This window comes from Anabrus simplex, chromosome 1 (genome assembly GCF_040414725.1).
Source record: "Anabrus simplex isolate iqAnaSimp1 chromosome 1, ASM4041472v1, whole genome shotgun sequence".
NCBI lineage: Eukaryota > Metazoa > Arthropoda > Insecta > Orthoptera > Tettigoniidae > Anabrus > Anabrus simplex.
Genome location: NC_090265.1, coordinates 659,397,156 through 659,652,031, shown reverse-complemented (window position 1 = coordinate 659,652,031; position 254,876 = coordinate 659,397,156). Strand labels below are relative to the sequence as shown.

The 254,876-nt window shown below is 38.9% G+C and overlaps 1 protein-coding gene across 4 annotated transcripts; it reads left to right on the top strand.

Annotated features, from left to right (window-relative positions):
• The first annotated feature begins 59,026 nt into the window (after positions 1-59,026).
• Positions 59,027-238,929, top strand: Shc (SHC-adaptor protein). 4 transcript variants are annotated; one of them, XM_067135813.2, is made up of 12 exons: positions 59,027-59,130; positions 61,005-61,240; positions 88,733-88,803; positions 111,945-112,005; positions 117,486-117,659; positions 119,132-119,295; positions 139,597-139,805; positions 159,117-159,248; positions 197,401-197,525; positions 203,612-203,722; positions 223,854-223,989; positions 237,727-238,929. In XM_067135813.2, exons 2-11 carry the CDS (start codon positions 61,082-61,084, stop codon positions 223,986-223,988), a joined length of 1,341 nt encoding a protein of 446 aa, XP_066991914.2. In that variant the 5' UTR covers positions 59,027-59,130; positions 61,005-61,081; the 3' UTR covers position 223,989; positions 237,727-238,929. The 4 variants fall into 4 exon arrangements, with proteins under 4 accessions (XP_066991914.2, XP_066991913.2, XP_066991916.2 ...); XM_067135812.2 differs by lacking the exon at positions 237,727-238,929 and adding an exon at positions 224,166-225,310; XM_067135814.2 differs by lacking the exons at positions 59,027-59,130; positions 237,727-238,929 and adding exons at positions 59,355-59,468; positions 224,166-225,310.
• Positions 238,930-254,876: the final 15,947 nt, after the last annotated feature.

The window sequence follows — 254,876 nt, the reverse complement described above, 5'->3', positions numbered from 1 at the left end:
GTTGAGGCTCCAGTTCCTAAAGATTTTACACACCTTAAAGGATTTCTCGGTCTTGTGAACTACTATGCTAAATTTATCCCCAATGTAGCCACTGTTCTTACACCCTTGAACCAGCTTCTTAGAAAAGATGTAGATTTTCACTGGAATATAACTTGTCAAAAATCTTTTGAATTAGTCAAAGAAAAATTAGTTTCAGCTAAGGTACTAGCACATTACAACCCTGACTTACCAATCAAGTTGTCATGTGACGCGTCACCTAACAGCATTGCCAGCGTTTTACGTATAATAGAAAAAGATGGTACTGAGAGACCCATTTCTTTCGCAAGTAGAGTCTTAAACTCAGCTGAAAAAACTACTCTCAAATTGATAAAGAAGCCTTAAGCATTGTGTATGGTGTATAGAAGTTCAAGCACTATCTATAGGGAAGACATTTTACTCAGTGTACATATCACAAACCGCTTATAACCATTCTTGGTCCAAAAAAAGGGTTCACCAGTCTTTGCAGCAGGTAGATTGGAACGCTACGCGTTGTTTCTGTCACGTTATGACTATGACATTCAGTATGTTAAATCTCAGTGGGATGGCAATGCAGATGGCTTATCTAGGCTCCCTTTATCAGCCAATAATTTTGAGGACGTTGATGTTAGTTTAGAGTACGTAGGTAGTTACTTACAATGCATAATGGAATCCGATGTTCCAATAAACTTACACGATATACGTATTGAGACCCAAAAAGACCAGGAGTTAAACAATATCCTAGGTTATGTGTTGTACGTATGGCCTACTACACCAGGGGCCTGTTCCACGAACGAACTTTGCAACTTTTCAACTTTGCACTTTTCACTTTTCAAATGTTGCAAAGTGCAAAGTCTTTCTGTTCCGCCATGGTCTAGGTTGTACTTTTCAATATTTTCGCAAAGTGAAAAGTCTTTGCGAATGAGTGATACGATCGAGATTATTCCATGAGCAAACTGTATAGGCCTAATACTCTACGATTTTAATGCTTTACTTTTCGCGGCGAATTTGACGGCATAATTGTCGTACAGTTTACGTTTTTATCATGGGAAAAAAGGTTATTACAAGTAGCTGGCTGTGCTGGAAGTTGTCAAGGAGAAACGTGACATACTTTTTCGACAACTTTAAAGATAACCTCTCAAATTATGACACATCAATATTAACGAGAGTAGGCTGCCGTCAACACATTCACACACAGAAGGAAATTCACCCTTCATTAGAAATGCCGTCGCTATATTGAGTGGATTATCAGGCCAACGTACTGTTAGGAAATATTACATTTACTATAACATCTACGACTTTGGTAACAGTTCGCAAATAATTGTTGTGATGTCCCATGCACTGGTGTTACACCGTGCAGCTAGGCACCATTTACTAACCAATGTAAGCATATAAGAATTTGTTCTTTTCCGGAAAGGGATTGACTTCTTTTTGTTACATGTTTCAATAAATGCCCGATCATTTCAAGAATATAATGAGCCTGTGTTGGGGTAATACGAAATCACTCGCGAAAGTCCGTCGAAGTGAGGTTATGAAAATTAATCTCGTCTTTGTACGTTCTCTTATTGGATTCTTCATCACTGTCCTCACTTGATGCTAATAAAAGCTCACGTCGTAACGTGTTTATATCACTAAACCAAATTCTACGCCGAGAAACTAGTGTACATACTTGTTAATTAACATATGAAAAGGGAATCATCTCTTTGCAAGATTTATGAAAACTTTTCACTTCATTTCTTTGCACTTTGCATTTCTGTACCAATGGAGGAACATAACAGGCTTGAAAAGTGAAAAGATTCCTAACTTTTCACTTTTCACTTTTCACTTTGCAAGTTAAATCTGAAAAGTGATGGTGGAACAAAATCTGAACTGAAAAGTGCAAAGTGAAAAGTGAAAAGTTGCAAAGTTCGTTCGTGGAATAGGCCCCAGGTCCAACTTTAAGCAACTTTGCAAAAAGGCAAGCTGAGCTAACTGTAGAAGAAGGAATTTTGATGTGGGGCTACAGAGCCGTAATTCCAAGGTAATTGAGAAAGTCGTTGTTAAATTAATTACACAGTGGACACCTTGGGGTAGTTAAAATGAAATCATTAGCTAGATCGTACTTATGGTGGCCTTCAACTGATAAGGACATCGAGGCAGTAGCCAGCAGTTGCTCAGCGTGCCTTGCTCAGCGAGAAGGTCCTAATAGAAGTACACTTCGTGTATGGGAATTCCATCCAATGTATGGCAAGAATTCACGTAGATTTTTTTAGGACCTTTTAAAGAAAGACTGCATTTAATTGTAATGGACGCTCATAGCAAATGGTTGGATATTGAAACAGTTAACTCAAGTTCAGCTAAGCAAGTCATTGAGAAATTGCGTCCTAGGTTTTGTAGATTTGGTCTTCCCGAACCCATTGTTAGTGATAATTGCCCTCCCTTACCTCTGTAGAATTTTCTCGATTTTCGAAACAAAACGGGATAAGGCAAACGTTGATAGCACTATACCATCCTGCTTCTAACGGGCAGGCTGAGAATGCAGGTAAAACTGTTAAAAACGTTTAAAATGTGCAATTCTTTAAATGAAGATGTAAAATTAGCTTTGAGTAGATTTTTAATAGCTTATCTTAACGCTGTACATGGCACTACTAATGAAACTCCTGCTAAGCTAAATTCAAACGTCCTTTGAGAACTAAGTTCGATTTGATCAGACCTAATTTGCACAAAGCTGTAGCAAATAAACAGGACGAACAAATAACTAATGCAGGAGGTAGTTACACTAGACAATTAACTACAGAGGAAGAGGTAAGTAGGTTGAAGGTAGGGTCATACATAGATTAGGGCCAGTTACATATTTAATGCAACTCGAAAAGCCATATAGACCAGCTAATAGTGTTACAGTCAGGGCCCGTTGTTTTTAGCACTGACCGCTGTAGGGCTAATCCTTTACAACGAGGGACGTCACAGTTAGTTGACTCTCCCTCACTGACCACTCCTCTGCTGACACCAGCCTCTGAGTGCCAACAGAGTTCTCCTACTTCTCGCTCCCGGTCTCCTCCCTCACGTAATAGTCCAGTTGCAGCTAGCAGAAGATCTCTGCAACACTCACAGCTAACTGGCACGTCACCTGTCGCAACTAGACGCTATACAAGTCGAGACAGGAAGCCTATTGTAAGGTTCGGTTCAGAGTAGGTCAATCTTTTGTACTGTATACACTGACTTAGCAAATGGCATGGGATAGTCACCTAATAGCGTGTGGGGCCTCCTCTGGCCCTGCGAACTGCAGTGAGACGCCGTGGAAGTGCGTCGACAAGTCCCTGGTAGTCCTCTGGACGCAGCTGACACCACATCGTTTGCAAAGCGGCCGCCAATGCTGGTCTGTTCGTGGGTGAAGTATCCATGGCACGGAGCATACGTTCCAGGTCATCCCAGATATGCACGATAGGGTTCATATCGGAGCTCCAGGGTGGCCATGGCAGTCGTTGGACCTCCGCTGCATGTTCCTGGAACCATTCCCGGGCGACGTGGGAGTAATGTAGCGGCGCGTTAATATCTTGAATCACCGCAGAACCGTCTGGGCGCTGGAAGGCCAAAAATGGGTGGAGATGGTCTCCGAGCAGCTCAACATATCGTGTACCAATCAAAGTCTCTTCCACAACAACTAGGGGGCCCATTCCATACCAGGAAAATGCACCCCAGACCATAACAGTGACACCAGCGCCCTGGACCACACCTTCGAGGCAGACGGGATCCATCGCTTCATGTGGTCTGCGCAATACACGGTACCTCCCATCGGCATGATGCAGTTGAAATCGTGATTCGTCCGACCATATCACGTTACGCCATTGTTCCAGTTTCCATCCCTGGTGACTGGCGAAAACTGCGCGTCGTTGTGCCCGATGACGTTGGGTTAACAGTGGCATCCGTAGACGGCGCCAGCTCCCATACCCCATAGAACCCATGTTCCTACGGATTGCCTACTGGGAGACGCGTCTAACACGGCCTGTGTTGAATTGAGCCGTGATTTGTATCACGGTTGCCCGTCTGTCACTATTGACAATCCGTCTCAGATGTCGCCGGTCACGGTCATCGAGGGTGGCTGGAAGGCCGGTTGTTCGTCTGTTGTGGACGGTGATACCCGCATTCAACCATTCACGATACACCCTGGACACGGTTGATCGTGTGAAGCCGAATTCCCACACCACTGCCGAAATCGCACTTCCCATCCGTCGGGCACCGACCACCATACCCCGTTCGAACGGTGCCAGCTCACGACAACGTTCCATGTTACACCTGTCACATGCACCGCCTTTGCTCACAAGGTCTCCTACACAACTATCCCTGGCACAGGGGGCGTGTGGTGCGCAGACTACACACCTGCGCATCAGTGCTCCGCTATCCCATGACATTTGCTCAGTCAGTGTATACCTGCTAATAAAGTGTAACCCAGCAAGACATAGCAGATATTTTAGACTCGGGAGGTCAAATGGCATTATTGACCTATTCAAAAGCCTTTGATAGGGTAGATCAAGGGAGACTACTGACAAAAATGAGGGATAAATAATCCGAAGGTAGTTACAGAAACATCTGACACTCCAGTAGTAAGATTGATAACTGCTAATACCAACGAGGCTGTATCTACCTCATGGAGGCCCAGTCAACAGGGGTTAACTTCAGACCAGGGTGCACATATTTCACCTCCTCGGCGGTGGCCCAAATTGTAGTCCAAATGTTAACTCTAACGACAAATGTCGAATCGTTTCTAAGAAATTTGAAGAGTTAATGGACCACATGGAACAAAATGTTCAATGGAAACATTTTTTAAAATCTTTACATGACAAGTTTCTTCTGTTATTGGGAAATTCCGCTTATTGCAATGGACTTGTCGGAGTATCCTAAATAAGAAACACAAATTAGTGAATCTGTTAAATTCCTTTGCTCCCGAGTTATATTTATTGAGTGAAACTTGGCTGAAATATCATTTTCATTTTCGTATGAAAGGTTTTTCGTCGATAAGGCATGATGCAACCATCTCCGAAGGAACATGCATTTTAATCAAACAAGACATCTACTTTCAGAAAATTTAATTAAATTATATTATTCCGGGAACTCAAGCCATCACAGTTCAAATTAAAAATTGTATGTGGTTTCAATACCGTGGATAAAGGCAATTATACTCAATAGGACATCTTTTCTTCGCAGTTTTCAGAAAACACACTTATAGCTGGTTATTTTTATGCCCACAACCCTCTTTGGGGGAGCATATCTCGCTACCCAAAAGGGAGAAATGTCGAAAAAATCACCGTTAAACGGGAACTGGTTATCCTAAACGATGGCTCTCCTACTCGACCAACAGCCCCAACTTTAATAAAAGTGTTGTAGACCCAATGATTTGTAGGCCTAGTGTTGATATAGCACATCAAATAAATTGGAGAGTAATTCATGATACGCATCAAAGTGACCATTTCACAATAATAATAATAAATATATGCCCACAAGTTTAGAGGAATATCTCTAATTTTACTACATCCCGTAATCTCCGTTCTAATGATCATGACTTATTCACAACCTTTATGGCTGATAAAATACGCTCTACACTTCAAAATAAACATGTTCTCGACTATAATCTTCTATTACGTTGTATTCATTCCAATTTAGATACCTATCATCACATCGAAAACAAGCAGATTTTAAAAAGCAGAAAAATTCTATTCGATGGTGGGATTCTGAATGTGCTTCCTTAGTTCAAGGAAGACAAGCCGCCTTAAAATATATCGACAACATGGAACACACGATCACTGTATCTATATATATATATATATATAAAATTTGATGTTGGTATATTGGACGTTAATAGACTCAAAAATTACTGGACCGATTTCGCTGAAATTTTCACAATGTTTTCTTATTACATCTGAAAGGGATTATAAAGTGGTGTGAACGAAATCTGATTGGTAGTTCGGCACTTAGGGGTGAAAAATTAAATAGGGTGAAATAGGGAAAGATAAGCAAACCGCAAGACAAGTCTGATCAGCGGGTTGCCTGCCCAACAGTATGTCATTATGATATGTTGCCAAAACTACTGGACATAAAGAAATGAAATTATATTACGATGTAGGTGCATGCTAAGGGAGGATTTTTGGATATTCCGCCGCTAACGGGGTGAATAGGGGAGCGAATTTTTAGAATGAATATCTATATCATACAAACATAACAGTTTAAAGACGTGAACATTAGTATTTGGAATCTCATTTTAAAATAAGGAAACACGTATGATTTGTTTCCGGAAATTCCTCTTAACGGGGGTGCGGTGAAAAGAGGTTAAAAAGAGGTTGAATACTTTTTATGTGGATACTTATATCTTAAAAACTGAAGTATTTACAGACGTGAAAATTGGTATTTGGAATCTTTTTTAAAAATAAACCCATTTTGTAATTTTGGAAAATCCAGTTTTATAGGAGTGAACGGCATTGACAAAGGGGGTGGGTTTTAAAAAGATTATACATATCTACAGTATTTCTCATAAAGGTAACATTTTGCATACGTGAAAAATGGTATTTGGAATGTCCTGTAAATGTAAAGAAAAACAGGAAATTTGTTTTCGGAAAATCCGCTTAAGGGGAACTGAAAAAAGGGATGATTTTGATGAACGTATCGACAGCACATCTCAAAAACTTAACATGTTACAGACGTGAACACTGGTATTTTTAATCACTTTTAAAAATCAAGAACCACATACTTTTTGTCTCCGGAAGAAACACGTAAGAGAGGGCGCTAAAAAGGACAGAGATGGGAGTGGAATTATTTTTATTAGCATGCTGATATCTAAAAATTGATGATTTTACAGACGTAAAAATTGGTATTTGGAGTTTCCTAAAACCTAAAGAAATACGTATTTTTTGTTTTCGGAAAATCCACTAAAGGGTGTGAAAGAATTGAAAAAGGTGAATTCTTTGTATGAGGATGCTTATATTTCAAAAATTGAAGGTGTTGCAGACGTGAAAATTGGTATTTGGAATCTCCTGTAAAAATAAAGAAACACGATTCTTTTGTTTTCGGAAAATACACATTGGGGGGGGGGAATAATGGAGACATTAGTTGAATTATTTTTTACGAGGATACTTGCATCTCAAAAACTCAAGATGTTATGAACGTGAACATTGGTATTTGGAATCTCCTTTAAAAATAAAGAAAGATGTATTTTTTTGTTTTCGTAAAATATACTTAGGTGGAGAGGGGGTAGAGGTAGGACTGATAAAGGGGTTGAATTATTTTATGGGGATACTTATATTTCAAAAACGGAAGATGTTACTGACGTGGAAATAGATATTTGGAATCTCCTTTGGAAACAAACACTTTTTTCTATTTGAGAGAAGACTTTTTCTCACACCTACAGTTCTAAGCCACATCTTAGCCCCAAAAGGCAATAGAACAAACGTGGTTTACAAATTATTTCTGGGGTAAATGAACCTCAATTCTTCGGTGAGTTTTTATACTGTATGGATTTTCAGATAATGTCTTAGTACAGTACCGAGGAACGATTACTTTTATCAGGTGACGAAATTCACGCGAGCGAATCCACGGGTAACTGCTAGTTAGGTATAAAAATAGTCGCTTCTGTACAGTATATTTTAATGAAAAATGACGAACTGCGTGGAAGGTTTTTGTCACATCTCACAACAGACAGACTCCCATCCAAGATATATGGGCTGCCATCAAACATCTAATCCATGTGTTTAAAACATTTCTCTTCTACCAACTACTTCGGTCAGTACACCTGATCGCTGTGGGGAATTATAAAAGAAGCTGGTGAATTCACTTAAATTTAAAAAAATATGCGGACATCCGTATTCTGGCTTGTCGCCTGTGCCATGACTAAGTTCAGGGAATGGGCATAACAGTGAACATAATGTGCATGCTCAAAACCTTCTCTGATGAGAGCTTGCACCTCTGAATGACGAACACGTATTACATTTGCCCCATCGTAACTTTGTGAAATTAACTTATCTGGGCTATCCACAGCATCGCTAAAAGAAGATTTTAAACACTCTGCTATTGTCTTTGCATCTTAACTAGCGGGTGAGAGGAAACACCAAAATCTTTCAACTGGCTTACCGTTGGGAAGAACGTAGCGCAGTAGAATAACTAATTATGTTGTAGTTGATATATGAGTGGTCTCGTGTGCGGTTATCGAAATGAAGTGCGCAGTTGTGATTTCCTTCTTTATTTTCTAGCGGCAGATTTTAAACATGCACGAAAGCAATTTATTCCGACTGACTTTCGAGGTGCCTTTGATAGATGGACAGATGGTCCCTTAATGCAACGTCAATTTCGGAACTAAAATTAACGAGGCCTTATAATATGCCAGGATCCGACGATTCACTTTTTTCGTCATGCCCGTGCAACGCCAACTCAAACGCACCACAGAACTTTACAAAGTCGATAATATTTTACAGCATATAACGATTTTTCCGTGCTTGATCGTTGTGTCTTTCACAGACAGCCTGTTAGCACATTCAAGTTGCTGCCGGATATCGTGTCATCCCTGAAGATCGAATTCTAACTGGGCAAGCATATGAGATTTACAACTTTCGTGTTTCTTTAGTTTTTGGGACAAATCTTCTAAATCTACGACTCCTAATTTGGTCCAAATCCCTTCGCTTTCGTCACTCATGAAGGATAAACGAAGAAAACAAAACAACCTGTTAGTAAGTTCTCACCCACAGGTCCACTCGTTTCTTTTGCATATATGCATTCTGAATTTACGCACTATCTCTTTACTTTTACTCTTAGCCTGCCTCGTTATATCAAGATCATGCACTGGGCGCCCGGCATTCTTAATCTCAAGTTTTCGCTCAAGAGAGAGACAAGAAAAGTTTGTTTTCTTAAGTATCTGGGCACTGTTCAAACTCATTATGTAGCTACTTACCTTTTCGGGGCACAAAGATTTTGGACGCAGCTACAACGCACAAAAGTACACACACGGGAAAAGATTGTAACTTTTTTATATCCTAAAAATTAAGTTTCTGAACGGCACAACAGTGCAGGAAAACATTCACACGCATGCACAGCGTGCAATAATATTACGAATTATGACAATTACTACGTACAAACTTTTACGAACACTAGTATCACACTTGAAAAACTCGAGTAAACTACAGGAATGAATGCTCGCACTGTTCACAATGTTGGTAACTTAATTTTAAGAACTAGTGTGGGCTAGTCAATTAGCGTTTTCATTCGTACTACCTTCCCACTACTCTTTGCCACAATGATTTTAAGCTAACTTTCTCTCCAAAAAATTAATTAGTCCAAAGAAAGAAAATGAATATATGTCTAGTAAGTACCCATTGATATATCTGGGACAAGATATCAATTGGAATTTGCAGTATAATACGACTTTTTGTAGTAATGATGCTCTCCAACACTAGCGCTAATTATGTGCACTATTCTCTGCTGCCTAGTTAAATTTCTGTAAGGGTAACAGATGGCAGGAACATACGATTGCAGTTTTTCTAACCCCAACAACACGACTTGCGACAGACTTGAGAGAGTGGCATATTGCGCATGCGTTAACCACAGATATCCTTTGCCTTCTTGCTGGCAGACTTCCCCTCCCCGCATCGCACTGCTCCCGTCGCCTAGGTACGGACGGAAATATGGCCTTGTACGGGGGTTTATACCAGACGAGTATCCAACCCCAGACATTGCGCAGCTCACATGAATCGAATGCAGTACTATTCTCCCCTTACCGAGAGAACTGAACCTGATGTAAACAAAGAAAAATGTGTATCCGTATGTATCCATCCGCCGTCTAAACGCTGACTGGAGAATCACTGGGCTACTCCCGGACATATGGCAGGAACCACGTGGGCAGTCTTGAAACTGTGGTTACTTCGCTTGATTGCGGCGATTACATCAGGATTAGCTGTACATAGACTGTTGCCGGATACCACTGACGTCAGCATGTAGTTGACGGGCAATTGTGATGCGGATTACCGCACAAGTTATACTCACTGTCCGCGAAAAAACAAACAACAATGAATGAAAATCCCCATATTTAACATATCAGAAAAGAAAGGTGGATTTGAATTTATGGCTGAAACGTAAATACGTAATAAATCAATCATAACAGCGCATATAAAGTAAAACTGCATACATTTAATATTCCAATCAAATAAAATTCTAGCGAGGAACTTACAGCAGAGAAAAGGCAATATTAAAACAATAAAATACACGGTACTTTACCTAATCAGAATGTGATAAAGGACGAACGCCTTCCAAGTCGGTGTTTCTTCGATTTCCCAGGTGTTCTTACGAATCCTTGGTGCAGTCGTTCGCTGCGCGCGGTATTAAGGCTCCACTCCGAAACACAAGTGAACTCGGATGTCAGCTTCGCAAATCCTTTAAAGCTAAAGTCGGGTATTTCTTAAAAAAATTATGAAATATTCAATGTAAATGCCTTCTCGCTACTTTTCAAAGGTTTCCATTTGCGATGCTTAACGAACTCAACTCGGTGATCCACATTGCAAAAGAACAAGTAATGTCTCACTCACTCACTCTCACTTACTCACGCACTGTATCTACTTGCTTCCCAAGTTCACAGCTTAACAAAATGGCGGGTCAAGCATGAGCGAATGCGTCCCTGGTGCTTTTCAATTTGAAATGCTTCTTTATATTAAATAACATTGAATACAAATAGTTTTTTATATTTCTCTGACTTAAATTATTTGAGGAATTATATTTCGGACATTTTGCATCTAGGATCGCATTAGCCATGATGTAGCTAAAGAACTAGTTTCATGTCTCCGGCAGCACTAACCAATAAACTTTAACCTTACGTTTACATCACGACTGGTTCTCTGGGTGAAATCTGTACAGCATATTACGGGCAAATGGAGTTGTGAAAATTGAGTAGTTGGGTACAATTTGATATAAACTGGAGGTTCATTGCTCCATTGCGCTATACCAGAAACCGCTACTGAAATGTACCTCGTCAAATGATAAGGTGTCAGTTTAATTAATTATGAAGGAAGCTCTATTTTCCAGTATTGACTAGGTTCTCTGAACTCGCCACTCAAGACGATCCTTAAATTGATTATCATTTATCACTAAAAATAACATCTTACAAGGACTCTCTAATTACAATGTTCCGGTATAATAGACAGACCATTAAATGCTCATTAAGAACCCTTGAGTGGTTTTCAAAAAATCAATTGTAATATGATAAATAATAATGATAGCAACTACAATAAATAGTATTACTAAGAACACAATAGAGGTAAATCACCTGAAGGAGGAGTACAGCATGTCATTGACATGAACAGGTTGGGGGAGTGATGTAATAAAGGGCAGATGACTTGGAGCAGTTGGGATTCGAGTCAATCAAGGAGTAACAGTTTTGAAAACGGCTCACAATGTCTGGTGGAGTTGGAGAAGGCAGGACTTTATTAACGTAAGTTCCAAATTTAAAATTCATAGGTGTTTAGACAAAGTAAACAAATAATTAAAAATATTGAATGTGACTGATAGAATCTGATGTTCTTTTAAGAATGAAGCATGCCATGTTAAATAATTTGTTTTTACAGGTATCTTATAGTGTACTATTTAGCCAATTTAATTTGTGTGCTCGACGGATTGAAAAGCTTTTTTAAATGTGTCAATTTAGTTTGTCTCTAATCTTGTGTAGTGTCATTGAAAATAACCTGATGTTCTTATAAATACACCTTTAATTGTATAGGTACTTAAAATGCGATGTGGCTGGTGAATGTGTATTTTTAGAGCATGTTATTTCATTGTCCTGGGTAAATTGTATTTTTCATGTAATATGCCTTTGCTGGCAAGACTTAGGGTTCTCAGTGCACTATGTCTTCTGGTAAGGGCTAGAGCAATATTGTTACTTTCATTAAGCTGTCTCAGTATCATCCTTGGCTTTGACAACATGAAAGTGATATAGATGTTGATTCCCATAGGGAACCTGATGGCCTGCCAGGCATCAATTTTTGAAAATGAGACTCTCTCATAGTGCATTGCACTGCCGCTGGCTCCAGCAGCCTACGCAGTGACCTCAACAGAATGCACTTGCCATGCGTCTTGGTAGGTGTGCTGTTTACCAACAGATGAGTCCAACTAAGCACACTGGGGCGAAGCGCTAGCACCCAGCAATGACTTAGCTGGAAAATTTATAATATCCAATAAACGACCAACAATATTGGTATTAACATGAAAGTAACCGAGGTATGAGTGATGCTAGTAATGTCATTCCTTATGCAGCCAGTCTCTGTCATGGATGGTGTGAAATTATTGCACGTAGTGTCAGCCAGTACTTCTATATAGTGGGCCTGGCAGACTGACATGTAATAGCAACTTCTGGCTAAGCGAGGAATGCAACGGGGAACTACCTCACTTCTCATTTTCTTAGTACGCCTCTTCAGTGACACCCAGGCCACCTATGGCAGCTGATGGTGGAACTGTTGAGGATCAAACCAGCCTCCGGGCTGAGCACTTAACATGCATACGTGTTGTGTATTGATGTAATTAACCAAAAATGTGTTGCTTTAATTTTGTCATTTTCAAGTGTACTGGCTGTAGGATTATATTCGTGAATCATGTGCATATTTAAAGTAGACTAGGTTGCAGAATTTCCTATTTACTGAGTACGGTATGCTATTTCATTGCTATGAGTTTTTTCTTGTAATGTGTTGCGTGTGCACTGCTGTGTCTGACTAACAAAATATTGATTAAATTTTGTCAATTTCAAGTGTTGCAGTGTTATGTTACTGAGTCATGTGATATTTAAAGTAGGCCTGATTGCTGAATATCGTATTTACTAAGCGCAGTGTGTCATTTCACTCTTATGGATGTTGTGTGTGTGTTTTTGTAAAGTGTTGTGCGTGGTTGTTTTACCAACGAATATTAATTAACTTACAGTACTTACCTTTTTGTCATTGTAGGGTTATATAAGTTTTCGACTTTGGTATATTATTTTAATCAGCTTCATGTTTCTAATTGTGGAAATATGATTTATATATCATATTTCACATACAAAATCTTCTTTACGAATATTATGACGTTATCGGCGTTAATTATATTAGATAGGAATTAATGAACAGCTGCGTCCCTCTGCAGACAGTGAGCCCAATTTTTGCGCTATGTTGGATTCTGCATTGAGGTCTGATAGGTTGTAGTTTGTCTTGGATTGACTAACGCGAAAATATCACCTACATTGGCGGTAATATAACATGATAAATGTAACATCAAAGGGAAAATCACTTTCCGCGTAGGAAAACTTTTCGCCAACAAGTACGCACCACATATAATCAACTAGAACCACATATATTCTACTAGAAAAGAGAACAAGCCGATTATTCAGATTTTCATTTTGCCAAATAGCATTTTCTCTTATATTTCAGGGGCCGATGACCTAGATGTTAGGCCCCTTTAAACAAAAAGCATATTATAATTCACTTCGCTGGATAGATAAAATGCACGATAAAACTCTTAAAATGATATTTATAACATCATTTTGAATGTTTCAAATTAAATTAAGGTGCGAGATTCCTCAAGATATTCGCTCTCATGAGAACAATGATATATAATGTGTTGTCTTAGTTTCTAAGTCGTGGACAATTTCTTATATTCAACACCCAATGAAAGGGAAGTTCATCCGAAATAATAATGTTATTGGCTTAACGTCCCACTAACTACATTTTTCGGTTTTCTGAAACGCCGAAGTGGGGGAATTTATTCCTGCATTAGTGCTTTTACGTGCCAGTAAATCTACCGACACTAGGCTGATGCATTTGAGCTCCTTCCAAATACCATCGGTCTGAGCCAGGATCGAACCTGCCAACTTGGGGTCAGAAGTCCAGCGCCTTAACCGTCTGAGACACTCAGCCCAAGTACACCCGAAATGATTACGTTAACCCAATGAACGGCCCTGGTAATGCTAGCATAATGTTGACATATCCGTAGGAACGCTTCGCACAATGAGGGTAACCTTAGTAATGAAATGTTCAGATACCAAAAATAATATTCTTTTTCTATTCTTTATTATTATTTTTCTCTAGATCACAGTAAACAAATACCCAATCTATCCGTTGAATGAGAAAATAACAGCGTTCATCTTAAGCCACACAATACAAACAAACAGACATAGATAATATACATAAAAAGAAATAAGAGAACACCACAGTTTATAAATAAAAACAAAAAGAAAAGAACACCACATAATAACCTACCGTCCGGCCAAGTCATCACCCCTCCCAGTGATGACTCGACCGGCCCTTCCCGTGGAGACCCTCTGAAGGCCCCAAGATCTAACCACATGACAATGTTTTCCTTCTCACCATTCCACTCCTAATCGTACTCCTTGGACCTGCCATGAAGTCCGTCGGATACTCCGGATATGTGACCCCCTCAGAAAGGGCAACCCAGTAGCCATCCTCAGTGTCTTCATGTCATGTCCAGTATAAGTATATTAGTCTTGGGCTCTTCCCACCCCGATTTCTTACGGGTGAGTCCATCTCACCCTTTCCCCGCTTTCCTTTTTTTGCCATCTACACTATCATTTCTCCATACTTATCCCTCTCCACCTTTCAACATTCATAATAAACGACATATATACTTAAAAATAAACATAGATTACCACCTATGCAAGCCCGGAGCAAGACTACACCTTGCATCCAATTGTCCTTGTTGATACAGCACATTCCATCACCGCCATTGTTTTTCTGCATGACCTACTCCAGGATTGCTGAGTCCATACAACTTTACCTCACCAACCGTGACTGTGTTTACATTATTCCTCTCCTGTTGCAATTTCATCCTTGCTTCATCCTTGCTTAACCATACTTGATCTAATTCAATACCAATACATACTCTACATTAAATTTGCCAACTCGACCACAAAACCACAATTTGTCCACTCTCACAATTACATATAGACCCCTATGTACTACATTTCTAAAATAAAATATGGTTAAAAGATATACCTCTACCATTATTTCTCCAACTCCACATTATAGCAATGAATACACCACACACACCTCCCTCTCCACAATTCCGCCACAAATAGATTTACATATTATAATCATCACTTCACCCTACTTCTCTCACACCCCTTTTCATCATACCACACAAACTTCATATTGTTTTCCTCTATCATCATCTTTTAACCAATACTTTAACTTCACTCTTTAATCATTTATTACAACAATAAATACATCACCATTTTTCTATACTTCTCCAACACCACATTTCATCATGTCCCAAACCGAAATATACCAAATGACACCACTTCTCAACACTACATTCCGACATAAATAATCCATCTAGATACTAAGCCATCTTCACTTTAAGATACCAAACACTCATATACCATCACTTCACCAACACCATATTTCAACCTCCATCCTCATAACTCTGCTCCCTCTCAACACTCACTTATTTTAGCATTAAATAAACATCATACCAAACACAAAAGATATTACCAACTAGCATTCAATACAAATAACGCTCCCCAGTTTTTTCATTATACCTCTAATTACACCATCACTTATCCGTCACCACATTTCAACCTCCACACACCTAACTCTACTCCCTCACAACACTCACATATTTTTGCTTCATCCTTGCTTCTAACGTATTCCTTGGACGTGCCATGAAGTCCGTCCGATACTCCGGAACCGTTCCCTACTTAGGGCACCACGGAAGTCATCCCCCGTCTCTTCATACCACGTCCAACACCCTCCCTATATAACACCCAGTTTCCCTCATAAGCCACCACTCCATCACAATAATTTCAAACAACTCACAAATAAAAATAAAAATATAAATAAAAATAAGAATTAAAAAATCAAAATAAAAATAAAAGTAAAAATAAAAATAAATCAAATGGCCCACGGTTTATTCCCTAGAGGAACCGTTTGCCCTACCAAAAAGACCAGCACTTAATTCCATACACACAATACCACAATTACTAGCTCAGAATTCTCTCAACACTTACCTTAAATTCCATTTCTCCTTCGACACATCCATCGAACCCTCTCAACACAAATACCCATCTCTCACCAAACCGAAATATACCAAATGACACCACATCTCAACACTACATTCCGACATAAATAATCCATCTAGATACCAAGCCATCTTCACCTTAAAATACCAAACAATCATATACCATCTCTTCACCAACACCACATTTCAACCTCCACCATCCAAAACTCTGCTCCCTCTTAACACTCACTTATTTAGCATTAAATAAACATCATACCAAACACAAAAGCTATTACAACTACCATTCAATACCAACACATCGCTTCATATACCACCTCAACATCTCATACCACACACAAATACTATTGCATCCACATATTTACCAAATAACACCTCTACTCAACACTACATTCTTACATCTAACAATCTTTATCTTCACTACTCACTACACTATTGTTTTTTCACTTCTAGTGACTACACCCCTCTCATTTCTACCTGTACCCCACATGCCTGTCAGTTTTCTATACCTTCCTGCTTCTCTACCACCTCTCTTAGCCGCAAATTCATCACTATCTTCACTCTGTTGTGTACCTTTGCCTCCAACTTCAGCTCTCATCAGCTCCGTAAAGCTTCTGCCCTTGCCCCTTTCCCAACTCAGATTGAGACAACCCCCGGTTGCCTCTGACGTCACCTTTTTACCCTGCACTGCCCTTACTTCACTGCTTTCACTCCCCTGCCTTTCTTCTTCACTTCTTATGGTCACTTTTTCACTTGTCATCTCTTCCTGAACTTCTTCACTGTTTATGATTACATTTTCACTTGGCATCTCTCTCTGACCCTCTTCACACAGTATACTATTACTGTTATCTCGCCTCACTTCCCCACCTTTCGTTGCACTACTCACTTTTTCTTCGTCTTTTTTATCTTCATTTCTAAGTCGATCAATCTATTCACGGACCAGCTTCTCTTCCAATTTCTGCCTGATACCACTAGTTCTTGTCCTTTGATGGTTGCTTTCAGCCCTTGAGTTATCGCACGTATCTTGTGTTTTCTAAGTATTTTCTCATTCCTAATCGCCTCCCGTTCCACGTCTCTCCTGATCCATATTTCCTCTCTCTGCACATTATTCGCATTGCCTATCACAGCATCAGCCATCAAGGTAGAAAACAGTTCTACTTTGATAGGCCTGTTGCCCCTAGTTTTTCCCACTCTCTGCACATCGTCTATGTCCACTTCGCTAAAATTATGTTTCAATTTCCCCCGTTATTAAGTCCACTACTTTATAAGTAGTAAGTACTTTGTCTTCTCTCAACTCCTCAGGCACCCCATATATAAATAGGCACTTCTTCCTGTGATTTAACGTATTGGCATTCGCTTCTGCTTTCAATTTCAACGTCTCCTCTTCCAATCGTCCTATTCTTTCTCTTAATATTGCCACTTCTTCGTCGTTCTTTCTCACTTGTGATGTTATATCGTCAGTCCTTCCTCGTAGCCATACCTTCATTTTACCAAACTCCCTGGTTTGTTCTTGGATCATATTCTTAATTTGCTCAAAGGGGCACACTTCTTCCACCGCCTCTTTTACCAGTCTTTTGAATTCTTCCATGTCTTCCCTTCCCTCATTTCCACTAGTTGTCGGGCCTGGGTTCGGCTCGACCCCTCCAATCAATAGCAATATTATAACCACCGCCGCTGTTAGCACTAATTCTCCTTTAATCACCAAATCCACTTTACCCCCACCTGATTTTACTTCTCCTTTCTTCATTCTCCTCTGCCATCCTCCTATAGTCGTCCTGTTTTGATCCACTCCAATCATTGTCGTCAAACTCCTCACAACCTTCCTGCACTCAGCACTCACTCCTTACTCCCACTCCCGGGCCCCTCCACTCCACCAAAAATAATAGGTTTTTACCCATTAAAAACATTAGTGTAAAATTTGTGTTGACTCTAAACCATATTTAATCACATAGACGAACTTCCAGTTCGGTGTAGGCTCCTTGATAACAGATAACCACACCACGAATCGGAAGTTATTGGCAGTGTAAAACCCTGCGATACAAACACGTCTAAGCCTCTTAAGTCACTATTTCTTCTGTGTAACATTATACAGATTCTTCCAACTGTCACATTTACAAGTATTGTTATACTCCAAGATCCAGCCAATCATTTCCGCAGGCCAGCACATGTTATTGTAAAATACTCTTGCCTCTAAATCACTCGACACTTATAAATCACATAGACACTGACGGAATATCACAATTTCAATTATAATCTATCTAAATGAATATTTTATATTTTTGAGGAATACGAATAGGTTCACCGTTTGAAATTAGAGAAAAGTCTTCCCAAACCTCAGATTTTTCTCATATGCACACTACAGTTTTATCATCGACTTTAAAATAATCACGATCTATATTCCTAATCCATCTCTGTTAATATTTTATTCGGTAGAAATCATAAGTATAGTTGTATGAGAAGCATTGGCATAGTTAAACTTAAACCTGGTTCACAACACGATCGAAATAAAAACCATTCTCACATTACTGCGCATGATTACAGATCTCATGTGTCCATCGGCTAATATAAATACACTCGCACACTTATCTTCTACATAGAAACTAACATTTATCGTCAGCTTTCTTGAAATCACGCGCCTACATACGATAACAACATACCAAAACATATCCACATTTCCAACATATCCGGTTATTCGATTTGCCATTTTTGAACGAGCAAGTGCAGCATTAAGGTCTGTGCAAACAATCGTTCATTGTTTATTATTCGAACCTTCTCCCAATATAATTACACTTTTAAACAAGTTTCTTGAACATACTAAATTAACTTTGTAAACAACTGGTCTTCTTTTTTAGTTTCATCACAGGTCTTACACTCCTACATTCTTTTGTTATCAACATTACAACAACTGTTCTTCGACTTTGTACATAGTTTATAGATACCGACATGTGTATACATGAGTGCTAAAAGTACACACGTGAGACGGATAATATTAAGTGTGTTTTGTGTGGAAATATTTTAAACAATAAACGATCCGATAATCCCCATAATTCTGTGACAGGGTAACACTCAAAAAACCCAACCCCCCATCAGCAAGAAGAAGCAAGACCGACGCCAATCCTCAGACCGTAATATAAAAAACATGGCGGCCGAAGTAGCCGGATTGCTGGTATTGGCTAACATGAAAATATCACGTACATATTATATAAACGGCGGTAAATTAACATGATACATGTAACTTTATAGGAAAAATCACTTTTACGCGTATGAAAACGCTTCGCCAACATTCTACTAGAAAAGAGACCAACAAATTTCAATTCGTCAAATAACGCTTTTTCTTAGTCTTCACTTCGCTGGATAGATGAAAATACATGATAAAACTGTTAAAATGATACTTCAAACATCATTTTGAATGTTTCAAAATACATTTCATTCTTTCTTAATCTGCTTACCCTCCAGGGTTGGATTCCCTCGGACTCAGCGAGGGATCCCACCTCTACCGCCTCAAGGGCAGTGTCTTGGAGCGTGAGACATTGGGCCTTGGTGGGGGATGGGAATATTGGAACGGGGAAGGAAGTGGCCGTGGCTTTAAATTAGGTACCATACCGGCATTTGCCTGGAGTAGAAGTGGGAAACCACGGAAAACCACTTCCAGCATGGCTGAGGGGGGAATCGAACCCATCTCTACTCAGTTGACCTCCCGAGGCTGAGTGCACCTCGTTCCAGCCCTCGTACCACATTTCAAATTTCGTGGCAGAGCCGGGAATCGAACCCGGGCCTCCAGGGGTGGCAGCTAATCACACTAACCACTACACCGCGGAGGCGGATTCAAAATAAATTAAGGTACGAAATTCCTCGATTTCTCCGCTGTCATGAGAACTGTGAAACACAATTTGTTGCCTTAGTTTTGAAGTGTACCGGGCGAGTTAGCCGTGCGATCAACGGCACGCGGTTGTAAGCTTGCATCCGGGAGATAGTGGGTTCGAATCCCACTGTCAGCAGCCCTGAAGATGGTTTTCCATGGTTTCCATTTTCACACCAGGCGAATGCTGGGGCTGTGACTTAAGTAAGGCCACGGCCGCTTCCTTCCTACTCCTAAGCCTTTCCTATCCCATAGTTGCCATAAGACCTATCAGTGTCGGTGCGACGTAAAGCAACTAGCAAAAAACAAGTTTTGAAGTGGTGGACAATTTCTTAAATGCAGCACCCAACGAATAGGAAGTACACCCGAAATAATAGTGTTATTGGCTTTACATCCCACTAACTACATTTGTTACGGTTTTCGGAGACGACGAAGTGCCGAAACTTAGTCCTGCCGTAGTTCTTTTACATGCCAGTAAATATATCGACACGAGGCTGACGTATTTGAGCACCTTCAAATACCACCAGACTGCCAGGATCGAATCTGCTAACTTGGGGTCAGAAGGCCAGCGCTTTAACTTAGCCCAAGTACACCCGAAATGATTATGTTAACCCAACGAACGGCCCTGGTAATGTTAACATAATGTTGACATATGGCATAACAGCACTTCACACCATGATAGTAACCTTAGTAATGAAACGTTCAGACACTAAAGACATAATAGGTTTTTAGCCATTAAAGAACATGAGTGCAAGAACTCTATGACTAAACATTGATATTTAACCACATGCACGAGCTTCAATTCGGTGCAGTCTGCTTGATAACAGATAACCAAAGCATGAATCGGAAGGTTGTTGCCAGTGTAAAACTCTACGTTACAAACCCAGCTAATTCCTCTAAGTCACTATTTCTTCTGTGTAACAGTATACAGATTGCTACAACTGTCACACTTATAAGTTTTCTTATACTCCAAAATCCAGCCAAACATTCCCGCAGGCAAAGCACAGATTATTGTAAAATAAACTTGCATCTAAATCACTCGACACTTTGAAGCACACAGACACTGACGGAATAACACAATATCAATTATATTTTATCTAAATTAAATTATTCGAGGAACACGAATAGTTTGGAAGTAGAGGAATGGCTTTCCTAACCTCAGATTTATTCTCAAAATGATGTATGCACGCTACAGTTTTGTCATGGACTTCAAAATAACCACGATGTATATTCCTAATCCATTTCCATCTTAATGTCCTATTCCGTAGGAAACTTAAGAATAGTTGTATGAGAGGCATTGTCATAGTTAGACTAAAACCTCGTCCACCTAGTGCACTCATGTTCTGGGTAAAAACACGATCAAATCAAGCATATTCTCACATTACTGCGTATAATTACAGATCGTATGTGTCCACTGACTCATATATGTACACTCGCACACTTATATTCTACAAAGAAACGATCGTCAACTTTCATAAAATTACACAGAGTACATACCATAACTACAAACAAAAACAAATCCAGATTTCCAACAATTACGGCTACTCGATTCGCCATCTTTGAAGATCGAGAGTAGCATTAAGGTCTGAGGATTGGAGTCGGTCTTGGAAGAAGAAACAGCAAGGTCTGTGCAAGACCAACTACAATATCTCAGATCGTAATCGAGAAAAACATGGCGGACATATGTGGGCGATAAGAGATGTTGAGGGGAAGGTTATGCGTTTATTCCGAGTCACCTAAAGAAACGGTCACAAGTCGAACGTCATGAGATGCAAATTAATAAGTCAAAATATGAATAATTAAACAACAAAAGTAACGTTATCGCGCATTGTAAGCCGAAATGTAATATCAGAGTGAAAATAGCAATTTTAGAATTATTGTATCAACGTCAGGTTGAAACAGACACAGAGTATAAAAATATTTCACATATGAAACTCCGGTCAGCAAAAACGATATATGTAGATGTCAACAAATAACATCATCAAACTTCCATGAAATACTGTGCAACACCACCATCAACCACAGCCCATTATGTAAAACACGCAAACAAATTTCTCCAACAAAATTTCAACCCTCCAAAATCCAACTGGATTGTTGAGTAGGTACAAGTGATGTCTGTATGATACACCCGACCATCTACAGCACTCGTTACTTCAAAACTCACCAGAATTGATGGCGCAATTGTTTTTATATGAAAAAACAACATAACCTTCATCTTCACTCACAGGGAGTAGAGTTAGGTTTAGTTTACGCACGTTCATTATAAAACGTTGAAAATTAATTACATAATTCTTGCACCACCGTTCAAAATTAATTTAGTCTCTAAATCATAAATCTTGGTCAAGATTTTTCGGATCTTTCCGGGACTGATTTAATTTTCTTTGTAGTAAAGTACGTTGGCTGATAGGTCAAATGCTAGGATAGGCATCATTAGTTTTAACTTCGGAAGTTTGCGCGCCACTCGAATTAGATCACCACGTTCTAGCGGTATATAATATCTTCCCTAACAATAAATTTGATTTGATAAATGATTAATGCACACATCATCATTATGCCTATAATTCTGTTCGAAGTTTTCTTTACGAATGCTTTTAACCCAATTTTGCTTTAATACTAGTACTTTTGGAAACGGGAACACTGAAACTTGTGCCCTGCCTCTTACTTATATCCAGGCACCCAGCCCATTAAACTATAAACATATTGCTTAGATAACTAAAAATAAAGAAAATACTTTAAAGGAAGAACACGAAAATCAACATTAATGTAATCACCACTGGTATTGTCGGAATAAATAAACTCTCTGAGAACAAACAGCTTCTTACGGCACTGATAAAGGAAAGAAATTTTATTTATTTATCATGAGTCTGTACTTAGTTCTCCTACATTTTCACAGACACTATACATAGGTGTACATAAATGCATGAATGAGGTTTTTTTTAATGATTCCATGACCGAATAATATTGTCATGCATGCATGAATAAATGGATGAACACTTCCCTCCCAGTCACGGATACCCACCAAGTGAGGAGAGAGCATTCGGTTGGCAGGATAAATGCATGGATGGGATTATGTATGACTACTGCCCGGTCGTGTTATCCACCCCTGGTGACAAAAAGGAGCCACCTTCCCAAGAAAAACACGTCCGGCCCTTTCCCTTGAGGCCCAAACGGAAGACCCCACCTGATCTAATAGCTGTCAAACACTAATTTCTCACCATTCCCTAATTTCTGCGAGGCACACGTAAGCGGAAATCCCGCACCCCATGTGCCCCCCTCCCTATTCTTCTTTCTCTGTTGCATTTAGATCACTCTACATATTCGATTGGGATAGGCCCGTCCTATCCCGTCCTACTTCGGTTATAGCCTTACATAAGTGAATGAATTAATGAATGAATTAATTAATTGGCTATGATTCCCTATCCAAAATAGCGCCCTTTGCACAGGCGGATCGCCATTCCACATGCAGGGGCCACGCCTACTATTATCTACATGAGTGTATGAATAAATGAATTAATTAATTAATTACCAATTCCCTAACTGTATTGAGAAAACACGTATGGATGGATTTATGAATGGGCATATGGATATTCATGCATGCATGTTAGGAAAAAATACTCATCCCTCCTAGTACGGATAACCAGTAACTGGGGAGAGAGAGCCCTTGTTATGAATTAAATAAATGATTGGATGAATAATATACGTGGAATGAGTAGTGAATGAATGAGTGAATGTTATCAACCTACAGCCACGGATCGCCAGCAGCTGAGGATGAAACATTATATCCATTGGGCCCTGTCTCATTACAAACAGTTTGACAGTTAATTACGTTATGGCTTACCAACATATCGACTTTACAGTGCTACATATACTAATATTCCTTTTACTACATAGCCCTATTGGCAATTCCTTAACTAAACGGTTCGCAACACAATCATCCATCCGTAATATGACCTACCCTCATTGTAGGCTCTTTCAACACTCTTCTACATAAATTTCTAATTACAATTAACAGTTTACTGAGATTACCAGGTTTATACCATTCTTTGCTTATCATCTTAAGAATCCTATAGCCATTCTCATCCTCATTTAACATATACTGTTCCTTGTTATTCAAAAATTTCCTTCTCACCGCTATGGTTTCTTTACATGATTTCAACATGTGAAATTCTTCTCTGTGTTCACCGCAGAGAAGGCACCTTGTTGCATCTTTCACTTTAATCCATCCCCTATTCTTGTAAATTCCCATTAACCACCATATCAAACCCCTGATTTCTCTTCTATTTACACTCACAATATTTATGTTCATATCCTGCCTTATCCTAATAAACTCTAGAGGGTTGCCTTGCTTCTACACTCGGATACCAACCACTGTCTTTGAATATCTCTGAGTCGTCTAATGATTAGTTTATTCGTTGATCTTTCCAACCTCTCCCTCTCCCAATAACTTCCATATCCCAACCTAGAAGATTTTCGTTAACCAATACTCTTCCTGGATATTATCTCTCTGATGTTGATATGCGATCTGCAGAAGCTCGCCACCCTCTCTTCCTTTCAATCTCAACAGATATTTCAGAACTCTCTTAAGAACATCTACTTGGATATTTTCTTCAATATTAATCTTACTCCACAATTTGCTGTACAATTTGGTAACCCCATTACAATTTTACAGAACTGATTCAGCATCTCACACTCTTTCTCTACACCCCATAGCTCAGCTCCATAAAGCATTCGATTTTTAACTACGGCTTGCAGGACATTTCTCTGAATCTTATAGTCTATATTTGGGAATTTATTTTCAAGAATTCTAATTACTGATAATGCTGCAAGACCTTTCCATTTGGCTTGTTTTATTTGATGGATCCACTTCCCGTTGTTTGCTATATATATTCCCAGGTACTCTAATCTATTTGTGACCTCCACTTGACAACCATCAATCGTCCATTGTTCATTCTTCGCTCGTTTACAGCCTTTCTTACAGATCAGAACTTTCGTTTTGGAAATGTTGATTTTTAATGACCACGTTTTAGCAAACTCTGTCACAGCATTAATGCTTTTTTGCATGCCTCCGGCCGTTAACGTCATCAGCAGGACATCGTCCGCGAAAATTAGGCCTGGTATTTCTTGATTTACTAAGACTGGACTCATCCAGTTATCACCTCCATGTCCATTTAATATATCGTTTATAAATAACAGAAATAAAATAGGAGATAGCTTACATCCTTGTTTCAAACCCAATAAAGAATCTATTTGACCACATGCTACCCCGTAACCTACCCTTATACTGCATTGCACCCTTCGGTAAACTGCCTCCAATGCTTGTACCATCTTACTAGATACCCCTGATAGGCGTAATTTTGCGAACAATGCACCCCTGCTGACTGTGTCAAAGGCCTTTTCAAAATCTATAGACGATATATATAATTTTCCTGCTTTCGGTTTTATATACTTATCTATTATTGTTTTTACAATCATGATGTTATCTATTGTTCTTCTCCGTTTTCTGCAACCACTTTGATATTTCGAGGGGATGGAGAATTCTTCCGCCCATTTCATCAGTCTATTTGCCAGAATTCCTGTATATAATTTACTTAGGGAGTCCAATAGTGTTATACCTCTGTAGTTGTTTGGATTACTTCTCTCCCCACGCTTCTTGTAAATTGGACATATTATACCTGTCTGCCATGCCTTAGGAAACTCCAAAGAATCAAATATCCTATTGAACAATTTTACTAATATTTCCAGCATTTGTTGACTTTTTACTGCTTCTTTCCAAAATTCATTAGTTATACCACTGAAGCCCCCCGCTTTCCTACATTTGACCTTTCTAATCATTTCTAAAAGGTCACATTCTGTTATTTCTTCATCTAAGCCGGGTATACAAATCTCTAAGCCCCTCGAGATATCCATACATGTTCTATTATTCATCCAAGTATCCTGTCCTCCTAGCAATTTATTAAAATAATCAATCCAGACTCCATTCTCAATTTTAACATTGGCGTATCCTCTCTCACCTCTACTTATTCTGTTAATTCTATTCCATACGTTATCACTTTGATTATTCTTACAGTCTATGTTTATTAATTTTGCCTCCTCCTGTTGCCATATCCTCTTTTGCTCTACTAACAACACTTTATATTCTTTTCTTAGTTTACAATAGTGTGCCCGAACCTTAGGCTCCCCCTCTTTTCTATATGCCTTTAGGGCTCTAATCACCTCCATTTTCTTTGTTTTACACACATCATTGTACCATCCTTTCCTTTTATCTTTATTATTATTATTCTGTTTCCTTTTCACATGAGCTATAGTTTTAAAGGGTTTCTCTACCAGTTCTACCGCTAAGTCCACCTTACTACTCAGTAACGCAACCTCTATTCCACTCTTAATTATCTGGAATTCTTCTCCCTTTAAATATGACTCTACACTTTTTAGGGTATTCTCGCACCACTTGTATTTATTGATTATCCTAACATTATCTTTTTCTGTTACAGTGTTACGTTCCTCCTGTTCTTTCTCATACACTTCTAGGGTAACAGATACCGGGGAATGATGTGATTCGGCCCATTCTAATATCTCTATTTCCTTTACCATCTCTAAAATATCTCCCGTACACACAACCAAATCAAATACACTCCCTCCCTGCGCTGTAATATATGTTAGCTTTCCCGTTTCATCTCCCCGCCACCATCCATTTAGAATATATAAATTCTCTGCGGTACATAGTTCTAGTAGTTTATCCCCATATACATTACGTTCCTTATCCCGGCTGTTTCTGCTACCTCTCATTGGCTCTATTCCTTCTTTACTATATGCGGGAATTGACTCTGCAATTCGTGCGTTCCAATCCCCCAACATAATGATTCCTGCTTCTTCATATTTACCTCTCATTAGGTTAATTTCCTCTATTAAATCCTCAAAAAAGTTCACATTGGTATATGGTGACCCCATCGGATTGTTATATATAAAGGCTAAGCATATGTCTCTCTGTTTACACCCTTCCAGTTTAAGTTTGATCCAAATTACATCTTGCATATCGTTAGGCAATTCTTCTATCTGACTACTAAACTCTTCCTTTATCAGAAGTGTTATTCCTCCCAGAATTCTCCCTCGAGTCCCTCGTTTCCTTTTTATTACACTTCTCGTAACATAGCCCTTCCATGTTTAAATCTTTCCTTCCGGCATCCATGTTTCTAAGAAAGCAAATATCTCAAAATTTTCCACAAGCTCAGACACTCCATCATTCCCCAGTGTACTTAATATGCCTTCTATATTTACAAAACCAATTTTCAATGCTAGTTACTTCACTTTCCTATTATCTGAGACACTACTTGTTTTACTACGTGTGTTTATTGTTTTATCAATTTGTACTATACATCCATGAGGGGAACTATAAATTTCCCCTAACTTCTTTCCTTCCCGTTTATTACCTTTTCCATCTGAGAACACTCCCTTCTTAGCCCATAAGTCCTTCAAGCTCTGTCCCTGCTTCTTTTTCTTATCGTCCTCTGTCCTGCAGCTGCTTTTTTCAGCTACCGGAGTAGTACACGAGCTATTACCCGGTTTCTCATCAGGTGTTAAGCATTTACTTACAGGTCGTCTCTCCGTAGTAGTGGCAACGCCCTCACTGTCAGTAGGTGTCAGCAACCTTGGCGACACGAGCTCTGCTCCTGTTTCCTGCACGTCATCATTTTTTCTTCCGTGTTGCGCCGGTACCGCACTTCCTCCTCGCGCCAGGGCTTCCAGCTGGGATGGCGTGTAGTTCTTTCTCCAACCATCGCCTGTGATGAATAGTCTCTTGCCTCTAATAAACGCTGTAAGGCCCTCCCTTCTTGCTCTCCCCAAGTGGAATCGTAGGATTTTCATCTCTTTCCTTTCTTCAATTCCCATGTCTCTCTGGATCCAGACTTCCGTCCCTTTAAAATTCCTGGCATTCCGGAGAATTTGGTGGGTTTTCATTCCAGATACCAATTGTACTTTAATCGGTCTGTTCCCTTGGATCCTTCCTATTCTCTGCACGTCGTCCACATCGGCTTCCGTGCAATTTACTTTCACTCCTTGTGTGAACACTTCCAACACAGCATCTAGTAACGCCAGTTTGTCCTCGCTTCTATTGTCCTTAATCCCATGTTTGACCAGACATCTGCTACGTTGGGCAAGCACTGAACTCCGGACCTGCATCTCCAGCTCCCGTGTGCGCTGCTCCAATACCAGTCGGTGTTCCTTAGCAATTTTCATTTCTTCCTGGTATTTATCTAGAGATTCTTTTATACCTGCCATATCACCCCGAAGGCTGTCTTTCATATCCTGAATATCTTTATTCTGTGCCATAATGAGTTCCCTCGTTGTGTCTGTTTGGCTGCCCTCTTTTATCACCTCCTTGATCTTAGCCATATCTTCCCAATTCAGTGGCCCAGGGTTGCTTTCCACTCCTCCAATTACTAATAATGCAGCAATCACTAACGCTGCCAGCACGATTTCAGAGTATTTTATATCACATTTTAAACCACATACCTGATATTTTATTCGATTGTTCCATCGCCCAATGACCGCTCGGTAGAGTTCTATGCTTATTCCCATCATGCTTACGCCACAACACTCAGCACTCCGCACACACGTCTGCTTCATTTGCAGGGCTCCAATCGACTGGACTGATAAAGGATCTATAACCTTCTTAAGACTATAAATAAATATACTGTACGATGAAAGGTCGATTCACAAATCTCAGGGACGTGACGGCGCTCTCAGTGTCCGTATCCGTACTTTCCGATATGAATATTTCACGTCTGTTCTCACACTTCAGTTCCGTGCAGTTATAAGTCGGCAATCAAGTGTTAGATGATGAGTTTCTTTTATCGATGATTAACTGTTAATGATAGCTATAATTTTGAATGAAGAGGAGAAAGAGAGGAAGAAACATTGGGTTCATCTTATATGGAAACGCAGGGGTTAGGAAGGAGAGTTTTCTGCTCTATATAAGTGCTTGAAGGACGACGAAGTAAAATTTCACGGATATACTACATTTGCTTTTAATTACATGAAAAATTAAATAAATGAAATCGTTGATTAATTTTAATACCCCTGACTTTGTTGGTTGGGGCAGAAAGTGCCTTGCCGCACCAAAGTCGGTGCCTATGTACAGACAGACTGATTTCCTTAATCTTAAAAGCAAAAAATGTTAGTTAACTACCTTCAGCTTCCATTTTCTTGCCAATTCCGTCCCATACATGCTTCTTCAAACCACTATCTATATATTTCGAATCAGCTAAATTATATAGAAAAGAGTGTTCCTTCCCCTTTAAACAATCACCATCATCATCATCATCATCATCATCATCACTAATTCAATCAGAAGTTTGTCCTTCATTTTGGGAGGTAAATAACTGTTTAAACATACACAGATAACCTCAGTACTCGAAGAAAGCAGAGAAGCAGGAAGGCGGGAAGAGAGAAATCACGTCCGTGAAAACAAGAAAATATCGGTGGCCAGCAACGAGTTAGCTAGCTCGTTGGTGGCCAGCGAATACGTTTTGCCGGCACGGATCACGGAGAAGCACTGAAGCTTACGTCGAATGACGTCAACGGAAGTGTAGGAACTCATCCCTTCGTTTACATGGCGACGATATTTTATTTTCACGGAAGATGCCGTCACGTCACGGAAAGCGCCGTCACGTCCCGGAGATGTGTGAATCGACCTTAATAATATTCATTTTTCCGTAAATATTTGGTAACAACACGTCTTACACAAACCAAAACGAACGCATGATAGCATTACAGTAGTCGTCATTATGGACAGTTTCGATAGGTCGGTTACATTCTGAGGTATTGTAGTTGGTCTTGGTCTGAGGATTGGAGTCGGACTTGCCTCAGACCTTAATCAATCTATCGAAACTGTCCATAATGTCGGCAATTGGAGTGCTAGTTTGTATTGGTTTTGATTAGTGGAATTCGTGTTTTTACCGATTATCTACGGAAATTTGAATAATATTAAACCAAAATTATACTTATTTATAATCTTCTGCGCCGCAAGAATCTGTTTGTTCTTAAAAAGCGTATGTATACGTGCAATTCTGGTGGTGATAATGGTAAGGTTATTGTCCTTATGTTCTCCTCAGAACCTGTTGTCTTTATATTTTCAGTTGCCGGTACAGGAGCAGAGCAAAAGCTTCAGTGTTTAGATTTCCCAATGATCTAATATTAGGATAAATTGGTTAGGGGAATTCATAGGGAAAACATTAAAACAAGTGATACTAGAGTTGTGTGCATTCCTCATTTTGACATCAAATTTATTGTTAGGGAAGATATTAAACCCCTAAAAGCTTTTGAACAAGTTCTGGTGCCGCGTAAACTTACGAAGTTTCCTAATTATGCCTATCCTTGCATTTTCCCAAATAACCTAACATACCTGACTACAAAATGAAATCAGTCCCGGGAAAATCCGAAAAATCGTGACAGAGAGTTACGACTGAGATATGAATATCACTTCAAACGGGCACAAGAATGATGCAATTGAATAATTTTCAGTGTTTTTGAACGGATGTACGTAAACGAATCCTAATATCATTCCTCATGAGTTGAAATGAGTATTACATCCTTTTTATAAACTAGGAGAAAATGGTATGTTATATGTTATCGATTCCGGTGAGTTTTAAGGTGACTAGTACTTTAAATGTTCAAGGGTATCTTGCAAATTAATATCACTGTGCCTCCCACAAGGCCAACCCCTCGTTCACGTCGTGCGAGGTGGGCAACGGCATGAAGTAGAGGATTGCCTGTAGGGGGGTGATGTACAGTGGAGGCTGTGTGTGCCCCATGACCGCTACGGTAGCAGTGAAGGCCCTACAGGAACCCTGTAAAGTGACGGCTAACGGGGCTCTGGTGAAGACCTCAACGGCTGCAACGTCGGAGAAGAAGTCCTTTTGGAACGGCGAAGATGGTGGATGAGGCAACCCTTCTTCTTGGGGATAAATAAAGAAGAAACCACTGCCTTGTGGCAAAGAGGGATCTCTATAGCCTAAGGGACGTAACCCCTACAGAAAAATCCTGTGGTCTAGCGCAGACAGGAAGGCAACCTCTCCACTGGACTTAGGGTGCTGTGGGCTAATAACTCGCACACGTGAATTAAACTTATTACAGAAACCAGACGAAATTTGTACCGGCCGGATATTATTGAGAAGACTTTTGCAATGACCGGGAAAAGAACCATAGACATGGAGATTGCTGGAGTTAACAAGACATGAAGGGAGGTGAAAGGATTGGGGACAGATAGATAAAGCTGGAGAAATTTCGTCGAGGCCCTATGTTCCACCTGGAATTAAAGGAAATAAGTCAGTCAATATCACTGTACCTAATCAACAATTTAGGTGAATTTTGGAAAGTTGAAATTTTGTTCGAGAAATGTTTACATAATGGGATGTGGTTAACAATTATGTTTTATGGTATTTCATGTAAGGTTAATAAATATTCGTTGACATCTATTTATCTTAATTGCTGTCTGGAGTTTCCTATGTGAAATATTTTTTGTTTGTGTTTTTCAACCTGATGTTGATAATATAATTCTCCCTTCGTTATTATCTCACCGAAATTACAATTATATTTACAATGGAATTATGTGATAACGTTGCTTTTAGTCCATAATTATTTATATTTTGAGATAATGATTTGCATTTCATGACGTTCGATTTGTGATGTTTTCTTTACGTGACTCAGAATAAACACGTTCAATCTTCCCCTTAACCTCTCATATAAAGTGACCAGACGTCCCGTTTTGAACGGGACAGTACCGTTTTTCGACCTGTTGTCGCGGTGTCCCACAAATTTTGTCGGGACCCCTCTTTGTCCCCGTTTTCTTAGAAAATGAATTTTAATTTTAGTCTCTACTTTCGTCAACGTAATATTTTAAATTATTATAGATACTGAAATTCGTGTATGGCAAGGTAACTATAAGTATTTTTTGAGCATAAGTTACGTTTATTTTCCACGCGTAATGTTCCGAGCGCGGATGGTTTGTCTACCAACAGCGAGGACCAGCTAGCGAAGTGTATGACGACTGTGAGCTGTGACGTAGCCACAGGGGCTAGCTAGGCCACCCGCTCGTCTCAACACGTGTTACCAGCCTTGACTGGTATTTTCTGGATTCCACGTCACTTGTTCTAGTGAGTTCGATGGAGAAAATTTGGAAATTTCTATAATAATTGCGCTAGCGTGTCGAGCGATATGTCATCTTGTTTGGGATCACCTAAAAGTCCCAATGCTCAAGTTTCAAGCAAATCCATCGAGGGATTCGGGAGATATTCAATCAAACTGTATTATGACGTAGACATCCCGGATTGAATAAAAAGGGGACCTGCTGTAGCCTATTCACACAGTCTCAGCTGAGTAGTCAGCGAGGACACTGCTGCTACTATCATCGTGGAACTCTGTCATTATACAAGTGTGGGAAGACGATTCTTCAAAGTTTTATAAAGTGGACTCATAAGACTTCGAGTGTGGTAGAAATTTTTCTAAGTCTTCGTAATTGAACTTGGAATATTTACAAGTGTTCATTGAAGGGACTTGTATTATTTACGCGTCTTCGAAGCTGGAATTTTCTAAGTGTTCACTGAATGGACTTGCATTATTTTCATGTGTCTTCGAAGCTGGAATTTTCTAAGTGTTCACTGAATGGACTTGTGTTATTTACATATCTTCGAAGTTGGAATTTTTCTAAGTGTTCACTGAACGGACTTATATTATTTACACGTAAACGAGATTGGAACTTTTCTAAGTGTTCGTAAAATGGACTTATGTTTTTAACGTGGAATATTTGCAACTGTTGAGGAACTCATTCTTCTAATAGACAGTGATTGATTAACATTGCTAGTGATGAACTTTAACTTTCCAACGGCTTTGAACAGAGTTAGGATTTCACTTGCATTTACTCAAAGACTTGTACATTTGCCAGTGTTGGTTTAAAAGACTTATAAATTTCGTCAGTGAATTTATTTATGTGAATGGACTTGTGTTTTCGTCAGTGGTCACTCAAAGACTATATGAATTTCACCAGTGAATAACTTTAAATATATTCAGACTTCCAAGTGAATGGACTTGTGTTTTTTTTGTTCGAGTTTAGGCAAAGACTTGCACCTTCGCCAGTAATGAACTCTGAGATTAACTATAATTTCACAAGAAGGGACTTGTATTTTTTCGTTGCCAAACGTTATTCCGACACGAAGATTTTCCTAGTGATGAACTCTAAAATTATTAATACCACTCATATCATTTTAGGAGCGTTGGAAGACTTGATGTACAATTATCAAGATCTCTGCTTATAAGTTGATCATCCAAGGTGTTCATGGACTCAGTGCTACTAGTGACCTTGGGAACATCAATCCTCTCAGTCTCATTGGGCTGAGGTAGTACGTGACTATCTACAACATCGCCTGGATCATCGGGGTTCAACCCGGGCCTCAGAGTTCGAGACATCTCTACTTGCCATCAATCCAGACAGTCCATCTGCCTCTGTCTGGAGTATCTGGAGTCCCTGGAATCCCTGGAGTCCTCTGGAACGTGCTTCAACCAGCTTGGCTTGGTGAGCTGGAGAACCCAAGCCATACTATTGGAATACGAGGAAGACAGTCCATTTCTACTCAGAGGTGATGTGCAACTCATGACTTATTTGAATAAACTCTTATACAATCAGAGTCAAAGTTTTTCTGTAGATAGGACCCTACCTCCTGTACCGAGCCCTAGCTACAATTAACCCAGTTTTTCACCCTGAGTTTCTATTTCATGCCCCTATCAAATTTAATCTGAGAGTCCGGCTCTTTTACTGGTACAATATAAAGCTGTAGACTGAGGGTGGTTTTTTAAATATCCAGGACGCACTTTCATGTTTAGAACCAAATCTTAAAAATTGGAATCATAACCCTCCTATATTACATTTTGAAGCCTTCGAATTAATTGTTCTTTCTTGATTCTAGTCTATATTGGCCTACTTAAATATGGTAATTCTTTTCTCTCTCAGTTCATAGTGATACAGATACACACTCAGATTGATTCGGGAGAATCCTTTCCTAGTATTATAACAAGTACTGGATCTTAAGAGGCATGAATGTTCATGTTTCTTTATTTTGTTGTGTGAATACTGATAAGTCCTTTTTTTTAAATTTATGCATACGTTCAATAAATGATTCAACATAGTACCTGTAAGCTTAAATACCACTCTTAACCTGAGTATACCGCTTACTCTAAATGAGTACTAGTGCAATTTCATCATATTCTCTAGTGGATACTATCTTAGTTCCATCTGAAACGCATTGGCTAGTGTGGTCTACTTTGTGTGAAAATTCTGTCACATAGTGATAACTCATGCACCTACAGTCAACCATAAGTGATATGGGATTTAGCCTAAGAAGTATACTACATTCCTTTTACTTGAGAATAAATTCAGAATTGAAAAATATCTGTGGTGGTATTAACATTCTCGACTTCATCCTCCTAACCGTGAAATTATTGGTACTTTCAGGTATACTGGTTAACCAACAGGTGTCACTCCGATTATATATTACCATATTTATGCTTGCTCACTAACGATATAATCAAAGGAACCACAACGAACTCATTACCGTTCCATAAAACTCAACTTGGAAACAATTAAGTCCACCACTACATAACCATTATCGTATTCACGACGAAACAATAACTATCACCATTCTTAATCACCAATCTCATATCAACATCTCTTTAAATAACTACTATACTGCTCGTTAAACATGTAACACATTTCATTTACCTAATATATTTTATTCCTCACCCTCACGAAGTATCTATTATTTCTACCATGGCTTGTGGACTTATTCACAACATTATGACCTCGATTCTGTCATAACCCTAAATCATTGTATACATGTCGAGAAAAGTGCTTATAATGTAACGTTAACACAATTTAACACAAATGCTCCAATTTATTTACATAAAACAAGTTTACAATTCACTGCACTGACCAAGAGATACATTGTACGCCATGATCTACACCACAACCAAAGATTACACAAACAAGATAAACAGTATTGTGTCACTTGTAATGTTCATAGATATGCCAGTAAGATATGACACGGCAGTCCATGGAATAAATGTGGTTCCGTAACATCCTCCCACCTTGCAATTGTTATTTTCAATTGCAAAATACTCCGTACCACAACTGAAACAAAAACACATAACACAATAAATAAATGAACACAAAAAGCAAGGTCACATCAAGAGTATTCACAAATCAAGTCTTGATGGCACTTTAATTCTCCGCCCCCCTTTTGACAATTTGAATTCTTCATGTGGAGGCTTTGTCTCAGGCGAAGTGATAGTCACAGTTTCAGGCTGCTTCCACTCCTCTGGAGTTGTGTGCACCTCCAATGGATAGAGACGCTGGAGTGGTCTGATCAGCTCTCCCTCAGATGTCTTCAGTTTGGCTACTCTTGCTACCTCATCCTTCCCTGGATACACTTCCACGACGACCGCGAGGGGCCAGTTGATACGTTTTGTGGAATCTGCTCCTATCAATACCACATCTCCCACCTTGATGCTGTTGGTCTTCCTCTGGCCGTGGTGAACTAGGAGCGCCAAGTATTCATTCCTGAATCTTTGTCGTAGGTCCTCACGTAGTTTCTGGAGGTACCTACATCGTTTAACATAGTCAACCTTGTCAACTGCATCCAAATCTGGAGTCTCATTTGTAGCAATACCCTGCAGAAATGTTGCTGGTGTCAAAGGCTTTAGTTCAGACGAATGGTCCGCAATGTATGTAAGTGGTCTAGAGTTGATCGTCGCCTCGCAATCACACAACACAGTATATAACTCTTCATAGTACACAGAGGCTCGTCCCAAGATTCGACGCAGTAGTTCTTTCACTGTTCTGATTAGTCTCTCCCACCATCCTCCCCACCAGGCTGCTGTAGGTGGGATAAATTTCCAAGTAATCTTTCTCACAGCCGAGTGGGTGACAATCTCATCCCAATCCAACGCTTTCAGGGCATTATTAAGTCCTATGAAATTGGTCCCGTTGTCTGAGTACAGCACAGAAATTCTTCCACGCCGGGCAATGAATCTTCTTAACGCCAGAATGAAAGCATCAGTTGTCAAAGACTGCACCAGCTCCAGATGTATCGCACGATACACCGCACAAGTAAATAATACAACCCACGCCTTTTCTCCAGACTTTAGGTACAGCGGTCCAGCATAATCCACTCCCGAGACCTCGAAAGCTGCTGTTGAGCCCACTCTATCCTTGGGCAAAGGAGCAAAAGCTGGTGCTGTAGGACTAGCCTTGTACCTTTTACATTTGACACATCTTGCAATAATTCTTTTTGCCACTTTCCTAACTCCAAGAATCCAGAATCTTTCCCTGAGTCTAGCTAACAGCGTCAGTAGCCCTGCATGCTGTGACCGATGATGTTCTTTCCAAACCAATCTGGTCACGATGGCATGGTTTGACGGCAACAAGATGGGTTTCGTGAATGCTTCACTTTCTTCCCCAAAGGTAAGTTTTGTTTCAACCCTCAGAACTCCCATTTCGTCCTTGAATACCCTGACTTTCTTCTCAAGTTCCTGCTCGTGATCTCGAAAGCATTCCTGCTGCACAACTCTCAACAAGGTGTTCTCGGCTTGTTGCATTTCTTCACCAGTGAGTTCACCTCTTCTTGCTTGTTTTGCCTTAGTAAGGTTGCGGAAGAATCTGATGATCCAACCAATCATTCTGACTATCTTGACATAACTTGAGAAATACAAGAGACGCGAGCAAAAGTCAGGTGAACTACACGCCACACTCGATATAACTGTCTTCCGTTTCTCAATATTGACTTCGTCTTCAGGTGCGGCAATTTCATAAAAAGGCCACTGCTCTGGATTATCCTTTAGCCACCGTGGTCCTTCCCACCATTTGCTCTCAAAGAGTGCCTTTGGACTGCATCCCCTTGATGGAAGATCTGCTGCGTTCAGAGTCCCCGGTAGGTGGCGCCAATCCTCAGTATTGGTGTACTGTCGTATTTCATGACAACGGTTACCCACGAATGTACTCCAGTTGTCCGCCCGCTTTATCCAAGTCAAGGCTACTGACGAGTCGCTCCAAATAATGTTCTGCACCGTTGTAGTCCCAACGCCTCTTTCACTTGGGTAGAAATTCTGGTACCAATGACTGCTGCCAACAGTTCCAAACGTGGTATAGTGACATGTTTGACAGGAGCAATCCTCGCCTTAGCCTGGACCAACTGGACCGATACCTCTGCGCCTCTCCTTGCCCTTAAGAATACACAAGCTGCATAAGCAAGTTTGCTCGCATCACAAAATACATGAAGACTGATATCTTCCGCTCCCCAGTCCACTTGTACCATTCTCCTTGGAAGGCGACATCTAGCTAACCATTGCATCTGCTCCACCCAGTTCTTGAATTTACTTGTAATGCTATCCGGAAGCTCTTCATCCCATCGAAATTTGTGTTTCCATGTTTCTTGCAGCATCAGCTTTGGTAGTAAGGTAGACGGACATGTGAAGCCAATTGGGTCGAAAACACGCTGAGCCACAGACAACAGATTCCTCTTGGTAACTCGACAAGTGGTCATCGCAATGGTTTTGACATCACAGAGAAGCTCATCTGTAGTGACATCCCATAAGAGACCCAGGACTGGAACAACTCCATCTTGCATAGCAGCTCTGTCTTCTTGATGAACGGGGCTGCTGATCCATCCGCGAAGATCAAATTGTGCTGTAGACATCAGTGCAGTAGCTTCCCTCACAAATTTCTGCAACTGTTCTTCATTGGCTACACTGGTAACACAGTTGTCCACGTAGAAAGAGTCTCTGAGTCGCCCTGCAGTACTATTCAGTTCCTCAGGCGCATGTCTCAAGTGATGTGATATAGTCGCACCCAGTAGAAATGGACTAGACGACACTCCAAAGACAACCCTGCAGTGCCTGAGGATTGCCACCTCTTTGTTACGACAGTCCTTCCACCAAAGAAATCTTAAAAAATCCTTGTCACCTTGGGCTAGCTTGATTTGTAAAAATGCCTTTCTGATATCAGCTGTCACTCCAATAGCATGTTTTCTGAATTGTATCAACAGCTTGGGTATTAATTCCACCAAATTGGGCCCTTTTTCCAGACAGCTGTTAAGTGAGTTGCCTCTTTTATCTTGGGCTGAGGCATCGAACACAGGCCTAATTTTGGTGGTCAAACTAGATTCCTTTATTACTGGCTGGTGAGGGAGGTAGTGACCATCATTCTTGCTGGCAGAGGGTATCATTTCCACTATGCCCTCCCGCAGCCATTCACGAAAGATTTCATCATACTCTTCCAACTTGCCAATGGTTTCTAGTCTTTTGCTTACACTCAACAATCTCTTCTCCGCTAGATCGTAGTTGTCCCTCAGCTGCGGGTGCCCCTCTTTCCAGGGAAGGCAAACCTCGTATCTTCCTTCTTGGTCAACTTTCACTGTCTTCTCGAAGAATTCAAGTGTCTCTGCTTCTAGAACTTCTTTGGTTTTGACATCTGCCGGGTCACTAATGCCTATGGCTTCCAGACGCCACAAATCAGCTACATTAAAACCTGCCATACTAAAGAGGTCAGTTACTGTATTGCAGTTGCTGAATATTCTACGTTGCCCCATCACCGTCCAGCCCAGCTTAGTTTCGAGAGCAACCATCGTGTCATCTAAAACTAATCTGCAGCCTGTTAGCAGTTGCCCCATTACGTCTGCCCCAAGTAATATCTTTACCTCAGGAACATTATAGCCTACATCTGATAAGATTATGTTGTGGTTTCGAAGCACTGGGTAATACCGCTGTGTCTCAAGCCGGGGTACAAAATCACAAATTTTCTGTTGGTCCAACATAGGAATGGTGCACTCAAATTTGTCATCTAAACTTCTAAGAGTAACTTCATAAATACCATGCACTTCTCGCCCTGTCTCTACTCCACCAAACAGATTATGTATTAACGTCTCTTCCCCTATCTTCTTCAGCCCAAGCTTGTGAACACTGTCCTTCGTGATGTATGATCTTTGAGATCCCGAGTCTAGTAACACTCTTGCCAACTTAACAACCTTGTCCACCGACACTTTAACTACCAAAGTTTGCAACAATGTTTGACCCTTTTGATGAGACAGTAAGTTCTCTGTTCTACCTGGTTCGTTTCCTTTCTCAACTGAACTTTTCTTGCTGCTATCGACTGGAATTATATCCTTTAAACCCTTGCACATAATAGTGTGATGCCCCTTGCAACAAATCAAGCACTTGAGCACAACTTTGCACTTTTTTGCACTATGGCCCACCTTGAGGCAATGGAAACATGCTCCTTTCTTTTTCAAAACTTCTTGTTTTTTCTCTGTAGTGAGACCTCTAGCTTTAAAACAGTCCTGAGACATGTGGTTCCCTTTATCGCACCAAATACATGCCCTATCACCCCTTTTCTCTTCACTCGAGAAAATTACTGCTGCTGTCGGTAGCTTTTCTTTGTTGTTTTGCGATGCACTCCCACAGCCACCTAGGAAATTAGAACGAGCCAGAAGGAGACGTTCTTCACTTTCTACCTCTTGTCTCAAAAATCTCAAAAGTGTCTCGAGATAATTAGATTGGTCACCCTTCTTACATGCCTGCGACATACGAGACCGCTCCCATGCTTTCAAAATGTCATCTGGTAGTGCTGATTCTACAAGCGGGTAGAGCATTGCCGCATATTTATCGCTAGTAACCCCTAGTGACTCTAGTGCCCTTAACTGGGTCTCCAGTTTATCAAAAAGACTCCGTAGACTTATATCGTTTAGCATGCTACTCTTTTGAAGTACTAATTGCAAGAGTTCACGAACGTAAATCTCAATCAGAAGTTCATCTCTTGCAAACCTCGATTTTAATTGCTCTATAGCTTTCTGATAATTTGAAGCTGAGGGTGGGAAACTTTCCACGAGTTCTCTAGCTGACGTCCCGGGTACAGTAGCCTGGCAAAGGTATTGGAATTTATCCTCTTCCTCGATTTCATCATCCTCATGTATCTTTCTGAACTGCCCCCAGAAGGCTATCCAGTTGCGCACATCTCCATCGAACTGTTTAAGTTCTAATTTCGGCAATCTTAAATTTCTTTTACTCCTGGATTTACTAGAACTAGTACTAGCAATACTATTTGCCCCATTGTCACTGAGTGTGTCATCATGCAAAAAATTCTCATACCTGGTCTTTAAGGTTAACCACCTTTCGCGGTATCCCTCCATGATTTCGTATTCGGCAGCGATCTCTTCTTCTTCTTCGTGCTCTCCGGCGTACCAAACATCACGAATTTTTTCATCGAGCACGAATAATCGTTCAGCTTTGTCCTCGAAGATCTTGAATCCTGCGGAGACCTCTTCTCTTGTGGGTTGTTCTGCATTTAACTTCTGTTCAAAGTCATTGCCAGCACGTGTAAACAATCGGCGCAATTGTGTTCGTTCACTTTTCAATTTCATAATTTCTGCCATATTTACGCGGAAACTAGTCCTGTCACGGTCGCCAGATGTTGAGAAAAGTGCTTATAATGTAACGTTAACACAATTTAACACAAATGCTCCAATTTATTTACATAAAACAAGTTTACAATTCACTGCACTGACCAAGAGATACATTGTACGCCATGATCTATACCACAACCAAAGATTACACAAACAAGATAAACAGTATTGTGTCACTTGTAATGTTCATAGATATGCCAGTAAGATATGACACGGCAGTCCATGGAATAAATGTGGTTCCGTAACAATACACACATATTCATCTGGCAAGCATTTCCTACGGATTGTCTAATTTGACATTCTTTGATTACAACCATCGCACACACATACCTAAGTTTACTCTTGACATGGTACACCATTTACCAACACGTTAGCGAAATCAACTTTTCTCACATTAAATGGATCATATTTCGAGAGTAGGTTTTTGTCACTGACTGACCACCTATCTACGGATTTGACATTTAGAATGTGAAGATTACCTGACCACCTCTAACCTAGTTCATAATCCACTATTTATGTCGTCTCATTATTTATACACTGAATAACTCGGTAAACTTGTAATGAACAAAGAAAAGAACATCAATCATTAATACATTAATTTAAAAGAAAGACTTATCTGAATTTCCGTAATTCCTGTAGCCGGTTATGTCCAGGTGACAGGACATATGGACACGCCTCCTTTCATTTCCCTATGTAAACTGGGAAGGCTCGAATACGTCTCCTCTGGGCTTGGTCATCTTGCGGCAGGCAATATCATCTGACGGCGCTCACTTGGGCAGTCTAGCCCTTCATCTTCTTAGAACATCTTGCTCTTTTCTGGACTAGTTGAAACAGAATAACATATAATTTTAATTAACTTTATCATCATAGGAAAAGCGGTGTTATTATCTGCTTATAGCGAAAGATTGTCTCCTTGAAAGAGTTGATTTCATCGATAACTAGAACTCTGGGGTAATGATTGAATATGACGTTCGAAACAAACAGATTATGTTCAGATATTCTTTCTAGAGTTTACTATTGAAATCCCACTTCTTTAATTCTTTAGGTTTGACGATATCAAGTAATACGTCAGTAAATGTTGTGGTGACGTAAGCCTGTCGTAGCCTTGTACTTGGATTTCCACGCATTTAAATTTCGTGGAGCGAGTAAAAAATCTTCTATTAATGATCTGCAGCGCAGCTATCAGTAAAATCCACTCCTTATTTCCGCTGGATGAATCTCTTGTTGATACCCTCTTTATTTAGTAAACGATGTTGCTTTCCGTATATGATTCAGTTGAAAAGTAGCTCTCTTCCAATTTGTCTCTTTTTTCAATAATTGTCCGTAACAATCTTCTCCTTTCGTTCTTTTTGCACAGCCTCCTGTATCTTAATCCTTTCACAAGCGCCTGATGTAAATGTTGTCACCTTAGCTTGCGGTATCGCCAGACGTTTTGATATTTAGTATTTGGCAGTTTAGACTCCTTCTTTGTTCTTACTACGGCCGGAACTTTACGTGACAGTGAAATGGCACAGTATGTTGATATAAGGCGTTAAAAGTCAGGCTGTGAGTTGCACAAATAGGAAAAGTCCTCTCAGTTGTAATTACTGCTTTGATGGGGTGACAGTTCCTTTTGGGGATCATTGTAAGTATCTGGGTGTTAATATAAGGAAAGATCTTCATTGGGGTAATCAAAAATATGGGATTGTAAATAAACGGTACAGATCTCTGCACATGGTTATGAGAGTGTTTAGGGGTTGTAGTAAGGATGTAAAGGAGAGGGTATATAATTCTCTGGTAAGACCCCAACTAGAGTATGGTTCCAGTGTATGGGACCCTCACCACGATTACCTGATTCAAGAACTGCAAAATATCCAAAGAAAAGCAGCTCGATTTGTTCTGGGTGATTTCCGACAAAAGATAAGCGTTACAAAAATGTTGCAAAGTTTTGGTTGGGAAGAATCGAGAGAAAGAAGAAAAGCTGCTCGACTAAGAGGTATGTTTCGATTTGTCAGCGGAGAGATGGCGTGGAATGACATTAGTAGACGAGTAAGTTTGAGTGGCGTTTATAAAAGTAGGAAAGATCACAATATGAAGATAAAGTTGGAATTCAAGAGGACAAACTGGGGCAAATATTCATTTATAGGAAGGGGAGTTAGGGATTGGAATAACTTACCAAGGGAGACGTTCAATAATCGTAATCGTAATCTTTATTTTTCTACTAGATCTACAGCAATGAAGCCTTATTGATCCTTAACAGAAGAAAAATAATAATGCCTAGCCTAGTCTGCTTAAGTTGCTGTACACCTATCATAAAGCTCGTATAGTAAAAATAACTGACACAAAAAAAAAAAAGAAAGTTACTGGAAATGATAATAATCAATTGTCAATAAGTCACTGTTGTCTTTTCATATATAAACCAAACCTCAAAAAAATCTCAATATTGCTGTTAAGAACAGGGATAAAACGAAAACTGATAGTATTGAAAATAATAATAATCAAATGTCAATGCTTCACTGATGTCTTTTCAGATATCAACGATCTCCATATTGTTATTGATAAAGAGGGATAAAACGTAAACTAATATAACTATTGGTAATTCCATCTATTTGACAATATGGCAATACTAGTAATGGGAAACTAAAACTGGCAACATATAACTGGGCAGAGTACAATGCTGTGTCGGACTGAATCAGCACTTAGGCCACAGAGTATATCGCTTCCGGCCGGGATCTCATTCAGCGCATTCTCTCTTGAACACTGACCTTTCTTATATTCTACTTATGTTGCACACCTGACTACGTGTTACCTGCACTGTAATGCCTGAGTGCCATTTACTACACCTTAAGATTCTCTACTGGTAATCACACTTCAGCATCTAGTATTTCACTATATTAGTTACCTTTATAGCCCAAGCAATTCGTCAACTAAGATGAAACTATATTAACTCACATATCACTAGGCTACTAGAGCCCCAGCTCATATTCCAACCATCCCCATATATTCACTTTCTCCTCAGCACCTGTCCTAGTTACACACACTCTCTTCCTCATTCACTACACACTTCACCATCTGGTATCATGCCTCTTCAGACCCACTTGTCATTTAACCGCTCTTGTCATGGCTATGTATAACATGCACACACTCCACTATTCTCCAGAACGCAGCAATTTACTTCCAACTACAAATTACCTTTTTTACTTCTTGTCACTATGCCTTCGTCTTCTCTGTTCTTTTTGCCCCATATCTCTCTTAAGCTCAAACTTCTCCCTTTCATTAGGGCACCTCTTGCTTCTTCTTCCTGACTCCCAGTCGTATTTTCGCTTCGTTTGCGTGCTCTTGTTACATCCTGCGTTTCTACTCCCACAATCGCTCCCTGTTTTCTTCTTTCTTCTTTCCCACTGGCCTCCGTTCTGGACTCCTTCAATATTGCCCTGGTCTCCCTTATTTCCCTCCTCATCTCTGCTAATACCTCCCTGTTCGCTACTTCGAATACTTCAGCTATCGCATCCATCCCTTTCTTTCTTGCTGCGAGCTTGAATCCGGTGCTTTATTGTCCTTGGTTCTTTCTTTACCTCCATGTCCATCTTCACCCACTTTACTGTCTCTGGTCTGTCTTACTTCCACACTTTTCCCCACTACCATTTCGTCTTTGCTGTCATTTTCCATCTCTCGTAATTTCTTCGCAGGCCACACTCTGGTCCATATACCGTTAGTCACAACTAATTTTTGACCCTTAATATAGGCTCTCAACCCTTGCAATTTAGCCCTGGCCAAATGTTTCTTCAGTGTGTTAATGTTCTTTACCCCTTCTCTGCCAATGTCTTCTTTGATCCAAATTTTTGTGCTACGTATGTTGTCTGCACCTTTTAACACTGCTTCCGCCATCAAGGTGGAAAACAGCTTGAGTTTTATCGGTCTGTCACCCCTTTTTTTGCCTATCCTTTCCACATCATCAATGTCAACTTCGCTAAAGTTAATTCTCATCATTTTCTGGATAATCTCCACTACTTTGTATGTTGTCAGTACTTTATCTTCTCCTTTATCTTCCGGTACTCCATATATAAATAGGTGTTTCTTCCTCCGTTCTCGGTTACAGTCTTCAATTTCCGATCGCAGCTTCACCACCTCTCCTTCCATCTCCCTTATTCTTGTCTTGAGTGTTATAATCTCTCTCTCGTTGGATTCCACTTTGCTCATTATCTCGTCTGTTTGTCCCTGTATCCACCGTCGTATATGCTCAAATTCCTTCATTTGCTCCTTCATCATATTCTTAATCTGCTCAAAAGGGGAATACTTCTTCCACCACTTCTTTCACCACTTTTTTTATGACCTCCACGTCTTCCCAGTTCATGTTGCCACTAGAAGTCGGGCCAGGGTTTACCTCTACACCTCCTATAGTTAGTAGTACCAATATCACCGCTGCCGCTAATATCATCTCGTCCATCATTCTTGCTTCCATTATACCTCCTTTATTTCTAGCTATCTCCTTTCCCTCTTTCCTCTGCCATCTCCCAATAGCTGCACGATATTGCTCCACTCCAATCATCGTCCTCTTCCCACTCGAATTACTATACTACACACCGTTCACATTCCACGCTGACTCTCCTGAGACCTCCACACAATACGTCCGTCCCCGAACGCTGACTAGGTTAGACTGTGGCGTTCAATAAATTTCCAATTGCTTTGAAATCATTTACGAAAAGTCTAGGAAAGCAACAGATAGGGAATCCGCCACCTGGCCGACTGCCCTAAATGCAGGTCAATATTTATTGATTGATTGATTGATTGATTGATTGATTGATTGATTGATTGATTGATTGATTGATTGATTGATTGATTGATTGATTGATTGATTGATTGTAAGGGATTGAGAAGTTATGAGGGCGCTGAAAGGCTTTAGGAAGCATGGAGGCGGAGACGAAGTGGAAACATTTTGTAGACTGAGGAGGGAATACAAGGCCAAGATAATAGAAAGGAAAAAGTTATGGAAAAAGGGTCAAGTGGAGGCAATCAATAGGGAATGCAAAAGTAAGGAAGGGGAAAAGGTATGGGAGAGAATTAACAAAATTAATAGGGGACAGAGAAGGGATAGTAAGCCTAAAATTGATTACGAAATATGGATGGAATATTTCCGTAAACTGTTAGGAGGGAAGGATAGATCGAAGGGGGATAGAGGGATGGAGGCGATTGTGTGGGGGTTGGAAGTAGGGAATTATGAGTTGGACAAAGAAATATCAGTGGAAGAGGTATTGTAAGTGATAGGCATAGCTAAAAATAGAACAGCTGAGGGTAGGAACGGAATTACAAATGTATTTTGGAAAGAAGTGATAAAGAATGATAGGATGAGGGAGTGTATAGTGAAGTTATTTAATAAGGTGTTCGAAGGTAGCAATTTTCCGAAAGATTGGAAAAAGGTAATATATGCACTATATATAAAAAGAAAGGAGCGAGGAGCAACCCCAGTAACTATAGAGGTATAACTATATTAGATGCGTTGAGTAAGGTGTACACGGGTGTATTAACGAATAGACTGAACAAATGGGCGGAAGAGTTGTCTATTTTATCGATCTACCAAAGTTGGTTCAGTAAGATACGTAGAACAATGGATAACGTGATGATAGTGAAGAAAATAATTGATAAGTATGTGATGAAGGAAGGAAGGAAGCAAAGCGTATATAGCAGCGGTGGATTTTGAAAAGGCATTTGACACAGTTAGTAGGAAGGCGCTGCTTAAGAGATTGGGTAGGGTGGGAATTTCCAAAAAGATGAGACGAGCTATTGATGCCATATATGAGGAAGTGTACTGTAGTATACGATTAGAAGAAGGGGTTGTAAGTGGTCTAATCGAATCAAATGTAGGTTTAAAACAGGGCTGCAAATTATCTCCCATTCTTTTTTTATCTTTATCAATGACATATTAGAAGGGCATGGGAGGGAGTGGGCGAGTCCTGTATTGGGTGATATAGAGATCCCAGGTCTGATATTTGCAGACGATGTTTTATTGATGACGTTGACGGGGGGAGGTTTACAGAGAAGTTTAAATAAGGTTGCGGATTACGCCAGGAAGTGGTCGTTGAGAGTAAATAGTACTAAGACAAAGGTATGTTGGAAAAGCAGGAATGGGAAGACAAAGAAGCATTGGGTTATAAATGGGGAGGTAATACAGGAGACAAATAAGTTAGTGTATTTGGGGGTTTGTATAAGTAGGAATGGCAAATGGTCCGAACAAATTAATCAGGCTAAGTGGAGGGGGATAGCAGCATTTTCAGTTATAAGAATATTGGAAAATAAATTCCCAGCGGTCGATTACAATATTTAGAAAATGGTATTTAAGACAGTGGTTCTAAGTAGGGTGTTTTATGGGGCAGAAATATGGGGAGTTGAAGAGGATTGTATAATATTAAATTATTAAATTATAATATTATATTATGTTAAATCAGATTTTTCGTAGATTTGGAAAAATTGTACTGGATCTCCCAAATTGTACGGCTAACGCAGCGGTCTGACCCATGTGTAATGTGTGCTTAGAGGTTGGGGGTACTGGAGAAGATTGGTAACGGGAGAGGCAGTCTTCTCCTGCAAACGGTCTACCGGCACCAAATAAAGAGTTCTTTTGGAGACTATTGGAATGGCAATGTGAAGAATATCTTTGAGAGGTTGGGGTTAGGAATTTATTGGGCGATGGATTGGGAAAGAAGGAATGCAGTTTGTTGGAGGAACACGTTAAAAAGGATTAAAGATATTCACTTACAGGAGCTGGAGACTGATTGCGGGAGAAGAGAGTCCCTAAACATGTTTATTAAAATCGAACAAATAGTAAGTGTAAGAATAGATAATGTGAATAGATAAGAGAGAAGAGCAATAATTTGGTGGATGTTGGGTTCTCTCTGAAATAAAGGGTGGACAAGAATGAACGACAACTCAATTTGTTTATTGTATGGAGAGGCCAGGGTGGAGTTACATTTGTTAATAGCATGTAAGGGAACTCGTGCGGAGAGAGAGAAATTCATGAGCGAGGGACAATTGGAAGCCATGAAAGTGTTGGGCAATGGCCGGAAGATTATTAACTGGATAGGGAGAGAGTGGAATGAACCTGGTAACTTAAACAAGTTTTTAGAGGCTATCAAAAACGCTGCATCAAGAAGTTAAAGGAAACTGAAATTAGTAGAGTGTAGTGTGGCAGATATATATATATATTGTTCTTACTATCGTAGCGAGTGTGTTGCTGAGAATATAGGTCAGCACGGAGTAACGAGATAAGCAGCAGAGAATTAAGATCCTCACACTAGTGGATAGCAGAGTTGGGGGGAGATAATGGGTGTGCACGAGCGTCGGCCTTGGCAGGGCTTGGCTGCCTGAGTCTGTTGGAAGACTCGGTCAGCTGACCAAGGGCTCGCCGCACGAACATACGTCCATTGTAGGGACTGCTATAGTTAGCTTTTTGTTTGTATTTTGCTTTGTTTTCCGTGTTGCGGAGAACTTATTCTATAGGTTTTTTTTCATTATTTACATCTTGTTTTGATTGTATTGTGGGTTGCTTTCTATGTGTTTCCCTTCTGGGCTGTTCTCTCTTTTATTTCTCCGTAAAGATTAATTTGGTTGAAAACTGTACAATCTGGAGAAATAAATAAATCTATTACTACTACTTGTGCTCTCCAAGGGGAAATACTACTCTCACTTACACCTTCCTTCAGCATGTTTCAATTCCAGCCGCAATTAATTTCGAATCACTATTAGAATAGCGACGATATTTGACAACTATAGGTTTACAATCAGGCGATACGTTAGAAAATAGTACAGCAGGTTTAACTTTGGCAATGTGATGATACAATTTCTACGGAACTTAGTTATATGCAACCGATTCCATATTAGAATTTTTGGGTATATGTGTGATGCTCTTTGATTTATTATTTTTGCTAAAACCTACGTAAAGTTAAATAGTCATTGCTAATTTTTAACAATTTATTAAACAAATCTCAACATATAGGTATGAGATTCTCTATTATGTAATAAATGAATTAGGTTACCAGTAAGTCAAAAAATATTACACAAATACGCAAAAGTCCTAGTATGCCACGTTTCATATAACTACCATAGATGTTTATAATCACAGGTACGCTATCGTCTGTAATTTCTTCGAAGATCCTCCTTGCCAGACATTTGTTATCCAAAACCCACTTCATAAATTTATTTCGGTATTGGATACTGTACCAATAAAATATAGTCCGACTCTACTGTTGATTTTATGAGCGCACAAGACATTTCTCGGGGCAATCCTAGAGGAAAGTTAGCTAGGGCTTGGTACAGGAGAATAGGTCCTATCTACAAGAAAATCGAGATGTCCTTAAAGAAATTAGTTTATTCAAATTAAGTGCAGGTTGAATTGCATATCACCTTGGTGTAGATATTCTATGTCTTCAGAATTGCCTTACAGGTAACCTCGTACTCCCAGGTCTCCTTGTCACCATGGAATCAAATCCGTTCTGCAGGGTCCTTTCGTCACCATGGAATGGAGCTGGAACACCCAGGTATGTCCAACATGAGGATCGAACTCGTATCTCGTACCTGAAGCTCTAGATGATCTCGAAGCCCTCCGGCGATCTTGTCCCGGGGTAATCAATCGTGATTTACTCATACGAGCGTCCACATTTACACAGTCCTCCGACACATTTATTTGGCACCATCATTTGGCTTTAATATTGACGTAACACGAAGTTTGAAGTAGTCAGATCTTTACTTGTCACTTGTAGGTAGTAGAATTTAAGTTGAAGATGCGGGAAGCATCGAATTAAGAAAGAAAAAAATAAATCACAGTTCATGGTTATTGGCTTTTGGAAATAACCAAACTAAAGCTCGTTCATGAATTGTGCACTGTTCGTGGTTGCTTTCCACAGTAAATAATGTTGCACTTGACACAAAAAATATAGCTGCTCAAGAGTTCATCAATTGGGCACCGCTGTTAGCAACGAACTGGTAAATTGTTAACCACACTTATGAAATAATATAGTTTAGAAATTATTACGTACAGTTATAAATTCAATCCAGTTTGAATTGATTACCATTCACTTCAACACAGTATCAATCACCTGAATTGGAGCACTCGAGTTTAGAATTGCGCAATAGGCAAACACGTGTATTATTATAACGAAGCAGTTTAAGCATTTTCAAGATCACCTTTGCGTACCAAATGAAACAAATTGAACTGAGTTCCCAACGAGATACACTCTCAGAAAAACATCACAGTTAATGACATAATGTTGCAGTGTGTCACTTTGAAATAATTAGCACAATTATTTGGATGGTGAGAAATCTAAGTTCCACAATTCAATGAAAAATTTTAAAGTCTTGACAAATAATAAAGTCCATTAGCACATTTATTATAACACTTGATGGTGGGAAACCTAAGTTCGACAATTCATTGAAAAAATTTAAAGAACTGACAAATATCAAAGTTCATTAACACATATATAACACTTGATGGTGAGAAATCTAAGTTCCACAATACGTTGAAAAATGTGAAAGACTTGATAAATATCAAAGTCCCTACTTGCACACAAATTCTAAGTCCGATTTACTTGTAGAACCTAATTTCATTTCACCCGCAGAATTTAAGATAGACGATATTTTGACATGCGTATTGAAGCCGCTGTTTGGTGAGCGATGTTATGCCCGTTACGCAAATATTTAGCGTCGTTTCACTGCATTTCTCTTTTTTCTTCCCGTAAAATCAAATTTGTGTTCGCCTCTGTGGTGTAGTAGTTAGTGTGATTAGCTGTCATCCCCGGAGGTCCGAGTTCGATTCCCAGCCCTGCCATGAAATTTGAAAAGTAGTACGAGGGCTGAAACGGGGTCCACTCAGCCTCGGGAGGTCAACTGAGTAGAGGTGGGTTCGATTCCCACCTCAGCCATCCTCGAAGTGGTTTTCCGTGGTTTCCCACTTCTCCTCCAGGCAAATGCCAGGATAGTACCTAACTTAAGGGCACGGCCTCTTCCTTTCCTCTTCCCTGCCATCCCTCCACAAGGCCCCTGTTCAGCATACCAGATGAGGCTGCCTGGGCGAGGTACTGGTCATCCTCCCCAGCTGTATCCCCCGACCCAAAGTCTGGTGCTCCAGGTCACTACCCTTGAGCGGTAAAGGTGTGATCCCTCGTTGAGTCCGAGGGAAAAAAACCGACTCTGGCGGGTAAACGGATGAAGAAAGAAGAAGAAAATTCAATTCGTTCTAACAGGAATAAAGCTCCTAAACGACCAATTTTAACATGCTTTTCAATTCGGTTTGCTTTTAGGTCAAGTTCAGATACCATAAAACGTTTTTTTCCTGATTTCATTACCCGCGTCCTACTTCTCAATTTACAGACTGTTTTCTGTAATCTGGTATTTAATTTTCTAGATTTAACAGAGATACTCGTAGACTTTCCTAAATATAGAAACGAGACTTGTACTCCTTTTTCGTTTGTGGCTGACGTATGAAGATATGGTATGTTCGTCGTTATCTGAATCGGAACTGTTACTATATTTTGATGGCAATACATAATTTTTGGGAGCTAGACGCTTCCTGCGTTTGACATTTTCCTATTTGTAAACAGGATACACAATGAAAACAGAAGGAAATTTGATTGATGTGCTTACACTGAAATTTGTTTTATGAGAAGAATTGCTAGGCAAAGAAATCCTACTATATCACCTTGCCTAGAAATAGTTTGCTTCCATTTCTCCCTTAAACCGCACTCGGAAGGGATACACAATGAAAACAGAAGGAAATTTTATTGATGTGCTTACACTGAAATCTGTTTTATGAGAAGAATTGCTAGGTAAAGAAATCCTACTTTATCACCTTGCCTAGAAATAGTTTGCTTCCATTTCTCCCTTAAACCGCACTCGGAAGGAATACACAATGAAAACAGAAGGAAACTTTATTGATGTGCTTACACTGAAATCCGTTTTATGAGAAGAATTGCTAGGTAAAGAGATCCTACTATATCACCTTGCCTAGAAATAGTTTGCTTCTATTTCTTTCTTAAACCGCACTTGGAAGGGAAACTATGGACGTCAATTTTCATTTTTTTAGTGTCATCCGAAATACAGAGAGGTACACAACATTGCACCTTCTTCTCAACCTCACAGACAGAAACAATATTCACAATAAATTGCACAAAATCAACACAGCAACACAATTACTCCGCATATCACGATGTTAAAGTCTGCCAAGAACAGAACGGAGTTTTCAGCGACAAATTAGTAGTTTGTATATCTCGTAGGCAACGGTCCAACACCTAACCAAGTGGAAGAAGAAGAAGCCCAATAACAGACCGAACGAGCTAGAAGGCTAGAATAACATAGAGGGGCTGTATACCTGACATCAGCGCTCCCTGCTTGAAGCAAGTTGATAAGGGGCAGCCATGTTAACGGTTGTCAAAACAAAGCGAATTGGCGCGAGAGCATATGTTGAGGTGATGTTGCTAAGATGCGTCAAGTGCGGCGAAAACCACATGGCTGCAGCGTGTCCTCTTCAGGACAATGCTCCAGCCAAGTGTGTAAATTGTGGAGGAAGCCACCCAGCCTCCTTCAGAGGCTGTTCTGTATATGTCTCCATTATGGAGCAAAAAGCGGCCAGGGAGGTCTCAAAAACTAAGAAAATTAAGACTCTCCCTCCCTCAAGAGCAGTTGACCCCAGCTTCTCTTTCGCCCAAGCGTCAGGAGGAGCCGCCCCCCCCGCCCCCGCCGCACTTGGCGCGCCGAAAGCAGACCCTGCCCCTCAAGCGGCGGCATCCCTCACGTCCGACCTCTCGGGACTGAGGGATATCGTAGACCTCTGTAGGCAAGTGAATTTTCCCAAGCTGATACCTATAATTAAAGGCACAGCGACCAAAATAAGAACATGTCCGACAACAATGGACAAAATTATGGCTCTGATAAATGCTGCTATGCAGTATTTCTCAGAGCCCTAATTTTAAGGCTCATTCTGTTCTGACATGGACTTAACAATCTGTGCTTGGAACTGTCAGAGTGTTGTTGGTGAGAAATATGAGCTTGAAGCTTTTATTTCTGACCACAATATTGATATAATGCTGTTAGGGGAGACTTGGCTAAAACCACATATGCCCTTTAAAATTAAAAACTTTACTGTCTATCGTAAAGACAGGCTTCACGATGAGCACGGGGGCGTGGCTGTGCTGATTAAGTCTAAACTTACGCACAGCCTGTTAGACCCTCTTCCTCATGGTGCTATTGAGTCTCTCGGTATCGAGATTAGACATGGAAATTATCACTATCGTATTTTTGCGGCCTATTCTCCTCCCAAAACTCCGCTACATACAGCGGAACTAGATTTATTATTAAACAACCCGTCCAGAGTCTCCTCTTTCATCATTGGTGACTTAAACGCCAAGCATCCAGATTGGAATTCACGAGTGACTAATACTAAGGGCAGAACGCTACATAAATACATGAGGGAAAACGACATCGGAGTCTTTGCTCCCACCGAACCTACTATTTATCCCAGTAATGGTTCGCGTCCCGATGTCATAGACGTGGCAGTGACAAAATTTTATAATCAACCTATAAATTTTACACTACCTAGGGAATTAAATTCAGACCATGACCCCATTCTTTTTCATCTTTCTTGGGTTAGGTTATCTGAGCCATCTTTTCCATTGTTAAACTCATCCTTGGATTATAATAAGTTCACTTGGCATGTAAATAAGAATCTTCAACCTTTTGAAATTAACTGCCGGGATGATATTGACCGGGCCGTGGAGCATCTTACTAATAAGATGCAAAACACCCGTAAATACATCCTGAAAGCTGCTCGAAATTCAGTAAATAGCGATAGGGGCAACAATGACAATCGTACGCCCACACAACATGGCGGGCGTACGATACGTCATTCCTCCCATATTAATAATAATAATAACGTTAATATGGGAAGCCGCATAGCCTGCCAAGATGACTCCACTCCTGAAATTATTAAGGATTTAATTAAAATTAAAAATGCCTATCGTAAAAGATGGCAAAGATTTCGGGACCCAGCGGACAGAGCGGAATACCGCGAACTCGCTCAAGAAGTCCGAAAACGATTACTGGAAAGAAAGGTGGAAAGATGGGAGGAATTCTGCCGTACCCTCACCGAAAACGAATCAGATCACGAGTTCTGGCGGGTTACTCGTTCTCTGAATCGCCCCTCCCCTCCCAGGCGTGCAATTCATGGCCGCAACGGATTAGCGTTCTCCCCTTACGATAAAGCTGAGGCCTTCGCTGATACAATCGAAAGTCAAAGTGTACCTCACGATCTTTCTGACGATGACGACGACGATAACGAACTACGGACCCGAGAGGTACACAGAAAGGTCTCATCTTTTTTACAACAATGGACGCCTGACAATGACATATCTGACGTAACGCCTGCAGAGGTCCGCAGGGTTATTAAAGACCTAAATGAGAAAAAGTCTCCCGGGGATGATAGGATTAGCAACAAAGAAATTAAATCTCTGCCCTACAGAGCAGTAATCTTTTTGGCAACCATCTTTTCGGCATGTTTTAAGCAGGGATACTTCCCCAAGGTTTGGAAGACGGGCCGAGTGGTCGTCCTTCCTAAACCAGGGAAGGACAGATTGTTCCCTCAAAATTATAGACCTATAACCCTATTATCCCACATCTCTAAGATACTCGAGAGACTTATTCTAAACCGCCTCAATGCTTGCCTGAACGCCCACAATATACTGCGACCGGAGCAATTTGGGTTCCGGTCGAAGCGCAGCACCCCTCTAGCGGCGCTGCGCCTCGTGCAGTATATTTGTAGATCATTTAACATACGGCGTAGCGTGCCAGCGGTATTTTGCGACGTAGAGAAGGCTTTTGACACCGTCTGGCACGAAAATTTAATAGCCAAACTTTTGGACCTACAGGTTATTCCAAATTATATTATCAAAATTATAACGTCCTATTTAACACATAGGAAATTTTATGTTACTGTAGATGGAGAAAAATCCACCCCTCGGAGGCTACGAGCTGGAGTCCCTCAGGGTGGAAAAATCTCCCCCATACTCTACGCCCTATACGTAAATCATCTACCCCAGTGGCAGGGAGTAGAAATCCAGCAGTATGCGGATGATATAGCTGTTTACGCCTCTAAAAGGAGAAACAGAGATACCATCACTATATTGCAATCTTGGATCTCTCTGTTCGAGAAGTGGTGCCTTCGGAACAGAATTAAAATAAATGCTGGCAAGACGCAAGCAATTATTTTTTCTCGACGAAGGCCTAGCCTTGGTCATCTTATTTTACACGATACCCCCCTGTCCTGGTCTCAAAATATCAAGTATCTCGGCCTAACAATTGACAAAAGTCTTATCTGGAGAGGGAACATAGAACAGGCCCTGCAACGAGCATGGGCTCGTGTGGCAAACCTGGCACCTCTGCTTTATAATAGATACATCTCAATTTCCATCAAGAGAAAACTCTATTTAGCTTTCCGTGGTAGGTAGAGGTGAAAGAAGGTGCGGGTGTGAACGGGTCTCAAGCTACGAAAGTAAAATTAATTTAAAATTTAACAAGGTTATATTTTCTTTTCAAAATAAGGAAATAACAAGCATGGCAGGTACAAAGTAGCAAGTCAAAAGGGTAGTTACAATATTTACAGGATTTGGGCTTCGCGCCCTGACTTCACAATGCTTGGGCAATCAGCTCAGTTTTACCCCAAACACAAGTTTCAACAGAGGGGCAGAAAACCCCATTCATGCCTAGGAGCCCTTGCTCCAAATTACACTGAAAAGCCTCCACGAAGCATACAACACTCAATTTTCAAAAAGAGCCACTCGCTCTCAACTTTAAGCCTCTCAAAGGCCACACCAAACTCCACCTTCGAGTTGTCCTCACTGGACATAGACACAGGGGTAAAATACCCAACCTACAGAGGTCTATTAAATGAAAAGAAGGTTGATTACATGACCTCCAAAATAACAATTTGAGAGGAGGCGATCGGCACTCCTAATACACTTTGTTTTTAAAACCTAATTTGGCTCTTAGGCCACTGATGCAAGGGCTAATCCCATACTACGGAGGTGACTTTAGAAAAGAAACAAATTTACATAATGTTAAGGAAGAATAGGTTGAGAAAAAAGTTCACCTCAAAACAATATGAGTGGGAGATCGAGAGGGTTAAGCACTCTCTATCCCAATACGTAGTTTAAAAGGTAAAATAGATACCAGATTCTTTACATTTTTAAGGAAGGTTACATAACGGAAAAACTTCGGACCCGCCCCGAGAGTTAAACTGCTGAGCTAGTAAAGAAAGAAGTTATTAATTGGCCATTACCTTGTTTGAACGCTGCCGAAGAAAGAGGCGCTTCCCGCCCCCTGCTATGTACTTTACACACTGAAAGATGGAACAGAAGTGGCGCAGAGACCCTAAAATCAGCAGTTTATATCCTCTCGCGGAAGGTTCGAGGCGTTAGGGGAATGAAAACACCCGCCCACAATCACTTTATTGGAGAATAAAGAGAAACCCCTACACAAGATGAAGAAGAAACACATTATTGGTGGAAAATTAAGTTAAGAAATTCGGGATTGGTTGAATACAAAACAAGGAGAAAGAGAGGGGTATACAGCCAACTTAAACCATAACAGAAGGAAATTTAACAAGAAACAAACTTTTGAAATAAAAATTTCTCCAAAGAACAGTTCTTTTTCTTCGCACTAGGGTGCACTATTGTAGTTCTTCAGTAGTGTCCTCTAGAAGAGAAAGTTCACACTTCTTACTTCAAGCAAAACAAAAACACATCAAAAATGACACAGTTCTAAAACTCCGAAATTTACAGGTAGTGACATCTTCTGAGAAAGTAAAAAATTAATACCGTCAATAAAGTTCAGGTTTCCTCCAGCAGAGGAGTTTCAACTGGCGCACCTTTTGAATTAGCGGCGTGGAGGTGTACCGCCCGGTACAATATTATCAAAATTATAACGTCCTATTTAACACATAGGAAATTTTATGTTACTGTAGATGGAGAAAAATCCACCCCTCGGAGGCTACGAGCTGGAGTCCCTCAGGGTGGAAAAATCTCCCCCATACTCTACGCCCTATACGTAAATCATCTACCCCAGTGGCAGGGAGTAGAAATCCAGCAGTATGCGGATGATATAGCTGTTTACGCCTCTAAAAGGAGAAACAGAGATACCATCACCATATTGCAATCTTGGATCTCTCTGTTCGAGAAGTGGTGCCTTCGGAACAGAATTAAAATAAATGCTGGCAAGACGCAAGCAATTATTTTTTCTCGACGAAGGCCTAGCCTTGGCCATCTTATTTTACACGATACCCCCCTGTCCTGGTCTCAAAATATCAAGTATCTCGGCCTAACAATTGACAAAAGTCTTATCTGGAGAGGGAACATAGAACAGGCCCTGCAACGAGCATGGGCTCGTGTGGCAAACCTGGCACCTCTGCTTTATAATAGATACATCTCAATTTCCATCAAGAGAAAACTCTATTTAGCATGTGCCAGGCCCATACTGCTCTATGGGTGCGAGGCCTGGGGCTATGTTCCCAAGACTCCTCTTTCCAAATTACAAGTTTTCCAAAATAAAATATTAAGAAAGATGACAAGAGCGCCCCTTCTGAGATCTAATAGGAAGATACGCACAGAAGTCCGTATTCCGACTATTAGAACTCAGATTAACAAGCTAACAAGGATGACCAGGGCTAGAATTCTCCAAGCCCAGTCTACTGATCAGGGCATCGCACTATTAAAACAGGTCATAAGGACCAAGAAGCCGAATACTCGCTACAAGTATCGCGGCCCTTGGCTCCTGTATGACCGGTCTTAAGTAACCATTTCGGCCTTTTCCAAATTAAACTCTATCCACTCAATAAATACCTAGAAATTTCACCCTGAAAAGCCCCGTTTCTTAAGAATGCTCCTTCTTCTTCTCAGCTTACCCAATGGCTTTAATTAACTGATAACAATTACTTAACGAAAAGGGGGTTTTCACCTCTGACTTGCAGGCTTAAGCCTACAAGACAGATCGCTTTCTCCCCCGCCAGTGCATGATTGCGATTTTCCGACTCATCGGCTATTCCTAGGAAACAGATGAGTAAAAGGGCATAGTTTTCGCCCTGGGACTCTCCATTTCGGCGCCCGCAACACCAAAAAAAAAAAAAAAAAAAAAAAAGATAGGGAGATCGTGCATGCCAATTCAATTCCCTAAGTTTTAAGAAGTGAAAAGATAGATTCTCGCTTTCAAGAATGCCAGGCGTAAGCTCAGGGTATGGATGTACTAATCGGAGTAATAAAACCAAGGATATATCGTACTTTAAGTAAGTATTACTGAATTATAGCCGAGATTCCTTTTCGTAATTTCTGTTTGTAATTAAATCCATTTTATTGTTTACTTAGCGAAAGTACGGATAGCCACGGTAATTATTTGTCGAATTTTGTTTCAGATCTCGTTTAAAGAACAAGGAATTTACTGAACAATGCCTTGTGAGGGCGAAAAGAGATAAATGGTACCCCACTCAATTCAGCTGCTTATGCTCTGTACATTTCCAGCCCTATTTAATTTGCATTCACATTTACAAATAAAGGAAATGGAACGCCCACCACCAAGAAAACGTAACCACAAAAAATCACTTATTTCGTTCAAACGTACACCAAGTATGATAAATACAGCATTTTACTGCTATTTTTGAAATGTATACAGCCTTTATTGTAGATGTCTGTTGCCTTGCTTTTTAAAACTATGCCACACTTCATAATGGACTACTTTCAAGCTAGTAATCCCAGTATGATATGATAATGGGAGAAACATGATATCCCCCTATATTATAATAAATAATTACACTAAACGATTATTGTGGTAAAGTATTCATGGGCCGCCTCTGTGGTGCACTGGTTAGCGTGAGCAGCTGCCACCCCTGGAAGCCCGGGTTCGATTCCCAGCTCCGCCACGAAATTTGAAAAGGGGCACGAGGGCTGTAACGGGATTCTATCAGCCTGGGGAGGTCAACTGAGTAGAAGTAGGTTTGACTCCCACCTCAGCCATCCTCGAAGTGATTTTCCGTGGTTTCCCACTTCTCCTCCAGGCAAATGCGGGGTGGTATCTAACTTAAGGCCACGGCCGCTTCCTTCTCCCCCCCCACAAGGCCCCTGTTCAGCATAGCGGGTGCAGCCCTCCCTCACAGTTGTATCCCCCGACCCAATGTCTCACGCTCCGGAACACTGTCCTTAAGGTGGTAGAGGAGGGATCCGTCGCTGAGTCCGTGGCAAAAACCAACCCGGGATGGTAAACAGATTAAGAAAGGAACACAGTACTCACGAGGATGCAATAATTTTAAAAATATTAACAGCATGAGGTTGTAACCTATGATTTTAAGGTTTTCTGTCATAAGTATTTATGTCCATCGTTTTTATTCTAATTTACGCTTAACCACAACAGCCAAGCAGGGTAACGCTCTTGTTCCGATTTCGAGGCCTATTCGTATGTCACTGTGGGATGATTTCGAACTACCCTACAATCAACTGATCGTGATGTTGGCCTCGTGTCGCCTCTCTAAGTCATTCTAGCTCGTTGAACAGACCAGAAAGAGGAGAAGAAGAAGACTTTCGTACTACTTATTCTCTTTGCTTTCGTATGTAATGCCTTAGGAATCGGAATTTTTTAAAATAAAAAGATAAAAAGAAAGAAAGCAAAGGGAATACAATAAACGGAGTGTTGATCTATGTCAAAGAGATAACGTAAACATTGAATTTGCGAGAAAATTGTGAATGGTAATATGTGAATTATTTGTGGGTACGTATGACATGATTCCGTTGTTTATGATTGGTTTTGCAATATGTTTATTAATACGTTGTTCTTCCAGCTTTCCTCCAGGGTAATTTATATTGTCATAATACGATTGTATGTGCTTTTTTCATTGCCGTTGTACTAGTACGATATGCTTTAGTTCCCTTCGTGTTATTGCTAGTTGTTTTGTATTTCCCTCCAAATGTTCACAAAACTACGACTGTCAGATAAAATGAATGCATGTTCGTGCCATATAAAGTATTAATGCTCTTTTATCTCCGTCTCTCCCTATGAAGACGAATGTGACTCATCTGTCAACGTTTTACAACTTCCTGGATTTCTAGGTACATCGTTCTTCTTTTCTGCATATCTTTCTGAATCTATTCTGTTTTCATTCCTGCCGAAAAATAACGGGCATTTCTCCGCATGTGGAAACTTCATGGCATGTTCAGGGTCTTTTCTTACCTTTTTAACTGACAGTATTTTATATTATGAAATTTCTAGTTTTAAACTGTACGTTTATGATATGTTTTCTTTTTCTGGTTAAACTATAGGTTTTTGATATATTTTTGTGTTTTTTTGGTACTACTATAAATCTAATTTTGAATATAGAATTTTGTATATTTCTGGACGCTTGTTGTGTAAATAATGTCACTGTGATTTAGAGGAACAACATGTTAAAGACTTTTTTCCCCTGGTTTGAAGATGTGATGATCAATCAATCAATCAATCAATCAATCACTACTGATCTGCATTTAGGGCAGTCACCCAGTTGGCAGATTCCCTATCTGTTGTTTCCTACCCTTTTCTGAAATGATTTCAAAGAATTGGAAATTTATTGAACATCTCCCTTGGTAAGTTATTCTAATCCTTAACCCTCCTTCCTTTAAATGAATATTTGCCCCAATTCGTCCTCTTGAATTCCAACTTTATCTTCATATTGTGATGTTTCCTACTTTTAAAGACACCACTAAACTTACTTGTCTATTAATATAATTTCACACCATCTCTGCGCTGACAGCTCGGAACATACCACTTATTACAAGTGATAAATATAATTTTTGATCCGTATTGATGATATTTGATTGAAATAATAACCATAAGTTAATTTATTAACTTGACATGTATTGATATGTATTAAATTAACTTATTATTTCAATCACATACCACTTAGTCGAGCAGCTCGTCTTCTTTCTCCCAAGTTTTCCCAGCCCAAACTTTGCAACATTTTTGTAATGCTACTCTTTTGTTGTAAATCACCCAGAACAAATCAAGCTGCTTTTTGTTGGATTTTTTCCAGTTCTTGAATCATGTAATCCTGGTGAAGGTTTACCAGAAGTAGTTTGCAATACTTCTCGTGCTTTTTTGTTGTTGTACATAATGTATAGTACTAAGGGCCGTAATAAAGCCAGGATAACATTTTCAAGACAGGATTTTTCTGTGTGGATGCTACAAATATGGCATTTCTTGCATTGTTGCATGTGTATTCTGTAAATTTGTTATTTTTCAACATTTTTCTCTGGCGTGCCTCTGGAAAGATATTTGTGTTTGCTGGTGACTAATTACTGGGCCACTTTCTTATATGCTAATGGAGTTTCACATATTAGGCCTAATGGATTTAAGTGTCTGACACTTAGTATTTTCTCACTTTTACTTGTTAAAAGTCCTGGGGATAGTGGGACCACATTTTTGATTTGTTTAGTATTTAACTAAGGTTTAAAGAAGAATCCCACCTTCCAATACTTAATTCTCATTTCAACCTTAGTTGAGTTATTGCCCATATGGGCTCAAAATGATATTTATAAGTTGTTTTTGAGTGTTTGTCATTAATTGATATGTATTCAATTTTGTATTAATGGAGGACTCCTGTTTACTTTCAGGATATTTTATTGACAAGCTGTCGTTAACATTAATTGAAAAAGAGATGCCTTAATGAGAATCCACATTGTCAGATCTTATGAATGGTAACGAGATTGACAAGTCATTAAGTAAAATGCCTCGGCCCCTACCTGAGGGTCAGGGAGCAGCGGGGGCGAGTTTCATCAGTAAACCTGCTCGAGGATGGTTACACTCCGATCAGCAAATTGCCAAAGAAGGGATTACATATGCGGTTAGAGTAAGTAGTAGAACAAAGTTTTTTTTGGAAAATTTTCCTATTGGTGTCTTAGCATTAACATTGGAAGATCTGAGGATTTGGTAGAAATTCAGTATGTGCAGTATATGATGTATAGCTTCATAATGGACTTGAAATGTTACAAATCTTATGGGAATACCTTGCAGAGGAGAGATGTGTTCACTGCGACAGCTAGGGACCAGCCCGCAGAAGTACATTTACTTATATTTATATATTTATTTATTTATTTATTTATTTATTTGTGAACACAGGTTCTACACCCAATTAAGTACCTTCTTGACATTCAGTAACAATATGTATCTATGAAGTTAAAAATCAACCAAAAAAAAAAATAAATAAATAAATTATAGAACAAAATTAACATTATATATGACACCATTTACAATTGAAAAGAAATGAAAAAAATCACTTATCACACGGTAATACAAAGCAAAAGACAATACAAAAAAACAAAGAAACTTAAAACATGAATGAGTACACTGGGAAATATGATGAATACCAGAAAGAAGGAATTGTCAAAAATTTACAAATTGTAAAGGCAGGCTTCTAGTTTCTTATTGAATTCTTTATCCGATTTGGTGAATATATCGACTTCTTTTGTTACAGTGTTATAAAGAGTTGTCATTTTTATGAAAGGTGAATTTGACTGATGCAATGTTTTTGACCTTTGAACGTGAAATAATTGGTGCTGACGTGATCTTGTCTGCGGAACATGGAATAGAATGCGTTTTAACAGGTCCAGGGATTCAAATCGTCCTATTACAATTTTCTTAGTATTTGTATAGTAATTAGGGAATGTCTGGTTTTCAATGAAGGAAATTGAAATATATTCCTTAATAACTGGGTTGATGTGTCGAAAGGGCAAAAAGTATTAAAAGTTTTGAAATAAAGATAACGTAGGAACTTGTTTTGTACAATTTCAATAGCATTCACTTGTTGCTTTGTATACAGGTTCCAAATTATTACAGAATATTCCAGTGTGCTCCGTACTAAGGTAATATATAATTTATTCAGTACAGAGGGCTGGGTAAACGGTCTCGAAGTTCTTATAAAAAATCCTAGCATTCGGTTAGCATTCTTTGTTGTTGTATTGATATGATTGTTGAACGTTAGCTTACCGTCAAAACTTATACCACCGAGCTCGATAGCTGCAGTCGCTTAAGTGCGGCCAGTATCCAGTAATCGGGAGATAGTGGGTTCGAACCCCACTGTCGGCAGCCCTGAAAATGGTTTTCCGTGGTTTCCCATCTTCACACCAGGCAAATGCTGGGGCTGTACTTTAATTAAGGCCAGGCCGCTTCCTTCCAACTCCTAGGCCTTTCCTATCACATCGTTGCCATAAGACCTATCCGTGTTGGTGCCACGTAAAGCCACTAGCACAAAAAAAAAAAAAAAAAAACACCTTATCCAATTTTCCTCCTGTATATGATAGGCTGAGACTTCAAATTCCTTCCTCCTGGTTAACGTCATGTGTTTACATTTACTAAGATTCAAAGACAAATTATTAATATCGCACCAAGAAATGACATTATTGGTGGTCGCTAATGTATTTGTAAAGTTTCAAATCATCTGCAAAAAGTAAACAGAGTGGCAAATATTTTCTGGTAAATCATTAATTAGAATTAAAAACAAGAGAGGTCCAAGGAACATCAGAAGGACTGATAACATTATCTGAAATTCCATTGTTAAAATAAACTTAATATAAATTATCAGGCGTCATTATTCATTGCTGAAGCATGCAATAGCATTTTCATTGGCTGAGACACATTCGGATTTGATGTCATTCCCAGCAATCCTCTGAAATGCAGTCCGTTACCAACCTGCGCACCATAAAAACACAACTAAATCCAATCTGTAAAGAAACAGTGTACAGAACAGAATAACAGTAATTTTCTATTCAACTTACCTTAATGTAGGAAAGGATATAGAACGTCTGCAGTTTTAAAAAAATCGTGCACCTTCGTATCAGCAGGAACGTTAGTCTTGAATAAGAATTCTGCCAAGTAGGCGGCAAAGTGAGTTTCCCCTCTCCTGAAGCTGGGAATGGAGTAGGACCAGTGCTTGCTGCCCAGAACAAACTATTCCTTTGTCATTGGCTGCATGCAAGGATGGCCATGTCGTGTCAGCTTTTCACCACTATCCAACGTAGAATGCCCTGTTATCACCATACGGAATGCTAGAGGCCTAACAGCCGCTTTGCAGTCCTTAACTGGGCGCTTAGCCGGGCTGAGTGGCTCAGACGGTTAAGGCGCTGGCCTTCTAACCCCAACTTGGCAGGTTTGATCCTGGCTCAGTCCGGTGGTATTTGAAGGTGCTCAAATACGACAGCCCCGTGTCGGTAGATTTACTGGCACGTAAAAGAACTCCTGCGGGACTAAATTCCGGCACCTCGGCGTCTCCGAAGACCTTAAAAAGTAGTTAGTGGGACGCAAAACAAATAACATCATCATTATTACTGGGCGCTTACGTCCCCAGACCGCCTTTGCTCTGTCACAGTCCAAACCAGTCCACTAGTTCGTAAGTTCAAAAGTAGTGCCGGTGCACCTAAGAATGTACGACTTGTTCTTAAGTTCAAGTGTTGGCAGTCCTGTGCACCCCACGATCACGACCATTGCAATAAGTCAGTGGGAAGAAACAAATGACAGTGCATTCTCACCTAGTTATCTGTGCTGAAAAACTGCTGCATTAATTGAACTTTTGCCGTTTATACAGTTTTGAGATGTCTCTGTAGGTTAGCGTTGGCATGAATGGGGCATTTTAGGAAAATATTTTTCTGTGTCTTTGCTAGTAAGACCTAGGCCCGGTTTCTTCAACGAATGTTAAGTGTTAACTCTGCTGTTAAGGAGACTTAACACATAATTTTTAAAAATGGTTGTCTCATTAAGAATTGTTAACTCTAACAAATTGTTAATACTTGTGTTAAATTAACCTGGCAGCAGCCCTGTGTTAAACCTCTTAACAGCTGCTAAAATTTCAAAATGGAGGCTTGTAGAAGACGTAAGTTTGAAGCTTTACTGCTATATGAAGACTGTTTATAAACTGAAGCAGGCAAAGGACCACCCATACTAAGAAATAACTACTTTCTAGAGTTGTCAGAAGATATAGTTCTAATTACCAAAGCCATAATGAACAAGATACTAGACAATATTGAAAATAGGTTTGAGTTTCCAACAGTGAGGACAAATTTCATGAGGCAGGATCCGCTTCGGACCACATGGAGGTGATAGAACACTAAAATGCGAACACATTTTACTCAAACTCGTCAGAACTGCAACCTAATAATTTCCGAAAAATTTATGAATCCCCCGATTCTAATGCAACACGTATATACTTGAAGAGTTGCAACCCAGACAAGTGGAGCAGTGGCCGAGTGGTCATCGTACTTGTCTCCGAACTGCGACGACGTGAGTTCGAGTCCCGCCATAGACACACTTTTTAATACAAATTAAATCATTGTTTCAGGGAATGTGAAGGTAAAAATGCGAATAAAATGAATAATCAAATTGCAGTGGAACTTTATTTTCTACCTCACATTAATATATAAAGAGATCCAGGAGTAACTGTGAGAACATTTAGGCCTATATTAATTTCAGGTAGAAAATGAACTGTACTGCAATTTGCGTAATATTTTTGTTCCAATTTTTATCTTAACGTTCCCTCAAATATGAATTTATTAGTCTTCTTCTTCTTTATCTGTTTACCCTTCAGGGTCGGTTTCTCCCTTGGACTCAGCGAGGGATACCACCTCAAGGGCAGTGTCCTGGAGCTCCAGACTCTGGGTCGGAGATACAACTGGGGAGGATGACCAGTACCTCGTCCAGGCGGCCTCACCTGCTATGCTGAACAGGGGCCTTGTGGGGGGATGGGAATATTGGAAGGGATAGACAAGGAAGAGGGAAGGAAGCAGCTGTGGCCTTAAGTTAGGAGGAGAAGTGGAAAACCACGGAAAACCATTTCCAGGAATGCTGAGGTGGGAATCGAACCCACCTCTAATCAGTTGACCTCCCGAGGCTGAGTGGACCCCGTTCCTGCCCTCACACCTCTTTTCAAATTTCGTGGCAGAGCCGGGAATTGACCCCGGCCCTCCAGGGGTGGTAGCTAATCACACTAACCACTACACCAGAGAGGCGGACATATTCATTTATTTTGTGCAACAATTATAGCTGCGACAAGACTCCAGTTCACGTCTACGGGGTTCGCAGACAAGTATGGTGACCACTTGGCCACCACTCCATTTCACTGTGATGTAACTCCCAAGTATATATGCCTTGCATTGGAATCGGGGATTCATCAATTTTTCAGAAATTATTAGGTTGCGGACCTGACATGTTTAAGTAAAATTTGTTCGCCTTTTAGCGTTCTTCCACCTCCACTTTGTCCGAAGCGGATCCTATGTAATGACATCTGACCTCATTTTTTTCGAAAACGAAAGCGTATTGACTTAAACCCTCATACACGAGTTACCGTTGAGTGTTTCCCCACAGGTACATTGAAGCTTGGTGAAATCGGTTGACCCCAGGGACTGGCCTCTACTTGTTAGGTATTATGCTTGAGACACTTTTCATGTAATTGTAGGCGACTATGTTCACGAGTGCAAGAAAAAGTGTGTAGAATCTAGCAAGGAATTCCTCCTGCCACTGCAGCATTAACAAGGCGGATCCTGTGTAATGACATCTGACCTCATTTTTTTCGAAAATGAAAGCGTATTGACTTAAACCCTCATACACGAGTTACCGTTGAGTATCTCCCTACAAGTACATTGAAGCTCGGTGAAATCGGTTGACCGCAGGGACTGGCCTCTACTTGTTAGATATTATGCTTGAGACACTTTTCATGTAATTGTAGGCGACTATGTTTACGAGTGCAAGAAAAAGTGTGTAGAATCCTGCAATGAATTCCTCCTGCCACTGCAGCATTAACAAGGCGGATCCTGTGTAATGACATCTGACCTCATTTTTTTCGAAAATGAAAGCGTATTGACTTAAACCCTTATACACGAGTTACCGTTGAGTATCTTCCTACAAGTACATTGAAGCTCGGTGAAATCGGTTGACCGCAGGGACTGGCCTCTGCTTGTTAGATATTATGCTTGAGACACTTTTCATGTAATTGTAGGCGACTATGTTTACGAGTGCAAGAAAAAGTGTGTAGAATCCTGCAATGAATTCCTCCTGCCACTGCAGCATTAACAAGGCATTACATTATTTTCCCCACAATAAAAGAATGCCCGAAAACCATTCACAACACATCAATTATCACATTTTCCCGGTGATAAGAATATAAGAATAGGCTACGGTATATCGAATGTTGTGATATAACAGTCCGTTCTTTCATTTTTTTTAAAGCACATTTGCATAATTTTAAATTAAAATTAAATGAATTAACAACTCGCATTTACCCCACTGTCGGCAGCCCTGAAAATGGTTTTCCGTGGTTTCCCATTTTCACACCAGGCAAATGCTGGGGCTGTACCTTAATTAAGGCCACGGCCGCTTCCTTCCAACTCCTAGCCCTTCCTTGTCCCATTGTCGCCATAAGACCTATCTGTGTCGGTGCGACGTAAAGCAACTAGCAAAAAAACTCGCATTCATTGTAGCGCTTTTGTTGCTTCTTACTTGACATGTTTATGTCTTATCGGTCTCCGCTAACCATAACCTGTAATAATATTAACCATGTGTCTGTGTGACAAAATACTATTTCAGCACACTACTAGGAGCGCTTTATGTAAAGAAACAAAAGACGCCCACTGCCAAACGCGTTTAGAAATCTCACTAAAATGTGTTAATTTGTCTTTAACAATTGTTTTGTAACAAATGTTGGAAATGTGTTCGTGAAACAGGGCACTTTTAAACGAAGTGTTAAATTAATAACAATTGTTTGTTAACATTTGTTAAGTAAAATTTAACATACAGTCGAAGAAACCGGGCCCTAGTGTTTACAGTGCACTATGTCTTCTGGTGTAGGCTAAATCAGCTGCCAGCTTCTTGTAAGGGTGTGGCAATCCAGCTGATGAGTCCACTGCTGTAATGGGGCGAAGCGCTTGTGATTTCACTATTGAAAAGGCCTAACGAGCTTTAATGATTTTAGATCAAATTTGTTACCTTCATAGACCTGTCTGTCTCATCCTTGGCTTTGATGATATTATGAAAGTGACTGAGGCTGTTCTTTATGTGGGCCAGTGCCTGTTATGAATGAGGATGGTTGATGTGTGTATTTCAGACTGATATGTAATTGCTCTTTCTGGCTTGGGGTAGAAGGCAATGGGAATCTTACTCCTAATATCTCTAGTATATCTCTTAAGTGACACGTAGGTCATCTATGACATCTGATGGCGGAGTTATTGAGGACCAAATTGGCCTTTGGGCTGAATACTCAACTTACAATGCTTTTCCTTTACCGGTTTTGAATATTATTTTCAATTTAAAATCTCGTGCAAAGACTTACAGTTTGTGAACACTGTGGAATTACATCATCAATGTCCCAGCATGGTGTATGCAATTTGTCGATTTAATATTATTCAAACATAAATTATTTAAGGAAATTGATGCTTTCTTTCCGTCAGCTATAACTTAACCTACAACCATTTTAGATGATATTTTTTTGAACAAACCTAATGACTGCTATAATACTGCAAGTAAGCTATTCCAGGAGGGATGGATATTTACTGTTCGAACCATCTCTTTATATTCAACCTGCAAAGAGGTTATGTCTTTCTGCATCCGTTTTAAATAAATAAATAAATGTAATGGCTCCTATGATAATAACCACCTGGTGGCCTTGATCGTTAAGGCATCAGATCTATGTTGTCTGACACCGTGGTTAGCCAGTTTGAGTCCCGTTGGTTGGAAAAAATGTCACTGTCAGAATTTCTAATCACTAGATTTTGTGTCAAAAGCCTGGATTTAATTCCATATCTCTCCACAGTGTTCATATGGAGTGAGGGAATATGACACTGTTGATGGTGGTTTGTCCATCGGGTGGGGATGTTTGGTCTTGAGCAGACCCCTTGGTGTTATTCGACAGGTATAGACTATGTGCCGACACTGAGTTTCATGTGGTCTCTTCCCCTGCCTACTGTCATATATTACGTGATTAATTTTATTTCATTAACTCCTGTGATAAAGTAAACTCTTTTCGTCATCTCGAGGTGGTGCAGCTCTTTTCAGGCACACTCCATTGGAGGTGAGCTGCATGTACCATTTTAACCACATACCAGCCCTCCTACCATTCTTAAATTTCTGACAGTACCAGGAATCGAACCCGGATCCCCGAGGACAGCTACTAATAGCGCTAACTGTTATGCTAAGGAGGGGGGCAACTCCTGTGATGAAGTTGATGTCAGGAAGGGCATCTGGTCATAAAAACTCACTATTGAGAGTCATCTCATTTCATACCTGACTCTATAAAGTAACTGTACAAGGGTTGGACAAATAAACAAATACTTCATCAATGACCCTCCTCCATTGCAGGACAAATGCTAAGTAGAAGAAGATGATGATGAATGGCTTCTGTTATAATAATTGTAATACATTTAAGAAGGAATATTTATACTATAATCCATCTCTTTATTATCAGCCTGTGAAGAGTGTGTGTTTTTTCTCATCTAATGGAGTTTGTCTTACAATCAGTTTTCTTCGAGTTTCATTAGTGGTAAAGTCACTTTTGTTATGGTGTTACTATACTTAAATTATTGTTATTAATCATATGGCATACAGTATAACAACATTAACTCTACAAGGACAACATGGATACATACATATTTAGACAGTTCACAGATTAATGTCCAAGCTCCTTAGATACTGAATGTCAGCATTGACAGACAGACAATCCTCATGCTCACTGGCTAAAAAAAATGACATACTGTAATATAGTGTAATAATATCATGATGTGGGAACACATGTGCCTTGGAGCTGGCATCAGACGGTACTGTAGTCAAAGCTGTGGTAGGGGCCAAGTTCTGGTGGCGACCCAGTCCCATGGAGTATAACATGGGCCTCGTGCACAGGGATAAGTGTGAAGACCTTAACGACAGTAAAGGTGTAAAATAAAAGTTTTCAGTACGACTGAACCGGCGGAGGAGGCAACCCATCTATCTGGGTATAGCACGAAAGGGGATCCTTGAAGGCTAAGGGAGTAAACCCTGAAAAAAAGAAAAACCTCTGATGCGTTAGGCTCAGCAGGTTAGTAGAAGAGTGTTATTTTGTGTTGCTTTCAATGTAAGAATAAGCCTCAGATGGAAGAATAAACCAAATTTAGGCCAAACTCCATGAAATGAAATGTTGTATGGCTTTTAGTGCCGGGAGTGTCTACAGACATGTTCGGCTCGCCAGGTGCAGGTCATCTGATTTGACACCCGTAGGTGACCTGCGCGTCGTGATTAGGATGAAATGATCATGAGGACGACTCATACATCCAGCCCCCGTGCCAGAGAAATTAACCAGTGATGGTTAAAATTCCCGATCCTGCTGGGAATCGAACCTGGGGCCCCTGTGACCAAAGGCCAGCATGCTAATCATTTAGCCATGGAGCCAGACGCTTATCTCCACGCACCCTTGGAATGAATGATGACTCTCCAGAGTTTGAAGATAATCCTAGGAATACAGGAAGTAATATCAGTGAACGACAAAATACAAACACAAGCTGAGAGTAGGAACTCCAGACGTGATAACTCTGACAGGCAAAAGTGAAGAGATTGTAGATATCATGGACAGAATTAAGATTCACATACTAAGATTGAGCGAGACAAAATGGAAAGGGGCAAATTCAAAGTTGTTGACATGAGGTTACAAACTGTACTGTTAGAATTTTAAATTTATTATTTTATTTAATTATCAGTTTTAGACAGTGTTTAAGTGATAAATAACATCTCTCCAATGCGGCAGCCATACTTAGGCATTGTTTAACTGTAGACATCATCTAAACACCGTTTCTGCAATCGGCCCAGGGAATTTAATGTAGAAACACACATAGGGTGATATGAATAAACCGGAGACGTATCTCTTGTCTCGTAAATATTAAGAGATGTCTCGAATGTATATGAATAAAAAAGCGATGTCTCAGCAGGGACCTTTGCTCCTTGAGACACAGCTCGTTAGCGGATTCTCCCGGAGACACAGCTCCAAATGTATATGAATAAACTGGAGTTTAGTCTCTCTGAATGGAGACTGGTCTCGGAATTTCTTGAGACAGCCCAGAAGGTGACTCAAGCCGATAGAATCAGGCTGAAAACGTGATGGCGGAGTTTATGATGCTTTTACAACGGAGAAGAAGAATTTATAAAGCACGAAGAAATTCTCTCGAACATGATTATAAAGATCTCTACCATTACCGGAAAGAAAATGTGGAATGGTTAGCACATTTTCTGGAGCCAATACACGAGATATTCATATAACAATAATGATAAAGATGATGACGATGATAGCCATTTGCGATAGGATTTACATGCATCATAAAGTCTAAGATGTTCAAAATCAAGCCAGAAATATGCAAAATCGTGCAACATACAATTCTGATAATTTTCTTAGTAATTATTAAATTAATTTAATTATTCTTAATCTATTCTACATTTGTGATATTTTTCTGTACGTTAACATTTATTCTATTCACAAAATACGACTAACATTTTATAAATGAAATTAATTCACAATCACGGAAAAGGCCGAAACAAAACCTAGCTATGTTTAACCCTTTACTGCATACTGTTGCCCTCAGGCAACATACAACTTTTCACCTGTATAAATGGAAATAGATTGTGGACAGAGGTAGTTTTACGGCACACCTTCAACTGTACAGTCATTTAAAGACATATACCAGTGATGCCTTGTTTTTTTTTAGATAACATAAGACAAAACAGCCCTACAACCAAAGGTACTCCTTCCACCCCGTCAGCATCCACGCGTACCAACCACCGTTTATTTTCCGTGGGCCCTCCCCATCACATTACCACAGGCTTCAGGAGTACCTCTGGCTCAACCTCAAAGACATTACCGACCTACGGTTGTGCAAGTATACTTGCGCCCTGCAATACGTACCCATGGCCAGTAGGCAGTAATGTTCGGTCTTTGAATGTTAAAAGCTTAGCGTGAAATTGTGAAAAATCGTATATATACCCCGTTATGGCAATCCACATCACATACGAGTGTTAAGTTATTAGCCCTAGTTAATAATTGCTGGTAGATCTAAAACACTGAACGTAAGTTGAACATTGAAGCTGGAAATTTTCTTCACCAAACGAAAACGAAAAATAATTCATGCAATAAAGGGTTAAGATATGACCTACAATTATTCAAGGCTTTCATTATTCACTTTGTCCTGCTCCTTACCTGAATGGTCAGCGTGGTACTTTTCGGTTCAGGGGGCCCCCGGGTTCGATTCGCTGTCGGGTCAGAGATTTTAACCTTAAATCCTCAACGTTCATGCAACTCACACACAACACTATCCTCCACTACAATAACACGGCAGATGACACCCATCCTCGTCGGAGGGTCTGCCTTACAAGGGCAGTACCAGGCTAGAAATAGCCACATGAAATTATTATCTATTATTATTATTATTATTATTATTATTATTATTATTATTATTATTATTATTATTATTATTATTCACATTTTGATATCTGGAAGGATATTTTTTTCAAGTCTGAAAATTATCGCTCTCTATCACATGTTGGCCAAATGGTATTGAACAAATGTGCAAGTATCTTTGGTCCTGGTGTAAGCTACCCCATTTATGTTTAAGTGCCGTAAAATTCCCTGCCCATGCCTTTTTCGATTGCACTGTTTCTAAGTTTATTTAAAAGTTTCAACCGGCGGCTCGTGCCCTTGAAAAAAATATGCTGTAACTGGTTTCACAACATTTAACAGATTCGCATAATGACGTTATTCGGCCAATGATTTGCTGCCTCTATGAGTGCTGCTCTTTCTCAACCATAGCACCAAAATCTCACTTGCGCCGAATACTACGAGGGAAGCATTTGGTTTGGATCAGACAGATTTCGATGAAACTTCCATGAATTGTCAATCTACCTGTCTTAAATTTATTGCTGATATTCACTTTGTCATAAAATCAACGATATTGTTATAATTAATTGCTAAAGGAAAGCTGGGTGGTTTGCAGCTGTATTGACCTCGCGTATGCAGTGTAGAAATGCACTGATAGTTCTATTTTAAAGTTACATTAAACAGTGCGCTATAGAGTGAAAATTAGATTTTGACAACATGAACAGAATGTCTTGCTCGTCAAACCCATTTTACTAACATGCACAGGATATGAATATTTCAAAATATTAGGCTTTTAATACTTCTCTGTCGTTTACAATTGAAGCTAAAATATGTAATATGAAATCCTCGTCATTTGTATATAAACTTGCATGCTATAAATAGCCTTATACTTTCGGATTCTTGTTGAGATTGATTCATTTTGTCATACTGCGGGTAACCTATATAACAACGTCAATCATGCAGCAATGTTCTGACGTCTTAATTGATCATCCTACCATGTTTCATTGAAATCGCTGCCATCTACACACCACGTTCCATGTACAACTGGAGCAAAAATTTACTGTCAATAAATACCGGTACGAAAATGTTATTTCACGGCAGAACAGTTATCACTAGAGCCCGGATTTCCATGCAAATGCATGTTTTTCAATAAGCTGGCTACACTTCTCAAACTTTGCAAATATTCGTTTTACGACTTAACAATTCCAAATAACCGTCCTTTTCCCGTGCATGTTTGCATGTTTTGGCCATTTTAGGAGAAAATTCATGCATAATGCATATTTGGAAGATTTTGGATTTAATAACGAATATTTGGAAGTTTAATATTGCATAATATGACTTTATTCTGATTTTGACGCATATAAATTCTTAACATGCATGATAGTGCCATTTCTGAATGTTAGTGTGCAGAATTTGGGACAGTTTTTCCACGTTATAGGCTATAGTATGTCTATTACTGAGAGACGGAGAGAATGTATTCCTGGCATCCTATGTGACAATCAAAGTTAGTAGCCTACATACGGTACAAGTCCTATAATCCAATTAAACAAACACTTTCTGATCTGTTGCTTGAGTAAATGATGACGTATTTCGGAAGTCCCCACGTCGATATCTAATGCTTAGGAATGAGGTGTCCCAGTTTTACAGTTGTACATTGCTATAAATTGAACCGTAAATTGTGCATTAATCATTGACGGCTCATTTTTCGTCTGTTAGACGAACAAAAGAAAACTTGTATCGCACTTCTGTGGCGTCGCGTTACTGGGATAGCAGCTTACAAACTCAGGTTTTTCATTGAACCCTCTACCGTTGTTATCTTGGAATGTCCTACCCGGTACCCTCATTCGTCACACGTCTTTGTTAACGCAGTTATTGAGGACATTCAAATTATCTGCAAACATCGCATGGAGAAGTAGCTGCCGCAGCTAGAGATAAGTTGAACAAATTACTTAGTTCAAATCCTGATTTCTCGCCATAAGACCTATCTGTGTCGGCGCGACGTAAAGCCCCTAGCAAAAAAAAAAAAAAAAAAAAAAAAAAAAATCCTGATTTTGAATTCGTCAAGCTTACAGAAGACGTGTTATGGTGAAAATGCAAAAGATGTACAATTTGACCTCATTTTGTCAAATGTATTCATTGAAGTATGCATCTATCACTTCCTGTGATGTAAAAAGATCATTTTCTGTGCTTAAGAATGTGCTGACAGATAAACGGATGGGCTTAAATCAAGACAATTTGGAGAAATTAGGGTAGTTTCTGTACAATGTTTCAAAAGGAACTGAATTTTGATGGTGCATGTTTTCCAGTTTATTGTGCATGTTTTGCCATATGATAGTGCATTTTTTGAGATTTGATAGTGCATTGAAATCCGGGCTCTAGTTATCACCATTGAGTTCTGGATGTCTATAGCTCAGCATGTTCCAACAAAACCGCTCTTCGTAGCTCTCTGATTGTCAATTCACTCGTCAGCTGACAGATACCAGAGCCAGTGTGCGAGACTCATCTCAAGCGGAAGGAGACAAGTCTCGTTAGCGAGAAACAAACTTTATTCATATACATGACGAGTTCTGTCTCGCAAGTGACTTCCGTCTCAATCCTCCTTCGAGACTTGTCTCCGAGTTACATCTTATTTTTATTCATATCACCCATTGCCTTTGTGGACTTCAAAAAAAGCTTTTGACAAAGTAAACTGAATACCTTACCTAATATTTTAATATCTGATCACACACCACAACAGATGGTACAGAACATAAATAACCTATACAAACATAACCTGATTTTCTTAAAGGTCAAGGATAAGTTATCAAATTGGAAAACAATAAACACAGGAGTACGACAGGGTTGCGGGTCTTTATCCTCTCCTGTTCATAATCTATATGAATGCCCTCATATGAGAATTTAGAGAAACAAGACATAGTTCCATCCACATTAAAAGAAATCGACAGCTGGACACAATATTATTTGCAGATGACTTAGTGCTGGTCGCCACCTCAGAAGATGATTTACAGCGTTCAATATATAACCTAAATCTAGTCTCAGAAAAGTACTCAATGGAAATATCCTCTGAGAAAACTAAGATAATGGCTTTCTATGGCAAGGAAACAGTAAGAAGCGGGATCTGCTTAAATAATAACATTTTGGAAAGAGTAAATGATTTTTAATACCTCGGCTACAAACTGTCTTTCTTTGAAGATCTGGATGTACCCGACAAAATCTCCAAATTCACCAGATGTTTGGGAATCATCAATAGAGTTTTTAGACCAATCATTAGTTCAAAAATACTTTGCTATGGAAGTAAAGCATGGACCCTGAAGAAATGCGATGAGAGAAGAATAACTACAGCTGAAATGAAATACATGCGACGAACAGCAGGAGTCACTAAGTGGGAACACAAAAGAAGTACAGAAGTGCTGAATGATCTTCAAAGCAGACCTGTATTATAATACATCTATGAATACCAGAGAAATTGCCTAGAACACCTAAACAGGATGGACAGAAGTTGGATCCCCAAATTAGTCATAAACTACTGCCCTGGTGAGAAGAGTTCTCTGGGACGCCTCAGGAAGAGATGGCGTGAAAATGAAAATTTTTTTATAGACCGTAACAGTTCTTCTATAGGACTAATACATGAAAGGATGATGATGATCAATAAAAGTTCCAGGGCGTTAAATTGGGACTGGCCATAAACCTGTGCTAATCACTTGTTTGCCGAAAATATTATACACTTCAGTCATTGAGTGTCTTCATTCAGTTATGAGAAAAATATAGACCCTGTTATAGTCTCTATTATACTTTCTGCATTAATACTGCACCGAACACTAATTCTGGGAGCGTGAAGTGGAGTTTCATGAAAATCTTGTAAGCTATCGAGACTTAAACTTTGTGCTTCATTACTTTATAATTATGGTCTAAATTTTTTTTTTTTTCTCTCTGTGCAGCAAATTATAAAACTTCAGCTTGTGCATTTTTCCTTAAGGATTTCTTCAAAAATTTCTGTGGTACTTCTTGAATATTCATTAGCACTGTTGATTCCTTAGCAGCTTTCTGATTTTTAATTAATTTTCTAACTATTACGTTCTTCAGTCTTTTAAAACTAATTTATGACTTTAAAAACTTAGAAAATACCTGAAAAAGAGACAACTATGGTATAATGAATTATAATTTAATTAAATGTATTTTAATGTAATGAAGTTGTTTCTTTATCTGGTATAATCTGTTATTATATGTTTTCTTTCTCAGGTATTGGCATTTTCTAAATTTTTATTCATAAATTAGTTTTGACAGCCTGAAGAACATAACAGTTAAAAAAATAACCAAGTTAAAACTGAAAAAAAAAAAAAGGCATCCACTAACAAATTTCTGAATTAATGCTCAACCTCACATTTCAATTTTATTCACCATTTTTCTTACTCCAGTATGGGTTGGAACGTATGCACTGCGAAACTCATCACAAAATTCTCTTCTTACTACCGAGCAAGTGGGTGTGTGATTTGAGTCATAGCTAAAAGCTTGCATTTGGGAGATAGTGGGTTTGAACCCCACTGTCGGCAATCCTGAGGATGGTTTCCTCTGTCTTTTCATTTTCACACCAGGCAAATGCTGGGGCTGTATCTTAATAAAGGCCACGGTCGTTTCCTTCCCACTTCTAGTTTTTTCCTATCCCATCGTCGCCGTAAGACCTATCTGTGTCTGTGCGACGTGAAGCAGATTGTAAACTAAACAATATCTCCTTACTCTTCCAGCAGATTTGTGCTTTAAGAACCTGCAGCACACGGAAATATGCTGTTCAATAATCCGTTTATAAGCCTCCACAGAAAATCTCATTTATGAAGTGAAGAGCAGATATGTGTACATGATCAGTACATCAGCTCAGACTGCTGGTAGGCAAGCTGGATCAGTATGTTATCAGCTGTACTTGTTACTGCCGTGAGTCACTAGGAAGTTCTACACCAGCAGCCTTCTTAAATATAAGGATACACTTGAAAATATTGCCCTGTACATTATATACCTTCTACTTTTTCCATTCGTTTAAATGTTCTCCATTCTTTCCATATTTTCTTCTTTTCCTTATGCCGGGCTGAGTGGCTCAGACGGTTAAGGCGCTGGCCTTCTAACCCCAACTTGGCAGGTTCCATTCTGGCTCAGTCCGGTGGTATTTGAAGGTGCTCAAATACGACAGCCCCGTGTCGGTAGATTTACTGGCACGTTAAAGAACTCCTGCGGGACTAAATTCCGGCACCTTGGCGTCTCCGAAGACCTTAAAAAGTAGTTAGTGGGACGTAAAGCAAATAACAAATAACATTATTATTCTTTTCCTTACAATTTATTCACAGTTTCATCCAACAGTGGGTCTCATCTTTTCTTATCTTTCCAGATTTTCTACTAACATTTTGTGCACTGATGAGCAGTGCAACTCTTCTCTTAAACATTCCTCACTTCTGACTTGGGTATTAGGGCCTAGTGGTTTTAGTTGGTCTGGCCGGGTCATCCCTGCTATGGTAATGGAGTAGACTGTACAGTCAGCTATTCAATGCAGAGTGTCGAGCAGTGGTCAGTTAACTCTACTTCCTACGGGGACCAATGGCTTTGGGCAGATGAGTCCCTTTACATGGGCTAATGGTCTCTTGATTGAAGGAAATGACGACAGATCGCATCATGGAGCATCTGTTCTGTTTCTCCTTGTCAGGAGTGCCCTAGCTTAAACCTGTTCAAAGGTATAAAGTACCATTGGGAGTGGTCAACCCATTGTAATAACAGCCTACGGTGAATTCTAATATGTTTCTGCCTTGTAAAAGATTAGTGCATCCCCTCATGTAGTGTGCAGTCCTATAGCTGTTGGGAGGGCTGTGGCAGAATATTGTAGGAAATTTGATTTTTTTCTAACAGCAGTTTAGCAGACAGTGCAAATATTTGTGTGTGGTACTGCAAAACTTAACATATTTTATTTCATGAGCACATGGTGCTGTTCTTTATTACTGTTTCAAAACAGCATGTGACAGCCCTTTCTTCATGCTAGGAAATGTCGGATAATAGTGACAAGTTATTTGTGCTGGGGTATGCATTCTGCAAAGAAATCCAGACATGTAAATAAAAACATGTCTCTTAAGGGGAAACTAATAAATGTGGACATGATATATTTTGGGTTTATACCATGTTAAAGAGGCAGTGTCTCTTACACAAGGCACATAAACTGAAAGGATACATTGTCTGGTAAAAGTATGTAATTCCCCTTCAGTATGAAGTACTCCGTTCGGAAATGTGATTCTTAGAAATCTAATCTCATATAACTTGTAGAGGAGAGAGATATGGTCACTGCCAACCCACCCTAGAAATATATTTAGTTTTATAGCAAAATATTAGCGATCGTACAAAATTTTCAATATGCCCCGAGTAAAGATCCACTGCCATTGGTTGAAATTTATTAAATATCACATTACTTCCTGAATTCAACACAATTTCATTATCAACCACTGAACAATAAAAACTCCTTTGCTTTCAGTCAATGGTCTGACATGAAAAACACACTTCCTTCGAGAGGCTCCATGCTGTGCTGCCCTGTTGTGCTCGACCAATCAATTGTGTCACTACCCAGACATGCACAAACCAATAATTAATATATACACCTTGGTGTTTAGTTTGGTAATTATTTGAGGAAGTAAGATACATGGCTAGGAAGGAGAGACTAGTCATGTATGGCACATTCTAGTGGTCTTTGTTGAGGAAAAATTGTATACTTTTGCCTCATGTCTGTTATTTTAAAGTAATAAATGTGGATAAACAATACTGTCATGTACAAAACACTATTACAGAAATTCGGGGTCATACTGTATAGGCCTGATTCTTCGACTGTCACTTTGTAGTTTCAGGTTTTAACATTTTATGAGGGGTATGGGCTCAGGATTTTGAAATGCTTACTTCCAAGGTGTAGAGACTATAGATATTGTTCATATAATGTGTTACCGTGATTTGGTGGATCAGCAGAGGTGAAAGAAGGTGCCGGGATGAATGGGTCTAACTACAGAGTCAAAGTTAATTTAAAATTTTAACAAAGGTTATATTTTTTTTGTAAAAATTTCAACAAGTAACAAAATCACAGGTACTAGTAGCAAAAGTCAAATCTAGTTAAGACAAGAGAGTTGGTATAAACAGAACTTGTGTTTTAAGTCCTCACTTAACAATTCCTGAGCTTAGACCTTATTTCTACAAAGATCACCATATTATGCAAGGGCAGAACACCCCTCAATACATGGAGCACTAACTCCGTGAATTACAAAGTTAAGCCTCCTAGAGGCACTTTTACAATACTAGAAAAGAGCAGACCCGCTCTCAGTTTTCCAAGCCTAGTCAAGGCAACATCAAAAATGTCTTACACTTTCTGGCCTTCCTTGGCCCAGCTTACAGACTGAAACAGGGGTATCTCGTACCCAACCTACAGGACCTTCGAGTAAAAGAAATAACCGTTAAATAAATGGCCCAGACAAAAGGAAGGAGGCGGATACTTGCACTCCTCTATGTAGCTTCTTAAAACCTAACAGGCACAAGGCCGATGAAACGGGCTAATCCCAACCTATGGAGGTGACTCGTACAAGAATAATTTAAGACATAATGGAAAGGAAGAAAATCAGTAATCAAAACGTTGTCACCTCAAACCAATATAAAGGGGAGCTCGAGAGGGTAAATCACTCTCTATCCCCGAATTACAGTTACAGATTTTATGAAGTTTTTACATCAAACGGCAGAAAATTACATGTTGGGAAGATAGGTTTCATTGTAAAGGATTCGGACCTTTCCCGCGGGTTAAACTGCTGAGCTAGCAAGAAATAAAGATGTTAAGCGGCCATTACCTTACTGAAGACCTGCTGCCTCATGAAAGAGGCACCTCCCGCCTCCTGCTACACGTCCATACACTAGGTTAGATGTTAATCAAGTGGCCACGAGATGTGAAAATCAGCAGTTTATAAACCCTCGGGGAAAGTTCGAGACATTTCATGAATAATAATCAAGCCACACCCTCTTACTTTATTGGTCAATCTTGAAGGTACACTCAATGTCGAAGAAGAAATACATGATTGGTGGGAAATTAATTACAGAAATTCTGGATTGGCTAAATTCAAAACTGGAGGAAAGAAAAGATAAATATTACCAACCCACAAACGAATGAACGAAATTTAGTAAAAAAAAAAAAAAAAAAAAAAAAAAAAAAAAACTTAGGAGTACAAAATTTCTTCAAAAAAGTTCCTCACTTCGCACCAGGGTGCATCATCATAGTTTTTTAGCAGAGACATCTGTGAGAGAATGTTTACACTTCTTGCTAAACGGGAAACAAAACAAGTAGAAATGTACACAGTTCAGGAAACTTCACCAGAACAAACATTTTTAGTGGCGCCATCTTCAGAGAAAATTTATAAGTTAGTCTAGTTTTAAGTTCAGAGTTTCTCCTGTAGAGGAGGTTTTATTGGCGCAAGATTTAAACGTGCGGCGTAGAGGTGTTACTCCTGGTACATGATACATTAGTTTCACTGATTTTTTGTTGTTGTTGTTGTTAGAACTCTTCCCTTTTTCTTGGTTATTCTAGTTAATTTCTCTTCTTCTAAAATCAAACCGTTTCTTTCCTCAGAATGGGAGTTCCAGGGAATTTCTTTACAGTTCTTTACATATCTCCCAGGAAGATTCAGTTTTCAAATATACGTCACAAATTTTGGTAGTATCCATCGTGAATCATTACTGCATATCCTTACTGAATTTGGTTTACATCGGAAACTTGTTAACCTTATTGCGGTCACTCGTAAAAGGGGGCATTCCCTACTCGTCATCACCGATTTCGCTCAAATTTATAGAACATGCAGGGCTTGGCTAGAAATGAAAGTACCCGAAGTGGGAACTCCAGATGGCCAAGCGTATAGAAAGTAAAAATAATAATGTTGACGCGGCTCTCGCATGGTATAAGCCACTAACGTTAGTGCGCACGCCGAGCAGTTGTTGGCGTAGCGGTAAGAGCTCGGACTGGTAATTCGATGGTCGTGGGTTCAACTCCCTGTGTGGAGACTGGTTTTTTCTGTCGTCTTTTATATTATTCATTTTCCAATTAAGCAAAGAGGTGAATAATTCATTTTATTTTATTTATTTATATGCACAAGGCATAGAAAAGGTAAAAAATAGGGATTTGTCATACTTTTTCCTACCTGGGCCAAGAATCTATTGTTTGTGAACAGCCGCCTGGAGCAACCTTCACTTGTCACATGAAAACGAATCTTACAGCGAAACGACTATTCACGTTTATGGTACATTCCCCAAGGAGGGGAGATAGACAATAAAGGAGAAAAAAGAAGAATTTCTGTTTGAACACGTTGGGAAATTTTGCAACTCCAAATTTTCTACAATTGTGCGCTCATTAAAAAAATGATGTCCTATATGCCTTTTGCATAAAATAAATAAAATAAATGAAAATAAATGAATAATATAAAAATTGAAAAAATGCCCCCTTGTTAGAAATACAAAATCTAGAGTTAGGTTCAGAAATGAAATCTCTGAGTCATTTGAAATTCGTACTTGTCTTCGACAGGGAGATGATTAATCCCGTTGTTGTTTAACTGTCTGCTGAAAAAAATTATGTGTGAATAATGGAATAGGGTATGTCCACCAACTGTTAAGATTGGAAGAAATATTCGAATAAATTGTCTAGCAATTGCTGATGGTCTAGAATTATTGGCAAATAGTATTGAAGAAGGTAAATTTCAAGTAGAGGAATTGGAACGATTAGCAGCGAAGGTTGGGTTGAAAATTTCTTTTGAGAAACAGAAATGATGCCATCTTTTCAAGTTGACACGTCACATATTATGTTAAACAATACTCTGAAAATAAAGGTTATGGACAAATTTAAATATCTTGGTGAGATTATAAGTTGGAATGCTAATAAAAAAGCATCCATACATAGTAGAAGTCAAAAACTGAGAAGAGCACAACAAATTACCTGGCTGAGTTACAAGAAGCAGTCTCTTTCGATTAATGCTAAATTTTGACATTATGCAAGTGAAACATTATTTAAACTGAATACCCAATCAACAACAGACAAACTGCAGAAAGTTGGTAGAAGAATTCTTCGGACAATTATTAATAAAAAACACCAGATTGATGGCCAGTGGAGACTTTTGCTAAATTTAGTACTTAACAAGGAAGGTGAATCGATCATTGGCTCAATGGAAAAACAGAGGATTGCATTCTTTGGACACATGTATCACTTACCAAATACTAGACTCCTGAAACAGCTTTTTGATTCCTTTTGGAACAGTAAAACAAAAAACACATGGTTTAAAGAAATACAAATGAATTCAGATGAGTTGAAAATGACTAAAGTTCAGACTGAAAATAGAGAAGAAAAACTGATTCTATATAACAAGTACACAAGACTATCACTAAAAATATCTTGGCGTAAGCAGTATGCTATATCTGCAGAAGAACGGGTCGCATGATCATCCAGAATGAAGAAGTTCTGGGAAAGGAAAAATTTGTCAAGTGTTAAAAGCTGAACTTATTCCTTGAATACTCTGTTGTATAAGGTTTGATTTTGGTGCTTCAATGTGAGCGTAAACAGTGTAAATAAATATGTCACAGAAACTCCTTGTTCTGTTGTGAGTCATCAAGTTGGTGTTTTAACACGTTTAGTGCCAGACCGAAATTCAAAGGATTGCCGTCTAATACCGTGAGCTAATAAGATCAAGTTACTCCCTGGTGCCAAAATGTTCACCGGCTTAACCAAGCAAATGATTGCTGAAATGAGGATATATTTATGATATATTAGGTTAACTTATTATGTATATTAGGTAAAATATTGTGACCCCGTATGGGGTCGTATTGGTCATTACGAATTGTGCACGTACACGTGTCCCCATATGGATTTGCACTTATACAGTAGTTACTGTCCCGACGCTCGGTCATACTTACCTTTTCCTTTGCAGGGACGCGTTATATGCCGTTGATTATGAGAGACGTGTAAGCTTGTTCATACTGGAGCCGTAAAAAAGTATGATCCGCGATTTTAGGTCGGGAAATGTTTGTAAATGATGATCTTCCGATTTTAGGTTGGGATATTTTCGTATAAAATATTGTTATATAAAGTAGTTAAAATCATGTTAATGTGGTAAATTAGGATGTAATAGAATAATATTATAAGAAGAATTTGTAGTTAGGAAATATTGAATATGTATATTATAATTATGTTTGTATAATTTTCAATTTGGGTAAGAGAACCTAGCAGTTAGGATTGTGCAATGTGGGAAACCAGTGACTATATAGTTGAAGATGGTCGTAAGTGTTGCAGCAGCTGGCTTGGAAACCCGGAGTGCAGTGGGGAAGTGTATGCTGAAGATTGTAACTCATCAATGTGGATGAACGTGCAAGATCGCTATTTGCTCTGTACTGGGTTCAAAATCACTGTAACTGTATACTTTGTCTACATCATCATTGTCCGACTTGTTCAATATATCGTCCAGACTATCTGCACTAAGTCTTTTACTGCTCAATTTACTCGTAGTGACCTAAAGGAAAAGGAAACTCACAGCACTGCACACTTACCTAAACAATTCGTGCGTGAGATGGACAATGACTTTCTCACCCTACAAAGCATAATTATAAGCTATAAATTTCATTTTTGTTCTGTATTGAAGTGCAATTGTATTTTCAATACAATATATCAAGTAAATGATATTACATACGTCTTGGGAGTAGTTTCAGCCACTTAGTGGCCATCTTCAGCCAAATAAAAATTAAACAAATTATGTGATAACTAAAATGTTCCAAGGAGTCCCTCGCCTGTCAAATGGGAGTGGGACTCCATTACTCCCATAGTAATAACCTGGAAAGGCTAGGTCAAGCAGCAGGGAAACCTTTCTGGACTGTAATAAAGAATCTTAGGAAGGGAGGGAAAAAGGAAATGAACAGTGTTTTGAGTAATTCAGGTGAACTCATAATAGATCCCAGGGAATCACTGGAGAGGTGGAGGGAATATTGAACATCTTCTCAATGCGAGGAATGCGAAAACAGGTTTGTACCTTTAAGGGAGGTAAGGAATGGTAAAGACCCACCTTATTATAATAGAGAAATAAAGAGATTAAGAAGGAGGTGCAGACTGGAAAGAAATAGAGTTAGAAATTGCTGTGGAAGTAAGGAGAAATTAAAGGAACTTACTAGAAAATTGAATCTAGCAAAGAAGGCAGCTAAGGATAACATGATGGCAAGCATAATTGGCAGTCATACGAATTTTAGTGAAAAATGGAAGGGTATGTATAGGTATTTTAAGGCAGAAACAGGTTCCAAGAAGGACATTCCAGGAATCATTAATGGACATGGGGAGTGTGTATGTGAGGATCTTCAAAAGGCAGAAGTATTCAGTCAGCAGTATGTAAAGATTGTTGGTTACAAGGATAATGTCGAGATAGAGGAGGAGACTAAGGCCAAAGAAGTAATAAAATTGACATATTATAACAATGACATTTACAATAAGATACAAAAGTTGAAAACTAGAAAAGCAGCTGGAATTGATCAGATTTCTGGGGATATACTAAACACAATGGGTTGGGATGTAGTACCATATCTGAAGTACTTATTTGATTATTGTTTGGTCGGAGGAGCTATACCACATGAATGGAGAGTTGCTATAGTAGCCCCTGTGTATAAAGGAAAGGGTGATAGACATAAAGCTAAAAATTACAGGCCAGTAAGTTTGACATGCATTGTATGTAAGCTTTGGGAAGGCATTCTTTCTGATTATATTAGACATGTTTGTGAAATTAATAACTGATTCGATAGTAGGCAGTTCGGTTTTAGGAAAGGTTATTCCACTGAAGCTCAACTTGTAGGATTCCAGCAAGATATAGCAAATGGAGGTCAAATGGACTGTATGGCGATTGACCTGTCTAAAGCATTTGATAGGGTGGATCATGGGAGACTACTGGCAAAAATGAGTGCAATTGGACTAGACAAAAGAGTGACTGAATGGGTTGCTATATTTCTAGAAAATAGATCTCGGAGAATTAGAGTAGGTGAAGCTTTATCTGACCCTGTAAAAATTAAGAGGGGAATTCCTCAAGGCAGTATTATCGGACCTTTATGTTTTCTTATATATATAAATGATATGAATAAAGGAGTGGAATCAGAGGTAAGGCTTTTTGCGGATGATGTTATTCTCTATAGAGTGATAAATAAGTTACAAGATTGTGAGCAACTGCAACGTGACCTCGAAAATGTTGTGAGATGGACAGCAGGCAATGGTATGTTGATAAACGGAGTTAAAAGTCAGGTTGTGAGTTTCACAAATAGGAAAAGTCCTCTCAGTTTTAATTACTGCGTTGATGGGGTGAAAGTTCCTTTTGGGGATCATTGTAAGTATCTGGGTGTTAATATACGGAAAGATCTTCATTGGGGTAATCACATAAATGGGATTGTAAATAAATCGTACAGATCTCTGCACATGGTTATGAGGGTGTTTAGGGGTTGTAGTAAGGATGTAAAGGAGAGTGCATATAAGTCTCTGGTAAGACCCCAACTAGAGTATTGTTCCAGTGTATGGGACCCTCACCAGGATTACCTGATTGAAGAACTGGAAAAAATCCAAAGAAAAGCAGCTCGATTTGTTCTGGGTGATTTCCGACAAAAGAGTAGCGTTACAAGAATGTTGCAATGTTTGGGTTGGGAAGAATTGAGAGAAAGAAGAAGAGCTGCTCGACTAAGTGGTATGTGGAAATTCTAAATGGAAATTCTAAGTTCCCATGGAGAGAGAGACTGTGCCTAATAAAAGGCTTGTGATAAGTTCACCTGCATACACCCCAGCATCAGTGGGTAGGGTCTGACACATCCCACTCTGAAGAGTCTAGTGTCAGACCTAAGACGAAATGCTGGTTAATAGAGCATACGCCTGAAAAGCCATACATCTAATTTTTGATCTAAGTGGTATGTTCCGAGCTGTCAGCGGAGAGATGGCGTGGAATGACATTAGTAGACGAATAAGTTTGAGTGGCATTTATAAAAGTAGGAAAGATCACAATATGAAGATAAAGTTGGAATTCAAAAGGACAAAATGGGGCAAATATTCATTTATAGGAAGGGGAGTTAGGGATTGGAATAACTTACCAAGGAAGATGTTCAGTAAATTTCCAATTTCTTTGAAATCATTTAGGAAGAGGCTAGGAAAGCAACAGATAGGGAATCTGCCACCTGGGTGACTGCCCTAAATGCAGATCAGTATTGACTGATTGATTGATTGAATGTAAAAGGAAATCATCCTGGTGGTGTTGCGAACGGCCAAGCTCATGGGGAGGAGGAAAATGATGTTGGTGAAATTACGCTTGAGGAAGTGGAAAGGATGGTAAATAAACTCCGTTGTCATAAAGCAGCAGGAATAGATGAAATTAGACCTGAAATGGTGAAATATAGTGGGAAAGCAGGGATGAAATGGCTTCATAAAGTAGTAAGATTAGCATGGAGTGTTGGTAAGGTACCTTCAGATTGGACAAAAGCAGTAATTGCATCAATCTATAAACAGGGGAACAGGAAGGATTGCAACAACTATTGAGGTGTCTCATTGATTAGTATACCAGGCAAAGTATTCACTGACATCTTGGAAGGTAGCGTGCGATCAGTCGTTAAAAACCAATGTGGTTTCAGACCACAGAGAGGCTGTCAGGATCAGATTTTCAGTATGCGCCAGGTAATTGAAAAATGCTACGAGAGGAATAGGCAGTTGTGTTCATGTTTCGTAGATCTAGAGAAAGCATATGACAGGGTACCGAGGGAAAAGATGTTCGCTATATTGGGGAACTATGGAATTAAAGGTAGATTATTAAAATCAATCAAAGGCATTTATGTAGCCAATTGGGCTTCAGTAAGAATTGATGGTAGAATGAGTTCTTGGTTCAGGGTACTTACAGAGGTTAGACAAGGCTGTAATCTTTCACCTTTGTTGTTCGTAGTTTACATGGATCATCTGCTGAAAGGTATAAAATGGCAGGGAGGGATTCAGTTAGGTGGAAATGTAGTAAGCAGTCTGGCCTATGCTGACGACTTGGTCTTAATGGCAGATTGTGCCGAAAGCCTGCAGTCTAATATCTTGGAACTTGAAAATAGATGTAATGAGTATGGTATGAAAATTATCCTCTCGAAGACCAAATTGATGTCAGTAGGTAAGAAATTCAACAGAATTGAATGTCAGGTTGGTGATACAAAGCTAGAACAGGTTGATAATTTCAAGTATTTAGGTTGTGTGTTCTCCCAGGATGGTAATATAGGAAGTGAGATTGAATCAAGGTGTCGTAAAGCTAATGCAGTGAGCTTGCAGTTACGATCAACAGTATTCTGTAAGAAGGAAGTCAGCTCCCAGACGAAACTATCTTTACATCGGTCTGTTTTCAGACCAACTTTGCTGTACGGGAGCGAAAGCTGGGTGGACTCAGGATATCTTATTCATAAGTTAGAAGTAACAGACATGAAAGTAGCAAGAATGATTGCTGGTACCAACAGGTGGGAACAATGGCAGGAGGGTACTTGGAATGAGGAGATAAAGGCTAATTTAGGAATGGACTCGATGGATGAAGCTGTACGCATAAACCGGCTTCGGTGGTGGGATCATGTGAGGCGAATGGAGGAGGATTGGTTACCTAGGAGAATAATGGTCTCTTGTTATGGAGGGTAAGAGAAGTAGAGATAGACCAAGACGACGATGGTTAGACTCAGTTTCTAACGATTTAAAGATAAGACCTATAGAACTAAATGAGGCTACAACACTAGTTGCAAATCGAGAATTGTGGCGACGTTTAGTAAATTCACAGAGGCTTGCAGACTGAATGCTGAAAGGCATAACAGTCTATAATGATAATGAATGTATGTATGTATGTATGTATGTATGTATGTATGTATGTATGTATGTATGTGATAACTAAAACATATGTATACCAGACAAAGATAGTGACAGCACTGACAGCAAGTCAGTTCCCTATCCACTCCTGTGTTTACATGGCCTGCCTGTTTTCTCCAGCAAGTCAGTGCTTGTTCTACATCTGACATTAGAGATTTACTTCTTTACCTGAGGTCCTAAGTCAATTTAACGACATCATATTGTGACAAGAAGATCATAACCTTAATTTTTTTATTATATATATTTTAATGTTATAATTATTCCTACAACATTGTCTTTTTCTGGTATACATATGTTTTAGTTATCACATAATTTAATTTTTATTTGGCTGAAGATGGCCACTGAGTGGCTGAAACTAGTCCGACTTACATAATATCATTTATTTGATATATTGTATTGAATTTATTCTTAACCTACAAAGCAATCATGACGTACCCATATGGGGTTGTGCCAAAACAGGAATTGAGGAATGGAAGGTGGACTATGCACGTACTTAAATAGACTGCCAACAGATGGCAGGAAGAGACTTTATACAGCTTAGAAACGCACACTTTCTGTGCACCCAAATGGGTTTGCACAGTTCTGGGTTTCAAACGAACGTAGGATCCTATATGGGGATGTGAAGTTGAAAAACTTGACTACTCTCACATACCCACATGCCACTGAACGTGTTAATTGTTTAAAATATCAAATTAAGTATTGGAAAGGAACCAAAAAGTGTCAAATCAAGTCTTACAAAGATAGGAACATGAAAAGAAATGCATAAAAGGATGAAGTAAATCCCATGTTAGTATAGGAAGAGGGAGTAATAGAAAGAGAGGACAAGGAAAAACATGAAAGTACAAGAGGACAGGGACAGTCTCCACATCTTTATGCACTACCATCTTTAAAGAAATAGGCTCTTTCCACTATATCTGTCTCTTCTCAGCCTCCAATGAGATCATTTCTGCTTCCAAATTTATGTAACAGTTTAAGGAAGTGAAGCATTTGTTGTATAGATTTCAAAACTGTAATGTCACTAATCTTTTCCAGGAACTTTTTTAAAATCCATATCCTTTTTTCTTTTTCAGTATGTTGGATGTTTGGAAATTCTTACTTCTATGAAAAGTCTGGATTTTGAAACACGATCTCAGGTGGCAAAGTAAGTACAAATTTGATTGTAGCATAGAAAAATAGTAGAATATGTGTTAGCATATATGGATGAAAATGACCTGTTCTTGCGATCTTCTGTTGAAATACACGGGCTCCAAAAATTATTGGCGCACCCCATTTTGTTGTAGAATAGAATAATTTTTTATTGTCGTTAGGCAACTGGCAGTTGCAATGGACAGTCATAGGTGCATAGTTACAAATATTACAAGTATCTCATTAAGCACAGAAAATAAATACAGTAGAGTCTCGTTAATCCGAACTAATTGGGACTGGAGTCTGTTCGGATTACGAAATTTTTTGATTAACTGGAAAATATTTTCTAATAATAATATTGTTTTTACGTCCCGCTAACTACTTTTACAATTCCGGAGATGCCTATGTGCCGGAATTTTCTCCTGCGGGAGTTCTTTTACGTGCCAGTATATCTACTCACACGAGGCTATCGTATTTGGGCACCTTCAAATACCACCGGACTGAGCCAGGATTGAACCTGCCAAGTTGGGGTCAGAAGGCCAGCGCCTCAACCGTTTGAGGAAAATAGTTTCTACAATACAGTACAGTACATACTGTAATTTGAAATGTCCATTCTTTAGCAGTTACATTAATAAAATACTGTATAAAATTACAGTAGGGTAGTTAAGAACCCGTAGAGGAGAAAACGACAATGAAAATCACATTAGCGAGTGGATGGGAGCTGACTGTCATCAATTACAAACAGACCAAGAAATTGTAGCTATGGTGGAGAAAGAATCTGGAGTTGATGAGGAACAGAGTGACGACGAAGAAAACCACAATGAACAACCAGTGTCACATTCAGATGCCGCGGCCGCCTTAGAACGTGCCGTACGCTACGTCAAGCAACACTCCGCTGCTACGCCCACTGATGTGATGTTTATGAGATGCTGGTTTAACACTGCATCTTCGAGTAGGTTCCAATCGCTATGGCAAAAGAAACTGACAGACTTTGTAAAGATAAACGACCACTGATAGATGGTTTATGATGTGTAATTATGTTTACATTAAGTCATTCTAGTAAAATATGACTAATAAAATGCAAGTAAATCTTCATTCTATAATAATATGTTCTTTCATTTCAATAAGGAGATTTAAAAAAAATGAATATTTCATTTCGGATTAACCGGAGTTTCGGTCTAACGGGGTTTGGATTAACGGGACTCTACTGTACAACTATATACACAAAAGTTAAAATAAATATAACACTATTCATCCAAGAGAGTGATAAAGAAGTACTAATTTACCAACGTGTTAGGATGGCGTTGGCCTTTATTACCTCCCTTGAAACAGTGTTACTCTTTCTTCAAATTCAGATACTGAGTAGAAGCTATTGGATGTCAACCAGTTTTTAAGGGTTCTTTTGAAGTTACATAGGGGCATATCCTTTACTTGGGCAGGTAGTTTGTTGAATAATTTAATGCCATTATACCTGTAGTTTTCTTGTGTTTTTCTCAGCCTAACATGTGGTAAATCTAAATAGTTCCTATATCTTGTGCCACATGAGTGTACATTGCTGCAAGTTGTTAGGTCGATGAGATTTTCTTTAGTATTAAGTATACTATGATAAATGTATGAGGGAAGAGTCATAATTGCAAGGTCTTGGAACATAGGTCTACAAGACTCCCTTGTGGCCTTACCTTTAATACATCTTATTGCCTTCTTTTGCCACTTGAACACATCTTGAGCCCCTGTTGAGTTACCCCATAACATGGTACCATATGATAAGTGTGAATGAAAGAAGGCATAGTATGCACTCATCATCTGACTACTACTAACTGATCCTTTAAGTCTGCGAAGCAAAAATATCACTTTAGCCAGTTTTGTACATAACTTTTGCATGTGTGTGTTTCAGGTTAATTTACAATCCAGATACAATCCCAATAATTTGACAGAATTTTGATCATTGTTATCCAGACCTGAATTAACTAAATGGGAGTAGATCACTTCTGTCTTATTATTTAGGATAAGTTTATATGCCTGCAACCAAGATGATGATTTGTGTAGCATTTCTATCCTTTCCTCCTGAACATATTTTAAGTCTCTATTGCTTGTTATGATAGTAATATCATCTGCAGAGAGCACTGACCTACAGGGTAAATTATTGACAATATTTATATACACAAGGAAGAGGAAAGTTCCTATAACTGAACCCTGAACCACCCCTGTTTTTACTTTGAAAGCCCCAGATCGTTGATTTTCTACCAGTACAATTTGATACCTGTCATTGAGGCAGGATGTAATTAATAATAACTCTAAATATTTCATGCCATAGTAGCTAAGTTTACTTATTAGTAAATTGTGCATTACTGAATCAGAAGCTTTGCTGAGGTCTAACAGTATAGCACTAGTAATGTGGTGAGACTCAAAGCCTTGAATTACTTCAGTCACAACAGCTTCTAAGGCTTTAATGGTTGATTTATTTGTTCTGAACCCAAACTGTGCAGCATTTAGTAAATTATACTTTTCAAAATATACAGATAGCTGTTCCTTTATAGAATGTTCTATTATCTTAGATATGATTGGAACAAATGGGTCGATAACTGCGTGGATCCATAACGTCCCCATTCTTAAACACAGAAATTGTAACTGTAATGTTTAGACAGTCTGGGAAGTCCCCTCAGCCAGTATCCAATTGATGAGGGGAGTTAGAGAAATTATTATTATTATGTCAATAATTTGTTTTAGAATAAAATTACTTATGCCATAGTAGTCTTCACAGTTTGAAGAATTTAGTTCTGAAACTATTTTGCAGACTTTCTTAGGGTTTATAACTTATCATTTAAAGGGGAGTCTGTTATTTTCAGGTGTTACACTATTCTTTAGTAGATTGTTGTATGCAGTTTCATTGTCTCCAGAGGTGTTACTGATATTTGTATGTTTGGCACTGTTTATAAAGTATTCATTAAGTACATTCAGTTCTATTGGCACAGAATTCTCCCTCTTTGCCTTCCCAATTTCATCGTTTATGATGGACCAGGCTGCCTTACATTTATTTTTAGAGTTATTAATAAAATAATCAGTAGCTTGTTGTTTTGCCAGTTGAATTTCCTTATGGTAGATTTTTTTAATGAGGGTATAATTTTCTTTATCTCTCAGTTTTCCTTGCTTTGCTTTATTGTAATAGATCATTAGGGGCCGTATTTTTTGGTAATAACGATATGCACGAGTTTTTTTGATATCTTCTTCCTTGTCTCTATATGACTTCCCAGGTACTAAAAATACAGTATTTTAGCAAAATGAACTCGCGAAATATCGCGAAATTTTATTTATTGCGCGAATCGCGCAAATAATCACGAAATATACACCACTCTGTGCGAAAAATGTGAAATGGCACCGGAAGAGCTCTCCAAAAAACGTTTAAATGTTTCTGAGAATTTGACTATCGTAGTTTCCTTCATATCTGTCTATTCTCCACACAAATGCACACAAAGCAGTAAGTACTGTGTATCGAAAGTATGTATATTCAGTTCCGCGATCTCTAAGGCAGTCGATAAAAATCAATATCTGTTATCGATTACAGCAAATAGCGTTGTGGTCGTAACAAGATACAAGACCGGTCGTAGATACAGCAGTGCGCAATGAGAGTTCATTACTTACGAACATTTACCAGCAAATGTCCAACATTTAAGTATAAAAATGCCGAAAACTGAAGTCACAACAGGTTTTTCGAGGGCCGAAGAATACAACAGTGAGGGGTTCTATGTATTTGATGCTGCAAGAAAGATTCTAATGTATCAATAGTGTACCGGTAATATTCGTAAAGTTGAAACGTGCAATATACACTGCAGAGAATCAGAATGAAGCAAATGAATATAATTCTAAGCGGCAAATAACAATAGGCGATACTTTACAGATCGTAAAAGTGTTGAAAAATTATGGAGAGCAATTTGTAATAGACACAAAAAAGCATTCGTGCATGCCAACATTCTTCTAGAAAAATAGGATAATCCTGGCATGAGGAAGAGAATGAATATAAAAGGAAAGATAAATAATACTGTCTTTACTGTAAAATATGGCGGTATTGGTAGGTCTATTGTAAATAAATCGCCTGTTTGAGTAGTAATAATGTTATTGTTTTTATGTCCACTAACCACTTTTACATTTTCCTGAGACGCTGAGATACCGGAATTTTGTCCCGCAGGAATTCTTTTACGTGCCAGTAAACTACTGACACGAGGCTGACGTATTTTAACTCCTTCAAATACCACCGGACTGAGCCAGGATCGAACCTGCTAAATTGGGGTCAGAAAGCCAGCGCTTTAACCATCTGAGCTACTCATCTCCGACCAGGAAAAAAAGAGCATATTCATGAACATCTTCCAGAGCTATATGACTTTGCAAAATGCAATGGAAGCACATCTGGTTGAGGAAATGAAAGAAGACAGTGTTAGCACAGTTTTAGGAGGTTTTCTAAAAGACCACAGTGAATTTACATCCAAGTGTTCGCAAGCATTATGGTTTCCGATGTCTAATGTCAGCGAGAGGAGCTTCTCTGCTTACAAAAAGACGCTTTCTGACTGTCGCACAAATCTGCATCGTGATAATGTTGAAACCATGCTTAGTTTGTACTTTGGAGACAAGTAAATCAACATCTAAAAATGTAGGCTATGTATAAATGTATATCACAGGGCAGATCACCTAACTTCATTTCGGAGTATCAGTGATTTATATATTTATTTCTATAACAATTTGCATATTTGGTTTTTCTAAGATTTAATAACAATGATACATTTCAAGAGTTTACTTTAAAACCCCTTATCACAAAGTTACATTTACCCCATACGCTACTACAAGGAAGATTTCGCAGGAAACATCGATCAGTATAAAATTTATTTCACAAAATACCTACCGAAATAGTGTCAGTTTTAACACCAAAATCAACAATTTTATTTCACCAAAAAATAAGGCCCCTATAGATCATCATTAAGTTCCTGATAGTTGCGAGGCGAGGAGTGTACCATTTCCCTTTATGCTTCCCTTTGAGTTTAACTGATCTGTTAATTACCTTTGTAGTTCTAGGACAGCACTCTTCCACACAGTAACCTAGTAACTGTATAAAATTGTCAGTTGCTTCCGAGGCATTATTTGAGTTTAGTATAATGTTTTCAAAATTGATGTGAATTAATTCATTTCTTAGCTTTAAAATGTTATTTTCTCCCAACCTCCTGAAATGTTTAAATTGCCTATTGTCATGTTGCTTTGCCAAATCAGTTTTTAATTTTCTGTGATCAGACAATATATGCTCTGAAACACCACATGTGAAGTCACTGTTTTGAACATTAGTGATTATGTTGTCCAGACAAGAATTTTTCCTGGTGGGTTGATCATTGGCAAGATAGAAATCATGAGACCTGAGAATATCACAAAATTGTTTCTTGATGGAGGATTCAACTAAAATATTAATATTAATACCACGTATGCAATAGATTTTGTAATTCCGATACCTTGCTAAGTACTCCGCAGAATGATCCCACATGTTCAGAAAGCCATGAATATCAGAATCTGGTGTTTGGTACAGGGAAATAATTATCAATTTAGTATTTGTAAATATCACCCCTGCCACTTCAAATAACTTTTCTATACAGTACTCTTCTAAATCCAAAACAGTGTATTTCATATTAGAGTTTATTTCCCCATATATTGCAACTCCCCCATTTGAAATCCTACTTATACAAAAATATGTAACTATATCAAATCCTGCTGGGATATAAAAACCAATCTCATCCTTTACAAGCCAATGTTCGTTAATACATAAAATATCAACTGGAGATGAATTCAAGAATATTTCAAGTTCACCTAGCTTATTTCTAATGGATTGAAGATTGATATGAAAAACAATAAGGTCTGAATTTACATAATGTTTCTTGAAACCTTGACTGCTGGTATAGGTTGGTCCACTAAAAGATGTCTGGTATTAATATTCATACTATTTCCTAGTGTTACATTTGACTCATGAATTGAGAGCTTCCCTGGAACCCAGATCCTTGTACACAGATCTTGATTTAAGGATCTGGGTTTTCTGGCAGGTTTCCCTGTATGTGCCAGTTTAGTGGTATAGGTTTTCTTAAGTGCAAATTAGTTTGCAAATCTCTGTTTATAATTGTAGCAGTTTGTCTACGGAGAGTTGCTTTTCTATTACCATTCAGATGTAACCCATGCCTAGTGAACATTTGCCTGCCAAGACCTAAAGTATCTACTACATAGACATTTCTAAAACTTTTACTTTTGTAGTTTTAGGCTCGGTGTAAGTCAGCTTAATATGCAAGATATGTATATGGACAGAGATACAGTAGGTACAAACTGTTATGTACAGCAATATTCATGAACACTATGAACTAACTGTTTAGAAATGAAAACTTGGTGTTAGAATGGCCAAAAATTTATTGGCATGGCAGAACCCTTGTACTGTTGGATCATGTAAATAACATACGAGAGAAGGTCATGTTTGAAGACTGATGTCTTAGTACTCAGGACTCTCAACATAGAACTGAAGAGATGAGAACATAAACAATCATTCTCTGTGTGAGACAAAGTTGTGTTCTACTGCAATCGTGAGGCAGAGGTTGCAGAGAGATTGGTAGAATGCTTTCTGTTGGCTTTTCCATTCTACGTTCTATAATACATAAATATAGAGAACAACAATCTGCAGGAAACAAACCCATGCCAGGTCACCCACGTGTATTTGCACATATATTTAGCCTAGAAGGAATCTACAAGAAGTGCTGTCTCATTAGCTGAGGACATTGCTGCAACATAATTTATAACAAAACTATAAGTTCAGACGGTATGGAATATCTTGAATAGTGCAGATATCCATGGCAGATTACCCAGAAGGGAACCATGTATTTCGGAGGTAAATGGGTAGAAATACCGTGAGTTTGCCAAGAACTTTAGTGACAAACCCCTGGAATTCTGAGATCTTTCATATTCTCAGACAAGTCAAAGTTCAGCTTGTTTAGTTCTGATGGGCAAAAGAAGGCGTGGCAAAAACCTAACACTGAATTACACCAATATTACACAGTGCCAACAGAAAAGCATGGTGGTGGATATTTTATAGTTTGGGGTACATGGCATTGTCAGGATTTGGAAATCTGGCCTTTCTTCATCTTTCATTTTTGGCTGCTGTGGACCACGTTAATTCGATTTTAGTTGCTTTTAGGCTTTGATCTTCACCCAGTACTCATTCATTCTTTCATTCAACATTTTACAGTTTAATTAATAGAGCTACGAACATACCTATGTCTAAGAAGAATCATAATAGAGAGATAAATATAATCCATCAAATCGCTCGTAGCAACGGATATTCAAACAGATTTATTAATAAAATGATAAATAAAGTGAAAAATGAACCTAAAACAACTTTAATTAAAGAGCGAAAAGAGAAAAAGAAATTCGTAGTTCTAACTTTTAGAAATAAGCACTCTTATCAACTGGCTAAAATTTTCAGGAAAAAGAACATCAGTGTCACATACAAAATGGATAATAATACTAATAAGATAATTTTCAATTCAGATAAAATAGAGAATAAATGTATATTTAATAAATCAGGAATTTACAAATTAACATGCCAAACATGTAAACAACGATACATAGGACAGTCCGGAAGAAGTTTGGCTATAAGGTACAAAGAACACGTTAATGCGGTCAAACATAAAAGATATTCGGCAATGGGAGAACATATGGTTGAAATGAATCATAAATTTACAGACATTTCCAATGACATGAAATTATTACATTCGACCAAAAAGGGAAAACTGATGAATGTTTTGGAAAATTTAGAAATTTACCTTACACAAAAATGTAATTCTGAATCAAGTTTAAATGAGAAATGTACAGAAGATAACCCACTGTTTAGGCTAGCATATAATCATTTAAGGAACAAAAAGAAGAAGAAAAGAAGAAAAACTTGAAGATCCTAAATTTGAATAGTGTTTCTCATTCAGTTCAACCAAAATTGTATGTATTGATTATTTTTATAATATTTCATAAGTTCTCTTTACTCTTTGATATCATGTATTGGGACACAATACTCCTTCAAATTGTAAAACAAAAGATTGTGTCATATTATGTTATTCTTTGATCTAACCACTGATGAAGGGAATGGTTGAGATTTTCTGAAACATGTATGGTTTAATAAATGTTTCTTTCATTTAATGAATGTATTGATCAATGCGGATTTAAATAAACTATTATAAATAGTTATATTATACATTCAGACCAGTCAATACGGACCAAACACAATATTAACCTATCATGGTTAAGTTTATTAACAGTGAATTTTGGGATTACGAATGTAATTGCAGGCTCAAATGCCATGAATTGGTTACAGTGGAGGAGAGACGAGTGATATTTACTAATTTTCATAAAGCTGGCTCTTATGAAGCTAGATGCCAAATAAGAGCAGGAATGGTTAAAGAGGTCAGTATTAAGCGGAACAGAGCAGTAGGATCTGAGAAGCGGAATGCATCCAGAGAGTATTTTCTGTGCAATAGGAAAGTGTGTAAAGCAATATTTTTACAAACATCGCGAGTTAGAATAATAACAGTAAGTTATTTATTAAATTGACCACCTAATCAATACAGTAAGTATAATTATTATTCTAATCAGATATCATCAATACGGACCATAAATTATATTTATTACATGTAACATTACGAGTGTCGAGTTGTGTTGTTGGCAAAACTTTAAAAAAATAAATAAAAGCAGCGATGTGAAATCGTGGATGGGAGAGGGAGTACTGGAGGACATAATAAACTACCAGAAGCTAAAGTCTGTGAAGTATGTAAGCACATTTCAAAATTTCCGAAGTATAAATCACATTATTGTTGTTCACAAACAAGGGAAAGTATTTAAGCCCAGGTACTATTCTCAATGTGATGTACGGTCTCAACTGTGAAAACTATGTGAATCCTGTTTCTTTAGCATTGTATAAAAAAATATTTCTAACCTAGTTCAACCTAAATTGTAAAACAGTAAAGAAAGACACATGCAATACATGTGATGCTTTTACCATGAGGATAGAGAATTCATCAGAATTGGATTCTTCACTAGCGAAATAAGAACATGAAAGTCATTTAGAGGAAGTAAACCCTGCAAGGAATCTCATGAAGCAGAATTTCATGCAGGCTAAAAAACGACACGTCGAGAGAAACTGAATGCATTTCGTTCGATTTGGAAAAGGCATTGCCACTTCCATGAATACCAACAAATATAGTGTTCTATGAACGCCAACTTTGGTTGTATCACTGCGGTATTCATGACTCTTAAGGACAAAGGATTTTGTTACCTGTGGGTGGAAGGAGATGCTGGAAGAGGAGGCCAAGAAATTGGATCGTGTTTAAGAACAAACATATTGGCTCATGTATCACCAGGCACAACACATTAGATTTTCTGGTCAGATTCATGTGGGGACCAGAATCGAAATATAAAAATAGCTTTGTTGCTGAAAACTATTCTAGAAGAACATCTTAGCTTACTATCACACAACGCTTTCTAGTTCCTGGGCACAGTTTTCTGAAAACTGACTCGGACTTTGGTGATATTGTGTCGGCATTAAAGTTCCAGCAACGTCTCTGTGTGCCAGAAGATTAAATTAAAATAATTAAGTCCTGCAGAAAGAGAAATCCGTTACAAGTCTTCCAATTGGTAAAGGATGACTTTGTAGGTACATCGGCAATAGAGGGCATGATCACCAACAGGAAGAAAAGTGTTGAGGGTGAAAAGGTAAACTGGTTACTGTTCAAGGAAATCCAGCACAGGAAATCAGAGCCTCTGTCAGTTTTTGTGAAAAGTGATCTAAGGCAGGAAACCTACACGGAAATAAACATTGGAAAAAGAACTGGTCGAAAATCTGTCGGTGACAGCGTACATTTCTCAAGAAAACGGGTTAATCTGTGGCCGGAAGGAAAACCAATAAGCTCAGAAAAATTACGTGATCTGAAGTCCATGTTTCACTTGATCCCTAAAGACTGTTTGGAGTTTTATCAAATAGTAGTTAGTTCTTCTACCATAGTTGATGATATCAAAAGTTTTTCAGGAAAACCTGATTTCGAAATAACTCGTGAAGTCGTTTGAGAAGGCGAACTTTACTCTTTTTCTTACGTTGATTTTACTATTATTATTTGCATCATTTAGTTGTGAACATGGGAATGGGTAATAAGAGAAGAGTTATTATTGACTATATTGTGATATTGTGCTTGATAGTTCTTTCCTGTAGAAATGTTGTGCTAGTTTTGTATTAATCTGTTTTGCGTTTGTAGTCTAAATGCCACCTGGCACTTGGATTCTGATTGCATTAGAGAATTTCTGAAATAACTTGTAGTCTAAGACACTTTTTTTATCAAAATAAAATACTCAGATAAGGTTTTTGCTTACATTATTTTAGAAAAACAAAATATGGTGCTATGTGAATATAATATTTGATTTATAGAAAAATGCACGTGGTAGATAGTTTTTCTTTAAGCATTCGCAAAGACGCCTTTTTCTCAGAACATGAATTTTGTTGCTTGGTCTGTCATTGCATAACACTTGACAGTGAGTGCTTTCAAATACAAATTTCAAGAGCAATGAAAACAAAGTTATAGGATGAGAGACTGGTTTTAAGAAAAATTTCCAGTTGGCTAGCAAACATTTTTCATGTTTCTGAAGAAGTGGATAAAGCCGCTCTGTCTAATCTTCGAACAAATAATACAGTTCCTTCCACCTCGAGAGTTGGGAGCCCTAGAAAACTCTTTGAAGATGGCGGATTGAGAACTAAATTGAGAAGGTTAGATACTTGAATAAAAGAATGATCACAACAAGAATTAACAGTGGCAGCTCAAGTTTCACTTTGGGCATCCAGTAAAAGGGACACTGCTAAAGTAATAGAGAATATTAGTGAGATGACACCTTGCAAATTGTGTAGATATAGAAAAGCATTTGAGTCACAGCAGCCATTACCTGTCCCATATTTTCCCATGTTTTCTTGTTCCACATTTTCTTGAAGAAAATAATTTATCTAAATTTCAGTATAACAATACACGTATAGGAGCTAAACAGAGGCATGGTGACACCACTGTACAGCACAGTTACGGAAGCAAAGTTAAGATGTTGTCCATTGACGGAAATATCAGAATCATGGATTTTTCAGTCAAACAACTTGTACCTGTACAAGAAAAAGTGTGCACAGGTATTAATGATACACCTCAGTCAGTTTGTGTGATTTACAAATGGGACTGCGATGGTAGCAGTAGACTCTGTAAATAGAAGCAGAAGTTGTCAGATGCATTCAGTGATACAGATAATTTGTGCACAGTGCCATTACGATTATACTTTATTTTCCAAAGCGACAATGTGAAGAATATATCTTATGGCAAAATTTAATACCTCCTTCCCCCTAGGTTCTGTAGGCTAATGAAGTTAGTGTTCCATAAGGAGACGGAGTTGTTGACTAGAGCAGAAGTCAGTTTAATACAAACACAGATTGGAAACCTGATCCATACAACAGTTTTCATAACATACATACATACATACATACATACATACATACATACATACATACATACATACATACATACATACATACATACATACATACATACATTATCATTATAATTATAGACTGTTATGCCTTTCAGCATTCAGTCTGCAAGCCTCTGAGAATTTACTAAACGTCGCCACAATTCTCGTTTTCATAAATGATAAATTTTTTTAAATAGATCATAATATATGACCATGGTAGACAGAAAAATATGTAATTCTTTGGCAGCTACTTCTTTGTAGGTTTGCTACATATATGGTAGTACTCCAGAAACAGTGAATGACATTAATGTAGTGGACTGCAATAGCATTGACACTATGAAGTATTATTTTGGACTTTCTCCTTTACATGCCTGGAACTGATTGAGTGCATTTTACACATTGCATGCAGGACTGATATTTGAAAGTGGCAAGCAAGGAAAGGCGAAGAAAAAGCAGTGGTTGCAAAGAAAAAGCGCATAATTTAACAGAGATTTTGATCTGAAATGAGACTGATCATTGATGAACCAAGAGTAGGAGGCAGTGGCACTTCAAACAATGGCAACACAGCTCGCTGTTGTTTTGAGAACTATGAGTTATCGGCCGAAATTACAGGTATCAGTGAAGAACTCATTGAACATTTTTTCACAATATTATGGATCATATCAAATGACTACGAAGTAAATGTAGAAGTTTTCAACAAATATGCTCCGGAAAATCCAGAATGATATTTAGATATGTATTCATGGTTTTACTTGCTGCATTTTGTCCACAAAATTCTAATTCATGGTGCAAAAGTATTACAAGCTGCTATCTTGCCGATTGGAATGCTATCAGGGGAGAAGCTCCAGAAACAAGAAATAAGCACTTAACAAAAATACAGGGAGAGGCATGTGAGGAAGTTTCCGTGAAGGTCTACTATACAAGATGTTTTTAATCTCTTACTAGTAAGTTCTCACCTCATAATTTCTCCACTTACTGTAGTATCAAGGAGCAAGAAGAAGGGATCATTACCATTGGACATCCGTTGTTTGCTTCATTTGAGCAGGAAGATGACATAGTCAGTGACTATGAATGTGATGACATTGATGATTGTGATGATGTTTATGAAAATGACCAGGCAGTGATGGCTGACAACTGTGTTTAGGGGAATTTGTTGCTTTTTTTTTTGGTATTACTTCTAAGTTAACATGTTTTATTTAATCACACCATACAATATTAAATCATTATAGTACCTATTCAAACTGTATTTTCATAATCATAACCAATTTCCCTTTTCCAGCTAACACCGGGTGGGGGCAAATATGGTTACTCTCCACTTTGTCCTGTCTCTCCACCATTCTTCATCTTTCAGTGTGTTCCATCCAAGTTCTGTTGTTCTATGCTGTTCTTTACTGAACCCATCCATTTTAATCTCAGCCTTCCTCATCCTCTCTTCACATCTGTTTTTCGAGAGCTTGTATTGGCAGTCTTTCTTCTTTCATCCACTTGACAGTTCCAGACCACCTCAATCTGTTCTGTTCTAGTTTGTCATTTAGTTTGTGCACATCTAGCTCTTTTCATATGTCTTCCTTTCTTACTTTATCCCTCCTGGTTTTCTGTACTCCTCAGGAATTTAATTTCAGCTGCCTGTACTCTACTCTTGTCTCTCTGAGTCATTGCCCAGGTTTCTGCTGCATGTGTCATTAAAGGTAAGTAATATCCCTTGTACGTTACTACTTTAGCTTTCTTCGGTACATCTTTATTCCATATTCCATCTCCATACCTGGTGGTAAAAGGTACTCCCCAGTTGTATCCTTCTACTGATTTCTTTATCCATTCTTCCATTTTATTTCAGTTACGCTTCTTGAGTATTTGAAGTGTTCTACTATTTCCAGTTCTTTGTCTCCAATTTTTATGGCTCCTTTTCCTTCTTTACTTCCTCTGCTCATCACCATTGTCTTGTTCTCCATGTTTATGCTCAATCCCCATTGTTCAGTCTATTCAGTACATTCAGCTGTTGTTGTACCTCCTCATCATCTTCTCCCCTGATCACATCATCATCTGCAAACATTCTTACATTCATTCTTTATAATGTTTCCCTTGCTGCCTTTATGATGCCATCCATCACCATTATGAACAGTAAAGGTGACAACACCCTCCCTTGTTTTAGCCCATTGTCAATTCCAAACCATTCTGTTCTACCCACTGTTGTCTTCACACAGCTGTAACTGTTATCATATATTGCTTGTATCATTGTTATTAGTTCCTTGCCAATGCCCCAGTGTGTCAGGCTTTCTCAAACTTTTGTTTTGGGGATGCTATTGTATGCCTTTCCTGTCGTTACTATATCTTTCCCATATTCCCAGCTCTTTTCCATAATTTGTCTCAGAATTAAAGTGGGTTCTCCTGTTGACCTTCCACTTCTGAATCCAAATTGTTCCTCTTGTAACTGGCTTTCCACCTATTCTCTAATTTTTCTTTCCAATATCCTTTACATTATCTTGGCAACATGGGAGATGATGGTGATTCCTAGTAGTTACCACTCATCTTCTTATCTCCTTTCTTGAATATTGGTATTATAACCCCTTTTCCCAATCCTCGTGTTGTAAACAAGGTTGGGTTTACAAAAAGCACAACTTCTTTATTTGCTTCACATGTAAAATTACAATATTTACACTAACAAAACTGAAAGTTATCTCGAAGCAAATTGAACTATGAATTTGGAGAAAGAGTCTGTCTTTGTACACTATATACACGTTGGAGTATTCACGTTCACTACTATTTCGGAAAGATAGTCCTTGTGACATGAAAAGTTCTTGATAGTCGAAAACTATCAGAAGCACTGACGTAAATATCTCAGAGTGTCCTTCCTTGTTGAAGTGTCTGAGTTCATTAACGTAAGTTCAATGACTGAAGAGTTCCTACTTAGCGAAACTAAGTCGATAATGGGAGCTGCATTAGTTAGGGAATGATAGAGGCATATAATGGTAAGACTGGGCATGGACAGCGGAATAGGCAAGAGGAGCGGTGACCCGAGGTGAGACCTCTTACTGCCAGAAATTCAGTCCACCTGGCCGAAGCACATTTTCAAGAGGAGTAGCCTCCGTGCTCGACGTAGGGTGTATTCTGGAGCTGGACACCGGGGTCAGTGGGCGTCTGGACAGGCTAGGAGCTCCTTTATATAGCACACACGACATTCCAGGCACGCGCACTGAGGGCTGCGCGTCGAGGCTCGAAGAATAACACACTGGCACGCGTGTAGCTGGGTGGCGGATCGAGAAGGGAGCGACGGACATACAACACCCTCCCCTCCTAAATATGCCGGTATGGCGTGAAACGGCGGCGGCGCTGGCGGCGGCTGCGATGCTGGGCCGGAGCTGCTGATGTCTCTGTTGTATTGTCCGGAGCTGGGACTGGGCGTAGTGGCGCTGCCTCGTCCTGAAAGGAACCCATGGTTATTAAATGGTCTAAAGCTCGTTCAGCAATAGATTTATCTGGCTTAGCAATAGCATCAATAGCTGGACATGGGCGGTAGCGCAGACGTATCTGGTCTTGATGGCGGCAGATACGTTTCTCCGTAGTCTGTATCTCGTAGAGACGATGACCCAACGATCTGCAGATGACTCCAGGTATCCAGAGTGGGTTGGACTTGAATGTCCTGGTGTAGACCTTGTCGTTGACTGAGAACTTCGGTGGTGAGGTCTGAGGCTGGGCCGGAAGAGGCTGCAACAGAGAAAGTAAAGTTCTGTGAGGTCGTCCATGGAGCTTCTGTGCAGGAGTGATATTATCATCGCCGGGCAGAGTTCTGTAGTTGCTTAAGAGTTGGAGCAATGCTTGGTCTTTAGTTAAGCCTGAAGAGACAGCTTTTTTCATACTTCTCTTAAATGTTTGTACAAAGCGTTCAGCTTCACCATTAGATTGAGGGTGAAAAGGCGGTGCTAGGATATGACGAATGCCATTATCAGTACAAAAGTTCTTAAAAGCAGTAGCTGTAAATTGAGGTCCGTTGTCCGAAATGAGTACTTGAGGTAAACCTTCTGTAGTAAATATTTTCTGAAGAGCACGAATGGTAGCTTCTGTTGTAGTAGTTGAATGCATATCCACGACATATGGAAAGTGCGATAGTGAATCGATGACTATTAACCACATGGAACTGAGGAAAGGACCTGCGAAATCGATGTGAACTCGTTCCCATGGAGTAGTAGCCGGAGGCCATGAAGCTAGATCAGAAGACGGGGCGTTCTGATTCAGTTGACATCGTTCACAATGACGGATGAGTTTTTCGATGGCGGCATCAATACCGGGCCAGTAGCAGTGTTGACGTGCGAGTTGCTTTGTTCTGGATATACCCCAATAGCTTTGGTGTAATAATTCGAGAACTTGTTTCTGTAGGCTAAGTGGGATAACCACTCGGAAGATGGTGCCTGTTTCTAGGAGTACGACTCCAGCACGAGTCGTGAGACGATGCTGCAGACGATGATAAGGTGCAAGGTGGGCAGGAAGCTTGCTCTGAAGAGGCCAACCGTTGCGGATGTAAGTACGCACAGTAGCAAGTGTACTGTCCCTATCCGTAGCTTTAGCTATGCAGGTAGCATCAATAGGAAAACTGGATACAGTATCTTCAAGTTCTATGTCCAACTGAAGACATTCAGATTCCTGAGAATCGAAGGCAGTATCAGGACCAACTGGTAAGCGTGAGAGGGCATCAGCATTACAATGCTGGGATGTGGCTCGATAGACAATCTGATAGGAATAATCAGAAAGGAACATGGACCATCTTTGAAGCTTGCGGAGGGAATTCTCAGGGATCTTATTACCAGGGTGGAATAAGTGTACGAGAGGCTTATGATCAGTAATGATCAGGAAATGGTTGTCATAGAGATATTCATTGAAACGGCGAATACCAAAGATGATGGCTAAAGCTTCTTTCTCTATCTGTGAGTATCGACGTTGATGGTCATTAAGTGTTTTTGAAGCGAATGCGATGGGGCGTTCCTGTCCATGACGATCCTTCTGGGAGAGAACGGCACCGACACCGTAGTCTGAAGCGTCAGTAGCTAGCGTGATGAGCTTGTCGGGCTGAAAATGAGTGAGTTGTATAGCTTGAATTAAGGCGTTGTTGATGGTTTTCCATGCCAGTTGGCATTGCGGAGTCCACTGAAATTTAACACCTTTTTTACGTAGAGCGTTTAATGGAGCTGCCACTGTAGCGAAGCGGGGAATGAACTTATTATAGTAGTTCGCTTTGCCTATGAAGGACTGGAGCTGCTTGAGGTTCTGAGGTGCCGGCATGTTTACGATAGCTGAGACATTCTGTGCACTAGGGCGAATTCCAGTCTTATCAAGTATATGTCCTAGGTAGTGAACTTGAGGCTGAAAGAATGTACATTTAGCGAGATTCGCTCGTAGGCCATTGTCTTTCAATTTCTGGAGAAGGAGGCGTAGATTGGTTAGATGTTCCTGATGATCTTTTCCAGTAACAATAATATCATCCAGGTAGTTAGCACAACCGGGAAGGGAGGCAGTGAGTTGAGCTAAATAGCGCTGAAAAATAGCCGCTGAGGATGAAACACCGAATGGGAGCCGCTGGAGCTGGAGCAGTCCGAGAGGAGTGTTGAGTGTTAGAAATTTCTTAGATTCTTCGTCTACAAGTAGCTGGAGATATGCTTCTTTAAGATCAACTCGAGAGAAGAATTGTCCACCAGAGAGACGGCGGAATAAGTCTTCTGGACGTGGAATAGGAAAGATATCTGTGTCGATGTGTGCGTTGACGGTAGATCGAAAATCTCCACAAAGTCGAACATTACCATCAGGTTTCTTGATGACCACTAGTGGAGTAGCCCATTGACTAGAAGTAACTGGGACCACAATTCCAGTTTGTATCCATCTGTCTAATTCTTTCGTGACCTGGTCTTGAAGTGCTAGGGGTACTGGACGTGCTTTGAGGAAGCGAGGCTTAGCTCCGGATTTCAGCTGTATGTGAGCTGTATAGTCTTTTGCTGTTCCGAGCTGAGAGTCGAAGACTTCAGGAAACTGCTCTAGGAGAGCGGTAACGTCAGAAGTAGGATGCAATGTAGATACGATGTTAATGTTGTCATGTATCTGGAAACCAAATAAGTTAAATAGATCCATGCCCATAATGTTGGAGGCAGTGTTGTTAACTACGAGAAGAGGAATGGCCTTCTGAATTCCTTTATAACTAGCCTGAAGCTTGATTTGACCTTTAATGTCAATTTTCCTTTTGTTAAATGTCACGAGCTGGATGTCAGCTGGAGAGCATGCAGGTGAACCTAAGTCATGGTATGTAGCCAGGTTAATAATAGAGACAGGTGATCCAGTGTCTAATTGAAAATCGACAGATCGATCAGAGAATGAGAGAGGAACGATGATCTTGTGAGAATTCTTGGTAGGAAGAATAAGATTGATCTGATCAACTTCCATGTCTTGGCGGGGCTGTATATGCTTCCGGCGTGCTGCAGGAGTCTTAGCAGGGCGGAGCGAACTCTGACATACAGTCTGAATGTGTCCAAGTTTATTACATCGTTCACAAGTGGCTTTGAAAAAACGACAGTCACGACGTTCATGATGATTGAAACAGCCTCGGCAGGAAGGCAGGAGTTTCGAGTTGCTTTTAGAATTGGGCTTCCTTGTAAAATTACGAGAGGGACCCGTGCGAGAATGCTTGGTAGAGAGCGCCTTGTCTGCGCGGGTCACTGTAGCAGAGGCTTTGTGGGCCTGAGGCGAGACTTGAGCAACTTCGTGTGGAGAAGCTATGGCTGCAGCAGTCTTGGTAGTAAGCTCATAAACCATAGCAATACGCTGGACGTCTTCTAAAGAAGGGTTACTCTTCTTGACAGCGTCAAAACGTATTTTGTCCTAAGGAGTATGTAAAATTACCATGTCCCGAATGAGAGAATTGGTGTAGGGTGAACCACAACCGTCCTTGGAACATATGAACTGGCAGGGTTTAGCTAGACCTCGCAATTCAGTTATCCATTCAGTATGTGTCTGATGGGGTTGCTTTCTGCTGTGAAAAAATTTATAGCGAGCAGCCACTATGTGAGGAGCTTTGGCATAGTGTTCAGTGAGACGGGCCAAAAGCTGTGCGAATGGTACCTCAGAGAGGTGTTCTTCTGGACTTAATTTACGTAGTAATTCACACGTAGCATTGCCAACCGAACTAAGAAATAGTGCTCGGCGGCGTTGATCATCGGTGACAGAGTGGCAGATGAAATGCTGTTGTAAGCGGGCTAAATAAACTGACCAGTCTTCCTTAGCCGGATCAAAAGCAGAGAACGGAGGAATAGCTGATGGCTGTGTAGAGACAGAAATAGCTTGAATAGCCTGAATTAAGGCTGTCTGTTGTTGTTGCATAAACTGTGTTGTTGCTGCTGTAAGGCCTGGAATACTGTAGCGAGTTGCTCAGCTGTAGCCATTGCGAGATGCGTGCAATAAAGAGCAAGTATAGCTGTGTGTCAGAACTGGTTGGATGCGAGACCCTGACCGGTATAGCGGGGAGTGAGAGAGAGAGCAAGCAAACACGCTGGAGCGTGCCACACAGGTGGAGCGCACGACAGAGAGCTGTGGAATGTCGGCTGATGTTCCGGAGTGTGAAGAAGTGTAATAGCTTCACTTGAGAAAAGCGAACTGCTGTGATAGGTCGTACGGGCGCCAATGTCGAATGATGATAGTTACGTAGTATAATGTCACTGTGCCCATGAGTGGACAATATCCCGCAAGAGTTTGTTGGTCTGTTGCAAATGAGTTGATAACCGAATGGACACAGGCTTGCACTTTGTTTCGACCGAGTGGGCGACACACTGAGCACTGATTGACTTCGTCGCCAAGGTATAAGTGTCGGAGGGCACAGAGTTGGCTGTATCTCGGTGTGAAGGAGTGGATGACGGGGCCTATAAAGTTCGTGCTGTGTCTCGTCACCACTGAGTGTCGATTGGCGCAGATGAATTGCAAGTTTGGTATCCCGTCGCCCCAGAGTTGGCGACTGGGGCCGATGAAGTGTAGTTTTTTTTTTTTTTTTTTTTTTTTTTTTTACCTCGTTGCCACAGAGTTGTGTTGTAAACAAGGTTGGGTTTACAAAAAGCACAACTTCTTTATTTGCTTCACATGTAAAATTACAATATTTACACTAACAAAACTGAAAGTTATCTCGAAGCAAATTGAACTATGAATTTGGAGAAAGAGTCTGTCTTTGTACACTATATACACGTTGGAGTATTCACGTTCACTACTATTTCGGAAAGATAGTCCTTGTGACATGAAAAGTTCTTGATAGTCGAAAACTATCAGAAGCACTGACGTAAATATCTCAGAGTGTCCTTCCTTGTTGAAGTGTCTGAGTTCATTAACGTAAGTTCAATGACTGAAGAGTTCCTACTTAGCGAAACTAAGTCGATAATGGGAGCTGCATTAGTTAGGGAATGATAGAGGCATATAATGGTAAGACTGGGCATGGACAGCGGAATAGGCAAGAGGAGCGGTGACCCGAGGTGAGACCTCTTACTGCCAGAAATTCAGTCCACCTGGCCGAAGCACATTTTCAAGAGGAGTAGCCTCCGTGCTCGACGTAGGGTGTATTCTGGAGCTGGACACCGGGGTCAGTGGGCGTCTGGACAGGCTAGGAGCTCCTTTATATAGCACACACGACATTCCAGGCACGCGCACTGAGGGCTGCGCGTCGAGGCTCGAAGAATAACACACTGGCACGCGTGTAGCTGGGTGGCGGATCGAGAAGGGAGCGACGGACATACAACACCTCGGGCACTTGTTTTTCCTCTCTCTACGTACACACTTGAGTATTCTGTAAGTCCACTGGAGTCCTGCTGGTCCTGCAGCCTTGATAATTTCTTAGGGTACTTCATCTATTCCCACAGTTTTTCACATCTTCATCTTTTTAGCTGCCCTTTCCACCTTTCTCATTGTAATGTGTGATTCTTTGTCTCTTACTACTTCTATTCCTGTTGCCTGGATACCTTCACCACATGTCTGGTTTCTCATGTTCAGCATTTTACTGAAATATTCTTTCTATCTGTTCATTATCTCTTCTGGTTTTATCAGTATTACTCCTTTATTCTTTACAAATCCTGTGTTCACCATTTCATTCCTGCAGTTTCTTATAATTCCAAATAATAACTGTTTCTCACAGTTCAAATCTTCCTTTACTTCCTGGGTGAATGTTTCCCAACTTTTCTTCGGCTATTACTTTTTGCAAATTCTTTTTGCTTCCATATATTTGGCTCTACTCTCTTCAGTCTTTTGTGTCTTTCCTTCCTTCCAAATTTTCTTCTTTTCCTTTACTTTATCTTTCACTCTTATCATTTCATATCTTTTCTACCTTTCTTGATGTTCTGCCACATGTTTTCTCTGCACACCTTACAAATGCGCTCTCAAAATTATTCCATTCCTGTTCAACATGACTAATATCTGTCCTTGGTATCAGTTTTTGTAATTTTTTCCTGAACTTTTCATGAACATCCTTTTCCTTCATTCTCCAGACCCTAATCTTTCTTTCTCTTTTTTATTGTAGTTTTGTGATCTTGCCTACTTTTAACTTTGCTATCACTGCTCTATGGTCACCCCCAAAGGCTTCCTCAGGCATACCTGTAACATCCTAAGAACTTTCTGATGTCTTTTTTCCAGTAATATGTATTCAGTCAACATTTTTGTTCTTCTGTCTCCCCATTCATACCAGGTAAATCTTCTGGCTATTTTTCTTCCTGAACCAAGTGTTTCCTATTATTACTTAGTTCCTCTGGCAGAAGTCCATTAACATATTCCCTTCTTGATTCTTGTTGCCATATCAATATGGCCCCAGAATCTCTTCTCTTCCCAGTCTCTCCCTTCCCACTTGCACATTCAGATCTCTTTCATGTCTTCTATGTATTTCTCCACTTCTTCAAGGAATTTTTCTGTATTCTCTTCTTGATTTCCGGTTTGTGGAGCATATAATTAGAACAGATCTTGTATTCCTAACTCAAACTGTATCTTTGTTATGATCATTCTGTCATGGATCTTCTTCACTTTATTTAACACTAAGTAATTTTGCCCTGCTAGGATCATCTTCTGGCCCACGTGTAATCACTATACATAGATGAGAGATACAACTGAGGCTGTTAGCCTCAGAGGAATTACTTTTGCAGCCGCTCCGAACACGGAGATCGGATGCTCTCCTGAGCTGCCCACTGTGGGTTGACACACTCAGAGTATGTTTGATACTTGCCCCAACAGGGTTCAGGTATACTTTAATTTACTTCACAAATTCCAAGTACTGGGCTGCCTCCTCCGCCATTTACGATTTTCCATACTCCGTAGATGCCATTGAGGTCTTCACTTATATAGTTGGGGACAAAACATGATGACCTCAGTTCCTGGAAGCAAGCTGAAAGCCAGTAGTCAATCACATCCTGCACCCTGCTGGGTTAACGAGCTCTAAGTGATCATTGTTTGCTTTGGAGAGGCTGCCAAACCACTTTCTTCCTCATTCTCTGTAGTATTTACCCTTTCTTCATGTAGAGTGCAGTAGCCGATTTGGCAACTCTGGCTGCAGTAGAGGTAGTAAATCCTATAAGTTGCTAATAGACACAGAGCTGCCGCTGGAAAGTAGTGTGAGGCAAGGTCGTCATGATTTGTCCCCAACTATATCTCTGAGCTGGAACTCGTACCAGATGTTACACACTGGGTCAGTGTGCTCTAGAACTCACTAGGGCTGGGTTGCCGTGTTCTGAAGTAGAGCTGCCTCAAAGAGGGTCTGTACCCACTACCCATCTGACCTTTATTGAAAGAAACTGGGATCAGTACAAATACATTGGTGTGTTGCGCGGGATAATTTGACCTGTAATGTATCCAAATGCTATGGATGGGGTAGTGACCCCATATACAGTGCTTTAACTCATTAGTAGCTACTGTATACTGCTTCCAGAAGACTTCTTACTCTCACCACAGCTCAAATTTGAACCTTACTGAGCATTTGTGAAATCATCTTGGATGAGAAAAGGCCAAGTAGCAGCCATTTATAGTAAAGAAGAACTTAAGAATATTCTCTTGAATGGATGGTCAGAAATTTTGCCTGAAATGACGAGAAATTGAAAGTTGGAACAGTACATTCAATGCCGAATCATCTGGAAGGTGTCATCCATGCTTGTATGCATGATATTGAAACATAAGTACAGAGAGCTTTTATATCATACAGTGGCATACTGTGCCAATACTTTGTTTTGCAGTGAGAAAATTGATTTTCATGTGTAAATACTTATTTTGTGTTATTGTTGTGATTTCAGTCAGAGTTATTTAGTTCTACATTATGTTAAAGAATAAACATATTATTTTCTTAAAATTTTTCTTAATACGGATCGTATGTAAAAACATTGAGTGTGCCAGTTGCCTTGGAGCCAGTGTATTTCTTCTATAAGAAAGAATAATTAATTTGCTAAATAGACATTTGAACAACTTTTTTGTGTGTGCGTGCGTGCACACGTGCGCGTGCATATGTGTGTGTGTGTGTGTGTGTGTGTGTGTGTGTGTGTGTGTGTGTGTGTAGGTAGATTTAAGTATGTCACTGGAGTGGTTTGTGTGAAGGTTTGAAAATAATTCATTTATTTAAATCAAGATATTTTATTGTAGGGAATGCATCAATAGGGTGTGTGAAGCTGCAGGACTGAAGACTGCTGATAAGAAAAGGAAGGTAATAATTCATTACTGAATGTTGTTAAAGTACATAAAATATAAAAAAGTTGTGCTCTACTGTGTGTCGTTCAAACCTAGCGTTCTTTGATTTATTTATTGATGAAATAAGGCGAGAGACTGCTTGAAAGCACCATGGCGAACAAAGTGCTATTCGATGGGGAGCTGTCAGTATTAATGGGGCTTGAAAAATACAGTCGAACTGGCTGTGTCAGCAAAGAGGATGCTTGGATGTATTAGGAGTTATTAATAAATAAATATAATAATACTAATAATAATAATAATAATAATAATAATAATAATAATAATAATGTGTGGCCTCCGGAGATGCGTGGTGCAGGTCTTTCGAACTGATGCCATATAGGTGACCTGCACATCTGTGAAGATGGGGGTCCTACCTAAGATGAATTCTAATGCTGGAAATGACACATACATCCATCCCCGAACCAGACGAATGAAGTAATGAAGTTAAAACCCTTGACCCATCTGGGATCGAATCCGGGAACCCTTATGATAAATGTAAGGAATTTATTACTTTTCCACCTATTCAATACAACTCAAAATGTTGAAGTTAGAGATAAATCCTCATTGAAATAGAGTTGGGACATGTTTCGCCCTTTCCTATGGGGCATAATCAGCTGTATCATTACCTCAAACCATATCAGGTACCTGGTTAAAATTGATCTAAATTCTACTACAAAATTGAATTAATTAAAAAACTTCCAAACCATATCAGGTACCTTGTATAAAATTGATCTAAAATACAATAAAAAAATTCCAAACCATATCAGGTAAAAAGCAAAGTCATCTCCGTACAGTCCATGAAGGCCCTTGGAGGGGTGGGAGGTAAAGGCTTCCACTATCCTTAACTTCGACACTTGATGGGGTAGAGTGGTTAGCTCTACGCTCGGCTGCCTTTGCCGCCAGGAATTTTTTTTTTGCTAGTTGCTTTACGTTGCACCGAGACAGATAGGTCTTATGGCGACGATGGGATAGGAAAGGGCTAGGAGTGGGAAGGAAGCAGCCGTGGCCTTAATTAAGGTATAGCCCCAGCATTTGCCTGGTGTGAAAATGGGAAACCACGGAAAACCATTTTCAGGGCTGCCGACAGTGGGGTTCGAACCTACTATCTCCTGAATACTGGATACTGGCCGCACTTAAGCGACTGCAGCTATCGAGCTCGGTCTGCCAGGAATTAACCTGGTACTCACTTTTGGTGTAGGCTGAGTGAACCTCAGGGCCATGTGCACCTCCGGAAGTGGAAATCTCATTTCTTAAATTTTACGACCTCCTGATGGGGATACAAGCCCACGTCCTTCCGGGCGAACCGAAGACGTCTTTACCGCCTCGGCCAGGCAGCCCCTAAACCATATCAGGTACCTTGTATAAAATTGATCTAAAATTGAATACATTAAAAACTTCACTTAAAAAAGCTGTCATTATATGAATAGCTTGATTTAGGTACAAGAGAGAATTAACAATATTGATGACCTAGAGCCATTGTTGAATATGAAATGAAAGTTTAAAGACACTGTTACAAAGTGATGAAAATTGGTATAGCCCCTTTCAGAGCTGGAAAAAAAAACTGGCGGTGTGAATTTTTGTTTGTACATCAAAAACTGACTAAAATGCTCTTAAATACATATTTTTTAAGTTTATTCTACAAAATAAAAATTAACATCTGAAAGAAAGCACCCGCACAATTGTGCGTGTCAGGATTTGATTCACTACTTACAAAAAAAGAAAAATTACCTCAATGCATGTGAATATACATATGTACATGATCAAATTTTCTATTTTACAGTGGGGAATAATTTAAAACAATTAAATCGTTCAAACACAAGAAAACATTACATTTTTTACACTGAGGACGAGTTTTGCTTTTACTGCCCTTTTGGTGGCAGTACCTTTTGTCAGACCTGAAAGAAAACTGGAGGTGTGAATTTTTGTTTGTATGTCAAAAACTTACTAAAATGCTCTCAAATACATGTTTTTATAGTTTATTTTACAAAATAAGAACTATCGGCTGAAAAACAGAACCCACACAATTGTGCGTGTCAAAACTTAATTCACTACTTACAAAAAATAAAAATTAAAAAATTCAACTCGGTACATGTGAATATACACATGTACATGATCAAATGTTCTATTTTACAGTGTGGAACGATTTTAAACAATTAAAACCTTATATATTACATTTTTCACGTAGAGTAAGAGTTCTTAACATTTAACAACTTATACCACATTTTGAATGCCCCTTTCAACTAGTAAACCAACATCTGAGCACTCTAACAACAGAAGCACACCATCAACATAGAATGTTGTTCAATAGAAGAAGATAATCAATGACATTTCAGCAGTCCTCATAAAAAATTTTTATCAACTATTTAAAATAAGTTCTCGAGTAGAATTACGTCATGAAATGAACGTCTTTCTGTGCTAAGCACACTATCGCTCAACAGATGAAGATGGTCTAATGACATTTCAACAGCCTCATTTAGTTGGTCTCTAATAACCTGTTCATCATAGGTGCTCAAGTAGAACTATGACATAAATACGTCTTCCTGGGCTAGTTAAAAAACCTTATTCACTACTTTTGAATAAAACTATATCAAGTACACATGCCAAGGTCCAACATTATGAAAATTGGCACAGTGTTGGAATGCATTTCCTTATTATTTTGTACAGAATCATTTGCATGTTCTATACCCATTTTCATCATTTTGTAACAGTATCTTCAAACTTTCATTTCATATTCAACATTGGCTCTAGGTCATCAATATTGTTAATTCTGTCTTGTACCTAAATCAAGCTACTCATATAATGACGGCTTTTGTTTGAAGTTTTTAATGTATTCAGTTATGTAGTAGATTTTAGATCAATTTTATACAAGGTACCTGATATGATTTGGAAGTTTTTAAAATGTATTTTAGATCAATTTTATACAAGGTACCGTATATGGTTTGGAAGTTTTTTAATGTATTCAATTTTGTAGTAGATTTTGGATCAGTTTTAATCAGGTACCTGATATGGTTTGAGGTAATGATATGGCTGATGATGCCCCATATAAAGGACGAAACATGTCCCAACTCTCATTTTAATGAGGATTTATCTCTAATATTTTGAGTTGTGTTGAATAAGTGGAAGAGTAATAAATTTCTTACATTTATCATAAGATACTTTCAATACAGATTCGCAATGATTTTCATTACTTGTAAACTGGGAACCCTTGTACCAAAGGCCAGCATTTAGCCATGGAACTGGACTTAGGGTTAATGATGTTCGGGTAAGTGGAGATAACAGGGAAGAGAGAGCAGATTATAAAGTGTTCTTAACGTATGTTAAGAAGGGAAGGGCAGGTAATGGGGTAGGACTGTTCATCAGGAATTCTGTTGCATGCAGCATACTGTAGTTTTTGTCAGGCATGTAAATGAGCAAATGATGTGGGTAGATTTAGCAGTTGGAGGAATTAGGATGAGAATTGTGAGGGTAGAATGTGGTAGAAGGAATAAATAGAGAATAATAAAATAAAATAAAGTACAATAAAAGACATCCAGGATAAAATAGATCAGTGCTGAAGAATGGGAAGAAAAAACCACAGAATGATAATAGTGTTCATAACCGGTGTACACACTTTATGAAAGTATGACACTAAATACACTGCCTGGAATGAACCATCGGGTGATGAGGAACGTACGAATTTGGAAAACACCAAAACAAAATAACAATAGTGATGATGATGCTTGTTGTTTTAAGGGGCCTAACATCGAAGGTCATCGGCCCCAATAACAATAGTGAGAGGATAGGGAAGAAAACTACCTACCTAAATTCATAATGGTTGGCAACCTTGCATTAGTTAATAGCTAGTGTGTCTGTTGAAATTGTTAGGAATTAGTGCACTATTGGTCAGTATTTGCGTGTGTATATGATGTGTTACAACTGCATTCCCCTTCAACTTTTACAACTACCATATCACTTGTCTCGTGATGCACTGCAAAGTGCGTTTTTTAAATTTGCAATTTTAAGTGGCCTTCTGACCTCAACTTGGCAGGGTCGATCCTGGCTCATTCTGCTCATTCTGGTGGTATTTGAAGGAGCTCGAATACTTCAGCCTTGTGTCGGTAGATTTACTGGCATGTAAAGCAAATAACATTATTATTAATTTTCAGTGGAAGATTTTAGATATATCATCATCATCATCTTTTTCATTACCCTTGTCCAGCTCCTGCTAGGTTGGGGTGTTGATGGTATACCATAACTGACTTATGGATGTTAAATAGTTAGAATTCCAAAGTTATAGTTTTTAGATAATTTTAAGTAGATAGAAATGCTATTATTTGAATAGGTTCAGAAATGCTAAGTGATATTAAATTATGAGCTGAAGGAGAGAATTTATGTTCTCGAAACATGTATTCATGTGTTAATATAGACAATAATAAACATTGTACTTGCTAAGTATTTACAAGGCAGATCCAAAGGAAAAGCACATTTGTTGATATCGGTCAATGCAGACCAACAGCGACCAATATGGTTAAAATCATAGATTCTGTGTGGACTTTGCTTTACTATGAATTTAATGGCGACTTGAAAGCATGCAGAAGGTTCCATTAATCCTGAGAAGGGTCTTGAGTTGGATCTGGCATTACTATCATGTACTGTACTGGCCTGCTCTATTTTATCTTTCCTATCAAGTTAGAAGTGTGGTTATGAAATTGAAAGTACAACATGATTTTTGTTTCTAGGTATTCAGAAAAGTTTTCTGTAACTCAGATACTCACTCTGAATTCTCACTGTTTTTGTCGCCCACATTCTTGTGTTCAGTTCAAGAAGTAGTTTTCCTGCAAGTTGCACCTTCAGAGACACATGCTTACTCATACACGAGAGCGATCATTTTTCTTGTGATCAATGCTGTAAGAAGTTTTCTTGGAAGTATATTCTTCGACAAAACCTGCTCGCCCTTCATCGAGAGCGTTCCCTTTGATAATATGACTTTCTATTTCATTATATAATGGGCCTGTGTGGTCATGGAGGGTAAATTTTTGTTTCTTTTTCAAGTCTTTAGTTGTTTTTGTACAATTTCTCGTGCTGTGTTCCCTCTCTGTCCAATTAATTCATATTTTCCTTTTTTTATTGATATCGGTAATTTATTATAAATTTGTTTACTTCTTGATTGTAAAGTTTGTACTGCCGTCTCTAAGGTCAGAGCTACATTAACAGGGATTCTCACTGTTTTTGTTTTTGATATTTTGAACAATTGGGCCAACTTATTCTTACGTTTGTCTGTATTTGCATTTAAGCATGAGGAGATTCAAGCTTAACTAAATTAACTGTTGTAACATTTAGAAAAGTTCTTGACTACCTTTTCTTGGCCCTTCACTCTCTTATTTTTCTGTAGACATTTGCATTGATATGTCCCATTGCAGCTTCTTAAATGTTGATTCTTGTTAGCTAATTGAAGAACCATTTTCTTTCCCAAATAAGGTCGAGAAGAGGGTGCAGCGTGCTATAGCAGAGCAGCCTCTTATGGAGCATGCTGGAGCTAATGTGAATTTGACTATCTCAAGTTGTAGTCTAGTTCTAACAGCATTAGAATCAGGTCGTGTCATAGCTGGACATGACATGCCTCGCATTTCATTTGCTTCAGGGGGAGACACGGTAAGGATAATATTTAGGTACTGGTACATGCTATAGAAATACAGTAATAGTGATAGCATTTGAAATTTATTTTGACCTGTACTAAAGTCCGTGAAATGTCGCATCAGTACTGGTGTATCTTGTATATACTGAATGAAGAAATTTAATGGATTTTATTACCAAGGTAAAGGCTATTTTGAACTGTACAATCCGCTTCGACTATGTTAAGTTGTAGCCTAGCTCTGACAGCAATCTTCTGTTTGTAGAATTATGGTTAGCCTATTTTGGTTTGTCCTAATGTATCTTAAGAGGAATGAGGGAGTGGAATAATTTAACCAGTAGAGATGTTTGATAAATTTCCGACACTGAAATCTCTTAAGAAAAACCTATCAAAACAGTTAGTAGGGATAAATATTTAATTTTCATGGCTGCATTGTACATGAAATAAACTATCAACTTACTAGATCATATTTAGTACATATAGTACAATATCGAAGAGATGTTCAATACGGAACAAAAATGGCCAGCCGAATAACATTGGGATTTGAACTCGTAACGTTCTTACCACAGTTGAGCAGTGCTGGCCTAGGTCATATTTTTTCTGTTGGAAAAGAACTTAGCTACAGCTATTACTGTCAGCATAACTGCAGAACGAGCAAGTCTCCTGTTGTGGGTTAAATCAGTGAATTAGCTACTTGCGTAGCTTAGTTCCTTTCTAAAAGAAAGTTATGGGTTTGGATCCCACTGGTGTCCGGTTGGCCATTTTTGTTCTAACATCTGTTTGATATGTAAAGATATGTTTGAACCCTTGAACCATTGGTTGTTATATCTTGGGAAACTATGTGCACTCCATGCAGTGCTTTTGTTATGTGCATATTCTTGCTGGGGAAATGGGAACTATAATTTACAGTATATACAATTTTTAAAATCACTGTTAACAATCTGTGTAAATTATATTACATATATTATTAGTGTAGGCCGAGAATGTTTTGGTTTCTTTTATTACTGTGTTTCTCATTGTCTTCAGTGTGTTGTGGATACATTCGACTATGTCATCTGTTAATATTACATACTTTCAGTATATGTTGAAAATGAGGACATGAATAGCAACACACCAATAGGACAAACACAATGAAAAGCAAGTGTAGGAAGAGGGAACAAAAGAAGACAAGGACACTTGAAAACACAAAAGAACAAGGACAGTTTGCACATCTTCATACACTGCCTTCTTTAAATAGTTATGCTCTCTCCTCATCAATCCTTGTTCTTCTACATCCATATTTTCCCAGACCCATGACAACTCATTTCTGCTTCCCGCTAGATCAGGAGGATGGGCATTGGGCCATCTTGTAAGATAAGAAGAAAGCTGGATAGACAAGTAAGATAAAGATAAATTCACATGGTAAAAGATTTGGAACACAGTACTGACTAATCATTGTGTTCGTCCTTTTATATGTATTTCTCTGTATTTGTAAAAAAATGTTTCTTTATAGGATACCTTGGACTTCGTTGCGTATGTTGCTAAAGACTTGAAAGATTGGCGAGCATGCTATGTGTTGGAGTGTGGAGGCGGGTTGGCTCAAGATGTCATCACCACAATAGGACAGGCCTTTGAATTGAGATTCAAGGAGTTCCTCACACGTCCTGCTAGCATTACGTAGGTATTATTAGCCTGTATGATTATTTTGTTTTTTTTCCCTGTGTTTGTTGGAATGATGGAATTTCCACTGGAAGAAATTTTTTTCTTCTTCAATATTGACCTACCTCTCCTCACAGTGAACTGCCATTCTGTTCCTTTGTGAATTTCCTGGAGTACTAATTGAGCAGTCATTGGTGAGTTTGGGCCTTACAGATATATAGATTCCTAGAATGTATGTATGTTCAGTCCGTCAGCGATTCCGCTGGTGGGATCCTCAACAGCTCTGCCATCAGCTGTCATAGATGGCCTAGGCATCACTGAAGAGGCGTACTAGGGAAATGAGAAGTGAGGTAGTTTCCCGTTGCTTTCCTCACATTTCTAGAATAGGATATTACAACAAAACGATTAAGTCTTAACCATTTCCCACCCTTAACGTTGTAGCAGCTCCTATGTTGACACTACCTACATGTTTTGTATTTGCATATTCATCCCATTTAACATGTCTTTTCAGAGCTCTCAGCATACAAATAGGTTCACAGATGTATGGTAGTTTATTTTCCAGAATTAATTATTTTAACCATAATGTCCGTATGGACTCAAAATTAATCACACATTAATTTATTTAAACACCTTCAAATATGTGGTTCCACCTTGTCAAAACTGTTAGCAGTTTTTGTTATGTAACTAATGGCCATAGATGTTTCGAGAACTTAGAATGTTTTCTTCTTCAGCAGCATATTAATCACCAATATTCTCTTGGACTTGTTACATCACAAAATCATAATTCTTAATTTATGTTTAATACAATAAAATAATTATAAACATTTATAATGATTGCTGAACTGTTCTTGGTTAAATGATTTAAGAAAAAACATCAAATATATCATCATCATCATCATCATCATCATCATCATCATCATCTTCCTTCCAAGTATTTGGCCATGTGTCCCGTTACGGTCTTGCATTTTTCCTTTTTGCAAGACTTGAAAGCAATCAAATGTCCTTCTGATTGCTAGCCAAAAAAAAAAACATCATCATTAAATATATCACCCTATAAAATATAATCATCTATTTCTAATATCAGAATAAAGTTACAAAACAAAAACACATAATTTTTTTTGTTAAGAGTCTACATCTGTATTAAAATTCTGAATAAATGCGTTGAAAGATAAGTATTGGCAGTTCCTACTGTTGACCCTCTCAATCAGTAATTTCTTCATGATCTTTTGCATTCTTTCCCTAGTTCTAAAACACGCAAAGAATGGGTTAAAGTTAATTTCTGAATCTATAATAAATATTCAAATTCAAATGCTGTTAGAAACTTACAGAGAAAGCTGCTTGTCAAATACTTGAAAAAACCAACAAGACCTTATTCTTTATTGATTTGGAGATCATGCGAGTCGGATAAACATATCCTTCTCCTTTAAAACAAGAAAACAAATTCAAATCATCTTATGACAAAATGAAGAGAAGAATTGATTTTATTAGTGAATAGTACTCGTTTAATGATTCAGGCAAAACTTGTTGCATACCGAATCACCTTTAGCCTGCCTTACAAACCACATCAAGTATGGCCTTGCTGCCAGTTGACTGTTGAGAGAGGAGAAACAAGCGGGCGACGGGGAAGTTATTGCTACTAGTTATGTAACTCGTACTAAGAGGAGGAATGGTTCAAAGACCGGGGTTTTGTTAATTGTTGTTTCTTTCTTTTCTTCTTCCTTATGTATTAATCTGCTAATTTAAACAAGAAGTTCTTCTCATTAATGAGCTCATTCAAATTTAGTTTGTTGTTGTTATTTTTTTTTTGGCTAAATAGATCCATATGCTTTTCAAAATATCCATAAGTTTTCCTTTATGAACTGTGTGTGATATTTTCAGATCTTTCTCTGTGTCTGTAAATTTATAACAATGTTCGTGCATATGCTCACCCATTGCTGAGAATCTTCTATGTTTAATTGCATTTACATGCTTTTTATATCTAATTTCTAGGCTCCTGCCTGACTGTTCTACTTGTTGTTTTTTGCTATCTTTGCATTTAATACAGTATACACTACTCCTGATTTATGACATTTATTGGTTTTGTTGATTTTAATTAAAGGAACAATTATTATTATTATTATTATTATGATTATTATTATTATTATTATTATTATTATTATTATTATTATTATTATTATTATTATTATTGTCTCTTTTATATGTAATTACTAGAGCTGCCGATCAACTACTAATTTTGATCGGTTAACTGAACAACTTTAATTAATTAATAGAATTTTAATCTGTTTTACACACTATAACTTTGTGAAAAACACCTGGCATAAAACATTTTTTAAATTCGATAGGGCTTATGCTATAAAGACAACATACTTTTTATTTAAAATTTTAAAGGTATTGGTGGCATGCAAGTAATAAAAAATAAAAAAGCAGTTATGTTTATATTTTAAATGTATTTCAATATTGGTAATTTATTGGTACAAACGTTTGAAACTGTGAAGTTGACAGTTACCTACAGTCACACACCTCTATGCTCCAGGACTTGAGACATGTCAGTACGTTGACATGTTCAGAACTAATAGGCGCCCTTCTCTTAGTAACAATATCTCCAGCATCACTGAACACTCTCTCGCCAGGATCTGAACTAGCTGGAATGCAAAGCAATTTTTTCGCTATGCGTGCGAGATGTGGAAGTTGGACTGAGTGTGTTTTTCACCATTGCAGAGGGTTTATGAAGTCATCTACCTGTTCCCCCAACGACTTGTAGACTGCAATCTCCATCTCAAGTGATGTCGAACTCAAAACCAAAATGGCATGATCAGAATCCTATTTGTTTTTGTTGGTTTCAAAATTCTGTTTCCTCTTCTTGCTGCGTGGTTTTACTGGCACTTGTACTCTGTCCATGTCCCTCTTCAAAATTCTTTCGCACATGGATTCCCGGTCCATTTTTTCAATACATTTAAGATATTTACAGTTAGGATCAAGAGCAGTAGCTTCCTGGTATGTCTTCAAATTACACCAATCATTTATCCTAGCTATTAAATCTTCTACAAGAGTCCTTTTAAATCTGGCTATGTACCCAGGATCAACATCGGAGCAATGTAAAGATAATTCCAAGTGTGTTACCTCAAGCAATACAACACTACCTGTCACATACTTGCTACCACCAAGGAGGTCTGATAATTGTAAGTATGACTTAAGACAAATCATCTGTCATCTCCCATTCAATTGTTTTAAAAGGTTTGATATTAGAAAAGTGGGTCGATGGGTCGTGTTAAGGCTCGGGAACATGAAATATTTGCTATTCCATCGAGTAACTATTTCCTCTTTTAATTTACAAGCATCAAGGCCTTGTACTTTTAAGTTTTTTATCAAGCTGATTTTATAGATAACGGCTGTGTTTAAAATGTCCCACTATTTTCCTGCACTTTGAAAGTAATATTCCGATAGCAGCATCATTGATAGGTTTATTTAAACTTAAATGTAGAGTGTGGGCTGCACACTGAAAATTGAACTTTGCTCCTTCAACTCCTAGAATGATATCACTTGCATTGTCAGTGCAAACAGCCACTACTTTATCTTCCAAACCCCATTTACAAACTACATCTTCAAACTCTTCAGTGCAGTTAGTGGCATTGTGGCTTTCTGTGACAACTTGTAATGTTGAATTACGATATTCCCAATTTGAATCAATCCAGTGACCTGTAACCCCCAAATAGCTGTGGTTAGATATGGAAGACCAAAAATTCCCCATGAGACTAACAAATTCTGCATGTTTCAGTTCACCTAATAATTTTGACCTTTCTACTTCATACAACTTGTCTTTTTTCTTTTGTTACCGTGTCTCTAGGGGGAAGATGGAAAGTGTAAGAATTGAGAGCTTCCTGTAATACCTCTTGTAGACCATGATCAGAGACAGTGTTGACCAGCTTACTATCCTGCACAATCCACTTCACTAGTTTATTCGTAATTTCAGTTTCTCTATTAAAGGACACAGACTTCACTATAAGGTGCTCCAATGTTGACTGAGAAGATGAACTAGTAATGACATTGATAGACATAAATACACTTTGGACCAAGCTCGATAGCTGCAGTCACTTAAGTGCGGCCAGTATCCAGTAATCGCGAGATAGTGGGTTCGAACCCCACTGTCGGCAGCCCTGAAGATGGTTTTCCGTGGTTTCCCATTTTTACACCAGACAAATGCTGGGGCTGTACCTTAATTAAGGCCATGGCCGCTTCTTTCCCATTCCTAGGCGTTTCCCATCCCATCGTCACCATAAGACATATCTGTGTCGGTATGACGTAAAGCGGGAGAGAAATACACTTTGGAAAGGATGAATATGTTTCAGATGATATTGAAGACTACTTGTACTACCAGTATAACTGAACGATTTTCTGCATTTCTTACAAAACACTGCCTTTCTGTCTGTCACCTTACCACATTCGTTTAGTTTAAATCCGAAACTTTCACAAAGTTTTTCTCTCATCGGTTTTTAAGCCATATTTGTAACTGAAGTTCACAAACACTGAATGTGAATATGTACTGTCTTCTGAATAACAGCCACACACGAACTGAGCTTTAAGTTGTCACTTTTTCTACTGTTTCCTTGTAGCAATTGGTATCTGTCCATTTGCACATTACATGGAAATTTCCCAAAATTCTTCAACTTACCATCAGTCGCGCAGTATCTGTGATATACCCGGGTCTTTCATCACATCATACAGTAGGACCTTTATTTAGCGTTTTTCTAGGGACTGGAATTTTTTAACCTTAAGTGGGGGTTAACCTTAAATCGAGGTTTCAGTAGAAAGCAGACTTTTTCCAGAAATCTTTTCCTGTATTGACAAATTGCATCAACACTCATTATTTACACAATGATAACAATAAAACAAGGACATACGTATCCTACACACTATACTGTAATTACAACTATTTCTGTAGCACTAATTTGTCAGAGATCACAGATTCCCAGCACACTACAAAATTATAACACCCACACCATATTTACACAATGACAACAATATATTGAGCTACTTTGCCTGTATACAGTACATATTTACACAACTGTCAGTATCTCATTTTTTTATTAATCAGAGATGGTAGTCTGCTTTTTAGCACTGTTGGATTTTATGTTCATAATGTCCATTTCCAATTGGTTTAGTCTGTCTATAACAGAGATGTCAACTAACGGGCACATTTGCGTTTCTTTCCACTTCCCAAATCAAGTCCACTTTATCTGCGACACATAGTTTTTCTTTTCGCTGCCATAGTCAACTTCACTAAAACAATGAACTAGAGCAAACTGACATAGAGCTGGATAATCAACGCAAAACACCACAGACGAACTGACGCCAAATTACGTAAACTGACACTATACTCTAATGTTGTGACAGATATACACACTCGAACAGAGCTCAGCCGCGTACTGCGTTCATGCAAGCAAAGCATCGCGAGTGTTTGAACATTGTGTCATCGTTAGTCTTCGGCCGCGGTCGGCCAAGTTCGAGCTCACTCGTGCGTGTAGTGAGGAATCAGTATGGAAGATGATCAATCATGTTGTATAAACACTGGGGTCGAGAGTATGAATATTGATAACGTAGAAACTAACGTGGCCTAAATTTGCCCGTAACGATGGATGAATCAGTGAAGGGATTTTTATTGTAACCGAAGGATATTGTACACGTTAATATAGGAATTTTCGAAGGGTATAATATATTGTCATTACTTCTACTGTACTGCAGTGGCTGCGGCCGGATTGTATCAGAGTCTGACATTTCACTTTAGCGCTACGCGTCCGCGCTCTAAATTCCTCTTATGCCTTGAATCACGCTTAGCAAGCTTATGCCGTCTTTTTCATTCGTTCTTAATGTTTCATAACCATAACAAATAGAAATAAATACTTGCAAATTTTAAAATTTCTTATCGCCAAATGCGGGTTTTGCCGTAATGTTAATTATGTTAAATCAAACATAAAATTGCATTTTTGTATGGCGTAATTTTTGGGACTTGAAATTTCTTCCGTTAAATGCGGGTTTACGTTAAATCGAGGTCATGTAAAATTGGGTTATACTGTATTTCTTAAATGATAAAGCTCCAATGGCCCACGCTTTTCAGTAGCTGCTTATTGCCGCTCTGGGCATTCCCTGTCAGGATTTCCTGTCTTTCTGTCCACATGTTTCCTATTATTTGCATTATATTGTTACGTGCTAGCCCCGTAGTAGCCCCTTTCGGTACATCCAGGAAGGGGCTGATGGCTCACACGACCTGGGATCTCCCAGCCAGCTTGTGGGGTGGGGCTGGCCTTTCCATTTAATGTTTTCGTCAGTCGGCTTACCTGTGAGTTTCTTGGAGATTCAATGGGAATGTTCTGCTTCTAGCAACCTTGTGAAAATTCTGGCTCAAATCACCCGAGCTATTAAAAGGGAGGTTAGCCGCGGACAGTCAGAGTAGGGCTCCACGGTGGAGTCAGTGTGAGACTCAGTGTGTTGGAATTCGGTGGCTGGACTGAGGGCGACAGAGGTGTTGGCTGCCGCTGGTGACCCACCGAGGTCTGAATGATGTGCTGTTGTTGTGGTGTCAGAGAGACCAGTGAGTGGATGGGCTGGAGACGATGGAACGGAAGATTGTACTGTGTGTTTGTGTATTTCTGTAGACTGAGGTTTGGTGTGAGTCGGTGAGGGAAGCCGCTATCGTGAGTGTGAGTGTAAATGGACCTATGTTGATATTTGCTGAGCTGTTTAGTTGTTCACTGCATGCCACTGTGTGTGGAGTCGAACTAACGAACAGTCATCATGTGTCGAGTGGCCCGTAGCCCTGTGTTCAGATCCAGCGGTCTACACGCAGCTGCTGCACGAGGTGTCTGGACTTGGAGAAGTGAGAATAAGGATTAACCGTCTGCAGGAGTAGCAAGGAGTGCACGGCCTGCTGTGCCCTAAGGAAGAGGGGCGTGTAAATAGACAGCAATTAATACGTGTGGCCATTCATAGCTGATTAGAATTGTGTGTGTGTGTGTGCATTTATTGGTTCATCGTGAAATAAATTAGAGTAGTGAAACAGATATAGTTTCGTTACCATTGATGCCTGTACATATAGACATGTAATAGGCTCTTCGAAACTTAAAGAATTTCACGTTATTTTCTTGACATGGCATAAGCTCAAAAGCCTATATCATGACTATAGATGGAGTTTTATTCGTAACAATATCTTGTGGAATACAGCGGGACAGATCATAGTGCGGCATGGCATTCTTGTAAAATTCACAAACAATGAAAGTGAATATATATTGTCTTCCAAATAACAACCCCACCCAAACTAAGCTTCAAGTCGTCACTTTTTCTACTGTTTGTTTCTTTCTGGCAATTAGTATTTGTCCATTAGTACATTTCCTGGAAATACCTTAATGACAGTCCCTTCAAGTACCTTCCCCCCCACCCCTGCCCTTCACCCATTATGCCGCCTGATTGTGTTTTGGTAAAGGTCCGCAAATATACTGCAGTAGCCTGTCCGGTATTTCCTTTCCAATAGTTCGTAAAAGCAATGGTCATAACCCTCATTCTAGAAGAAAGCAATTGATGAGGTTTTATTGCTTTTACCTTTCTGAAATAAAGACTTGAGCATCAGCTTACTTTAATGACCTGTCAATCATATAATAGCTGAGGCTTGCACACCAAATCACAAATAAGATACTCTACCTAGGTTTTGTGCCATGCAAAATTTATTTTTCCTTCACCATACTGTATTTTTAATTGGTTTGATTAATTGGTTGAAGCACATTGATGGGTTAAATCAGATTAATCGGTTAATTGGTTCGATTAATCAGTTAAATCAACAGCTCTAGTAATTATGATGCCATGTCTATTAAAATCTTTCCTAATCAATATAAATGCCTATTGTGAAGTGTAATCATTGCCACACTCTTCTTTTCTTTGCGTTCCTTACTTAAAGAAAGTTGATTTGGGTTTATTACTTCATTGTTTTTTTTATTTTATCAACATAATTCTTGGAATATTCATTATTTGCTGCAGTTTCATAAATTGTCCTCATTTATTTTACAGACTCCTGTCTTCTTAAGGAGATCTTATGTGCTGATTAGACTGTAAAAGGTCACCTTTTCATGTTGCCCCGAATGTTTTGAGTCATTTGTAATAATGCTAGTGAATGATTTCTTTCTCAAAATGTGGTAATCGAAGGCTCTATTGCTTCTCGTTCTTCTGACATCTAAATAGCTTTGTGACCTTTTATCTTCCGATTCCCTTGTAAATTTAATATATCTTTATCTACATTCACAAAATTTAATAGATTATCTGGAACTGTATTCTATATCCTATATCCTATCTCACATGACCTGGGAGATAAAATAAATGCTAAAAACACTGGTAAATGCGGTAGTACTGTCTATCTTTTGGTAAGGCGTTAAAAATGCTTTAAATGTGTTAAGTATTGTTATTTCCACGTAAAAGTTATGTACATCATCTATGTATGTCACTTTACATTTGTTAAGTAATGTTATTTCCGCGTAAAAATTATGTACGTCATCTAAATCCATTATTCTTCACTTTTCACTTTTAGAAAGCTGTTTAGTTTCAATTTATAATTGATACTCCTGCATTGAAGTGCCTTGTGAGAGTAGTGATGTGTCAACAGCAGAACAGCCATTGCAGTACTCAGTAGTGGCTCATTTAGCTAACATACAACCCATGTACTTTCTGTTTACTGGTGTGTTCTGGGTGTTATTGGCACGCTGGTGACTGGATATCATTACGAGTTTCTTTCATGCTAATATTTAGTAATATATCGTTACTGATTAAGTTGGTAGTCAGTCTTTGTCAGTTAATCTCTTCAATTTACGTTTACTTAACCTTTGTTAAAATTCCATTGGGAGTGAAGATGGATGAACCCGGCATTTCTCACAAAAAGCATAAGAAGGGAAAAGCATTGAGAACTGGAGAAAAATATTGTGTTCTCAGCGGTTTTAAGAAGTTTAGTGACGCAATTCCTGGTAGTACTCTTGAAAATGTGACGAGGTTAGTAGGTGCTACTACTGGCTTTTCTAGGACTAGTATTTATCATGCTGGAAAGGAACTTAAAACTGTAGGAACAGTTGTTTCACTGAAAAAATGTCTGAATGAAATGTGTTTAGTGGACAAGTATGATTGTTTCACTAAGGACGCAATTTAGTCAGAAGTTCACAAGTTTTTCTTTAGAAGTGAAATACCAACTGTTGACAAGATCTTAGAGTCTGTGAAGTGTGATGAAACCCTGCGTTCATTTTCGTGTGCAATGCTTCATAGGCTTTTAAAAACTTAATATCAAGTTTATGTCTCGTAGTCACTAACCACTGCTTATTGAGAGGTTGTTGTGAAGACGTTATTTGCGTAAGATAAGAAAGATTCGGGAGGAGGGAAGACCACTTCATTACTTGGATGAGACATACTTGTGCGAAAGTATGGAGTGATAAAACTATCAAATCCAGTAAGGACACATTCTTGAAGGGATTATCAAGCGGCTTAAAGAATCCTTCAGGGAAGGGGAAACGCTTGATAAGTATGCATATCGGCAACGAGAAAGGTTTCGTGGAAGAAGGGTCACCGTGTTTTGAATCTAACTCCACAAAAGACTATCACAAGGAAATGGAGATGTATTCGAAGAATGTTTTTGTGAATGTTCTTACTCGTCTTGAAGCCAAAGGTTAGAATTGAGAAACTGCCCAATCCAGCATGGAAAAAGGGAGATATAATTAAGTTTCTGGACGGGAAGGGAATCCCTTACAAACCGAACAGTGTCAAGTTGGAACTTCTTAATGTCATCCCACAGCATATTAAGGACTCGTGTGGCACGTATTGAGTAGATGATATCGCATTGCAATCGGGAAGGCAAGTTGTAAGGTTACCTCTGTACCATTGTTCTTTAAATCCAATTGAAAGCGTGTGGAGCCAGGTTAAGGGCCAGGTGGCTCAGAACAACAAAACTTTCACCCTAGTGGAAGTAAGAAAACTGCTGCTGGAGGAGATTGAACTAGTGACCCCTCAGTGTTGGGAAATGTGTGTAAAACACATCATCGAGATGGAAGAAAAATTAATGCCATTGAACGGATAGTGATCGATCTCGCAGTTTCAGGGGGAAAACAATATGAGTGGGAACTCGAAAGGGTTAGGCACTCTCTATCCCAATTTGTAGTTAAAGAGACAGAATTTATATCAAGAGTCTTTTACATTTTAAAGGAAAGTTACATGATAAAAGTTTCGAACCCGCCCCGAGGGTTAAACTGCTGAGCTAGCAAGAAAATAAGTTATTAAAAGGCCATTACCTTATGGATGAACTGCTGCCCGACGAAAGAGGCGCTTCCCGCCCCCTGCTACATAATTACACTTTGAGAGATGTTACAGAAGTGGCGCGGAGACCCGAAAATCAGCAGTTTATATACCCTCGCGGAACATTCGAGACCTTTCATGAATGATAACACCCGCCCACAAGCTTTTTATTGGATGGCCAAAAGATTACAAGTCAAAACTGAAGAAGACATCTAGGATTGGTGGAAAATTAATTACAAAAATTACTCATTGGTCGAATTCAAAACTGGTGGAAAGAGAAGGGTTATACAGCCAACCTAAACAATGACTGAAAGAAATTTAACAAAGAACAAACTTATGCATACTAAAATTCTTCAAAAAAAAAACCCAGTTCCTTCACTTCGCACTAGGGTGCACCGTTGTATTTCTTCAGTAGTGCCATCTAGAAGTGAATGTTCACATTTCTCACTACAGAGAAAACAAAAATAAATCGAAAAAGACACAGTTCAGAACTCTTCAAAATTTACAGATAGCGACATCTTCTGATAACCTTTAGAATTAACATGGTTGTTAAAGTTCAGGTTTCCTCCAGTAGGGGAGTTCCAACTGGCGCAATGTTTAAATTAGCGGCGCGGAGGTGTACCGCCCGGTGCACTTATTAACGTCCATCATCATCACTTATGTAATTGTACGTAAGAACGAGAAATAATGTTTAATTGTAATTTATTAGAATATTCCTTGGTAATGTCAAGACAGGTCTTGCACTAACAGGCTACTTGGTGTCTCGCAATAGTCCAGGAAGGTTAATTTTGGAAGGTTCTTGGAAACGTACGCAACAGCAAGAGGAAGATACATAATTTCGTTGTTGGGACGTAAAATTACCCCATATCATGTGCTTTTTCTGTCAAGGACAGACACTTCATCTATATAACGACAGGGTGATGACGTATATCGGCTCTCATTGGAACGAGATGTCATGTGACAAGGGAGGAAGTGGGAATATGAAGAGGATTTATATAGATCTACACGGCGGGGTGAAGATCATTCTGATTCACCATTCTGATTCTGATTCTTCTTCATTCTGATTCTGTATTCTGCATTCTGCATCCAGCTTTCTTGAGTCTCCATTCTCAGGTAGTCCCTGGGCTTTTAGAGTCACTCTGCTTTCTGAGTGCATCACTTACGATGTGCTTATACTTAACATTTCTTATCAGCTCTGTGAGACTTACTCAGATTATTTAGAAAGACAAGTTCAAATAATATAGAAGGACTGGATGTTTTCCGTTCTCTCTATTCAATTAATTCCGATGTGGAATTTCACATTGTAAGGCTGGTACTATGTTTTTGGTACTCGGCACAATAGGGAGTGATAGATTCAGGGTTGAATCCATTCCATGAAGCAGATGCCAAGGATGATGCTGGTGGAAGAGGGACGACAACGATCAACCACGGAAGCAGACGATGAAAAGATCAACCTACGGTGAGCATTAGTAATCCCTGTTAACGCAAGTCCGCGCGTGTAGTAATGAATTGTAATCTCAGTCAGTAATTTTTAATTTTGGTAAAGACTCGTTTTTACGTAATTTCATCTTTTTTAAATAAAACTTTTTTTCTTTTTACGTCATTAAATAATTGACTTTTTAGTAGGTTCCTTATGTTTTTCCACATGGTATTTAATGGTTAGTATCCCTATACCTTACGACCGAGATAGTCTCATTAAATTATGTTTAGTACTTTTTATATCTAAATTCAATTACAAATTACATTTAATTTCGAAGCCTGGCGTCCAGCGTGCAATTGTTGTTAATTATCTATATAGGGTGTTTGATCCGTTACAAGTTATCCATATATCTCAGCCATATAATCAAACATTTTATTTTATCTTTTTTTTACTGTCCCAAGTCATCCACATAAATGTTCACCAAAATACCTGACACCAGGGAACCCATTGCCAACCCTTTACTTAGTTTATATACAGTAGAACCTCAATTATACATTCCCAGAAACTATGTTTTCGTGTATTATCCATTCAAATTATACGGTTCCACGAGCATCCTAATTAAATCACGCTGTAAAAATCCTGCATTATCCGCTCCTTGAAGAAACAATTTCCCGTACCAACCATCCAGAAACTTCAGTCCCATCAACACTAAATCCTTGATCACACGTTTTTCAAGGAACTGTATCTCACGAAAGGATGGTTATGGTATACTTACAGATCTTGGTGTTAACATCCCGTCATTGCGGTAATTTGAGGAAGTACTATACCGGAAAAGCGATCGGCAGTGAACTTGCATAAGGCACCATTTTAGCATCGCATTCGGGTGGTATTGTTTAGAGAATCAAAATCATAAAGCAGAGTATGTCTCCAACAATTGGAAGGAGACAGAGCACTTTTCCACAGCTCTACTTGAAGACGGAACGAGTTTCGTCAAATGTTCGTACTTGCAAAACGTCTACATTAAGTCCAAGGTTAGATGTTTATTTTTAAAAAACTTTTTTCGAGTGTATCGCTGAACAGGTTTTTGGCACTTGCCTCAGGGCACTGTGTAGTTACTGAGCTTTCAGGCAGGAATCAGAGCTGCTCCTTCTTAAGTAACACAAATTTAGTATTTTAATATCGTATATGATTGTTATCGAGACAAGAACAGATGTTGCACCTTACATACTTACAGCCATGGAAGGTTTTGGGATTGCCTATTACTGTTTTGGTCCTAATGTAAGACTTGGAATTTCTTTTTGTGTTAAAATGTTATAAAATCTGCAGTAGTTTTAATTGCGCACATTACGTTTAAAAACTTTGTATAATTTCGCACTCAGAGTGACTTGTACAGCGAGCGCGCTTTCCAGCTGAGCTGAAGGTCACGAATAGCTGTAAAGTTGGAAGTTTTTATGATATTCTCTTTCCAATTTGAGTGTGATGAGTGATGGGCAGAATTGAATATAATGCATTCGAGAACTTGAGAATCGATACATTCGAAATCATATTCTTGAGTTCAACATAACCTTTAAAAGTCGATGTAGGCCTAATTTATGCTGTACCGGATGAGTTGGCCGTGCTGTTATGGCCACGTGGCTGTGAGCTTGCATCCGGGGATAGTGGGTTCGAACCCTGGTCGGCAGCCCTGAAAATGGTTTTCTGTGGTTTTCTGTGGTTTTCCATTTTCACACCAGGCAAACGCTGGGTCTGTACCTTAATTAAGGCCATGGCCGTTTCCTTCCCATTCCTAGACCTTTTCTATCCCATCGTCACCGTAAGACCTATCTGTTGTGTGTGTCCTCCGCGCCTACAATCTCTGCAGCCCGCCCGACACATCGACATTTCCAGAGACCACAAGGCGGACTGCACTGCGCTGCCGTGATCGTCGGTGACGTCAGCCAGCGCTATAAAAGAAGGAACGTTTCTCGCCTCTCCAGGACTCCTACAGTGTCCAACGACGAGACTACACTGCAAGTCAGACACGGAGGCACCCTCTTAAAAATGTGTTCTGAGTGGTGGACTGATTCCGGGCCATGAGGTTTCACCTCTGGACATTGCCTCATTCATCCTGCATCCCATAGCCACGTCGAGCACCCATCCAAGCATTCTGCTACTCACTCAAGTCCCCTACAGTGCTCCGACTCCAGTCATAGCATTCTGCTATATATGAAAACTAGACGCAAGTTCCTTGCAAGTTATACGCCTCCTGTTAGCATTCTGCTAATACGAACTCTCTCTACAAGTTCCACTTGTTATTATACATGACCGATAGTTTTTGACTATCAAGAACATTCTCTCATTTGAACAGACTGTCTCATCAAGATAAGATTGAATGTATATAGGAATCTCAATTTGTAAATATCATTCAGGCCCTCAGCCTACTACCTTATGTTAACATTAAACGTGTGCAACTCAACAAGCTCCAAGAAAAGTTTCGTTCTATTTCATGTACATATTGTATAAATGTGTCGAAGCAATAAACTTTTATGTTGTGCCTTGTATACAACAACAAAACTGGCGACGAGGAAAACTCACACGTAGGCACGCCAATATCAACAAAATTGGCAACGAGGAAAACTTCGTAATAGGTCTCGCCAACAATATTGGCGACGAGGAAAAGTACACGTGTGTTACTCCATATCAACAAAATAGCTACGTGACACAAGTTAGCCACGCCAACACTCTGCTCACATTTCGTATTTGCAGTGCCATTCCTCCCAGTGTACGCCCCGTTCGAACTGAGGACATCCGGCCAACATTTCACGGCTCGCACACCATACCTGTTCTCCACTGCATTCTTGCTGCGCGCTCTCTTTCTCTCTCACTCACAGGTGATCGTTGAAGGTCAAGCTTCCAGCTGGTCTCCCTACATGCTGTCTCGCCAGTTGTGCTCACTGTCTCATCTGTCAACATGACTAGTACCGAGCAATTGGCGGCTATATTACAGGCTTTACAGCAGCAGCAACAGCAGCAGTCCGCATTGCTTACAGCCATACAGGCTCTCTCTTCCTCCGCACAAAACACCACCGTTCCTCCATTTTCTGCTTTCGACCCAGAGAAAGAAGAATGGTCAGTGTATTTCGCTGGACTTCAACAGCATTTTATCTGCCACTCCATTACGGACGAGAAGCGCCAACAAGCTCTTTTTCTCAGTTCTGTAGGAAACACTACCTGCGAATTACTGCAGAAATTAAGCCCCGAAGAACAGATCTCGGAAGTTCCTTTCGCGCAGCTCCTAGCTCATATAAATACACATTATGCTAAGGATCCTCACATCGTAGCAGCTTGCTACAAGTTCTTTCAATGTAGAATGAAGTTGCACCAGACTCACACAGAATGGATTGCAGAACTACGTGGTTTCGCCAAGCATTGCAAATTTATCTGTTCTAAGGATGGTTGTAGCACACCCTACAGTGATTCGCTCATTCGGGACATGGTTATTCTCCATACTCCCCAAGACAAAGTTTCTTTTGACGCTGTCAAGAGTAGTAACCCTTCTTTGGAAGAAGTCCAGCGTCTTGCCACAGTCTATGAGATGACTACCAAGACTGCGGCTGAAATAGCTACCAAACATGAAGTCGCTCATGTATCTCATACGGCCTGCCAGCATTCTGCTCCTTCTAACCGCCAGGTCGGCTCGCTCCCTGCCAAGCGTTCCCGACAAGTTCCTCCGCGCTCTTCTACGAAGACACGCAATTCTAAGAAAACTCCTCAGCTCCTGCCTTCCTGCAGAGGATGTTTTAAGCATCACGACCGCCGTGACTGCCGCTTCTTCAAGTCCACCTGTGATTGCTGTCATAAAGTAGGACACATCAAGACTGTCTGTCAAAGTACATCCCGCCCTGCCAGTACTCATCCTGCGAAGAAAACTCTTCAGAAGGCACGACAGGATATGGGAGTTGATCAAATCAACCTCATTCTTCCTACAAGAAATTCTCGTAAGATCATCATTCCGATCGTTTTCCCAGATCACTCTACTGATTTTCAGTTAGATACTGGTTCGCCTGTCTCCATCATCAATCTGGCTACATATCACAAGTTAGGATCACTGTCTTTCTCTCCTGCTGATGTACAACTTGTTACTTTTAACAAGAAGAAAATTGATATTAAGGGACAAATCACTATTCCAGCAAGGTATAAAGATATTCATAAGGTCATTACCTTACTAGTGGTCAATAACTACACTGCATCTAATATCCTAGGCATGGATCTCTTCAGTTTATTCGGTTTTCAAATACATGACAATGTCAGTGTAGACTCCGCCTTACAACCTACCTCTGATGTCACCGATCTCCTAGAGCAATTTCCAGAAGTCTTCGACTCTACCTTAGGCACAGCCAAAGACTACATAGCTCATATACAGCTGAAATCAGGAGCCAAGCCTCGCTTTTTCAAAGCACGTCCAGTCCCACTTGCACTTCAAGATCAAGTTACTCAAGAATTACGGAGATGGATAGCAGCCGGTATATTGGTTCCCGTCACTTCCAGTGAATGGGCTACTCCACTCGTCGTCGTTAAAAATAGCTAATGGCAATATCCGCATTTGTGGTGATTTTTGCTCTACAATCAACTCACAGATTGAAACCGATGTTTTTCCGATTCCCAGTCCTGAAGACTTATTTTTCTGTTTAGCCGGTGGACAGTTCTTCTCTAAAGTGGATCTCAAAGAAGCTTATCCCCAGCTACTTTTAGACGAAGAATCCAAGCAGTGCCTCACACTGAATACCCCTCTTGGACTTCTGCAGCTCCAGCGCCTACCTTTCGGTGTGTCTTCCTCCGCTGCGATTTTCCAGCGCTATTTAGCACAGCTTACCACCTCCATTCCTGGTTGTGCTAATTACCTTGATGACATTCTTGTGACCGGCAAAGGTCATCAAGAACACCTGCATAATCTGCGCCTACTCCTCACCAAATTGAAAGAAAATGGCCTATGTGCTAATCTCGCTAAGTGCACATTCTTTCAACCTCAAGTTCAATACCTAGGTCATATCCTTGATAAGACTGGCATTCGACCTAGCGAACGGAACGTCTCTGCCATTGTCAACATGCCCGCACCGCAGAACATCAAACAGCTCCAATCCTTCATAGGAAAAGCGAACTATTACAACTAGTTCATTCCACGCTTCGCTTCAGTAGCAGCTCCTCTGAACGCCTTATGCAAGAAAGGTGCTAAATTTCATTGGTCTCAGCAATGTCAACATGCCTGGCAGACTATCAACAAGGCTCTTGTCCACGCTGTCAAGCTGACTCATTTTCAGCCTGGTAAGCTCCTCACTCTCGCCACGGACACATCTGATTATGGACTCGGCGCCATTTTCTCCCAGAAGGATCGTCATGGACAAGAACGTCCTATAGCCTTCGCTTCCAAGACACTCAACGAGCATCAGCGTCACTACTCTCAGATTGAGAAAGAAGCTTTAGCTATTATATTTGGTATTCGCCGTTTCAACGAGTATCTCTATGGCAACCATTTCCTCATAATCATGGATCACAAGCCTCTTGTTCACTTATTCCATCCTGGTAATAAGATCCCTGAACATTCTCTAAGGAAACTTCAAAGATCGTCCATATTCCTTTCTGACTATTTCTATCAGATTGCCTATCGTAGCACATCCCAGCATTGCAATGCTGATGCTCTCTCTCGCTTACCTGTAGGTCCTGATACTACTTTCGATTCTCAAGAATCTGACTGTCTTCAGATAGACATAGAACTTGAAGACGCAGTCTCCAGTTTTCCCATTGACGCTACTTGCATCGCCAAAGCGACTGATAAGGATACTACACTAGCTACAGTTCGTACTTATATCCGCAACGGTTGGCCTCTTCAAACCAACCTTCCTACCAGCCTTGCACCTTATCACCTTATCAGCGCCTACAATCTTCGCAGCCCGCCCGACACATCGACGTTTCCAGAGACCACGAGGCGGACTGCACTGCGCTGCCGTGATCGTCGGCGACGTCAGCCAGTGCTATAAAAGGAGCAACGTTTCTCGCCCCTCCAGGACTCCTACAGTGTCCAACGACCAGACTACACCGCAAGTCAGACACGGAGGCACCCTCTTAAAAATGTGTTCTGAATAGGTGGACTGATTCCTGGCCGTGAGGTTTCACCTCTGGACATTGCCTCATTCATCCTGCATCCCGTAGCCATGTCGAGCACCCATCCAAGCATTCTGCTACTCACTCAAGTCTCCTACAGTGCTCCGACTCCAATCATAGCATTCTGCTATATATGAACACTAGACGCAAGTTCCTTGCAAGTTATACGCCTCTTGTTAGCATTCTGTTAATACGAACTCTCTCTACAAGTTCCACTTGTTATTATACATGACCGATAGTTTTTGACTATCAAGAACATTCTCTCATTTGAACAGACTGTCTCATCAAGATAAGATTGAATGTATATAGGAATTTCAATTTGTAAATATCATTCAGGCCCTCAGCCTACTACCTTATGTTAACATTAAACGTGTGCAATTCAACAAGCTTCAAAAAAAGTTTCGTTCTATTTCATGTACATATTGTATAAATGTGTTGAAGCAATAAACTTTTATGTTGTGCCTTGTATACCAAGTTCCTTGTATACAACACTATCCGTGTCAGTACGATGTAAAACAAATAACAAAATGTTTATGCGGTACAAGATTTCCATAAATTGTTAACGGACATTATACTGGTGACCAAATTTCAATGGAAGATTTAAAGAAAAAGGGATTTGTATCCAATGTGCATTATTTTATTAGATTAGAGAATTAAAAACTACTTGTGGTCGATTGTTGTTTGGCTTAGTGTTATTAGGTTTTTCGAACAGTTTGACTGATCAAAGTTGCTGAACTGAAAGTAGTTTTCAGAGGAAACGGACAAAGTTTCCCCAGTAAAACTGAATGTAAAGTTTCAAGATTTTTAAGTTGGGTACCAGTAATTAATGTTTGAAGCCGGCCCCGCAATCGAACTTGCCTGCCTCTCACCTGGGAGGCCCGGGTTCTATTCCCGGCCTGGTCAGACATTTTTACCTGGATATGAGGGCTGGTTCCAGGTTCACTCATTCTACTATTACCTTTAATTGAGGTGCTATTTAATGGTGAGATGGCGACTCCGGTGTAGAGAGCCAGGAATAATGGCCGAGAGTATTCATCACTCTGACCATGCGTCACTTCGTAATCTGCAGGCCTTCGGACCGAGCAGCGGTTGCTTGGTGGGCGGAAGGCCCATTGGTGCTGTAGTTTGCTTTTGGGTTAAGGGTGTTTGTAAGATTATAAGTATACGTATTTCTTTTTTGTGATGTTTAGCCAAATTGTTGATGGTTCATTCGTTCCCGGATTTTCCGTTTCCCCATGTTGTATGTTTTTTTTCCGTGGTCCCTCCAAAAATGGAGAATCGAGGTTTCTCTGTATTTTGTCATTAAAGGTGAAATAATTCTTTTTTTAATGTGAATGTTAACATTGTAATGAACTCTTCAATTTCTATCATGCTTAGACTGCTGTGTTCTGAGAAATTCTTCCTAATAATCTTTATACTCTTGGAGTACGTATATTTGATGTCAATACTATGAAGTGTGTAGTCATGTTCTAACATAATAGCTATAGTTTTATTACAAAAGTCACTTGTGTTGCTAATTATTACCTTTGATGTAAACTTAAAATGTTTCTTTAAAAATATTTCTATAAACTTGGCAATCCCATATGTCGGGCTATTTCTAAAGTTTACAATAGGTCTAATAAAACTTGCTTGCTTGTGAATTTTGGGCAACACCCTCATTGTGGACAATCCTGGGTTCATGTTTATCAAATTAATAGTGTCCTTGAAATCTAATTTAATCCTATTTTTTTTAACATTCTTTTTAATTATTTTTATTACATTCGTAGGATTTTTCGTAACTAGTATAAACCCTCCATTTTTTAGGAATTCCTCTGTGTTTTCAATATACTCTTGTTTATTCATTAGAACTATCATATTCTTTTCATCTGCCTTTAGTTCATTTTTTCTTTTGGTTTTATAAATTATTCTTTTTAAGGAATTTTTAAAATCTTTGTGCTCTGTTATCTTGGAAAGTTTTTTTCTGCTTTGTCTGCTTCTATTTTGGATGTTACCTGTTCTATTTCTGCTACTTTTTTTACTGTACCATTCTTCTTCTTATCATTACTATTAGCCTTAAGCCAGTAGGTCCTGTTTCTAATGTTGCTAATTCTTCTAGTTGGTTAGTTTTAATTAAATTCTTATAACAGGAGGATAGAAAACATTCTCAGTTTTGTTTGGTTCTCTTTGTCTGATCTTAATAATAACTTTCAAATAATTATGTTTCTTAATCTTGAGAAATTCAAGTTTCCTATCTAATGTGTCTTGCTTCTTTTTAAGAATATATTTGTCTTGAATAAGCAATGTACCTCGATTTTTTAACATGATTGATTAAATAGACATGTGTAGATTATTAAAATATTTGCATTATTTCTACTCAGAATTTTGTGTAATTATGATTATAATGCAAAACAACATTGCATCATTCACTGTTTTAATGATTCTCATGTTGTACATTCAAATTAATGTGGCTCTAGGATGTGTCTCAATGGAGCTGACAGGGACTACTACAACGATCTTCCTGGGAAGATTCCACCAGAACTGGGGCCACCACCTGTTCCTCCTCTCCCAAATTTCCATGGGACCCAGCCATCAATGAAATCTTCTGCTATTGGAAGTGATACAATACCTAGAGATCATTCAGTGGTCCAGCAAAGAGAACCAAGTGAAAGAACAGTTCCTCGAGGTAAAATGTGTTTGAAATTTTATGGAACTAGTTGTAGAATAATTGTGGCCTATGTGGATAACAGTTGTATAGGTTGTAAACTTGGCAACCTCCTAGTCATTGAGGGAAATGGCAGTCACATATTTTGTACAGGAGGGATTCTCATCCTGTAGTACGTGTACCACTGTTGGTACATGAGCTGCTACTGGGTGGTACATAGAAATTTTGGAAAATAAAAGTGTAAATTAATATTTTCTTTTAACAAACAATACATATTCAACAGTTCTACTGAAAAATATTTCGTATAACTAAGTGAAAATGATTAGATGTTGTTATTATCATTAAAAACTTTTGTGTTATAATACTGTAAATATGTGAATACTCCGTGCTTATTTTTTCAGTAATTCAACGAAGAAAACTAGGGTGCATGCATTATTTGAAATAAGGTTGGTATTTTTTTGCCTCAAATGTGCCTCCCGTTACACTATAGCATTGTCAAGCCTCGATCTCTGTGGGATTGGTAGCATGTTGTAATCACCAGACATTTTGCGGTAAAAACATTCGGACCTCGTAAAAAAGCTGTGTGATTATGTAGATAAGAAACAATACTGATATGCAGTTACAAGTGAAATGTGCCAACTGAAAGCTTTAGCTATAGCCAAGGAACTAGGCATTACAGATTTCAAAGCTGGCAGGGGCTGGCTAGCAAGATTTCTTAAATCGCAATGGGTTTGTCTTTTGGAGAAGAACTAGCATTGCTCAAACGGCTTCCAGGTGATTATGAAGGAAAGGTGGTGAATTTTCATCGCTACATAATAAATTTGTGCCGCATATTCATATATACTGTCACAAATTGGTAATGCAGATAAGAACACTGGTCAAATTTGAAATGCTGCTTGACAGTGCTGTCAACAAGAAGGGGGAATCCAGCGTAATAAGAACTGGCAGCAATTAAAAACAAAGGTATATATTCATGTTATGTATAACTAGTGATGGACGAAAAGTATTTAGAAGAAAAACCATTTTGAAAGTATTGGTGAAAGGCATACTGGTGTGAATGAATCCAAGAGTAAATGGAAATAGACTTTGAAACTAATGTGTTTCTTTTGCTAGTGAAGTCAGTGTAAGTGATGTTTTTTATTAATTAATTAATTAATTAGTTTAGTATAGTTTTACAATGAAGCAAATTGAAAATAGAGAAGAAAAAAGGATTCTCAAGAACAAACAAATAAGATTGTCATTAAAAACTGTACAACACAAACAATATGTCATATCTGATGAAGAAAGGGCAGCCAGGTCAGCCAGAATGAAAAGTTTTTGGGAAAGAAAGAAGATGATGCAAGCTAAATCTTCAGTTAATTCTTTGTTAACATAAATGTATTTGGGTTTAATTTAAGTACTCCAATGTGAGCGTAAACTATGTAAATAAATAAATAAATATGGCTTTAGTGCTCGGAGTGTCCAAGGACATGTTTGGCTCGTCTGGTGCAGGTCTTTTGAGCGGTGAAACCTGGTGTCGGCACATAGCCAATTCGTATAAAATATCTCCAAAGGGTCTGCCCAAGAATCGCCATAATTATAAGCTCTTACAACATATGAGCACTGCAGAGAAGTTTGGAATTGAATCCAGGATTTTGGCACACAATCTAGTGATTAGAAATTGTGTATCACCACATTTCCTACTGCGCTGGCCAACATGGTGAAAATTTTGACCAAAGGGATTGGAACTACCTGACAATGGTGTCAGACCATATGCTTTAATACCACAGCCACCAGGTGGGTGGAAGTGATAGAGGGAAGGGACTTGAATATTTTATTGCACATATTAAAATTAAATTGATAAAAATTGTAATTAACTTATTTTTTGCTATTGTAGGTGGAGTCCCGGATGCTTGCGCTACAGCATGTGAAGATTATGACTTCTTAAAACAAATTTAAATTTTATTCAGTTTTGGAGTATTTCATTATGTAAACAAAATAAAATAATAAGTGAGTTATTCCACCTTTTCAATACAAATTAAAAAATAAACATTTAATGGGACTGGTTTCGACCTATCTAAAGGTCATCTTCAGCCATATCGCATGTAGAACAAAGTATTTGAAACACAGTTATTTGAAAGATGGTCTTAAAACCTATAAGTTTGACACTATGAAAAATTGTTTATAGAATTTCCTGAAAACACATTCGTTGTAAGAACGTTCACTTAGCTGTAGGAATATACGAGAAGAAGAAGAAGTCTTAAAATATTCTTCGTAGTATTCAAGAATGTAGATACAATTCAAAATTGACAGTCTTGATGAGATGTGGAAATGGGCATATATGCATAGTGTTGTTGTGGTAGAGGAGAAGAAGTTTTATGATATTCTTCTTATCAGAGAAAAATGACTGCTAATGACTGCAATGTTTTTCTGAATACTGGAATTATTAAATGCTTCTTTGCACTGACAAACTGCCACAGCCTCTACACTATCTGAGTCGTTTACTACATCTTTGATTGCCTCAAAATGTTCATTGTAAAACAACACAGCTTCGACCCAGGTACCCCAATGAGTTACCACTGGTTCGGGAGGTAAAGGCACGTTTTGTTGATTTTCTTTGTAGGCTGTGATGCGAGCAGGTACCTTAAGAAACACTTTCTTTGTTGATAAATTCAGTTTGTTTACATTACCAAACGTGGATCATACGTCTTCAGCGAGGCGATGTACTCCGTGAGCGAAGCACATCACGAGTCATATTCGTGTAAAATACTTGGAGGGGTTTTCCTGCTTTGATCATGTAGGGAGCAGCATCTGAGAGAAACACAAACATCCTTTCATCTGCAAAAGATTCTGGAAATATCTTTTTAATAACTTCATTCACATTCTTTGCACGCCACCAAATAGGAAGAAGAAAGAGCTCTTTTTTTTAATGCACCAAGAATAAAATTAGCAATGTAACGGCCACAATTGTCGGTAGTTCCATCAGCTGAAATCCAAATGATGTTATCCTTGAATTCATTGTGTATTTCTTCCAGAACATGTAGATAAATTGTCGGGATGTAATTTTTACACAATGTTGATTCATTTGGTTTATTTTGATTTAAGCAATATTTGCGTAGAAAACCTTTGAAGATACGGTTTGTAAGTTTGAGAAGAGGAATATTACTTGCAATGAATGCTTCATAGATCCATGTTAAAGCGATTTTTATCGTTTCTTCTGGAGGTTAAATCACTGCTACTGTTCCTTGCCTCTGTTAAAAGTTGTTGTCGTGGGCCTTCTTTTGCATTACTGGTCTATTTGAAACTTTTTTGTGCACTAAATGTTTTTCTCTCAATTTCGACAGTATAACTTATTTCCGTCATAAGTAAATGTTCCAGGATGGTCAGCTATCCACTAAATGGCATTTCATTTTTTGGGTGGCATTGTGCACTACACGTCACACACTACCCTTTGAACTTCGTACAAATAAATAGAGAACTAAACTGAAACAATAGACGTGCAACAAACAACATGCGTAATTTATTTGCATCGGTGATGAATCACCGCTATGCCAGGCGAGAGGATCAAGCGGGTGCGCGGGCGGCAGGTGCATTGACTCTGCGCAGTTATATGTTGCGGCCACTATAAAACATTAAAATGAGATAGAGCTTGAGCCCGCCCTTCTAGATGTCTAAAATATTGTAAATACACTCCGGTTTTGCTCAATGCTTGTTTTAGATATTGCATAAGTGCCATATTTTTTCTGGTTCGCCAAGGTAAATTTAAAAGTTGACAGAATAAAATTATTGCTCATTACAAATGTGAATGACTAAAATACTAATAATTTCAATTGAAAGTATTGTAGTAATTGAACAATTTCTTTAGCATTCTCTCAGTTTATTGTTATATTTTGTTACCCATTCTATACTACACTAAACTATATAGCACTAACCTATGGAAATATCCAGTTGGTTCCAAGAGCACATATGCGCATGGCGAGCAATATCTAAGAATTCCTGGGCCCCGCAAACAAGCAAAATCTGAGGCTCGAGTATATAGCTCTAAAGTATGCATCATCACCAGTGTTTAGTTAAAATATGCAATAACTGGTGAAAAGGGGCTAAATATGCAAATGCATATAATCCGGTCTTTAGCAATTACATCTCTCCATATAGGGTATGCGTCAGGAAGGGCATCTGACCATAAAATAGGGCCAAATCCACATGCGCAACACACTTCGCACTCGCGACCCCACAGGTGTGGGGAAAAGCGGTAGAAAAAGAAAGAAGAGTCAGACATAGGCGGAGAAGTGGATGACGCACCGGTAATCCAGACTGTAATAAACGGCGATGGACTGTTGCTCCTGATAGTGTACGATGTGTTACACCGTTCCACTGTTCCATCAGAGCCAAGGAGGGCGCAGATCTATCCTGCATTGTCATTTGGATGAGGTGTTGATCTTCTCGGATGGTGGTCTGGGTGGCGCGACCAGACCCATCTTGTCATGTTCTACGGGCTTCTTTGAACCATTCTGTACACATCAGTTGCACTGCCGACTCACTTCATGACACATGAGCAGCAGTTTCCTGGATGGATGCATCACGTTCTCGCATGCCAATAATGCGTCTTCATTCAAATTGACTCATTTGACGGTACAGTTCTCGCATACATCTGCGAGGCATGCTCCATGTCTGCTCAAGTCGCACCGATTCATTACCTTCGGTTTATAGCAATAACGAGAGCCGCAGGCACATTTTACCAGTCGGTGGTGGTGCGCTGAGATATCAATGTGGACCTTGAACCTGAAGGCTGACATGGTTCAAATGCTAATCATTTATTCAGAACATACTAATGCACATGTCCTGTGAATATGAACTTCCTATTTCTTGTCTTTCAAGTTGTTTTGGTTTTTATGAACATAAGTGTATTAGCTACACTGCTGATGGTAGTTATCAGTTGGTAGATGTAATATATATACTTGCTTGTAGTGAGACCATCAATACATCGTTTGCAGTCATTACTGGTTTGCTGTATCGCTATTCATGTTTAAACTGTCCAGTATTTCCTCTGGAGGCCACCTGGAGGCCAATAAGATAATAGATAAAATACAAGGGTTGGAGCTGTGGCTGAGATATGTAGACGATGTTTTTGTGATTATTAATTAACAAATACTAAAACCAGAGGAACTATTGGACAGTTTAAATAACATGGACAAACATATTAAATTCACGATAGAATCAGAAAAGAACAAATCCTTGAATTATTTGGATATAACAGTCTCTAGGCAAAATAACCATTTTGAATACCAAATGTATAGAAAGCCAACACATACCAATACTATAATTAGAAACGATTCCAACCATCCAGGACAGCATAAAAAGGCCACATTTAATAGCTTAATCAACAGGGCGATAAACACACCACTTTCAGAAATAGAACATAAAAAAGAAATGGCATTAATTTATGATATAGCAAAAAGCAACGGTTACACAAGAAACTATGTCAATAAAATAAAGAATGGTATCATTAACAAACCAAAAACACATCTTGAAAAACAGAAAGAAAAGAAAAGACATGTAGTATTCACGTACCGGAACAGGCATTCATACAATTTGGCTAACACATTTAAGAAATTCAATATTCAAGTAGCATACCGTACTAATAATAATAATAATAATAATAATAATAATAATAATAATAATAATAATAATAAAAATGAGATATTCGAAAATTCAAGCAAGATTAACACAGACAACCAATTCAATAAATCAGGAATATACAGACTAACGTGTCAAAAAAAAATAATACATCGGACAGTCAGGAAGAAATATAGCCATTAGATATAAAGAACATATAAATGCCAAAAAGTACCGAAAATATTCAGCTACTAGCTAATGCACCTGTGTTTCGCTACGGGATTCTTGGAAAGACTGACTTGGTGGTTTTCCTAACTGAATTCAACATAGGTCACTACAAAAATTTCAGTAGGAATGTAGCGATTGAAAACATTGTTATCATATAAAATACTCGATCAAATGAAAAACCGCACACTTTCTCACTTTCAACAAACAGTACTACGGTGCCGATCTAAGAGTCCAAAGTTCCAGAGCGGAAACAACCAGGTCGCAGACTGCCATGAACACTCCTCTGCTATTATTCCATTAAATATGCACACTACTCATTTCAATCAGTGCCTCAAAGTAGGGATTGAATAGCTCGAATGCTATGATGAACCAGTGTGTTACGTACCTGCAGTATCAGAAAATGTATGAACCAGAGGAGTGGCATGCTAAAGAAGAAAGTTTTCCAACTCCCTAGCTATTTCCCGCCAATGTTCAGTCAGGCTGTTATACTCGGTACGCAGTAGTAATCCCATCCATCAGAGTTGAGCAGCACGAAGAACATCACAACAAACAATGGTCAATGTAAAGTTATTGTTGATCAGTGTTACGCGCTTTGGATATTGTAGACCTTCTGAAATACCACTCTTATCATAGTCGGTACAGTAAAACTGAATGAAACATAAATGATCGGAAATTGTATTGTCCATAACTTTTGTTATGTAGTACCGTACTTTTCGATAGCACCAATAACGTAGGTACCGGTATTTAAAAATTAAATTTCAGGTGCCTTCCCCTAAACTACCATTTCATCTCGGGAAAATAAAATTATTTACAGCTTAGACTGTAGTTTCTTATTCCCCGACTCTATATAGCGGTTTTCATTAAATTCTGTTAACCCATTTTCTCGCGGCTCGGCGTTGATATGGACTTAGCAACAAAATACAAATTCATTAATATCTGTGTTATCAGAGCTGGTACGGTAAAAATGTATAAGACATAAATGATTGGAAATTGAATTCTATATAACTTTAGTTATATAGTATTTATCAATAGGACTGCTCATAATATAAATATTCGATTATTAAATTTAAGGCCTTCCCTTAAACTACCATTTCACTCAGCGTGAATAAAATGATTTATAGCCTAGATTGTAGTGGCTCATCCCCCGACTTTACATACCGATTTTCATTAAATTCTCTTCAGCTGTTTTCTCGTGATGCTTGTACATACATACATACAGACAGACAGACAGAAATTACGGAAAAGTAAAAAGTACATTTCCCTGTTACTGTGGGCATGACTGATACAGAAATACCATTCTTTTCAAATTCTGAGCAATGTACAGACAAAACTCTTATTTTATATATATAGATATGCGAACACGCATGAAAATAATCATTCTTTCACCAACATCGAACAAGACATGAAATTAATACATTCAGCAAACAAAGGGAAATATATGGTCGTCCTGGAGAAATTAGAAATTTACATAGATCAGAAACAAAATATTGACAACAATTTAAATGAACACATTAAGGAAGAAAATCCATTATTTAAGTTAGCCAACCAATATGTGAAGGGAAAGAAAAAGGATAATAGAAAGCATCAATTATAACTGTCAGGCCCACCCCCACTTCTCTCCCTTCCCTCTGCTTAAATGATCAGGTTTTATGGGTAATATACTTTGTTAGTGGCTGGCCGGCAAGCGGATAGGTTTCTTCCGCTTTATCATTTTATGTAAGTCCTAATATTTTATATCATAAAGTATTTGAACATATATTTTAACTAAGTAAAATAGCTTTTCTTTCTTTATTCTTCTTTATAGTACTAGAGGAGCATTTGCAGAAACATAACGGGAGGTTTGTTCCGCTCTGATACAAAAAATCCGGTCCTGCAACAATCGAGCAAACGTCATCTGCCCTGACGGCATATGCATGGCTAAAATTTTTAATATGTATACAACGATGAACATATCAATGCAACCTATAAGGGTATTAACATCAAAGGATGTCAAATTGGATGATAAGATGGTAGCTTTATAGTGGCAGCAACAATACAAGCAGTGAGAAGTAACATTTTATCAGTGGCTGACTCAGCTAATGGATCCATCCAGGGTGATGATACACGTTGTATGAGTGTAAAGGATAGGAGGAATGAGTGGACGATTCAAGAGTGTTTTTAAATATGTTCCATGTCATACGTGTTGGGTTACAACATGCATTATTATACAAAAGCGCAAAGTGTACATATAGTGTTCTAGAGTTGAGGTAATAAAAGGACCATGCTTTATGTTAATATGATAAGATATTTTATCTTGAGACTTGGAAAAGGTTGATTTTGATGTAAATACGCTGACGAAGGGAGTTAAGGCTCCCGAAACATGTACGTATAAATTATTAAAATAATATAGTGACAGGGCGGACCAAACAATCACCCGTATTATTACGAGTCAATACAGACCAATTAAGGACCAATATGGTCAAGTTTGTCGACTTTCTGGAAGTGATGTGGATGTTCTTACAGGATGACATGACTGTACCTGTTGTTAGTATATTCATGGATGGAAGTTGGGTCAGCTAATTGTGGTGACGTATAATACCTGTCAATATATACCTGATAGCCAGAAGGAGGGTTCTTGGGACCTTTGGTGAGAGAAGCAGCGAGAGCAGTAACAATTTGAGTGGTTTTTAGAAGTTCTGAACTAGTTTCCTCTTTACCAATGTAAGGTTTGAAATAGTACACATACCCGTTACTACTGTCAGACAGAACAGCCATTTTTGTCCAAATTTTGTGGGCTTCATTGGGTTGTAAACTTTAAATTAAATTCTCCCCTTGAAGGATATCGTACTCTCGTCAATAGAAATCTTTTTGCCGGGAGTATAATGAAGCATATACTTTTCTCTGATTTTTGACAGGCTCTACATACTGAATTTTTCTGAGATGATCACGATTTTGGGGAGGGTGTGCGAAATGTAGATTCCAAAACAGGAGTAAAAATTAATCACGGGGAAATACGTCTGTCAAGAATGGTACCTTACTAACCCATGTATGTATGTATATATGTATGTTCAGTCCGTCAGCGATGCTACTGGTGGGATCTTCAACAGCTCTGCCATCAGCTGTCATAGATGGCCTAGGCATCACTGAAGAGGCGTACTAGGGAAATGAGGAATGAGGTAGTTTCCGTTGCTTTCCTCATCGAGCCAGAGTTGCTATTACATATCTGTCTGCCAAGCCCATGAAATGCATACACCAACCGGCCCAATGAGCAACATTTTCACACCATTCATAGCAGGGACTGGCTGCATAAAGATTGGCATTACTAGCATCGTTCATACCTCAGTCACTTTCATATTGTCAAAGCCAAGGATAAGACAGAGACAGATCTATGTAAGTAACAAAATGCCTTATAGAAATACTCAGTAATATCTGTGAGGAGGTGAAGCCCCATGTTTATCACAACTCCTAAGAGTGCTTTTATGTCTGAGTTTAGAGGATGTTTCCATTCATTTAGCTTTGACTTCTGTGTGAGGGGGGTTGTTTTTATGTCACCGTAGAGACAGGTTTTGTCATGAATTATATTTATCAAGTCACCGACGAAAAATAGCTCAAATTCTCTACAGGCTCTGTATTACTATCAAATATAGACGGAAGAACTGGACCAGGGTTTATACCTAACAAAGGAACCCTATGACTAGGCCCCGGATCACTATTGGACACATTTCTCCACTCAGAGTCACTGCCGCTGTCAGACGCCACACTGTCATTTGTGCTGTTCTTCCTCTCACACTCATCAGTTCAATTTATTTCACTATCACTGTCAGAAAAACTAATATCTGAAATATGATACTCACTCACATTTCAGCTCCAGATATATCCGTGCTCCTCTCAGGAAAGGTTAATAAAATTACGGTTCACACGGGTAAGTTTTTGTTCGGTAATTTTCCCAAGTTTTTGTTCGGTAATTTTCCCAATTTCAGTTTTTGTTCGGTAATTTTCACAATTTCTGTTCGTCTATGTTGTGCGGCTTATTCCTATAAACATTATTTTTTAGTGTTCCCCACAAATAGAAGTGAGGTCGGGGGAATGTGGCGGCCATAAACTCTGCCAACAGCTACATGACCCAATTTCGGGTTAACATAGACATCATGAAGAGACTTAAAAACTGTTATTGCAGTTTGTCTCCTTCTTGTGTTAAGAATAGACCTGGTGTATTGTACCCGGATGAGATGGCCCAGAGGTATCATGATTTGATATTATAAAATAAATGCAGGCATATGAGTGTATTGGAATATACACATTATCATTCTGGTGTAGACCAAGAGATTTCGCCAAGAGTTAAACCTGTCATAATGGGTAGTATTATTTCCTTGTCAAAAGCTAAGAGGATTAAATCTAGAACTCAGAACAACAGTCCTAATTGCAACAAGGAAGTGAGAGAGCATTTATTCTTGAACAAGAACCTTTCCTTGTGTCACAAATACAGAGAATATTTCGCAATAGAGTTTCCCACGCCTCGAGGTATTTTAGGTTGTCAGAGGAAGATATTTAAACGAACCGCTGCAGTGTTAGCCAATGACAAAATTAGTATAGGACTCGCAGATGCACCAACATAACCGAAGTCAAAATGAACTCCAGTTATCTCCAGTAATAATAATAATTAAAATATTCCAACCACTGAATTGAACAGATGGGACTTTTATGATATCATCCCCATGTTGATTAATTGTAATCTTGATGAATTACAATATAGAATTCTAGGAAAAGGCCCTTGCTGTTTTCCTACTGGTCAGCGATATCTCACCAGCATAGACGCCGACTTAGCGCGCGAAAAATGGAGGACAGAAATCAAGTAATATCTCCGTGATCGCTGAACGATGTGAGATCAGAATACGACACGTGAATGTGTATCGCCAGTTTATTAAGTGGGATAAATTAAGAGATCCAAATCCACCTGAAAGTGCCGATTTAGGATAACAAACCCCCCTCCCTCTGGTATGACCGCGGATGACCCTGGCGGGAAACCATATCGTCCATAAATAACCAGCAGTTCGACCTCACATTACCAGTTGTTACCAGTCACCAGTCGTATCAGTTGTATGAAGTAGTTGAGACTCTGACACGTTGACTCTGTAAGTCAGTACCTCGGGACGCATTTGAAGTCATTTAGAGTTGAAAGTACGTGAGTTGTTATGAGAATGAACACGAACTGTGAGATTATTCATAATACCAAGTGTAAATAATCATACATTTCTAAAAGGTTTCATTTGATTGAATATAAATAATCAACGGAACGCCAATAGTTCTTTTGGAAGGCAGTGTGCGGAGCCTAAAGTCAATAGTTCAAGATAGACGGTGAATAACTATCCGAGCAGGGAACTGTAGGAGCGAAGCGATCACGAGACGGCATAGAAATACGCCAGGAAGTGCCGTTTGACTACCGCGATACGCGCCGGGTTGAATAAAACGACACATCGTCGTAAAGTGTCACGACTTGTGATTCGGGCTCAAGGAAGAATATAATAGTGAAAGTGTAATGGGTCTTTAGGCACCTATAAGTGTTGTTTTTGTATAAGTCATTGTAAATTCTTTAGTAAGGTGTTAATAATGGGTAATTGCCCAGAAGTGTTTTGTTTTGTTAATATTATAAAGTGCGACATGATGCACGAATAAACCAATATGGGGCAATGAGGCTTCTCCATCGCCATGAGACAATGGAATTCTACACAGGAATGAGTACACTAATTTGATATATTTGGGGATGTTTTCGCGACAAAACGGGACTCAGGGTAAATTAATCATGGTTACTTAACGTAACACGTGGATCGCTTCCCAAATCCATACTTTATTTAAGATAGATGGACGAACTAATTTACATTAACGTAAATATGGGTTAGACTAATTAATTAAATATTTGTTTGTTGTATATAATGTAAATATGGGGTATTTCTTTAAATTAATGCATGCTGTTTGTGAATACTTTGATTTAAGTTCATTTCAAGTGTTATATTTTTCTTTTATGCTAACCCAGTTTATTTTGATTTTTAAGTCACCACGGTGATTATTTGTACCTTAGTTATATTTGTTACCAGACGACCCGATTATGAAAGTGCCGCCAGTGTATGTAAAATTTATAGTTGCGTACGGAAGGTCATGTGAAATAATAATAATAATAATAATAATAATAATAATAATAATAATAATAATAATAATAATAATAAGAAGAATAAGAATACTGCTTTGTGAGTGTGCAAGTTAAAATGAAGGAAATAATGATAATGCTTTATAAGTTTGCTACTTGAAATATAATAATAATAATAATAATAATAATAATAATAATAATAATAATAATAATAATAATAATAATAATAATAATAATAATAATAATGATGATGATGATGATGATGATAATAATATTAATAATAATAATAATAATAATAATAATAATAATAATAATAATAATACTGGATGAAAAATTAAACAAAATCCCCAAACACCATGTCAAGCTTCTTTAGGGTGACTTCAATGCCCAACTAGGTCGTGAACAGAAGTACAAGAAAGTTATAGGAAATTACCCTGCTCACAAAAGAACCAATCCCAACGGCAAAAGACTGGTGTCCATTTGCGAAAATCACAACCTGCAGGTCATGTCGACCCACTTTCGCCATCTACCCAGAAAGCAAATGACTTGGCGTTCTCCTGTCCAAGCTCTCGGAGAGTTCCAAATTGATCATGTTGCAATCTCCAGGAGAAACAGCTCTGAGATTATGTATGTCAAGGTAAAGAAAGGCATCAATGTGGCCACAGATCATTATATGTCTCTTATCAAATTCAAACCAATTCCCGCAAACACAAGGAAGACAACCAAACAGATCACACGCTTCGACAATGATAAACTTCGGCAAAGGGTCGAGGAGTTCCAGGAGAAGGCTAGACCAAATGACTGTGACTTTAACAACGCCAAAAATCTCCTTGTTGAGGCCGCCAAAGACGTTGCAGAAATCAAGAGAAGCAAAAAACATGCATGGTGGAATGGTACCTGCGAATCAGTCCTCCAAGAAAGACTCAATGCGTGGAAACAGTACTATTCTACGAAATCAGAAAATGATTGGGAAACCTACAAATCCCAACGTGCCCAAGCAGCTAGGATGTTCAGAACTGAGAAACGTAAATACGAAAAATCTCTCATTGAAAAGATAGAACAAAACTTTAGGAAGAATGAAAGCAGAGAGTACTACAGAGCCTTCAAACGCAAACTCACTGGCTATAAACCACCATCTCTATGCTTTGAGCGAAAGGACGGCACACTGGCAACGTCAAATGAAGAAAATTGCAGCATTCTGGCAGATTACTTCAAGAATTTACTTAATTGCTCTAAACCGCAAAGCGCCATTGAGACCAAGGAACCCTTACTCAGGTACCCAGATTCCAGACCACCCGACAGAGATGAAATCAAGCGCCACATTGCCCGTCTCAAAAATAATAAAGCGCCGGGGGAAGACTCAGTAGTAGCAGAACTATGGAAATATGCCCCAGAGGAGTCACTTGATATCTTGCAAAAGCAAATAGAAGAAATTTGGAACAAGGAGACCCTACCCGAAGATTGGAAAATAGCTTTGATCCATACATTACACAAAAAAGGCAGCATGAAGAACATCAACAACTACAGAGGAATATCTTTGCTACCCGTGACTTACAAAATTCTATCATTTGCCATCCTGGAGCGTTTGGAAGCACAAGTCGAACATCAAATAGGTGAATACCAAGGAGGGTTCAGAAAAGGTCGCTCAACAGCTGAACAGATCCAAAATCTCAAAACGATCATCAGATATTGTACACTAAGGTCCAAGCAGTATGTGTCTGTCTTTGTGGACTTTAAGAAAGCGTACGACTCCATTGACCGGGAAGTCCTGCTAAACATCTTAAATGAACTTGGAGTTGATTTGAAACTGCTGGCATTAATTAGAGCCACCCTGACCGATACAAAATCCAAGGTGAAGTTCCACGGATGTCTCTCGCATTCCTTTGACATCAAAACAGGAGTCCGACAAGGTGATGGGCTATCCCCGATACTCTTCAACTGTGTTCTTGAAAAGATCATCAGAACCTAGCGGGTGAGATTACAGGAAACCAACTACAGTCCATTGAGAATAGGAACCAAATCCAAGGGGATCGCAATAGACTGCTTAGCATTTGCTGATGATATTGCTGTTCTCTTAAACGACATAGAAACCGCTAGAGCTCAAGTTGAAATTTTAAAGGAAATTGCCGAACAAACTGGTTTGCAGATATCGTTTGAGAAAACAGAAGTCATGACTAACATCAAAGAGGCTCCACCAAAACTCCATACAAAATACGGGGACATCACCCGAGTAGACAAATTCAAATACCTGGGTGAGATCATCATGAAAAATGGACTGGACAAAGAAGCACTTCAGGAGCGAGTACGCAAACTGGAAATAGCCTACCAAACATCCCGCACAATCTACAACAAAAAATGCCTTTCTCAAAACACCAAGATACGTCACTATGAAACAGTTCTAAAGCCAGTAGTTCTATATGCAGCCGAAACCCTGTCTCTAAATGCCAACAAAGGACTCCTTGAAGAACTGGAGAAAAGAGAACGCAAAATTGTGAGAGGAATCTTGGGATCAGAGTACAGAAATGGAATCCATCAAAAGAGATCCAACAAGGAAGTCTACAGCAAAATAGAGAAAATTACCGTCACAATCAGAAAAAGACGGGCACGATTTTACGGTCATCTGAAAAGAATGGACGGAAGAAAGTTAACTAAAGAAATCTTTCACTTTTTTTATTCAAACCCCAAAACCACAATTCCCTGGTTTAGAAATACCAAAGAAGACCTGCAAATGCTACATATCTCAGCTGAAGACGCCCTTAACAGAGATCTATTCCGCAAGAAAATATTGACAAATGGGCTAAACCGAGACGAGCAACCGAAGAGAAGACACGGTGCCCCTTGGACAGAGGAGCGTAAGTGGGCCCACTCACAAAGAATGAGGGAAATTTGGGCTCTAAAGAAGGCCAAGTTGAGTGTCAAATGTAACAAGACTTAACGTGGTCCTTGATGGCCCCATTGAATTATATATATAATGCTGTGAAAGTTCGTTGGTGAAAGTAAGAATAAATGTAAAGATAACATATGGCGTAAAAGATTTTAATTCGGGCAGTAAATTTGATTTTTATGTAAATTGTTGATTTCACTTTTTTGGACTTTATAATTACCATAAAAATTTGTTTAGAAGTGATAGAGGCACATGTATAGGATGGTCACGTTATGTTGAAAGCCCAGAGTGATTTGAGCCCATTTCTAAGATTGGAAGCCGTGCGGGACGAAAATCCGGCATGAGGTGAGAATTGAGCCGTACTGTTTCTGATGATGAAATAGATAAATCTCGATGCCTAAGACGATGTAAGGTCGATTCCGGTGTTATGAGTGGCAGAATCCATGCACCGAGGATTAATTATTAAATTACATGTTTGAAGAGTTCCAGTGGATTAAAAAGGGACTTCAAATGAAAAGGAAGGAATAAGTTAGCAATCACAGTCATTGGATGTAGTTGCTCAGTCGCGATGTGCCATGGGATTTGAGATGTGTCTTGGGAGGACATGGTGTCCCCATAAAATTAACGGCAGTACGAAAATGAAGGTTGCGGTTCCGAATACCGTGGTGTCCCGATCGATGTAAATCGGATCTTTGTGGTTCATATTAACATATGTGACTAAATTCTAGAGTGTGGAAATAAAAATATAAAACTTTCAGTTTAATAATAATAATAATAATAATAATAATAATAATAATAATAATAATAATAATAATAATAATAATCATCCAAGTGAATCTTGTCTTAAATCAACTGCTTAGTGCCAAACTGGACCGAAATTGTAAAAGCTTATGCATTGACCATAAATATCGCTAACGGTTGTGTAACACGTGAAGTAGAGTTATAATAATAATAATAATAATAATTGTACCGGGCGGTACACCTCCACGCCGCTAATTCAAACCTTGCGCCAGTTGAAACCCCCCTACTGGAAGAAGTCTGAACTTTGTCTTATGTGTTAATTTTCAAGTTATCCTGAAGATGTCACTACTTGGAAATTTTGAAGTTTCTGAACTGTGTTGTTTTCGACGTATTTTTGTTTTGCTTGTAGTAAGAAGTGTGAACATTCTCTTCTAGAGGACACTACTGAAGAACTACAACGGTGCACCCTAGTGCGAAGTGAAAGAACTGGTTTTTTTGGAGAAAATTTAATTTCAAAAGTTTGTTCTTTGCTAAATTTCTTTCAGTCATTGTTTAAGTTGGCAATATTAACCCTTTCTTTCCCCTTGTTTTGAATTTAGCCAATCCCGAATTTCTTTAATTAATTTTCCACCAATAATGTGTTTCTTCTTCATCTTGTGTAGGGGTTTTCTTTATCCACCAATAAAATGTTTGTGGGCGGGTGTTTTCCTTCCTGAAATGCCTCGAACTTTCTGCGAGAGTATATAAACTGCTGATTTTAGGGTCTCTGCGCCACTTCAGTAACATCTTTCAGTGTGTAAAGTACATAGCAGGGGGCGGGAAGCGCCTCTTCCTTCGGGCAGCAGTTCAACAACAAGGTAATGGCCGATTAATAACTTCTTTTCTTGCTAGCTCAGCAGTTAAACTCTCGGGGCGGGTCCGAAGGTTTTCCCCCATGTAACTTTCCCTAAAATGTAAAGAATCTTTGTATTTATTCTATCTTTTAAGCTTCATATTGGGATAGAGAGTGCTTAACCCTCTCGAGCTCCCTCTCATATTGCATTGAGGTGAACTTATTTTCACAACCGTTTCTTCCTTAACGTAATGTAAATTGTTTCCTTCTAAAGTCACCTCTTTTGTATGGGATTAGCCCTTGCATTAACCGCCTAGTGCCAAGTAGGTTTTAAACAAAGTGTATTAGGAGCGCAAGTTCGCCTCCTCTCAAATTGGTATTTTAAAGGCCAGGTAATTAAATTTTCTCACTTAATAGGCCTCAGTAGGTTGGGTATCTTTACCCCTGTGTTTATGTCCTTAGAGGACAACTTGAAGGTGGAGTTTGGTGTGGCCTTTGATAGGCTTAACCTTTGAGAGTAGATCGCTCTTTTGAAGTTTGTTTCTGCGCGCCTCGAGGAGGCTTTATGATGTAATTGGGAGCAAGTGCTCCTGGGCTTGATTGGGGTCTTCTGCCCCTTTGTTGAATTCTGTATATCGTAAAGTTGGGCTAATTGCTCAAGAATTGTGTGTCTGGCTCTCGGAGCCCCAAATCCTGTAATTGTACATTCTCGATTAGTGGTTTTGCTACTCTGTACCTGCCATTATTGTTATTTCTTGTTTTTTGCTAAGAAAATATAACCTTGTTAAATTTTAAATCCACTTTAATTTCGTAGCCTGAGACCTGTTCACCCCCCGCACCTTCTTTCACCTCTAACTACCACGGAAAACTCGTAACAATAATAATAATAATAATAATAATGATAATGATATGAAGAGGAATAATATGAAGAATTTATTAGATTAATTTGAGAATAATTATGGTGAGATCAATGTAAAATATTAAAACCATGATGAATAAGTGATGCGATAATGATAATCTCCACTGATGATGATGATGATGATAATAATAATAATAATAATAATAATAATAATAATAATAATAATAATAATAATAATAATAATAATAATTTATTATGAAACTGATCATTAATTTGTGCGGATTAATTACGAGGAAAAGCGACCCTTCGTTTGAAACGTCGGCAAAGGATAGCATAAAATCATCCCAGATGATGAATGATAATAATAAAATATAGGATGATAATTGAAATTAATGATAATAATAAAATAATTGATGGTAATCACAAATATGATAATGATAATTATTTAATAATCATAGGAAGATATGATAGGGATGTCGTCATGTGTCGAATTGGTCGGAACCAGATGTTGGTTTTCCACGTGGGAGATTGTTGGCAGTAGGTGCGGAATAAGGCCTGGCTGGCACATGTCTTCATTGTGCGAGCATAGTAATGAACCTTTCCGTACGCCTTGTCGCATTGACAAAAGTAAATGTTGAGATAAGCTTTGAGTTAATGAGCTACACCTGGCATGTTCGTGAATCTGGAAATATAGGCTAGAGTTTGTCCGTACAATAAATTCCCGTTTTAGATATGATAACATTTCCACGGTGGGGTCCGGCCTACTAGAATGTACATACCGGAAGTGACTCATGTCCAACAGAACGTGGAGATGACAGTAAATAGTTACTCTCATGCCCTCGTCTCCGAAAGAAGATCTCCAGCGGTGAAACGTCCACTCATATGGATGTGGATTCGATCCCCAGTAACCCATGGGGCGAATTCACCAAATATTTCACACTACGAGAGTAGTGAGGTGAATTCAAATGTACCTGTGTATTCTTTTAGAGGATGGAAATTTCTAAGTGTAATAATTGTAATCAATTGCTGTGTGCGATTTAAGTAAATAAATTGCTCCTTATTGCAATTTCAATAGGAAACAGTTTTCATATCTTTTTATTGTAGTTAGTCCAGGATGCCCATGGAATTTAAGTTGTCACTTCCCAGTCCTATTGTGGAGTCTATAATTTGTATCTATGAATGAGCCGTCCCCCTTTACCTTAATTTGCATGCCCCGTTCATCCCTGTGTTTATTGGTGCGCCTCCCCTTTACCTTAATTGGCATGCCCCGTTCATCCCTGTGTTCATTTGGTGCGCCCATATATATATATTTATTGTTTTTGATTATAAATTTTTAACATCTTTTACAATCTGATCACCCCTGAGATTAAGGCTAGTCTGGGACTCAGGAGGTGAGCGGGTGCAGTATGGAACTTCTTCAGTATATTACATACTGTATTCATATTTGGAAGGTGATTGCCAAGAAATGTGCATATTATTTGAATCCAGCACTCCTTGGCGGATGAATACTTTGCATAACACTGCACAATAAGAACACTTTCTAAAATTCTATTTGAAGCAACGCTGTACCATGAAACATTCGTACAGAAATTACACCACCAAAATAAACATATTAACACTACAGCAATTTCATTGATACCTAACTCTTTCTGAAGTAAATAACACGTCATTCACTCGCATACTAACATTACATCACAGTGTTCGGCTGCCGGCCTGAGGCTGCAGATAACTCCACTATTGTGGCTGCATGTGAGAATTTCATTTTTTGGTCCGTATTGAATCAAAATTTACAATTACAGATAAGAATAAAGATTTCCACCTTTTCAGTACTAGCATCATGCGTACCTTGCACACTGTTAAAATAAACACCATATATAAACAGAAGGCAGCAGTGACTTTTTAAAAATCTATTGTTTCCATCATCAGCTGCTTCACTCATTTTAGTTACAGTTATTTATTTTATCTACTTTCGGGCTTAAGAATTATGATTATCTCTCAAGAAGAAAAAATAAAACAAACATGTTTTAAGTAAGTTCTTATTAGTCATTACAAGTCTTTGCGTTCTTTTTCAGAGGGAGTCACAAGTAACCTGATTGATCTCAATTGTGAAGTTGCCCCCCCTCCTCCAATGCCAGCTCCTCGACGCGAGCATGATTACGTGAATGATATAGTGATTGGCGGTAACAGGGATGTTTTTGACATGCGTGAGTATACCATTGCTGGTTTCTATATTTTGTGATAGCAGCAGCGTGTGAGTACACAGCTTTTGGTTTCTGTTTCACCAAGGCCTGTCAAATTTTCATAGTTTATCCAGTGTTGTGAAAATGGTCAAGCTTTTTCTTTTTTAAAGAAATCTGGAGATGGTGAATGTCAGACGTAAATAAAATATGTCTGATAAATGGATCATGTAGTGAACTATATGTGAATCGCTAATTTCAGGTAGGTGACGTATCCACTTTAATGAATTTTACAAGAAAGACATAAAACTGTTCTATGTTGTTATACTGTATAACAGTAATTCCACTATGTTTAGAAGCTAAGTACCAGTATAGAACAAGCAAGAGTGGATAGTTTTTGACATTGTATTTTTCTCCTGGTTTACAGAATATGAGACTAGATTTATTGGGCATGGCATATTTCTGCAATTAACTACATTTATTTTGAAAACTGTTGTATAGAATCATGTATGTGCATGCAATATCATCAGCACAAATTCAGTATACACAATAATATTATTTGAACATTGAAACAGTATTCTTTTGTTAATAAATTATAAAACACAATTGTTTCTGTTCTCTATTGTTATAGCTGCAGCATGGGAAAGAAGTTCACTCAACTAACACATACAAATCAAACAATCTAAATTCTGATCCTACTGCTCTGTTGCAGCAGAGTCAGTCGGCCACTCAAACAAAGTATCAGAAAAAGGAGCAAATCCATCTGGAAAAAAAATTTCTGTACTTATTTAATTTTTCAGTTTTTGCTTTTGAAATAGGAACCTTTTCTGTATATGCATGTTTGCTGGTAGATTAATGTCTTTATGAGCACAGCCTCTCAGTCAGAACTTAAGTTCAACAAGACCAACAATAAAATGACTAGCAGAGTCGTAACCTGGGTAAGTATTGTTGTATTCAAGAAAATAGTAACAGAAAAAGATTCTTTACTGTTTCCAGAATCACTGTGTTCCTTTGATGGAACTACAAAACAAGTTTTCATGTATAAGGAAGTCCATCAGGCTTTCCTGTCAGTAATGTCAATTCGTTAATGCTGAATTTATCCTTCTTGACAGATGCCTTCAAAATAAGTTCACAGTATTGGTTGGTTTTATAGATTGTCTGATTTATGAAGAATTTTCTTAATCCAAAATCTTTATTATATGGCAGAATATGAGTGTCCTCTTTGAGGAAAGTATTGTTTTATAATTTCAAACTGTCCATTATCAATTAAGGCCATGAGAAACCTCACAGTAGTGTTACTCTTATTTTGTCCAGGACAGTTGTCAGTGAACAAGTGAAGTTCTTCCGCATCTGTGTCCACATGATTGTCGGTGCAATCTTTCAAGAAAGATCATGCCTCGTTCGGCGTTTTCTTTTTTTTTTTTTGCAAGTCATTGATGAAAAAATTACCATTGTTCACGCAAGCTTTATAACATTGTGTGTGTCTTATTCTAACCCTCCATAAGGGTAAGGTGGCATTATGTAGCTAGTCTCTTGACAGCCTGTCTCCACGAATCTGTCTTGTGCATGGTGAATTGCTTGTTGCAAGTTCTCTCCAATTAGGCTTTTGAGTTGATCTACCCATCTCATTGGAACGTGTCCTCTGGGCCTTCGTTCAGCAACTTTCCCTTCAACAATAGTCTTCTCCAGTCCACTGGGTCTTCTAACTATTTGACTGAAGAACCTGAGCTGCTGCTGTTTGATATATTGTCGTAGTCTTGTTTTGATGCCAAGCTGTTTCAGGATTGTCGTTTGTTGTGCCGTCCAGGTTTCTACTGCATAGGTGGAAATGGGAAAAATTGAATGTCCGCACAAGCTTAAGTTTTGTCATTGCTGTTATGGAGGTGTCTTTCCACCACTTCGTAGTTAGCAACCTTCACGATATCAGGCAGGTTGTTGTTAGGGCACCCTGGCTCACGCTGATCTTCTGAAATGTTCAAGGTGTCATCTATATCGAAGATGATTCCTTGTCTGCCTTCAACTACAGTGCCAGCATTGTGGTCTTCAGATACCTCTCCATGAGGGGGAAAGAATACAAATCTCTCTCACACAAGTAAGAGGTGAGAAGACATCTGAGAGGGTTTCACTGACTTGGTGCACTTGCTGTGTTTGAAGAGTACAGTTTCTGAAGCAAGTGCACCAGATGTCTTGGTGTCCCCATTTAGATGAGAATAGTCCACTTTTTCGACCATTTTACCTTGTTGAAAGCTTTTTTGTAGTCCAAGAAACACATGAATATTGTAACATTGAATTCTCTGGTCTTCTCCACGAGTTGCCGGAGATTACGAATTTGCTCACGAGTTCCTCTGTGTGGAACGAACCCAGTCTGCTCATCTGATATTTGAGGGAGGAGGAAGGCCTTCAGCCCCTCATTCAGTATTGTGACCATTAAATTGCTGGCATGGGAAATGAGAGCTGTTGTATTGTAATTTTCACAGTCAATAGGGGAGCACTTTTTGAATAGTGGTATACCGGGCGAGTTGGCCGTGCGGTTAGGGGCGCGCAGCTGTGAGCTTGCATCCGGGAGATAGTGAGTTCGAATCCCACTGTCGGCAGCCCTGAAGATGGTTTTCCGTGGTTTCCCATTTTCACAAAAGGCAAATGGTGGGGCTGTACCTTAATTAAGGCCACGGCCGCTTCCTTCCGACTCCTAGGCCTTTCCTATCCCATCGTCGCCATAAGACCTATTTGTGTCGGTGCGACATGAAGCCACTAGCAAAAAATAATGAATAGTGGTATAATGACGGAGTGGCACCGGCCATGTCCCTGATGTCAAGATCTTCTGCCACAGCCTGTGAAGAACGTCAATGCCGAGTACACCCATGATCTTCAGCACTTTGGCGGTGATTCTATCAGAGCCAGGGGCTCTCTCATTGTGAATATTTTTCACTGCACTTACTCCCTCTTCTCTAAGAATTAATGGTTCTAGGTTTTCTTCATTTCCTTCTGGCATGTGTTCTGGTTCATCATGAAACAATTGGATGCAATACTTCCATCACACTTTGGCTATGCCTTTCGCATCAGTAATGATGTTTCCTTTGCTGTCCTTGATGATGATGATGATGATGATGATGATGATGATGATGATGATGATGATGATCTGTGTCCTAAGCTTGAAATCCCGAGCCAAGCACTTCTTTATAATATAGTTCTGCGAAGTGATTCTCCATTGCATGGTTCTCTAGCCCAGAAAACAGCTTCTTAATGTGCTCACTTTTGTCTTTCCTTCAAGCATATTTGATGTCATTGTTCACCTTTTTCAGTAACTGTTCCTGTTGTTCTGGATTTGCGGTTGTACGTCAGACATTACGACGTTTCTCAACCAGTGCCAGAATTTTGTTGGACATTCAATGGTGTCGTTTGGTTTTGGGATCTTGTTTCTTGCTTCTGCGATCCATTTCTGCATTCTCTTCCACACTGTGGTGCAGCTTCCTTCAGGGTCAGGTGGCCCAATGTTTCGAAGCTCTTGTTGGAAGTCAGGTGGCTCAGGAGCTATCATTCGAGTCGGTTTCGTTTAATCACCGGTTTGCTCAGTTTGACTTTAAAGCAGGGCCAGATTGGACTGATCAGACCCACATTCGGCACTTGGTTGTGTTCTGATGTTTTGTAAGGACGTTCTCCACCTTTTGTCTGCAAGAAGGTAATTAATCTGATTCTTGTACTGTCCATTTGGGGAGGTTCATGTGTACTGACATCTTTTGTGATGTTTGTACATGGTGTTCATAATAGAAAAGCTGTTAGAGACAGCAAACTGTATTAGACGGTTGCCTCGTTCATTGCGTTCCCCTAAACTGCAATGTCCCACTGTGGCTCGCAAATGGTTATCCATCGCAGTATTCCTGACGTTGGGAACAACTGTGATTCCCTTAGGTTTTAGGGTTGCTCTAACATTTTCTAAGCTCTCATAAAATTCTTCAATCTTTTGTTCATCAGCAGTGGTGGTTGGCAGGTAATACCAGGTATACTTGGATCAGGTGTAGCTTGTATGATTTGGTGTTAAGAGTGAGGGTTAATATTCTTTCATTGACTGGTCTGTATGCTTCTGTATAACTAGACAGTCGCTTGCTGACAAAAAATGCTACTCCATTCTGACTCGTATCAGCTGTACTGGCAATGTATACAACAGAGTCCTTAGTAATGAAGGGCTTGCAGCCTTTCCAGTGAGTTTCTGATAAGCCACAGATGTCTACTTTGTGCCTTATCAGTTCTTGTTCTGTAATGTGAAGCTTTCTTGTCTGGAGCAATCCTCCCACGTTCCATGTTGCAATAGTTTTTCGAACGTGGAGATGGTTTGTAATTGGTGGCCCAGTGATAGATTTGCTTTGCATGGCCTGGTCACTCACCTCTGTAAGTTCAGTCACATTTTGCATTGGTTGGCCTGGATCCATACTGGCACTGCTTGCTATTCGGATTGCACGGCATAAAATTATTGTTTCTGTGACTCTTCTTGATGCACTCATAGGGATATCATTAAGATCTTTAATGTGGTAGTTTTCTCTTTCCTTCCACATCCCATGCTGTTGACCAACTCATTTGGGTCATCCACTTTTAGGGGTGATTTCTTACCACAAGGGCATGAGGATGCCCTTAAGCTCCACCCGTTCAACAAACCTCAGAAGAGATTGTTGGATGGAGGGAGTCCACTTCCTCTGGTGGTCACTCGGTGGACACAGTTTAATGTCATTCCTGGGACCATTATAACATTATAAGGAAGTAGAAATCATTCATATCTTACCTGGAATTCCTTTTAATGGAGAGATGTGTTCCTTGAGATGTCCAGGGACCCACTAGCCTGCCCCCAGAAGTACATTTATTTTATAGTAGTAGAGTAGAATAGCTACTAGCATTGCTATTAGCCAACATTTAACCCGCACAGAGTAAAAGCACAAGTAAATATAACCAGTAAAGGAAACAATGCACGTTCGCACCAATGGCTTTGTAACTGTCTGGCATGTTAAATTTTTCGGCTTTTCACTACTTAATGAGAAAATTACAGTCAGTATTCAAAATGCAGCAAAGGAGATCCCATTGAAGAAAACTAATAAAAGGAGCCAACTTTCACTTAATACCATGCAGCTCATCAAGGACAGGAAGACAATGGACAGGGATACAGCAGAATACAAAAATCTTAACAAGACCATTTGCAAGAAATAAGAAAAGATCTAAGGAAATTTAATAACAACATGATCATGCAGACAATTGAAGAAAATAAAAACATGAAGATTTTAAAGAACAACATGTCTACAGGAAGACCAAAAATTAAAAACTTAAGAACCAAAATGGAGAAATAGTCACAGATAGGCAAAACATTACTGAAGTTGTTAGAGATTTCTACTACAAGCTGTATACATCAACCATTAATAAACCACCCAGAGATGAACAACTAGCCCAGAATTATACACATGAAGTAACACCAGAAGTAACCACTGCTGAGATTAAAAATGCACTTAAACAACTAAGGAATAAAAAATCCCCTGGGAAGGATAAAATAACAAATGATATGCTGAAATTAGGTGGAAGAGATTTGCTAGAAGCCGTGAGAATACTCATCAACAAGTGTATTAACTCTGGAAGAATACCAGAAAATTGGAAAAATGCTGAAGTGATACTTCTCTTCAAGAAAGGTGATAAGGAAAATTTAGAGAACTATTGTCCTATGAGTTGATCACACCTCCTGACTAAAATTGTAACCAACCGCCTCACAAGAACACATCCAGACTATTCGTCTTCTTCTTGAGAAAACCATTGAGTACATCAAGATTCATCTAGCCTTCATTGATTATAAAAAAGCTTTTGACTCAGCAATAAAAATCCTATCATCTGTCGCTCCATGGCTCGTTGTGTTCGCTGAAGCTTGCAAGCACTTTCCTTCGTCAGAGTCATCATTTCCAGACTGTAAGTAATAACTGGCAGCACGCACATATTATAAACCTTGGTCCTCAGGTTAATTGGAACATCCTTGTTGGTGAGGATGAATCTTAGTTTTCAGAATGCTGTCCAACTCATACCTATTCTGCGAGAAATTTCTGCACGTTGGTTGTCTTTTCCAAGTTTTATCTTGTGTCCAAGATAGATGTACTCATCGACAGCTTCTATATATTGGTTTCCCATTTTAAGTGGTCGACTGTTTACCCTTGCCTTGGAAGATGTATTCAAAACCCTTCATTGGGATAATAAAGGAATAAAAATCAACGGGTTATATTTGAACCACCTGCGTTTTGCCCATGACATTGTGCTCATAAGTGAAAATCTAGATGAGTTAGAAAGCATGATCCAAAAACTGCCTCTGCTAAGATTGGTTTGGAAATGAACTCCTTTGCCAACTGGGATTTTATTGCTGATGAAGTCTTTATCCACTTGGATCATAAATGTTTTCCAGGAGCTTTATATACCTTGATTTTATCATGGCATTTTGTCTAAATCTCTACTGAGTCAAAAGCTTTTTCATAATCAATCAAGGCCAGATGAATCTTGATGTTGTACTCCGTGGTTTTTGAAGTGGAAGGTGAATAGTCTGGATGTTTTCAACAGTTGAGAAACCTTTACGAAATCCCACTTGCTTGGCAGGTTGATAAAAATCCAGTTCCCATATGAGGCGGTTGGTTACAATTTTAGTCAGAAGCTTGTAAAGGTGTGATAACAAACAGTCCTCTAAATTTTCCTTATCACCTTTCTTGAAGAGTAGTATCACTTCAGCATTTTTCCAATTTTCTGGTGTTCTTCCCGAGTTAATGCACTTGTTGAAGATTATTCTCATGGCTTCTAGCAGATCTCTTCCACCTAATTTCTGCATATCATTCGTTATTTTATCCTCCTCAGGGGATTTTTAAAATTCCTTAGTTGTTTAAGAGACCGGGCAAGTTGGCCGGGCGGTTAGGAGTGCACAGCTGTGAACTTGCATCCGGAAGATAGTGGGTTCGAATCCCACTGTTGGCAGCCCTGAAGATGGTTTTCCATAGTTTCCCATTTTCACCCCAGGCAAATGCTGGGGCTGTACCTTAATTCAGACCACGGCCGCTTCCTTCCCATTCCTAGGCCTTTCCTATCCCATCGTCGCCATAAGACTTATCTGTGTCGGTGCGACGTAAAGCAAATAGAAAAAAAAGCTGTTTAGGTGCATTCTCAGTCTCAGCAGTGATTACTTCATTATTACATGTTATTACATATTACATATTATTACATAAACCTATTACTGTAGCATTGTGCATTGTTAGGGTACGTAAAGAGACCTTGACTACGTATGAAAGGGGTCACTTTTTACCCTGAGTGTTTTGCCCTCTTAAAACTCTCCTCTCCTTGTACAATGGGAACTTGAATATCACTTTAGTTTAGATGTTTTTAAATTTAACATGTAGAACTGTTGTATACTGAGCATGTTAGCTATATTTTGAGGCTTTATAACTTCAACACTTTTTGAGTTAAATGAATCTTTTTTTAATTTTTTTTTTTTAATTTTTTTTTTAAAATGCTAAACTGTAATTATGTTTCTCAGCTCTGAACTAGTTTAAAAGAACTGTATGTGTGCGGGAGCCAGTATATTTATAATGTTTTTGAGCTTTTTATTTTTTCATTTATTTCAAATCATGCATGTAATTAATTTTTTTTCATATTCTCACCTAAAATTGTTACATTAGTATTGATATGCTATCTAAAAGGAGAAGATGTGATTGTTAAAGGTAATCTTTTTCTACAGTCCCAATTAAGGAAATTTTGACTTCATGTGAAAAAGTTCAAAACATTTAGGTAATACGAGGCATATTGTTCTTATTATTGGGTATGTATCTTTGCCTGAATTAATTTTTAAAAAAATTCTACTTGGATAGATTTTGGAATTATTTTAACTTCCAATATTATGAGTTGGATCCACTGATTATTTTAAATTCATATTCATTTATTCTTCATAGCGTTTTGAATTCTGGTCAGTACTCTACTCGTGGTTTATCACATGCCCTATTGCATTTGAATTTTGTTCTGTTTTGACTACCATTCCACATGGTGGAGCTATTTAGAACCATAAATATGTTATGAATTTACTTCTCTATTAATGTTGTTTTGTTAAGAAACTGTACAGGCCTTATCTGCCAGATGTTTCAAATGTACCGGTAGTTAGAAATTTCCCCCTTTTTTAATGTGTCAGAGTAATTCTTTCTTTTTTCTATGCTAGATGAAAGAATAAATTGTTATGAAGAAGAAATGGCTTTCCTGAAAAAGATTCGGGAAGAATATGCAGAATCACCACCATCGTCTGACATTGTTGAGAGAGAAATTATTCTGAAAGACATGGGTTGGAATTGTAATTGTGAATACATTTAGTCTCATCTCCCACCATTAGGGGCTGATGACCTAGATGTTAGGCCCTTTAAACAACAAGCATCGTAGTCGTCATCATCAGTGCATCTCACACTGGTGTTTGTATCTTTATACATATCCTGGATCAATTTCACATAAGATTTTGGAATGCCATGAGTTTGTAATGCTGCCCAAATCAAATCTCTCGGTACTCTGTTGAATGCCTTCTCAAATTGATAAAAACAATGAGCAGGTCTTTTTTGGCATCTCTGTGTTCTTCCATCAGAATCCTCATGGCCTGGTGGACTTTCCCAATACAAATCCGCTCTGGTTAGCATGTGTTTTTACCGGAACAAACTTTCTCACACGATTTGTGATCACGCGTTCCCAAATCTTTAGATTATGTGGTGTGGGTTTAATGCCTCTATAGTTTCCACAGTTTCTTGAATCACCTTGGCGTAAAATGGCAATAAGAAACTTTCCTAAAACATGTTTGTCATTGAGTCACCATTCTTGTTGAACAAAATTGGCAAAAACTTCATTCCACTGCCACCACATCTCTTTCACAGCTCTGCTGGAATCCTGTCAGGGCCTGCTGTTTTTCCATCCTTTGGTGCATTGCTTCCTCAACTTCTTCAAAAGTGACATCACGAAAGTTGTCTGAGTTAACTGGGGCAAGAGTAGGTGTTGGATATGCTTAGGAAAATGCTATACTCTTTTTTGAAAATATTTTCATTTCCAATATTGACTCTGAGCTATGTGGTCAAATAAGAGAACCACCAGCCTTCTTGTAAAAAACCTGAAGGCTATATTCTCTCCCGATTTTAAATGTGAAAACCCTGAGTAAAACTTGCTGTGTGAACAGCATCTCTTTTATTTTAGTTGATTTGAAATGTGTTCCCAGCAAATCAGATTTCATAGTTGCTATTTTTTTTTCATAGAATATAATTTGATTTTTTCCAAAAGCATACTTTTAAGTATACTTCTGTCAGTATTTTCTCATGGTATTTTCCCATATGATCATAATTTTATTCTCCAAATAATTGTACTCTACCTGTGAGTTATCACATAGAAGTTTATATGCCCTATTTCAGTTGATTTTTGTTTTGACTACCATTCCACATGGAGGAGCTGTTTAGAACCATAAATGTGTTATGAATTTACTTCTCTATTAATGTTGTTTTATTAAGAAACTGTACAGGCCTTTTCTACCAGATGTTTCAAATGTACTGGTAGTTAGAAATTTCCCCCTTTCTTAATGTGTCAGAATAATTCTTTCTTTTTTCTATGCTAGATGAGAGAATAAAGTGTTATGAAGAAGAAATGGCTTTCCTGAAAAAGATGCAAGAAGAATATACAGAATCACCACCATCGTCTGACATTGATGAGAGAGAAAATGTTATGAAAGACATGGGTTGGGTGAGAAATCTGTTGGAAGAAATGGAAGATTTGCGACCAGAATTGTCAGTGCCATTTCATTCATCGATAATATCTAAAGGTGTTAATGAAATTGATAAACTAAAGGGTGTCAGGGAAACAGATTATGAAGCTGATGGGGAGGTAAGTGATTAAATTAAAGTGAAGTGAGATAACACATCTGAAGAATCTGGACTTTAAGTGATCTCGTGAACCTGTATGAAGGGACATCAAACTAGACTTGTGATGTTATTTTCTGTTTACTTCACCCTATTGGAGCGGGAAGAAAATACTGAACTGTTCACGCTATAGATATATGTTACAAACGTAAATTAATATTACGTTACAAGGCAGTAGCAGTGGATAAACATTGATCCTCTTGGTTACAGGAAGACAGAATGGTGATCGAAAGATCAGAATAATTCCTTTAGAAGGTCTATTCACCCATTTATCATCAGGAAAATGCTTTTAGGTGTTTGAAGTTCTTTGTTTCAAACTTCAATGCAGTTAGTTTTAAGGATTGAATGATAATGGAAATTTTTGTTTTGGTTTGTTGAAAGTTCCCAAACTTTTGAGAAGCATACTGCTGTACCAACTAAACTTTTACATCTGGTTAAGGTTACATACATTGTGTTTCCATAAAGAACTGGGAGAAGTAACACATTTTCATGTTAAGTATGAAAAGCATACAATTACACTGAATTTACAGTGTGTATATGAAAAGTGCTTCAGTGCTCATTTTCATTTAGTTGTGAGTGAGAATTTTTTTTCCAGATATAACTTTTGTATGAATTGTCTTTATTTTGCTTTGAAAGTACTGTATGAAACAATTGTATTACTTTCTTTATTTTAAGGAGATAATGCAATTTTGATGAAAATAAAGGTTTAAATTTCAGAGCAAATAAACCAGATTGAATTCACATGTATTTTTGACTTAGATTGGCCCAATTACATATTTCAAGTGGAATGCAAATGTTTTTGGATTTACAGTTAACTTGCTGTTGTGAAGTGGAATAGAGATCATTTAAGTCAATAAATTGCTTCAGCTGTAGTTGATCATTGATACTGTTTCTTTGAAACTGAAATTTATTAGAGTCTTTAATTCATTAATTCAATTGTGAATCCAGAAACAATCCTGGTGAACAAAATAACAATAAAAATGGGTTAAATCTATTACACTGAGCACATGGAATAGTATTGTTGGATATTTGTAAGAAAGAACACAATAGATATGACCAATGTGTAGAATTGCTGTGCTGCATTGAATCCAAATGTATTTTCAACTTAGATCATGCAGATACATAATTTAAGTGGAATGTGATTGTTGTTGGATTTACAGTTAACTTGCTGTTATGAAGAGGAATAGCGATCATTAAAGTCAATAAATTGCTTCAGCTGTAGGTGATTACTGATACCGTTTCTCAGGAACTGAAATTTATTAGCTTCTTTTAAATTAAATTCAATTCAGTAATTCAATTGTGAATCAGAAGTAATCCTGTTGAACAAAATAATAATAAAATAATGGGTTAAATCTGTCAAAACTGAACTGGCAAACATTATCAGAGAAACCTTACAGGCACAACTTCTAAGGTGAAGTCTCAGTCATTTGAAATTAAGACAGGTGTGCGACAGGGTGGTGGATTATCATCACTGCTATTCAACTGTGTCCTGGAGAAGATAGTGAGAATTTGGAATTCCAAACTTGAAAATCAAGGGATAACCCTAATCTGCTTAGGAAGAAAATCGGGAGGAATCAGAGTCAACTGCTTGACTTTCGCTGATGATTTTGCGATACTTTCAGAAAACCTAGAGGAAGCGGCCATACAGGTCAACCTCCTAGAAAAGATTGCTAGCAAGACAGGACTTAGAAACTCGAAAGAGAAGACCAAGTTCACAATGAATGACAAACATTGACCACAATTCCTTGAAACTGAGATGGGATGGATTCAGAGGGTTAAAAAGTTCAAATCATACAAGAGAATGGACTAGAAAGCTGCTGTAGATGATCGTATATAAAAAATGGATATAGCTTATAGACTAACCAAAAATATCCACAACAAGAAATGGAATACCAACATAAGGCATTATAACACTAGTAAAAACAGAATGCCTGTTTGCCAATGAATGCCTCTCGATGAATTACAAGTTGGAGAAGCTGGAGATCCTAGAAAGAAGAATACTATGGGAAATATTGGGCCCAATCCAGACCAAAACTGGTTGGAAACTTTGGAACAACAATGAAGTCTACAAAAATGTGGCAAAAATTTCAGAGACCATGAAAAAGAGGAGGTTATCATTTCTCGGACATTTGTACAGGATGTACAAAACCAGACTAACAAAAAAGTTATTCGACTACCTGTGGAACGAGAAGGTGACTGCGTGGATTAAGGAAGTTTGTAAGGATCTAGAGAAGTCCAACATCCAGGAAGTTCAGATGTTCAGACAGGAAAACATTTCGGACCATGGTTCAAAATCTGGAAGGGTTTCAAGTTGAAAGAACTGCAAAGATGGGAAGAGCCTGGACGGATGAACAGAAGAAACATCATAGCACCCATATGAAGAAGTAGTGGAGGAAGAGGAAACTCCTGAAAAAAGAAAAAAAAAAAAAAAGTATCGTGATCTTAAGTGGTCAATTTGCAAATAAGGAAATAAAATTAATGGGTTAAATCTATTACATTGACCTCACGGAATACATAAGGTATGAATTCTTTTAACTAAATCAGGTAATTTGAAAGCTATTATTTCCATATGCTTGTCTCCAGTGTAGACATCCTTTAATACGGATATTGTATCAGTTGAAAATAATCACCACTTGAAGTTAACGTACAATAATACAAAATTGATTCTCTCGAGTGTATTCAATAAATACTCCAATTGTTAAATATACAAACACAATTTGGGTATAAGCATTTGCTACATCGGCAGGCAAGCAAGCTAAATATTTGATCACTTTTCCGGAATGGCAATTATTGCTCACTGATTAAAACATGCATGGCTCAAAGCAGTCTATCACAGTTTACTTGCCGTCATCACATGGTATCTCACAACTTAATTCTTTTGGCGTGCATAGTTCTCCTTAATACATAATGCGATCTGAAGGATAATACAGTAGAGTGTTGATAATCCTAGGTACTTGAGGGGGAAGGTACCTCAGATAAGGAATAACTTGGACTACATGGAGCAACACAGGAAAAATTGTGAAATATGTAGAAAATTGGCAACGATTGAAGCTAAGGTTCTGTATTTTCATTTTTTACAGTGTTATGGCATGGATTAAGGTTATTTTTTTAATAAAGTGCTTAATTAACCTGTGTTTCTGAATGTTTTTGTGCAGCAATGTCACGCCATTGCTTGAAGAGCAGGGTTTTGGTGGGAGTTGCCTCTGGTTGTTGTACGTAGTGTAGTGCCACCTCCAATGCGGTGAGACCCTCCCTATGAGACATATATGGTGCCGTCTCTACTAAAACTTCTTATTCGCTATCTTTTGGTTCATTCAACATTTCAATGGTTGATGCACCTGTAAGTTCATAGTGTTCATCCATTCTGAAACTTAGACTTCACTAGCATGTGTATATCTGGGTATCTATGAGATTTGATCTGACAAGTTTGGTATGTCATCATCATTGCTGTCATCAGAGTTACTGTCAGCAGACACAGCACTTCATAATATCTTCCATGATTTCGTGAATGAGTCTGGCTTCACTTCGTCCCATGATTCTGCTAACCAATACACTACTTTCCCTATCTGTTTGAGAAAGTTTGTGATATTTTCCTTGCGCCCTGCTGCTTCCAAGAGTGAATGTAGCTGGTGGTGCTGATACTTTCATTTTAGACATTCTAGAATGCCCTGATCCATAGATTGTATCAAACTTATGTTAGCGGGCAAAAGTAAATCACAAATTCCATCGCATACTAGTTCGTGTTCATCTGGATGTTACCCTGCATTGTCCAGCAATACAACTGGTTTAATAGGCAGTCCATTCTTTCTCAAAAACGTTTTAGTTTCATGCATGACAACAAACACGCGAGTGATCTCAGTAGAGGGGAGGCACAGTACGATGATATGGCAGGAATAAGCAGGTGATTAAATGCTGTAGAAAACTCATTTTAAATTTTGCGAAAAGAAAAATTCAAATAATGCACGGATTTAATGGAGACTCAGATTTACGAGACTCTACTGTACTCTCTTTGGTTTTAGACACTGAACTAACCATTTAATACATAATACTTCATAAATATAGACTGTTATGGCTTTCAGAAGTCATAGTTCTCATTGTTGAGGTAGATATTGAAATATTTGTCAAGTCCCATTACTCAAGAAGTTCAGATGGTTTTCCGGAAAGGGGTGAGAATCGCAGCTAGTGACAGAATACAGTGTGGGGGGGTGGGGGTGGGTAGACCTAGACATAGTGAACTCGTTCTCATGTCTGGGTGTCACTTTACAACCTATGGTCACCTCATTTAGAATTCAAGTAAGAGAAAGATCTTTAGCAGCCATCAAAAGCATATATGACATTATAAACCCGACTAGACTATCGCTACGCACGTCCATGGCTTTATTTTATGCCAAGGTCTTCCCAGTTCTCACATATGGTATGGAACTTATTTGGGAAAGACTAACGGTGTCCGACCTTCGGATTATTGAAAATGTAAAGGCCAGATTTCTGAAACGAACACTGGGCATCTCCAAGATGTCACCATCATGACTTGCGTATGAATTATCCAAAGAAACTTTTTTACTGAAAGATTTGAAAATGAGAATGCAGCTTCCACATATGCAGCAAGAAGAAGAAGTTCTCCAAGAGAGAGAGAGAAAACAAGCAGAAACCAGTGTGGACTTATATTCAGCTGATGCTATGATTAACCGCAGCTGGACCGGTCCAAATAATGACATGAGAAGTGCTTTGAATAGACTGGCGGAACATGGGTTTCACCGTCTTCTATGCCGGCGATCAGGCTTTCATGAACCGTCCCTACATTGTGTGTGTATGTTGTGTGATAAACATTGCAATCGCTATCATTTCAGCAAGTGCAACAAGAGAACAAAATCTTTGCAATGTACTACAGTTTTGTAAAGAGGAAAAGAGGGGAGGTCTCGTAATCCTTCCCCAGAAAACTGTGGAAAGGACTGCTAAAGCTATCTGTAGAAGTGAAAGGACAGTGCGTAATATTGCTACTTTTATGTAAGCTTTGTCTTTTGGCAGCCTCCAAGTAGAGGAAGCAGAAATAAATGCATTTTTCTCTCTCTCTGGAACTTGTAACCTAGGTAAAAGTCATCCACGTTGGAAGCAGACAGAGCTTGATGAATTTGATAAGAGTGTGTGCTGAATATTTGTGGAATTTTACGAAGTTTGCAAAGAAATCCCCACTTTACGTAAAGTTCCTAATGGTGACAAAGTAAAATATTGTTTACAGGAGGGAAACACATATTTTGGAAACTCGTTAAAAGGATGGGAGTTTAAATTTAAAAGGTGTAAAAATGTGAGACTTATATTAATGGAACATAATATTTTTGCATGATGTACAGTAGTTCTCTGTGCATTGAGACAGAAGGAAAATGGATCTAGAAAGTCTGTCGTTTATACAGACGAAACATGGATTCGTACCCACTACACGCTTAAAAAATGCTGGCAGCACGAAGACGTTCGAGGGATTATTGTGAACCAAACTGCAGGGAAAAGAGCTCCAATTCAAAGTTGCGATCACAGGATTACCATGATGAATTGAACAGCACAAATTATACTAAGTGGCTGCAGGAGCAACTCATCCCAAACATTCCACCTGGCTGCATTTTAGTCCTTGACAATTCACCGTATTATACCCTTCAGGAAAACAAACCGCCCAAACGTGCTGTTTGTAAAGACATTTTAATGTCGTGGTTGAAGGACAACGAAATTGCTGTGATTGATGACAAGATCAAGAGTGAGTTGGTGGAACTTCTATAAGCAAATACACTGAACCTGTATATATGGTAGACAGGATTTTGAAGGACAGTGGGTTTACTGTTCTGAGATTACCTCCCTATCACTGTGACCTAAATCCAATTGAACTCATTTGGAACTTTGTGAAATGAAAATTAGCCACAAACAATGTCTTCAATTTCTCACTATCAGCTTTAAAAGGACTAAAACTATGCTGTATGCAAGAAGTGACCCAAAATGATTAGATAAAAGAAAATGCAAAAATTAAAGATTTTGCAAAAAATTACTGGCACTTTGATGCACTAATGGAAGAGGAGATTGAGAGAATTGTGATAAATATTGGTTTGGAAAGTAGTGATGATGACAATGACCAGGAACCCAGTAACACCACAGCAGGGGAATCAGGTGGTAGCTCAACCAATATGGCAGGAGAGAGAACTGATACAGCTGATAAAACTACAGGTTCATCTTCCGATGTTATTCAGTAATGAAATATTGTAAAGATGTACAGGCCATTTCATTTTATTTAAAACAATTTCATTTACTTCAGAATAAAAGGCTTCTTATTATACCGATTTGTGCATTGATGAATGTCTACCTGGTGTCAGTAACTCTGCGATACAGTGTACCTCTCTCCCCGCTGCTTCTCTGGCATGTTCCTCTCTCCTCGCTCATTCCCTGGCATGCCGCTACATTTCAGTTAAGACACCAGCCCTCTCACATGTAACGACAAAGACTTGTGCAACAGGTAATGCAGTCTTTTGATGGGACTAGTAATAACAGACATTTGAAAATTCTAAACTACCTCCCACCCTACACTAATCAATGCATTTATTGCATGTTCCAGTTTTTTCTATCAAATTAGTATCTAGTTTCAAAAAGTTATGTTATTCTGTATAGTACCATTTAACAGATAAGAAACAAAAATGTTTCTGAACCTATCTTAGATTTACATTTACAGTGAAACCTCGTTAGTGCGTTCCTCATTAACACGTTTTCCTCCTTAGCTCGTCAAAAATTCGAAGTCTCAATTCTCATCGTATTAAATCTATATAAAAATACCTCACTTATCGTGTCACGAATTTGTGCTATTACTGGTTAGTACGATCACATTTTTCCTAGCCTTGAAACATGTTACTGTATTTGTCATTCCTTGTGAAAGAAACGTGATTTCCAGCTCGGGTAAGAGCCGTTGCCACACTTGTATGATTATAGGAAACGGCCTTCCTGAACTTCACAGGATAAGTTGCACTTTCGGGGAGCAAGCCGTTAGCCTCAGGAATGTTCAGTTTTGCTTGACAGTTAGCAGTGAGATTACTGAACAGCAGAGTGAGCCTGTTTGTGCTTGTATTTCGCATTCTATTCAGAACGTAGAAATTTATTTTGTGTTGAGTAATACAGTGAGAAGTGTAGCGAATATTTGTCGTATGATACGGTAGCCTATATCTGGATTAGAAACATAATGGTGTGAAATTGACTAGTGCACATATTTCCATGTTTGTTGTCTGGTGTTTTTTTATACCTTTCAGTATACCTGTTATTTTATAGTCTCTACCGGAAAAGATTTTCATATTTGTTTTCTCATGTTTTTCACATCTTTTAATCATTTCCTCTCATCTTTAGAAATGGTAAATAGGCCTACAGTTTTCACTGTACTTGCGGATACACGACGGAAAATGCCCCCATGATTATTTTATAATTCAATGAGTAATATATTGTATTGAGTAGGTGGTTGTTAATAAAAGGATTTTATAATTTTAATATATTGTCCTCAATACGGTTCTATTATGAGATTAATTACATGTAAAATGCCCCCATGTCAGAAAAAATCGTATCTAGTGTTTCCATGTCCCTGTTGGATAGTTTTTATTTGTATACTAGCTGATGTACCCGTGCTTCGCTACGGGATTCTACATTGTATACAGAATTCCGCATTAGGTAGTGTACACGTTGTGAGCAAGACTGTATTAAATTGTATAGCTCTTAACGTTACCCTAGAAACACGACGGGGAAATCACCAAACATCTTTTCTCATGTGAAGACTGAGTTAGGGAAATTTCATTGTAATGGTAGGCCCGCTTGCCTACTATCAGTCACAATCAGGTTGGGGAATTCCATTATAATGGCAGACACTCATTCCCTACCTGCATGTTTACATCCTCAGAAAGAATGTCTTAGTGGTTCTCCCAACTGAAATGAACAGGTCATTACGTCATTACAATGACGTCAATAGGAATGGCGCGACTAAAAGCAATGCCTTCATATGAAATGATCAAATTAAAAACTACACATTTTCTCACTTTTAACGAACAGTGCTACGCTGCTGATCTAAGTCCAAAGTTCCAGAGCTGGAATGACCAGGCCGCAGACAGCCGTGATCCGTGAACACTCTTCGTCTTTTTTCAGGGTGGGGGGCTCGAATAGTGGAGAGTCCCAGGGTAACTATGCCCTTTTACTAATCGGTTTCCTGTGAGTACCCTACGAGTCAGAAAATCTCAATTCACTACACTGGCGGCGGAAAAATCTAACTTGGGGGCAAATTTTTCCTCCAAGCCAGAGGAGAAACGCCCTCTTCACTGCTAATTTGGAATAAAATGAATGTAGAATTTAATAAAAGTTAAGAGGAAGAAGCTCTTCTTAAGAAACGTCTCTTTCAGGGTTGAATTTTGAGTTATTTAGTGAATTGTGGTGCTATCATTTGGAATAGGCCTATGACCAGGTCATACTACTACTACTACTACTACTACTACTACTACTACTACTACTACTACTACTACTACTACTACTACTACTACTACTACTACTACTACTACTACTACTACTACTACTACTACTACTACTACTACTACTACTACTACTACTACTACTACTACTACTACTACTACTACTACTACTACTACTACTACTACTACTACTACTACTACTACTACTACTACTACTACTACTACTACTACTACTACTACTACTACTACTACTACTACTACTACTACTACTACTACTACTACTACTACTACTACTACTACTACTACTACTACTACTACTACTACTACTACTACTACTACTACTACTACTACTACTAGAGCCCCTGCCTTAAGTGTGCTCATTCAAAACAGTGTGTCAAGGTAGGGATCGAATAGCTGGAATACTATGATGAACCAGAGGAATGTCATGCTAAAGAAGGAAGTTTTCTAACTCCCCAGCTATTTCACGCCAATATTCAGTCAGGCTGTTATATTCGGTATGCAGCAGTAATCCCATGTATCGCAGTTGAGCGGCAGGATAAGAGACAAAGAACATCACAACAAACTATGGTCAGAGTAATGTTATTGTTGATCAATGTTATGCGCTTTCGATATTGTAGGCCGTCACGTTTAGTTTCCTTCCGACTCTGAAATATCACTCTTATCATAATCGGTACAGTAAAAGTTAATTAAACATAAATGATCGGAAATTGTATTCTCTATAACTTCTGTTATGTAGTACTTTTCGATGGGACCAATAAAATCGGTATTTAAAAATTACATTTTAGACGCTTTCCCTAAACTACAATTTCATTCAGGTGAATAAAATTGTTTATAACTTAGACTGTAGTTTCTTATTCCCCGACTCTATATACCGATTTTCATTAAATTCCGTTAACCCATTTTCTCGTGGCTCGGCGTTGATATGGACTTAGCAACAAAAATACAAATTCATAAATATCTGTGCTATCGTAGCCAGTACGGTAACAATGTATGACATAAATGATCGGAAATTTAATTCTGTATAAGTTATGCTATATTTATCGATAGGACCACTAATAATATAAATATTTGAGAGTAAAATTTTAGGCCTTCCCCTAAACTACCATTTCACTCAGCATGAATAAAATGATTTATAGCCTAGATTGTAGCGGCTCATCCCCCGACTTCACATACCCATTTTCATTAAATTCTCTTCAGCCGTTTTCTCGTGATGCATGTACGGATGGACAGGCAGGCAGGCAGACAGACAGACAGACAGACAGACAGACAGACAGACAGACAGACAGACAGACAGACAGACAGAAATTACGGAAAACTAAAAAGTGCATTTCCTTGTTACTGTGGACATGACCGATACAGAAATACCATTCTTTTCCATTTCTGAGCAATGTACAGACAAAACTCTTATTTTATATATATAGATTCATTAGTACATTTTCTCGCAAACACGTTCTTTTTCCTTGACCCCTGCAGAAACATTCAAGATAGAAATGAAGTCTAAGACAAAAGGTCAAAGTTTATAGACCAAAAATTCAATTTTATGTATCTAGTATGTATATATATATATATATATGAACTAGTATGCAAATAACCTCAGCTTTTGTGGGTGGGACTAACTTTTAACAAGTAACCAGCGGAACCTGACCCTGTTAGAGCGCACTCTCATGTGGAGGATAGGGGTTTCCCTGTAGGGATGATCTTTGGATCTGCAGACCAACAAGTAATCCAATTCCTACCAGAGGAATGGATGAAAGGGAAACAGGAAGAAATGTGGAAATTATAGGGGCATCACTGTACTTCCTCACTCAATCTTCTAGAGGAGATAATTGAAAGAAGATTCAGGAATATAGTAGAACCATTATTGGAGGAGGGGCAACATGACTTCAGGAAGAGCCGAAGTATAAATGCTGTCGGAATGCTAACAGAGAAGCACTGGGAATTAGTGATGGGACATTCGATTCATTTTACTGAATCGATTCATTTGATTCCGTTCACGTTACTGAATCGATACAGTGATCCGATTCACGGCTCATTGGTCACCGCTCCTACTGCATCTGCGTAGTATGTGCTGGTAAGACAGCAGCAACAGCATTCAGTGCTCGCAGCTGCCATCTGGTCTTCATACTATGAACTCCTTTCTTAGAAAAAATGCTAGTTACTCTAATACATCGAAGGTTTCCGGCGACGCAGGGTGGGAAAGGTTAGGATTAGGAAGGTAGCAGCCATGGCCTGAATTAAGGTACAGTCCCAGCATTTCCTGGTGTGAAAATGGAGAAACTACGGAAAACCATCTTAACGGCTGCCGACGGTGGGATTCGAACCCACCATCCCCCGAATGCAAGCGCATAGCCACGCGATATTAACTGCACGACAACTCGCTCAGTCATTTTTGAAAATATGTATCAACTGAGGATTTTTTAAAAATCGTCATATTTTGTATAGGCTACCCGAGATGTACAGTAGCCCGCTGGTTTTCTGATTCAACATACTGTTATTGCGTTTGTCCACATATGATTGAAGTCTTGTGCAACGATGTGACATATGAACTGAGAGAATACTGAGCCGTTCTTCCCAATATAAAACAGGTACTTTTGAGTGGTCATGAGCATGACTCATAGTCTTAGGGCAGGCTAGAGTAGAGTTTAATTGTCAAATGTCAACTAAGTTATAATACTAAGATTCATTAAACTAATAAATAGTATAACCTAATAGCCTACCTACTTACTAGCTACTTCAGAATTATGTTGTGACTACCTTTTTAACACTGCAAATAAATCCATCTATTATTTAAACCTCCCTGTAAGAAGAGGACAGTGAATGCAAATGGGTATTATTTTCAAATGAGCTGAGCTCGAGAGTCCATTATAGCATACGATTCTTTCAGTGTAGCATGGCTCACTGTATGTCTCGCTGCAGTGAGCCGATAAGGAGCCGTGCGTATCTTGTGTTTCACTGAGCCGGCTCGTTCACGATTCTTTCCATGTGCCATGATTCACTGTCTCGCTGCAGCGGAAGCTCGGCTCTCCGCGTGTCCAGTGAGCCGATAAGGAGCCGTGTGTATCATGTGTCTCACTGAGCCGCGCTCGTTCACGATTCTTTCGATGTGCCATGATTCACTGTCTCGCTGCAGCGGAAGCTCGGCTCTCCGCATGTCCAGTGAGCCGATAAGGAGCCGTGTGTATCATGTGTCTCACTGAGCCGCGCTCGTTCACGATTCTTTCGGTGTGCCATGATTCACTGTCTCGCTGCAGCGGAAGCTCGGCTCCCCGTCAAAGTCCAGTGAGTGCGCCACTCAGCACTGTCCGCTGGGAGTAAGCTGAATCGTGTGCCGTGAGCTCGCCGTTCCTGTGAATTTGGTTCACTTGGACACTTGAATGAATCGATTCACTGCTTCGAATCATGCATTCAGTAACCAACACTACTGGGAATATGGGAAGAACTTACTGATGGTTTTTGGGGACATCAAAAAGCCTTTGACATTGTACTTAGGGAGATAATCTGGGAATGCCTACAAGGTATAGGTGTTATGAACATTAAAATAAGAATAATAGTTAACACCACCTTTCCAGTACTTATCTTTCCTTATATTTAGGATATAAACATTACAACAGGCGTTGTAAGAAGGGACATGTTTCGCTTAACTGTCGTAAGCATCATCAGACGAAATAAATCTTAGCCTAAAATTAGATCAGGGCCCCGAACCTAGTGTCCTTAAAATATATGGCACCCTAAGAATCAACATTTACATTTAGAAAATCAAATAGGCGTAAAACTAGTGTGAAAAAAAACATAGAATGTTACAACATGGCTAAGAGAAAAACAACACAATCGTGTTGAAACAGAGGTTAAAAACAGAAAGTACAATACAAAGCTGGCAGTGAAATAATTAAAATCATTAGGATATCATTGCTACCAGTCAGTCAATCAGAATGTTCAAACATAAAAGAGTGAAAAATAAATAAGTGTGTTCATCATGGCTAAGTGAAAAAAAACCCGTAATCGTGTTGCCAGAGGTTAAAAACATAAGGTACAACACAGAGCTGACAGTGTAATAATCAAACCAGTCAGTTAATAAGAATGTTCATATATAACAAAAAGTGATGATTATATTCTTTTGAATGAAGAAATAATTAAATCCCAATCTTGAATGGATACGTGAGTCGGACAAGAGAAATCACATATTGTAGCAGACATGGAGTAGTAACACTTCAAACAGGATTGATCACGCCTGAAGCCACTTATAAGGTAGAGGCCAATATCCACTTCATCCGAAACAATGGTTAAAGCCGAATAACAGGTGTCTTCATTTTTACTGGGAGTTCAAGACTAAAATGGAATAAGATGCAAATTGCATGAACTGATTGCAGTTCTTTACTCATATCAAAGGTCCAATAATATTGCCTTGAGGACTTCCCCTCTTAATGGTTACATGATCAGATAATGCTTTACCTACTTTAATTCTCCAAGTTCTATTACCTAGAAATACTATCTCACATTCAGTCACTCTTTTGTCTAGTCCAATTGCACTCATTTTTACTAGTAGTCTCCCATGATCTATCCTGTCAAATGCCAATCGAGAAATAATCCATTTGATCTCCCAAATCTTGGATATCTGCTATATCTTGCTGGAATCCTTCAAGTGGAGCATCAGTGGAATAACCTTTCCTAAACCCAGACTGTCTTCTATTGAACCAGTTATTAATTTTGCAAACATGTCTAATATAATCAGAAATAATGCTTTCCCAAAGCTTATATGTAATACATGTCAAACTGACTGGCTTGTAATTTTATGCTTTCTGTTTATCACCCTTTCCTTTAAACACAAGGGCTATTACAGCAACTCTCCATTCATTTGGTATAGTTCCTTCATGCAAACAGTAATCAGATAAGTACTTCAGATATGGTACTATATTTCAACCCGTTGTCTTTAGTATATTCCTAGAAATTTTATCAATTCTAGCTGCTTTTCTAGTTCTCAGCGGCCATGGCCTTAATTAAGGTACATTTGCCCGGAGAACAAGAAGTCCCTTGCCCCTAAGCAAAGTCACAACAAAAATATACTTATGTTCTCACAAGGGAAGTATAATTTCACAGATTTCAAGCTCCTTAGGTCTTACCAGTCGTGAAATTACCACTGTTTTGCCCCAGTGTGGCTGCGGGCTTATCATTTGGATTTCCATGCCTTTCCAACGTGCTGGCAGCTAGTGTTCTGTTGAGACACCACTGCTAGTCTCCTTTTTCAGGAAAATGGTGGTGGTTATTGTTGGGCCTCCATCTTCTCTGTAACACTAAGCAGAAGGGAATGAAGAATTTAGGTATTGGCAGAAGATGGGAAAGGGCCAAGAAGGGCATGAAATCGAAAGGCTTCTTAGGCCTTGATAACATACCATCAGAGAGCAAGAGTTGACAAACGGAGGTCAGACAGGGAAGAGGATAGTGAGGAACCTGGCACAAGTAAGTAGAATCAATATTAGACTCAGCTCGCGTACCCACCATAGTCGCCAGTCAACGCTCCTAAGCGTTCACCTTTCAGTCACTTCTTATGACGCTGGGCTGAGTGGCTCAGACGGTTAAGGCGCTGGCCTTCTAAACCCAACTTGGCAGGTTCGATACTGGCTCAGTCCGGTGGTATTTGAAGGTGCTTAAATACGACAGCCTCGTGTCGGTAGATTTACTGGCACGTAAAATAACTCCTGCGGGACTAAATTCCGGCAGTCGGCGTCTCCGAAGACTGTAAAAGTAGTTAGTGGGACGTAAAGCAAATAACATTATTATTTATTATTACTTCTTACGACAGGAAGGAGATACCGTGGATGTATTTTACCACCACACCTTAGGTGATTTTCATAGGACAAGGGGGGTATATGTACCTTCACTTGTATTAATGCCTGCCTTCGACTTTCATAAAAAGGTTTCTCAGAGGGGAGTCATGATTTACTGGTAATTAAGTAACGTGGTGAACATGGGTATACAATCTGCTCATGCACTTTCTGTAACAATCAAATATTGCTATTCCCTGCCAGCTGATTGTAATGACTGCAAAACCCAAGTCGAATTATATGCATTGTTCAGAACTTTGACCCCATTATCATGCTGAGGAGAAGTGTATATTGTGCACATTATTTGGGAGAATGAAGCCTTTGTCCATCATTATGAGCTAGAATAAAAAAAAGACAATCCTCGATATGGCAACTCGCATTTCTTGTCTAGTAAGAGCTGAAGTCAGCATCCATGAAAAATATGTTGACAGTGTTGTGGGATGTGAATGGACCAACTTTGGAACACTATCAAGAGGAGAGTGAGTCTACAATGTAAAGTACACCACCAATGTTGGAAGAGAAGGTCCAAATTGCAGTTGTCGCAAAGATACCCTTGTTCTGTGCAACAATACATGATCATGTACTGCTACTGCAACAGTTACCACCATATAAAAACTGGCATTTGAAACCCTAAACAATGTCCCTTGGCTGAACTGAATAGCTCAGTGGGTGGAGCGCTGGCCGTCCGAGCCCAACTCGGCAGGTTCGATCCTAGCTCAGTCCAGTGGTTTTTGAAGGTGCTCAGATATGTCAGCCACGTGTTGTTGGATTTACTGGCACATAAGAGAACTCCTGCAGAACAAGATTTCGGCACCTTGGCAACTCCGTAAACCGTAAAAGTAGTTAGTGGGACTTAAAAAAAAGAAAAAAACCAGTAACATTATTATCTCCATTGCAGTCTTGTTCTTCCTGTATCAGGCTGACATATTATGTCTTTGAGGCATAAGGAAACAAAGGAAAGACTGGGTGAGTTGGCCGTGTGGTTAGGGCCGTGCAGCTGTAAGTTTGCATCTGGAAGGTAGTGGGTTCGAACCCCACTGTAGGCAGCTCTGAAGATGTTTTTCCGTGGTTTCCCATTTTCACACCAGGCAAATGCTGGGGCTGTACCTTAATTAAGGCCATGGCTGCTTCTTTCTACTCCTAGGCCTTTCCTATCCCACTGTCGCCATAAGACCTATCTGTGTTGGTGCCACGTAAAGCAAACTGTAGAAAGAAACAAAGGCAAGGGTGACAAACATAAAATGGATAACTATAGGCCAGGCAGTGCAACATGTGTTGCTTGTCAGCTCTGGAAAATTTCTTACTAAATTGTACAAAACTATTTTAATCCTCCTAGTCAATACTATATATTTTACATCCAATTAAGATGAAACTTCGCTCATAAATAGACATGTTTCGACCCGGCATTGGGTCATCCTCAGTAAGACATGCAAAATGAATTAAAAAGCACAGGAACACACAAAATGAAATGTTAGTTAAAAAGTTTTTTAAAATGCACGATGAAAGTTAAAAAACTGTGAAATATAGTCTTGAGCTGGAGGTCTTTCTGTTCCAATGTTCTTGTTGTCCAGTTGAACCACACCAATGGACAACAAGAACACTGAAACAGAAAGACGAACAACATTTTACAGTTTTTTTTTTACTTTCATCATGTTCTTTAAAACACTTTTTAACTAACATTTCATTTTATGTGTTTCCTATGTTTTTAATTCAGTGTACATGTCTTACTGAGGATGACTCAGTGCTGGGTCGAAACATGTCTATTTATGTGTGAAGTTCAGTCTTAATTGGACGTAAAATATATATATTATTGACTAGGAGAATTTAAATAGTTTTGTACAATTTTGCAAGAAGTTCAAGCGTCAACACGGATTTAACATGAGATTCATAGCTCCGGGAAAGCACTTTTTCTAATTATATTAGATACATTTGTGAAATTACTAACTGGTTTGATAGAAGGCAGTCTGGGTCTATGAAAGGTTATTCCAGTGAGGCTTAACTTGCAGGTTTTCAGCAACATATAACAGTTACTTTAGATTTAGGTGGTCAAATGGACTGTATTGATATTGACATATCAAATGCTCTTGATAGGGCAGATACTGGGGGACTACTGACACAAATGAGGGCTATTGGACTAAACAAAAGTGAGGAATGGGAGGCTAAATATCTAGAAAATAGAATGCAAGGGAAAGATCTTCATTGAGGTAATCACATTATCAAGGTTGTAAATAAACGTTACAGATCTCTTCATATTGTTATGAGGGTATTTTGGGGTTAATAGTTGGGTTGTAAAGGAGAGGGCGCATAAGTCACTGGTAAAACCCCAATTAGAGTATGGTTCCAGTGTATGGGACCTTCATTGCGTTTACTTCATTTGAGAACTGGAAAAGATATATATGAAAGTAGCACAATTTGTTGTTGGTGATTTCCGATTAAAGAGTAGTGTTACAAAAATGTTGCAAACGTTGGGCTGGGAAGACTTGGGAGTAAGGAAGCGAGCTGCACAAAACTAAGCAGTATGTTTTGAGCTGTCACTGGAGAGGTGGTGAAGAATGATGTTAGTGGACGAATAAGCTTTAATGGAGTTTTTAAAAGTAGGAGGGATCATGAAGATAAAGTAATTCAAGAGGACAAATTGGGGCAAATACTCATTTATATGGCGAAGAATTGGAGATTGGAGTAATTTATCAAGGGAGATATTCGAGAAATTTCCAAGTACTTTGAAATCATTTAAGGAAAAGTTAGGTTAACATCTGATAGGGAATTTGCTTCCTGGGCAACAGCTTTTGCTTGACAGCACTGATCCCAGATACTTGAAGCTGTCTACATACTCAGTTGTAGTCTGCTATATCAATGGTAAGAGATCTGTTCTGTTGGCTTGATAAAACCTTATAATAATAATGGCATACGGTCTCCGAAGAGGCCTGGTATGGGTCTTTTTCTCGTAGACGGCCTATTAGGCGATCTGCATGTCTGTGAAGATGAGGGCCCTACCTAGGATGATTTCTAATGCTGAATACGTCTCACACACACACACCCAACCCCCGAGTCATTGGAATTAACCAATTAAGGTTAAAATCCCCGACCCGGCCGGGAATCGAACCCGGGACCCTCTGAACCGAAGACCAGTACGCTGACCATTCAGCCAACGAGTTGGACATAAAACTATAATACAGTATGCGCCAAAATATACAGCACTGGAAATTATGTTAGTCTTATTGTCATTACCTTACTTATCGAGATGATAGTGTAAATGTTCAAAATGTGCTCCATTGCGCTGTAGGCAGTTTTCAGAACGATCACGCAGATTTTCCAAAATATTCTGGAACATAGGTTGCTAGAGAGTCCCGAAGAACGAGACAATCTTCTGATGTAATGCATTCACAGTTTTGGGTGGATCTGGACAACTGAAAATTTGCTCCTTTAACATTCCCCACACGTAAGCATCAGGTGGTGTGAGATCGGGGGAATGTGATGAGTAGGGGAACTCAGCCTCGCGGTAAATTACTCGTCCTGGAAAGGTTTCTTGCAGCATAGCCATAGCCTGTCGAGCGGTATGGCAAGTCCCCCCGTCTTGGAACCACTGTCTATTCATCTGCATGTTCCTGGCACGACAAAATCTTCTTAGATCCTGAATAAATGGCCTGATCACCATGTTCCTATAGCGTTCCTGGTTAACAGTAAGAGGTGCAGCATCATCATTCTCTATGAAATACGGACCTAACACACAGTTTCCTGACACTGCACACCAAATCGTCACACGCACACTATGTAGCGGTTTCTGGACTATAGTGTCTGGCCTCTCGAAACCAAGAATGCGATTTGTATTGCGATTGATAAAACCGTCCAAGTGAATGTGACTCTTCGGAGAACCACACGTTGAACAAGAAATCTGGATCCTTGTACACCATGGCCAAAAATCGTGCACAATATTCCACCCTGACATACCTATCGTCCTCCGTCAATCGTTGCCCAACCTGTGTTCAGTACGGAAATCCACCTATGTCTTTAAACAATTGTCGAAGTGACGTAGGGCTGATGTTTAATTTCAGAGCTGTTCGCCGAAGACTTCGCTTTGGAGACTGCAACACCTGACTGAGGACATGTCCATGATTTTCATTTGTGGACACAGTTACTGGCCTACCTGACCTTCCCTTGCGTTGACACAATACACTACCCGTATGGCGAAATTTTTTAACAATAGATACCATAACTGTGTTGCTAGCTGCTGGCTTATTAAAGTGTTCACGATATTGTTCCGACACTAACTTTAAACTTGGCCCACCTTGATAACCGTTTCCGTACGAGCGAAAATAATACTCCACTATAAACACTTTTTCCTCCGTTGCGAGACCCATTGTCACTTCCAATCACAGCGCACAACGTTCTTTATACAACTAACAATTCATAATGGCGATGTAACAACACGGAGACGCTCAGGTGTGCACATTCGCACTGCGCGAAAATGAGTAGTGTATATTTTGGCGCATACCGTATGTAGTCATTGACTACCAACCTCACTTCCCTTGCTTGTAAAAATCACCATGTATTTAGCCGTCACTTAAGCCAGGGTTTCACCAACAATCGCCACATCATTTCATGCCATCTCATCTCATAACCATATCCATCTTCCTAGCTCGACCATTTTCATGCCTCACATTTTTTAGGTAGATAATGAAAAAGACTGATGTCAAGGGATCCCCTTGAAATAATGCATTCCATGCAGGGAAGGAGGATGATAGCTCTTTGCAAAACATATTTTAGGACTAGTGTTACTCCTGTACACCTTTGAAGAAAAGCAAGTATGTTGCATATGCTGAGGAAGACAGGGGATAATAATGCCTCATAGTGGTCTAGAAGACTTACTTAGTGCTTAAAATCACGCAAAGCACAGGCTGAACTGAAAATAAATTGTGTGAATCTGCTGCTTATGTGCACGAGTGATTGAATAATAATACTAATAATAATAACAGTAATCTTCTTCATCTTCTTGTTCTTGTTAAATCAAGCAACAAAGCCTGTGCCTTGATAAATGCCCATGCTCCCACTGACAGTGATAAGAAAAATCCACAGAAAGTAGAGGATTTTAGAGAACCACTTGAAGAAACTACAAGCAAGATCCTCAAACATTGTGTGAAAATCTTATTAGCGATTTCAGTGCACAGTCTTGGAGAACGTGTTGACACAAGTCTCAGCGTAAATGATTTACAAAAGCTTATTAGATATTCTCCATTCTTATTAGTCTACCGATGTGCCAGATGAAGTACTATGATTGATCTGTATTTCTTTTCACTGTGCACTGTGTTTTCATTCATGACATACAAGAACAAGATCCCAAGAAGTGGCCAGACCTCTGCATCACATTACAAACATTAGCCATGAAATTAGTACAGTCACCCAGGAAAAATAAACACAGATGGTGAAACATAACCTGATATAAAGCCATCAATGAGTGAATCAAAGCATGGAATCAGTGGAATGGACATCAGAAATTGAAAGATGGGATAACTTCCTAAAGACACAAAAATTAACCTCTAGAATAATCTGCTGCGAAAAACATGCCTACGACAAAAGCAGCCTCTTAGGGATAGAACAAGATTTCTAGAAAAAACCACCAGAAATTTCTACAAGATATTTCGTGAGGATTTATCCAGGTAAAAAACCAGCAACGTATATCACAGTTCTTCTAGTTATTTATAAATTACTTAACAATCTTATGATTTCTCCGAGATATTTGAAGGAAGACACAGGAAATTGTCCCCTATTTCACCTGTAAAGGGAAACTGATATTTTTATGTGAATTTTCCATACACTTGAGTTTTCTTATAAAATATTTGGAGACCTGTCTTTGATGCTATCTCGTGTAACTGCTCTTTAACATACCTGATTTCTTCAGTAGTCATATACGGCCAAGAATCAAATTTAGGTTAATTATTAGTTATTTTGTTCATAAGGTATCTAAGAAATTTGTTTGCAACGTTTCAACTTTGATTTTTTGTTCACTTTATAGCTGGTAATCCAAATGAGCGATGCATATTCTAACTGACTTCTTACAAAGGAGTTATACAACAACTTTAATAACTTTGGTCTCTGCTTCATTGACAGAGCTTCTTGTTATTCTTCTGCCTCACTATTATTGTATTATTAGTTTATACCGTATATGACTTTATTTATTTTGTACGAAGTCATGTAATTTTAAGTTCTTTATTTTCATTTAATGTAATAGTATATGTATTTCACATTGTTAGGTTTGTACCCATCTGAAGCAAAATAAATAAATAAATGAATGAATGAATGAATGAATGAATAAATGAATAAATAAATAAATAAATAAATAAATAAATAAATAAATAAATAAATTCTTAAACGATGAATTTGTCTTTTGTGTTGGATCGCAAGTATGGGGATAATACAGTGGAATCGTTCAGTTTTTCCTGTATAAATCTAGCAAATTTTTTCTTCTTCCTTTTTTGAGAATATTGCGGAAAGGAAAAAAATGCTAAATTTACACAAACAAAGCTGAATGAATACTTCCCAAAGCTGCAATATTTGTAAAGTCTGAAAAATCGCTTCCCAGTCGGATGACATAAAAAAAATTTGATTAACCTTTCCTCTCTTTTTCTTATCTAGTTCTGGAAATCATTTAACCTCAATCAGGCATTAATAAGAGAAGTTGCAGAGATGGCCTTGAAATTTTCAATCCAAATCCTGAAGAACCATATCTCCCAAACTTTTGAATGAAATCACCTATGTAAAATATACTAAACAACCATTATGTAGTCAACTCCTCACAATTACTTTTAAAATTTATTTTGTTTTACTTCATACTTCTTTGTCCATAGGGGCAATCTCCGTATTCTTGAAAAGGCACCCACTGAGCATTTAGTGTTTTTCCAAGAGTCTCATAATGTAGATGTCACCCTATTTCATCCAGAAGGTAAATCTGGCAACTACTACCAAGTAAAGTAATTTCTTCAGCTTATGCCAAGTATTTCTGAGGTTGCTGAAACTATCCTGGCTCATTTTGTTTTTGTGGGTACTGGTATGGGTTTAAGGCCAGGTACCCTTTCCAATGCCACATGATATTCAGGCAATGATTGATCTTCTTCATTAAATTGAAAGCTGAATCTATTTCATCGATGTGTCCCACTAATGACCGTAAAACCTTCTTGCGATAGCATATTTGAATGCCTGAACAATTCTTTGATCCAGTGCCTGAACATGAGAAGTGGTATTGGGTGGGAGGAACAGGAGTTTTACATTTGAAAGCCAAATTTCTGGTTGACATGCAGCATTGTCTAGTATCAAGATCATGTTATCGTTCCTGGCTTTCATCTTGTAATTGAAAGCTAGAAGCCATTTCTCGAATGCCTTTTATTTGCATACCATTCAGCAACGTGAACATTTAAGTCCATATTTTTAAAGCACCTGGGTCTCGAAGATTATAGTTCAGTTCTTATGAGTTTTGACTTGACATTTGAGCTCCACCTTTTGGCAGAGGCTAAGTGAATTAATAAACAGCCAATCATAGACAGCCGATCACTCCGATAGAGCGCGTTAGACTCAAGTTTTGGTTACCATTGTTGTCAGTCTGCTGTTTACTGTAACGATGTGCTATCAGCTGTGGGTTATATTGTGCTCAGTCCTTTTCGCGGTCTTTGTCATTTCACTCGGTCATTATTGACAAAGCGCCAACAATGACGGCCAGAAATAATGAGTTGATTGAATGGTTGAAGGAGCATAATATTTCAGTTCGCGATCACATGGGGTAGGGGAGGATCTCGTGCATCTTGTGAAACAAAACAAGCCCTAGTACCCAGTTTACACGGTGGATGAAATAGTCAGGAGGTGTGGGCATAAAGTTCTTCGCCACCCTATGTAGGATTGTTTTCGTGCTTAAAAGAAATTGAATCTATTAGTGAAAGTGAGCTCTTCTCGATGGTGAGTAGAAATTTCATTTCATTTTCTCGCATTTTATCTGTTTGAGCATTGATCTGTTTTCATCTTATAGCCTTACCCTATATGTGTTATTATTCATCTTATGTGAGTTATGCATGTTGCTACGAAGAATAATTGATTCTGGACTTATATTTGAGCATATTCGAGTATATACATTTTCTTATAGCCTGTCGTGAATCAGTTGTTTGTACTCTTAACAGTTTGGCATCAATGTCTGACTTCCGGTTAACTGTCAAGTTGAAACTCATTGAAACGGAAACATAGTAGCGGAATTTCCTTTTGCTGAGATCGTTATGACAAAACATGATAGTGATTCTTTATGTTGATATATTCCCACTCTTGCAACTTTCATTTGCCAAAGCGTGACTTCTTGGGTTCCTTGTTAAGTTTAACTGAACTACCTGACCTTGATCTTATCAGCGGCTTTGGAGGTTTGACTAGAATGACGCAAGTTGGGTCGGAAAATCCCTTGGCAACTTGCGAGTAAATAGTCACAGGCAGTATTCCTGGGAAACGAGAATTCTTGGATTGTACACTAATTAGGATGCAAGATGTTAGTCTGGCCAGGGTACCCTGCTACGGTAATGGAGTAGACCATACTGCCAGTAGCTCAACGCCAAGTGTTTGGGCGGTGGAAAATAAGCTGACACCCTAAGGGAGATAACGGCTTCTGGCGGATGAGCTCCCTTAGGAGGGTGATGGCCCTTAATGAGGAAAATGTCACTAAAATCCATCAAATGAAGGAGTCAACAGCTCCAATGGTGAAGGAGGACAACAAATCCCAATGGCAAAGGAGGTGGAAGAACTGCCTTTAAAACTTAAATCCACACGTTTGTTCTTGCAATGAGTGGTGTTGTGGTCAGCGTCTGTACAACATGTGAGGTGCTGCTGAGAAATAAACTCAACGGCTCATAACCATAGTTTTAATCATGGAACGGTTAACAAACTGTTCCCCAAGAAAGTCAAGTAACCTATGCATGATGCAAAGCCAAATCCCATGGCACTACAGCCTTTGAAGGGCCTTGGCCTACCAAGCGACCGCTGCTCAGCCCGAAGGCCTGCAGATTACGAGGTGTTGTGTGGTCAGCTCCACAAATCCTATCAGCTGTTATTCTTGGCTTTCTAGACCAGGGTCACTATCGCACCGTCAGATAGCTCCTCAATTCTAATCACTTAGACTGAGTGGACCTCGAACCAGCCCTCAGGTCCAGGTAAAAATCCCTGACCTGGCTGGGAATCGAACCCGGGGCCTCCAGGTAAGAGGCAGGCACGCTACCCCTACACTACGGGGCCGGCATGCATGATACAAACTTAGGGAATAACTTCTCCAGGTGGTAATCAATCCACCATGGCAGTATGCCGTGCAACTGGGCCTAAGGAAGGATTCTGGAGAGCCCAGAAAAGGCATGCAAGAAGGAGTCGGAGCCTTCTACTGGTGACCCATCAACTAACAGCAAACTGAGACCAAAACAGAAATACTTCTTTGATATGCTAAATATTAATACACTTCTGAGAGTTGAAAAACTAAAGGAACTAATCAAAATTCTAGATGACCAGAAAATCTTAATACTTGCTCTTCAGACAGTAATATGTTAGACTCAGAAAATTACAGAATATACAAAGGAAAACCAGGGAAGAGGAATAATGAAGAACGTCCCCCACCCAGGAACTGCTTTCTATTCACCCTCTGAAAGACTGTCTCTCTTGACCATAAGATGTGGAAATAAAAATTATACATTAATTAATGCTCATGATCCAATAAATGATAACAGGAAAAATCCTGACAAAGTGGAAGAGTACTGGGAACTCTTGGAAAACGAAATCCACAAAATTCCTGCAGATCACATCAAAGTGTTACTTGGGGACTTCAGTGCACAAGTTGGGAGAGAAAGGATTTATAAGAAGATTGTAGGACAGTTCCCGGCACACAAAAGAACAAATAGAAATGGAATAAGGTCTGTAGAGCTATGCAAGGCTTTTAATCTCAAACTAATGTCCTATCTACTTTAAAAAGCTGAGTAGAAAACAAAAAACCTGGCGGTCTCCAAACCCACACCTCGGGGAATTCCAAATTGACCACGTAGCTATCTCTGCCAAGAGCAAAAAGGAGATTCAAAATGTCAAGGTAAAAAAAAAAAAGGAGCCAACATTGGGTGTGATCATTACCTCACGACTGTAAAAATGAGATTCATCCCGCAAAATAGACAAAACAAGAGAACAAACAGGAGAACTAGATTTGATGTTGAAATGTTAAAAAACAACTCGGAAGTAAACCGAAAACTAAAAGAGAAGTTAGAAAAGGATAGTGCAAAGAATTGGGAGGATCTGAGAACAAAAATAACTAAAGCTACACAGGAACTATGCCCTCTGAAGAGGGAAAAGAAGCATAGATGGTGGAATGAAGAATGTGAAGAGGCTATAAATGAGAGACGGACAGCCTGGAGAAGGTGGCACTCCTCTAAAACTGATGGGAATTTTCAGACTTTCAAGACAGTGTGAAAACAAACTTTTAAAACTATAAGAAATGGAAAGAGAAAATATGAAAGAAGTCGGCTGATGCAAATTGAAGATTTCACTAAACATAATACAAGAAATTTTTACAAAACATTCAAAGCGGAATTTGGCACGTTATTTTGAAAAACTACTGAACTGTGAAGAACCTGAAGGAAGATTTTTTTTTTTTTGCTAGGGGCTTTACGTCGCGCCGACACAGATAGGTCTTATGGCGACGATGGGATAGGAAAGGCCTAGGAGTTGGAAGGAAGTGTCCGTGGCCTTAATTAAGGTACAGCCCCAGCATTTGCCTGGTGTGAAAATGGGAAACCACGGAAAACCATTTTCAGGGCTGCCGATAGTGGGATTCGAACCTACTATCTCCCAGATGCAAGCTCACAGCCGCGCGCCTCAACGCGCACGGCCAACGCGCCCGGTGAAGGAAGATTAAACCAAGCTCGATAGCTGCAGTCGCTTAAGTGCGGCCAATATCCAGTATTCGGGAGATAGTAGGTTCTAACCCCACTGTCGGCAGCCCTGAAAATGTTTTTCCATGGTTTCCCATTTTCACACCAGGTAAATGCTGGGGCTGTACCTTAATTAAGGCCACGGCTGCTTCCTTCCCACTCCTAGCCCTTTCCTGTCCCATCGTCGCCGTAAGACCTATCTGTGTCGGTGTGATGTAAAACAAGTAGCAAAAAAAAAAAAAAAAAAGAAAGATTAAAATTCAGTCAACCACAAACAAAAGCTAAACCCTCGGACCCACCAGGTGAGAAAGAAATATATGACATAATCCGAAGTCTGGAAAACAATAAGGTTGCAGGGGAAGATTTGATTGTTGCAGAACTGTGGAAAGAAGCAGGCATTCAGGCAAGACAGGAACTGACAAACATAATACAAGAAATCTGGTGAATGGAGAAAATCCCTGATGATTGGAAGAACGCATTGATACACCCATTACATAAGAACAGTGACAAAACAGATGTGAACAATTACAGAGGAATCTCCCTAGTAGCAGTTACATATAAAATACTGTCAAAAGCTCTTCATAATAGAATTGAACCAATAATAAACAAACAAATTGGAAAATACCAAAGTGAGTTCAGAGAAGGCAGATCATGTGCAGAATAGATTCTAAACCTGAAAACTATAATATGAGACAGGGTTACAAAGAACAAAAACTATGTCATAGTTTTTGTGGACTTAAAAATGCGTACGAATCCGTGGACATAATTTTGCTACTGAACGTTTTAGAGGAATTTGGAGTTGATACAAAATTAATCAATATAATTAGCCAAACTCTGCCTGAAACAAAGTCCACAGTGAAATTTATGAGAGAGATCTCAGATGAATTTGAAATTAAAACCAGTGTCAGGCAGGGAGATGGACTTTCCCTGATTCTTTTCAATATTGTCCTGGAAAAGATAATAAGAGTATGGGAAAAAAAGACTTAAAGAAAGAGGACTCCATCATGAGATAAGATTAGGTTCAAGAGCACAAAGGGGTTGGTATAAACTGTTTGGCCTTTGCTGATGATATAGCAATCCTCTCTTGATGTATTGAGACTGCTGTAGAGCAAATCAACCTTCTGAAAGAAATAGCGGGAAAAGGTGGACTTCAGATATCTTTTGAGAAGACTAAATTCATGTCAAATATTAGGGATTCACCCACAGTGCTAAAAACAGAGTACAGGAAAGTCAACAAGGTTAATAAATTTAAATGCCTAGGTGGAGTAATTCAGGTTAATGGACTTGATAAGGAAGCAAATAGATTAAGAGCAAGAAAACTAGAACTAGCATACCAACTCACTAAAGATACCTACAATAAGAAGAATCTCTCAAGGAAAAGTAAAATCAAACACTACAACACAGTAATCAAACCAGAGAGTTTGTATGCCACAGAATGCATGTTCTCTATGAAATCTGATGAAATAGAAGAGATAAAGAAAAAAGAAAGGAAAATATTGAGGAAAATTTGTGGACCATTGAAAATGAAGGAAGGAGAGTTTAGACATAGGAGGAATAAAGATCTATACAAGGATAGGTAGGCAAGGGTTATTCTGCCCGAAGGCAGGTCCGAACCTCCGCAGAGGTGTTCCTGAGCCGGAGTTTACGTGCGGTAGGGTGGCCAGTTCCTTTCCGCTCCTCCATTCCCTTACCCCCCATCAACAGCACGTGGCAACCCATCCAACTCCTCACCACACCCAATGTTGCTTAACTTCGGAGATCTCACGGGATCCAGTGTTTCAACACGTCTACGGCCGTTGGCTATACAAGGATGAAGAATATGAAAGGCTGTTAGACACGATCAGAAAGAGGAGAATTAAAATTTTTGGTCACATAATGTGGATGGATAACAGTAGATTGACAAAACGAGTGTGTAATCATGTTTACAAGAGCAAGAATGGCAACCAGTGGATCCAAGGAGTAAAAAAGATATGACAGAGATTGGAATAACAGACAATGTAATACAAGACAGAACAACTTTCAGAAGATTGATACAAAACTTCAAGGGTTTCCAGGAGAAGGAAAAGAGGAAAGGTAATAATAACATCTGGACAGAAGAGAGGAGGAAATAGTAAAGTGAAAGGATGAAGAACTATTAGAAGTCAAGAAAAGAAGGATTAAGATGAATGCACAGGGTTACTTTCTGTGGTCCTTAGATGGCCAAAATCGTAGAAAGAAGAAGAATGCAAGATGGCCATTATGAAAGGTTTGAAAAGAGACGTATACAGAAGAATTAACTTCATGGTTACTCCAACATTTCTATTTCTTTCTCTCTTTTCCCTGGATTCAAAACAGTACAAACATTCAAACATCATGCCCATATGTCTGCAGAATGGTTTTAAAAGAAATGATGACACTACCCAGTGGAGCAAGTAAAGTGTCCGCTTAAGACAAGTGGACGAGACTAATGGTGATATCTGGTGTCCAGGGTTCAAGATGTCCATATAGGTAGGTGTTCACTGAATAAAGGTGTTCATTACGGCAGGTTTGACTGTAATACACTGTAATACATACTGACTTGGAATGTGTTTTGTAAATGAGTTACGTAGATTGATGAGAGTTAATTTAATATTACTATAGGTGCATAATTCCTGCAGTTACTTAGCTGTTGGCTGTGTTCTTGGATGGTTAAGGTTCAGATACTGTTGGTTGTTGGGTTGACATTTTCACCTTGAAAATCACATAATGTTGCAAGGACATCGGACTTAATTAAACCCCTGGCCCAAATCCAGGTGTTTTTAGTAACCCCAGGAATACCTAGGAAAACTCTGGATGTTAGTATGGATTTAGCAAATATTTCTGTACTCTTTTCATACTTCCCTATTTCATTTCTTAGTATTTGTCAGGATATTTCTGATATATACAGTAGTTAAGTTTTATAACATCTTATAACTGTATCTCCTGTCTTAAAGCACATACAGAGAGGTAGATAAAAGTTCCTTTTTATTTTGAAATGTATAATTATTGTTGTGCACAACAATTATCTGTTTTAGAGCCCTTTAGTGCTGCTGTTCCAACAGAAGTTCTTACCCCAGCATCACAGCGAGCTCAACTGCAGAAAGAAGTCTGGTTCCATGGTCCTGTTAGCCGCCATGAGGCTGAGATGCTATTGACACGGGTAAGGATTGCAGTAATTGAGGTTTGTAACTGTTTAGCCCAGAAACGAAAAGTAGTGGGTTTGTTACTATACGGATGTGTGAATTTAAAAGCTTGTGTGTTCAAGGAAACTTACCTGAATCATCCCTTTGGCTTCATGCTGTGATAGTTGATATTAATCTAACAAGGCAGATCTGGATGAGGGTTAGAATGCTTATAAATTAACTTCTGATCATAGGCTAAAACTATTTTGATATAGCAAAATATTATTCCTGTTTAATTGTATTAAAAGGTAGTGTGCTTTTGTGTTGTTGCTTCATGTAGGGGCTAAGGATGTATTGTTCATCAGTTTTATGGATCGTTTTATATTTCTTGTTATTATTGCATCTGTTATGTCACTTTCAATTATCTGCATGATGATCACGATCTCCCACTTCCCGCTTTTTTTTTTTTTTTTTTTGTATTGATCTGCTGTACGTCACACTGCCACAGATAGGTCTTATGACAGCGATGGGATAGGAAAGGGCTGGGAGTGGGAAGGAAGCGACCATGGCCTTAATTAAGGTACAGCCCCAGAATTTGCCTGATGTTACTTATTTATCCGGTGCTACAATCGTGTGTGAGCGTTGGCCTCTTCTGCAATATTCCTCCATCTACTTTGATCCTGAGCAGCTGGTCTCCATGGACGGTTGTTCATTGCCCTCAGGTCAGCTTCCACTTCATCACTCAATCTATTGTGGGGTCTTCCTTGTCGCCTTCTTGTATCTTTTCGGGATTTAACTACGTTTCGTGGCATTCGGTCTTCCTCCATCCTTTTAACATGTCCAAGCCATCGCAGTCTGTGTGCCTTAATAAATCTAACTGCGGTATATTCTCCTGATCTAATGTATTGTGTATTTCAGCATTCGTCCTTATCCTCCAACCATTCTGGTCTTTAGTTGGACCATATATTCATCTAATAATCTTTCTTTCAATTATTCTTAATTTGTTTGCATCATCAGCTAAAATATTCCAGGATTCTGAGCCGTATGTCACTACATGTCTAATCAGGGTCTCATATAAATTTTAAGTTTTGTAGGTCTGGATAATAAACAAGACTTGAATAATGTCAGATTAGCATAATAGGCCCTGTTTCCAGCCGTTATTCTATGATATATCTCTTCAATTATTTTATTTTTATTCATCAATATGGTTCCCAAATACTCAAAACCTCTAAAATTCTCTAAATTTATTGTCAAATTATCTTGACTACTTCTACCTTCTATAACAGTCATATGCATATACTTGGATTTACTATCATTTACCTCCAATCCCATCCGTTTTCCTGCTTCCTCCATTTCAAGAAACATTTCCTTCAGATATCTATCATTCCTGGCCATTAACACTACATCATCTGCATATGTACAAATCTGTTTAGATTTAAATCCAATATTTCCAGTATCCATAATTTCTTTAAGGACCTTGTTAATTGCCAGATTAAACAACGTGACTGAGAGTGCATCACCTTGTCTGACTCCTCTATTTAGAACAAACATTTACAATTCTTCCATCCACCATCACCTTCGTCCTTACTTCTCTCAAAGTAATTCTAATCATCCTAATCTGTTTCTGCGGTATTCCTATTGCCTCCATATATTCACGTAACTTATCTTTGTATATACTGTTTCATGCTTGTCTAAAATCTGCGAAGAACATATGTAGATCTATATTGTGCTCATAACATTTTTCCATCATTTGACGGACAACAAATATTTGATCTACCGTGCTCCTATTTCTCCTGAAGTCACATTATGCTTCTTCCAATCTCTCTTCAGCATATGGAGTCAGACACTGCAGTAGGATATGTGAAAATTCTTTATAGATGATATTCAGTAATGTGATTCCCTGATAATTAGTGCATTCATACTTATTTCCCTTCTTATATATTGGGAAAATTATTCCTATGGTCCACTCATCAGATATCCGTTCTCAACTCATATATCTCTTGTAGCATTTCTTTGCTGCAATTTTTAATCAGTTCACTTGTTATCTTCCTCTGCTTTATGGTTATTTAATCTTGTGATAGCCTTTTCTAAATCTTCCTATGTGGGGACATTTATCAATTGTTCTGGCCGAATCTGCTCCATATGCCTTTCACTCTCTTCCCCCTCTTCTCTCTCCTTGTTAAGGAGTTCTAAAAAGTATTTGGTCCATCTTTCGCTTATTTCTTCTTCATTCTGTTGTAATTTACCTTCTTTAATCTTACAGCCGTTTAATCTTGGCTTATACCCCTCCCTGAAGTAATTAATTTCGTTATAGAATTCCTTTGTCCTCTTTTGTAGCCTTTATGTCTCTACACCCTCTAGTTTAGTCCTGCCGGGCTGAGTGGCTCAGACGGTTAAGGCGCTGGCCTTCTAACCCCAACTTGGCAGGTTCGATCCTGGCTCAGTCCGGTGGTATTTGAAGGTGCTCAAATACGACAGCCTCGTGTCGGTAGATTTACTGGCACGTAAAAGAACTCCTGCGGGACTAAATTCCGGCACCTCGGCGTCTCCGAAGACCGTAAAAGTAGTTAGTGGGACGTAAAGCAAATAACATTATTATTAGTTTAGTCCTAAGCATTGCTTTTTTTTTTTTTTTTTTCTTCTTACATATATTATTAGCCTCTGGTCTACATTTCTCATACATTTCCCTATTTGACCTTGTATCTCTCTGTAACATTTTTGCTCTTGCTATATTCTTCCTTCCAATCGCTTCTTCACACTCCATATCAAGCCAATTATTTCTTTTCTTTCTAGCTATACCCAGTGTTTCTTGTGCCACACTTTGTATTGACCTTTGGACTTTTGACCACCTTTTCTCTATTCTAGAGACTTGTCCAATTGTCTGCGAAGTCTCGTTCATTTTTGACTGGAATTCTTGTTTTTCCTCTGGTTGTTGTAGTTTTTTCCAAATTCCATTTCTTTCTTTCCGTAGGTTGTCTCCTCTGTCCTATTGCCAATTTTTGTCTCACTACTGCTTTTACTAAATAATGTTCAGAATCACAGTTAGGCCCTCTACATATCCTTACGTCAATAATGGATGTCACATGCCTCACAGTCACCAGGACATGATCAATTTGGTTTACTACTGTGCTTTCTAGCATCTTTCACGTTTCTTTATGTATTTTCTTATGACCAAAGCATGTGCTTTTAAGTACAGGACCGCTCATAGTTGCAAACTGTTCCAAATGAAAACCATTCCCATTTGATTCTTCATGTAGTGTAGCCTATATTTCCCTGCTGTTGGCCTCATACATTCTTCCTTTCCCACTTTGGCATTATGGCATTAAGGTCTCCTAGAATAATAATCATGCCTTAGCACCTCTTCCGTTGTTTGTACTAGCTCATCATAAAATTGTTCCTTCCTTTTCTCATTCACATCCTCAATTGGCGCATGTGCTATATACTATTATATTCCTTAACTTCTCCTTAATCCGGAGTTTTCATATTCTATCTGAAGTAGGTTCAAATCCTATTGTACTCCTCTTCAGTTTCCCATGCACTGTAAATCCCGTACAGAATTGTCCTGTTCTTTCTTCCGGACCACTATAGTAGAGGCTATAATCTTTCTTTTCAATACATCCTTGCCCCTTCCATCTTATTTCCTGAATTGCTACTAAATCTTTTTTTTTCATTTACTATTTCTTGCATTTTTCCCAGTTTCAGCATAATTCTTACATTTCCATGTTGCCATGTTTATATCCGCTTTCCTTACTCGTGTCCTTTTCCCATGTTGCTGCCGATTTTGATTTCCGTCCAGTTTTCTCGTAGAAGTCTTCTGAACAGTGCTTTTTTTTACGAGGTGAGGCCTTTAACCCCGTGCTCAACCCTATCCATTGGCCGGGGATATTGATTTTGGAGCATCCTACTTGTAGACAGGTTGCCTTCACCACGGCTAAGGAGTCCCGTCTACTCACCTTATAACCTCACCTAATTAATCTCAGTGAGGGTGGGTTGCCTCATCCGCCTTTTCCACCATTCCGAAGGTTTCCTTCTCTGCCGAATCCGCCTTTAAGGTCTTCACCCGTAACCCTAGGCATGGGTTCCACATTATACCCTGTGGGACTGGGTCCCCACCTGAACTTTTACACTGGCCTACTGGAGTAGAGGGTGCCCACCCCCGCAATGTGGATGTGCCAGGCAGGAATTACTCAATTGGAGATTAGGGAAGGTGGCCCTATCTCCCTTGAGTTGGATTAATGGTTGTGTATGATACCACAACCAAAGGCATTTGTCTGATGTGAAAATGGAAAACCACAGAAAACCATCTTCAGGACTGCTGACAGTAGGGTTCAAATCCACTATCTCCCGTATGTCCAGCTGGTTAGTGTGCTGGCCTTTGGTCACAGGGGTCCCAGGTTCGATTCCCAGCAGGGTCGGGAATTTTAACCATCATTGGTTAATTTTACTGGTACCAGGCCTGGGTGTGTCGTCTTCATCATCATTTCATCTTCATCACGACCCGCAGGTCGCCTACAGGAGTCAAATCGAAAGACCTGCACTTGGTGAGCCGAACATGTCCTTGGACACTCCCGGCACTAAAAGCCAATTCTCCCGAATGCAAGCTGATAGCTATGTGACCCAAACCACACAGCCACTTGCTCGGTCCCATCACTTCTTACCGTCTGTCAGTAGTCTGTCTTATTCTTGTCCAGCTCCGTCACTTTCAGGCAGTCGTTAATTTGGTCTACTCATTTCTGTTTGGATCATCAAATAGGACATTTCCGTAAAATAATAAATTTTGTGCAGCTATTACAGCTGGGTGCAGAGATCTTGCAATGAGGGTAGGCAGTATCTGCCTTGGAAAGTATTCTATGTTTCAGTCTAGTGGAGGGAAGCATAAGTGTATGAGATACAGGAATGTTAAGGATGATACGGACATCCAGCCTTCAGTCTACAAGAGTTGACCATATGTAATTAAAATCTGACCATTCTGGGAACCCTGCGTTCTGAAAAGACAAAGTTGATCATTGAGCCATGACATCCTTTGATGATTTATTCCAAATACTCTTTTGATTTTTTCTTCTCCTGTGTTTTAATCATGTCAATACCTCGGATGTGACTACTTTAAAGAATTAGAGATGCTAATATCTGTGTTGTCATGTCACACAAGGAGAGATAGGAGAATGAAAAGGAACACATAATAGCATGGGAAGGGGGAGCAATAGAAAGAGATGTGGACAAACATGAAAATACAAAAAGACGAGGACAATTGGCACTTGTTCATATTCTGCCATTTTCAGGTAGACACACTCTTTCCTCATCAGTTTAATTTCTTTTACATCCATTTATTCTCAGCTCCTGATGAGCTGGTTTCTGCTTTCCACCTTCATGAGGAGGGCAGGTATCAATACTCATTGAGGAGCTATCTTGACAGGATCTCTTCAGTCTCGAGGGAGAGAGTGCAGGATCAGAAGAAAACTGGATAAACATATGAAAGAAGGTAGAGATGTAATAGATAAATACATGTGTTAAAAGGCTAGGAGTATGGGACAAACACAGGAGAATAGGAGCCATTGGATCAATGTAAGTATTGGAAAAGAACCAAGGAATCAAGAAGTTTCATATCAGGTCACATATACAGAGATAGGAACTTGAAAAAGGAGCATGTAGGAGGACAGGCACATAAAAGATCAGCATGGGATGATGAGGGAGCAGTAGAAAGAGGAGACGAGGACAAACTTGAAAATGCAAAAGGATGAAGACATTCTCCACTTCTTCATAAGAATTGAATCCTTGCACAGTCAGTTGACTTCTAAGAGGAAAGTGCAGGTGATCTTTGTTAGTAGATATAGTGGCACATTAAAAAAAGAAAACCTTTCCCTGAAAGAATTCTGGTACCTAGCTTAGGCTGATGTTAGTTCAAGAAATTTTAAAGCACATAGCATTATTATTCTATGTTTATTTGATTTCCTATAGCAGTAATAATTGTATTTTAGTCTTTACGGATAATTTTTACTGAAATATTTATATAACTTATCCTATGTAGTTAATCCTCGTAACCTAGGTATTAATAGTGTAGTTCCTGCTGTTGGTTTTATGATTGATTAAGGTTATGATCACAAGATGTTCGTTTTATAATCTCTAGGATGGTGATTTCTTAGTGCGAGAATCGCAGGGCTCTCCTGGCCAGTACGTCCTTACTGGTATGCAAGGTGGCATCAAGAAACACCTTCTGCTTGTGGATCCTGAAGGTGTGGTGAGTAGTATTCCTTTTATTGTGCAAGGAATTGAGAAAGTCTGCTATTTACCACTTGTCTTTGATTGTATAATGAGTTTCTTCCTAAATATTGTGTTAACTATTTCTGACTAGCCTAGAGTCCGGCTCCATGGCTAAATGATTAGCGTGCTGGCCTTTGGTCACAGGGGTCCCGGGTTCAATTCCCGGCAGGGTCGGGAATTTGAACCATCATTGGTTAATTTCCCTGGCACGGGGACTGGGTGTATGTGTTGTCTTCATCATCATTTCAGCCTCATCATGACGCGCAGGTCGCCTACGGGTGTCAAATCAAAAGACCTGCACCTGGCGAGCCGAACCCGTCCTGGGATCTCCTGGCACTAAAAGCCATACACCATTTCATTTCACTAGCCTAGGAAAAAACAGTGTGCAGTTCTAGTCTTTAGATAGCATTCTTTGAAAACAGACATCAAAGCTATACTGCCTTCCCTGTTCGTGGAAACTTGTCTTTGTCAATGAAAAGCCCTCAGGAGACTATTCCTTCACTAAAATTCCCTCTCCTTTGCTGGCTGTGATCACATAGCATACAATTCATTTTGTGCTTTAACATGTTGCGAATAGTAGATAGGAGTGGTGATGTTAAGTGAAATGTTTGTAAAGGCTTGTATTTTTGTATTTTACTTTTATTCTGATTTTCCATCAGAATAAATTTCGTCCCTGCTCTGGCAAACTAACGAATCTGCAAATTGTCAAAAGGTTAGGAGAGCTGAAAGAAGTTCTGATTACTCATGTCAAATCAATGTTTATATTTAATTATTGGTTTTATGTGTTAGGCATACAGAACCAGCTGCAGATGTGAGACTTTGTCAGAGGGTAGACAATATATAAATAATAAAATCTAGACCAGAACTTCAGAACTACAGATTCCTTAGTTTGTCAGTTTCGCTGGTTTGCCAGAGTGGGGACGATTTGTTCTTTTTTCTTCTTCTCTTTTTAGCCTACATCAATTTAAAATAAATGCAGAACTTTAATGTGCTTACTCAATTTTAATTTTAACATGCATTCACATACTCCAGATAATGTGTAATTTAAAAACAAAAACTTGTTAATTACTGAATGAAGAAGGATGCACGATTAATCAGCTTTTAAGCATACATTTGAATATGTTATTATTATTATCATTATTATAGGAGGATAGCACACAATGTGCATATAGGAAAGATATCTTAATTGCGTAGTTCAAGTAGAGATACTGTTCTTTTGGAGCACAGCTCTGCGTGATACCGTTGGCAGAATTTTCCACACAGTTCGCACTTTCCATTTGGTTCGTGGAAGTGATTTCTGTTGCACATTTTGTAGTGAAATCCATGGACCGCGAAGCATGTCATGGTGTGTCGCAGGTCATAGCTAGAATTCTTCCATTCCGACGCCATCATGGCGTCTGTTCAGTAGAAATCTATTTTAATCCTGTAGCTCTTGAAGTAAGGCTTGGTATTGTGACATGGAAGGCAATGATAATCTTAATCGTAGAACTTCTATATAGAAGGGTTGTCTTGACAGCTCATAATTTAACCTCGAAGGAGCGTTCTTTGCCAGGCAGGGAGCTTTCTTGAGATACGTGGCCTTCACTCGTTCTAGTACAGCTAGGTTGTCCTTTGTTAGGTACTCCCAGATAATCTCTAATGCGTATATCATGATGGGGGAGATCTTGATATGGAATAGGGCTATTGCTGTCTCTATAGATAATTGTCGAAGAACCTTGATGTCATTCATTGCTGCGACTGCTGAGGCTGCTTTGTGTGTGATGTGTTTGGTGCAGCTTTTTCCGTTTGATTGTAAAGTCATGCCTAAATACTTGTAGGAATTGACCCTGGCAAGATCTTTATTCTCGAATTTTATGTACCCTGCAGCTGGGAGTTTCCCACCTCTTCTAAATGTCATTTAGACTGTTTTCTCTAAATTAATACTTAGACTGTTTGTATTCGACCAAGTACAGTGGAACATTGATTCTCCGATTTTGGAGGGACCGCGGAAGAAAAGTACAACATGGGAAAACGGAAAATCTGGGAATGAAAGAATTTGGCTAAACATAACAAAAATGGAATATGTATACTTATAATCTTACAAACGCCCCTAAACCAAACCAAACTACAACCCCAATGGGCCTTCCGCCTACCAAGTGACCGCCCTAGGTACGAAGGCCTGCAGATTATGAGGTGACGCATGGTCAGTGTGACGAATCCTCTCGGCCAATATTCCTGGCTCTCTAGACCGGAGTCGCCATATCACCATTAAATAGCTCCTCAATTAAAGGTAATCGTAGAATGAGTGAACCTGGAACCAGCCCTCATATCCAGGTAAAAATACCTGACCTGGCCAGTAATCGAACCCGGGCCCTCCAGGTGAGAGGCATGCAAGTTAGATCGCAGAGCTGGCTTCAAACGTTTATTACCAGTACGGGACTTAAAAATCTCGAAACTTTACATTGAGTTTTACTGGGGAAACTTCGTCATTTTCCTCTGAAAACTTCGTCATACCGGTATTCCTTTGAAAACTTCTTTCAGTTCAGCAACTTTGAACAGCCAAACTCTTCGAAAAATCTAATACCCGTAACGCCAAGCCAAACAACAATCGACCACAAGTAGTTTTTCATTCTCTAATCTAATAAAATAAAGCACATTAGGTACAAAAGTGTCCAACATGATGGCAAAATCCTTATTTTTTTAATCTTCCATTGTAATTTGGTCACCGGTTTACTGTTCCTGGTCAGTTTATGGAAATCTTGTACAGTGTAAATTAGGCCTAGGCTACAATCGACTTTTAAAGGCTATGTTGAACGCGAGAATATGGTTTCAAAAGTATCAATCCTCAAGTTCTTGAATGCATTATATTTAGTTCTGCCCATCACTAATCACATTCAAATTGGAAAGAGAAAAAATATCACTAACACTTCCGAAATTACGATTATTCGTGACATTGAACTCAGCTGGAAAGTGTGCTCGCTGTACGAGTCGGTATGAGTGCGAGATACAAAGTTTTTAAATGTAACGTGCGTATATAAAACGACTGTGCCTTTTATAATATTTTAACATAAAAACGTGAAATTCCCAGTTTTATATTAGGACCAAAACAGTGATCAATCCCAAAATCTCCCATGGCTTTATATATGTATGTATGGTGCAACATATGTCAGGCCTCGATAACATAATTGTAATTACATATAATTTTAAAAAATATTTGTTTAATGTCAACCTAGTCAATACTTACAATTACCACTATTGTGGTTAAATGATCATAAATAATTGAAAAATTGTGAACATGTTTCGCCCTTTTTAATGGGCATCATCAGCACTATGAACAACTTTAAAAATAATAGTTACACTTAAGACTGTCTTAAATTAATCAATCATATAAGATTGGAATAAAATGTGACATTAAAAGTTGATTTTGATACCATTATTAAAAAGTTATAAGTAAATCTTATAAACAACAAGTTAAAACAATTGTAGGTCAATCTCATAATCTAGTATAAAAAAATATATATGTTAATGTTGGTAGGAAGATTGTCAAACGGCATTCGTCTGAAATTGAAATGGATCCATTTTCTTTAACATTTGGTGAAGGTCCATATTAAACTGTATTCATCAGCAAGTAGAAATTCGAAGAACAAAATATATACAAAACAAGGGCTCTAATTAATCATGTAGTAGAAGATTAGGTCAGGGATGATCATGGTAATTCTTCTTGAGTTAAATTGGTTATGTAACCAGTCGAATAAGAATACGTTGAATTATAAATACACGTCGTAAATTCACGACAATGCACTGGATTGAAGATATTTATCAACATAATTGTAGTATCCCCTCTGTTGTGTAAATTTTCAATGATTAGAATGTTGGATAGACTGTAAAGAAAAATATAAAAAATGCATTTAAAGTGTATGTACAAAAATAACAGTTGTGGTTGTATACGGTTATGGGTTACGTAAAAATGCGTACTTATTCGAATGACGTAGAGTGTGTAACTTGTTCTGTTGTTAGCAGTAATCTGACTGGCGTTTCTACTACGTGTATTGTATGGGTGTGGCGGAGGGAGGGGGACGAGTTGAGGGAGGGAAGAACTTTCTCAAAAGACACTATACCTTTAACAACAAGCATCCAATAAAAAATTCTATTGATTTTTGCGAAACCCTTAACGAATTTAACGTACAGTCCCATCATATAATGTGCTCTTTCGATATAGTCAACATGTATTCAAATATTCCGATTAAAGCCACCACTAATATTATTTACAATAATATCAGTAAACACAGTAATCTCGGTAAAATGGAGATCGAAGAATTTATGACTGTACTAAAATTTACATTGGATAATAATTATTTCACCTTTAATGGTAAAATCTACAAACAGAATGGATTAGCGATGGGAGATCCCATTTCAGGTATCCTAGCCGATATCTATATGGATACGATAGAACATACGAAAATTAAAACCTACATAAAAGGAATTACTTTATGGTTGAGGTTTGTGGATGACACATTTGTCATAATCGACAAGAATACCACCAATAGTAATGATATATTGGACGAATTAAACAAGATTAACCCCAATGTAAAATTTACGAAAGAGGATGAAGATGAAAACTCTTTAAACTTTTTGGATATAAAAGTTACACGATCTAATAACTCCTTCAAATATCAAATTCACAGAAAACCTACACACTTGTCAATTACAATAAATAATTCTTCGCTACATCCTGGAACACAAAAACAGACATCTTTTTACAGCCTAATATATCAAGCCTTAAGAATCCCCTTATCTCCCAAAAGTTTGAGAACTGAATTGAATTACATAAGAAACCTTGCAGTAACCAATGGATACAAAATTGAAATGATAAACCGTCTGATATATAAGATAAAAAACAAACTCTCCACTAACCTCAAACCGGATAAACCTAGCAAAAATAAATATGCCGTTTTCACTTATAATAGCCCAATGATCCACCAAATTACCAATAATTTCAACAAACATAATGTAAACATAGCTTACAGAACAACCAATACTACGCAGAACATATTTTTTAATTATAATAAAATAAATAATAATAATAATAGCAAATATCAGAATTCAGGAGTTTATAGGTTGACTTTTTCACAGTGTGGTTATTCATACGTTGGTCAAACTGGGCGAAGTTTTATTACAAGGTATTTGGAACATTTCAATGCCGAAAACATAACAAATATTCCGCTATGAGTACACACATGAAGGAAACAGGCCACCATTTTACCACAATAGAAAAAGATCTAACAATAATAAAGAATACTAACAAGGGAAAACTGCTAAACGAATTTGAAAATATCTATATATATTTGGACAAAACGTTTAATAAGGATTATAACCTTAATGACAACACAGAAATTAAGAGTCCTTTGTACACATTAATACCTAAGTTGTTGAAAACAGTTATCCCAAATCAAAAGAGAATCCCGCATATTTTAAAAATTACTAATACAACAACTCCAAACACGCCCCCAGATACCATACCTATAATTCCCCCTCCGAATAATCCCCCTCCCATATCGACACCAGTATGTACCAATCCGCCCAGTTCTTCTCTCCCTCAACTCGTCCCCCTCCCTCCGCCACACCCATACAATACACATAGTAGAAACGCCAGTCAGATTACTGCTAACAACAGAACAAGTTACACACTCTACGGCATTTGAATAAGTACGCATTTTTACATAACCCATAACCGTATACAACCACAACTGTTATTTTTGTACATACACTTTAAATGCATTTTTTATATTTTTCTTTACAGTCTATCCAACATTCTAATCATTGAAAATTTACACAACAGAGGGGATACTACAATTACATTGATAAATATCTTCAATCCAGTGCATTGTCGTGAATTTACGACGTGTATTTATAATTCAACGTATTCTTATTCGACTGGTTACATAACCAATTTAACTCAAGAAGAATTACCATGATCATCCCTGACCTAATCTTCTACTACATGATTAATTAGAGCCCTTGTTTTGTATATATTTTGTTCTTCGAATTTCTACTTGCTGATGAATACAGTTTAATATGGACCTTCACCAAATGTTAAAGAAAATGGATCCATTTCAATTTCAGACGAATGCCGTTTGACAATCTTCCTACCAACATTAACATATATATTTTTTATACTAGATTATGAGATTGACCTACAATTGTTTTAACTTGTTGTTTATAAGATTTACTTATAACTTTTTAATAATGGTATCAAAATCAACTTTTAATGTCACATTTTATTCCAATCTTCTATGATTGATTAATGTAAGACAGTCTTAAGTGTAACTATTATTTTTAAAGTTGTTCATAGTGCTGATGATGCCCGTTAAAAAGGGCGAAACATGTTCACGATTTTTCAATTATTTATGATCATTTAACCACAATAGTGGTAATTGTAAGTATTGACTAGGTTGACATTAAACAAATATATTTTATAATTATATGTAATCACTGTCGTCAATACGGACCAAATATGAGATTAATGACTTGTAACATTCGTATTCGATAATATTAAAATACTAAATTTGTGTTACTTAAGAAGGAGCAGTTTCGATTCCTGTCTGAAAGCCCAGTGACTATACAGTGCCCTGAGGGAAATGCCAAAAACCTCTTCAGCAACACACTCGAAAAAAAAAGAAAAAAGAAAAAAAAGAAAAATCTAACCCTGGACATAATGTAGACATTTTGCAAGTACGTACGAACATTTGACGAAACTCGTTCCGTCTTCAAATAGAGCTGTAGAAATGCGCTCTGTCTCCTTCCAATTGTCGAGGGCACTCTCTGCTTTATGATTTACGAGGATTCTCTAAACAATATTACCTGAATGCGATGCTAAGATGATCCCTTATGCAAGTTCACTGCCGATTGCTTTTCCAGTACAGTACCGGTACTTCTTCAAATTACCACAATGACAGTACGTCAACACCAAGATCCGTGCTGTAGCCGTCCTTTCGTAAGATACAGTTTCTTGGAAAGTGCATGATCTAGGATTTAGCATTGATGGAACTGAAATTTCTGGACGGTTGATCCGGGAAATCATTTCTTCGAGGAACGGATAATGCGGGATTTTTACAATGTGATTTAATTAGGATGCTTTCCGGAAGCCAAATTGTTCATCAGGTATCATTAAGTCCCTTAGAGCTGTTAGTCGGTTAAGTATTAGAGTGGACAGGAGCTTGAGCCCCGATTCTCCAAAGTTATACCTCTATAAGAATTTGGATCATCCATCTTGCCCTTGCTCTTGTATAGGAGTTTTATGATGGAGTATCTCCATTTCTCTGGTATTTTAGCCTGAGCCACGTACTGGTTGAGTAAGACAGTCCAGGCCTCAGCAAGATATGCGCTACTTCCCTTCAAATGTTCGTTGAATATGCTGTCCGGTCCATATGATTTGCCGTTCTTAAATTGGTTGATTACTGTATTTACTTCGTCAGTCGTAAAGGGTTGTATATTTTTGCGTTGTCTATTGTGGTCTGAGGGACAGATGAGGATATGTCTATGGTCTGTAGAATAGACGTGAAGTGCTCTGTCCAATGGGTATTTCTGTGGAGAACTTTGATGTTCTCGGTTGGAGGGTTTTGTATGGCTTTTCCTTGGCGTGTTCTAGTAATGCCCTCTCTTGTGTTTTGAGATATTCTTTCCTTTCAGATTTGAGGATTTCTTTTTTGTAAGTCTTCCTTTTGTCTGCATAGTCAAGTTTTGATTCAGCTGTGTTTATCTTCAAAGTTTTGTGTAAGGCGTGCAGAGCGGCTTTCCTGGTCTTACAACAGGTTGCATTGAACCATGGTTTAGATCTCCTAGGATTTGAAGTGCGACGTTCAGTTACTTCCAATAGAGTTGTCTCTAATCGGAGAAGAGTGTCATCTGGTTCAGGGTCTGGTTCTTTTACAATGCTTTGAATTGTGTCCTTTTTCGCTTGTAACTTCATGACGTTCAGTTTCCTAGATAACGTATTTTGTGGTGGGGGAGGAATTGTTTTTTTGCAAGTGATGTGGAAGATGATCTCTACTGGTGGATGCTTCCTTATTGGTAAGTTCTTTTTTATGCCCGAATATATTGTGTGGATGTTATTGTACTTTGTGAACACCAGGTCTATTGCGCTTCCCCCATTATGAGAGATGTATGTCAGTTCCGTCCTCGTATTGATGAGAGAAAGGCCCTTCTCTTCTAAATACTTCAAAATCTTTATCGACTCTGCAATTCAGGTCTCTTGCCAAAGTGAATGATATGTTTGTCTTTATGTTTTTATATGGTGTTGTTAAGAATGGTTATATAAAAGTTGGACGGATGAATTAATTTTTCATGTGACTGGAGCAGGGGAGAATATGTTAGCGAGTCTGATGTTCTGAGGTTGCTAATCACTCATTTCAAATCAAAGCAACTTGTAATGGAACAATACTCTGAGGCATCGTACAGTCTTGTTATAGCACAGTGGGATGGTACCCAGGATTGCTGCTTCTATGGAAATTGGATTGAGTGTTGCATGCTGTTTTCATTTTATGTGTGTGATGGTAATGAGTGAACAGGAGCTAGGACCAGGAAGTAGGTGATATATTCTTTCTTTTACAATTAACTGTACGTCACACCGACACAGATAGCTCTTATGGCGATGATGGGACAGGAAAGGGCTAGGAGTGGGAAGGAAGTGGCCTTAATTAAGGTACACCCTCAGCATTTGCCTGGTGTGGAAATAGGGAAACCATAGAAAACCATCTTCAGGGCTGCCACCGACAGTGGGGTTCGAACCTACTATTTCCTGAAGGCAAGCTCACAGTTGCATGCCACTAACTGCTTGGCCATCTCGCTCAGTTCTTTTACATTGAAATGATACAAGTGTTCAATATTCTGAAAATTGGTTTCCTTTTATTCATTTCAATCTTGTACATTTCTAAATCTTTGCTACTTACTGTAGACTGAGCACATGCAAGAGGACTGTTAGCTACATCGTGGACTGTCACAGTACAAATGGATACTTGAGTGAAGTATTTATTCCGATTTGGTTGTCTAGGAAATACAGTGGCCCTATGCTTTTCTGATTCGGCTGGCCAGCCTCTTGTTATTGTCGAAAAGAAAGAAGGAAAGAGTGTCGTAGGTTTCATTTACATCCTTTGTTGATATATCATTTAGAGGAAGGAAGGACGTTTCTATAAATTATTTGATTATTTATGTGATGACCAAGTGTATTTTTTTTGCTAGGGGCTTTACGTCGCACCGACACAGATAGGTCTTATGGCGACGATGGGATAAGAAAGGCCTAGGAGTTGGAAGGAAGCAGCTGTGGCTTTAATTAAGGTACAGCCCCAGCATTTGCCTGGTGTGAAAATGGGAAACCACAGAAAACCATCTTCAGGGCTGCCAACAGTGCGATTCAAACCTACTATCTCCCGGATGCAAGCTCACAGCCGCGCGCCTTTTGATGAACTCTTCGAAAGTGTGAAGGAAAATATTACGGGAATGGATACCAAGTTGAGAAAAGCAAAAAAATAAGCCTTAACTTTGAGGTAGTTGAACTGAGATGGTCATTACCTGAGACCATGCATTTCTCTTCTCAACTCTATTGTTACATTCGTCACATTTTAAGTTCCGGATGGTTCTATTATTTGCATAATGAAATCTTCCATGTTTATTCAGTCCACTTGTCTAGATATATCATACTGATTCTTATATCGCGTTTCCCATGGTGGTGGGCTCGGGGGTGCGAACTGTGTTGCCCATGTGAATCTGGCCCCGTTTTATGGCTGAATGCTCTTCCTGATGCCAACCCTATGTGCGTTCACTATTGTGTGTTTCTGTTCTTGTTGATAGTGTGATGTGTTGTATGAATATGAAAAGAAGAGTGTGGGGACAAACACAAACCATACCGTACACAGTTAAAATTTCCAACCCCGCTGGGAATCGAACACGAGGCCCTCTAAACCGAAGGCCAATAGGTTGACCATTTAGCCAGGGAGCCAGATATCATTCATACTGAATATAATTTATTTAGTACAGTTAATAGTATTTTGAAACGGAATCCATAACGTGAAAGAACACAAAATGCACAATCACTGAAGGGAGTTCTGAATGGAATGCAACTGAAGAATCTGAAGACCACAGTGCACAGCGATGGTTTATCAGTTGTCACCAGTTGGGGTTGCAAAATCTGCCTTGGCTGCTTGTAGCAGGAGTGAACTAACTACTTCAAGGTCGTTCGCCGAGACAAAGTAGCCCAGTGTGAAGAGCTCCGTTTAAAATAATGTTTCACAAGCACGGGCAGCTGGTAGCCGATTCCTGTTACCTAGTGTGTAACGGTCCTTAATGCATGGTACTGCGCGAAGTCCTAGGGTAAATATTTCAAATAAACATGAATAAACATGCAAAAAGAGGAAATAAATGGGAGAAATCATACCTGTAATATGTTGATCTTTATTGTCCTTCTTTCCAACGTTTACACACCTGAATGCTTGCTGCACCTTATGATAAAGCAACTTGAAGTTGCGTATCACTCCAAGATCGAGCAACTGCAACTCACTTGTGTGATTCACGGGAAAAAATTCCAGTCACATTCTTTAGATATGAAGTAATAGAAGGATGTGCTGGGTATCGATCCACGAGCAGTAAGGTCTTACGACCTTTCGCTCCCATTTTGGCGTCCACGCTTTGAAGCCAATCTTCAAAAACTTTCATAGTGATCCAGGATTTCTTATTATTGGTGTGTTTCGTATGGAGGTAGTCTTTTACTTCCGTCACTATTGGCATATAACAGAACTGTTAGGCGTTGTTTGCTTTGTTTCCCACCGTGACATTTCCCCCCCTTTGAATGCCATTGTACGTCAATCAATCAATCAATCAATCAATCAATCAATCAATCAATACTGGTCTGCATTTAGGGCAGTCACCCAGGTGGCAGATTCCCCATCTGTTGTTTTCCTAGCCTTTTCTTAAATGATTTCAATGAGATTGGAAATTTATTAAACATCTCCCTTGGTAAGTTATTCCAATCCCTAACTTCCCTTCCTATAAATGAATATTTGCCCCAATTTGTCCTCTTGAATTCCCAGCCCAAACTTTGCAACATTTTTGTAACGCTACTCTTTTGTCGGAAATTACCCAGAACAATACGAGCTGCTTTTCTTTGGATTTTTTTCAGTTCTTGAAGCAAGTAATCCTGGTGAGGGTCCAGTACACTGGAAAAATACTCTAGTTGGGGTCTTACCAGAAACTTATATGCCCTTTCCTTTACATCCTTACTACAACCCCTAAACACCCTCATATCCATGCGCAGAGATCTGTATCCTTTATTTACAATCCCATTTATGTGATTACCCCAATGAAGATCTTTTCTTATATTAACACCCAGATACTTACAATGATCTCCAAATGGAACTTTCACCCCATCAACGCAGTAATTAAAACTGAGAGGACTTTTCCTATTTGTGAAACTCACAATCTGACTTTTCCCTGTTTATCATCATACCATTGCCTACTGTCCATCTCACAACATTATCGAGGTCATTTTGCAGTTTGCTCACAATCTTGTAACTTATTTATTACTCTATACAGAATAACATCATCTGCAAAAAGCCTTATCTCTCATTCCACTTCTTTACTCATATCATTTATATATATAAGAAAACATAAAGATCCAGTAATACTGCCTTGAGGAATTCCCCTCTTAATGATTACAGGGTCAGATAAAGCTTTGCCTACTCTAATTCTCTGAGATCTGTTTTCTAGAAATATAGCAACCCATTCAGTCACTCTTTTGTCTAGTCCAATTGCACTCATTTTTTCCAGTAGTCTCCCATGATCCACCCTATCAAATGCTTTAGACAAGTCAATCGCGATACAGTCCATTTGACCTCCTGAATCCAAGATATCTGCTATATCTTGCTGGAATCCTACAAGTTGAGCTTTAGTGGAATAACCTTTCCTAAAACGCATGCCAAACTTACTGGCCTGTAATTTTCAGCTTTATGTATATCACCCTTTCCTTTATACACAGGGGCTACTATAACAACTCTCCATTCATTTGGTATAGGTCCTTCAACCAAACAATAATCAAATAAGTACTTCAGATATGGTACTATATCCCAACCCATTGTCTGTAGTATATCCCCAGAAATCTTATCAATTCCAGCCACTTTCCTAGTTTTCAACTTTTGTATCTTATTACAAGTATTGTTGTTATCATATGTAAATTTTAATAATTTTTTAGCATTAGACATCTCCTCAATCTGGACATTATCCTTGTAACCAACAATCTTTACACACTGCTGACTGAATACTTCTGACTTTTGAAGATCCTCACATACACACTCCCCTTGTTTATTAATGATTCCTGGAATGTCCCTCTTGGAAACTGTTTCTGCCTTAAAGTATCAATACATACCCTTCCATTTTTCACTAAAATTTGTATGACTGCCAATTGTGGTTGCCATCATGTTATCCTTAGCTGCCTTCTTTGCTAGTTTCAATTTCCTGCTAAGTTCCTTTGATTTCTCCTTACTTCCACAGCCATTTCTAACTCTTATTTCTTTCCAATCTGCACCTCCTTGTTTGTCTCTTTATTTCTCTATTATAATAAGATGGGTCTTTACAATTCCTTACCAACTTTAAAGGTACAAACCTGTTTTCACATTCCTCAACAATTTCTTTAAACCCATCCCAGAGTCTGTTTACATTCTTATTTACCGTTTTCCACTGATCATATTTACTTTTTAAAAACTGCCTCGTGCCTGCTCTATCAGCCATATGGTACTGGCTAATAATTCCTACTTTTAAAACCTTCCTTTCTATCACATTTATTTTTAACTACGACAAAAACAGCTTCGTGTTCACTAATACCATCTACCGTATTTCACGGCATAATCGTCGCACTTTTTATACCAAAATTTTCAAAAAAAATTGTAGGGTGCGACCATTATACGATGAATATTTAATACCAGTATTTGTATTACTCAAAAAATGTATGTATAACTAAATTGTATTTGATACAAATTTAAGATGCACGTAATACTCGCGTTTATACATCAAAATAATTAAAATAGTCTAAAACAAAATTCATAATTTTTCGCAACAATTCGGCGAACGTTTTTCCAACCTGAAAATAAAAATGAACGTTTTAAGTTAATTTGTCATTAATTTGAGTATTAAAGTTAAAATATTACACTTGCAAAAAATTATCGCTTTGTTGTGAAATGCGGACTTACCGGTACGCAATTTATTCCAAATCTTCGGTGTCGCTATCGCATGTTTCGCTATCTGATGCGCCGTCCTCACCTCTGTTAATACCAGTATCAGATTCTTCGTGTCCCTGCCACACTGCGTCATCTTCGGAACCGTCTAGTGCATTTGAAATCCCAGTCCTTTTGAAGCTCTTAGAGACTAGTTCAGGTGGTATAAGATCCCAACTCTTCTTCACCCACGAGCATTTCCGGCGGGCATCAATTGCTGATCGCCGCTCACCATCCACTCGTAAAATCGTCGTAAGTGGTCTTTAAAGGGTTTATTAACACATACGTCTAGTGGCTGCAAAGCAGATGTTAGGCCACCAGGAATGACTATCTGTCGTGTCTTATTTGTAGTGAGAATTTGCTTCACTTCGTTCACGAGGTGACCTCGGAAACTATCTAAAACAAGCAGAGCTGGTTGTTTTAGTAGTGCACCAGGTCTTCTATTCCACACAGTTTTAACCCAGTCCAGCATGAGTTCTACGTCCATCCAACCCTTTGGTTGCACTCGTACATGAATTCCACGGGGAAACTGTATATTCTTAGGCATCGTTTTCCTCTTGAAAATGATGTAAGGCGGCAACTTTCTCCCGTCAGCTGTAATGGCTAGCATTGCCGTGCATCGCAACTTCTCACTACCGCTGGTTTTCATTAATACACTCCGTGATCCTTTTAGCGCAATAGTGCTGTTGCGAGGCATATCAAAAAAGATTGGAGTCTGATCGGCATTACCGATTTGAGAAAGCAAGTACGAAGTTTCCTTGCGCAAACGTATGACAAATCGGTGAAAATTTACAATCTTGTCCGTGTAATCAGCAGGCAACTTTTGGCTTAGTGTTGTTCTCCTTCGCACTGACAGATTGTGTCGTCGCATGAACCCCTTAATCCACCCACGAGTCGCCTTAAACTGAGTTACCGGTATGTTGTGTTTGCGCGCTACCTCCTGTCCCTTAATTTGTAACATTTCATATGATACACTGCAGCCATTGTTACGTATTTCACTGACGTACCTAAACACTTCTTCGTCAATTATAGGAAACTTCCCTGTTTTAGGACCTCTAAACGCGCGTCTAGAAGGGTTTGTGCTTTTTAGCTTGTTTTTTACTTTCCGCCAGTCACGCACCAACTGTTCACTCACAGAAAATTTTCTTTCTGCAGCTCTGTTCCCGTGCTGTTCAGCGAAGGCAATTACGCTTAGCTTGAAGCCCGCAGAATAGTTTCTATATTTACCCATAATCGCTTATAAATGCTTCACACGTTAATGTTTTGCGATATAAATGACTTTCCGTAATTGTTCACTATTAAAACAAATTATTTCTGCAAACACCCAAAACACAAATTAAAAACTTAAATTCTCACGCACACATGTCTAAAGTAATCACGTAAATCTGAAACAAATAAATGCATCTGTGATCTGTCCATTCCAGAGCAGCCAATACTGTTAGGCAGCAAGGAAGTATGCAACAATTTATCAGTTTAGTTCGTTGGTTGCGACACACTACTGCGCTTGCACAAAGCTCGCAAACCGGAGCTCTAGCTAGCGCGGTGTAGATCTACTGTATAGTTGACTGTATTCCGAGACGTCAGTAACAAACATTCTTTTTTTTCAATTTCTTTTAAACATATGGTAATTAGGTTAATATTTCTTCCCAGTTATTGATGATTTTACATTACATTACTGACGAGTTTATAAAATAAAACTTTAATAGCATTGGATAATAATTATCTTGACTGCTTGGATAAAAGTTTTCATCCCATGCCCGGACACTTATGACGTAGTAGTAAGATAAGAGTCTAGCGATGACAACTGAGACATCGTAAATAATTCGGCTGAATAATTCCGTGGAAATCTGCGTTATCGTCTTGGATTTCACTTCGTGCGCAATAACACAGGAGCCGGCCCCATGGTGTAGGGGTAGCGTGCTTGCCTCTTACACGGAGGCCTCGGGTTCAATTCACGGTCGGGTCAGGGAATTTTACCTGTATCTGAGGGCCGGTTCGAGGTCCATTCAACCTACCTAGCCGGTATTTCCTGGCGACGTTGCCGATAAGCGATAACTTACAGCCTTACGTATTTCAAATGGGAACTCATAATATGTAGGTGGTGAATAAATAGTACATTGTCTCGCGACCACGTTGTCAAACTGCCGATAGCCTACCGGTAAGCATAATATGTAGGTGGTGAATAAATAGTACACTGTCTCGCGACCACGTTGTCAAACTGCCGATAGTCTACCGGTAAGCCATGCGTCGTACATATACCGGTATTATTTATTTATACGTTGTGCAACATGTCGCAAACGTGACTGTGTTGCCAAATTGCCCATAAACCATACACGTATTTAAATTGCGCATTCATGTGCAACTTACGTTGCAGTTCCATTTACCTTTTAACCAGATTAGTGAACAAAATTTGGACGTGCGACGATTATGTAAGTAAAGGTTTAAAGTCCGATTTTTGTATTGAAAATAAAGGATGCGACGGTTACGCGGTGGCGACGATTATGCCGTGAAATACGGTATTACTTCGGTTTCTCTATAGAGCTCATCTGGTTTTATCAGTACCACGTCCAGGATATTTTTCCCTCTAGTTGGTTCTGTCACTTTCTGAATCAGCTCTCCTTCCCATATTAGCTTATTTGCCATTTGTTGGTCATGCTTCCTGTTGTTCGCAATTCCTTCCCAATTGACATTTGGTAAATTCAGATCTCCCGCTACAATCACATTCCTTTCCATGTCGTTTCCAACATAGCTGATTATCTTATCAAATAATTCTGAATCCATGTCAGCGCTGCCCTTTCCCGGTCTGTACACTCCAAAGACATTAAGTTGCCTATTATCTTTAGAAATTAATCTTTCGCCTAGAATTTCATATTTGTCATCTTTACCTTTTTCGTAGCTTACAAATTCTTCTTTCACCAGAATGAATACTCTCCCTCCCACCATTCCTATCCTCTCTCTATGATACACACTCCAGTTTCGTGAGAAAATTTCTGCATCCATTATATCATTTCTCAGCCATGATTCAACTCCTATTACAATATCTGGTAAATATATATCTATTAAATTACTTAATTCTGTTCCTTTCTTTACAATAGTTCTACAGTTCAACACTAACATTTTTATGTCATCCCTACTTGACTCCAGATCTCTGTACCCTTATCACCGCTCCGTAGACAACCCTGTTTCCCTGAATGTACCTACCTATTACCCTTCCAAACAAATTTCCTAAATTATACGTACCACTGCGGTTTAAGTGAAGGCCATCTGAGTGCTGATCCTTATCTCCTACCCACCCGTTAGGATCTAGAAATTTCACTCCCAGTTTCCCATTTACCCACTCCATAGTCTCATTTAAATCCCCAATTACCTTCGGGTCAGTATTCCTCCTACACAGTATTTCACTGATAACAATCTCTGCTTCCTTAAACTTCAACCTTGCTGCATTTACCAGATCCCACACATCCCCAGCTATATTGGTACTTATACCAGCTTGCCTTATGTTGTTGGTACCAACGTGAAACACTACCACCTTCTCCTTCCCCTCCTCTTTCTCTTCTACTTTTCTCAACATCTGCCTTAACCTAATTCCTGGATAACACTCTATCCTGGTTCCCTTTCCTCCACACACTTTCCCCACATGTCTAACGATGGAATCCCCCATGACCAGAGCCTTAACTGTACCCACCTCATTTGATCCCGTCCCCTCTTGGTCATCCCTATCTTTCCTCATAGCTGCAGAAGCCTCTTCCGCCTCCCTTTTCTCCCTCCCATGACCCTGTTCCACCTGTATTTTCCTATCCTCTACTCTACATTTCCCTTTCCTACCTTTTCCCTTCCTCCTACTTCCATACATCTCAGCAACAGTTCCCTGTTCCTCATCTTCCCTCTCTTGCTCTACCTGGAGTGACTTGTACCGATTTCTCACAGACACCTGTCCTGAATTCTGATCCTGAATATAGCTCTCAGCCTGCAATCTCCTTCCCCTTAGAACATTAGACCACCTGTCTTCTACAATTTCCCCCTTTCCTTCCCATCTCTTTTTTACATCTGCTGTGACCTGTACGTTGTTTGAGGGAGGCCTACCTTCCTTCCAGGCGTTAAATTAAAAACGAGGTCTGCCTCGTCCGCATTGAAAATGTCCTTGGGAGCGAATCGAGATGTCAGTTCTTTCAAATAATTTTTCTTCCATTCTTGCAGAGTTTCGACATAGACACTTCTGCTTTCCCAACATACATTATGATTGCTGATACCGTGTCTAACCTTAGATTTGCTTAGCAGCCCGATGAAGCACTAAAATCTACTAAACCAAGTCTGATTGCTAGTTCATTTGCCTTTTCGTAAAGCATTGGTCCGCTGATTAGAATGCCTTGTGCCCTATGTTGCCTGAACCACTGTAATAAATAATCTTCCAGGTGTTTGTATTTTCCGCCCTGAATGCTGTTCCGCTTATTTGTCGTAACACCTAACATGCACGCTTTCTTCAGTTTCCGCAGTCATAGCTACGTTAGTATTTAAGGTAGATGGAGCAATCCCCAATTTCTTATCAATTTCAACTCGTTTCATGTTGCTACTTTCCTTAACTACACTCAAAATTTGTAATTTTTCTGCAGTCATAATGCTCGTTCTCTTTCTTTCACCCATGTTCACTACTCACGAATCTAACAATGCTAATTACAACTTGGTCACACTTGAAGCACAGAACACCAAAGTGTATGCTCGAAAATAGCTGCCAAGTCGCTCACACTACCAAACGTGCATAGAAGTATCATTTCCAAGAAAAGTACAGTGCGAGGCATAAGTTTGTATTTAGAATATTGCCTTCGAAGATTTCGGACATGAGCGTATAAGCTTAAAAATCGTATAAGTGAAAGTCGTGTAAATGAAATAACTTGCCGTAATATGTATAGGATTTTGTTGTGACCGCTGAAAAAACAACAACATATAAGTGTAGAAAACATATACGTGTGAAACGTATGAAATAAGTTTTACTGTAGGTTGTTTTTGTATTGCAGGTATTAATGAGTGTTAAAAGGGAAATACAGTTGAAGATTAATCCGATCAGAGGGATATAACTAACACCTATAACCTATATGGCATGGCAACCGTTGATTATGGAAATAAACAACTTGCACTGAATGTATTTATCAAATACATACATTAAACAAAAATACAAAATATTGTGAGGCCACATTCACTAAAAAAGAAATACAATTGAAACACTCTCAGACCGTAAAATACTGAGTACACAAAGAAATGGGCCGATGACCTTCGATGTTAGGCCCCTTAAAACAACATGCAGCAACACAAAGAAATAACTATATAAGGCTATCAAAATAGCAGAAGCCTTAAATCAGATGAGATCACTTCAGAATCATCTACTATCATCCAACAGGTGAGTCTAGATGTTAGGCCCCTTTAAACAACAAACATCCCGTGTGGTTAGGGCCGCGCAGCTGTGGGCTTGCATCCGGGAGATATGTCGGCAGCCCTGAAGATGGTTTTCTGTGGTTTCCCATTTTCACACATGGCTGCTTTCTTCTCACTCCTAGACATTTCCTATCCCATCATCGCCAAAAGACCTATCTGTGTCGGTGCGACGTGAAGCAAATAGGAAAAACAAAAACAAAAAAAAACAACAAGCATCATCATCATCAAGGGTAAGTCTCGTAAGGTTTGTTGCCCTTCCTGCATGCAGCATGTTCGTAAACGAGAGTGCATTCATCCTCACACAGTTTCTGTATGCCCATAGAATACCAATCAATTTCGTTGAATGGATAATCAGGTTGAAAAACTGATTAAAGAAACAATAAAACTTACCCTATTACAAAAACCGTAAATGTTCTGTCTCTGCCTGAAGACAAGTGCTGTAGTGTATGATGATTGTGATGATATTCCGGTTCACACTCTGCAATTCAGCTCATGAATCTTCAAAATTTTGGTGCAAATTACATTAAAAATATACAGCACATAAAAATATGCTGTTCAGCATTTAATTCAAAAGCCATGAAAAACACTAAACTGATCAACTACTGCTGTATAAGAAGCAATCGAGCTGTACGCTGTACAGAAGCTTATCACAGACTGAGACCCTGACATCACTGAATGGGCTAGATGAGTCAGGCAGCTATTGCGTTATCCGCTTGCCTAGCATGGCATTCTGTGCGAAACTAGTAAGGAGTGAGGAAGCACTGTTGGAGGACTTCAGTAGGTTGAGTTCCAAATTTCAAGTATTTAAGGATTTAAACATAAATGTTTATACATTTCAAAATATTTTTGAGTGTGATTTAATAGAATCTGATGATTCCATCAAGTATGAAACATGTCATTCTATTTTTAAGCACCGGGCAAGTTGGCCGTGCGGTTGGGGGCACGCGGCTCTGAGCTTGCATCCGGGAGATAGTGGGTTCGTATCTCACTGTTGGCAGCCCTGAAGATTGTTTTGTGTGGTTTTCCATTTTCACACCAGGCAAATTCTGGGGCTGTACCTTAATTAAGGCCACGGCTGCTTCCTTCCATCTCCTAGGCTTTTCCTATCCCATCGTCTCCATAAGACCTATCTGTGTTGGTGCGACGTAAAGCCACTAGCAGAAAAAAAAAAAAAATATATTTAATCAAGTTATTTCTTTTTCAGGTATAATTCTGTTATACGTTTTCTTTTTCAGATAGTTTCTAAATTTTATTGATTCACAAATTAGTTTCAACAGACCGAGGATATAAACGGGGAATAACCAGCATTTCGATAGCGGCTTACACTGTACTATCTAATTTTATGTTGATCTGCAGTGGATTTCAGAAGTGAGCAATAATTGGACACAAGATACTAATGTATAAGGATATAGAAGTAATTTACTCGATAATTTTATGTCTCTGCAGGTTCGCACAAAAGATCGCATGTTTGAGAGTGTGAGTCATCTGATCAATTACCACTGTGAAAATGAACTGCCCATAATTTCTGCTGAGAGCGCACTGGTTTTACGTCGCCCAGTGCATAAGGGAAGACAAACTTGAGGTAAGGACTTGCTAGCCATGATGTAGACGTATTTATATGTATGTTTAATAGATATTATAATTTCATTTTTCACGTATTTCTGATTGGATATAAATTGGCTTCAATGCATTTTTTATGTACTACAATTAAATTTATATTTCTTTTATGTAATTAAGTAATTGGTGAATTTATTTCAGTTGTTCCTTCTTATCCACTCAACAAATATGCTGACATGCTGCCCTGAGAAATACTTTAATGAGGTTGTTATTTTGAAGATAAATTTATTTCTTGCAAAGATGAGGTATTTTAATGGAAAAAGTATTTTGTATATAGGAGCTTTTGTAAATAATTCTTATTATGTTACAGAGAAAGGTTATGATGTATAGTTATGAACGGTGTTCTAGGTAACAAAAGATCTGTTAAGATGTGTGTTATAATATGAAAAGGAACCGGTTTGGGGGACACGTCGACTGTTTATCGAGACCCAAAAGTAAAGTCTGAATACATAAGGTGACTGATATATTAACAGTGAAATGATATAGTTACATCTGAAAGATGTAGGTTTGAATTAAGTTCTCATATTTTATGTAATGCTGTCGAAAACATTTCAAAATTATATTTTTCTTTATACAGTAAAACCTCTTTGATATGTTCCAAGGAATGCTGTTGTAAACACAGTATGTAGAAAGTCAGAGGAAGTGAACATTACCTGAAACTATTCTCCTCCGTAGTTTAACGGTTAGCACTGTTAGCTGCCGTCCTTGGAGATTTACTGATTTTCACATATTAAGTGCTTTTGAAAGTAAGTGTATACTTTGGCTAGTAACATTTAGATTGACATAGATTATCTCAGGTTGTGGTATCACATGAATATTGATGGAGGTTTGAGAAAGTGGACAAATTTTTCTTTCTGAATAGTAATTGAAAGTGATTAAAGCCTTGGTACCAACTCACCAAGCTGTTCCTTGGTCACATCAGCTGGACCATTGTCAGGACCATGAAACTGTTCTGTGATCTAACTTCACTAAGTAATTTTGCTTTGTGGGTAGAGGTAATGATATTTAATTCTGTTAACAGAGTTTTGTTGCACATCAACAGATATTGAAAAGAATGCAGTTGTTTTCAGCTGAAAGAGAATAAAATCATCTGGTATGTAAACAACAGAAATGGCTTCCCCACTTCCCCACTTTGTGGAGACTGGAACTTGACTAATAAAGGCCTATCTCAGTAAACTGGATGTTTGAAATAATTGAAAAACCAACATTGGATAAATAGCTAATCATGTACAGTATTATATTTTGTTTTGTAAATCTGCTCAAGACATCCCAGTCCACTTTGCAGTGTATTTACCATTTTTCAAATTAGTTGATGAGTAAGTTTATGAACATGAGCTACTAATGAAACTTGCTTGGATATATGCCTGAGATGTTTTTGATATAATTATAAATATGTTTGATGTGCTAGCTCTGAAACTTCATTATTTTCATTTTACCAAGATGGCATTTCAAGGGTGACTGTTAACAGGATTTAAACCTGTTCTTCTCCAGAGTCTTCAAAACTGGACCCTTGATCAGTGTGACAATTAACACACTGAGCTTACATAATCTGAATATTTTGTCAACAAATCTTATTTAAAGAATTTCTAGAGGATATTTTGATCTTTGTATATTGAACTTTTGACAAGAGCATAAGGTTTGAGAGAAAATTCTGTAGAGGGATATTGCAAAGAAGTTTTGCTGTGTAAGTTATAATGTATTTTATATTTTTCAGTTTCTCTTATAAATTAGTCATACTGTATGCCAGATTTCATTACATATTCAATGTATAATTGTGTGTAACTAGTTTGTCCAGTGATGTTAAATGTACAGTATGCAGCATATTAACAATATTTTGTCTTTGTATTGTCATGTTTATATGTTCAGTGGTTATACGTGGTGAATGAAAAATGTGTATATATAGTACTGTATGATGTAAGTACCTTGTTGTCAAAGCTCTTCATCAGCAAATTGAAGCAGTTTGTACATTTATCAGTTCTGGCTCTGGTGCTTGTAAAATTTATAGGTTAAGGAATTTATTTGAGGAGATTATATATTATGAGTTACTTCTATTTATTTCTTTTATCTTCTACATCCCTGGTTTTAATGCTGATAAACTCAGTTCTACAGGCTTCCATAGAGCCAATATTCTTGGTTCTAGATGAGGGTTGCTGTTTCATTGCCAGAAAGCTCCTTGATTTTTTTTTATGTAGGCTTAGTTGACCTTGAACCAGCCCTCAGATGGAGGTAAAAATCCCTGACCTAGCTGGGAATTGAACATGGGTCTCTGGGTAAGAGGCAGGCTCGCTACCCTTTGTCCGTGGGGCCGGCTCTATGTGTGTAACATATTTCTAAATGAACAGCAATGAATGCCTGACTTCGACAGCAACTGCAATATTAATTTGAGGAGTAGGCCTTATTTGTCATATGTTTGTTACATCTTTTTCATAAACACAAAGTTTTCATATTTTCTCTTTTGAAATTTCGCACCTCTGTTTACTGAATAAGGATTACATTTTGACAGATACATACATTTTAGACTTTTAAGTCTGACGTATTCACATACATTAAGAGTTCCAGTTAAATGCTTGACATTGCTTGTGTGCACTTTTATTGCTTGTTATAGTTGTAATATGGATCCCTTTAAATCTGCTCTAAGAAGTAGAATTATTGGACCTACACTTTTACATTAATCAGAACATTTTTGATGATTTGACTAGGATTTGAATTAGTACTGCAACCTCCATGTAGCTGTAACTCATCAAGCATCAACTTTTATAACTGCAGTCTCTTCTTAGATAAAATGTATTGCGGCATGTTAATGCCCAATGTCCTTTATCAAAAGTGAGGAAACAGGTACCCCCCTCTTCCTGTTCTGTTGATTTGATTTTCATGTTCCCCACGTAAAAAATATCCGACCTACCTGGGTATTGAACCTGGGGTCTCTGGGTAAAAGGCAGACTAGCTACCCCTAATCCGCGGGGCCGGCTCGATGTTTGTAACATATTTCTACATGAATGACTTTGGCAGCAACTGTGATATTAATTTGACATTTGTCATATGTGTGTAATATCTTTTTCATAAACACACATTTTTCATGTTTTCCCTTTTGAAATATGCATGTGTTTTGCATCTGAGATAACAAGAATTTATAGTTTGTGTTTTGTTAGGTGGAGGAATCAGCATTTGAACTAGCGGCGTTGTAATGTTTGGATGTAAATCATACTTATGAGGGAACACAAGTTGTGCACAAGAGAGATTTATTCATATCTTTTCACTCAATTATTAGTTTGATCTTACAGGGTTATGATTAAAAACTTGGAAATCTCGAAGTTGATAACATGGTCTGAAGACTGTTCTTGAGTTAGTCTAGTCACTAGTCATGGAGGATAGCTGGCAAGAATTTTTTTTTTTTGGTAAAACAGAGTACAGGTACATCAAGTGCATAATTGTTTTCATATATAATGTTAGCACATATACTTTTTCATGATATTTATTGCATCACCTCCTGAGTTGCATAAAGCTAATCGTAAGCACATTTTAGACTTTTAGGCTGAGGTATTCTCTTACATTGAGTGTTCCAGTGAAATGCTTGAAAATCCGTGTGTGCACTTTTATTGCTTGTTATGGTCCTACACCTTTAAGGGGCTACGTACAAGTTAAAACCTTCAGAAAGAGTTTTAAAAAAATGTTTAATGCTCAAATAATTCTGGAATAAAAAAATACCTTCACTAGTTTTTGATTCATGATTTAAATGTATATGCACTAACGTTATATTGAACATGTCATTGTGTAGCATGTGTCAGAATGTAACCAAACCAAACCCCATGGCTCAACAGCCCCGAAGGGCCATGACCTTTCAAGCGACCGATGCTCAACCCGAAGGTCTGCAGATTGCGAGGTGTCGTGTGGTCAGCACGACGAATCCTCTCAGCTGTTATTCTTGGCATTCTAGACCGGGGCCGCCATCTCATTGTCACATAGCTCCTCAATTCTAATTATGTAGGCTAAGTGGACCTCGGACCAGCCCTCGGGTACAGGTAAAAATCCCTGACCTGGCTGGGAATCGAACCTGGGGCCTCTGGGTAAGAGGCAGGTATGCTATCCCTACACCATGGGGCCGGCGTCAGAATGTAAACAAATGTTTAATGCTTATTTCCTGCAAATTACATTTTCGAGAACAGTTTTCCTGATAACTCAGGAACTACCTAATATAAACTTGTGAAATATGTGTGTTTGTGCATGTGTGTGCATGCGCGTGCATGCATATTTTATCTACAATATGATGCAAAATCATTTCCTTGTGTTGACAAATTCTTCAGATTAAAAAAAAAAACCAGAAAGCTCTTCTAAAGACTCATCATTGTTAATGAATTATGACATTCTTTTAATGTGAACATTATGCTATTAGAGGAAAAGATGTTAAAAATATTACCATAATGTTAGTACTGTAAGCTCTACATACCCCTTTAAATCTGCTTGTTATATCAATGCTATAGTATGCACAGTATTATACTGTGATATGATTGGCTCAGTTTTCAGTGCCCTGATTGATATAATCTTGCATACATCTATCATATATCTGCTGTCATCTTCAACTTCTTTCTTCAGTAATGCTTTTGGAAGATTCTTCAGATCCTTCATATTGGAGGATGTCAGGGACAACATATGGGAAGGATCTTTCAAGGTGGGTTGCTCCATCAACATATATGTTGCTGTTGATTTGTACATTTGTGTATGATTTTTGCTGGTTTTCTCATTAGTATACCAAAATTGTAATCTCATACCAAGAAGGTATGTCACAGAACAAGGTTTATAGAGTATTTCATCAAAACATCCTGTGTGAACCAGTATATTGTACAGAAACAAAAAAAATTGTCATGCGACAGTCCATTAACACTTTTGATGCCAGGCTGTAATGTAGTGGTTGTGCTAAGAATGCCAGGACAATTTTAATGAAAATGCACTCACCAAGGAAAAATATTCTCCTGCTTACATTTGTGGAGGTAAATCCCTGCTCTTCTCTTCCATAGCAAACAGTTGAATACAGAACATGTGAGTGTGACTACAATTCCATTAGAGTTTCATTTTCTTTATTTAAAAGTGTATAAATTTTTTATTATTTTTTGGAAAAATAAATTTCAAAATTTGACCTAATTTTTACATTTATATTGCATTTTTATCATGGTTATCATACATTTGTGGGAATATTAAGCTAATTTTGAATAAAAAGCTAATGTTTTATGCAATTCTTGATAGTACTTTTTGAGGATTACGAATTTTTACAAAATTATGCACGCACAGGTTAAATACACAATAACCTCTTCTTTACTTCGAACACTTGTCAGTTGATAAATTATTATCAGATGAATCACTTAATGTTAAAACATTGCGTATTTTTATCATCTTTCATATACTTATCCATCCTTACACTGTTGGAAGTAAATGAACAAACTTATAAGCAAACAAGATACAAGCAAGTACATGAAGCGGCAGAGTGCAGGGCTACCATGCGTGGAACATGCAACGCTTTGAAAGAAAGCTTTTATTAAACTTAACTGGTATTGATATCGCATGTTATCGATATTTTCAGAGAGTAAAAGCTTCAATCTTTCCGGCGGTATTACTTGTGCTGCCATCGTGCAGCAGGAATTTAAGATACAGGCGAAAGAAAAACATAGCCGACAGTTCGGCCCCCACCATTTTCAGCAGCAGCTTGGATGACCGATAGATCGACCGCATGTCACTATAAGACTTAAGGGTGTTGGAATATCATGTGGTCAGCATGACAACATCCTCAGTTGTATTGCTTGGCTTTTGAGATTGGGTCTGTTCATGTACCTGACAGTTCCTTTGTTGGGTTCACAAAGGTTGAAGGAATCCCTTTCCAAAATTCAATCCAGAAATATGCTTGGACTAGCTAGGAATTGAACCCAGGGCCTCCAGGCATGGACAGGCATGCTACCTCTACACCACAGGTGGTAGAGGAAGTACTACTAGGTAACCACCTCCTAAATCACGGGGCTAGCTTACATATACTGTAATGTTCATGCTTTTTTCTGAGGTCCCTTTAAACAACAGTCAACACTACAATCATCTTTTGTTCTGTCCTATGTAGGCATCCAAGAAGAAATATAACTTCTTGTGCAGAACATTTGTTCTATGTTTGTAAGCACTTCAGATTCATATTCCAGTAATCCTAGCAATGCTGCATATTTGGGCTATATGCACATGTATCATTCTTAGGGTTGCTTACATTAATATCACAATTGTAGAAAATGAAAATGAAAACCTACAACCTGTTTTCCAGTCATTGACTGGGTCAGGGATGTAATGAATGAAAGATATATAGGCTGTTATTACAATGGGGTCGCCACTCCCAAGGTGATTTATTAATGAGTGATAAATGCTATGAAATGGTAATGGAGAATGTTGCTGGAATGAAAGATGGCAGGGAAAACGGAGTACCCGGAGAAAAACCTGTCCCGCCTCCGCTTTGTCCAGCACAAATCTCACATGGAGTGACTGGGATTTGAACCATGGTATCCAGCGGTGAGAGGCCGACGCGCTGCCGTCTGAGCCACGGAGGCTACCCACAATTGTAGAACAGGAAATTTTTTGAAAATGCTCGGAAAGACCTGTTGAATTTGTATTTTATGCAAGATAGAATGGCATAAACACAAGACTTTTTGAATTTTTTCTCTCTTGTGTAGGAAAAGTGTGAGTGAAAACATCTTTGCCTGTGAATAAAAGGAAATTGGAATATGAAAAATGGGTTATTTTATGGCATTATATCTTTCACTATACAGTCCTGCTTTATCAAATGTTGAATTTGTGTTCTGAGCTGTGTATTCGTTGTCTCTTACACATGTCAAATGACCATAAACGAAAATAAAACTATTTAATATTTGATGATTGAAGATTTCTTTTGTTTTTCATACAAGAAGGTTAACATTTATTTTGTCAAGCAGGCTCTTGGGGTAAAGGTATGCTTTGTGGGGCTAATACAGTTTCTGTTTTGTATCTGGTCCAATGTCTTGTGCTGCTCATATTTTTAAAGCAACATCTGTGTAGCATTATGTTTGTATTTTTAGCTCTTAAAGTACTAATTATTGTGATTCATGGAAAATACTAAGAAGGTAGCAACTTAAATATTTCTGGCAGTAAGTTAAGAATCTCAATTTCTGATGGATAAATGATTAATTTTGAGGTGCTATGCTGTAAATGTTGTTACAATCTAAATGTTTTAATAGCTTGTATAAGTTGAATGTTTTTCTTTGTCTTTGAAATCATGTTATTATCATATTTGTGGACATTCAATTTATCTGTGGACACTATTACTCATTTTCTTGCAATGCTAGTTACAGTCAAACTCAATGTGAAATATTTTTTTGCTCATTGATGAACCATCATTCATTTTCTAATTTAATTAATTAATTAAATTAATGAGGTATAAGTTAATCATTGTGAATGTTCATGTCAGAATTTTTATGTCATCATGTTGATTCTCTAATATGAGAAGATATGAGTATTTTATTCACTAAAAGTTTTTAAGAATTTTTTAGTCAAAATATATCTTCTGGGATGCTTTGGGGTGGAAGTGGAAAGTAAACTTTTACATATGATGGTGATGAAGCAAAGACAGTGTTTAATGTGGCAGCTTGTATAAGCTGTTGTTTCCTTTGTAGTATTTCAGTCATAACCTTGCCACTTGAATGTTAGCAGAATAAAAGTCTGTATTATATAGGCTATTTTCTGTGTTTTCAAAGACCTTGAAAATAGCATGGGTATTACCTTCATCCAGAAATGGTGGACATTCATCAGTTTTATTGTTGTTCTAGTCTGAATATTCCTGCGTTTTAGAAATACCTTTAGCTGCTTGTAAAACAGTCATTATTTAAGGTAAATGTTGAAACTGGAATCAAATCCAAATCATATACTGTTGGTGTTAACCAGTTCTTCTAAATAATGAAATAGATTTTCTTCCCAGTTCTTTGGAATTGAAATCGGGCTGTTTGTGAAGCAATCTAGTGGGCAAGGATGGAATACTGAGAACCTACTTTGTATGCACAAGTAGACTCTGCTCATATCTGTTTAAAGCAGTATGAAGGGTAAAAACTGATGAAGGGGGTCCCTACTGAATTTTATCTCTTTGTTAAATGTAGCCCCTTACACCAGATTATGTGAGACTGTCTAAATCAAGAAAAATTCAAAATCTGGTTTGTTGAGCAATTCGTTTTAGAATTATGAGTCTTTTTTCCTTTTTTTTTTTTTTTTGGTGGGGGAAAAGTGGTCATTTTTAAAATGCTGCTGCTACACCGAGTTTTTTGTTTGCTGGTTTGAAACTTGGTTATTACACAAGAAGGTCAAATAAATCATTAGCTGTAATATATTTGTCAACTAAGAAACTTATAATTTTGACAGCACTTTTGTTAGTAAGTGGCAGTGTATCGTAAAAGCAGTTGATTTTTTCATATTTTGACTCTAGGGATTACTGAAAGATTTCAGCCGTTTTAAAAACAGATACTGATAATCATGAACAACGCATAGATACATGCTTGTGCAATGTTTAAAGCTAATCATAAAACTGATTTGCCTGGAGCATTTTGAAATTTAGAATAAAGATGCTTTTCGGAAAAGCAAAGATAGAATGGGTGTGCCCAGTTAAAGGGTCACACAGGTGTGATTTAAATATCTCCGCAAGACCTTTAAGAATGGCCACACCTTCAAGAAAAGGATACCACCATATGCCCCGAATTTTGAAATATCTAATAGTACTAAAATCTCACTATTTTTTTTTTTTTGGGGGCCATTTTTGGACCAGTAAGGTCCTCTCTTAAAGGTGTTCATGTTATTTGTGACCTTTTTGAACATATTATGCAAGAAGTGATATTAGAATGACGTACAAAGTAATGTTAACAGCATCATTATTAATAGATAAAAGTGCATGTTAAGCTTGCCTGCAAGTCATTGCATTTCATGGGGAAATGTTCCTGTGCATTTCTTTTATCATTCCCCTCCCATGAATGTGCAGTGCATGGTTATATGGCATAACCTCTATTTGTGACCTGTTTTTTGTGTTGATGTGTATATATAGTAGACATCACAACAAAACATAATGTATCTAGTGTATTTACTCTGTATTAATATTGAATATATATTGTTACTGTATTGTATTCTGTTGTGTTCAGGGCCATTACAATATTAAATGTTACAAGATTTCCCAATCATATAGTCTATTACTTTCTTCTCATTTGCTTTTACAACCAGCAAAGTATTTAAAAAAAATGCAGTGTAATTTGTATGTATATTTTAAGTGTGTACTTTCATTTCCTTGACCTATTTAATTGACCTGTGATATTGGATGTGCCTTTGTTGTGCCATTGTCATATTGCTGCTGACATAACAAGGCCTGGGAAACTAGCTACATGCTTACAAGCACATAAGTCAGTATATGCAGTCAAAGTTATAGGTAGTGTGCTGAAATGTGGCAGCATTTGTAAAACTTAACTGGTCATGTGATGTACAACTTTGGTCCAATTTTGAATGAGTGCTTGATCCACACTGTTGAAACTTGGTTATTACTCAGGAAGATCAAACAAATAATTTGCCGTAATATATTTATCAACTAAGAAGCTTATATTTTTAACAGCACTTTTGTTAGTAAGTGGCACGGGGCACTGTATCATAAAAGCAGTTGATTTTTTCATATGTTAACTCAGGGGATTTCTGAAAGATTTCAGTTGGTATTTTTAATGTATGAAAATGGAGTACCAAATTTGTTGACGACAGTAAACATAACAAATATTTTTTTGGTACAGAAAGAAAGGCTTATTTTCATATGAACTTGTTTAAGAAATTTTGTAGCATTCCTTATTATTTGAAAACATGAAGCATTTGTGGGTATGTGAATAATTCTTTCTGGTAACTGTTCATAAAATATTTTTTCAAATCCAGTGTGATGAAAATTTTCTCATATCTCCAGCATTTTATTCTAAATCTGTGTCCGAGTGTTGTCCGGCATATGAACAGTTCACATTTTCATGTAGTTTTTGCATCCCCATTTTTGCACCAACTCCAATACTATCAGCTGCCCTTGTATTAAGAACTGTGCGATTCTTTTTGAAAAATTATGTCCTGGGTGTTGCAGACTTTGGGAATACTGTCCCTGCAGATTCGATTTCCTGGCCTGCTAACATACAGTATATTGTACATGGTAGATTTATTTATGTAATATACTTGCCTATGAGATATCCAAGTTTCACTTGCTATTCTTGACTAGAGAATTCTTTTAAAAATTTGTATGTTCAGAAGATTTTGTTTTGAGAGTAGTTATGTAATATCGCTTTCTCTTTCACATGTGTTACCATTTCTTATACTCGATTGTCTTAGGGACTTGTTTATGATACATATACAAACTGCATGACAGTTTCATGAAAATTATACTATTTCTGTTAACAATAGTGACACAGCTGTGGGATCGTAATAGCCACCTAGCATTGTCATTTGCTTCTCAGCAAAGCAGCTGTGGTTTGAGTTTGGCTGTTCATGTTGGATTCTTTAAATGAAAAGTCATGTCCCTGTGGTTTGGATTCCATGTAAAACTAAACGTTCCATGACTATGATCATGTTATAAATAGTCACATAAAACTACAAGCTTGCTTGAGCTTTTTTTTACACAGCTATCACACGTTAAGAAATAAACTGAACTTACGTATTGGTACTCAGTTATAAACAGAGATTTTATTGTAAATCTGTGTCCAAGCCTTGTCCGGCATATGAACAGTTCACATTTTCATGTATCTTTGCACCCCCATTTTTGCACCAACTCCAATACTAGTCAGGATCTGAAGATGCATCATGGATTTACAAGCAAAACACATTCATAAAGAGAGTTCAGAAAGTTTTTGGTCTTTCATTGCCAATATCTGCTCCAAGAATAAGAATATTTATTTTTATAGTTGTGCTGTGGGTTACAGTTTCTAGAATTGTGCTGTGTAACTAAAATTGTATTAGTGTATTTTACCTCAATGAAATACCTCTCTTGAGAGCAAGAAAATGCAAATTAGAAAATTCAGCAACCAAAATTACCTACTGTGACTTAATGGATATCACTGGTGAATGAAGCGGAAAATAATCACATAGAGCAGTGTGAAAATCTCAAGAACACAAAAGACTGACTTAATGTGTTTTGCTTGTAAACGTACAAATTATAATGATTGTTATGTTGAAAACCAGGGATGTCTAATTTAAAAAGTCAGCATTTGCTCTGTGTAACATTGTTGGACAGAATTTACTGCATTTTGAGAAAATAATTTCATACGTTTGATATTCTAATGCTACAGTGTAGTTCATATGTAAGACAGTTTGAATAATAATGTTCTTGGAGTTCTACATCCCACTAATTTTTTTAATGGGTTTTGAAGACGTCGAGGTGCTAGAATTTAGTTCTACACAAGTTCTTTTACGTGCCAGTAAATCTGCCGACACGAGGCTGACATATTTGAGCACCTTCAAATACCACCAGACTGAGCCACGATCGAACCTGTCAAGTTGGGGTTAGAAAACAGCAGCTCAACTGTCTGAGCCACTCAGCCCAGCTAAGACAGTTGATTGTTTGGAATATCTGTATGAGTCATTAAAGTATTTTTTTAAAATCTTTAGTAGTTTTATTTTTAGGGTATTAAATAAAAATGGAACAGAAAAGTATGACAAGCTGTAAAAATCTGAGTCAGTTCAGTGTTTACTTATAATATAAACTATATTTTGTAATGTATTTAGAAATCTGATCTAAATGATGATGATGATAATTCAAAGTGGAAAAGTGATTTAGCAGAATTGAGGATTATGAAAACAGGAATTCTAGACAAGCTTGCATTTCACAATAGGATTAGAAAGTTGGGGGTGTTCAAGAAAGACAGAGAGTGTGCAACTGTCTGGGCGGATGAAGGAATAAAAGTTATTTTATGTGATCCATAGATGACCAAAATCAAAGGAATAATAGTAATGTGGGAAATTAAGAAAATCACGATTGCAAATCGCTTCGTAGTATCAGTTAAAATTAATATTTATTACTGATCATTGTATACTATTGCAACAAAAATACTTCATTGTTATCATTATAGTCTCCGTAAATAAATCCTCCTGCTTCTCTTTTATATTACTGGGTCGGTTAACCACTAAGGTAATCCCCTGACACAGTTCGGTTTATATTTTATAGATGTGATGGAAACTTTCAGACTTCCTCATTGTGTAGGAAAAGTAAGAATTTTGTCCACATAAATCAAAATGGTAACAAAGCTAAAAGCTAATTACCATTCTAAATATAGGGCATTTTTTGTAGGGAGTTCCTTTCTCTTTAAATAACAGTTGCCAGTTTCATTTTGAATTAGTGTACTGTATATACGTTGGATGTGTGCTTGTGGCTCTGTGGTTGAATTGTGTACTTGAACATCACATTAACCAAGTGTGTGGTCAAATATTGGTACAATACATTTTAAATATCCAGTAAAATGATATTATTATGTTTGAAATTCTTAAAAAAAGCTTGTGTTCACAAGTATTATAATACATACATTGGAGACTGTAATTTATTCTGAGTTGTTCATTAAAATATATTTAATCTCTACAATTCATAGAATTTGTGGAATCTCGATCTTTTCATTTACCAGTCTTTGGGAAATCTTGAAGAAATGGAAAATGGATTTTCATAAATGTATTTTGATCATGTGTTATAAAATTGCATAATGAATTTATATTAAATAATTGTATCATTTATCTTAAAGGTAATAAATATATATTTTCAGTATTCCTATTCTCTAACTTGTTCTTCATGAATTTTATTTGTAATTTTTTTTTTTTTAAATCGATTAGAAGGCGCCTTTCTTCCAGATTGACTTGCTGACTGTGAGAATGTGAAAAGTTTGCAGTTGCTTGAATGTAATTATACTATAGTCACCGTCGTCTGCTGCAACTTGTATCCGAGTAAACACATTCTCCAGCAGTTTACATTTTCACACTCTCATTGTTTTGTGAATATGTTTCATGTGACTTAGTAGCCCAGTCTTGGCATGAAAAATACGCGGGCTGTAAATAAAGTAGTGGCAATATTGATAGAATGCAATATTTAATGAACTAACAAGTAATTGCATTACATTTCTTCAATGTATCCGCAGTTTCTATTATCTTTTGCTAAATGTCGGGAAGCTGTTGGGACCACTGGCAAGGCGTTCTCTGTTGATGACAATGACGGAGCGCCCTCCTGCGTGGAGTACTGATGCCGCATCAGGAAATCGGGGACCTCGGAGGGTTCCTGCAACTTCGGAAACAGGTCGAAATCACAAGGACTGATGTTGACATTGTTTGTGACATGACAACATGCGTTGTCATGCAACGCGATAGGGCGATCGTCTCTCAATAAACATGGATATTTGCACTGCATAGCCAGCCACAGATGTTGCTCCAGAAATTGGCAATAGTAGTCACTGTTGACAATTTGTCCCTCAGGCACAGCATGCTTAAGAATAAGACCCTCGTAGTCGTATGCTACAGTCAGCATGAGCTTCACCTGGCTGGATTCCTGTCGAAATTTCTGTAGATGTGGCGAAACTGGGTGACGCCATTCATTTGATTGACCTTTAATGCATGCTCGTATACTCGTACCTATGTCTCATCAATGGTGACAATACTCGTACGCTACAGAAATGCATCTCCTTTGTTGCAGAATCTGTCCAGGTGGATGCCAGCTAGTGCATACCGGTGCCATTTCTGTACGTCGGTGAATTGACATGGAACCCAATGGGATACAATTTTCCTCATGTTAAAACATTTCATCAGTATGTGCCACACCGTTTGATGACAGAAACCAACCTCTATGGATAATCTATGGTCTATGGAAACGAGACCATTCACGATGTCAATCTGATCTTGAGGAATGGACGGCCGACATGTGCGGTGCAAATCCGCGGTCTCATTACAAACCACTTGAAATGCTTTGACCCATTGTGCAATTATCCTACACGGTAATGCATTATCGCCATAGGCTTCACGTAATCCTCGATAACATTCTGTTGCATTTTTGCCATGGGCAACCTCGATTTTAATCCACATACTCTCATCACCTTTTGAAAATATGCTTTCGAGGGGCGAAATTGACACTCTTCACTTCAATGCTATACAGCAACAACACTCCCAACTGGATGCCCGTCAAATACACTGCACATTATAGGATATAGTATTGAAAAAGGCGGACCATTACAACATTAATTTAATACTTATTATTGTGACTCTACACATCGATAACAGCACCACTTGACTGCTTCCATATCCTGTTTGTGCATGTCGTTCCTCTTCAAACCAGTAACTGATGTAGACACAGTGTGGCACCGAAGCGTATCCGAGAATTGAGTGTTAATTCCAGCCCTTTTCATAGTATGCTTTTAGTTGATCCTTGAAACACCTCAAAGGGGCTCAATGAAGTCTGGTGCCGGAGCAGAGTTCACCATACAGGAGTTGACGAGGAAGCCTGATCTCATGCGACAGACATGCCATATCCATCTGAGATGTTGGCCAATGATGGTAGCCTAAATGCTTATAGCATGCAGTTTCTCAAGAACTGCAAGATACGATGGGATAAACGTCCAAATATAAACCAGAATACCAATATAAATGGTCTGTTATTGGACATTATAAATTTTCCAGCTAACTCATTCCTGGTTGTCAGCGTTTAACCCCCGTGTGCTAGGCTGGGCTCATCAGTTTGTACCTAGCACACCTACCAAGACTCTGACTAGTGCATACCATGGAGGCCACTGCGTAGGCTAATTGTAGCCACCGGCAGTGCCAATGCACTATGAGAGACTTTGTCTCATTACCAAAAATTGATGCCTGCTTGGCTATCAGATGATATAGATGTTGATTCCCGTAGGGAATCTGAAATATTTGTTCCGAATGAGTAAATTTATAATACCAATAGTGGTGCTGTTGTTGGAAAATTTATAATGTCCAATAATGGACCATTTATATTGGTATTATAAATTTACTTATTCGGAGCAAATATTTCAGATTCCCTACGAGAATCAACATCTATATCATATAAACCAGAAGTTAAAACACAAGAGTTGAAACTGTGCCTTAACTTTTTGTTTATGAATGGTGTTCAGTCAACTGGAAACACTTCATATTTTCATTGTAATTAATTTTCAGGACATACGGTAACTATGATGTCTGTGAGATAGTGCTGGGTTGTCAGAAGTACTTCATAGTATGTTCATAAATGGATACTGCTGAGTGTTTGAAAATTATTGGTATTTTCACCAAATCTTCTTGCCCAGCAAAAGATGATTATTTGCTTACATTTGAACGTAATCATGGATACTTAGTATTCCACAAATACAGTAGTTCAGGTGGTAGTTCTAATTCGAAATGCCTTTGTTTTAAAATTAGCAGCCTGTCCCAAGTTTGCAAAGGTGCAATTTTGAATTTAAGATGATAAGCCTTGTAGACAACAACATTAGTTGTTTTTCTCCTGATTCCAGGAACCTACTATGCTGGCGTAGCAGGGAGAGAGGTAATACTCCTACGTGGCACGTCCCAGGTGGCGGATAGGGGGTCCTAACCGGCTTGCCGGCGGACTTGAGGGAAATAAAATACCTCTCGCGGACCGAACACACAACCCCTAGTGGGTGGGGGACGCAGACGAAGAATACACCCAGGGTATCCCCTGCCCGTTGTAAGAGGTGACTAAAAGGGGCGACCAAGGGATGATTGAATTAGAACCATGAGACTACTTGTAATTAGTACCATCACACAAGGAACACTATGGGTCGTTTTTATTTGTGAGTAGTACCACTATGTTTGTGATTAGTAGCAACAGAGGGTGAATTAGTATGGGTTTTACAGTACCCGTGATTAGTATCACTATATGTGGAAGCCCGTTGCCTGTGATTAGTGCCACTATATGAGTGACACCATGGGTCTCTGTTGCCTGAGATTAGTACCCACTATATTTATCTAAACATATGCCACCAACAGAGATATTCTCCATTTATAGGTGGGTTTTATAAAACATAATACACATTATAAAGAACATAAATTGTAAAAAAACACAAGAAAATACTATTCAAAATGTGAAAAAAAAGAGAAAGAAACAAACATGAGAATACAATAAATTCAGTAAATTTAGCATATGTAGTATTACACTCAAATACAATTTTTCTAATATAATATTTTACCAAAAACCTGTTATTGCCCTACCCGATTTTTATTTACACTAACTACTAGATGATACAATATTTGATTTTTTAAATCAGGTGATATCTGTGTGAAACTGCAGTTTCCACATGATGCATGAATTCTCGAAGAGTCATTGTGAAATCAATTCTCGGATTAGATACAGCAATTTTGTTAAAAAGATTACACATTCTAATTGGAAAATTTTTGTGGCTCACTGTTTTAGAGCATTCACAATAAAACGTAGGTCTTGTCCGTAAATGAATACCTTACTTAACAAGGGAGCTAAGTGCCAAAGTTAAGTTTCTGAGATAATTAAAATAAAACATCCCTGAATCAATCTAGTTCTTTATTTCAAATGGTTAATTATTTGAAATAAATTGTTTACAAGTTAGAAATGTCCTTGTAGAATTAAGGGGCTGTTCATGTAACCATTCAGTGTAGTATGACATGATGAAAGTAGACAATTAGGAAAGAGTTACGTGTCTAATGTCTTTTCCTTACAGAAGTGATAAGTACAAACTCAACTTATGTTCCATACTTGCACATAACACAACAATCTACAGAATAATATGAAAATGATACTGTATTTAGGTCTGATATAATGTTACTGGTTAGGAATATCACTAATTTTAGTAAAAAGTATGTTTGTTAATACCATTATTATGTATCCATTGTTTGAATGATTGAACTTTTACAGTATATCAGAACACAAATTCCTGTAGAATGCTTGGTGCTCTTCCTCAGGTAAATATTCTATCATGGACATTAGATCATATTTCTTTTCAGTTGTTATTCTGTTAGACAAACCACTTGGGTGAAGCTCAGCCTTTCTCAAGTCATCTACAGTAACCCCCTTTTTGAGAACTGAGTTCTGTTTCCATTCGCTGATCTCATTAAATGTATCTCGGATAAAAACTGTGCCAGGAGACTTGGATGTTGCACGTATCCACACAGCAGAAGTTGTATTCAGTTTCTTAATGGTAATAAACTTACCTGCTACTACCTGAAAATTAATAAAGTTACATTCTTCCATTTCAAGGACGGTGAAAGGATTGCTGAGCTTGGCACACTTTACAACATTGTGCAGATCTTTGGGGATGTAACTGTTAGCAAGTCTCTTTAGTTTTTCGATTAGTGCAAAATCCCTATCGCACTGCATGAAGCTGTGCCCACTCCCAAGAAATTTATGATCTGTTTGATCAAACACATTGTTGGCAAGTAGAAATACATACAAGAAAATCAGCATGCTGTTCTTATTCTGGCCAATGCAGTTGTCACTCCAGAGGGTCATTTTCATTTTTTGAATGAAGTCCATGTTCATTACTGTACTAGAAAAAGTTGATTTTCAAGAGCATGAGGTCTTTCTAAGGGGTGTCTAGTCCTTAGGAGGTGGTACAGAGAGAGAGGATCGCAAGGCAAAATAATAGATATTATTTTTTCTTTCCTTTATTCAATCTCTGGGAGGTCGCCCTATTATATCGCCGAATCATAGATATTTACTAGAAAATAAATCCCAATTTCAACAACAGAATATAAAAAAAACCCAAGTTGATCAAGTAAAATTCAACTGAATAATGTCTTTCTCAATCAGTCATGTCCATCGTAGCTTTCATGGCATAAATGAATAATAAAGCATGTTGTAAGTAAATAAAAAATCCTAAAGTCTTTCTAATGGCACTTGCGATTTTAGTTTACGCTTTCTACATAAATTAAAGAAAGTAAAATCTGTAATTCCTTCTTGTAAACCCATAAAACTCAAATATGAAACACTTGAAATTAAATCTGATCTTCTTGTATAAAGTTCTGAGTATTGTCCTTTTTTTTTTTTTTTTTTGTAACTTATTATGCACGTGACATAAATATCGTAAATAAAGAGTTTATGATACACTTTCACTATGAATGAAACACTCGGTTGAAATCCTAAAGTTCTAATAAGGGAGAAAATACGACATTACAAGAGCACACTGTTATTTGAAAGTCTGTATTTACTTTTGAGTGTCGTAAAGTGTTAATTTTCCAAGTTTATGAAATATGAAGTAAGTGAGCTTTTGATGTTCTTTGTCAGTAATGACACTGTTTGTAAAAGTTCTGTTCAAAGTTAGAATTATGTTTTTGAATGGGAAAAAACACACTGATATCACCTGACATACGCCTTCTCGTTGAGCTGGAACAGTTGAATATCACTGAATTACGAAGTTCATTATACAGTCTATCCACACGGGTTGTATCAAATGGTACAGTCTGTTACGATGATACGCGAACAGTCTTTCGGCACGAATTAAAGTGTTCTAGGCTCTGATAATACTCAAAATAGTCAACGTGTTGCAACCTGCACTCACGATATTCTAAGTAGAAATGGTTCACGATCATTACAATTTATAGTAGCCGTGCGAACTTCGAGTTTGTTCAAGTTATTCACACGAAAATTGAGATATTTGTCAAGTCCAAATATTGGCGAAATATTACAATTCTCTTATGACTTTGATGTTATACACACGTTAATTTCCTAAGTTTGAACGTCTGGCGAATTGCAAGTCCTACAATTTATAAGTTACTCACAGGTATTCACAGAAACTAAATGTCAACTTGCAGTTGAAATTGGATAAGTATGACGATGTTCCGGCCGGATGAATACTGAGTTCGACTCATCGCGTGCAGCATGACATGTGAGCCAGCAGTGAAGAGTATGAACTGAATTGCTACTTTTTTTTTTTTTTTTAAGAAGAAGAAAGAGATAGCAGGGAAGAGTGGGAAGTGATAGAAGGAGTATCTGCCTGTTTCCATGTCAGACACGCTACCAGGCGATATTGTATTAGGTATATGGTGTTGAAGTATGGTATTGAAGGATCAGGGAAAAACCACATAGGCAGAAAGAAGAAAGAGCCTACATGTAAAACCTGACATCTTTTGATAGCACATGCAAGGATGTGGGCTGGAAAAAGACCAGAGGTTGTGTTAGTTAGGAACAGGTAACATGCACAAAACATAAACCAATTCCTTGCCATTCCATCGTCTGGGGATCAGTCCGTCTGGGCACTGCTGTGACTAGCACGGCCCTTGCCGGCTGCGGAGCTATGTGTCGAGTACCACTAGGGCCTGTCGCACGACTCCACCTCCTTGGGGTACCTCGTACCCAGTCTCCGATCCCGGAGAATGAGGCCGAGGCGGGGGCCTCCTGGAAAGGGGTGGGTCATGGCGCCGGGCCTCCTTCCTCTCTGCCCGCGCCATGGCCCGGTAGACAGGGCAACTGCGATGGGAGGCCGGGTGGCCCCCCGAGCAGTTGGCGCACACCGGCGCATCTCTAAGTGTTGCGCAGGCCGTGTAGTAGTGATCACCACCACAGCGGTTGCACCTCCCCTCGAGCCCACAGCTGACCAGACGGTGGCCCCACCTCAGACAGCGGAAACACTGCAAGAGCTGCTGAGGGGGACGTTTGACTCTCACCTGACTGCCGCTACCCGCTGAGGTCCTCTCCTGATTGGCTCCTCGGTTGACTGCTGTCCTGGGAGCAGTCCTGGGTTGCGGCTTGGCGGTCCTCTCCTGGTGAGCCAGCGTCGCCTTCTGCTTCCTGGTGCGGCGTCGTCTTCTTCTTCTTCCCGGGGGTTGCTTCTCGGTGGGGGAAGAGGCCTCGTCCTGGTGGCCCTCTTCCCGGCCTGGTGACCCCGGGGTAGTTGGTGGCTCCGCTGCGTCGCCATCTTCTTCTTTCCCCTGGCTGGCAGCGGCGTCGGTCGGTCCCGAGGGTTGCTTCTCGGCGGGGGAAGAGGCCTCGCCCTGGTGGCCCTCCTCCCGGCCTGGTGACCCCGGGGTAGCTGCCGGCTCCTCTGCGTCGCCATCTTCTTCTTTCTCCTGGCTGGCGGCGGTGGCGTCGGTCGGTGCTAACACTCGACTGCGTTCCCTGTCCTGGGGGGCGCACATCGAGGTCTGCAACTCGACAGACGTGCAGGCAGGCTGGACCTGGGCAGCAGTCTCAGTACGCCAGGGGGCGTCCTTCTCGACCGCTGTGCTGCTCTCCACCAACACGGACGCGTTCCTGGTTTGCGCCCGGGTAACAGGCCCTTCCTGGTAGGCCTGCGTCTGCGACCACTTCGCCCTGGTTGTCGCCTTGTTGGTCTGCGTGTACTTCGTAGAGTACAGCTTTCCAACTGGAGTCGCGCCGTCGCGGCGCTCGGGAGCGCCGCCGTCGTCCTCGGTCGTTGGCTCCGTCTGCGAGGCTGCCTCCTGGTAGCCCGAGACGTCCAGGTGCTCCCTGAGTCCTGGTAGCCGGGCAACCTGGAACTGCTGGGACGCGCGCTCCTCGTAGACCCTGAAGCTGGCTGCGTCGTTAGGGCGGATGATGATCGCCCAGGAAGCAGATATAATGCCGATGATCGGCAGGAGTGGCTCTCCGATGTACTCCGCAGTCGCATTCAGGTTGTCAAATACGTGGAGCGTCCCCTGGTAGTCGCTTTCCCCCGGCCGGTTGAACACCACCAGTCCCGGGCGTTCATAGCTGGGGACATCCGCCGTGTCGAGCGCGTCCAGCAGCTTCTCGACAGCTCCCTGGTAGTCGTAGTCGACCAGTCTCACTGGTAGGGTCGGCTTCTCCATCTTGGTCCTCCTGTAAGATATCCTGAAACAGAAGAAGGAGCGAGCACTGAGAAGTGCTACAGCTCAGACAATGCTCCTTCGAAAATGTACTAACAAGTACAAGTGCCTGGCTGATACTTGAAAAGTACAGAGCAAGGAGAGAGAGAGCGCAGCGAGAGGCACGTATGTCCTTTCACTACGGCAGTCAGCTCGTCCTTTGGATTGCTACGTTTTTTTCTTCGGGGGGGCCCCCGAAGCCCGCTCCCCCCGCGTGACCAACGACTCAATCTACATGGCCTCCGACATGCTATTATTTCTAAGAAGAAGAAAGAGATAGCAGGGAAGAGTGGGAAGTGATACAAGGAGTATCTGCCGGTTTCCGAGTCAGACTCGCTACCACGGCAAAGTTTGTGTTGGTTGGATAGTGTTAAGGTATGGTATTGAAGGGTCAGGGAAAAACCACATAGGCAGAAAGAAGAAAGAGCCTACATGTAAAACCTGACATCTTGTGATAGCACATGCAAGGATGTGGGCTGGAGAAAGACCAGAGGTTGTGTTAGTTAGGAACAGGTAACATGCACAAAACATAAACCAATTCCTCGCCATTCCATCGCCTGGGGATCAGTCCGTCTGGGCACTGCTGGGACTAGCGCGGTCCTTGCCGGCTGCGGAGCCATGCGTCAAGTACCACTAGGGCCTGTCGCACGACTCCACCTCCTTGGGGTACCTCGTACCCAGTCTCCGATCCCGGAGAATGAGGCCAAGCCCGCCGAGGCGGGGGCCTCCTGGAATGGGGTGGGTCATGGCGCCGGGCCTCCCTCCTCTCTGCCCGCGCCATGGCCCTGTAGACTGGGCAACTGCGGTGGGAGGCCGGGTGGCCCCCCGCGCAATTGGCGCACACCGGCGCCTCCTTAAGTGTTGCGCAGGCCGTGTAGTGGTGATCACCACCACAGCGGTTGCACTTCACTTGGAGTCCACAGCTAACTTGACGGTGGCCCCACCTCAGACAGCGGAAACACTGCAAGAGCTGCTGAGGGGGACGTTTGACTCTCACCTGACTGCCGCTACCCGCTGAGGTCCTCTCCTGATTGGCTCCTCGGTTGACTGCTGTCCTGGGAGCAGTCCTGGGTTGCGGCTTAGCGGTCCTCTCCTGGTGAGCCAGCGACGCCTTCTGCTTCCTGGTGCGGCGTCGTCTTCTTCTTCTTCTTCCCGGGGGTTGCTTCTCGGCGGGGGAAGAGGCCTCGTCCTGGTGGCCCTCCTCCCGGCCTGGTGACCCCAGGGTAGCTGGTGGTTCCGCTGCGTCGCCGTCTTCTTCCTTCTCCTGGCTGGCGGCGGCGGCGTCGGTCGCTGCTAACGCTTGACTGCGTTTCCTGTCCTGTGGGACGCACATCGAGGTCTGCAGCTCGACAGACGTGCTGTCAGGCTGGGCCTGGACAGCAACCTCAGAACGCCAGGGGGCGTCCCCCTCCACAGAAGTCGCACAGTCGAGACGCCAGGGGGCGTCATGCCCCACCTCCGTGGTGGCGTCGCTGGTCGCCGGCTGGGTGGCCAGGACTAGGTCGGTATTAACCGCCCTATTCCTTAGCCTCCTCGGCGTCTCCCTGGTCTCCGTCGCGGCCCTGACTGCGCCGGTGTTCATCCCTGGCACTCCGTCCCTCCCTGGTAGACGGATGACCTGGAACAGAGAAGAAAGCTCCCTCTCTGCGTCGCGCATCCGCTCCTGGTCGTGATGCCTGATGATGAGGCCTCCTGGTAGGAAGCTCTCGACGGCCATGGTTGTCGAGATGATCCTGCCTCCTCGGCGAGGGCGCCGCATTCTGTCCAGGACGAGGCCCCGTTCAGAAGTTACAGGGCGCCCCGGCCTGTAGTACACGAGCAGCGCTTCGTGCGCCGGGTCGGTGTAGCCTTCGGAGAAGAAGCAGCCGTTAGGGGGGTCACACCCGTCCCTGTAAGGCTCCGTCTCCACCTCGATCTCCGGGTCCTCCTGTGGCAGCTCCGGCTCGGGTGCCGGGGTCTCCGGCACAGGTTCCAGCGTCTGCGGCTCCGTGTTGCTCTCCGGTGTCGGTGTCATGCCGGTGAAGAGATCTCGGAGCAAGTGCCCGATCGCCACCGCCCGTTCCTGGGTCGTCATCGTATCCGCCTGGTTGTCCATCCTGGTCCTCCTGTAACAAACTCTGAAAGAGAAAGAGCGAGCACTGAGAAGTGCTCAGCTCAGACAATGCTCTTTCGAAGATGCACTAACAAGTACAGCTGCCTGACTAGTACTTGGATTGCTACGGTTTGGTCTGCTGCTTATATTCCGTACGACCCAAGGTTGCTTGCCACGTCACTGGGGGAAGTGTGATTCGTTTCTTGCTTATATCTGTTGAATGCCATGATGGAGTTTATTGAAATTAACATATGTTTACGTTCAGAACATGAGCTACACGATAATGTATGTCTCACGAGGGAACGGTACGAAGTCGGACGGCGAATTTCGATTTTCACATATTCGTGAAGTTCTTTTTAAGCTGAAACAGGTAATGAAAGTCTAATTCTTCGCTGGTCCTTTTTAAGGGGCCATTTGGGAGCTCAAAGTTGGCGGTGCGCGCAATGAATTGTACAGTACATGCCAGCACACGTCAGCGCTCACAGCCAGCGGCTGTCTTGCCTCGCCTTCCCTCTCCACTCCTTTGGTTCTCCTCTCTCCCCCACCACATACGGCTGCCTACAGTTGTGTTCAGGGGATCGCGGGTGAAGACCGACGTTAGTTGGGACATTTTATTTACAAAGATGAATTCATTATGGAATAAATAAACAATAAAAATTGTTTACAAATCACTACTTAACATACAAATAATACATAATCAAATATCACCTGCATCATCATGTCATTCAAAGTGTTCAAGAAATGACTTTATTCTAACACAGTCTGGCATTGGTTCATTGTTCATGGCATGTTAGCGAAAATCTAACACAAAATGTAAATAACAAAACACAAGACAGCAATGTGCGCACCTTATAAATGAAAAATTGGTACAATAATTTCCAGCACACCTTTTATCAGTTAAATCATGAAAATTCGTTTGTGAGACAGTATGAAATTGTGGTATATTGTCAGCAATGGAATAACCACCCGCTTTCCAAGCATATTTCAGCATTGGTACAAAACAATCAGCCTGTAATTGGTTATGCGCTAGTATTTGACTAGCTATAATGAAAAGTCTGTTTTTGGGTTTTAATTTTGACTGGCCGTGTAAATTCCTTACCCGGCGAATGTTTTCCATTCGACGGACTAAACATTTTAGTTGTCGGAAGAGTCCAAGATCACACGGCTGGCAAAGATAATACGTAGTTCATTTCGGTATGTATTCAATTTGTACATGTTTGTTCGTCAGGGATTCAAGTTGTGCATCTTTGCCCTGGCCACTGAATGAATCTATGAGAAGAAGATTTCTTCCTGTAATTGCGGATGGAAAATGTTTTGAAACCAGTCACGTACATGCCCTTTCCTCATTTTACTGGAAGATGAACAATCAATTACGACATATGTAAAGGCATCCATGTAGGCTTTGATACTTTCTTGTACTCTAGGTCGAAACTTTCCATTAATTTCTTGGAAAACGATCAAGAACAAATGTCCCATTTCCAGCTTTAGAAATGTGATATTGCACTGTGTGGGAGTGCGTAAAACTATTTCGACAAACAAGCGTAACAAGAACGTCTTTCACACCACGAAAATCATAACTTCTCTGTGTTGCCATTTCGTACTCAAATCGGGACTGGTCCGAATTCCAGATATTCGCATCCGGGATCTCTTTCTTTTCTTGCAATTCATTAATGAATGTTACAAACGTTTTAGCCACTTCATGTCGTACTTCTTCGTCTGTTTTAAACGTTTTACTGACTAGTTTGGTTACTTTTCGGAACCGAATTTTCAAACGCCTTTTAAGGTTTGTCAAGTATGACTTGCTTTGGAGAGAATGTTTGGGGCAATACAACTCTCTACCCTCACCAATCTAACGCTCGATGTCCGATTTTGTGACACATAAATAATGCATCCTTGCCTTGGTGAACTCTTCTTTCACATGAGCTCGAACCATCGCACATTTCCTAATTTCTCCATTGTGTTCAACTTGGTTGACGATTCCATAAATTTGTCTCCAAGGACATATGTCCTCGTTCCTTTATTTTTTGATACATGTCCAACAATGATTCGGAATCATAATCTTCCACTGACTTGCAGGGTCTTCCTCGGCCATCACAAGACTTGTTATCTTCATTAAACTCATCTCCCTGTTTGCGTTTTTTCGGTGTTGTTGTCCCCTCCTCAACGCCATCTTCCTCTTCTGAATCAATGTAAACGGCTTCTTCCTCCTGAATAAATTTGCATTTTCCCTCCAAAATTGCATCAAACGTTGTCTTTATTTGCATATACATGATTTGCTCTTCATCAGAAAGCTGAGTATTAACACCGTAGACCTGCAATAATGTTGCAAGCGGCCATAACAAAGTAAATAATCCATTGCGATATCCTGTATGTGAAATAGCCATCAGTCGTAGAGAACTTGACCGAATAGAATAGGACTCGCCGTCTCATATACAGAACTGTTGGCAGCCGTATGTGGTGGGGGACAGAAGAGACCTGAAGGAGTGGAGAGGGAAGATGAGGCAGGGCAGCCGCTGGCCGTGAGCGCCGACGTGTGCTAGCATGTACTGTACACATATGCCCCCTAAATGCCCCCTTAAAAAAGACCAGCGAAAAATAGACTTCCACTACCTGTTTCAGCTTAAAAAGACCTTCACGAATATGTAAAAATCAAATCGAAATTCGCCGTCCGACTTCGTACCGTTCCCTCGTCAGTTCCGTATCTTTATCGGCTGAAAAGTTAGAAATTTTTCTTCCAGTACATTCGAGAGAAAGGCGTGCAACATGTGGTAGTGATGCCTGCTACCCGCAGGTTCATTGCTCGTGACGTGTCCAGCTCGCCACGAGGAACTTCGTATTGCGTTCGCGCAAGATGTCGGGCATACGAACATATATTTCTGCCGTCCCTTAGACAAATATTCCGGCAATTTTAAAATAATGTACTGGGCTGGAACAGTTCCTGGTACATTACTTTTAAAAGACACGATGCAATTTCATTGCCTCCTCTCCCTGCGATGCCCTGGTGCCACATACACATGTAAGAGGATCCAAAACCAAACCAAACCCCAGGGCACTACAGTCCTTGAAGGGCCTTGGGCTACCAAGCGACCGCTGCTCAGCCCGAAGGCCTGCAGATTACGAGGTGTCATGTGGTCAACACGACGAATCCTCTTGGCCGTTATTCTTGGCTTTCTAGACCGGAGCCGCCGGCGCATGTAAGAGGATACAGTATCATAAAAATGAAAACAAAAATTATAACAACTAAGCTGTCGCTTGTAAAACATTTCTGAACGAGTCAATGTTGGGAGAAATACAAATGATGCACAACTCAAATCACTTCCAGGCTCTTAAGATGTGTTTGCATTGTTCCTGTGTATGCTTTTTCGGCTTTTCTCTGATGAAGTTCAAGTTCTATCAGAATTGCCTTATTATTGGGTGACCTTTCGAGATGCACTTTGTTCTGAAGTTTATCTCACTTTTTACAGGTGTCACTCCTCGGTGTATGAAATTTCAAATCTGGAAATTCTTTAAGAAAATACTTCCGGTAATACTTGTAGGTTACGGTACATTGTTATTAGAGTGCTTCTCATTATATGCTTTCACAAGAAGGTTAAAATTCAAATCTGAATTCAAATATTCCTTACTGGTTTTTCGTCTTGAATAATGGCTGATATCACGGGGAAGTGAATTTACATGGTTAATAACGCGTTGCCTATTAGAGGCTGTATATTTCGATTGTTTGTGACATGTACGTTCATCCACAAAACTGGTCTTGCCTTCCTTTTTCTTGCGAACAAGAGTTTCAATTTGTCCATAAACATTGTTTTACAAACTTGCTTCAGTTAACCTCCACCATTTAGAACACAGTATGTTACCGTAGCTTGTCTATGATGCCCTTCATTAACTACATTACGTTTGCATCGTCGTCTGCCTTCAGTTGTATTAAGCAACCCCATAATGTACGTGCCTTGTGTTTTTCTGTCTTCTTTATAGTATTTCATGAACAAATCTTGTTTCAAAACAGCATCTAATGTTTTGTATTGGAATTTGCAGCTGCGCATAACCTGGAATAAAACATGCAAATTAGAAGAGTATGCATTTTGCACTGTGCATTATAAATATTTTTCAACATTTAGTAATTTGCAGATTTTATTTATTTGTTTATGTTTACCTGTAATGAAGGTTGTTTCTTTGCAGGCATATGTTTATTTTTTCTGGTTACATTTTCTTTTCCTGTTGTTTTCAACTTCTTCCTTTCAGTCTGTTCACTGCCAGAGCCTTTAGGCCTCCTCCTTTTCTTTTCATTTGTTTCCATATTCAATAAATTGCAGTGCACACAAGTCAATTTTAGCTACAACATTCACTTACTGCTCGAACACAACAGATTAGCTGCCACAGCAAGCCCGAGCGGGAAAAATTTGCACGTCAAATTAATTGCTACTTGACACCTTTGTAAAGAAAGAGCTCTCGTACTTACCGGTCATGCACTCTGTCGAGCAATGCATAAACCGCAACAATCAGAATATAAATTGGCGCTTTTGTAGGGCAATGGCAGATGTCACGTAACACCATTCTATAGTAAAATATAATTTTTTTAAAAAAAATTTGGCACTTAGCCACTTTGTAAATTTAGGTCTTCAAATTTGCACTTTTCACATTAAAATTCACTCTAGCAAGTAACTCACTGTCATCACTACCATTATTTACAATTTTGTACAAAAATATTTGTTGCAGAGTATCCCTTCTATTACATAATGAAGAAAGTTTAAATTCATTTAGCAAGTTATTGTATGAAAGCTTTTCTTTTAGTGCTGAAGTATGATGCATTTTGTAGTACAGAATGCAAAGAAACTTTTTCTGAACTTTTTTGTCCAAAGAACACATGCATATTCAAGTTTACTATGCACAAATGCATTATAGTGAGTAATTAATGTACCAACATATTTTAGTTCCCTCAAATTCCAAACCACAAAACCTAAGGATCTATAGGCTCATTTGTAAATTTTTCAATGTATCCTTTGAAGGACAATGTAATGTCCATTAACATTTCCAATTCTTTTACTAAATTAAACCTTTCTAAAACAGTGGTATCCATTTTATATTCAAATAGTACTGTCTACTTATTCCTTGAAAAGGTTACTGTGAGACACTTATTGATATTAAAATGCCTTTTGTTGTTCATACTCCACATATACATATTATTGATATCATTCTGTAATTTTAAAGCATCCTCATGAATGGTGACAGTTATGAATAGTTTAACATCATCGGCATACTTTAGACATTTGAGTACCTGATGACCTTTGGTAAGTCATTAATAAATAGAGCCCGGATTTCCATGCACTATCAAATTTCAAAATATGCATGCATTCATGCACTATCATATGGCAAAACATGCACAATAAACTGGAAAATATGCACTATCAAGACATTGTACAAAAATTACCGTCATTTCTCCATATTGTCTTGATTTAAGCTCATACGTTTATCTGTCAGCATATTGTTCAACACAGAAAATTATCTTTCTACACCGCAAGAAGTGACAGATAGATACATAAATGAAGACATTTGGGACAAAGAGAAGTCAAATAGTACGTCTTTTGCATTTTCACCACAATACGTCTTTTATAAGCTTGACAAATTCAAAATTAGGATTTGAACGAATTAATTTATTCTACCTATCTCCAGCTGCCGCAGCTACTTCTACATGCGATGATTGCAGGCACATTTGAATGTCCTCAATAACTGGTAACGATTGCCTGCTGCGATAACAAAGACGCATGACGAGTGAGAGTTCCGGGTAGGAAATTCCAGGGTAACAACCAAAGAGGGTTCAATACAAAACCAAGGTTTGTAAGCTGCTATCTCAGTAACGCGGTGTCACAGAAGTGTGATACAAGTTTTTTTTGTTCATCTAACATAGACGAAAAAATGAGCCATCAATGTGTAATGCACAATTTTTGGTTCAATTTATAGCAATGTACAACGGTAAAACTGGGACACCTTATTCCTAAGAATTAGAGATCAACGTGGGGTCTTCTGTCTTACGTCATTGTTTACTCAAGCAACAAATAAAAAAGTGTTTGCTTAATTGGATTATAGGACCTCTACTGTATATAGGCTACTAACTTTGGTTGTCACATAGGATGCCAGGAATGCATTCTCTCCATCTCTCAGTAATATATAACGTAGAAAAATTGTCCCAAATTCTGCAAACTAACATTCAGAAAAGGTACGATCATGTAAGTTAACAATATATATGCGCCAAAGTCAGAAAAAGAGTTTATTATGCAATATTAAACATTCAAGTATTTGCTATTAAATCCAAAATCTTCCAAATATGCATTATGCATGAATTTTCTCCTAAAAGGGCCAAAACATGCAAATATGCATGGAAAAAAGAACGGTTATTTGGAATTGTTAAGCCATAAAAAGGAATATTTGCAAAGTTTGAGAAGTGTAACTAACTTATTTCAAAACATGCATTTGCATGGAAATCCGGGCTCTATTAATAAATATTGTGAAATAAAAGGCCCTAAATTGGAGCCTTGAGGCACACCAGATGTAACACTGAATACAAATGATTTTGTTTGGAGATACATCACAAATTGTTTTCTACCAGAGTGATAAGATATTAATTTCAAAAACTCAAGGGACAAGCCATAATTAGAAAGTTTTGCAATTGTATATCATGATCCAGTTTATCAAAGGCTTTTGAAAAATCAGTGTAAATAACATCTGTTTGATTCTTATTTTCCATTCCATTATAAATATCTTGAGCAAAATTCACAAGATTAGTAACTGTGGACCTGCCTGGAAAAAAAACCATGTTGAAAGGGAGTAATGTAACATTTTACATGAGCAAAAATTCGGCAATAAATTATTTGTTCGAAAACCTTCGCCGGAGCACACTGTATTTATACAGGTCTGTCATTTTCAAGCTTTGCACTATCACCAGACTTGAAGATAGGGCATACTCTGCTAAGCTTCCATAAATCCGAATATATTTGATTACTTATATTAAATTATATATTTTACATAAAGGCTTCATAAGTATTTCAGAACACCCTTTTAATACATACATAGGTATACCATCAGGTCCACTTGACTTACTCGACTTTCGATTTTTAATTGCCTCCCTATTCTCACACTCGCTGATACTATATGTTGGCAAGAAGTGAGATACTTGCAATTTATCTGTGTCAGTAATATCATAAGAAGATGCTTGGTCTGAATAAACACTTGTAAAAAACTCAGCAAAGTTGTCTTCAATCTCCTTACTATTTTTTAGTGATGTTCCATTAAATGTTATTGAATCTGGAAGCATATTGGTCTTACTTCTGCATTTAATGAAATTCCAAAAAACTTCAGGACTAGAGATTTAGATTCTCTTCTGATGTCCTTGTATTCCTTAAAATGATGCTCCAAAAATTTAGATCGCTTTCTGTGATATTCTTTCAGCTTTAATAAAGAAATAATATCATTAGTATACCAACATGGATAAGTTCTTCTCTTATAAAACCTTTTCTTTGGTACAGCATCCTCCATCACCGAATTAATTATTCTATAAAAACAAGTAAGTACCTCATTTGGATCCCTGAGGTTGTCCAATTCCCTCCACGATTCCTCTTATGGTTAAACATACAGTTTATAAAAATTAGCCTTATGAAAATTGTAACCTTCAACCACTTGAGGTTTAATGGAAGAATTGGGTCATTTTATAGATAATTTAACCAACAGAGCAGGATGGTAAGGATCTTCAGGTATTAAAGGAAGAGATTCTCTGGTTACACTTGTGATACTGGCCAAACTTGTTAAAATTAATTCTAGAGTTTTATTGTATGAATTCTGCATGGAATTTACAGATTCTATTTTATGTAATTGTAAGAAATTCGAAAGGATTTTGTAACCTGGTCCCCCTAGTGACAGATAAAAATTTGCACCAT

What these genes read in the sequence shown, in the direction of transcription:
- Shc (XM_067135813.2), top strand. Translation starts at nt 61,082, where the DNA reads ATGAATGGTAACGAGATTGACAAGTCATTAAGTAAAATGCCTCGGCCC. An exon ending in GGATTACATATGCGGTTAGA is followed by an intron (nt 61,241 to 88,732) that starts GTAAGTAGTAGA and finishes TTTCTTTTTCAG; the next exon opens with TATGTTGGATGTTTGGAAAT. An exon ending in TTGCTTCAGGGGGAGACACG is followed by an intron (nt 117,660 to 119,131) that starts GTAAGGATAATA and finishes GTTTCTTTATAG; the next exon opens with GATACCTTGGACTTCGTTGC.